Source organism: Drosophila miranda, assembly GCF_003369915.1.
Source record: "Drosophila miranda strain MSH22 chromosome Y unlocalized genomic scaffold, D.miranda_PacBio2.1 Contig_Y2_pilon, whole genome shotgun sequence".
Lineage (NCBI taxonomy): Eukaryota > Metazoa > Arthropoda > Insecta > Diptera > Drosophilidae > Drosophila > Drosophila miranda.
This window is the reverse complement of record NW_022881614.1, coordinates 20924483-21212840: the sequence shown is the minus strand read 5'-3', so window position 1 is coordinate 21212840 and position 288358 is coordinate 20924483. Positions and strand designations below refer to the sequence as shown.

At 46.3% G+C, this 288358-nt stretch overlaps 3 protein-coding genes across 4 annotated transcripts; 1 reads left to right on the top strand and 2 right to left on the bottom strand.

Annotated features, from left to right (window-relative positions):
- Positions 1–17187: 17187 nt before the first annotated feature.
- LOC108159339 lies at positions 17188–18173 on the bottom strand. Its single transcript, XM_017292537.2, has 2 exons — positions 18067–18173; positions 17188–17965 (listed from the first exon to the last, which is right to left on the bottom strand). Exon 2 carries the CDS (start codon positions 17957–17959, stop codon positions 17546–17548), a length of 414 nt encoding a protein of 137 aa, XP_017148026.2. The 5' UTR covers positions 17960–17965; positions 18067–18173; the 3' UTR covers positions 17188–17545.
- A 61208-nt stretch (positions 18174–79381) lies between these two features.
- On the top strand, positions 79382–184897 carry LOC117192404 (protein muscleblind-like). 2 transcript variants are annotated; one of them, XM_033397079.1, is made up of 3 exons: positions 79382–80189; positions 126372–126878; positions 184670–184897. In XM_033397079.1, exons 2-3 carry the CDS (start codon positions 126690–126692, stop codon positions 184880–184882), a joined length of 402 nt encoding a protein of 133 aa, XP_033252970.1. In that variant the 5' UTR covers positions 79382–80189; positions 126372–126689; the 3' UTR covers positions 184883–184897. The 2 variants fall into 2 exon arrangements, with proteins under 2 accessions (XP_033252970.1, XP_033252971.1); XM_033397080.1 differs by lacking the exon at positions 184670–184897 and adding an exon at positions 184112–184174 and having other exon boundaries at positions 79396–80189.
- On the bottom strand, positions 108431–110072 carry LOC117192403. The gene is made up of 2 exons (XM_033397078.1): positions 108734–110072; positions 108431–108663 (listed from the first exon to the last, which is right to left on the bottom strand). The coding sequence occupies exons 1-2, from the start codon at positions 109814–109816 to the stop codon at positions 108634–108636; spliced, it is 1113 nt and encodes a 370-aa protein (XP_033252969.1). The 5' UTR covers positions 109817–110072; the 3' UTR covers positions 108431–108633.
- Positions 184898–288358: the final 103461 nt, after the last annotated feature.

The following is a 288358-nucleotide window of genomic DNA, read 5'->3' as shown; positions in this document are numbered from 1 at the left end:
ATTTGTGTTCATTCGTTTGAGTTTTATTGACGTTTCAGCTCCCCTTCTGCCCCTTCGTAAAAAAAAACGAGGGGGAACGTTGTGAGTTGCTGCGGACACCGCAACTCTACGGTTATACCCGATACTAAGTCAGTATGGCTCTCCTCCGGCAGACGCTGCTAATATTAAACGACACGACAAAGAGTGCGTGCGAGAGAGACAGAAAATCAGTCTGAGCGTGACGTCGGGCGCTGCGTAGCCACTGAAAATGGATTTCTTGCTTTTGGCTTCAAAAATAATCCGATCTGATCCAGATTCAGCAATCTGATAGATATGGTCATTATCTATGATTCTGCGTTTTTAGTTTTCTCGAATCTGCAATATTGTGGATGCAACAGATTTTCGTCCTTTGTGGGGGCGGAAGAGGAAGGGGCGAAATTTTGAGATACACGTTTTATAGTGAGATCTAACAGGAGTGCGGATACAAAATTTGGTTACTCTAGCCTTAATAGTCTCTGAGATTTGTGAATATCCCCAGATTTTCGTCCTTTGCGGGGGCGGAAGGGGGTGTGGCGAAATTTTGAAACAAACTCGTCTCGGTCCGATATATTAGGAGTGTGGATATCAAATTTGGTTGCTCTAGCTTTTATAGTCTCTGAGATCTAGGCGCTAATGTTTTACTCTAAGCAAAGCCGCCTATTCTACGTGTGTGTTAGAGAGAGACAGGGCGAGAAAAAATGAAATTGTTTTCTTGATGCTTTCTATAATAATAATACGATCCAATTCAGATTCCGCAGTCTTAAAGATATGGTCATTCTCTACAATTCAAGGTTTTTGGTTTTCTCATATCTTTAAAATTGTGGATGCCACAGATTTTCGTCCTTTGTGGGGGCGGAAGTGGGCGGGGCGAAGTTTTGAAATATTTTTGTAGCAGTGACATATCACAGAAGTCTGGATCAAAAACATCGTTGCTCTAGCTCTTATAGTCTTTGAGCACTAGGAGCTGAAGGGGACGGACAGACGGACAGACGGACAGAAGGACGGACGGACGGACGGACAGACGGACAGACGGACAGACAGACAGGGCTCAATCGACTCGGCTATTGATGCTTACAAGACTATATATATACTTTATGGGGTCGGAAACGATTCCTTCTGGACGTTACACACATCCACTTTTACCACAAATCTAATATACCCCAATACTCATTTTGAGTATCGGGTATAACGAGGGGGAACGTTGTGAGTTGCTGCGGAGACCGCAACTCTACATTTATACCCGATACTTAGTCAGTATGGCTCTCCTCTGGCAGACGCCGCTAATATTAAACGACACGACAAAGAGTGCGTACGAGAGAGACAGGAAATCAGTCGGGCGCAGCGTAGCCACTGAAAATGGATTTCTTGCTTTTGGCTATAAAAATGATTTGATCTGATCAAGATTCAGCAATCTGATAGATATGGTCATTATCTATGATTCTGCGTTTTTAGTTTTCTCGTATCCTCAATATTGTGGATGCAACAGATTTTCGTTCTTTGTGTGGGCGGAAGGGGGTGGGGCGAAATTTTGAGATACACGTTGTATAGTAAGATCTAACAGGAGTGCGGATACCAAATTTGGTTACTCTAGCTTTAATAGTCTCTGAGATTTTTGAATATCCCCAGATTTTCGTCCTTTGCGGGGGCGGAAGGGGGTGTGGCGAAATTTTGAAACAAACTCGTCTCGGTCCGATATATTAGGAGTGTGGATACCAAATTTGGTTGCTCTAGCTTTTGTAGTCTCTGAGATCTAGGCGCTAATGTTTTACTCTAAGCAAAGCCGCCTATGCTACGTGTGTGTTAGAGAGAGACAGGGCGAGAAAAAATGAAATTGTTTTCTTGATGCTGGCTATAATAATAATACGATCCAATTCAGATTCAGCAGTCTTAAAGATATGGTCATTCTCTACAATTCTACGTTTTTGGTTTTCTCATATCTTTAAAATTGTGGATGCCACAGATTTTCGTCCTTTGTGGGGGCGGAAGTGGGCGGGGCGAAGTTTTGAAATATTTTTGTAGCAGTGACATATAACAGAAGTCTGGTTCCAAAACATCGTTTCTCTAGCTCTTATAGTCTTTGAGCACTAGGCGCTGAAGGGGACGGACAGACGGACGGACGGACAGACAGACAGGGCTCAATCGACTCGGCTATTGATGCTGATCAAGAATATATATACTTTATGGGGTCGGAAACGATTCCTTCTGGATGTTACACACATCCACTTTTACCACAAATCTAATATACCCCAATACTCATTTTGAGTATCGGGTATAACGAGGGGGAACGTTGTGAGTTGCTGCGGAGACCGCAACTCTACAGATATACCCGATACTAAGTCAGTATGGCTCTCCTCCGGCAGACGCCGCTAATATTAAACGTCACGACAAGGAGTGCGTGCGAGAGAGACAGAAAATCAGTCTGAGCGTGACGTCGGGTGCTGCGTAGCCAGTGCAAATTGATTTGTTCCTTTTGGCTATAAAAATGATGTGATCTGATCCAGATTCAGCAATCTGATATATATGATCATTATCTATGATTCTGCGTTTTTAGTTTTCTCGAATGTGCAATATTGTGGATGCAACAGATTTTCGTCTTTTGTGAGGGCGGAAGGGGGTGGGGCGAAATTTTGAGATATACGTTTTATAGTGAGATCTAACAGGAGTGCGGATACCAAATTTGGTTACTCTAGCCTTAATAGTCTCTGAGATTTGTGAATATCCCCAGATTTTCATCCTTTGCGGGGGCGGAAGGGGGTGTGGCGAGATTTTGAAACAAACTCGTCTCGGTCCGATATATTAGGAGTGTGGATACCAAATTTGGTTGCTCTAGCTTTTGTAGTCTCTGAGATCTAGGCGCTAATGTTTTACTCTAAGCAAAGCCGCCTATGCTACGTGTGTGTTAGAGAGAGACAGGGCGAGAAAAAATGAAATTGTTTTCTTGATGCTGGCTATAATAATAATACGATCCAATTCAGATTCCGCAGTCTTAAAGATATCGTCATTTTCTACAATTCTACGTTTCTGGTTTTCTCATATCTTCAAAATTGTGGATACCACAGATTTTCGTCCTTTGTGGGGGCGGAAGTGGGCGGGGCGAAGTTTTGAAATATTTTTGTAGCAGTGACATATCACAGAAGTCTGGATCCAAAACATCGTTGCTCTCGCTTTTATAGTCTTTGAGCACTAGGCGCTGAAGGGGACGGACAGACGGACAGACGGACGGACGGACAGACGGACAGACAGACAAGGCTCAATCGACTCGGCTATTGATGCTGATCAAGAATATATATACTTTATGGGGTCGGAAACGATTCCTTCTGGACGTTACACACATCCACTTTTACCACAAATCTAATATACCCCAATACTCATTTTGAGTATCGGGTATAAAAACAGTTCGAGAGGCAGTTGCAGAATCAAATGAAACTGCACGGAAAATTGCCATTCAATGGGGGAAGGGCAAAGGGGGCAGCAAAGGGGGCGCCATGGCTGGCATTTGCATCGAACGATTTTGCTTTTAATGCCCTGCCAAAGAACTATTCGGCTGCAATGTTGCAAGCGTAAAATCGTGCAACTTTGCAGCACGGAACTCCAAACGAAACCTTTTACATTAATTTCCTCAGCCATTTTGTAGTGTTTTTAAGCCCAATAAAATCAATCATCATCAATAAAACAATCAATCAATGAATCAATGAAGCACAAAATCCCCTACAATGGACCTTAAATTCCAATTTAAAATAAAAGTAAGTAAAACTAGAAATAAAACTAAGAAAAGATAAATTTTGTAAGGTTTTTCTTGGACTCCGGCAGGAATCAATCCGTGAAAGATCCTGGTGGGGTGATCGAAGGCCCCCGACTCGGTGTTTGAGTGCCACAACGAGCTCTAAGTACTCAAAGGTCTTTTCTACTTATTTCTTGTTTGGCACAAAACGTATACAAAGGGTTCAAAGAAGTCACAGCAAGTATCATGTTATCCCCTTTTGAAAGGACATGTCTGCACGGCGGGGTGCCCCAGTGTCCTTTCAATTGCTTTAAAATGCAGCAATTAAACCGCAATTTCTATAAAATACGCCTGGCAGTACCAAAGAGAAAATAATTGAGGTGGAGCGGGAGGCGGGTGGCGGGAGACAGGAGCACTGACAGCGTCTCTGAGGCCATGACAACAGTTACGAGATCCATTTAACTTTGGCAGGAAGCAAAGAATGCGACACATGTCGCCAAAACGCAGAGGAGGACACAGTCGCAGTCGCATTCATGTCCTGGCCCTGTTGAAAAGTCAGCTAGCAGAAGAATTTCCCAAGAATACTCCATCGCTAAAAGCGCACAAATCTTTTGGCTCCGTGGCGGAGGACAGGATGTTTTTACGCTCATTATGCGCCAGCTGCAGGACCCTGTACATGTGTGCAGCCCTTTGTTGATTCTCGGCATAAACATCGGGTGAAAGCACCAGCGACTGGGCTTCGATACCCTCACCGAATGCGGGTTACCATGACAGGCCCTGGCAGGCCACAATAAGGGTATACCCTTTGCCACCTTGCAAAGGCCAGAAATGTATACTTTATGTTTTGTTTGTGAATAAATAAAAGTGATTCAGGGCCCTCTCTTGCTGTCTCTGCTCGTTGCAGAGACACCCCTGCCACCGTCTGACATTAACTTCATTCAGAGAAGACACATAATTGTCAAGTTTTGCCGAGCCCGGAAAAGTGCCACAAAATCCACACAATACCAAACACCATGCGGCGGGGGCTGGAGGGTGGCTGCAATTATGAATCATCGGCATTTTCAGCAACGGCAAAACACTGAATAAGTGATTCAATGAAGTGAATCGATGATTGAATGCGAACGTGAGCCACAGGAGGGGCAGGCCCGAGCGGGTAAGGGGCAGGCGATTTGAGTGCGATTATGGGTGTGTTGAGCCCCCCCTCTATGGCATCACTGCTTAGCGCTCTTCGATGTATTCCCTTTGTTGGCGTTGCCCCAGGGGATGCACTGGGCGTGTAAGCACCTGACTCCTCGGGGGGCATATAGGTACCCCAAGATATTGATACCCCCAAGACTTGAAGGCCCTTTTGGGTATCCGCCAGTCGATCATTCTCTTTGGTTTGCGACTCTTTTGTCTGGTGTTTTTCCGTGTTTCGGCATTTGGGATTACTCTCTTTTTGGGGTGTCGCCTGTGCCTAATTTTGGAAAGGATTGCGCATCGCTAATGCTCCTGCTACCAGTCACATCAGTTCGCGTCAGTTGGCAACAGCAACGGCAGCAGCAGCAGCAGCTTGGCCAACATGCCAGACCGCTATCCGCAGCCCTCTGTCCCCCCCTTCTCGGACGGCGAGCATGATGCTCCTTTTGCTGTCATGTAGCTGCATTCAGTCGTGCATGCATGAAAGTCAATTAAGCGTATTAAGTGTGTGTGTGTGTGTGTGTGTGTGTGTGCCCCTTCGGCTCCTTGTTCCTGGTGCCACGTTGTATCGGCGCTTATCGTGACATTTCTTGGCATCGCCATCAAACATCCAACGTTGTATATGTGTGTGTGTGTGTAAGCCCCACTCCCTCGACGACCCAATAACCCTTATCTCGCCAGCTAAATCCCCTTCCTTCAGATCCACTTGCAACCCTTTTGTGGCAGGACTCATCACCCTGATTCCCGTAGCTTCGATTTCGGTTTCTGTGTGAATTGTTTGCGGCTGATTGCTGTTCTTAATTTGCTTAAAGATAATCCCAGGCGGGTGTGGGGTGGAGGGTCTAAAAAGTAATAGATCTGTTGTTGGGATAACCGCCAAGAGGACTCACCAACAAAGATCCTTTCACTCCTGCGATCAAGTCTTTAGCCTCCTCCTCCTTGAATGCGATGCACAAATATTTACAGATTCTCATTAGGTTGGATTGCTGCTCAAACAGCAACTCCATTAACATACCTCTCCATCTCAGCCTCCCCCTTCCCCTCCCTCTACTGGCTCTGCCCTCTCACATTTCAGTCTTGAACAGAAGATGGCATTACGCATACGCCACGTTGTGCCGAGGGGTGACGGCGTCTGTTGCATTTCGTGAACTGCTGCCGAGGACACATGTGAGGCAGGAGCGTCTCCCGGCATCCCGGCTCTGTCTTAGGAGTGTTAATTGTCGTATGCAAATTTTTGCGCATGCACAAAATGTAACAAAACACGATTTTGAAAGATGCAAATTGGGTGTTGCCAGAGTTTGTGTTGCCCGGTGTGTTGCCCCTGCTCCTGCTCCCAGGGGTGAGGCTGGGCGGCGGTGTGGAGTGTCAAAATAAGCTTTAAATTACGACACCCCCGACTGCTGAACCCCCCGACTGCTGCCAGTGCAGACGTGCATTGTAATTTGCAACTGACAAGAGTGAAAGCTATGCGAAGGGCAGCACAAAAAGTGTCAGAGCCACCCGGGGGCAAGAGCAGGGGCAGGACATGCAGGCGCTCCGGGATAGGGTTCGGTCTGGTCCTGGGCCTGGTCTCCTGCCAAGGACAGCCCCATGCGTGATTGTGACATTTGATTAGGTTGCCTATGTCGAAATGTTAATTTGTCCATTGAAGGTGAGTCCTGCCCGCCTGGATGGACGGTTGGAGTCCTGCCTCAGCCGCTACCAGCAGCCAGCAGCCTTCAGCCACCAGACAGCAGGACGTTTATCAAGCCAGCTGACTCTAAATTGCGGCATATTGTTAGTGGCCGTAGGACGGGACATGCCTGTACTTGACTGCCACTTGGACAATTATCGATTCAGATTCAATGCAGCCCCCCATTAATTCCATTTAAAGGTCTAGAATCTCACTTTCTTTTGGGGCAGCTATTAAAAAACTATAAACAGCCGCGGTGCTCGCCAATTCCCAGTTTCCCTTGGCCTTTTCTCTGTCTTGGTCTTCCTCTCTTGGGGTCCTTTGCATTGGCCTGACTCCAGGCTCTAGGAAAGGCCCTGGAATACCCTTATTCCTTTGGATAGCCTCACAGAAGACACTCACACCGCCCACCCCTATCCCTACCCATATTAACTCGTGCGTTGGGGCACTCACATTCATATTCACACTCGCTGATGTGGTGGAGGAGAGAACTGCACTTTTCCAGCTCGATTGCGCGCCCAATGAATAATTTAGTTGAAAATTTCAGTGTACTTTTTTTGTTGCGCCCCACAGACTCATTCAGTCATAAAATTTATGCCTTTTCCCCTCCCCCCCCCCCCCCCCCCCACCCACCATACAATAAAACGCGCCTCGTGCAACAGTTGAAAGTGGTCTGGCCTCGTCCTGCCCATCCTGCCCATCCAGCCCATACATAAATCCTAAATAAATACATTTTTGGTATGCTTTATTTCTACGATTGCGCCGAGTTTGTGGATGATACCTCGGTTGAAACATCATGACCAGTGCTCAGGTACGAAATGGCCAAGATCCAGGAGGGGATGGCAGTCACTGCAAGGACATGTCTCTTACCAAATGGTGGGCAAAACCGCCACTGGGGGGAAACTCACCGAACCACACGACAAAGAACCAGAGAGGCCAACAAAAGCGCAGGAAATCGTACCAAACTATCAACGAGCAGTAGATCAGCAGCAAAAGGATGGTCACACACGAGAAGAACAGCGGCCAGGCGATTATGTACGCCCACATCAGAGCCCTTTTGCGCTGCAAGAAACACACATGAGACTCGGGGAAACGGCTCTGATCGAGGACTAACCTTGAAGACGCCCAAAATGAGAATGGGAATATGGAAGAATATGAAATGAGGAATATGAGGAAGAGAATGGCATTCAGCTTGCCTCCCGGCCTAGATCTACCTGTGAAATGAACAGTCTGCTAAGATCTGTTGGGCTCTTTGCGGTATTTTGTAGTTGAAACCTGCCAGGACACACAGCACCAACAGGACGAATGCCGTCAGCATGTTGAACGCCGCCGACAAGTACAGAATGCAGGCTATCATTCGGGGGCAACACATTTCTCCGATATCATTTGATGGGAGTCTCCAAGGTCCTGAGACACAATCAATATCGATTATGAGACCGATGTCGGATTAATTAGCCTTCGATATGACTGATGGTGGGATGGAGTACGCTGTTGCCCCATTAGGATCCCACTCGTCTCGTAGAAAAGCGCAAAACTCATTTATCAAAACGGCCAGAGAGCGTGGCCCCCCGGGGGGGGCGGGTCTCGGAATTGCAACAAGAGGCGAGCTGGGTAGCCGCAAAAAATGCAACAAATTTTTGGGTAGTATCCAAGGGAAAAAAAAAAAGCCAGGAAGGATGAAGGAAAGTTCCGCAGGCGCAGGGCCAGGCGCCCATAAATCATAAAAATGCCATGCCCGTCGTCATCTCTATAATCTTGGCCGGCTCTTGGTTCTTGGCAGGGGCAGAGGTATCCGGGTGCTATGATGCTGCAATTTGTAGCTGGCAAAGTGTTAAATTGCGTTGGCAACGCGAATTGTTTTTCCCTTTCAAACGGAGGAGGCCTCGAAGGTCCCGTTTACAGGTTCTCAAAGCAGTAGGCATCCATGTTTTCGTCGAATGATTGCCACCTTTTGCAAATAAATCAATTAACCTGGCTCGCACTCATTTAAAAGCTGTATCCCAGGTTCTGCAGCCGACAGACCCTTTGGCTAATTGATATAAACTACTGTCTCCTACGGTTCGTAATGTAAAATAAACAGAAACAGAACAATGCTGGACGGAGAGAGAAAAATAAAACACACACCAAGGAAACGAACGACTCGCACAGCTTTCACTGACTTTTCTGCTGTTCTTTATATTAAAATTTATGCCCGGTGGCGCTTGGATGAAAGTTGCACGCTTTTTTTCTTTTAACAGCAAGAGTTAAGTCCATCCTCCAGTAAGTGTTTTGCAAAAGGAATACAGGGAGCAGAAGCCTAATGCAATTCCGCACATTTATTCGCACCTCGTCGCAGGGAAACAGACCCCACCTAGCCGTGCAACGTACCAACTATGAAAACCTCTGACATGCAACAGAATTTATAATAGCATAGGACTCCCACTCCACACAGCTGATGCCAGCCTGGCGGTGGCACGAAAGGCTGTGTCGAAGGCCTCCATACCCTGGAGCACAGATTTTGCTGGAAGAGCACTGATAAATCTCCGATTTCGACGATATATAGTGCCTGCACGCTGACATACACTCACTGAAATTTTGCGTGCCCAAGTTATAGGCGGCGGGGTGTCGCTAAGTGGGCGTGTCGTGGCGCTTGGCCCGGGCATCGTTTAATGGCTTTGGCTGCAAAAGTGCGTGTCTCGATTTCTACATAATTAAACTTCGCCAGCACTTGCCACACACCGATGGGGCTGGGGCAGGTGCAGGACCACCAACACCACTTCCGGTGTGCACCGGTTCAAGCGCAGCTTTGGACACGGCCACTGCTGCTGGACAACTTTGCCGCCAAAGTTTGTAGTCCACGTGCTGGCAGGGGGTGGCAGATAGAGGGCCAGGTCGGCCGCCAAGCGACAAAAGTGTCGGTAGGATCTATAGATCCCTTGCAGGAGAGTTATACCGCCATGAGTTAGGATCGTAGCAAATTTTTTTGGGATTATTTCGAGCAGTTCTAAATTTGGCAATAACGAGCCGCACTTGAAGGCCATACAAATTGCATTTGCCCAGAAGGAGCACAGGCAGGCTGGGGCAGGGCGGAGGGCTGGCTGCGGCACACAAGTTGTTTCCGTTCGAGCCGCCTGCAGGCCGCAGGATGCAGGCACAAGTTCGGCAAACTTGAGGGATACTGCTACAAAATTAAAGGCACGAGTGCAAGTGCCCTCAAAAAAGGAGAAGAACTGCAAACTTGATGTCCCCAAAAACGGTCCTACAGTGCCTGCCAAATGTGCGTGCCCTGTCAACATAATTCAGCGGCTGATTGAACATAGCCCGGCCCCGCCCCGACTAATCCGAGGCTCCTCTTTTGTCTCGGAAACTGCTAGTTTTAAAATCAAATGCCTCATTTGTGGGGCTGCCGGAGGGAGGCGAGCCGAAGTCAGGCCGCAAAGATTAATTGGTTATGGCTGTGGCCCCCTGCCCCGGCCGGGCTCCTGCCGAGGATATCCTGCCAGCTTGTCCTGTGTCGGCTGTGGAATTTTCAGCGCAGCACTAAAGGTGCAAAGGAATTTAATTAAATGCTCTCCTCCATTCTGGCATTGCGAAAGTTTTACAGCATTGCAGCCGGCTCCGGCTCGGAGGCCCGGCTCCGGCTCCGAGGCTTCGGTCCTGGCGGAGGACAATGCCGACTGTTTGTCAGGCAGGCATTTCGACGGCCTGGGCTGCCCCACGAGTGCAGCTCAATAAACTAAACAAATTTGCATAGTTCCGGGCCACTAACAAGGCATGAAAAGGTCCTTGAAAAGAAGGGCCCTGCCCTGCCACAGAAGCAGCTCTTTATTGCATATTACATTGAGAACATAATAATACACTTCTCAAGAAAATCCACGACCTGAAAGTATGCCGATTATCCCTTTAACAGTGGAGCAGCCCCAAACGCTTTGCCCTCGCAGAGCATCCATCATAATCGAATGGAATGGAAACCAAGTGCCCGAAACTCTTTCCATCGCTGCCGCATCGATTGTTGCATCTCCATTTCCATCTGCCCCGTGCCACATCCAGCCAGAGCGGAACGTTTTAAAGAGTTCATAATCCGAAATGTACACAAGCCCATACGACGAACGAGAGCTGGGAGAGCTGGGAGAGCCGACCAGGAGCTAGTAAAACAAACTGATCAATGGGCTATAATACGACGGACGGTGAGGACTTGCCCACGACTGGGGCGGGAGGGGGAGACACCCATGCCCAGACACACACGGAGGACAGATGGCATGAAAAATTATTTACTGCAAGAAAAATCGCATGCAACATGCAGACGAGATGACAGCAGTGGGGCTTTTCACCCAGTGCTGCTCGCGTGAGTGCCAGGGCTGCCCATTGCCAGTCCCCAATCCCCAAGCAACAGCTGCTGATCGTGTCACGCGGCCACCACCCACCACAGACACGGACAGAGCGGCAGGTCCTCAGGGCCAGCACGATGAACAGCCGCATGATGAAGTTGCCAACGATGATGTTGGGTGGAAGGAGCCAAAGAAGACCGAAGGCCCATTCCGTTGATGTTGATGATGATGATGGTGCCCCTGCCGATGACGATGACGATGACGATGAGGATGTGGATGACTGTGCAGGCGACACAATAATGCCGCCATTAATCTTCTGGCACGACTGATTTGTTTGACTTACTGCTCACGGCGACAGCCAGCAGCAGCAGCAGCAGGAGGAGGAGAACGAAGAGCGGAGACTGGGACCTGTATAGCAGACGGATTGGTGATGGCCGAGACAGCTTTTGGCCAGCTTAAAGCAGCCATTGGCCAACGCACATTGCAAAATTATTTTTGTAAATCATTTGTCCCACTTTGAGTTCGTTATATAAGGCATACAAATCCCCCAGTTGTCGCCGCTTCGGGGCCATCAACACTCAGACGGACTTTGCAGTCCCCAGGCCTGTTTTGACAGTTGTCGCCAGAGTCGTCGGAGCGCGAGGCATTCATAATTTTTGTCTTGTTAATGAATGGTTTTTGCAAAGTCTACGGCGCTGAAAGACCGAGAGTGATAGCAGGCGACTTGAAACGACGGCTGCCCCTTGCTGCGGGATCATTATATCACATTTGCAATGCCTGCCGCCCCTCCGCCCCCGATGAACTATCACTCAGTGCCCACAATCATTCAGTTTCTTTTGGTCTCCGAAATGGACTTGTTCCAACTATCCGATTGGCTCCCTCCAGCAAAAGCAAAAGCAAAATGCGAATTGCGAAAAGTGAAGCCAAAAGCCGCAATCCCCGGTCCCCAGTCCCCAGTCCCCGGTTCTGTTACCAACGACGACCACAAATTACTCTCCACTTGAGTGCGAAAATTGCACTGGAAAAGTGCAGTCAAGTGGAAAGCATTTCGCCCTGACAGCTCTCTTTGGTTTCTGATGCCGAAGTCAAATGGAAATGCTAATGAGAGCAAGTTAATCGTCTCCAAATCGGGTTTCAAGATGGGTCTTTGAAGAACAGAGAACCCGAGTGGGTCAAGCCGTTACACGAAAGAGTGATAATATTTCCTGGGTATTGTGCAAGGAGCTTTGATTAGAAAAACGCCCCCTTATTTATGGGCATAAAACAATGAAACCTGGATTGATGGTACTGACAATTTTGTATATAATTTTTTTAATATTTTTATTATTTTCATTCGAGGAAGATACAGCCGTCCGTTTGAGCTGAGTCGCGGCTTAGCTGATTGTCTTTGACCAGGAAGCAAATGTTAAAGCCAAAGCCAGACTAGGCCCGCGCCGCGCCTTTGGCATTTTATCAAGCCAAAAATCATACAAAATTTGACAGAAAATTACACGACTTAAGGCCGCCCACTTTGGCAGCCAGACGGGAGAGAGCAAAATCCAGAGAAGGAAATGCGAAAAGCGAAAAGCAAGCTTCAATCCCGGGCTCGAAATTAGTCAAAATTTGACTCGGGCTTAGACAAATGGCCGGCGCGAATTCCCCTATTGGAAAAGACTAGTCTCTGGCCATAATTATGAGTAATTTATTTAATGATGATTTGCATTGCGAACTGAAAAAGTAAAAAACTTGTTTGCATTTGCTGTGGCCTGGTGGCCGGTGGCCTGTGGCCGCTCCTTGATAATTGCAGTTCATTTGCAGTTTTGTGGGTCGCTTGATATATGACCAAAAAATGCTATTTTTTCCAACCTCCTGGCTATGTATATGTTTGTTTATGGCATTCATCAATTAAGGGTAATGCCCGACCGCCGGCCAAGACGGCCAGATTGCCAAATGACTGTAAAACATACAACTATTAACGATCGGAAAGTCAAAAGACCAAAAGTGCCAAGACACGCGTAGACAAAGCGCCACAGACTGTGGCACAAGGCAGAGGAGGCAGGTGCAGGGGCTTGGGTAAGGGTTAATTGGCTGTTGCAGTGCCCATAACTTGGTTAAATACCAAAACAGAGAATTGCGCAACCAATATACAAATCAATCCTCAATGGTTTCTCGATACAAAAAAAATACACGAAGGAACCACCTAATCCGGGCACCGCCCCAAAACACAATTGCAATCCCAAAAATAGGAATATCGAAAAATGTTGGAATAAAGAATTGTTGCAATCAGCCAAGTGCAACATCGGATGTGCCTTTGTGGCAGAAAACAGATTTTCGGCCTTAACTTTTGGTTTCTGGCTATTTCGGGGGCGTTGCTTCTTTGTTTGCAACAAATTGAACATTTTCATTCGATTTTCATCTGGGACCAGGGGCGGGGCAACGCACACACACGCACACGCACATGTCTGGTGGGGCAAGGACGAGGAGGCCTCGGCCTGTTCCTGGTCCTGGGCACATTCAATTGTAATGCCCAGGAGAGTGATTCAATTGAATTTGTTTGTTTTAGTGTACGGTTCATTTATTTGCCAAAGCGAATGAATAACAGCCGTTGCCATGCCTCGGACCCGTGCCACAGATATGTACACGTAAGAGCATAGCCACATAGCCCCAACTCCAAGGATTTCTGTGTGTCATTTGAACTTTGTCGAACTTCCGGTCAAATGGCGAGGGCCTCCCACTACCCACTCCCCTTTCATGGCATATGCCGTGTGTTGTTCAAGTATGTATTCAGGTGTGCCCCCCCACCCCCCCCCCCCCCCGCTCTCCCATCCCTTGTCTGTGGCAGAAAGTTTCCTGCTCGCGCCACCTCCCTGGGGATCTCTTAAGATTTCATTGTGTAAATTTACTTCGGCATTCCTTGGGTCCTGAAATGCCAAAGAAACCTCAAGAAAGAACCCTTTGGTTACCCCCTGCTAAGCCAAGCAAAAAAGGACTTTAAGGGCCAGCATACCCGTACAATCAGCGGTTACGGGGTATACGAAGAGCTTTGAATTCAAATCGCGAACTGCTTAAAAATTGAACAACAAATGAAATTCCCATAGGTGCCAGAAGTTTTCACTGTCTGCTGCAGGCATTTAAATGGTCCTTCCTTCGTCCGTCCAACGCAACGAGGAAAATCTCTTCTTGGGAAAGTTTTCCGCGCTCATTACGCTGCTCTTTTCACCTGCTTTTGTGTCTGCATCTGCGAGCGGGCTACATTTAATGTCATGTTTGTAAGTTTCTAGACGATGCCAACATGTTACTGCCGCCCCCGCCTTGCCCCGCCCCACCTATCTACTATAATGTTACGGCTACGGGCTGGTTAAATCTTGTTGGCAATGCAGCCTCAGCAGGAAAGGGAATCGGGGTTAGTGCACTATACTGCGCTCTGGGCTCAGCTCGCCGGATGGGGTCGGGGTCTTTTCTATCCCTATACTTCCTGGTTCTCGCCATATTATAAAAATTTAAGTGCACTGACACAGAATCTACTTTGATCAAAAAAAAAAAAAAACAAATGTAATCAATCCCCGGTCGGCATAGATGGCAAGAAGGAATCCGGTAGTCGCGTATTTAATTTAGTGATCCTAGGTGTAGGAGATCACTAGTTCCTCTATACCCTCCCTACCTTCGGCAATGCGTGGAACGATGTTGGCATGGCCCATAACGTAACTACCGCTGCATTACTACACTCGATGCATCATTGGCATTATGTACATAGACAGAATTGTTGTTATTTATTCCAAATTCATGTTAATTCAAAATAGTTCTATTAATCAAGATTCAAATGATTCATATATAACAAAAGGTTCATTAACTTAAGAATATAAAATACAATTCATAGCAAAACTGAGCCTTTTTACTCTCGAAGGTCAACATTTCCATTCAATACGAAATTAATGATCATTACCAAATTCAAACACTTTCCTTGACGAGCTCGTTGGGCCAATGAACTGCTTCGGTAGCTGTGGAACAATATTAATTATATACAAATAGTAAAGAATTAAAGAATGATATTTTGGACGACATTGCCAGAGTGAATCAATGCTTAACATTGAGTTGATTAGGAAAGGACTTAAGACATATGATAAAGAAATTAATTCTATAGGAAAGATATTCCTTAATATAACTGTATGTTTATATGATTTTACATTTAAAGTCAAATTTAATTGCAGTGCAAACACAAGAATGCAAGCAAAAGAAAAGAACAAGACAAAGCAAAGAGAATGTCGATGATCAAATTAATGCACGTTTATATGTGTGTGCATACGCACGCATATGTCCGAATTCTCTTCGAACGAAAGCTCGCTCTTGGCGTGTGAGTTATCACGCTCTCCCTTTCATTACGCTGCACCGCTGCTATACCCTGCTATTTCGCGGGTATGTCCGTACTCACGAATCGATGATCACATGTTGTCCACGACACAGGTCACCCTAGATTCCGATTCCTGATCTTGTATTCACATCTTCTGCACAATTTTAGCTGACATAAATTTCCACTTTAATTCCTAGGCGTTGTCGATTCCGCATCAAGGATGTTGAGTTGCATCTCGCAAGATACGCTTAGAGGGCATTCAAAAGTCGATACAGATCGTCCGTACAACGGAAACGCTGGTAATTCGAAGCGGCCAAAAATGAGACACTGGAGGTTGCGTGGGGGGTTAGGCGTGAGAGCGCCAAAGCACGGCAGACCTCCAGTGACCAAGAGATTCTGTAATAGATTCGGAATTCAGTGAATGTACCAAACCTGCTTTCCTCTATAATCACCTTCTTTTTCTCTACGTAGCACTTTGCACTTTCACCACACAATATAGCTTGATTTTGCTTTTTAGTCGATTCTCCGCCGACTTGCAGTTATGTAATTTGGTATGTATTATGTAATACAGGGACACGTGAACTTCCACTAGAGTTTGGCACTATTGGCACAGGCACAATCAAAGTGTTTTGGGAGAAAAATGGAATTGATCCGCGTGTTCACCGTCGCTGTCGGCTTAAGCGGCATAGACGAGCTTTAACGGGACCCTTCCATGGAATTCGGTCTCGAGAGTCGAAAAAGAACATTCGAGCAATTAAAGCTCCATATTCGAAGTAGCTGTTTTTAAAGCCTTGGTGTCCGTACTAATCAAGTTGGCGCGTGATTTGAATATGCTTTATATCTGGGAAATTATTAGGGAATTTAATCTGGGTTTGCTTCACTGGCCACTACACTACCCGGTGCCACCTTTTGGGGCAGGCCCAGAGCAAGATTCGAGCTGCTTTAAGACGAATTCCTGGTTTAATTGTGGCTGAACACATTTCCATAGCCACCAATTAATTATAGAGGATTCATAAACAATTCCCCGCACAGACACATGAACAGGGCACATGGGGAAGGAAGCTTATGACAATGACAATCGGATTAAAGGCAGGGCTGGGGAGAGGGAGAGGCAGAGGCAAAAAGGATTGCAATTTTCTTGTTATCTCCGCTAATAATGTTGATCTGATTAGCCGATCCCGGCCCGGGGCCTCTACTTAACAAATCATAGAACCCCCCCCCTCCCCCCCACACCCTTACACAATGTGTTTCAAAAGTTGGCATTGGAAGTAATTAAATTAAAATTGAATTCAGAGAGAGAGAAAGAGAGAGGGGTAGGGGGAGGGGGAGAACGAAACTTTTTTAATCCAACGCTCATTTGTTGTTTAATCAGCGACTGTATTGTTGGTTTTTTGTGCGTTGAGCACAGCGGGTTGTGGGGCTCCCAGGGGGAGGGGCCATTAAAACTTTAAGCGAAAAACTTTGCTGCGTAAGAGATTTTAATTTTAATCAGACGAAATATGCTGCACGGAAACAGTCCATCAGTAAAACTATTTAATTAAATAATTTAAAAAAATGACTACACCTGTAAAGCTATGCCACCTCCTAATGCCACTCGTCCATAGATGCATGGATATGTAAATGTGTATCTTTGCAAATTGCTCTGCGCTATCGATGAAATACCAGAGCGGCAAATGAAGCCATAGAATGGAGTCGGGGGACAACTCTTGCCATCTCCAAACCAGATCCAGATCCAGCTCTAATCGTCTAATTGGCTTTCATGTTGCGCCCTTCGCCAAATGAGTCACGATTAAAACCAAACCACCGCGAAAGTACACGTACACGAGGGGGAGCGTTGGAGGCAGGGTGCGTGCATACCCGCGGCAGGCAATGGCTAAGGGGTATGGCGGCAGCGAAAGCGAAATTGTTATTGCAACATGCAACTGCAACAACAGCAACAGCCACGATGTGGCTTGCTCTTTGCTTGTCTTTCAATAAATGGTTTATATGTATTGATGCAGATTGATGTGGGATACATCTTGTCATTCGAGGAGGCTTTAACATCATCGTGTTTGATTCACAATTAATTTCGATTGCCAGAATTATGACTAACAATTTGTGTTGGCCTTGAGGGTGGCGATGTGTGTGTCCTCCTGCTTATCCATCCCCCTTGGAACGCGCAAGCATTACAATTATCTTTGGTGTGTGCGTGTGGGTTCTCAGTGTCCGTTTGTATCCCTTTTTTCGTGTGTGGGGGGGTGGGTAACTAAACCATTAAGTGTGCGGTGTGTGTGTGTGTGTAGTTAGTGTTGCATTTGTGTCCTCATCCTGTGGCCACCCATTTAGAAGCCAATGGGCGACAACTCTAGTGGTCGATCGGGTCCCAGACCCTCTTCACGCTGCTGCAGTTCCTGATCCTGCAGTAGCAAGCCATCGATGGCAGTTCCGTCCTGGAACAGCTTTAGCACCTCATCGGTTGTCTGCGAGGCGTCACCAGCGGCATCGGCGGCATCCTCGTCGTCGGCTGCGGCGGCGGCGGCGGCGGCGGCAGACTTGCGACCCCGCAAACTCTTGAATATGCCCATTTCACGTAGCTTGGCCCACATGGCGGTTGTGGTGTAGGCGGTGGCAGCGGCCACCGTCAGCCAAGGGCTGGCCATCATCAGGGCGGCTCCGGCCGTGGTCGTGCCCTTTGCCGATCCAGATCCGGCTCCATCGCCTCCCTCGCCTCCACCGGGTGATTCTTCAGAAGACATGTTAAACTAAAGAAAGGAATCAAAAAATAATTATTAGAATTATTTTTAATCTTGTTTTTAATTTTTTTTTTTAATATTTGTATTTTCATTATTTTTTTTTTACTTACAAGTTTTGTTGCTCTTGCTTAGACCTTAAATACTTGTATTGTTCTGTTGTTCACAGTTCGGCTGCTATCAGTGGAATGAAAATTCTGGGCTGGAGACCCGAGGGGACGTTGGGATTCGATTTAAAGGCCTGCTATATTCGTCCCAAAAACTGAGAAAGCAGTCAAGTACGATGGGGCAAATCGGTTTCAAGCGAACCCAGATGCCAGGCTCCATTTCTGGCCCACTGTGCAGGGGAAAAGGCCAACTCAGTTTCAGAAAATTATTGAAAATTAGTAGAGATGAAGGCAAAGGCAAGGCACACACACACACACATACTTCCACCACGTCTTCTTTGAATGCCACCGTTCGAGTACGAGAGGCGTCAGCTAGAGGATGAGCTAGCCACCAGCATTAGCGTCGGAGGGATCGTGCCGCACATGGTAGCGAATCCCAAGGCGTGGGATGCCACCACTAGGTTCGCCGCCACTATAATGCGGGAACTACGGAGAGCGGAGAGGGAAAGGAAAGTGTCGGAGGAGTAAGGAGGAACGGCTGTGCGAAGCAATGCTTTGCGGCCGTACCGCATAGCTACGCCCCATTACCCCACCAACAAACCACAGTCCCAGACCCCCACAACTAGTTGCTAACCCTACATAAGAACTAGTATTAAAGCATAATAAAAGTAATAGAATACAAAAAAAACGAGGGGGAACGTTGTGAGTTGCTGCGGACACCGCAACTCTACGGTTATACCCGATACTAAGTCAGTATGGCTCTCCTCCGGCAGACGCCGCTAATATTAAACGACACGACAAAGAGTGCGTGCGAGAGAGACAGAAAATCAGTCTGAGCGTGACGTCGGGCGCTGCGTAGCCACTGCAAATTGATTTGTTCCTTTTGGCTATAAAAATGATGTGATCTGATCCAGATTCAGCAATCTGATATATATGATCATTATCTATGATTCTGCGTTTTTAGTTTTCTCGAATGTGCAATATTGTGGATGCAACAGATTTTCGTCTTTTGTGGGGGCGGAAGGGGGTGGGGCGAAATTTTGAGATATACGTTTTATAGTGAGATCTAACAGGAGTGCGGATATTAAATTTCGTTACTCTAGCCTTAATAGTCTCTGAGATTTGTGAATATCCCCAGATTTTCATCCTTTGCGGGGGCGGAAGGGGGTGTGGCGAGATTTTGAAACAAACTCGTCTCGGTCCGATATATTAGGAGTGTGGATACCAAATTTGGTTGCTCTAGCTTTTGTAGTCTCTGAGATCTAGGCGCTAATGTTTTACTCTAAGCAAAGCCGCCTATGCTACGTGTGTGTTAGAGAGAGACAGGGCAAGAAAAAATGAAATTGTTTTCTTGATGCTGGCTATAATAATAATACGATCCAATTCAGATTCAGCAGTCTTAAAGATATGGTCATTCTCTACAATTCTACGTTTTTGGTTTTCTCATATCTTTAGAATTGTGGATGCCACAGATTTTCGTCCTTTGTGGGGGAGGAAGTGGGCGGGGCGAAGTTTTGAAATATTTTTGTAGCAGTGACATATCACAGAAGTCTGGATCCAAAACATCGTTGCTCTCGCTTTTATAGTCTTTGAGCACTAGGCGCTGAAGGGGACGTACAGACGGACAGACGGACGGACGGACAGACAGACAGGGCTCAATCGACTCGGCTATTGATGCTGATCAAGAATATATATACTTTATGGGGTCGGAAACGATTCCTTCTGGACGTTACACACATCCACTTTTACCACAAATCTAATATACCCCAATACTCATTTTGAGTATCGGTTATAACGAGGGGGAACGTTGTGAGTTGCTGCGGAGACCGCAACTCTACAGTTATACCCGATACTAAGTCAGTATGGCTCTCCTCCGGCAGACGCCGCTAATATTAAACGTCACGACAAGGAGTGCGTGCTAGAGAGACAGAAAATCAGTCTGAGCGTGACGTCGGGGGCTGCGTAGAGAGTGCAAATTGATTTGTTCCTTTTGGCTATAAAAATGATGTGATCTGATCCAGATTCAGCAATCTGATATATATGATCATTATCTATGATTCTGCGTTTTTCGTTTTCTCGAATGTGCAAAATTGTGGATGCAACAGATTTTTGTCCTTTGTGGGGGCGGAAAAGGGTAGGGCGAAATTCTGAGATATACGTTTTATGGTGAGATCTAACAGGAGTGCGGATACCAAATTTGGTTACTCTAGCCTTAATAGTCTCTGAGATTTGTGGATGCCCCAGATTTTCGTCCTTTGCGTGGGCGGAAGGGGGTGTGGCGAAATTTGGACACGAAACGGTCAATATAGTCTTTGAGCACTAGGCGCTGAAGGGGACGGACAGACGGACGGACGGATAGACGGACGGACGGACAGACGGACAGACAGACATGGCTCATGATCAAGAATGCTGATCAAGAATATATATACTTTATGGGGTCGGAAACGATTCCTTCTGGACGTTACACACATCCACTTTTACCACAAATCTAATATACCCCAATACTCATTTTGAGTATCGGGTATAAAAAAAACTTCCAGTCGGAATGTGATCTATGTCTGTCCGTCCGTCCGTCTCTCTGTCTCGTGTGTGTGATTTATATTTCATAAGTTGATGAATTTTGTAACAAGTTGTCACATTTGCCATCTGCAAGAGTGCTCGTCTGTGGCAACCACAGCAGCAAACCAAAGACCCCTGCCCCTGCCCCTGCTTCTCTCTCGTGCGACAAATGACACAAAGCAAACAAGTGCAATTTGCATTTGCATTTGGATTTGCATTTCAAGCTGTGTATGTGGGTGTGTATCTTGGCTTGAACAAATGTGTACCCCTGAGGGACAGTGTTAATTTACTGCGCACACATTTCAGCAGCTCTGGGCGTAGATATATTTCGATATCCAGATCAGCCAGGAGCCCATAGATCGCCGCTGTTCGGGTTAGCAGGGCTGTAACAGGGCAACAACAGGGCGCTGTTAGCAGCCCAAGCTAACAGCCTGTTATAGCTGCTCGGTTAACAGCTCTGTCTCGCTCTCACTCTCTGGGTTCAGCGCGCTCTTACGATCCACACGCCGCTCACCGTTGCGTGGCTCGTAAGCTTGTTTGAGTTGCGATCCACCCTCAGCTACAAGCTGCCGTTACACACCAATAACATACGAAAATATAACCCTAAAGTCTCTTTTTCCTCCTTCGAAGCCACATAGCACCGTTTCGATCTGCCTCCTACTGCCTAAAGCCTCCTAAAGCCCCTGTCCTAGTGGCACTACATCTCCATAAGCTCCAGAATGTTTCCCCATCGGTTGGTTCCGCCTGTCAGAACTTGCGGCTCCACTGCGCCTCGTGATTTCGATGTCACAGACGTGCATTTCCGACGTGCAACATACGAGCAGAGTCCCTCTTGCACCCTGCCAGAGCTGGATATTTTGATCGATGTGGCCCATCATACGTTTGAAAAAAGGCTTTTAATTTGTTTTTGCCTGTCAGTGACGTCAGAGGCTAGCCGAACATTTGACAGAATTTTTTGCAAATTCCGATAGTTTTTTTGTTTTTTTTTTTTTGGAGGAGAGATGCGATGTGGGGGCTTATCCCCAGCGAGATTCCTTGACGATGGATAGGTACTTGCTGATGAATAAAGCACTATATTTATGATAAATCCTTTTTTTTAGAATTTAATATTTTGAGGCAAACAATGAGGGATACTCGGGGACTGCTTGCGGAAGTCGCCGCGGATGTCGAGAGTTTTAATGGGGTGTACGCCCCTCACCCCTTGGCCAAAAGTAGGCTACACCAGTCAACACGCGCTTTGTTTTATTTCTGCCTCCATTTTGCCTGCACTTTTTTGGAAGCATTTTATTGTTGCATAAAGTTTCCGATTGCACAATGAAAGTAGGCCCCCTCCCCGCCCCCCAGTAAAAGTTTGTGGCCACGCCCCGAAAGTTTTCAGTTTCCAGTTGCAAAATGAATTAAAACCTGGAAACCGAAAGGGAAGCCCCCCCCCCCCCCCCCCACCCCACCACTCCCTGGGGCTCTTTCAGCACGGTTTGTCCACCTCCCAACTTATAGACACTACGATTTATGCCAGTGCCCATGTTTCTGGTGATTTTTGTAGCTATCTAATGCCACTATATCATCAAATATTTATTTTATTTGCTTCCTAGCACGCAGCTTGCCCCCTTCCCATCGGAATGGGCACTCTGTTGTAGACTGTTGCCTTGAAGGCCCCATAAATCTTTTTATGATTTTCGCTTCTACACCAGAAATGACTTAATTCGTCCTTTGGCCTGTGACTGCGACTCCAATGATTGTGACGCATACAAATTTTAATGTGTTTGCCACTAATACACCCACTATATACCCATTGATTTTCGCCTGGCACTTCGTTGGGCTTGCATTTTTTCCCGGGGTATCCTCTGGTTCGAGCCTTGCTTTGGGCTTGGCTTTCCCAGAAATGTTCGACAAACATTTCGCGGCGGCACGCAACGCCATTTTGGCGTCGAATGCCATGAAAATGGAAAATGGCCCAAGCACGCGGTGGGTGGAGCGCCACAGTTGGTTTGGGTACGGCATAAGCCAGGCGCCAGCAAAGTTGTAAAATCGGCAAATGGCATATAAAAATCGTTGGGTTTTGTTGTCCTCGAAGCATACAGAGAGTCGCCAGCCAGACTCGGAGTCGGTTTTGCTGGCTTCCTCGTCCTCGGCCAATGAAAGTGCAGTGGAACTGGTGGCAGGGCCCAGCATTTTGGTTGATTACTTAAGAACATCAACCAAATCACAGCTCGAAGCAGTGCTTAATGAGCGAACAACAGCAGGAAGTTCCTTGGAGAAAAACCCATATAAATCGGATAAATTTGATTGTTATATCGGTGCATAGGAATATAGTAGTGCCAGCGATTCCTATCGGAGGGCACAAGCCGTGTTATCGAGGGTAACGATGAGTAACGGCCATACATTTCAATGGCAGGCAGACGATCTGGCTTTAGAGCTGGCTTTTCAAATGCCAAAAGAGAGCTTGGTCCTGGGTCCTCAGAAAGATCTTGATGTCTTTGTCTCGCTCTCTGCTCTGCTCTCTTCTATAAATACCTCTTGCCCTTATTGGTGGTTTAATGGAGCTGAGTTTTCGACAGTCCGTCCTCCTTTGTCCCTCGTTTATGGCCTCACCCTTGGCCAAAAGTAGGCTACACCAGTCAACACGCGCTTTGTTTTATTTCTGCCTCCATTTTGCCTGCACTTTTTTGGAAGCATTTTATTGTTGCATAAAGTTTCCGATTGCACAATGAAAGTAGGCCCCCTCCCCGCCCCCCAGTAAAAGTTTGTGGCCACGCCCCGAAAGTTTTCAGTTTCCAGTTGCAAAATGAATTAAAACCTGGAAACCGAAAGGGAAGCCCCCTAAAAAGTTGTGTAAATTGTATGACATCAGGCACAAATCATTGCACACCTGGAGAGCGGGGGAGGGGGGGGGGGGGGTGCACACACAATGCCAATTAACGCGTCATTGATGTCCGTGCCGGCCAGGTCCTTGCATGAGGGAGAGCATTAGTGTCACCGGCATTCGGCCATCAGTCAACACCAAAGGACGCGCGGGGCCAACGCCAACGCCAACGGTGGCCCTTATTATACCCGATACTCAAAATGAGTATTGGGGTATATTAGATTTGTGGTAAAAGTGGATGGGTGTAACGTCCAAAAGGAATCGTTTCCGACCCCATAAAGTATATATATTCTTGATCAGCATCAATAGCCGAGTCGATTGAGCCATGTCTGTCTGTCCGTCTGTCCGTCCGTCCGTCTGTCCGTCCCCTTCAGCGCCTAGTGCTCAAAGAGCATAAGAGCGAGAGCAACGATGTTTTGGATCCAGACTTCTGTGATATGTCACTGCTACAAGAATATTTCAAAACTTTGCCCCGCCCACTTCCGCCCCCACAAAGGGCGAAAATCTGTGGCATCCACAATTTCGACGATACGAGAAAACTACGCAGGATCGTAGAAGATGACTATATCTTCTAGAGTGCAAAATCTGAACCAGATCGTATAATTATTATAGCCAGAATCAAGAAAACAATTTCATTTTTTCTCGCCCTGTCTCTCTCTAACACACACGTAGCATAGCCGGCTTTGCTTAGAGAAAAACATTAGCGCCTAGATCTCAGAGACTATAAAAGCTAGAGCAACCAAATTTGGTATCCACACTCCTAATATATCGGACCGAGACGAGTTCGTTTCAAAATTTCGCCACACCCCCTTCCGCCGCCGCAAAGGATGAAAATCTGGGGATATTCACAAATCTCAGAGACTATTAAGGCTAGAGTAACCAAATTTGGTATCCGCACTCCTGTTAGATCTCACTATAAAACGTATAACTCAAAATTTCGCCCCACCCCCTTCTGCCCCCACAAAGGACGAAAATCTGATGCATTCACAATATTGAGGATACGAGAAAACTAAAAACGCAGAATCATAGATAATGATCATATATATCAGATTGCTGAATCTGGATCAGATCAGATCATTTTTATAGCCAAAAGGAACAAATCAATTTGCACTGGCTACGCAGTATCCGACGTCACGCTCAGACTGATTTTCTGTCTCTCTCGCACGCACTCTTTGTCGGAGGAGAGCCATACTGACTTAGTATCGGGTATAACTGTAGAGTTGCGGTCTCCGCAGCAACTCACAACGTTCCCCTCGTTTTAATTGAAATTAGCTGGTTAGAGAGACTTGGGTGCAGGAGACACACGGCTGAAAGGGCCGATGTGCGATGACGAATGTCCGCCTCCATCCGCAGTCGATGTACATACCTGGAAACTCGAGCACATCGAGAGCCCGAGGGCCCCAACGACACAAGATATTGAAAAATGAAAAAGGAAGGAATGCTGGCACACGCTTGGCTCTGAGCTGTGGCAAGCCATCACCTACCCAAAGCCTCAACTTAATCCCAGAGCTTTGGCATTGCTTTGGATGACAGGCACTACACATGCAACACCAGCCACAGCCAGAGCTCCAGCTCCAGCTTGAGCTCCAGCAGATGCAGAGGTGGATGCAGAGGTGGATGTGGATGTGGATGATGATGATGATGATGGCGGTGAAGAACGTTGACAATGACGCCATTGAAAGCACTTTTCGAGGCATTATGTGGCTGAAGAAGGACCTGAATCTATGGTTGAGATTGAGGCAGGGTCCTGGGACTGCGACTGCGACTGCGAGTCGGGTTGCCGCTGAAGGCGGACAAGAGTTTTCGGTTTTGGCAATCAAAAAGTCATCAAATATAAATTTTACGCTATAATTTTTCACCTGCACGAGGGGGATGATGCTTCTCAGCCATTTTTATGGCTTTTTCCTTCGCCTGTGCTCGGGTTTCCGCCCTTTTGGCACGTCTTTCAACTCAATTGCACTTTTGTGCAGCCCCCCTCCCCCCCTCCGCCCTTCTGGCGACCGTTTGTGTGCCTCATGTGGCAGACACATTTGAATTGATGGAAGCGTGTGTCTCCCGTGTCGCAAAATATTCAATTCAATGTGGCAAGAAGCTCGGCAAATACTGATTGAATGCAATTCAGACGCCACAGAAAATAGTGAAAAAATCTCATGGACTGCACAGATACATAGATTCTTAAGTGCTTTAGGTTCACAGGAAGGTTGGACGCTTTCTAGCTTTAATTTCTGTTGGCCACTCGATGGATGGCTGCTCCGCTGTTTTGGCCAGAAATTAAATTAAAGTTTATGCAAGCGTAACGGCAGCCGGCAAAAATCATTTGCCACAAAATCCACTAAAACCCAATTTTGTGCCAACAAAATAAAATGAAACACGCACAAGAGGCAGCCAGGAGCCATGAGGCATGAGGCATAGGGCATGAAGTGGCAACAAAGCCATGGCCAGAGTCCCAAAGAATTCTGTGCTGGCATGTGTAGAGCGATGCACCAAGCCAAGACGCAAGAACAACGTGAATCTGCCTCAAGACGATGGATGGCTGGGTGGTGCAGCGTGTGGCATGGGGATTCTTGTGGCTGCAACGTAGATAAGCAAAAGTTTCGCTCAGTTCCCGAGTTCCTGGGTTGAAGTTGTTGCTGGGCGCGGGGGGAGTGGAATCAGGACCGAGAGAAATCATGTCATTTGGCAGGCAGCACCGCAACATTTTGCCGCTTTCAATGTTAGCCAAACTGTCAGACGATGTTGTCAGCCGCTCCTCCCACGTCTGTCAGGCCGTCATTCCGTCATCCCCACACGCTCTCTGACAGCAGGCGACAGCAGACAGTAGCTACTGGAGACAGGAGGCGAGGCAGGAGTGCATTCAAATTCGCTCGATTTGATCGGGGAAACGATCTGTCACGCTGATCCCTCGCTGGAACAATGGATAAGTCACCCTTTAATCAAGATTCGATGCACACCCCTGCAGCGGCATGGCCTGGCCAGTGACGAGCGACCGATGGCATCTCTGGAGCTGTTTGGCATGTCCGGTGGGATCTTGTGGCCCGAGCAGGTGCTGCCCGAGGTGATAGACTCGCCCCTGTGGCGCGCCCGGAGGCCCGTCAAGTGTCCCTTGGGCTACAGCTGGACGAGCTGGGAGAAGTTCAAGTTTAAGAAAAGTTTTTGGATGGTTTTTACGCACCACGACGAAGAAACCAATTACCCCCTGGATGCCGTGGGAGGATTCGGTGGAAAAATCTACAACATCAAAGTGGTCAAAGCCAAAGTGGACGACCCCAAGCCCGGCGAAGGAGATGGAAGCCCAAAATCCGGGGTCAGACAAGCTCAAAACTACGAAGTAGACGAGCTACAACAACCGGAAATGCCCAGCGGAGGTGGAGGCGTAGACGAACATCCGGCAATGCCTGGCGGAGGGCAAGAAGACTGTAGAAAAAGAGATGATCCCGTGAAGAGCGGTAACGGCAGCCGAAGACTGGTCAAAGCTCCGCCTTCCGTCGCCAGAGAGCGACGACGAAAGCGACGAGAAGAGTAGAGGCGCAAAGCCAAAGCGAAAGAAACGCGGCAAGAAGGTTGGCTAGGGATTGATCGGCCCTGGGACAGGGGATCAGCGTCAAAGGCCTACTGCTGGTAGAAGACCCTGGTAAGGGATTAAAACTGTAGTTTACTACTTAAATGGTTTACTGGCAAAAAAGTTGCTCAAATTGGAATAATACGTGTATTTCCAAGGGTTTTTCAGGGTTTTTCTGAGAGGTATATGCTATCGAATGCCCTGGCAATCGATTACAGAATCGTTGCATCACACTTTTACTACATTTCGCTACCAAATCCGATTTCCCTCCACCCACACCTCCCTCCCTTGGACGAAGCATCGGATGACGGATGCCCCCTCATCACCCCTCGGTAATGCGAGATGCCTGTGTGCGCATTTTTTCAAATAATTAAATGCTAAAAGGAGCAGACCAAAGAGAAAGAGAGAGAGAAAGTAGCCAACTACAAAGATACACTGAGATTTTCCGCTGCGGAGGCTGGCCAAAGGGCAACCTCTGGCAATAAAGGCGGAAGATATAAATCCAAGGGTGCCTAAGCTTCGGTTTCGAGGAAATTGTAAATGGAGCTGACGAGACGGGAGACGGCTGATGAAAGTCACTCAATTCGGTGGCAACTTGAAGCCAAAAAAGAAAAAGGTAAAAGATAAAAAGATAAAAAGGAAGCCCGGCACAGATAAACCATTATCAAAAGATGCACTCCGTCTGATTATCTTTCCAAGTCAGGAGTTGCTGCAAGGCGACTCTTTAGTGCACTCAGTTTCCAAGCGACAGACTGTGGCACCCGACAGCAGTGGCACACAACAAACAAACAAACAAACGGCAAAAGGCACAAGGCACAGAGAAAGATACAACACAAGCAAACAAAAAGGAAGGTGGAACGAGATGAAGGCTCTCTGGGTCTGTCCTCCTGCCAGTCCTTCAGGTGTCAGACTCCTCCTCGGCTTTTGATCTCTGTCTCTGTCGTTTAGGGCGCAAGTTTCGAAACTTGCCACCGCCTTGGCCCACCCACCGGGCCTGAAATGGCCAAAGTTTTTACAGCGTACTGTGTCTGTATCTGCATTAGCTGCTTAATTGGTCACACTTTAATCGAGACCAGATCGGAGACCAGAACGGACCTGCAGCTGCAATGTCGAAGCGACATGAGCGGGACATTGGGCTTTCTGTTGGTATCTCTTGTGGGTTGCCTTGTGGGCATCTTCGGGCCCGAGATGGTGGGGCCGGCGCGGCGGCGCGAATGCCCCTGGGGCTTCCACTGGCTCAATCCGTACCAGAGGGACCAGTGCGTGCGCATGGCGTACAAGCCGCGACAGCACCCGGACACAATCCGCAAGGAGTTTGGTTTGTTTATGCCCGATAAAACGAGCGCTCCCAAGGCCACGACTACGCCCCGGTATCCAGGCGGCCAAATGCCGTGGGAAGACGCGTTGGAACCGGTGGGACCGACACCTTTTCCACTTGCACCAGCCTTTAAGCCTGATCCCGAACCCGATCCCGATTTCGATACCTCTGATGAGGAGGTAACCTCAGAACCGGATGCGAATGCGACAAAAGCAACAGATGGACCAGGCTCAGCAACGGGCACGACCGCACCACCACCAGGTGCGACCACACTGCCAGCACAGGGAGGAGACAAGCCAGCAGAGGGAGGAGACGCACCAGCAGAGGGCGAAGAAACACCAGGAGAAGGCGGAGACGCACCTGCAGAGGGCGGAGACGCACCTTCAGAGGGTGGAGACGCACCTGCAGAGGGGGAGGAACCTGCAGAGGGGGAGACGCACCTGCAGAAGGTGGAGACGCACCAGCAGAAGGCGCCGGAGAAGGAAGAACCGCCCCCAAAAAATCGCAGTCCCCCCGAAAGTCCGATCAGCGTCAAGCGAACCCAGTGCCGGCTGTGGAATGGCACCCATGGAGCTGGTCGAAACCAAAGATCGGCAAAAAGGCCCCATCGAAAGTGGAAAAATCGAAAAACCTAAGAAACCGAGGACCCCCCAAAAGGCTCAAAGGAGCCAGAAGGCTCAAAGAAACTAAAGACCACCCCCAAGGCCACCACCAAGGTCGTGTCCTCGAGCACAAAGAAAGCAAGGAACGCGCCCAAGGCTCCAAGCAAGGCCAAACCGAAGCGCGAGAGCCTAAAGATCGCCGAAGAATTTCCGCTCTGGAGCTGGAATTCGTAGACGAAGGTCGTGCTGGATCGGAATTAGATTAGAGCATGGCTAATGCCTTGTGGCTCCAGCAATGTTTGTAGTGGGGCGTGCCCCTCCGAGCACGCCAGAGCGAGTTGGGACCGGGGCGCACGGAGTTGGCACAGTGCGCGGAAATTGTTTACTGCTGGCCTGAACATCCTCCCCCCCCTTGCAGGATTGCAAAGTATAATGGGGTGGCCTATGGCTGGGCGTACGCCCCGGACTTGACTTGGACGTCGACTCAGTGTCGCTCCACGGTCGGATAGGCGTGAGGAAGCGCAAAACGGGCGTTGCTCTTGAGGAATCTGTGGATGGCGCCGTGGGTCCTACGACGGGGCGGCTCGCGGGGAGACGAGTGTGTCGTTCGTCGTGAGCCGATGTAGATGGCGACGGTACAGTCGCGGCTGAGCGGGCTGGACGACGAGGGCGGCGTTTGGCATGGTTCGATTTAGATGGCGACGATGCTCCCGAGGCTGAGCGGGCTGGACGACGAGACGTGGGTACGTGGAGTAGCGTGTGGTTGTTCTTGCCGGAGTGTTGGTGAGCCAGGCAGTTTCCGCAATACTGGTTGATAAGGACAGCTCGGAGTCGCGGATGGACTCCTTGGCAGATTCGGCAACGGTAGGAGCCTATTTACCGAGCACGTCGGTTCTCCCTGTTGCGGTTGGCGCGGGGACGTGGGGCCATATCTGGGTGCGGAGAACTAAGTTGAAATAAAGCCGTCGAAGACACATTAGTAACGATCTTGGAACGGGTGAGAGGCACATTTAAGACATTGGAAATTGCCGCCCGGTTACATAGTCTGGTGAGGCTATGTTGATCTAAGGACGGATTCACCTTCGAGTTCAGGCTTGAATTCGGTCAGGAGACCGTTCGAGAACTTCTGCGGAGGGAGCTGGAAGGAAATTGCTGTCGTAAAAAGACCCCGAGTCTTCTACCAGTGTGATAGGTCGTCTGGAAATTTGACTCGAGAACGATGAGATTTGATTCATTACCTGAGGCACTGGACCTGTGAGTACCCAGCCGAAAATGGTCTCCTGCCCGAGGAGAGAGACACAGATGTTGGTCAGTGAGCCACTTAACTGAATGGACGGAAGGATATCCGCTCCAATCAGGACATCTGTTTGTGAACTCTCATAGAAGGTCGGATCCGCCCATGAGAGGTTCGGCAGGTCTCTCAAGAACCCTTGCGAGATCGGATGCGATGGAATATTCGCGGCCAATTCCGGAATAACGTAGGCTGTGGCATTTAGTTGTAAGCCCGGCTTAGTCGGAGAACGGATGGAAAAACTGCAGAGCTTCTTTGTCTGAGCGGATACGATATTATTTAGGCCGGAGACCTGTGCCTGGATACGTTGGAATGGCAATTTGATCATGTCCACAAGACGTTCTGTAATGAACGTCGCCTCTAAGCCAGAGTCGATCAGAGCGCGGGCGTGGAAAGTTTTTCCCAGGTGGCAAATATTAACGATGGCCGTGCCTAGGAGGACAGCACTCGTGTCGGAGGCGAAATACGACTGAACGTTTGGCTGGGCTTCGGAAGAACTTGGATTTTGTACTCTTGGTACTCGTAGATGTAGCTCGGGCCACGCTGAGGAATTTTGTGCCGTTGTGGAAATCGCCTAGCTGGAGTTTGCTGGATTGCTACGGTGTAGAAGCGTATGGTGCCGGTCTCCACAAATTATGCAATTGTGGGCGCTTTGGCATGCTCGTATCTGGTGGCCCCTTGCAAAGCAGTTCAAACAAAGCTGCTTTTGCTTAATGTAGTCGGAGCGAGCGCCAGCGGCCATTTGAAGGAAGTAAGGGCATAACCGGATTGGATGATACTCTTTGGAGCAGAGATCACACGTGCTCCTCGTTTGATTCACTGTGGTCTCGAACGAGTGGGCACTCCTAGGATAAGGACTTCCTTGAGACCGAAACGGATTGCTTCTCGAATTGTCTGAAGTGCGTATGCTCGCCCTGGAGTGGGCCTGAGTCTCCATGCCTGGATGGTCGTCCTCGGTCACTTCGAGAGACAGGTACCGCTCCGCCAGGAACTTGTCCATGGCGTGCCAGGTGGGAATTTCGGACTTGTGCGTCACGGATTGCTCCCAAAGCTCTAAGGTCGTCTTTGGCAGCTTAGCGGAAATGAGGTACAGCGAAAACGCTGTCTGTGGAGACCTCGGAATGGGTGAGTGTCGTGAGGCACTTGTGGACGGCCCTCTGGAGCTCTTTTAGCGCTGCTGCTGACTCGGTACGGATTTGGGGCAGACTGAAAAGGATCTTCAGCTGGTCCTTGAGTATCAGCCTCTTGTTTTGGAAACGCTCACGGAGGTGCGGAATGGTGCGTCCATGCGGACGCGAAACCCTCGTGGGCTTCACCGCTGGTCTTTTTGTTGAGGTGGGACAGTTTTTCCACTGGAGCCAACCTTGGGTTTTCTATGTAGATGGCGGTGAACAGGTCTCGGAACGTGGGCCACTGCTGGTAGTCCCCACTGAAAACTTCAGTGTCACATGGAGGGAGGCGGCAACCGCCGGAAGTCGGCACTTGAACGGCCAGTTGCGGCGATCGAGCTGATCGTTCAGTTCGGCCAGGCATTGCGCGTAGACCGCGTAGCAGTCATCGTACATCTCTTGGACATCAGCTACACCCTCTGGATCCTCTTCTGCTATCGTCACCGAACAGGCCGCGAACTCCGCGTCCACCTTTGCCCACAGGCTTCGGAGTTGTTCTCGATGGACTTGGGAGAGCGAGCGGGTTGGTGTGCTTGCATCTGGAGCGCTGATCTTCTGGTCGAAGCGGGTCAGTCTGCTTGCAGCCAAGGCAAACTTAGACTGTGCGGAACTGGCGGCCATAGTGCTAGGAGCCGTGCGAGGGACTCCCGAGGGGAGCAACAAATCCTCGAAGGCATGTGGTGCGTGAGCCCTGGACGTGGTCGGACCTCGCTCAGCTGGGGCCGGACGGGAAGATGTGGGCGTAGTGACTGAGCCGTTGGAGCTGGGTGGATGGGTCAAACTCAGCGAACTCACCCGCTTAAACTTCTTGCGAGATTTCTTCTCAACAGTGGGCATGTTTTGCTGATGGATCTGCGATAACGCGTATTAGAGTCGTAAAGGTAGGTGAGCGGAAATGGCGACGTGGAAGTTCAGAACTACGAGCCGTGGATATGTGGTTTTGGTGGAATTTATTGCGAGTATTATACCCGATACTCAAAATGAGTATTGGGGTATATTAGATTTGTGGTAAAAGTGGATGTGTGTAACGTCCAGAAGGAATCGTTTCCGACCCCATAAAGTATATATATTCTTGATCAGCATCAATAGCCGAGTCGATTGAGCCCTGTCTGTCTGTCCGTCTGTCCGTCCGTCCGTCCGTCCGTCCGTCCGTCCGTCCGTCGTCTGTCCCCTTCAGCGCCTAGTGCTCAAAGACTATAAGAGCTAGAGCAACGATGTTTTGGATCCAGACTTCTGTGATATGTCACTGCTACAAAAATATTTCAAAACTTCGCCCCGCCCACTTCCGCCCACTTCCACAAAGAAGGAAAATCTGTGGCATCCACATTTTTAAAGATACGATTAAACCAAAAACGCAGAATCGGTGAGGATGACCATATCTTCTACAGTGCAAAATCTGAACCAGATCGAATTATGATTATAGCCAGAATCAAGAAAACAATTTCATTCTTTCTCGCTCTGTCTCTCTCTAACACACAGGTTTCATGGTCGGTTTTGTCAATTGCAAAATATGAGTTCAAGGATCTCAGAACCTATAAGAGCCAGAGCAACCAAATTTGGTATCCACACTCCTGTGATATCGGACGTTGACCGTTTCGTGTCCAAATTTCGCCACACCCCCTTCCGCCCCGCAAAGGACGAAAATCTGGGGCATCCACATATCTCAGAGACTATTAAGGCAAGAGTAACCAAATTTGGTATCCGCACTTCTGTTAGATCGCACTATAAAACGTATATCTCAGAATTTAGCCCCACCCCTTTCCGCCCCAACAAAAGACGAAAATCTGTTGCAACCACAATATTGCACATTCGAGAAAACTAAAAACGCAGAATCATAGATAATGACCATATCTATCATGCTGAATCTGGATCAGATCGAATCATTTTTGTAGCCAAAAGCAAGAAATCAATTTTCAGTGGCTACGCAGCGCCCGACGTCACGCTCAGACTGATTTTCTGTCTCTCTCGCACGCACTCTGTGTCGTGTGGTTCAATATTAGCGGCGTCTGCCGCAGGAGAGCCATACTGACTTAGTATCGGGTATAACTGTAGAGTTGCGGTGTCCGCAGCAACTCACAACGTTCCACCTCGTTTAAATTATGGAAATAGTACACCGTGGCCGGAATATATAGATATAAATACTACGATCAACCAACAAATGTCTAACCAAGAACGAAAATTGAGGATGGACGATAACATTGAGGCACGAGGTACCAATATACCAATATACCAATGTATAGAGTCGGTTCAAAACAATATACTCTCGAAATGCAGGGTAGCGCGTCACTTCGCGTTCCGTTACGGTCAAGCGCGGCACCGAAAAATATTCTCCCAACAACTACAACGCTGGCAAACGGTGGAGAAGCGAAAGCGAAAAGAACACCGAAAAGAATGCACCGCTGCTGCTGCTTGTATGTGTGTATGTATGGCTGTAAGTGCTATGTATGTACCGCGGCTTGGGTTGAAGAGATGTCAAACAACGGGTAAAACGGTGGATAACCGTTTTATATACAATATGTATATTATATAGATGTGCAAGAATATGCTAATTTAAGATGCGTTCGTATAGATATGTAAGATAAATACATACATATGTACATATGTATGTGCCGTATGTATGGATCATTATTTTGTTGGTAGTGTAATTAGTTAAATAAGGAGGCGCAGTGATTTGTTATTTTATTTCCTTATAAAACCGACAAACTATGGAAAGTTGAGCATGCACGGAATAAAAAACAAAAATAATTGCAAGAATATGCCTTTATGTTTGTTGCCAGCCGCTTGGATTGCGTTGCGATGTGTACATACATGTATGTATGTATGTTAGCAACGAAAGCTCAGCTGGTAGCTGGGAGAGGTAAGAATATTATTTACACTGGATCGGAAGCTGAACGCAGGAGTTAGTTTGGATCAAATTAAACCTTTGGAGAAGTAGGAGGCCACAACCGTTGGCAGAACGAGGTATGGTTTAATTTGGAGCTATGTACATACATATGTAAGTACATGTGCCACGGGAACTCGGACTGGGATGGAAAACTCGCACAAAATCACTGCCCTGTTGTTAGGCACAATCGAAGAGTACTTATCTTGAACTTGGAGCGATCCGCCGATGCTGGCTGGGGTGAGCTTCTTCTTATGGGGAAGGCGAAGATCCGGCTCGAAGGACCAATGTTTGTAGTGGGGCGGATCGAGGTTCAATTATCCAACGGCGAGGTGTATGTTCCAGCTTAAACTCCTAGCAGTCGTCACAGAAAGGAAAGGCCGATGGGTTTCGTTGTGTATATATGTATATATATGTATATTGTTCATGTAGTTATTGGGTATTCGCGCGGTATGTCGACAGGTTGAAGCGGGGGTGAAAACGTAACTAACTAACTCTATGCCTTATGATGTTTTTGCTGCCGTGAGCGCCGAGTTGATCGTGGATTGTGGATCCGAGCGCCCCTCCGAGCGCGCGAGAGCGAGTTGTGACCGGGGCGCACGGAGTTGGCACAGTGCGCGGAAATTGTTTACTGCTGGCCTGAACACCTTGATAGCAGAAACTTTAGATAAGAGCTGTAAATAAACTGTAGCAAAATGTCTTTCATTTCCTCCGAAATCCGTGAAAATTAGTTGCTTTCGAATGGAGTCGTTGTCCGACGTGTCCTACTCGATGGTGGAGTCCACCACGCCATTGATCCACTCGCCTGTGGGGTCCACAACGCCCATGTCCCACTGGCCTGTGGAGTCCACCACGGCCATGATCCAGTCGCCTGTGGAATCGGAATGGGACGGCTCTTACTCGTTTGTGGACACATCCGAGTGGATACCCTGCGAAGAGGAATTCGCCTGGAGTGTGGAAATGGGCGAGTGCCAGCCGGTGGTGGAGCCACGCAGCTATAGGTCCTGCCCCTGGGGCTACAAGATGAATGCACGGTACAAGAAGTGCATGCGCGTCAAGTACCACGGCAAGCAGCAGTGGGGCACCTTCCGCAAGTGGTGGCACGGTCTCTTCTATCCGCCGGTGCCGAGGAAGCCGCCACGGAAGATACCGCCCACCAAGGCCACCACCGCGTACACCGGCGAGTGGTGGGGCTACAATAGGGGCTATGGAAAGGATGTGCCACGCCCCTGATGGGAAGATGGACTAATAAAGAATGGACGCTCGGTCTACGCCTTCTTGGTCTACCCTCCCCTGTAGGCGACGCGTACGCATTGGGTGTACTTGTTGTACTTGTAGCTATCATTCCGGAGAGGCACAGAAAGATGATTAAGGGTATATTCTGGAACATGTCTTCAAGCGAACTGTGATCCGCAGAAGGTGGCACAAGCGGAACCAAAAGGTCTACAAAAATCGATTTCACGGTTTCTCTTTATAGTCGGAACTGGAGGGGGGCCTTACTTTACTTCCCTGCCTTGTAGGCTATGCGTTCGCACTGGGAGAACCTGTTGTATTTGAAGCCATGCGGGCAGCTCGCTTGCTTCGCCCGTTTCATGGACACGCAGCTCATGGTTGCCTCGTTGTAGACCATATTCGTGCCACACTCCAGGTAGAAGGAATCCTGCCCCAACGCCAGAGGGCAAAGCATACCGAGGGCGCACAGTAAGATGGTCAGATTCATGGCTTCAAGCGAGCTCTCTCTGGGGTCTTTCCTCTTACCCAAGCGGAACCAACACTAGTTCTTTAAGCTCTTTAAATATACAATCTGTAGACGTATCCAACTAATTCTAATGCTTTGCTCTGATTACAAAAACCCAGCAACAGCAGCAACTTCGCATGCCACATCCTGTCGCCAACTTTGTTTTAAGTGAAAATTGAGCCACTGTCCAAAGGATTTTTATTCGGTGATTGCTGGAAAAGCCCTCCCTCAAAGCAAACCAAGAGTCTACGTGACACCAAGTGAATGGAAGAGCGGAAAAACATTGGGCTTCCTGCCCGCCCCCGAAAGGATGAACCGTCGAAAGGCCACGCCCTAAAACACGTTGTTTATTGAGCAGATCTAACGAGTAGACATTGTCTAAAGACGGCAGACCTTTACGGAAGTGGAGATGTCCAGAAGAGACCTTCAATGGGCTTAATCCTTGCTGGTCTGATCACCAATGGAACTGGAACTGCAGCTGCAGACTTCCTCCGTTTGGACTTCCTGCTGAACTTTCACCGGAGCCTGCTCGTCGGACCCTCGTGGCGGATGGACCTCGCGGCACACGTTGCAAACGGATCTAGAGCCAGCCCCGTGGTCTTTCCTGAACTGAGGATTGAGGTACCGGCATGCGACAAATGCGTCGAAGGAGGCTTGAACTGAGGACATGCCCTGGCTTCCTGCCTTGGATCCTCTTGCTCGATCTTCGCGATGGGGTGGCAGGGGCATCCACCTGGATATCTCTAGTCCGTCAGTATGCCATCGATTGTTGCATGCTACTCACCCGTTTCTTAGTGCCGCTTCTGGTCATGAGTTTCTTTTTCAAAGCCCCAAAAAATTTTGAAAATTAAAAAATTAAATAAAACAACTACGGTACTTTTTAGGGAAATATCTTCAATAAATAGATTTTCACGAAGCTCAAAAGATACTGTGGAATAAATACAAAATCTCAAGGCCTAGTCGATCTAAAAATTTCAGGTTTCTTGATTCTTAAATTGTAAAAAAAAGTCCCGTTACACTATAAAGCCCGGTACACCGAGAGAAAAAACACTAAGATTCGATTGGTTTCAGGGGAGATAATTTATAGCAATATTTTTGAAAGGAGAGTGAACTTTAAAAATAATATGCAAATATTTTATCTAAAAATTTTCCAGATTTAAAATAAACTAATTTTATATTTAAATTAAATATTTGTATATTTTGATTATATATATTTATTTTTATTTTTAAATATTTTATATTCAGTTTATTAAAAAGAGGTGATATTTTATAGCAATATTTTTGCAACGAGAGTGGCACTTTTTTTATGAACTTTAAAAATAACATGCAAATATTTTATTTACAAATTTGCCATATTTAAAATAACTTAATTTTATATTTAATTTAAATATTTTTATATTTTGATTATAAATATTTCTATTTATTTTTAAATGTTTTATATTTTGATTATTAAAAAGGGGATATAATTTATAGCAACGAAAGTGGAAATTTTTCAAGGTACTTTAAAAATAATATGCAAATATTTTATTTAAACATTTTCCCTATTTCAAATAAATTAATTTCATATTTAAATTGTTTTTTTTTTGTATATATTTTGATTATAAATATTTACTGCAAATTGAACATATTCTATTTATTTTTAAGTGTTTTATATTTTGATTATAAAAAAAGACTTCTCAATACATTTACATATGTATTTATTTATTATACCCGATACTCAAAATGAGTATTGGGGTATATTAGATTTGTGGTAAAAGTGGATGTGTGTAGCGGGTATAACTGTAGAGTTGCGGTGTCCGCAGCAACTCACAACGTTCCACCTCGTTTAAATTATGGAAATAGTACACCGTGGCCGGAATATATAGATATAAATACTACGATCAACCAACAAATGTCTAACCAAGAACGAAAATTGAGGATGGACGATAACATTGAGGCACGAGGTACCAATATACCAATATACCAATGTATAGAGTCGGTTCAAAACAATATACTCTCGAAATGCAGGGTAGCGCGTCACTTCGCGTTCCGTTACGGTCAAGCGCGGCACCGAAAAATATTCTCCCAACAACTACAACGCTGGCAAACGGTGGAGAAGCGAAAGCGAAAAGAACACCGAAAAGAATGCACCGCTGCTGCTGCTTGTATGTGTGTATGTATGGCTGTAAGTGCTATGTATGTACCGCGGCTTGGGTTGAAGAGATGTCAAACAACGGGTAAAACGGTGGATAACCGTTTTATATACAATATGTATATTATATAGATGTGCAAGAATATGCTAATTTAAGATGCGTACGTATAGATATGTAAGATAAATACATACATATGTATGTATGTGCCGTATGTATGGATCGTTATTTTGTTGGTAGTGTAATTAGTTAAATAAGGAGGCGCAGTGATTTGTTATTTTATTTCCTTATAAAACCGACAAACTATGGAAAGTTGAGCATGCACGGAATAAAAAACAAAAATAATTGCAAGAATATGCCTTTATGTTTGTTGCCAGCCGCTTGGATTGCGTTGCGATGTGTACATACATGTATGTATGTATGTTAGCAACGAAAGCTCAGCTGGTAGCTGGGAGAGGTAAGAATATTATTTACACTGGATCGGAAGCTGAACGCAGGAGTTAGCTCGGATCAAATTAAACCTTTGGAGAAGTAGGAGGCCACAACCGTTGGCAGAACGAGGGAAGGTTTAATTTGGAGCTATGTACATACATATGTAAGTACATATGCCACGGGAACTCGGACTGGGATGGAAAACTCGCACAAAATCACTGCCCTGTTGTTAGGCACAATCGAAGAGTACTTATCTTGAACTTGGAGCGATCCGCCGATGCTGGCTGGGGTGAGCTTCTTCTTATGGGGAAGGCGAAGATCCGGCTCGAAGGACCAATGTTTGTAGTGGGGCGGATCGAGGTTCAATTATCCAACGGCGAGGTGTATGTTCCAGCTTAAACTCCTAGCAGTCGTCACAGAAAGGAAAGGCCGATGGGTTTCGTTGTGTATATATGTATATATATGTATATTGTTCATGTAGTTATTGGGTATTCGCGCGGTATGTCGACAGGTTGAAGCGGGGGTGAAAACGTAACTAACTAACTCTATGCCTTATGATGTTTTTGCTGCCGTGAGCGCCGAGTGGATCGTGGATTGTGGATCCGAGCGCCCCTCCGAGCGCGCGAGAGCGAGTTGTGACCGGGGCGCACGGAGTTGGCACAGTGCGCGGAAATTGTTTACTGCTGGCCTGAACACCTTGATAGCAGAAACTTTAGATAAGAGCTGTAAATAAACTGTAGCAAAATGTCTTTCATTTCCTCCGAAATCCGTGAAAATTAGTTGCTTTCGAATGGAGTCGTTGTCGGACGTGTCCTACTCGATGGTGGAGTCCACCACGCCATTGATCCACTCGCCTGTGGGGTCCACAACGCCCATGTCCCACTGGCCTGTGGAGTCCACCACGGCCATGATCCAGTCGCCTGTGGAAACGGAATGGGACGGCTCTTACTCGTTTGTGGACACATCCGAGTGGATACCCTGCGAAGAGGAATTCGCCTGGAGTGTGGAAATGGGCGAGTGCCAGCCGGTGGTGGAGCCACGCAGCTATAGGTCCTGCCCCTGGGGCTACAAGATGAATGCACGATACAAGAAGTGTATGCGCGTCAAGTACCACGGCAAGCAGCAGTGGGGCACCTTCCGCAAGTGGTGGCACGGTCTCTTCTATCCGCCGGTGCCGAGGAAGCCGCCACGGAAGATACCGCCCACCAAGGCCACCACCGCGTACACCGGCGAGTGGTGGGGCTACAATAGGGGCTATGGAAAGGATGTGCCACGCCCCTGATGGGAAGATGGACTAATAAAGAATGGACGCTCGGTCTACGCCTTCTTGGTCTACCCTCCCCTGTAGGCGACGCGTACGCATTGGGTGTACTTGTTGTACTTGTAGCTATCATTCCGGAGAGGCACAGAAAGATGATTAGGGGTGTGGAGATAATGTTTTTTATCCCCAATCGGCCGACTAATTATTTCGAATTAAATAAAACTCGGCGCAGAAATAAAATTACGATATGTTCTTTAATGCGTGACATCCAAATTGCAAGTGTGGCTTGCCTGCCCTTTACATTGCCGCTCCGATCGCTAAGCGCAGCTTCGCTCGGCCGACGTCGGTAGGCAGACGCAAAGCGGAGATAGCGAAGAGCGAGCTGGCAGAGAGCGTTTAGCAGGGCAAGCAAGCGCAGAGCTTTAACAAACAAATGAGTGACATAGACATAAGTAACAAACAAAATAAGCGGCTGAGGGCCAAGAATTAGGTGCTATTTGGCAAGCAGCTAATCGGCTGGGTTCTGCTCCGAACATTCACCCCCCGTTGGAAGGCAAAGGCTTTCAACAGATCCATCCTGAAGGGGCAGAACCGCTATTTTTCCAACGGCCCTCTTGAAAAGGCCTTTTTGAGTGCGGATGACGGCTACTCTGATGGTTCCATCTTTTCCTGGGATGACTCTCTCAATGCGGCCAAGCGGCCACCTTAATGGTGGCAGTGTTTCCTCCTTGATCATGACGAGCGCTCCTAGCTTGATGTTTGGAGACGATGACCGCCACTTGCTCCGCTCCTGAAGAATCGAAAGATACGCCGTGCTCCATTTTCTCCAAAACGCCTGCTTCATTTGACACAGCCGCTGCCATCGACTAAGTAGGTTGACCCGGAGATGCGCCACATCTGGCTCGTCGAATGCAGCTTTCGGGGCTCCATTGAGAAAGTGGTTTGGCGTGAGCACATCTAGATCATCGGGACTTTCTGTAATTGCATAAAGCGGACGGGAATTTAACAAAGCAGAGATTTCACAAGCCAAGGTCTGAATTTCATCAAGAGTAAAAATGTAGGTCCCGACGATGCGATGAAAATGATATTTAGCTGCTTTAACAGCCGCCTCCCACAAACCCCCAAAATGAGGTGAGCGAGGGGGATGAATTTCCAGTCGATTCCACTAGAAACGCAGAGATGTGACACAGCCGACGTATGAGGATCGCTGAGGAACATTTGCCGAAGCTCCAAAAGCTCATTTTTTGCTCCTACAAAATTTGTAGCGTTGTCTGACCAGATGATTCGAGGTTTGGGACGTAGACTTATAAAACGCCTTAATGCTGCCAGAAAGGATTCTGTAGATAGATCCCGAACGACTTCCAAATGAGTTGCTTTGGTGCTAAAGCATACGAAGACAGCGATGTAACATTTGATAGGAGGCCTGCTTCTGACTTCCGACTTGTGATAAAAGGGTCCGCAAAAATCAACGCCCGTTGTGTGGAATGCTGGATTAGTCCTTACGCGATCCGCAGGCAAGTTTCCCATGATATGTTCCCTCAGCACTGGCTTCAAACGAAAGCATCTAACACATTTGCGAATGATTCCCGCAACATATTTGCGTCCGCCAATAGGCCAGAATTTTTGCCGAAGCAGTCCGAGCAATCCTTGAGCTCCTGCGTGGAGAAACCTTTCGTGAAAGAAGATAATAATAGAGACAGTGACAGGATGTCCCTTAGGAAGCAGGATCGGGTGCTTCGCGTCGTAGTCCAATTCGGCATTTTGGAGGCGGCCTCCAACACGCAGCAATCCAAAGCTATCCAGAAATGGATTCAGTGAGGCCATCGTGCTTTTTGGGGGTAGGGCCTGTTTGCTGGCGAGGGCCCTTATCTCTTCCGAAAATTGTTGCTGCTGTATTGCCCTTATGAGCAAATGCGTACCATTTTTGATGTCGATTACGGTAAGTTGACCCTTCGACCGCGCTATGCCTTTGTCCTTGAGAATGTAGAATCGATATATGTAAGCAAAGACGCGCTGCATGGATCCGAATGAGTTTTGAAATTTGCAATCGTACGATACATCCCTTTCGTTTGAAACAACCAATGCTGCATGACGACGTTCTGGTACATCGGTCGGCAATTGCAAGCCTGCAGGCCACTCTGAGCTCTCAAGACGCAAGAATGGTGGTCCAGAGATCCAAAGGCTGCTATCCATTAGTTCAGCGGGCGTGGCTCCACGTGATATGATGTCGGCAGGATTCAACTTTGTGGGCACGTGATGCCAAGTCATTCCAGCGGTGAGCTCCTGAATCCGCTGAACTCGATTAGAAACAAATATATTAAAATTCAATGGTGATTCTCGAATCCAGGCAAGGGCTATGGACGAATCCGACCAGCAATGTATTTGGCATGGAGCTGATAATCCCTTAACTATGGTGGACACTAGTTCGGCTAATACGAGGGCAGCGGACAGCTCAAGCTTGGGGATAGTCATACTTTTCAAGGGCGCGACTCTGGATTTAGAGCATAAGAGATGACTTTGCACAATGCCAAGAGCTTCCGAACGCATGTATACACAGGCGCCATATGCTGCTTGGCTCGCATCACAAAACGCGTGCATTTCTAATCTGGCTTGCTGCCGAAGCACGTAACGTGGAAACTTAAAGTTTTTAACCATCGACAACTGCGAAGTCAGCTCAATCCAAGTCGTATGTAGATCCTGGGGCAGGCTTTCGTCCCAATTCAATTTTAGGCTTTCGTTCCATAGCGACTGCATAAATATTTTAGCTTTTGTGATGATGGGAGAGATGAGCCCTAGAGGATCGTAGAACCTAGCTAGTGTAGACAGGACCGAACGCTTCGATATTGGGCCTGCAGCGGTTCCGACGTGAGCGAAGCTAAACAGAAGATTGTCCGTGGTGGGATCCCAAACTAGACCAAGCGCCTTGGTTACTTCAGTCCCGTCATGAAAGGTAAGGAACTTTTCGCGATCCGCTTCCGATACGCCTTCCAAAGCAGCGGGTTCATTGGAACACCATTTACGTATGGGAAAACATCCTTTCGAAAGTAGCTCCTTTACCTGCTGACGAATTTTGATGACAGAATCAATGCTGTCCCCTCCAGATATGAGATCATCGACATAGAAATCTCTTCGAACAACATCAGCGCCAAGCGGAAAACGCAACTCTTCATCATTTGCCAATTGATGCATAGCACGAATTGCTAAGAAAGCGGCAGGTTTGGTTCCGTAAGTAACAGTCTCCAACTTGAACACCTGAATCTCCTCCTTCGGGTCATTGCGCCATAGGATGCACTGCACGTGCGTATCGGGATGGGAAACGCGTACACAGCGGTACATTTTGCAGATATCGCCACACAAGGCGACTTTAAAAAAGCGGAAACGAAGCAGAGTTATCAGAATTTTAGGTTGGATGGTGGGTCCAGCCATAAGCGCATCATTCAGTGATACTCCAGACGCTGTTTTGGCAGATCCATCGAACACTACGCGTAATTTGGTGGTTGTACTATCCTGCTTGTGGACGCAATGGTGAGGCAAGAAGTACTGCGGGAGGTCTGACTGCCGCGAAGCTGGCGACATGTGTCCTAAATCACGATACTCCTGAAGAAACTCCATATATTTTGCCTTAAGCTGTGCATTTTTTGCTAGCTTCCTCTCCAAATTGAGAAATCTACGTAGCGCCTGCTGATACGATTCTCCTAATTCCTCTAGACTGAATTTGGTTGGCAAACGCACGGAGTAAGCTCCGGACTCTAGGCGAATGCAGTTTGTGACGAAATGCTGTTCGCAATGAACATCTTCCTCCGAAATTGATGAGGGCGAATAATCTCCATCGACTTCCCAAAACCGCCTTACAATATCGCACAAATTAGTCTCGCAAGCGGAGATGACAGGGGGATCTTCAACGGCTGCTAGCGCCGCACGGGCTTTCTCAGAGTTTTTAATACTTCCTGACACTATCCAGCCAAGTTTCGTCTTCTGCAATGTTGGCAATTGGTCTGACAGTCGAATCTGTCCAACGCACATTAATTCGAAAAACAAACCAGCACCTATCAACAGATCGACACGCTGGGGCTTGGCGAAATTAGGATCAGCTAGTTTTAGGTTATTTGGCATTGGCCAATCCTTTGCGTCTAGGCCGAAGTTAGGCTGCATTCCTGTGATTGAGGCAGTGATAATTGCAGAGAGGAAACCGCGATAGCTTTCGTCTTGAGATTGCAGGACGATGTCCACAGCCTTGCTGGATGGTAGAATTGACTCTCCAATACCGGCGATTTTAACGTGAGACGGGTGAGGATCTAACTGCAGCTGATTGGCGAGTCTCGATGTTATAAAGTTAACCTGAGAAGCGGAATCTAAAATGGCACGACATGGAATAAGCGATCCAAAACGGCCCCTGACATATACGATTGCAGTAGCTAGCAGCACGTTTTGGCTAGGCAGAGATTTTTGACTCGAGGGGGGAGGGCTAATATATTTGCTTGCTACTAGGGCACTTGCAGGATCATGCTGGGTCGATTCCGTGCTCGGCGACGGCAACTCAGCGTCAGCGCCCGACTGCATGTGGAGCAGTGTGTGATGCTTGGCTTGGCAATTTCTACATGCCCCTGACTTGCAGCGTTGCAATGAAAGGCCTTTGTTGAGGCAGTTTAGACATAAATGGCGCTTCTTCACCTCCTTGTATCGAGAAAAAACAGGGAGATCTATAAATGCCTGGCATCGGGATATGTAGTGATCGGAGGATTTGCAATACTTGCATGTTGAGCTATTATGATCGTTAATGGAGGTGATTAGGGTGCTAGGTTTACTTTCTCCCACCTGCTGGCTAGGAATTGTTACCATAGCCGATCCCAAATTTTCCAGCATCCGACATCTTGCTTCCAAGAATGAGGCCATGCTTGACCACCGAGGCAATCCTGACGTCGGCAAGTTCTCTTCCCATTTCTCCTTGGTCTTGTGGTCCAATTTCGTGCCTATGATGAAGATCAGCAACCCATCGGAAATCTCCTGCGGGGTCGCCAAGGTCTGAAGTGCACGCAAGTGCGAATTGATTTTGTCGCTGAGCGCGCGCAAGCCGATAGCTGAGCCCTTCTCCACCCCTTGCAACCCGAAAATAGCCTTGACGTGTGCCTGAAAATGTAACAGTTTATTATCGAATCGCAACATTAGCAAATTCAACGCCTTGTCGTAATTCTCCTCAGAAAGTTCCAAGGAACGAATCGTATCCAGCGCAGCACCATCTAGACATCCACGAAGATATTGGAATTTTTCGATGATTGGTATACGATGGTCTTTGTGCACCATTGTCGAGAACATCGAGTGGAATTCTGGCCAATCCATGTAGTTCCCCCGAATCGCGGAAGCTGCAACTCGGGCATTCGAGAACGGCCTATACTATTATAGGCGAACAACGACGAGTTCCCCTCGAGAGTATCCCGAGCCGTTGAATTGGCAACAATTACCGTGCGAGCCGCCATCAACTCCCGCGACAGCCTGGACCTAACCTTGACATAAACATTCGAAAAGTCCAGCCGGGCATCATGGGCTAACTGCAGGAAATCCAGCCTTTCAAGGCTCGTTTGAGCGGCATCGAAATCCGCATTCATTCGCTCGATCTGCTCTAAGCGAGCTTGAAGTTCTGCCTCATCTAACTCGGCAAGCTCTCCCTTGGTGAGAAAGCGATCCATGGCCTTTAGTTGGCGCGCGATGGACTCGGCCTTGTGCTTGTAGAAATCTACATCACTCGGCATTGCTGCGTTCGCGACATTGGTAGGCTCAGGTGCTGCCATGTTGAGGTTTTAAAGGAGTCACTCAGCACGACCGAAAAAGACACCCTGTATACGTATAAACGTGGGAACCGAAAGCAAAGGGATTACAGCTAATGCCTTTAGCTGTGCGGCTGTGCGAGCTGTCCGATTCCGCTTTGTACTCCGCTTGTGTGTATTAGTGAGTTCGCTGCACTGCCTACCGCACTGCACTGACCGAATTGTCGCGACAGAGAAATTAATAGCCAGCAATGCGTGTATGTAGGTGTATGTAAGTGTGTTTTAGCACCGAATTGTGCTTAACCGCCGAAAATTTGCTAGGGCTAACGAATGTCGATCGCGAATGATTATTAATTGACACTGCAACTCAGAGATCACGTCGGGGTCACCAAATTTTATGTGGAGATAATGTTTTTTATCCCCAATCGGCCGACTAATTATTTCGAATTAAATAAAACTCGGCGCAGAAATAAAATTACGATATGTTCTTTAATGCGTGACATCCAAATTGCAAGTGTGGCTTGCCTGCCCTTTATATTGACGCTCCGTTAGCTAAGCGCAGCTTCGCTCGGCCGACGTCGGTAGGCAGACGCAAAGCGGAGATAGCGAAGAGCGAGCTGGCAGAGAGCGTGTAGCAGGGCAAGCAAGCGCAGAGCTTTAACAAACAAATGAGTGACATAGACATAAGTAACAAACAAAATAAGCGGCTGAGGGCCAAGAATTAGGTGCTATTTGGCAAGCAGCTAATCGGCTGGGTTCTGCTCCGAACAAGGGGTATATTCTGGAACATGTCTTCAAGCGAACTGTGATCCGCAGAAGGTGGCACAAGCAAAACCAAAAGGTCTACAAAAATCGATTTCACGGTTTCTCTTTATAGTCGGAACTGGAGGGGGGGCCTTACTTTACTTCCCTGCCTTGTAGGCTATGCGTTCGCACTGGGAGAACCTGTTGTATTTGAAGCCATGCGGGCAGCTCGCTTGCTTCGCCCGTTTCATGGACACGCAGCTCATGGTTGCCTCGTTGTAGACCATATTCGTGCCACACTCCAGATAGAAGGAATCCTGCCCCAACGCCAGAGGGCAAAGCATACCGAGGGCGCACAGTAAGATGGTCAGATTCATGGCTTCAAGCGAGCTCTCTCTGGGGTCTTTCCTCTTACCCAAGCGGAACCAACACTAGTTCTTTAAGCTCTTTAAATATACAATCTGTAGACGTATCCAACTAATTCTAATGCTTTGCTCTGATTACAAAAACCCAGCAACAGCAGCAACTTCGCATGCCACATCCTGTCGCCAACTTTGTTTTAAGTGAAAATTGAGCCACTGTCCAAAGGATTTTTATTCGGTGATTGCTGGAAAAGCCCTCCCTCAAAGCAAACCAAGAGTCTACGTGACACCAAGTGAATGGAAGAGCGGAAAAACATTGGGCTTCCTGCCCGCCCCCGAAAGGATGAACCGTCGAAAGGCCACGCCCTAAAACACGTTGTTTATTGAGCAGATCTAACGAGTAGACATTGTCTAAAGACGGCAGACCTTTACGGAAGTGGAGATGTCCAGAAGAGACCTTCAATGGGCTTAATCCTTGCTGGTCTGATCACCAATGGAACTGGAACTGCAGTTGCAGACTTCCTCCGTTTGGACTTCCTGCTGAACTTTCACCGGAGCCTGCTCGTCGGACCCTCGTGGCGGATGGACCTCGCGGCACACGTTGCAAACGGATCTAGAGCCAGCCCCGTGGTCTTTCCTGAACTGAGGACATGCCCTGGCTTCCTGCCTTGGATCCTCTTGCTCGATCTTCGCGATGGGGTGGCAGGGGCATCCACCTGGATATCTCTAGTCCGTCAGTATGCCATCGATTGTTGCATGCTACTCACCCGTTTCTTAGTGCCGCTTCTGGTCATGAGTTTCTTTTTCAAAGCCCCAAAAAATTTTGAAAATTAAAAAATTAAATAAAACAACTACGGTACTTTTTAGGGAAATATCTTCAATAAATAGATTTTCACGAAGCTCAAAAGATACTGTGGAATAAATACAAAATCTCAAGGCCTAGTCGATCTAAAAATTTCAGGTTTCTTGATTCTTAAATTGTAAAAAAAAAGTCCCGTTACACTATAAAGCCCGGTACACCGAGAGAAAAAACACTAAGATTCGATTGGTTTCAGGGGAGATAAATTATAGCAATATTTTTGAAAGGAGAGTGGCACTTTTTTTATGAACTTTAAAAATAATATGCAAATATTTTATCTAAAAATTTTCCAGATTTAAAATAAACTAATTTTATATTTAAATTAAATATTTGTATATTTTGATTATAAATATTTATTTTTATTTTTAAATATTTTATATTCAGTTTATTAAAAAGAGGTGACATTTTATAGCAATATTTTTGCAACGAGAGTGGCACTTTTTTTATGAACTTTAAAAATAACATGCAAATATTTTATTTACAAATTTGCCATATTTAAAATAACTTAATTTTATATTTAATTTAAATATTTTTATATTTTGATTATAAATATTTCTATTTATTTTTAAATGTTTTATATTTTGATTATTAAAAAGGGGATATAATTTATAGCAACGAAAGTGGAAATTTTTCAAGGTACTTTAAAAATAATATGCAAATATTTTATTTAAAAATTTTCCCTATTTCAAATAAATTAATTTCATATTTAAATTGTTTTTTTTTGTATATATTTTGATTATAAATATTTACTGAAAATTGAACATATTCTATTTATTTTTAAGTGTTTTATATTTTGATTATAAAAAAAGACTTCTCAATACATTTACATATGTATTTATTTATAATACCCGATACTCAAAATGAGTATTGGGGTATATTAGATTTGTGGTAAAAGTGGATGTGTGTAACGTCCAGAAGGAATCGTTTCCGACCCCATAAAGTATATATATTCTTGATCAGCATCAATAGCCGAGTCGATTGAGCCCTGTCTGTCTGTCCGTCTGTCCGTCCGTCCGTCCGTCCGTCCGTCCGTCCGTCCGTCCGTCTGTCCGTCCGTCCGTCCGTCCGTCCGTCCGTCCCCTTCAGCGCCTAGTGCTCAAAGACTATAAGAGCTAGAGCAACGATGTTTTGGATCCAGACTTCTGTGATATGTCACTGCTACAAAAATATTTCAAAACTTCGCCCCGCCTACTTCCGCCCCCACAAAGGACGAAAATCTGTGGCATCCACATTTTGAAATATACGATAAAACCAAAAACGCAGAATCGTAGAGGATAACTATATGTTCTAGAGTGTAAAATCTCAACAAGATCGTTTAATTATTATAGCCAGAATCAAGAAAACAATTTCATTCTTTCTCGCTCTGTCTCTCTCTAACACACAGGTTTCATGGTCGGTTTTGTCAATTGCAAAATATGAGTTCAAGGATCTCAGAACCTATAAGAGCCAGAGCAACCAAATTTGGTATCCACACTCCTGTGATATCGGACCTTGACCGTTTCGTGTCCAAATTTCGCCACACCCCCTTCCGGCCCCGCAAAGGACGAAAATCTGGGGCATCCACAAATCTCAGAGACTATTAAGGCAAGAGTAACCAAATTTGGTATCCGCACTTCTGTTAGATCTCGCTATAAAACGTATATCTCAGAATTTCGCCCCACCCCTTTCCGCCCCCACAAAAGACGAAAATCTGTTGCATCCACAATATTGCACATTCGAGAAAACTAAAAACGCAGAATCATAGATAATGACCATATCTATCATGCTGAATCTGGATCAGATCGGATCATTTTTGTAGCCAAAAGCAAGAAATCAATTTTCAGTGGCTACGCAGCGCCCGACGTCACGCTCAGACTGAGCGTGTGGTTCTATATTAGCGGCGTCTGCCGCAGGAGAGCCATACTGACTTAGTATCGGGTATAACTGTAGAGTTGCGGTGTCCGCAGCAACTCACAACGTTCCACCTCGTTTAAATTATGGAAATAGTACACCGTGGCCGGAATATATAGATATAAATACTACGATCAACCAACAAATGTCTAACCAAGAACGAAAATTGAGGATGGACGATAACATTGAGGCACGAGGTACCAATATACCAATATACCAATGTATAGAGTCGGTTCAAAACAATATACTCTCGAAATGCAGGGTAGCGCGTCACTTCGCGTTCCGTTACGGTCAAGCGCGGCACCGAAAAATATTCTCCCAACAACTACAACGCTGGCAAACGGTGGAGAAGCGAAAGCGAAAAGAACACCGAAAAGAATGCACCGCTGCTGCTGCTTGTATGTGTGTATGTATGGCTGTAAGTGCTATGTATGTACCGCGGCTTGGGTTGAAGAGATGTCAAACAACGGGTAAATCGGTGGATAACCGTTTTATATACAATATGTATATTATATAGATGTGCAAGAATATGCTAATTTAAGATGCGTACGTATAGATATGTAAGATAAATACATACATATGTATGTATGTGCCGTATGTATGGATCGTTATTTTGTTGGTAGTGTAATTAGTTAAATAAGGAGGCGCAGTGATTTGTTATTTTATTTCCTTATAAAACCGACAAACTATGGAAAGTTGAGCATGCACGGAATAAAAAACAAAAATAATTGCAAGAATATGCCTTTATGTTTGTTGCCAGCCGCTTGGATTGCGTTGCGATGTGTACATACATGTATGTATGTATGTTAGCAACGAAAGCTCAGCTGGTAGCTGGGAGAGGTAAGAATATTATTTACACTGGATCGGAAGCTGAACGCAGGAGTTAGCTCGGATCAAATTAAACCTTTGGAGAAGTAGGAGGCCACAACCGTTGGCAGAACGAGGTATGGTTTAATTTGGAGCTATGTACATACATATGTAAGTACATATGCCACGGGAACTCGGACTGGGATGGAAAACTCGCACAAAATCACTGCCCTGTTGTTAGGCACAATCGAAGAGTACTTATCTTGAACTTGGAGCGATCCGCCGATGCTGGCTGGGGTGAGCTTCTTCTTATGGGGAAGGCGAAGATCCGGCTCGAAGGACCAATGTTTGTAGTGGGGCGGATCGAGGTTCAATTATCCAACGGCGAGGTGTATGTTCCAGTTTAAACTCCTAGCAGTCGTCACAGAAAGGAAAGGCCGATGGGTTTCGTTGTGTATATATGTATATATATGTATATTGTTCATGTAGTTATTGGGTATTCGCGCGGTATGTCGACAGGTTGAAGCGGGGGTGAAAACGTAACTAACTAACTCTATGCCTTATGATGTTTTTGCTGCCGTGAGCGCCGAGTGGATCGTGGATTGTGGATCCGAGCGCCCCTCCGAGCGCGCGAGAGCGAGTTGTGACCGGGGCGCACGGAGTTGGCACAGTGCGCGGAAATTGTTTACTGCTGGCCTGAACACCTTGATAGCAGAAACTTTCGATAAGGGCTGAAAATAAACTGTAGCAAAATGTCTTTCATTTCCTCCGAAATCCGTGAAAATTAGTTGCTTTCGAATGGAGTCGTTGTCGGACGTGTCCTACTCGATGGTGGAGTCCACCACGCCATTGATCCACTCGCCTGTGGGGTCCACAACGCCCATGTCCCACTGGCCTGTGGAGTCCACCACGGCCATGATCCAGTCGCCTGTGGAATCGGAATGGGACGGCTCTTACTCGTTTGTGGACACATCCGAGTGGATACCCTGCGAAGAGGAATTCGCCTGGAGTGTGGAAATGGGCGAGTGCCAGCCGGTGGTGGAGCCACGCAGCTATAGGTCCTGCACCTGGGGCTACAAGATGAATGCACGGTACAAGAAGTGTATGCGCGTCAAGTACCACGGCAAGCAGCAGTGGGGCACCTTCCGCAAGTGGTGGCACGGTCTCTTCTATCCGCCGGTGCCGAGGAAGCCGCCACGGAAGATACCGCCCACCAAGGCCACCACCGCGTACACCGGCGAGTGGTGGGGCTACAATAGGGGCTATGGAAAGGATGTGCCACGCCCCTGATGGGAAGATGGACTAATAAAGAATGGACGCTCGGTCTACGCCTTCTTGGTCTACCCTCCCTGTAGGCGACGCGTACGCATTGGGTGTACTTGTTGTACTTGTAGCTATCATTCCGGAGAGGCACAGAAAGATGATTAGGGGTATATTCTGGAACATGTCTTCAAGCGAACTGTGATCCGCAGAAGGTTGCACAAGCGGAACCAAAAGGTCTACAAAAATCGATTTCACGGTTTCTCTTTATAGTCGGAACTGGAGGGGGGGCCTTACTTTACTTCCCTGCCTTGTAGGCTATGCGTTCGCACTGGGAGAACCTGTTGTATTTGAAGCCATGCGGGCAGCTCGCTTGCTTCGCCCGTTTCATGGACACGCAGCTCATGGTTGCCTCGTTGTAGACCATATTCGTGCCACACTCCAGATAGAAGGAATCCTGCCCCAACGCCAGAGGGCAAAGCATACCGAGGGCGCACAGTAAGATGGTCAGATTCATGGCTTCAAGCGAGCTCTCTCTGGGGTCTTTCCTCTTACCCAAGCGGAACCAACACTAGTTCTTTAAGCTCTTTAAATATACAATCTGTAGACGTATCCAACTAATTCTAATGCTTTGCTCTGATTACAAAAACCCAGCAACAGCAGCAACTTCGCATGCCACATCCTGTCGCCAACTTTGTTTTAAGTGAAAATTGAGCCACTGTCCAAAGGATTTTTATTCGGTGATTGCTGGAAAAGCCCTCCCTCAAAGCAAACCAAGAGTCTACGTGACACCAAGTGAATGGAAGAGCGGAAAAACATTGGGCTTCCTGCCCGCCCCGAAAGGATGAACCGTCGAAAGGCCACGCCCTAAAACACGTTGTTTATTGAGCAGATCTAACGAGTAGACATTGTCTAAAGACGGCAGACCTTTACGGAAGTGGAGATGTCCAGAAGAGACCTTCAATGGGCTTAATCCTTGCTGGTCTGATCACCAATGGAACTGGAACTGCAGCTGCAGACTTCCTCCGTTTGGACTTCCTGCTGAACTTTCACCGGAGCCTGCTCGTCGGACCCTCGTGGCGGATGGACCTCGCGGCACACGTTGCAAACGGATCTAGAGCCAGCCCCGTGGTCTTTCCTGAACTGAGGGTTGAGGTACCGGCATGCGACAAATGCGTCGAAGGAGGCTTGAACTGAGGACATGCCCTGGCTTCCTGCCTTGGATCCTCTTGCTCGATCTTCGCGATGGGGTGGCAGGGGCATCCACCTGGATATCTCTAGTCCGTCAGTATGCCATCGATTGTTGCATGCTACTCACCCGTTTCTTAGTGCCGCTTCTGGTCATGAGTTTCTTTTTCAAAGCCCCAAAAAATTTTGAAAATTAAAAAATTAAATAAAACAACTACGGTACTTTTTAGGGAAATATCTTCAATAAATAGATTTTCACGAAGCTCAAAAGATACTGTGGAATAAATACAAAATCTCAAGGCCTAGTCGATCTAAAAATTTCAGGTTTCTTGATTCTTAAATTGTAAAAAAAAAGTCCCGTTACACTATAAAGCCCGGTACACCGAGAGAAAAAACACTAAGATTCGATTGGTTTCAGGGGAGATAATTTATAGCAATATTTTTGAAAGGAGAGTGGCACTTTTTTTATGAACTTTAAAAATAATATGCAAATATTTTATCTAAAAATTTTCCAGATTTAAAATAAACTAATTTTATATTTAAATTAAATATTTGTATATTTTGATTATAAATATTTATTTTTATTTTTAAATATTTTATATTCAGTTTATTAAAAAGAGGTGATATTTTATAGCAATATTTTTGCAACGAGAGTGGCACTTTTTTTATGAACTTTAAAAATAATATGCAAATATTTTATTTACAAATTTGCCATATTTAAAATAACTTAATTTTATATTTAATTTAAATATTTTTATATTTTGATTATAAATATTTCTATTTATTTTTAGATGTTTTATATTTTGATTATTAAAAAGGGGATATAATTTATAGCAACGAAAGTGGAAATTTTTCAAGGTACTTTAAAAATAATATGCATATATTTTATTTAAAAATTTTCACTATTTCAAATAAATTAATTTCATATTTAAATTTTTTTTTTTTTGTATATATTTTGATTATAAATATTTACTGCAAATTGAACATATTCTATTTATTTTTAAGTGTTTTATATTTTGATTATAAAAAAAGACTTCTCAATACATTTACATATGTATTTATTTATTATACCCGATACTCAAAATGAGGATTTGGGTATATTAGATTTGTGGTAAAAGTGGATGTGTGTAACGTCCAGAAGGAATCGTTTCCGACCCCATAAAGTATATATATTCTTGATCAGCATCAATAGCCGAGTCGATTGAGCCCTGTCTGTCTGTCCGTCTGTCCGTCCGTCCGTCCGTCCGTCCGTCCGTCTGTCCGTCCGTCCGTCCGTCCGTCCGTCCCCTTCAGCGCCTAGTGCTCAAAGACTATAAGAGCTAGAGCAACGATGTTTTGGATCCGGACTTCTGTGATATGTCACTGCTACAAAAATATTTCAAAACTTCGCCCCGCCTACTTCCGCCCCCACAAAGGACGAAAATCTGTGGCATCCACATTTTTAAATATACGATAAAACCAAAAACGCAGAATCGTAGAGGATGACTATATGTTCTAGAGTGTAAAATCTCAACCAGATCGTATAATTATTATAGCCAGAATCAAGAAAACAATTTCATTCTTTCTCGCTCTGTCTCTCTCTAACACACAGGTTTCATGGTCGGCTTTGCCAATTGCAAAATATGAGTTCAAGGATCTCAGAACCTATAAGAGCCAGAGCAACCAAATTTGGTATCCACACTCCTGTGATATCGGACCTTGACCGTTTTGTGTCCAAATTTCGCCACACCCCTTCCGCCCCCGCAAAGGACGAAAATCTGGGGCATCCACAAATCTCAGAGACTATTAAGGCTAGAGTAACCAAATTTTGTATCCGCACTTCTGTTAGATCTCACTATAAAACGTTTATCTCAGAATTTCGCCCCACCCTTTTCCGCCCCCACAAAGGACGAAAATCTGTGGCATCCACAATATTGCACATTCGAGAAAACTAAAAACGCAGAATCATAGATAATGACCATATCTATCAGATTGCTGAATCTGGTTCAGATCAGATAATTTTTATAGCCAAAAGGAACAAATCAATTTGCACTGGCTACGCAGCCCCCGACGTCACGCTCAGACTGATTTTCTGTCTCTCTCGCACGCACTCCTTGTCGTGTCGTTTAATATTAGCGGCGTCTGCCGGAGGAGAGCCATACTGACTTAGTATCGGGTATAACTGTAGAGTTGCGGTCTCCGCAGCAACTCACAACGTTCCCCCTCGTTTTTTTATATATTTATGTATTGATTTATTTTTTATTTATTTATTTTTTTATGTATTTATTTATTTGTTACTTATTTATTTTGTTATGTATTTATTAATGTTTTATTTTTTTTAATGTATTTATTTATCTATTTAATTTCTCTATGATTTTATTCAAAAACCGAGTATTTATTATAAAATATGGGCGTATTTCTTTTTGCTGTGCCATTGCAAGGTCGCTCCACACAAAAGTAGATCCAATCCATCTTGATTGATTCTGCATTCTGGGTCTGATCGTATCTTCGTGATGGCGGATGACACTGAGTATCCCGACCTGAGACTCCCGGCTGTTGACAACACTTTTTGGGGGGCCCAAAGGCGTAGTCTTAAGTGGTATCTCAGTTGCAACTTACCTCCACTCCTCCCCCTGCCCCCTCTGACCACCACCCTACTCTTATTGACTTTGAAGCTGTTTACTTTTGCCAGGCGCTGTTTGACTTTGAGCTTGCAGCAGTCCTGGCCCGTACAGGGGTGTGGCATCAGCTGGTAAGCACGAAAGAGGGGGGGAAATGTTTTATGCTGTGCACGGTGGAAATTCAAATAATTGCAGTTGAAACTCGACAAACAACAGTAGCGGAGCAGAGCAGAGCGGGGCGTAAATAGAAATCGCAGAGTCAACAGAAAAATCGGTAGAGGGAAAAATGGAAAGGAATCCTCCTGGCAAAAAAGGAAAATAAAAATAAAAATAAAACCTATGAAGGAAGGAGTGCAACGGATGGCGGACGATGGAATGGAGTCGCCACAACAACGAAAACAAAGAAACAAACTATCCTTTGACCCAGCATGGCCATCGCCATCGCTATCGTTGCTGTTGCTGTTGCAGCTGCTGTCGTTCACTTCAGGTGCGCCAAGTAATTGCAACTGAAACTGAAACTTGGCCAAGTTGCCAGCAAAACGGATTGCAGCTAAAATTGGAGCCGAAGCTGGCAGCAGGAAGGAGCAGGGGCTAGCAGCATGCAGGACATGTAGCGAGTGCGACACAAAAGCGTTTCAATGCAGGTCGTTGCGGCTAAATTAAAAGAAATCAACGCAGGTTGATCGTCGGCAGGGGCAGGGGCTGCCAGGGGCGGACAGTTTTAGTTGGACGTTGACATGCAATGACTGCATCTTTCAAGAGGCGATGCAGTTACTGCACCGTCAAGTGGCCCGTGTGACACCAGCAGAAGGCTGTTACGCGCGGATCCCAGGCAAAACGCAGCCCTCCTCCCGCCCAACCGACCGAGGGGCGCTGCCGCATGACGCGCGGTGCGTAGCCGAACCAAACGCGAACATGCAAGAAAGATAGCTATTAGACTAACATTCGAGGAAAATTAGCACTGAACTTACTAAGAAACTAAGCATGCAATCAAAATACAAATACCACTACAGTTACTAATTAATAGAAAGGTGTGTAGGGATTAATAATTTAATAAGAGGAAGAGAATTAGTGTTGGATATAATATGGTAGAGGGAATTATAATCCGAGCATTAGACCCTAAACGGTTCATGCAAGGAATAATTCGATCTACAAAGGGGAAGGAACAACGGTATAAAATTTCTAGTCAGTCTAATAGGAATCGTGAAGTTTATGCGGCTCAACAGGCCAGGGCTGTCTATGTCACCCCTGATCAAGTTGTGCATAAATATCACACCAAGCATTTTTCTACGGTTAACTAAGGATGGGAGGTTTACTAATAGTAGTCTACTAGAGTAAGATGGGAGTCTTACACCCGCATCCCAGTTAAGGCCCCGCATAGCAAAGAGTAAAAAGTTTTTCTGTACTGATTCTATACGGTCCTGGTGTACTTTGTACTGAGGGCACCATACACAGGAGCCGTATTCTAAGATCGGACGAACAAGCGAGGTATAGAGAGTCTTTGTTATATAGGGGTCGTCAAATTCCTTTGACCACCTCTTTATAAACCCAAGCACGCCCATGGCCTTATTTACCATGGTAGAAATGTGTTCGGAAAACTTTAACTTGGGGTCCAACATAACACCCAGATCATCCACCAGGGTAATTCTATCAAGAGAACTACCAAATAGGGTATAGGGAGCCAACAAAGGGCTAGAACGATGAAATGTCATAACTTTGCATTTCGAGGCATTAAGGTGTAACAGGTTTGCACAACACCATGACTGAAAGTTATTGAGATCGGATTGCAAGCGAGAATGAAATGAGATGTCCTTGTACTGGACACAGAGTTTAACATCATCCGCATACATTAGTACTCGAGAGTATGTTAATACTGAAGGCAAGTCATTAATAAAGAGTGTGAAGAGTAAGGGGCCTAGATGGCTGCCCTGTGGTACTCCCGAAGAAACCTTTACTGGTAAAGAGAGGGAGTTTTTGAAGAGGACTCTTTGAGACCTGGAACAAAGATAGCTAGTGTTAAAGCTATTTTATTTGTAAGACAGCAGAAGATCAGTATACAGAATTATATGTGCTTCCGAGTAACATACGCAAGAGACAGACGCCGAAAGAAGATTAACGATATGAGAACATCGATATGAGAACATCGATATGCAGCAGGGCACATGCGCAGTGTTGTTAGAGATCAATATCTAATTATCGTGGCGGTCACTTTGAACATTCCTCCTCAACACAACGCATGTTTACAAACTTTAAATATACTTAACTAATATCCAATAACATGTCAAGCACTTATAAACGATCTTTTAAACCAAATGCGAATACAAATTTATGGTGCTTAACCTTGGCTAAGTTCTTTGTGAGGACATCTGCTATCATCTCATCGGTTGGCAGATACGCAATGTTGACTTCACCTCTCTTGAGAACCTCTCGAATATGATGTATCTTGACGTCGATGTGCTTTGTACGTGCATGAAACATGGGGTTTCTAGCAAGCTGCTGTGCTCCAAAGTTGTCGCCGTACATCTGAATAGCTGACTCCTTGGACATCAGCTTCAAGTCAATCAGTAGGCTGCGAAAGTATATCGCCTCTTTTGCTGCAGATGATAAGGCTATGTACTCTGCCTCCGTGGAACTGAGGGCAACCGTCGATTGCTTTCTTGACTCCCAAGAAACCGCTCCTCCTGCCAACATGCATACATAGCCAGTGAATGACTTTCGGTTCGTCATATCACTTGCCCAATCTGCATCAACAAAACACTCAATTGCCTTTCCTTGCTTTGTGTAGCATATCTCCCAGTCGATAGTTTTGGCCAAATATCGAAGGATGTGCTTGGCTGCCGCTTCATGCTCGGAATGAGGATCCTTGTTACGTTGTGCTAATTTGTTCACCGAATGCGCAATGTCCGGACGAGTCATAAGAGCAAGATAAGATAACTCTCCAATTAGCTTTTGGAACGATGTGATGTCAACCCTGCGGCAGTCCTCTTTGTTGCATGCCACCTGGTAACCAGCTTCAAGAGGCGTGGACGTCTGTCGACAATCTTTCAAATTGTACTGTTCGAGCAACTCTCTAATATACTTCCGTTGGCTGATTGAAATCGCACCCGTACTGCCTTCACGTTTCACCTCAATACCTAAAAAGTATTGCATAGGCCCGATGTCAACCACATCAAATTCTGCTGCGATCTTTATTTTGATATCAGATATATCATCTAGGTCCTTGCACGCCAAAATAATGTCATCTACGTAGACAGCTATTAGACACATATTTTTACCTGGCTTACAATACAGACAGGGTTAGTTGACAGTCGGTATAAAACCAATGCGTCTCAGCGTTGCATCCAACGTAGAGTTCCACACTCTTCCTGATTGTTTTAGGCCATATATACTTTTGTGAAGCCTCAAAACGTGATTTGGGTGAACTTCGCTGATGAAGCCCTCAGGTTGTCTCATAAAAACCTCATCTTCCAATTCGCCGTTGAGATACGCCGTGACAACGTCCATTTGATGTAGGTGGAGACCATGTTCGACTGCAAGTGCAATTATCAACCTGATAGTTGCGTGGCGTACAACTGGTGCAAATGTTTCCTTGTAGTCGATCCCGTAGCGTTGGCTACAACCTTTCGCCACCAGACGTGATTTGAGCCTGTTCACGCTTCCATCCGGATTGGACTTAACTGCGTAAACCCATCTGCATCCATTGGACTTTTTCCCGCTAGGCAATTTAGTAAGCGACCACGTGCCGTTCTGCACGAGAGATTCGTACTCGTCCTTCATTGATGCTTTCCATATCTCGCCTTCAGTAGACCGTTCAGCTTGTGCGTAGTTTTGTGGAACTTGTACGTCTGCTGCCAGTATCGCATTGAGCATATGATACTGCTTCCTTGGTCGTCCTGGTTTGCCCGTCCGTACTACGGTTGGGCGTCCTGGTCCTCTTATTGGTTCTGGAATTACAAGAATGTCATTACTAGACCTCCTGATTTCCTGTCTCATTTTCTGGATCTTTAAATTGCTCGCTATCCATTTCGGGTTCAGAGTCCTGCTTTTGTTGAACCTCAATTGATGCCATGTCATTGGAACATGATGCATCTAGTTTGCCCCCTTCAGGTTCTACAAAAATGACATCCCTACTCTCTACGAGTTTCCTGGTTTCTTTACTGACCAAACGGTATGCTTTGGCCGTATCCATTATATACTCTAGGCCTTTCTGTGCGAACTTTGATTTCTTTGTTTTATCTAGAGCTATCGCTACTGAGCCAAAAACTCTTAAATGCGATACCACTGGCTTTCTACCTGTCCATATTTCAAAAGGTGTCACCCCGCTCAAGCAGCTGCTTGCCACTCTATTTCGCAAATACGTGGCAGTTCGAATCGCTTCTGCCCAATAGCATTCACTTAACCCAGCATGCAGCAGCATACTTCTTGCCATTTCTACCAATGTTCTGTTGGCCCTTTCTGCAACTCCGTTTTGTTGAGGTGTATATGGCACTGTTAAGTTTCGCTTTATTCCATTTTGGTTTAGGTAATTATCAAAAACGTTTGATATGTATTCTCGGCCATTGTCACTCAGTTTGGCACTCAACTTGACTTTTAAATTCTTTAAAAGCCTCGAAAAGCTGATCTTTGGTTTTTAGGAAACTTACTGATACATATCTTGAACAATCATCAATAAATGTGGCGAAATATCGATTGCCTCCCATTGACTGCTTTTGCATTGGACCGCATACATCAGTATGTATTAAGTCTAGAACGCCCTTTGACCTGCTTGTGCTCGATTGAAATGGTTGCACGCAAATTTTACTTTTTGCGCAGGTTGCACACACTTGTTTTGGCTTGTATATGCCCTTGAGACCTATTACCATCTCCTTGTTAACCATTTCCTTTAATGCGTCAAAATGTACATGGCCGAACCTATTGTGCCATTTGAATGCATCTGCCTCAACATTTACAATGTTCATACACTTTTCCTGATTGTCCTGAACCATAAACAATCCATTTTCCAGATGTGCCTTTATAACTATTTTTCCGTTGTTTGCTCCTTCCTGCTTGCTTTTAGCACGGCATTCCGATTTAAAATGCCCTTCCTTTCCGCACTTAAAACACTTTTTGCCCTTCTTAAAGTTTTTCTTAAAATTGTTGTTGTCATAACTGACGTGTAGTTCCGCGCTACTTGTAATTTCCTTGCTAATGCTATCTTCCTGCCTATTCGCTTCTTCAGAAATTTTTATTTTTAGCATGCTCAAGCTCGGCAAATCATCTCGCGTCTCAATCGCAACAACAAAACTTTCATACGATTTAGGCAAACTATTTAGCAACACAACTGATAAGATCTTTTCATCAACCTTTATGTTGACCTCTGCTAAAGCCTCGTGTACCACCTGGAATTTCCGCAAATATTCCTGTGCACTTATACCATCCGACATTTTTAACGTCAACAATTGTTTAATTAAAAGCACTACCCTTGCTGGTCCGCTTGGCCTGTGAATTTTATTTAGCTTTTGCCATGCCTGTGACGACGATACACAATTTTTAATATTGTTTAGTTGGGTCGATTTAACACAAAGTAAAATTGACGCCAACGCCTTTTGATCCTTTACCATGTGCTATAATTGTTTTCGTCCAGTTTCTCAATATTGAAATTCATATTTCCACTCATTTTTTATACTTATTGTCCCACAGTGCAAAATTTGTAACTGTCGATCGTCTCATGCACAAAGCAACTACGACGACAATACTGTTGTCCGTGTCTTTCTTTTGTTTTTTCGTTTTCTCTTAAGTATCCCTCCGAGTTGCTATTTACACACACACACTCGGGATTTTCTAAGGCTTGGTATACACACTTTTGGGTATACACACTTGAGTCTCCGTTCGCTTTTGTGTTTCTTGATCCGTTGGGACTGCTTTATTTTGGACTTTAAACCACGGCAACGGTCCGATTCGCTGCAAAATTCTAATCAAAAAAACACAATGCGAATCTCCGTTGAATTTGTTCAACTTGTTCTTTTGCCTTTCTATGTACACACATACACTAATGAGTCTATGCCATTTTTTTAGCACTGCTTTTCACTAAGCACCAAACAATGTTTATTGTTTCTCACTGTTTCTGTTTTATACTGTTTCTGGGTGAATTGGTGTCTGGGCCCATAACCTGTTAAAGTTATTTTATTTGTAAGACAGCAGAAGATCAGTATACAGAATTATATGTGCTTCCGAGTGACATACGCAAGAGACAGACGCCGAAAGAAGAATAACGATATGAGAACATCGATATGCAGCAGGGCACATGCGCAGTGTTGTTAGAGATCAATATCTAATTATCGTGGCGGTCACTTTGAACAGCTAGAAATCCATCTCAGGAGGTTTGGCGGAAACCCTAAAAGGTCAAGTTTATGCGCTAAAAGGGAATGGTCTACAGAGTCGAATGCTTTACTAAAGTCGGTGTAAATAACATCCGTCTGTAAGTTACCTTGAAAGCCTTTAATAATGAAAGAGGTAAACTCTAACAAGTTCGTGGTGGTTGATCGCCGCCTTATAAATAAATGGAGATATAAGTGACTTGCAGAGATGTTGCAAGTGCGGAGTTAAAACCTTCTCAAACATTTTAGGAATAGCGGATAACTTTGCTATACCTCTATAATATTTTGCATCAGACTTGCTACCTTTTTTATGGAGAGGAATTATAAACGATTCCTTCCAGATCGGGGGAAGCAAGAAGAATCAATGGACAGGGTGAATAGTTTAAGCAAAGGTCCACACAGAGCCTCGGCGCAGTACCTGAGTACACAACCTGGAACCCCGTCTGGACCCGGTGAAAACACCGGCTTAACTAGTCGAAGATCATGAAGTAGGGAACCTTCATTTAACAAGGGACTGAAAATGCCGTTCGACCTCGGTAAACCGTATGGGTACGGATGACCAGAGTAGCTTTCCTCAGAATAGGTGGTTTGGAAAAATTGGGCAAAAAGATCGGCAATTGCCTGATCATTATTTGCCGACGTATTACAAAATGATAGCGAGGATGGGTATGCGGACGTTCTACGCTTACTGTTTACGAAGCTGTAAAACTGTTTAGGGTCCTGAGAAAAACGTATCCTGCATCGAGATAGGTAGTTCTTATAGCATTGAGCATTAAGAACTGAAAAGTTTGACCGAGCTATTACATACCGAGAGTGAGAAGTAGGAGAACCCACTTCTTGAAATTTTTTATAAAGTCTTGATTTTAAGTTTTTTAGACTGAACTTTTTGGTCTCTTTGGTAAACCAATGGGGTTTTCCAAATCTAGTCGGACAAGAAAGCGGGACACAAGAATCGAAAAATGTTCCAAGAGCATTGTAAAAAATGTTTGTGCCTTTTATGATATCAGTGCACAAGTACAAAGCGGACCAATCAAAATCCCTAATGAGGTTATTAAGCTTCGCAAACTCGGCTTTACGAAAGCAGTGGACACGTTCGGGCAGCCTACTCGACCGATCCAATACAGTTGGTCCTATATCTAGCGACACCTCGAAAGTAGGGTGGTAGGCGTCTTCAGGTATAGTGAGCGGAAGGGCTCGGGTTAACAACACTATGGTCGGATCCGATACAAAGCACAGATCAAGCAATCGACTCAAGGAGTTTTTCACATGGTTGACTTGAGACAGGGATAGGTCAAGCAAGCCGTCAACAAAGTCATGTCGTGACATGGGCACTAGGATACTAGACAAGTGGACAAGTGCTGCTCATAAATTGAAATATCCGAAGAAGGTGGGATATACGAGCAAGTAATGAATATAGCGAAAGCGGGAAGAATCAGTTTTACACACAGGAATTCCAGTTCCTGTTGAACTTGGACTGTGAAGTGAACCGACGTGAAGTAAGAGTCCACTGCAATTAGAACCCCCCCTGCACGTCGAGACGAACGGTCCTTTCTAAAAGTTGTGTACCGACCTGCCAAAACCTCGGAACTAAGAATTTCCGGCTTTAACCAGGTTTCAGTAAACACAATAACGTGGGAAGCAAATGCAACACTATCCCGGAAAAGAATGCTGAGCTTACTACGCAAGCCTCTTACATTCTGATAGGGTACTAAAAGAGAAGTTAGTTTTTTGGAAAGGTGGAAGCAAGACGGGAAGTTGAGGAAGAGGAAGTTGAGGTTGAGGGTGGCACACTGGAAAGATTTGGAAGGGATATGGGGGGCCTATTCTTCTTCTTAGCCTTAAACTCCTTCACCACCAAATGCTCCGGCCAAAATTTGGCGGAGCAAATGGTGTCAAATTGAGTTGGGGAGATGCTTATCTTAAACGAGGCTATCTCCCTGGCATAAGAGAATTTAAATTTCTCCACCTTTAAACCCACTGCTTTTATTTTACTTTGAATAAAAGCAATTACATCATTAGATGTGAGGTCAGCGGCCAGCCGTGAAACAAAAACTTGTCGTTTTGGTGGGACTCCCACTAGTGGTTTAGTCACCACAGGCCTAGTACCTGTGGTGGCAATATCCGGAGGTCCGGAACGTCTATTTACTGGTGGGATCGGGATAGACGGGACAACTAGCGAACTTGCGGACACCACGGACACGGACGCTGCAGACGTACTTGGCTGCACATTCTCCGAGTCGATGAATTCGGCTACCGAATTCGCTTCTAGCTCTTGCTTAAGCCGGTTGTGTTTTTTTCTTGCTCCCGCATTCTCCGCCCTTTGCCTAAATATCATACAACATTGTTGTGACTTTGTTTTGATATATTATCGCATCTCTTTAATTTGATTCTACTTTGTGTTAACCACCAGTGTTTTGTTTGTAAACAAGTGTTTAATATAAATTCAATATTGCAACGTAACACATCGGACTCGTGCAGGCAATTTGTTATTGTTTTTTGCCCAGTCTGCTTTTCGTTATCGCTTCTTCGGTGTGCACTGTTCTCGCGCATCAGCGTTTGCATCGCCCACACTCTCTCGTGAGCATAAGCGGGCTGCTCGCATTGTTGCTCTCACTCTCTCTGGATTGCCTATACTCTCCCTCTCTGTGGACTTTTCTTTTGTGTCTCTGCTTTGGTGAGTTTACTGCTCGTTTTCTGCACTTCGTTGGATCATCTGCTTTGAATTATTGCCGCTGCAGCTGATTGTCTGGCTCGCTCTGCTGTCTGCTCTCCTACTTTACCTGCGATCTCACTCCGTTCTTTTTATACCCGATACTCAAAATGAGTATTGGGGTATATTAGATTTGTGGTAAAAGTGGATGTGTGTAACGTCCAAAAGGAATCGTTTCCGACCCCATAAAGTATATATATATTCTTGATCAGCAGCAATAGCCGAGTCGATTGAGCCATGTCTGTCTGTCCGTCTGTCCGTCCGTCCGTCTGTCCGTCTATCCGTCTGTCCGTCTGTCCGTCCCCTTCAGCGCCTAGTGCTCAAAGACTATAAGAGCGAGAGCAACGATGTTTTGGATCCAGACTTCTGTGATATGTCACTGCTACAAGAATATTTCAAAACTTTGCCCCGCCCACTTCCGCCCCCACAAAGGGCGAAAATCTGTGGCATCCACAATTTCGACGATACGAGAAAACTAACAACGCAGAATCGTAGAAGATGACTATATCTTCTAGAGTGCAAAATCTGAACCAGATCGTATAATTAATATAGCCAGCATCAAGAAAACAATTTCATTTTTTCTCGCCCTGTCTCTCTCTAACACACACGTAGCATAGGCGGCTTTGCTTAGAGTAAAACATTAGCGCCTAGATCTCAGAGACTACAAAAGCTAGAGCAACCAAATTTGGTATCCACACTCCTAATATATCGGACCGAGACGAGTTTGTTTCAAAATTTCGCCACACCCCCTTCCGCCCCCGCAAAGGATGAAAATCTGGGGATATTCACAAATCTCAGAGACTATTAAGGCTAGAGTAACGAAATTTGGTATCCGCACTCCTGTTAGATCTCACTATAAAACGTATATCTCAAAATTTCGCCCCACCCCCTTCCGCCCCCACAAAAGACGAAAATCTGTTGCATCCACAATATTGCACATTCGAGAAAACGAAAAACGCAGAATCATAGATAATGATCATATATATCAGATTGCTGAATCTGGATCAGATCACATCATTTTTATAGCCAAAAGGAACAAATCAATTTGCACTGGCTACGCAGCACCCGACGTCACGCTCAGACTGATTTTCTGTCTCTCTCGCACGCACTCCTCGTCGTGTCATTTAATATTAGCGGCGTCTGCCGGAGGAGAGCCATACTGACTTAGTATCGGGTATAACTGTAGAGTTGCGGTGTCCGCAGCAACTCACAACGTTCCCCCTCGTTTTTATTCGTGCACAGTGATTCCACTACTGTCCATAATGGCAATTGTTTGCAGTGCAAAGAAATGTGAATTCGGTGGTGTTATCATTGGTGATTCATTGCTGCTGGCTGTGCGACAATTTTGCCCACATAAAATGTGCTGGTGGTGGAAATTTTGGCCGGCTGAATGATCTGATCTCGAAACGCATGGGCCTGTCTTGGTCATGTCTGGATGTCGGGAGATTGAGGCCGAAATGCGCACATTTATGAGACAGACTCGAACTGGGTTTCTGGATGTCCGGAAACAATTTGTGGCTCTCAACGAGAAATTTCTTGCCCTTGAATCACAGTTTCTTGGGCTCAAACTCTTGAGCGAATCGCCTAGACGGAAAATTTCGCATAAAGATACCAATCTCTTGCAACCTAATCCGATTGGTACGCCTGCCTCCCACCTTCATCCATCGGAAGCATTTCCGTGTAGTCATGCCACGCCGTTGTCTGTAAATCCGCCAACGGTGGCTCCGGAGTTCTTTACACCGAGCAATGTGCTTCCTTCGAGCACCCAACTTCCCAACAGCATCAATCCCATCCCTGCAGTTTCTGTGGCCGTCACTTCTGACGCGGTGAGTGCTCCTAGTGCGGGTGTGCTGGTTGCTGACGACGTCTTGCCAATCACTGCTCCAATTCCTGCTCCAATTCCTGCTCCAATTCCTACTCCAATTCCTGCTACAGCCATTGCTGCCAATTCCTCTGCCCTTGTACCGAGATCTCTTTTAGGAGTGGCTCCACCATCTCGTTCTCGCTCGGGACTTCAACTTAGAGCAGTGGTCCCTCGGAAAGCAATATTTGTTTCTCGTCTTATTCCTGAGGCTACAACGGAGGATGTTAAACAACATCTTGCCGCTAAACTTAACACCTCGGCTGTTGATATAGTTGTGACTAAATTTACATTTAAACATAAGCGCAACATATCATCCTTTAAAATTCTTCTCCCTGATTCTTTACTATCCTGTTCTCTAGAACCGTCAATATGACCTGAGCATACAATTGTGCATGTGTTCCTTCTCAAAGATTCGAGCTCGAATCCAAGAATTACCGAACATGCTCCAAAAAACTGATGTACTATTTTTCCATGCTATCAGAACGTCCGCAGTTTGCTGGGAAAATTGCGTCAAATTCATACTAATAGCGCGTCCTTTGATTTCGATGCCATCGCGTTTACCGAAACATGGCTTAACTCCTCTGTCAATGATCATGAAATTTTCATTGATAGTTACACTATTTATAGAATGGACCGCCCATCTTTTGCAGGTGGGGTTCTGATTGCAGTTAAATCTGTTTTCTCATCTGAGTTATTCCCATTCAATAACATTCATGGAATTGAATTTGTTGCAGTCAAAGTTCGTGTTGGCTCCGCATTTTTCTATTTAACCTGCACTTACATTCCTCCCAGGTCTGATGCTGAGCTTTACTTACACCACCTCTCAGCAATTAATAATGTTGTTTCTGCATTAGGGTGCAATGATCGAATTATTGTCATGGGGGACTTTAACCTCCCATTTCTTTCTTGGCTGCCTCGCCACACCCCCTTCCGCCCCCGCAAAGGATGAAAATCTGGGGATATTCAAAAATCTCAAAGACTATTAAGGCTAGAGTAACCAAATTTGGTATCCGCTCTCCTGTTAGATCTTACTATAAAACGTGTATCTCAAAGTTTCGCCCCACCCCCTTCCGCCCACACAAAGAACGAAAATCTGTTGCATCCACAATATTGCACATTCGAGAAAACTAAAAACGCAGAATCATAGATAATGATCATATATATCAGATTGCTGAATCTGGATCAGATCACATCATTTTTATAGCCAAAAGGAACAAATCAATTTGCACTGCCTACGCAGCCCCCGACGTCACGCTCAGACTGATTTTCTGTCTCTCTCGCACGCACTCTTTGTCGTGTCGTTTAATATTAGCGGCGTCTGCCGGAGGAGAGCCATACTGACTTAGTATCGGGTATAACCGTAGAGTTGCGGTGTCCGCAGCAACTCACAACGTTTCCCCTCGTTTTTTAAGTATGACAAATACTTGGAGAACCAGGGAGGCTTGGACGATACAGGTACAGTGATATCTGGAACAAACGTATTAAGGGCGGAGTAAACAGAACTATAAAACGAGTTAACAGTTGCATCTATGTTCGGTAATGAATAAAGAAACGACCAATCAACACGCGAGAGATGTAGATCTAAATCGATAAAGTTTGTTTTGCGAAAACACTTTATGTGACAAGGAGCCATGGAACTGTCAGCACCACCAGATTGTGTACACTCCAGTGATATCAACAAAGTTGGATGGTTAGGATCTTCAGGGAGAGATATTGGGCTTGCTCTAGATACCGTAGCAAGAGAACCATCGTTAACAAAAACGAGGTCAAGAAGTCTGTCCCTAATGTTTTTAACGGCATTAATTTGGACAAGGGAAATATCCGTTAGCCCATTGATAAAGTCATTATGGCAATTGGGAAACAACAGGTTAGCGTCATTACAAACTCGTCTCGGTCCGATATATTAGGAGTGTGGATACGAAATTTGGTTGCTCTAGCTTTTGTAGTCTCTGAGATCTAGGCGCTAATGTTTTACTCTAAGCAAAGCCGCCTATGCTACGTGTGTGTTAGAGAGAGACAGGGCGAGAAAAAATTAAATTGTTTTCTTGATGCTGGCTATAATAATGATACGATCCAATTCAGATTTCGCAGTCTTAAAGATATGGTCATTCTCTACAATTCTATTTTGGTTTTCTCATATCTTTCAAATTGTGGATGCCACAGATTTTCGTCCTTTGTGGGGGCGGAAGTGGGCGGGGCGCAGTTTTGAAATATTTTTGTAGCAGTGACATATCAGAGAAGTCTGGATCCAAAACATCGTTGCTCTAGCTCTTATAGTCTTTGAGCACTAGGCGCTGAAGGGGACGGACAGACGGACAGACGGACGGACGGACAGACAGACAGGGCTCAATCGACTCGGCTATTGATGCTGATCAAGAATATATATACTTTATGGGGTCGGAAACGATTCCGTCTGGACGTTACACACATCCACTTTTACCACAAATCTAATATACCCCAATACTCATTTTGAGTATCGGGTATAATAATAAATCCCGGCTCTATAAAAAGTACCAGAAGTCGGGCTCCACGTTGGCCTTAGCTCTATACTCCTCCGCTCGCTCTCTGTTCCTTGCCGTCAATAGTCAGTGTTATAATCATTACCTTTCACAATGTAGTAGTAACTTTCGTAGTGATCCTAAAAAATTCTATTCGTTCGTTAACTCTAAGCGCAAGTCAAACGTTTTTCCTCCGTCCCTTCATTACCAGAACAAAACAGAAGCTTCTGCTGTTGGTATTGCAAATTTATTCGCTAACTTTTTCCAAACAACGTACTCGTCTCATATTTACAACGCATCCACTCCGTATCCGTACCAGCTACCTCAAGCTAACAGCATTTTTCTGCCCTTTTTCGAGGAAAGCGTTGTTCTGGAAGGTTTGTCATCTATGGACATATCGTTTTCTGCGGGTCCAGATAAGGTACCAAGTTGCATCTTAAAACACTGTGCCCAGTCCCTTTGCAAACCCTTGACCTTTCTCTTCAACCTCTCCTTGGAACAGTCTTGTCTCCCATTAATTTGGAATGAGTCCTACATCATTCCGCTTCACAAAAAAGGTTCAAGATCAAACATTGAAAACTATCGTGGTATCGCAAAGCTTTCCGCCATCCCGAAGCTTCTTGAGTTCCTGGTCACCCGGCAACTGCAACATCTTTGTTGCAGCTTGATATCTCCGTCGCAACACGGTTTTTTCAGACATCGTTCAACATCGACTAACCTTCTTGAGTTTTCTAACCTAATCCACCGTGGTTTTCAAATTGGTTTGCAGACGGATGTAGTTTTTACGGACTTCAGCAAGGCATTCGATTCTGTGAACCATGCTCGCTTATTCAAAAGCTCTCTTTATTAGGGTTCCCAACGAATCTTCTAGATTAGATTTTGTCCTATCTCTCTAACCGTACTCAACGTGTTTTGTTTTCTAACGTGTTGTCAAATACTGTTAATGTTACTTCAGGTGTGCCACAGGGAAGTCATCTGGGCCCGCTTCTGTTTATTATACCCGATACTCAAAATGAGTATTGGGGTATATTAGATTTGTGGTAAAAGTGGATGTGTGTAACGTCCAGAAGGAATCGTTTCCGACCCCATAAAGTATATATATTTTTGATCAGCATCAATAGCCGAGTCGATTGAGCCCTGTCTGTCTGTCCGTCTGTCCGTCCGTCCGTCTGTCCGTCCGTCCGTCCGTCCGTCCGTCCGTCCGTCCGTCCGTCCCCTTCAGCGCCTAGTGCTCAAAGACTATAAGATCTAGAGCAACGATGTTTTGGATCCAGACTTCTGTGATATGTCACTGCTACAAAAATATTTCAAAACTTCGCCCCGCCCACTTCCGCCCCCACAAAGGACGAAAATCTGTGGCATCCACATTTTTAAAGATACGATAAAACCAAAAACGCAGAATCGTAGAGGATGACTATATGTTCTAGAGTGTAAAATCTCAACCAGATCGTATAATTATTATAGCCAGAATCAAGAAAACAATTTCATACTTTCTCGCTCTGTCTCTCTCTAACACACAGGTTTCATGGTCGGCTTTGCCAATTGCAAAATATGAGTTCAAGGATCTCAGAACCTATAAGAGCCAGAGCAACCAAATTTGGTATCCACACTCCTGTGATATCGGACCTTGACCGTTTCGTGTCCAAATTTCGCCACACCCCCTTCCGCCCCCGCAAAGGACGAAAATCTGGGGCATCCACAAATCTCAAAAACTATTAACGCTAGAGAAACCAAATTTGGTATCCGCACTTCTGTTAGATCTCACTATAAAACGTATATCTCAGAATTTCGCCCCACCCTTTTCCGCCCCCACGAAGGACGAAAATCTGTTGCATCCACAATATTGCACATTCGAGAAAACTAAAAACGCAGAATCATAGATAATGACCATGTCTATCAGATTGCTGAATCTGGATCAGATCAGATCATTTTTATAGCCAACAGGAACAAATCAATTTGCAGTGGCTACGCAGCCCCCGACGTCACGCTAAGACTGATTTTCTGTCTCTCTCGCACGCACTCTTTGTCGTGTCGTTTAATATTAGCGGCGTCTGCCGGAGGAGAGCCATACTGACTTAGTATCGGGGATAACTGTAGAGTTGCGGTCTACCCGTACTTTTAGGCCTATCCGTCTACCCATATGTAGGTCTAATTATGCTGATCATGAACCTTTTAGGGTTTTATGCCATAATTATAACTCCCTCTGTCAAACCCTATCCCCTGAACTGTCTCTTAAATTAATTGCATGCAATATTTATAATCATTTAAATTTAGCTAACTTTTAACTTATCTTTTTCCGCCTTTAGTAACTAAGCACCATTATTAACAGATAATTTGTTAATTTAATAAATAAATAAAAAGTTTGAAAATTTAAATTTGAATCTGCATCGCCAGCAGCTGTCGTTGCCCTTGGAGTGGCAAACGAGATCAACTGCTGCACACTTGGAGTGGTCGGAGTCAGTTTTTCGGCGGCGCACGGCTGAGTGACGGTTGGCACTTGCAGAGTGACCTTTTTGCGCCTCGGAGACTCATTCAGCAGTTTTAAACCGCTAAACTGAGCCTCCATGGCTAGGAGCCGATCGTATTGGTTTTTAAAACCAACGGTCAGCTCCTTAAAGCCACTCCGCGTCTGCCTCATAAAAGCTAGCATGCCTCGCAACTGTAATGCAAGCCATTACGTTTGGCTATAGCATCACTCAAGAGGCCAGAAAATCCAGCGCATTTTGCGTGCACTACGCTGTCGCAGAGCCAGCAGGGGACATTCGGCTGATCGTGGGTGATCTGCTTCTTACAGCTTTTTTTGGCTCAGACCACAGCGTATTCCATTTTATTATTATACCCGATACTCAAAATGAGTATTGGGGTATATTAGATTTGTGGTAAAAGTGGATGTGTGTAACGTCCAGAAGGAATCGTTTCCGACCCCATAAAGTATATATATTCTTGATCAGCATCAATAGCCGAGTCGATTGAGCCCTGTCTGTCTGTCCGTCCGTCCGTCTGTCTGTCTGTCCGTCCCCTTCAGCGCCTAGTGCTCAAAGACTTTAAGAGCTAGAGCAACGATGTTTTGGATCCAGACTTCTGTGATATGTCACTGCTACAAAAATATTTCAAAACTTCGCCCCGCCCACTTCCACCCCCACAAAGGACGAAAATCTGTGGCATCCACAATTTTAAAGATATGAGAAAAAAAATTGTAGAGAATTGTAGAATTGTAGAGAATGACCATATCTTTAAGACTGCGGAATCTGAATTGGATCGTATTATTATTATAGCCAGCATCAAGAAAACAATTTCATTTTTTCTCGCCCTGTCTCTCTCTAACACACACGTAGCATAGGCGGCTTTGCTTAGAGTAAAACATTGGCGCCAAGATCTCAGAGACTACAAAAGCTAGAGCAACCAAATTTGGTATCCACACTCCTAATATATCGGACCGAGACGAGTTTGTTTCAAAATTTCGCCACACCCCCTTCCGCCCCCGCAAAGAATGAAAATCTGGGGATATTCACAAATCTCAGAGACTATTAAGGCTAGAGTAACCAAATTTGGTATCCGCACTCCTGTTAGATCTCACTTTAAAACTTATATCTCAAAATTTCGCCCCACCCCCTTCCGCCCCCTCAGACTGATTTTCTGTCTCTCTCGCACGCACTCTTTGTCGTGTCGTTTAATATTAGCAGCGTCTGCCGGACGAGAGCCATACTGACTTAGTATCGGGTATTAATGTAGAGTTGCGGTGTCCGCAGCAACTAACAACGTTCCCCCTCGTTTGAAATTCGATTACCATAACAAATTACTCCGAAAACACAAACAGAGATCGCAGGCAGGACACAAACACACACGGCAGCAGGAGTACCCCTAACAAGCAGAAAAAACACAGGAAAGGAGTCACTGGGAGGGGGAGAGAGAAAGGGGTGGGAGGGGGGTAGAGAGAAGAGTGAGAGATGGCCTGTCCGCTGCCAGAGGCGAAAAACTGCAAATGGCGAAAACGTTCGCTAAAAGGTCGCCCACATCAGACTGGAAATCGCCCGAAAAAAAACGGGGAAAAAAACCAGAAAAATGTAAAAAATATAGCTTAGATATGGCGACATTAGGACACCCTATAGACACACCCTCAGGACCCTAAAAAAAGGGGGGAAACCAGAGGAAAATGATCCTATTCGAGGCAGGAGGGAATTAGCCCAGCCTCTGAAAAGAAAACGTTAATGGGTCGGACATTCTATCTATCCCGTGGCCCTATACCCTTGCTGTACAGGGTATAAACACGAGTGAAAAGATACTGCCAACACACACACACGGCAAAAAAAAAAAACGAGGGCGAACGTTGTGAGTTGCTGCGGAGACCGCAACTCTACAGTTATACCCGATACTAAGTCAGTATGGCTCTCCTCCGGCAGACGCCGCTAATATTAAACGACACGACAAAGAGTGCGTGCGAGAGAGACAGAAAATCAGTCTGAGCGTGACGTCGGGGGCTGCGTAGCCAGTGCAAATTGATTTGTTCCTTTTGGCTATAAAAATGATCTGATCATTACCTATGATTCTGCGTTTTTAGTTTTCTCGTATCCTCAATATTGTGGACGCAACAGATTTTCGTCATTTGTGGGGGCGGAAGGGGGTGGGGCGAAATTTTGAGATATAAGTTTTAAAGTGAGATCTATCAGGAGTGCGGATACCAAATTTGGTTACTCTAGCCTTAATAGTCTCTGAGATTTGTGAATATCCCCAGATTTTCATACTTTGCGGGGGCGGAAGGGGGTGTGCCGAAATTTTGAAACAAACTCGTCTCGGTCCGATATATTAGGAGTGTGGATACCACATTTGGTTGCTCTAGCTTTTGTAGTCTCTGAGATCTAGGCGCTAATGTTTTACTCTAAGCAAAGCCGCCTATGCTACGTGTGTGTTAGAGACAGAGCGAGAAAGAATGAAATTGTTTTCTTGATTCTGGCTATAATAATTATACGATCTGGTTCAGATTTCACACTCTAGAACATATAGTCATCTTCTACGATTCTGCGTTTTTGGTTTTATCTTATCTTTAAAAATGTGGATGCCACAGATTTTCGTCCTTTGTGGGGGCGGAAGTGGGCGGGGCGAAGGTTTGAAATATTTTTGTAGCAGTGACATATCACAGAAGTCTGGATCCAAAACATCGTTGCTCTAGCTCTTATAGCCTTTGAGCACTAGGCGCTGAAGGGGACGGACAGACGGACGGACGGACAGACGGACAGACGGACGGACGGACAGACGGACAGACGGACAGACAGACATGGCTCAATCGACTCTGCTATTGATGCTGATCAAGAATATATATACTTTATGGGGTCGGAAACGATTCCTTCTGGACGTTACACACACCCACTTTTACCACAAATCTAATATACCACAATACTCATTTTGAGTATCGGGTATAAAAAACCATTCCCTGAGTCATTAAGCAGATAAATCTCAAGGAATTTGTCATAAAAATTATTTTAAAATAAACATCAAAATACTTTCAAATAATTTTTGAGAGTGCCAAATAAATCGTTGATAGGATTTAATGCTAGCAAATTTGTGAAATAAAATGTTTCTTCAATTAACTGTTTTATGCACAGAAACGCAATGAACCAAAAATCAATTAAAGCTTCGGGTCTAATGAACTGTTAAATAATAATGGAAAAATCAACCAAAATAATGTTCAATGAAAACGGAAAACCCAACAAAATGGTGTAAAATAATTTTGGGGTAAAAAGGGGATTAAGACTTCCACAAATCGTGTTTAAAATGAGGGGGAACGTTGTGAGTTGCTGCGGAGACCGCAACTCTACAGTTATACCCGATACTAAGTCAGTATGGCTCTCCTCCGGCAGATGCCGCTAATATTAAACGACACGACAAGGAGTGCGTGCGAGAGAGACAGAAAATCAGTCTGAGCGTGACGTCGGGTGCTGCGTAGCCAGTGCAAATTGATTTGTTCCTTTTGGCTATAAAAATGATCTGATCTGATTCAGATTCAGCAATCTGATAGACATGGTCATTATCTATGATTCTGCGTTTTTAGTTTTTGTGGGGGCGGAAAAGGGTGGGGCGAAATTCTGAGATATACGTTTTATAGTGAGATCTAACAGAAGTGCGGATTCCAAATTTGGTTACTCTAGCCTTAATAGTCTCTGAGATTTGTGGATGCCCCAGATTTTCGTCCTTTGCGGGGGCGGAAGGGGGTGTGGCGAAATTTGGACACGAAACGGTCAAGGTCCGATATCACAGGAGTGTGAATACCAAATTTGGTTGCTCTGGCTCTTATAGGTTCTGAGATCCTTGAGCTCATATTTTGCAATTGGCAAAGCCGACCATGAAACCTGTGTGTTAGAGAGAGACAGAGCGAGAAATAATGAAATTGTTTTCTTGATTCTGGCTATAATAATTATACGATCTGGTTGAGATTTTACACTCTAGAACATATAGTCATCCTCTACGATTCTGCGTTTTTGGTTTTATCGTATCTTTAAAAATGTGGATGCCACAGATTTTCGTCCTTTGTGGGGGCGGAAGTGGGCGGGGCGAAGTTTTGAAATATTTTTGTAGCAGTGACATATCACAGAAGTCTGGATCCAAAACATCGTTGCTCTAGCTCTTATAGTCTTTGAGCACTAGGCGCTGAAGGGGACGGACGGACGGACGGACGGACAGACGGACAGACAGACAGGGCTCAGGGGGTAGGAGGCCACCAATTTGAGAGGTGAGAAGGAATAAAGTATTAGGTGGAGGCAGAAGGCGGGAGGAGGTGCAAGCAATCGAAATTATCGGTAATTTGCTTAATTTGAATTCGAAAGACAACGAAATGGAAGGTGCAAGTCAGGGTCTGGATATATCTAGAGTGACCTACGTACATAGGGGTAGGTAAAAGGTGAACGGATTACCATGAATAGTACTTAAATTAGTTCTGTCTTATTTCACCATAATTTTCCTTGTTTAATGCTCTTGATAAATTTCCCAACTTCTTATTCGTTGAAACTGGGAACACTTTGGCCTGAGTCCAGTCCAGGCGCTCTCTTCCACTCAAGAGCAACCCCGCAAAGCAAACCGCTCAATGTTTGAGATGGTTAGGGGGGCCCACCATGTGAGTCAACCTCTGACAGCACCCACGCATTGCCTCTCTCTCTCTCTCTCTCTCTCTATTGGGGATCCCAGCTGTTGGCGCTCTTTGCAAAGAGAGCAGACGCCGCCGCTGACTCAGAAAATGGCGACGTCATCGTCGCTGTCGCTGTCGCTGCCGCTGGATGGATGATCTGATCTGGAGTTCTGATCTTTCCCGCTCTCCCAGCACTCCCGGTCTCTTGGCCTGGGCCGAAACTGGAAACTGGTTTCTCTGCCGCTGCTTTTTGGCCACGGATCTACGTGACTTTTGCTTTATTTATGCCAATTTACGAGCAAATGCATTAGCCGGTCTCTTGCGGATCGCGTGCTCCCGATACGATGATCTTGTTCTTGGCATTCGCCGTTATTATACCCGATACTCAAAATGAGTATTGGGGTATATTAGATTTGTGGTAAAAGTGGATGTGTGTAACGTCCAGAAGGAATCGTTTCCGACCCCATATAGAAACTATATTCTTGATCAGCATCAATAGCCGAGTCGATTGAGCCCTGTCTGTCTGTCCGTCCGTCCGTCTGTCCGTCTGTCCGTCCCCTTCAGCGCCTAGTGCTCAAAGACTATAAGAGCTAGAGCAACGATGTTTTGGATCCAGACTTCTCTGATATGTCACTGCTACAAAAATATTTCAAAACTTCGCCCCGCCCACTTCCGCCCCCACAAAGGACGAAAATCCGTGGCATCCACAATTTTAAAGATATGAGAAAACCAAAAACGTAGAATTGTAGAGAATGACCATATCTTTAAGACTGCGGAATCTGAATTGGATCGTATTATTATTATAGCCAGCATCAAGAAAACAATTTCATTTTTTCTCGCCCTGTCTCTCTCTAACACACACGTAGCATAGGCGGCTTTGCTTAGAGTAAAACATTAGCGCCTAGATCTCAGAGACTACAAAAGCTAGAGCAACCAAATTTGGTATCCACACTCCTAATATATCGGACCGAGACGAGTTTGTTTCAAAATTTCGCCACACCCCCTTCCGCCCCCGCAAAGGACGAAAATCTGGGGATATTCAAAAATCTCAGAGACTATTAAGGCTAGAGTAACCAAATTTGGTATCCGCACTCCTGTTAGATCTTACTATAAAACGTGTATCTCAAAATTTCGCCCCACCCCCTTCCGCCCACACAAAGAACGAAAATCTGTTGCATCCACAATATTGCACATTCGAGAAAACTAAAAACGCAGAATCATAGATAATGACCATATCTATCAGATTGCTGAATCTGGATCAGATCAGATCATTTTTATAGCCAATAGGAACAAATCAATTTGCAGTGGCTACGCAGCGCCCGACGTCACGCTCAGACTGATTTTCTGTCTCTCTAGCACGCACTCTTTGTCGTGTCGTTCAAATTAGCGGCGTCTGCCGGAGTGGCTCTCTCTCCTACTGACTTAGTATCGGGTATAACTGTAGAGTTGCGGTATCCGCTGCAACTCACAACGTTCCCCCTCGTTTCTAATTAGATTATGGTGGGACTTCCCTGCTTCTACCTCTCTCCCTCTCTCTCTCTCTCTATGTGTGCACACATCTCACTCTCACAAGCCAAGTTCTTTGGATACGAGCCAATCCCCAGGGCTGGCTTTTGTTTTCCCAAGATCTCTTTGTCTGCCGCAGCCCATGCCCCCTTCCCCTGCTGAAAGCCTTGAAACACGTTCTCTCTCTCGAATCGGATTGAAACGGAACGGAACCCTGGAGGAACAGGCGCAAAAGGTGTAGCAGAAACGAGAAGCAAACCCGTTTCCATGAGCCGGCTGGCTCCCCGAAACGAGGGGTCCCCCAGCATCCAGCAATCAGAGTACTCAAGGCACAGCAGCTCTTCGTTTGGATAACGACCTCTAGAAGGTCACTTTTGAGGGCCGCCAACAATAGAGTTTCCTGGCCAGGGCCTTAGGCAACATCCCCAATAAGAAATATATTCATTTTAAAACAAATTTACTTGGAATACTTATTCCAAGATTGTTTTTTAATGCAAAAATTACAATGTAAACCTCCTAAAAGGTTTTCAATAAGATTACATGCACAAAAAGTCCACAAAATATTGCTCGTAATCCCATTTTTTTGTGTTAAATGGATTGCCCCCACTCTTGAGGGGCACCTATCATTACAAACCTTTCACTTGCCCCAGAGGCAAGCACCGCACAGCCCCCCCGCCGGTTGAATGTGGTCTCGGATCACTCACGAAAACTCCGTTTTCGAATCGTTTATAAATAGTGCACACAAAAACAAACACACAGCGACTTCTAATATCTAATAATAGCGGGGGGGTGACTGGACTGGAGTGGGATGGAGTGGAATAGATATCGAAACATTGCGGGGGCGTTTCTCGATCTCGTTTGATTGCTCTCTCTCTCTTTCTCTGGACTGCTTTCACAGGTCTGCTGGCACTGCCTTCTGGTTCTCCTTCAGCTATCGTTGTTTTCCATTCACTTTTCATTCCGATTAACCCACACAGGAGTGTACAAACGATAGAAATTCTTTTTTTTTCCCCTTCCACCCCTCCACCCTTATGCGTACGACTTTCTGGGCCTCTGGTGCCTGTGTGTGGGGGTGTTGGACGCTGCCAAAAATCCAAAATGAACGAAGCGGCAACAAATTTATGACACAGAAATGTCATGATGTATGCAGTATGCTCTCTATAAGCGACGGAGCGACACTTTAAAATGACTATTTCGGTACGTTTTGGGCTGTGCAGTGCAGCCCCTCGAGCATTCGGTTATATGCAGATATAGATATGGATGAGATGCATTTACGTAAACGATTTGGGACATCTTGAACACATTTGAAGGTGACTTTGACAAAGTTCCAATTCATAAATGTGCAAGTTTATTTTTGGGACGGAGAGCCTTGGGTTTTATTTACACAAGTACCAGAAATCCTTGGAAAGTATTGAAAAATACTTGAACTTTTCTTCAGTGTTGCTAAAGCCCTAAACGTTCATTACCCAACACTGGAGAATGTCATTAACTGTCATTGTGTTACCAAGTCCGCATCAAATGGCAATAAAATTGATTTGCTTAATTTTGCACTAAAACAAGTCTCAGTTTCGGGCACGTTCCGCAACCTGCGCCAAAAAGCCGTCCCGTCTCCGGAGCCAGTTAACCTTTTGGTACGCGTCATAGCCGTCGGCAGCAGCAGAAATCACTCAAAAAATCCAAGTGAGTGCTCTCTTAACACACCACCGCTCTTAATTCGCTTGCTCTTCGTGGTTCACTTTCTCTCTGGGGGGGGCGCAAACACGATGGCCAAACTCCAGCGAACGAGCAAAGCGGTAATAATCCAATAAGAGACCCCGTAGCGGCACAGCGGCAGAGCGACAGAGAGGGGAAATTTCTAGCATGAGTCAGGTATTTTTCTGAGAGAGAGAGAGAGAGCCAAAGCACGCGCTCGCTCGCTCGTTTGCTCGTTGGCTCTCTTCGGTTTCGTTTCGTTTTCCTGCCGCTGCTTGTCGTTACCTGTCGCTGAGGCCGTTGGTTGGGAGGAATTTACAGTTTGTCTGTTCCGAAGCGTCGAAGAGTGCAGTGTGCCGCAGCCAGAGTTCAAGATACAACACAGCAAAACCAGACAGCAAGCAGCGCGCATAGCCTATTGAACAATTTGTGAAAACGCCGCATTAAAACAGTCAACAAGAAAAAAAAGAAGGCAAAAATATATTTTAAAAAAATTACAACAAAAATTATAACAATTTCGAAAGCTGCAAAATCCGGCAATTGTGCAACATTCAAGAAAGCGCGCGCTTTTACCACCAAAAGGCAACGAAAAGCTAAAGAAAAGAACGCGATTGAAGTGCAAATTGAGTGCTGGAATATTTGTTTTCTTAAACGAATCCTAAATACAACGACACGACGCGTGTGTGATTGTGCCACCGCCGTCTCTACGCGTGTCGGTGTGTTGTGTTTGCGTGTGTGCCACTGTCAGATCCTGAGCCAGTGTGTGTGTGACAGCAAATAGAGAGAAGGAATAGGAAAGAAGGCACGAAGGCACAAGGAAAGTCCCACGCAAAAAGCCTGCCTGCCCCATTGTTGTACCGGCATTTTAATGACGTCATGTTCAGAAGCTGCTTGCAACACTAAAAGCCACAACTTCAACTCGCGCGTGTTTCGTACAGCAGCAAACAAAATAAATTAACAAATACAATTTAACATACAACAAAAAAAAAAAACGAAGAAAGAAAACGAAAACGCAAAGAAACAACAAACAGCCAACAACAATTCAAATACAGCAGCACAGCAGCAACAACAACAACGACTGTCGTCGCATCATCAGCTGGAACTACCGAAAGGTGTTTATATACTAAAGTTCTTCTCTGTCTTGTTTCTTCTCCGTTTTTTTCTGTTTTTACTGTTTTGTTTTGTTTTGTTTGGTTTGAGAGATTTGAGTCTTTCTTCCTACTTTTGTGGATTGTTTGTGTTTCCTGGTGTTTTGTGGGTTTTTATCGGTTTTTTTTTCACGGAAATTCTGTTTTATAATGCCAAGAAAACGCACACTCAGAGAAAGTCAATTTAGTGTTGAGTTAAGAAAAAATTGTTAGGGTGTTTATAAAAAATTGAAATTAAATTTTTTCGAAATATAAAACAATACAGAATTTTTGGAAAATATTACAGAATAGCAGCACAAATTTTAGGGTTTTTTTTATGGATTTTGTAAGTAAATAAAATTAAATTCAGGATTTTGTGGACTTACCCAAGTATTAAAGGAGATTTTCCAGCTAAAACCTGAAAGGGAAAGAATAGGTTAATTTTTAATTCTCATAAATTCATCAATCAATCTTGAAATCAATCATATTTTCCAAAAATAGCTCAAATTAATAATTTAAACACCTAAATTTTCAACAAAAACCTGTTTTTGTCCCGAGTTTTATTTCTTAACTACAAAAACGAGGGGGAACGTTGTGAGTTGCTGCGGACACCGCAACTCTACAGTTATACCCGATACTTAGTCAGTATGGCTCTCCTCCGGCAGACGCCGCTAATATTAAACGACACGATAAAGAGTGCGTGCGAGAGAGACAGAAAATCAGTCTGAGCGTGACGTCGGGCGCTGCGTAGCCAGTGCAAATTGATTTGTTCCTTTTTAGTATAAAAATGATCCGATCTGATCCAGATTCAGCAGTCTGATAGATATGGTCATTATCTATGATTCTGCGTTTTTAGTTTTCTCGAATCTGCAATATTGTGGATGCAACAGATTTTCGTCCTTTGTGGGGGCGGAAGGGGGTGGGGCGAAATTCTGAGATATACGTTTTATAGTGAGATCTAACAGAAGTGCGGATACCAAATTTGGGTACTCTAGCCTTAATAGTCTCTGAGATTTGTGGATGCCCCAGATTTTCGTCCTTTGCGTGGGCGGAAGGGGGGGTGGCGAAATTTGGACACGAAACGGTCAAGGTCCGATATCACAGGAGTGTGGATACCAAATTTGGTTGCTCTGGCTCTTATAGGTTCTGAGATCCTTGAACTCATATTTTGCAATTGGCAAAGCCGACCATGAAACCTGTGTGTTAGAGAGAGACAGAGCGAGAAAGAATGAAATTGTTTTCTTGATTCTGTCTATAATAATTATACGATCTGGTTGAGATTTCACACTCTAGAACATATAGTCATCCTCTACGATTCTGCGTTTTTGGTTTTATCGTATCTTTAAAAATGTGGATGCCACAGATTTTCGTCCTTTGTGGGGGCGGGAGTGGGCGGGGCGAAGGTTTGAAATATTTTTGTAGCAGTGACATATCACAGAAGTCTGGATCCAAAACATCGTTGCTCTAGCTCTTATAGCCTTTGAGCATTAGGCGCTGAAGGGGACGGACAGACGGACGGACGGACAGACGGACAGACGGACGGACGGACAGACGGACAGACGGACAGACAGACATGGCTCAATCGACTCTGCTATTGATGCTGATCAAGAATATATATACTTTATGGGGTCGGAAACGATTCCTTCTGGACGTTACACACATCCACTTTTACCACAAATCTAATATACCACAATACTCATTTTGAGTATCGGGTATAAAAAACCATTCCCTGAGTCATTAAGCAGATAAATCTCAAGGAATTTTTCATAAAAATTATTTTAAAATAAACATCAAAATACTTTCAAATAATTTTTGAGAGTGCCAAATAAATCGTTGATAGGATTTAATGCTAGCAAATTTGTGAAATAAAATGTTTCTTCAATTAACTGTTTTATGCACAGAAACGCAATGAACCAAAAATCAATTAAAGCTTCGGGTCTAATGAACTGTTAAATAATAATGGAAAAATCAACCAAAATAATGTTCAATGAAAACGGAAAACCCAACAAAATGGTGTAAAATAATTTTGGGGTAAAAAGGGGATTAAGACTTCCACAAATCGTGTTTAAAATGAGGGGGAACGTTGTGAGTTGCTGCGGAGACCGCAACTCTACAGTTATACCCGATACTAAGTCAGTATGGCTCTCCTCCGGCAGATGCCGCTAATATTAAACGACACGACAAGGAGTGCGTGCGAGAGAGACAGAAAATCAGTCTGAGCGTGACGTCGGGTGCTGCGTAGCCAGTGCAAATTGATTTGTTCCTTTTGGCTATAAAAATGATCTGATCTGATTCAGATTCAGCAATCTGATAGACATGGTCATTATCTATGATTCTACGTTTTTAGTTTTCTCGTATCCTCAATATTGTGGATGCAACAGATTTTCGTCCTTTGTGTGGGCGGAAGGGAGTGGGGCGAAATTTTGAGATATAAGTTTTATAGTGAGATCTAACAGGAGTGCGGATACCAAATTTGGTTACTCTAGCCTTAATAGTCTCTGAGATTTGTGAATATCCCCAGATTTTCATCCTTTGCGGGGGCGGAAGGGGGTGTGACGAAATTTTGAAACAAACTCGCCTCGGTCCGATATATTAGGAGTGTGGATACCAAATTTGGTTGCTCTAGCTTTTATAGTCTCTGAGATCTAGGCGCTAATGTTTTACTCTAAGCAAAGCCGGCTATGCTACGTGTGTGTTAGAGAGAGACAGGGCGAGAAAAAATGAAATTGTTTTCTTGATTCTGGCTATAATAATTATACGATCTGGTTCAGATTTTGCACTCTAGAAGATATAGTCCTCTTCTACGATTCTGCGTTTTTAGTTTTCTCGTATCGTCGAAATTGTGGATGCCACAGATTTTCGCCCTTTGTGGGGGCGGAAGTGGGCGGGGAAAAGTTTTGAAATATTCTTGTAGCAGTGACATATTACAGAAGTCTGGATCCAAAACATCGTTGCTCTCGCTCTTATAGTCTTTGAGCACTAGGCGCTGAAGGGGACGGACAGACGGACAGACAGACATGGCTCAATCGACTCGGCTATTGATGCTGATCAAGAATATATATACTTTATGGGGTCGGAAACGATTCCTTTTGGACGTTACACACATACACTTTTACCACAAATCTAATATACCCCAATACTCATTTTGAGTATCGGGTATAATTAATGCAAATTAAGCCTTTTTTTTCGTTCTAATGCAAGGTCTAGGCCACATGCCCCGTGCTGGTGCCATACAGTGCGGCTCATCACTGTACTTACAGTGGCTGTTGCAGCAGACGATCGTAATTACCCTATCGTAGCGTGTGCGATGTTGTGAGCAGAGCTTTTGCTCTCACACGCCGCGCTCTTGTACTGCTCTCTGCGCATTCAAGATCGGCTCGACGGTGGAGTCGGGGAGTTTTGCTATCTCTGGCTGCGACCAGTCCAATAAATGCTTTGAAGTCGAGCACTTGTTTTTTTTTAGTCATACATTACCTGACAATTTAAGGTAAAAACCGAAACTAGAGCCCGCTGGACCGGAGTCATCATCACGTTTGTTTTTGGAAAAAGTCTTCCGAATTTACATTGGCGCCCGAGCAGGGACATCGGCATCCAGCATTTCGTGGAAATTCGCACGACAAACCAGTGACCTACAGTGCATCTTCGTTGTCTCGGCACAAGTCATTGGTTTTTTTTGTTCTGTTGCGAATAGAGCTCTAGCTGGCTGGTTTTGTGCGACAAATTGGATTCATCTTTACTCAACAAAAAAGGAAAGTGTTCGGCTAATCTATGCCGAATTCTCAGGTATTTAGTGCGAAAAAAATTGAGTGCTAGAACCAAGCCACCATTTTGTGCGCTGTGTTTCTCTATTTGGCCACTGATCTCAATTTCATTGGCACCTCGTTGAATTGGAATACCAATTAAATAAAACACAAAGTAATAAAATAAACCAAAGTGAACAGCCAGCATATTATATGCGGAATATTGGTGGATTGAAGAAAAGTGCAAATTGATGAGGGCTTACGGTACTTGCTAATCAGACGCTCCGGTCATTGCCGCTGTTTTCAATTCTCTTTTGCGAAGTACCGCTTATTGGTGCTGCCTTTACTTCGGTAACGCTATCGTTGCGCCAAATTGTGCATAATTTGGCTGCGTTTGGTTGTGTGCATTGGCAGCATAATTTGTGTTTGTTTCGCTGCGTTAACCCTTTGAAGCCGATACATAGTTTTTTGTGGAAATTTCGCGTTCTTTCATAGTTTTTGCATACCCTACAGTATTTTGGTTAACCATTGTCTAAACCCAGTGCATTACTTTCCGACCCTCTTGAAGTAAGAGAAAGCGCCAGAATGAGTGAAAAGGAAAGGGAAATTGTTACCAGGGAAGGAGGTTCAAAAGAAGGAGGGGGTCCAAAAGTCCTGCAAAAGTTAGCAACAGCAATGCAAAGACACGATAGGGTGATGGGCGATCTAAGGCGTGTGAGAACGGCCTTTGAAGAAAAAACTATTTCGTTCGACTCTCTTCAAATTAAATGCAGACTCGAGCTGATCGAAAATTATTGTGAAAAGTTGATGGATATACAGGCAGACGTGGATTGTTTAAATCCCAACAACGATCTACGAGCATCGGTCGAGGATATGTGTGTTACCACAAAGGCTCTGTACATGTCTGCACTTAAAGAACCCGAAACTCAGCGAATACAGAGGAGGGATAGGAGTAGCCAGCGTCATTCATCACATCTGCCTAAAATGAATCTCCCCAAGTTTAGTGGAAAACATTCTGAATTTAAAAACTTTATAAGCCTTTTCGAGAGTTTGGTGCATAACGACCCAATATTATCAAATGTGGAAAAATTCAACCACTTACTGTCGTGTCTCGTTGACGATGCATTGGGAACAGTGAAGGCGTTTCAGATCTCTGCAGACAATTATGAGAAGGCTCTTGATAGTTTGAAGGAGGTTTACGACAAAAAATATTTGATCTTTTCTGATACTGTTTCGCAGTTGTTTGACATTCCCAGCACAACAAAAGCTTCTGCTTCATGCCTTAGGTCCCTCATTAACACGGTGTCAGCCATATATTCTTCTCTGCAGTCGTTAGGAAGTGAAAAAGACATAAATAGCGCGATGCTAATTCACATAGCGCTGTCTAAAGTAGATCCCACAACGAAGTCTCGGTTCGAAGAGCAACTGGATTACGATAAACTACCGTCTTGGTCCGAGTGCGCAGCCCAGCTGAATCGGCGCTATCAGCATCTAGCTGCCGAAGAGTCAACACGGAATAAGGGTAAAACTAAACAAGAGACAAGTAAAGGACCCACTAAATCGTCATTTTCATGTGCAAAGACGGATAGGCGAGCTGATTCGAAATGTAGCTATTGCCACGCGGGGAATCATACCATAAGCAATTGTCAATCGTTTAGTGCTCTTCCTGTTCTTCAACGGTTCGATATCACCAAGCAACTCCGACTGTGCATAAATTGTTTGAAGCCAGGTCATACAGTGACGAGGTGCAAGACAGCAAAATGTCGAGTGTGCTCTAAGCCCCATAACACTCTGCTTCATCGATACGGGGTTGAGCCACAGCAAAATGGGCCTAGTTCTGTGCCAGTAGAACATTCGTCATCGTCTGAGCCTCAGACAGCTTATTCTAGTCACGTTGCTAGTGCTGACCAGGTTATTCTTGCTACCGCTGTTGTAAAGGTGCAAGATCGGTCCGGACAATTTCAGTATGCACGTGCACTTCTAGATTCCGGCTCCCAAATTAATTTTATATCCGAGGATCTAGCCCAGCGCTTACGATTGCGCCGTGATGAGTCGTGCCTTAATATCACAACTGTTGGAAAAAACTCGTCCGTCATAAAGCACAAGATTCATACTTCTGTCCAATCTCGTATCAACGATCACAACTTTGATTCCGATTTTTGGGTGTTAAGGTCGATTTCCACATACCAACCCGATCATGTTGTCAATTTCGCCCAATGGAAGATACCAGCAAACCTGCAGATGGCAGACCCGCAGTTTTACAAGCCTGCTAAGGTTGACTTATTGATAGGGGCAGAAACCTTTTTTGAGTTAATGTGTGTAGGCCAATTAAAGGCAAGTTCCGAACATCCAACAATCCAGAAAACATTGTTGGGATGGATTGTATCAGGAAAATATAAGGCATCAGCACAGGATGCTGTATGCAATATCGCTGTTGGTAGCGATCATTGTTCTCTCGACTCTCTGGTGGAGCGCTTTTGGGAATTGGAACAGGTCCCAGAGAAGTCGAAGGCTGTATATACAGCTGAACAATTGGCTTGCGAACAAAACTTTAAGCAGACTTTACGCAGGCTCGAATCGGGTCGTTTTGAAGTGGGGCTGCCATTTAAAATAAATCCCAACGTGTTGGGTTTCTCGTTCGAGACGGCAAAACGCCGCTTTCTATCCCTAGAACGCAGACTTGCACGAGATCAGTATTTGCATGATCTGTATATGGAGTTTATGAAAGAGTATCTCATCCTTGGCCACATGTCATTGCTTCCAGACACTCCTCCAGGACGCCATTACTACATTCCACATCAATGTGTCCTGAGACCTGATAGTAAAACCACCAAGCTACGCGTCGTTTTCGATGCATCGAGCAAAACATCGACTTCAATCTCATTAAATGAGACTTTGATGGTGGGTGCAACTATTCAGAGGGAGCTTTACGCAACTCTTGCCCGATTTCGATTAAATCGTTTTGCGCTCACAGCTGACATCTCCAAAATGTATAGGCAAGTTCAGGTCGCCGAAGAAGACCGAAATTTCCAATTGATTCTGTGGAGGGATAAGGCAAATGTAGATGTTCAAACGTATCGCCTGAATACGGTTACTTATGGGACAGCCTCAGCTTCATTTCTGGCCATCCGCTGTCTCGTTGAATTGGCAGACGTTTATGCTGAGTCCCATCCTATTGCATCAGAAGTCATAAAAAGTGACTTTTACGTCGATGATATGCTTACTGGAGCAAACAGTCTGGAAGATTTAGAACGTATTCGGCTGGAAGTGTGTGAGGTCTTAGAATCCGCGGGTTTTAAGTTGGCCAAGTGGGCGTCAAATCATCCCCAGCTGCTGTCCGATAGTGGCCAGGAGAAATCGCTGCAGTTTGATCCTTCGTCGTCTGTTAAAACGCTCGGAATTAGATGGAATCCGCAAAATGATTTGTTCCATTATCATTTAGATGACTCATTTGATTCATTGACCCCTACAAAACGAAACATTTTGTCAGTTGCGTCCCGATTGTTCGACCCATTAGGGTTATTATGTCCCTTAATAACGAGGGCAAAAATATTGCTGCAGAAATTGTGGCGGCAAAAGTTGGATTGGGACGAGTCGGTTCCCATGAGTTTGCACACGAGTTGGAACCACTTCAAGCAAAATTTGTTTGAATTAGACAAGATAACCATACCTCGCTACATTGGCCTTCCCACGCATAAAAGCGTTCAGATTCACGGATTCGCAGACGCATCAGGTGAAGCGTACGGATGCTGCATTTACATCCGTACCAGTGATGGTAAAAATGTCGTGTCTAAGCTTCTTACCGCAAAGTCTCGAGTAGCTCCTCTCAAAACGAAATCGATTCCAAGACTCGAATTGTGCGCAGCACTCCTGTTATCCACTTTATGGGCTCAAGTAAAACCGCTCCTGGACAAGTTCATGATCGAAAGTGTGTACTTTTGGTCGGACTCCCAAGTCACCTTGTACTGGCTGGAAAGGGATCCAGCCACGCTCGCAACGTTTGTGGCCAATAGGGTTGCTGAAATCCAGGAATCGTCAAGCGGTGTGACTTGGCGGCACGTTCCTACTGAGCAAAACCCAGCCGATTTGGTGTCACGTGGCACAGACGTAGACGGTGTAACGTGCTCATTGTGGACTGAGGGTCCCCAATTTCTGCTCAGGAATTCTGAGGAGTGGCAATGTCTACATCAGGTTGAGTTGTCCCCAGAAATGGAACGGTCGGAAAACAAGAAGTGTTTGGCAACACATTCAGTGGCAAAGTGTCAGGCCAATGATTTCATCGAGTTGATTGAAAGATGCTCTTCCTTTAAGAATTTGCTTCGGATTATGGCATATGTAAACCGGTTCCTACAAGGAAGCAAGCGTAGTCGAGAGGTCGTTCTGTCAGCCAAAGAACTTAAGGTCTCATTTCTAAGGCTGGTAGAAGTAGTCCAAAGACACGAGTTGGGACCAGAATTCCACAAGCTAGCGAGGTCGGAAATCCTGTCACCGCATCTTCAACGACTAAACCCGTTCATACATACGAGCGAACTCGACGGAGTAACGCTGCGACTGATTCGAGTGGGAGGAAGGTTGCTCAACGCAGAGATTCCGTATGACGCCAAATTTCCTCTGCTGCTGTCGCAAAAGTCGCAGTTCGTGACGCTTTATCTTCGCAATTTGCATCGGACTCACTACCATGCAGGCGCCAAAGTCATGGTTTCGTTGCTAAGGCAGCAGATATGGCTAATCAATGCTCGAGAAGCATGTACAAGGATCCTGAGAAATTGTGTGCACTGCTTCCGATACAAGCCAGTCCTACAGGGACAGATCATGGGAAACCTGCCAGCTGATAGAGTGCGAAGAGCTCGGCCCTTTTTGATTTGTGGGGTAGATTTCTGCGGCCCATTCTACGTGTCTCTCAAGATTCGCGGCAGGCCCCCTATTAAGACATATGTAGCCGTCTTCGTCTGCTTTGTATCAAAGGCTGTTCACCTGGAGCTTGTATCAGATTTGTCCACTGATAGTTTTTTATCTGTTTTTAAAAGGTTCATCGGGAGAAGAGGCCTTCCGGAGAAGGTGTACAGCGACAACGCCACCAACTTCGTGGGCGCGAGCAAGGTGCTGAACGAGCTGCATCAAGCGTACCAGAGGGACCAGGACCGGCTCAAGGCGTACGCAGCGCGCCAAGGCGTCGAGTGGTGTTTCATACCACCGAGAGCACCACACTTCGGCGGATTGTGGGAGGCAGCCGTCAAATCAGCCAAGCAGAGGTTGGTACGCGGAGTGGGCAACGCCAAGCTCACCGCGGACGAGCTGTGGACCGCCCTGGTAGAGGTAGAGGGTCTTCTCAACTCCCGGCCAATCGCGTCCCCAGGCAACGATCCCAGCGATGGAGAAGCGCTAACGCCAGGGCACCTGCTGATCGGGCAGCCGCTTCTTTCGCTGCCGCCCGAATCAGATCACGACGACAGATGCAGCAGGGGAAGCTTCGCGTACTTGAAGCGGTGGCGAATGCTGTCAGCGCTCAAGCAGCAGTTTTGGCAGGGCTGGTCCAAGGACTACCTGGTCAGCCTGCAGAAGCGTCACCAGTGGGCTACCAAAGGGCCAGACTTGGACATTGGCTGTCTAGTGCTCGTCCACGAGGACAACACACCGCCACAGAAGTGGACCACAGGACGAGTGGTGGCCGCAATCAAGGGAGAAGATGGGAGAGTGCGCGTCGCCGAGGTGCGAACACCCGCGGGCGTAATTAAACGCCCCATACACAAATTGGCAAAACTGCCAATGGACGGTTGAAGCACCGGAGGTCTTCAACGGGGCCGGAATGTTGCAGCAGACGATCGTAATTACCCTATCGTAGCGGGTGCGATGTTGTGAGCAGAGCTTTTGCTCTCACACGCCGCGCTCTTGTACTGCTCTCTGCGCATTCAAGATCGGCTCGACGGTGGAGTCGGGGAGTTTTGCTATCTCTGGCTGCGACCAGTCCAATAAATGCTTTGAAGTCGAGCACTTGTTTTTTTTTAAGTCATACATTACCTGACAATTTAAGGTAAAAACCGAAACTAGAGCCCGCTGGACCGGAGTCATCATCACGTTTGTTTTTGGAAAAAGTCTTCCGAATTTACAGTGGCTGCCATTTGATATCTGGAGCTGCTAATGGATCTGATTGGCATTCAATCGAATCAAACACGCAATCACATAATTAAATCGCGTTTTATTCGATAGGTTTTTTTTTCGATTAAAACATGAACATACTGTACAGCGTACACTGTATTCATCAGACATACAATAACATACATTTTTGTTGCTGATTTTATGAAAAAGTCACGTTTTTTATGCGGTTCTGTTGTGTCTGGCCGCCTGTCCAGCCTCTAGACCCTTCCGCCCCAACGTTTTTGCGAGTCTGCCATTAAATTTATGTTTATTTCTGGCTGTGCCCCTTCCATATGATTTCTGTTTCAGTTTCAGAACAGATTGTTATTATAGTTTTCGCGATTCGTTTCGTTTTCCTTTGGCTTCGAGATATGAAAATTGAATTAGCTTTGCCTTTGGGCCAGCAAACAACAACAGCAGCGAAAAAGGCCAGCAAAAGTTGGGCCAACATCATCATCAGCTTGGGCAAAAGTGTCTTAAATTCGAGTCAAAGAAATCGCATTGGAAAATGCCAAATGAATTGTGATTTGTGTCCATTTGTGCTCCACAAGTCATTCACTTTTTCTAACAAAAACCACTCAAAACTCCGACTGAAAATACGCCACGAAAGGCAATGGGACTTGAGGACTTGGCATGACTAATCGATTCGATTTTTCGCCAAAAGTCATGCCGAAAACACAAAGCGCCAACACTGACAAATATGAGTGTAGTTTTTTGTACTTTAAGCTCTCTTCAATGTGCCTCAATAGGTCGTAAATATCGCACGACGATCGATTGTCTTTGGTTTGAAAGTCTGTGGGTCTGTGTTGGCTCAGACAGTCGCAATTTGACGCGAGATGACAGCCTCAAAAAGTGTCAGAGTTCACGCAAAAGGTCTTCAAAGAGCAAGCGCAAACAAGGGCTGGCGAAAATCCTCTAGCTGAACCCTCCACGAGGGTGCCGGCTGGGCAATGGACACTGCATTACCCGGGACAAGGGTAATGCACTGTCGCTTGCTCTGTCCGGGGTAATGCAGTGTCTAGCTAAGGCTATGGTCCGGCGTCTTCCCGATTCAAAGTCGGGGGAACCGAACCAGGGCCATGGCTAGAGGTGCCTGGCGGTCAGGCCTAAAACGCTAGGGGGTGGTCCCCCCGAAAAATATTAACCAGTATGGACCCTCGGGCCAAATATGGAGGCGAAGAAGGAGAAAGCACGGGTTGGGATGTCAACCCAAACGTCGGTGGGAAGCGTGACTGCTACCACCGGCGGGCACGGGGAGGAGCAATCCTCTCTGCGTGTCGCCAGCGGTCACACCTCAGACTTGGCGGGAGCAGGCCAAGTCAGTTGTAAAGCTACTGCCACAACAACAACAACAAAAACAACTCACTCCGCAGCCTGCAAGTTGAGCCGCACAGATGCCGTAGTCGACACAGACACGGATCTGGAGAGCGTGCTCTCTATGAGCAGGACGGAGGAAGAGAGCTTTCTCCGCTCACCGGAACCAGGCACCAGCTCCCTGCGTAGGGAAGGGCCGAAGCGTTCCAAGGAGGGGATGAAGGCCAAAGCACAATACAAAGCGGCCCTCAATATCAAAAGCCGGCTGCAAGGTAAAGTAGACATCTCCCAGGAGGAGAAGGTCAAGCTAGCCTGGGCCGAGCAGCGAGTAGAGGGCGTCGAATGGCGAATATGCCAATAAGGTGGAGGAGATGATGGCCACCAAGAGGCAACGCTCGACTGAGAGTGCCATTAAAGACACTCCGGCGAGCAAGCGGCAACGCGGGCCCAAGAGTGCAGCCCCTCCACCGAAAGTGGCCAAGAAGCCATCGAAATCGAACGCGAAGGTCAGCGATGTGACCAAACGACATTTGATCGTGGCACTCATCGACCGGAGCGAGGAAAACGGCAAGATGTCAGCGGCACAGTGGAAGCTTGTGCACGCGCGTCTCGTCGACGCACTGTTTGCACACATGGAAGAAGACCCCGCGGCCCCTATGCCCACGTTCGATGGTGCTGGGTGGCTAAATGGGGTTAAGATCCTAAAGTGCAACGACGATCCAACCCTAAGGTGGCTGACGCGTACGGTCTGCCAACTGGAGGCGATGTGGGAGGGGGCCAAGCTGGAGGTTGTGGACCGGGAGCTTATCCCGTCCAAGCCTAAGGCGAAGGTACTCTTCCCCATCACAATCCAGGGAGACCGAGCGCTGAAGCTCCTTCAGCGGCAAAACGCGGACGTGCCAACGACCGATTGGAGGATCCTACACATTGGTAGCCCACTACCCAACGAGGGGGGCCAATGTGTGATCCTCCAAATAAACAAGGAGGCAGAGGATCTGCTGTATCCCAAGTTCGGGAAGATGGCGTGGGGCATGGGTAGCGTCTACCTGCGCCTCAAAAAGCGCCACCCTGAGGACAAGGACGCGCATACCCTGCAGGTATGCGAGGTGGAAAAGGACTTAGGTCTCGAGTCCATCGTGGAGGCCGCCCAGGGTCTTGCGCTTGAGGACGAAGACGAGGAAGACGGTGACCTGACGTTAGTAGTCAACCCGTCGGATGCAAGTGAGCCAGCCACCCATGCTGAGTGTGCTGCAGCTAAACTTGCATAAAAGCAAGGTAGCGTCGGCGGAGCTCCTCATCGCCATGGAGCAAGGGCTCGCCGACATAGCTCTAGTCCAGGAGCCCTGGATTGCGACAGGCAATTCAGTGGCCGGACTAAAGTCCTCAAATCACAAACTGTTCTACGCAACATCGGTAAGCAGGAACAGAACCGTCGTACTCGTACGAAAGGGAATCCATGCTTACCTTATGTCTCATTACAGCACGGATGACCTGACGGTTGTGATGCTGGAAAGCGAGGAAAAGCGCCTTCTGGTGGCTTCCTGCTACATGGCTCACGACAGACCCGCACCACCCGACGAACTCAGGAGCCTGGTGACAGAAGCCGGCACCAAAAACTATCAACTCGTCATCGGGACGGATGCCAATGCCCACCACAATGTGTGGGGAAGCACCGACATCAATGACAGAGGTGAGTCACTCTTAGACTTTATACTTTATACTAATCTATATATAGCAAACGTCGGGGAGGAGCACACCTTCGTGGGTCCGACTTCATCCAACGTGCTAGACCTAACACTAGCAACGGGAAACAGTACTACGGTATCTAGCTGGAGGGTCCTTGAAAGACCCTCCTTCTCAGATCACAAGTACATTCAGTTTAAGTGCGACTTCAAACATTCTTCGAAGGTAATAGTCTATAGAAACCCCCGGAATACAAACTGGGAAAAGTTTAAAAAGACAGTTACTTCGAAGCTCGCGAGTCCGGGCACAGTGAAATCTGCGGAGGACATAGAAAAGTCTCTAGAGACCCTATCCAACGCGTTGCTGGACGCCTACCACACATCGTGCAAACCCTCGAGGACGAAGAAGAGGTCCAAGCCACTCTGGTGGAGCCGGGATCTCTCTCTTCAAAGGGACAACCTCAAGGAATTCTTTAAGATCGCCAAACAAGCGAACGAAGGGATCGTCTATGAGGAATACAGACTCCTACTCAGGAGCTACAAGAAGGAAATACGTAAAGCACAACGGAACTCGTGGAGGACCTTCTGCTCCAACATCGAGAAAGTACCAGAAACCGCACGGCTACGGAAGCTGCTCTCTAAGCAGCCTACCATACAAAGCCAATTAAAGCTAGATGACGGACAGTGGACAGAGGGCAGTGACGAAGCCCTAACAGCACTAATGGAGGAACATTTCCCTGGTTGCACCGAGGTCGCTGATGCCAAAGAGCACCGGGACCTAGCAACCGAGGAACAACACCCCCCAACAGATTTGTTAACCACCAAGCGAATCCACTGGGCAATAGACTCCTTTGCGGGCACAAAAGCACCAGGACTTGACGGGATATTCCCAGCCATGATGCAGGTGACCAAAGAGGCGATTACCCCATGGCTCTCCGCAATATTCACAGCTTGTATAAGTACTGGCTATATCCCTATCCAATGGAGAACCTCGAGAGTTGTCTTCCTCCCAAAGGCAGGAAAGTGCAGCCATGCGAGTCCCAAGGACTATAGACCGATAAGCCTTACCTCCTTTATATTAAAAACGCTAGAAAAGCTGCTGGACTTACACATCAGAAATGAGGTAGGGGGACTGATGTCAACCAACCAGCATGCCTATACTAAAGGGAAATCGGTGGAGACCGCACTACATTCGGTAGTAGCTACCATTGAGAAAGCCCTTCACAATAAAGAGTATGCACTGGGAGTATTCGTGGACATCTCCGGAGCATTCAACAACGTGGCTACGGAAGCAATAACAAATTGCCTGGTAGCAACTAATACACACCCAGCAATCAACCTGTGGATAAGGAACCTCCTAGGTTGCAGACGGGTGCAATCAGAGTGGGGCACCGCTTCCATGGTGAAAGAGGCACACAGAGGCACACCCCAGGGTGTAGTCCTGTCGCCCCTCCTGTGGAATCTGGTGGTCGACGACCTCATCAAGAGATACGAAAGGAAGGCCCCAATAATAACAGCTTATGCGGACGACATAAGCATACTTATTACGGGTGTTTGCCCATCGACCCTCAGCTCACTAATGCAACGAACACTCAGGGAGATACGCGAGTGGGCGGAAGAAGTAGGACTCAGTATCAACGCGGACAAGACGGACCTCATCTTCTTTACCAAGAGGTACAAGGTACCGATATGGACCCCCCCGAAGATCAATCAAACTATGCTAACCCCAAAAACACAAGTCAAATACCTGGGCACAGTACTGGATAGTAAACTGGCATGGAAACCCAATGTATTGGAAAGGGTGAAGAAGGCCACCATGCGCTTTATGCATCCAAGAAGATGCTCAGCAGAACATGGGGCCTATCTCCGGCTCTGATGCATTGGATTTACATCTCGGTGGTGCGACCAACTCTGCTGTATGGAGTCTTAGTGCGGTGGCAAGCTACTGGAAAGAAAACGTATCATAAGCTTATGGAAAGGACTCAGCGACAGGCTTTGCTCTGTATTACAGGGGCGCTGAGGTCAACCCCAACAAAAGCACTCGAAACCCTACTTGGAATCGAACCCCTAGACATCCACGCCCGTCTGACTGCAGGAAAGGCAGCACAACGCCTCATCGCTTCAGAAAATATGTCGCCACAAGAATACGGGCATAGTTCAATTGGAAGGGAAATGAACAGATAAACTGATTACATGACCCCCCAAACATGCCTCGACGTAAAAACAACTGCATCCTTGGGACCTGAAGACTGGAAAATCGGAAGAGACCAAACGGAGCACCTCAATATATATACGGACGGCTCCAAGATGGACGGAGGAGTAGGAGCGGGCCTATACTGTACAGACCCTGAGATAAGGCTGTCATATAAGCTACCGGACCATTGTAGCATATTCCAGGCAGAGGTTTTTGCCATCAGGAAAGCAGCGGAAGTCGCTCTTCTCACTGAAAGATCACACGATGCGGTCAACCTATTCGTCGACAGCCAAGCGGCGATAAGATCCATGCAGTCGTCCGCAGTCAGTTCCAGAAATGTCTTGGCGAGCAGGGAGGCACTAGATACCCTAAGCACGACAAAGTCAGTGCGGATCTACTGGATTCCCAGCCACCAGGGCATCGAAGGGCGAGACGGCGGACGTACTAGCTAAGGAAGGCGTCGGGCTGGCGAATACGAGAACCGAGAACGTGCCTGTCTCCCTCAGAACGCTGCAAAGCGATCTAGAAAAGCAGGCCGGATCACAAACCGAATGTAGGTGGAGGAGTACCACCGCCTGCAGAACCTCGAAAATCATGTGCAAGGAACGCAATGACAAACTCAGCCACTACCTGCTGCACCTACCACGGAAGGACTGCAGATTATTAGTGGGAATATTAACGGGCCATTGCCTGGCTGCGGCGCATGCAACAAAGCTAGGCATCACAAACAGAGACAGTTGTAGGAAATGTGACGAACCTGGGGCAACCGAAACCCTGGAACATCTCATCTGCAACTGTCCTGCTCTCTTAAGGGCAAGGAGGAAGTACCTGGGCGCCCCAGTGCTGGCATCACTGGAAGATGCCTCCAAGAGGACGCCACAGCAACTACTGGCCTATGCGAAAAATACCTCGATCCTCGAGGACTTCAAAACCCACTAAACACTGCCGCGACGGTTCATTTTCCAGGAAGAGGCTTCTGGTTTATTTCACATTTCGTTTCCTTTAGTTTTTCCTTTCTGCTTCTTCTAGTTTTCATCTTTTTTGATATTTTCAAACATGTGTGCTTGGTGGATTTTCTTCTCGTCTTTTTTCCGTTTCTTTGTCTAAAAATACCAAAAAGTTTTCTTCGTTTTTGGGTTTTTTATACCCGATACTCAAAATGAGTATTGGGGTATATTAGATTTGTGGTAAAAGTGGATGTGTGTAACGTCCAGAAGGAATCGTTTCCGACCCCATAAAGTATATATATTCTTGATCAGCATCAATGGCCGAGTCGATTGAGCCATGTCTGTCTGTCCGTCCGTCCGTCTGTCCGTCTGTCCGTCCGTCCGTCTGTCCGTCCCCTTCAGCGCCTAGTGCTCAAAGACTATAAGAGCTAGAGCAACGATGTTTTGGATCCAGACTTCTGTGATATGTTACTGCTACAAAAATATTTCAAAACTTCGCCCCGCCCACTTCCGCCCCCACAAAGGACGAAAATCTGTGGCTTACACAATTTTAAAGATATGAGAAAACCAAAAACGTAGAATTGTAGAGATTGACCATATCTCTAAGACTGCGGAATCTGAATTGGATCGTATTATTACTATAGCCAGCATTTTATTTATTTATTAAATTAACAAATTATCTGTTAATAATGGTACTTAGATTAAAGACGGAAAAAGATAAGTTAAAAGTTAAAAGTTAGAAAACCGTCCATGCCGCCCCCAATACTGGGACCAGTATTAGAAACCAAAGGATGTCACATGTGAATGCTCTGTGAATAAATAAAGTGTTCGTTATGGTACATGTATGGTCGAATAGAGCTAGCAACGGTGGTAGGATTATTCTGAGGTCTGTGGCAACGGTAGCCGACATAGTTTAGAGACCGATCGTTTGTATACGCCTGATGCTGTTTTAACAGTTGCGACTCTGACTAAACTGTCAGCTCCAGGGTGAACTTCTATTATCCTTCCCAGTTTCCACTCGTTGGGTGGCAGTCGGTCATCCTTGACAATTACTAGATCGCTGACTTGTAGATTGTCGGTTTCATGTCGCCACTTTGGACGGGCTTGAAGATGTGATAGCCAATCCGAACTCCAACGCTTCCAAAATTGCCGGATCATTTTCTGTCCTTCCAGAAATTGGACTGTGAGTGGAACATCCCTTGTCGTTACATCCGGCGGAGCTAATAATGAATCTCCAATAAGAAAATGTGCCGGGGTGAGGACAGCTAGGTCCTCCGGCTCCGCGCTTAGTGGACATAATGGCCTGGAATTTAAACAGGCTTCAATTTGTGTTAGCACGGTAGCAAGTTGTTCGTAGGTCATTTTATATCCTGAAAAGGCTCGATAGAGATGTGTTTTGACAGACTTTACATTTGCCTCCCAAAGGCCTCCGAAATTAGGACTATGCGGTGGATTAAAATGCCATTGGACGTTTCGGGCCGCTAAAGCAGGTATTACAGTTGTGGGTAGCTCTCGTTTCAAATGTATTTTCCAGGTTTGAAGAGCCCGGTCGGCACCAATGAAGTTCGTGCCGCAGTCGCTATACATGTGTTGACAGTAGCCCCGACGCGCGATGAAACGTTGTAGGGCCATGAGAAAGTGTTCGGTGGTTAAGCCCGTGACCGCTTCAAGATGAATTGCCTTTGTAGCCAAACAGATGAAAACTGCGATATACGCCTTGTAGTTTGTGTGTCCACGGAATCTGGATGCTTGAATTTCGAACGCGCCTGTATAGTCCACTCCGGTGGCGATGAATGCACGAGTTGGCGGATTGACTCTATGTAGGGGAAGATCGGCCATCAATTGTGCTGCTGGTTTCGGTCGGTGACGAAAACATCGGACGCATTGTCGAAGAATGCGTTTGACAGTTTGTTTTCCGTTGACTATCCAGAATTTGTGTCGAATAGTGGCCAGCGTTAATTCGGTGCCGCCGTGGAGTGCGAGACGGTGGGCATTACGCACGACGAGATCGGTAAAATGATGATGATTGGGAATGATCATTGGTTGTCGCTGGCTTATCGGAAGGTGCATTGCATTTCGCAGTCGACCTCTGACTCGTAGAATTTGTTGGTCATCTAGAAATGGGGATAATTGACACAGCTTGTGTGTGCCCGATAGTGCCTTGTTTCCCTTCAACCTCAATATCTCTGTCGCGTAGACCTCCTGTTGAATGCTGCGAACGAGATGAATTAAAGCGTTGTTGAGCTCCTGCACACTCAGTGGTCCAGACAGTTTGTCCCCTTTGGCTTGAATGTTATGTATAAACCGTAGAACATATGCCATGACTGATATTAACCTGTCGTATGAGGACGAGTTTTGGATGAAGGCTTCTGGAGCCTCCGAGACTTGCACAGCATTTTGGAACAAAACTGATGGTTTCTCCTCGATTATAGTCCTGTCGATGTCCTGACTGGGAACTCCGTTTGCCGGCCATTGGCTTTCCGGCTGCTGTAGCCATGATGGTCCAGACCACCATAATGGATGTACTGCTAACTCTTGTGGTGTTAAGCCACGAGTTGCGCAGTCCGCTGGGTTTACCGCAGTAGGTACATGTCTCCACTGAGTTGATGTACTATGCTCCAAAATCTGTCCAACGCGATTTGACACAAAGGTTTGCCATCGGTGGGGATCTCCATTTATCCAAAACAAAACGATAGTAGCATCTGACCAATAGAAGGTTGCCATAGGTGGTCCTGCAGTGCGAAGTTGGTCCCGGATCCATTTTGCCAGTTTAACTGCCAGCAGCGCACCCGAAAGTTCGACTCGTGGAATTGTGATCGGTTTCGTGGGTGTGACTCGACTGCGTGCAGCTAGCAAATGAGTTTGAATCATTCCGTTTGGTAGCTCTGCACGAATATATGCACATGCTGCATACGCCAGTGATGATCCATCGCAGAAAACATGTAGCTGTAATGACGCAAGCTCGTGGATGTTAAAGCGCAGCCATCGTGGTACTTGAATTTGCTCGACATATGGCAAGTTCTGTATGAATCCCTGCCATCTATCAAGCAGTTCGGTTGGCAGCGGTTCATCCCAGTCCAGTTGTGCTAGGCTGCCATCGTTGCGTTTGATGCGGGCCATCCATGAGTCCTTGAGTATCGTCTTCGCGGTCATGACACAGGGCGTGATGAAACCTAATGGGTCGTACAGTCGGGCGACTGTGGAAAGTAAAGAACGTTTAGTATGTGCGTGACTGATTTCAAAATTTATTTTGAACCCAAAATAGTCTTGATGTGGATGCCAATAGAGGCCTAAGGTTTTAACGGGATCTTGGTACTCAAACTCTTATAATGTCTTTTGAGATAAATGGTCTGGAGGTATGTCTTGTAGCAGAGAAGCGTCATTCGCAGACCACTTTCGAAGCTCCATTCCTGCTGATCGTAAGGCTCCGATCAATTGATTTTGAATTTCTAATGCTCCTTCGCGAGTGGAAGCTCCGCTTTGTACGTCGTCCACGTATATTTCGTGTCGAAGGACCCTTTCCGCGAGTGGGTATCGGTCTCGTTCATCCTGCGCCAGTTGATGTATGACGCGAATGGCTGTGTAAGGAGCTGGAGCGGTTCCAAACGTAACTGTTTTGAGATAATACTCAGCTACTTGGTTGTGTTCGTCATGCCAAAAGATGCGTTGATATTGCGAATCCTCTGCATTCATGTCAATGCATCTATACATCTTCTGAATGTCGGCAGAAAAAACAAAACGATGGAAACGCCAATTCAGGACCACGCCGGCTAGATCGTTTTGGAGCGCTGGTCCGGTGCATAGGACGTCATTGAGCGATTTTCCGTTTGACGTTTTACAGGAGGCGTCATATACTACTCTAACCTTAGTAGTGACACTTTCCTCTTTGAATACTGCGTGATGAGGCAAGGTGCAACATGTGGACTCGATTCCATTCTCCTTGCTAATGATGCAATGCTGCTGCTCCTTGGTTGTTACTTTGGTCACCTGGCCTAGTTGAAAGTCCTCCTTCATGACTTCCGAATATTTGGCTTGCAGCTCCGGCTGCCTTTGGAATCTTCGTTGAAGCATTTGGAATCGATTAATCGCGATTTGACGTGATTTGCCTAGCACCTGCGAAGGGTCAAACAAACGCTTAAGTGGTAACCGTACCAAATACTTGCCGTTTCGTTGACGGATGTGAGTTCATTTAAAATGCTCCTCGCACCATCGCTCTTCTGGTGTGAGCTGTTTTGCAGAACCGAGATGCTCCATTTCGAAGAATTTCTGGACGAGATTCTCTAGCCTGTTGTGGTGACATCTAATGGTGACAGCGTGTGAGCGTGTGGAAGTGGCTCGACCAAAGACTATCCAGCCCAGCTGGGTGTGCTGTGCAATTGGTTGGTTCTCCTTTCCTCTGCGGATATCTGAAAGCAGGATCTGTGGGATTACGTCCGCTCCCAGCAGAAGATCAATCCGTTGTGATTTGTAGAACCTGGGATCGGCGAGTTCTTTTCCGTTCAAATGAGGACATTGCTGCAATTTGATGGATTTTGAAGGTAATTGCGATGTAAGCGTTTTAAGTATAAACGCAGTATCAATGGTAGTACAAAACTGCGAAGTACAAGAACTTAATGCCAATTCTGTAGTGTAGGTACACCTGTTCTTGGAGGTGGTCCCAACTCCAGCAATTTCTGCCGAAATTGGATGCCGCTTGAGGTTGAGAGCCTGCACTGTGTGCTCTGTAATGAGGGTTCCTTCCGAGCCTGAATCCACTAACGCACGTACCACCGCTGATTGACCAGTGTGGGGGTTGTGGATTGTGACCAGGGTAGTGGCCAGAAGGACAGTGCTGGGTCCGTGATGCGTTGCCGTAGCGGAGACTAGTTGCGCAGAGTGTGTTCTCACAGACGAGTCGGTCGCTGCAGACTGTGGATGACCACCGGAACTAGTGTTGGGAACAACTGGGAGAGGCTGTGCAGTGCTCTGAGTAGGAAGTGGGGTCCTAGCGTAGAGTTGCGTAGGTGTAGCCCTGCCAGATGAGTCGCTCGTTGTATACTGCCAGGAGTTACCGGAACGAGCGCTATGGGAGGCTGCGTGAGGCTGTGTTGCCACCTGAGCAGGAGTTGGGAAGTGCAGCAGTGTATGGTGTCTTTGACCACACTGCGTGCAGTTCCTTTTACTGGTACATTTTGAAAGTGCATGGGAACGGCTCAGACAGTTGAGGCATGCCTTTGCATGATCGACGATGGCTTTCCTTGCAAAGCAGTCCTTGGACAAAAGGTCCGGGCAATGCCGAAGATTGTGACTGTCGCTACAGTGAGGGCAGCGAGTGTGTTCGGCAACCGCAGTCTTGGCGTGGAAACTGTTGCCCTTGTATGTTACGTTGCCAACTGACTTCTTCGGGTGCCTTTGATTGACAGGCTGCGGCACAGGTGTCCGCGTCGTGGAGTGGCCTCGGTTTTCGAACACATCGATGCTGACGAGACGGTCGTTGAGAAATGATTGTAGCTGAGAAAAGGTGGCAAGTTCGGCAGAGCTACCGAGATGGAGCTCCCAAGCTTGCAGTGTCGTGCTTGGCAGTCTGGAAGTGAGATGATGAGCCATCCAATGCTGAACATCTAGATTCTTGAAAGCATTGAGACAAACCGTCGCAACATTAAGCATATGTTTTATATCAGCAGACTGCTCCTTTGTCAACTGTGGCAAGTCATACAAACCGTTCATATGGTACATAAACTGCAGCCGTTTGTTGTCGTATCGCTTGAGGACGAGACTCCAAGCTGTTGCATAGTTATTTCCCGCAAGCGCCATCTGCTGAATATCCTCGTCGCGATCCGAGGGAAGAGCTTGCTTCAGGAAATGAAACCTTTGGACGTCGGACAGTTTCTGGTTGTTATGGATGAGTTAAACAAATGCATCGTGAAATGCCGGCCAATCCACAAACTTGCCTGTAAATGTCGGTACAGGTAGCTTGGGCAATTGCACTGATGATACAGATGGATTTGCTGGCTCCGGATTCTGCTGTACCGGTGGTGCTCTTGGACATACATTTTCGTAGGCCTCTGATATGATGCTGAATGCCGTTGTATAGTCTTCATCAAAGCGAAAGGCCACTTCGCTGGACACATAACTATGCGTACTTGGACATCGAAGTATTAGTAAACGTTGATGGTTTTGCTCAAATTCACCTAAGAACCGTTGCAAAGTTTGTAAGCGCGTTTGAAAATAAGCTTTTGTTTTCCGATCTGCGCCATCCTTTCTGAAATTACGCACCGTTTGATTAACCCTCGCAATGAGATTTGTCTGAATAACACTGAGATTGTCGATCTCCACCTGAGGATCGGCTTCGAGGTCGTGGGACTCGGCTGTTGACATGTTGCTGTTATATGTGTATGTACCTTTCTCACCCTTAGTTGCACTCTCTTCGACCTTGTACAAAATACCCACAACGAAACACTTACTCTGGTACTCGGGAGTGCTTCTCTTTGCTTAAAGCGTAGCTTAAGAGAACTTGCGAGTCGTTGTTGTTGGTGTTGTCCGAGCGGAGAGCAGAAACTGTGCTACTGTGAGCGTTGAGTTGAGGCCTTGTGTCTAGAGATGATGTGCAGCAACAGAACGCTCGTTGGTCTCTTGGTCTCTGCTTTGCACGAGAGAGAGGCTGCTGTCTAACCGGCGGCTTGTGTTGTTGTTGTGTGCTACTGTCCAGGCGCAGAGCTATCGTCTGGTCTTCTTTGTCCCTGCTTCGTGCGAGAGATAGCGGCTGTTGGATAAACCGTTGGTTTGCGTTGTGTTTGCCGTTTACAGTTGCAGCCGGTAAAATATGATTTTATTTGTACATTTAACTGAACGCGGAACGAGGTAGAATCATATGCGTATAGTACGAATTAAACGCGGGTCCCCTCATGGGCCACCAAAAATGTTGTGAAATCCTCGATACGAGATTTCAATGTTGAGCAGAAATGCTCTGGGGAATCTTTGCGTTTAATAATGTACTACACGATATAGACAATTCGAGATTTATTCATTTGGACTTCAATCAACTTAAACTTTAATCTTAATCGCGTATAGAGTACAATGTAATGGGTAATACGGGTTTAAGCGCGGCCGGCTGCAACTGCTAATTGTCGTTGTGATTTCGTCGAAACGCAAACGAAGACTCTTCATGGTGATCGGAAACGAGGTTACGCCGCCCTAGCATGAAACGACGCAGTTCTCCGAGTGGGCAATCGCAGTTAGAGCGCTCTCACTCTCTTTGTAGTTTAACCCTTAGAAAACCGTCCAGAGGGAGCTATAATTATGGCATAAAACCCTAAAAGGTTCATGATCAGCATAATTAGACCTACATATGGGTAGACGGATAGGCCTAAAAGTACGGGTAGGTCTAGATGGAACGGCCAAGTCAATCTGACCCAAGAGAGTTTGGGAGTCAACAGTCCCAAGAAGGAGCTTGTGCACGAACATTACACCATTGCATATTCTGCGATGGTGCAACGATGGCAGGTCAATAAGATTTAGCCTAGACCGGTAGGGTGGCAAGATTCTACCCGAGTCCCAGTTAAAGTTCCGAGGGGCAAAAATTAAAAATTGCTTTTGCACGGATTCAATAACAGCCTGCTGCTCTTTATACTGCGGGCTCCACACACAAGAACAATACTCCAATATAGGACGTACTAACGAGATGTACAGTTGTTTCGTAACGTACGGGTCGTCAAACTCCTTGGACCAACGCTTGATGAACGCTAAAACCCCCTTAGCTTTATTTACAGTTGCAGCTATATGGGTGTTGAAACACATCTTATGATCAAAAAGGACTCCGAGGTCATTTGAACTCGAAATTCGCTCAAGGACATGATTACCTAGAACATATCAGACAAAATGAGGAGCGCGACGGTAAAATGTCATAAGTTTGCATTTGGAAAGGTTCAGAAAAAGAAGATTAGTTGAACACCACAATAGTAGTTCACTTAGATCAAGTTGAAGGCGTGTGTGCAAATACCAATCAGAGTAAGAAAGACAGATTTTGACATCATCAGCATACATTAGTGTAGTAGAGTATGTTATAACTTGAGGAAGGTCGTTCACAAATAAAATAAACAGAAGCGGGCCCAGATGACTTACCTGTGGCACACCTGAAGTAACATTAACAGTATTTGACAACACGTTAGAAAACAAAACACGTTGAGTACGGTTAGAGAGATAGGACAAAATCCAATCTAGAAGATTCGTTGGGAACCCTAATAAAGAGAGCTTTTGAATAAGCGAGCATGGTTCACAGAATCGAATGCCTTGCTGAAGTCCGTAAAAACTACATCCGTCTGCAAACCAATTTGAAAACCACGGTGGATTAGGTTAGAAAACTCAAGAAGGTTAGTCGATGTTGAACGATGTCTGAAAAAACCGTGTTGCGACGGAGATATCAAGATGCAACAAAGATGTTGCAGTTGCCGGGTGACCAGGAACTCAAGAAGCTTCGGGATGGCGGAAAGCTTTGCGATACCACGATAGTTTTCAATGTTTGATCTTGAACCTTTTTTGTGAAGCGGAATGATGTAGGACTCATTCCAAATTACTGGGAGACAAGACTGTTCCAAGGAGAGGTTGAAGATGTAGGCCGTCTAACCCGGGAATTGTAGTGACCAATATCGGTGCGTGAGTGAACTGTATAGGTATAAAAACACAAACCCGGTGATTTAATGTAACTCTTTTTTATTAGCTGCGCGTCCGTCTCTCACAATCGCCATTTACAAAAAGTGCACTCACTCCCTTCTCGATGTTTCTTATCCGATATCTCACTATTGGTATTTCCCACCGAGTGTATCGATGGTGCGGTAAATACCAATGCGCGCTGTATGCTATTTTAAATACTAGTTGAATGCCTCACTAATTATTACCTTGCTACAATTCGGCCATCCTGACCGGAGTGCTCCTGAACTCCTTACATTTAATTTAGTTTCTAGATAGGTTGATTTATTACAGTTGGGTGTGGTTTACTCTTAATATTCTAAGTTTACGTGTTACAATCATTTTCTTCATTTTGATTCCCTGTGACATTTGCATTATTTCCATTTTCAATCCACGGCTTCATATTTGCCACCGCCCAAACTCCTTTATACGGGATCCTTGATTGTTGAAACCCCTCTACATCTTCTAGCAAATACCTATCATTTTTTAACACCTTTGATATCTTATAAGGTCCTTTGAACTTCGGGATAAGCTTTTTAGACACCCCTGTATGAGTGTCGAAATTTCTCACCATAACTAGATCATTATCTACGTACACGTGTGGCTCCCTTCGCTTTGAATTTGTTGCTTGTTTGTTATAAGACTGTATTTTTTCCTGATGAGTGCCTGCTACTGCTCTAATCTTTTCTATATCCCTTGTTGCCCGCTGTTCGGTTAGTTCGTCTAGATGATCTTTTAGTAAATCTGAAACCTTTCCTTTTTGTACGACCCCAAACAACATTCTGCTCGGGTGTTCATTAATTGTTCTTTGAATTGTGTTGTTCATCGCGTGTTCTACTGTTTCCACTACCATATCCCAATGTAATCCTTTTTCCGGGTCAACAAGCTTTGCAATCATGGGTCCCAAACTTCTGTTCACCCTTTCTACCTGCCCGTTGGCCTGTGGCGACCCTGTTGCTATCTTTACGTGTTTAACATTGCTCTGTTCTAAGAATTCTTCAAACTCTTTTGACGTGAAACAGCTTCCTCTGTCTGACACAATGCATCTGGGTCTACTGTAAGCTCGGAAATAATCTTTTATTGCAATTACTGCTTCCTTTGTGCTAGTGGTTTTGGTCGTATAAAGTCTTACGAATTTGGTGAACGCGTCTATTACTACTAAAACATGTTTGTTGGCCCTGCCTTTGTCGACTGGCCCGAAATGGTCGATATGTACTACCTCGAATGGTCCTGACCCTTTTGGTATGTTGTGTAAAAACCCTTCCTCTTTTCCGTGTTTTGCTGAGTACGCTATGCATTTTAGACAGTTTTCAATGTGTCGCTTGGCTTTATACCTTACGTTTGAGATCCAGTAGCTTTTCGATATAGCGTCGGTCATCTTGTCTATACCGACGTGCCCTAGTTCATCGTGGTACTTATAGAGTACGTGGCCTTCCATTTCCTCGGGTACGCAGAATAGGATAGTATTGTTATCTTTTTTCCTGTATATTATTCCGTTTCTCATCTCATAATGTTTGTGTTCTGATTTCTGTAACGTTTCTCTCAGCTCCATCAGTTTGTTATCTCTGTTTTGGCATATAATTAAATTTTCTTCAAAGGTGTTTGTGTCTACCGTGAGTATCTGAACGGCTCTGCTTAGCGCATCTACGTGTTGCATTCTACTTCCTGACCTGTGTTCTAACTTGTAGTCATAATTTTGTAACTCTAACGCCCAGCGGGCAATGCGTGGATTGAGTTCTTTTTTGTTTAGAGTCATAGTTAGCGCGTTGCAGTCTGTCACTATTTTGAAGGGTATGCCTTGCACGTATACTCTAAACCGTTGTAGTGCATAAATTATCGCTAGTGTCTCCAGTTCAAAGCTGTGGTATTTTGCTTCGGTAATTGTTGTCCGCTTGGAGAAATAAAACACCGGGTGCATTCTGCCATCACCCTTCTTCTGCATTAGAATTGACCCGAAACCTAACGAACTTGCATCGCAATGTAATTCTGTCGGATCTCTGGGATTGTAAAGTGCCAAGATCGGTGCTTCCAACAAATTACTTTTGAGTTGTTCGAAACATTCTAGTTCTACGATACCGAATTCAAACTTCCTGTCTTTTTTGACCAAATCATAAAGGGGCTTAGCTTTCGTAGAAAAATCTTTTACGAACCGTCTAAAGTAAGAACATAACCCTAAGAAACTCTGCACTTCGTTCGTTTTCGTGGGGACTGGGAACCCTTTTACTGCCTGTAATCCCTTCGTATCTGGTTTAATTCCGTTACCCGATATGGAATAGCCCAGGTACTTAACTTCTGACTGTAAGAATTCGCATTTATCAATCCTTAATTCAAGTTTATTCTCTACCAATCGTCTCATCACTTCTTGTAAAATTTCCATGTGACTATCACTATCTTTTGTTGCTACCATAATATCGTCCATGTATATTATAACTTTGTCTTCCTTTACCATATCTGCAAAAATGTTGTTTGTGAATCTTTGAAACACCGCCGATGCATTTCGTAACCCGAACGGCATCCTCAACCATTCGTATTGTCCCATGGGGGTCGTGAACGATGTGTATTTAACTGAATCTTTATGCATAAATACGTGGAAGTATCCATTCTTCAGGTCTAACTTGGTGAAAAGTCTTTTCCCTGACAGTTTATCTAGTAGGTCGTCTATCAGAGGTGTTGGGTAATTGTCCTTTATCATACCTTTATTAAGTGTGCGATAATCGACGCACAGTCTCAACTCTCCCGAATTCTTTTTTACCAGTACTATAGGCGAAACGTATTCTGACTCACTGGTTCTGATGTAACCTTTTTCTGTGTATTCGTCTATCATTTTCTGTACTTGGGCTTTTTCGCTATACGACAGTCTTCTAGGTGGGCAATGAAACGGTTTTTCGTGTTCGAAATTCAACTTCATTTCCCACTTGGTTTGTGGTAAGTTTGGTCTTTCTGCGTTTACATACGCTGTCCTAAACATGTATTTAAGTCGTCCTGCGAGTTCTTGGCTACAATCTGTCCCTACTTTCAACTCCCAGTCGTTTTCTTTGTCTGGATACTGGCTTGGTAGTTCGTTGAAATTGGTTTTTACGCTCTCGCAGGTATCGCTGTCTTCCAGACACTCAACCATTGCAGAACACTCATTTTCTACCTTGCCTCCACTTTCTACTTCATGCTTATTCTCTTTATCACCCTCATCTTTAACTTCACATTCATATTCTCCTAAACACTCATTCTCTATTTTCCACTCATTTTTTTCTAAACACTCATTTTCTCCTAAACACTCATTTTCTTCTAAACACTCATTTTCTCCTAAACACTCATTTTCTTCTAAACACTCATTTTTTTCTAAACACTCATTTTTTATTTCACACTCGTTTTTTGTCTCACTCTCCTTCTCCTTGCAAATGTCACTTACAATTTTAAATTTGCATAAATTCATAAAATCCCTACCTAACACAGCCTCATAGCCCATCGACTCGTCTGCCACTACTAGTAATTCAAAGTTGATTCGATTTTTGTTAATAATTACAAAACTGGGTATTTTACCAAAGATGTTAAGTTTGCTATTATTTAGTCCAACATAAGCGTAATCCGCATTTTTATTCAAAATAAATTCAATTTCTCTGTTTTTCTTGTCTTTGTTAAACTTATATAAACTTAAATCATCTTCTTTGATTTCGTTCGAACTTAATCGTGAGCGCTCTTCCACTTTATTTAGGTTATTTTCCGACTGGTGCTCTAGACACGATAACTTCATAAAACTTATTGGGCTCCCTGAGTCGATGAGGCAATCTAAGGACAAGCATTTGTTATTGTAATTGCTAATGTATATATTAAATTTGTATATATAATCGTTATGTACCTTGTACTTCTTTTCGTCACAGTGTGACACCTGGTGACTCATGCTGCCGCATCCGTAGCACGCTCCTCTTTCGCGCTTGGGCTTGCGGCACTCCCCTGCCACGTGGCCCAAAGAGTTGCAGTTGTAGCAGCGAATGGGTGTTGGCGAGGCTCCAGTGTTTGCCCCTTCAGTTGAACCGTACTTCTTTGGCAGCATGATCTTCTCGAACGCCTTGAGTAGTTGATATGGAGCGCCAAAGCATTGCATGTGGGCTTGCCTACGCAGGCCTACATCTGGGATACCTTCGATGACTCCGTCAATAAACTCCTCGTCGTCAATGACTATGCGGGATGCCAGCGACACTTTGGCGTTGAAGTACATCGAGAACTCCTCGCCACGTGCCCATGAACGGGACTCGAACTTGCGACGGAGCAACAGTTTGCTTTCCTTGGGATGGAAAGTGTCTTCCATGACGTTCAACAATTGATCGATTGGCAGCGACATGTGCTCCGGACTCGAATGCAGCCACACCAATGCTTTGTCCTTAAGCTTCGACATTAGCAGCATTAGTAGCTTCTCATCCTTCAGTTTGTTCACTTTTGCGACGGCCTTAAACTGCGCGATCCAAGTTGTGACGTCATCGTTGTTTCCAGAAATGTTGCCATGATATGTTGGCAACATGTCTTTGGCGGCATTTAGCAACATGACGCCAGCGTCATTGCTGGCGGCTGGTGTTGTGTTCTCTCCTCTCCCTTCCTTCTCCCTCTCGCTCTGCAGCTTCAGCAGCTCGATTTGCAGTTTTAACATTTCAACCTCTGCTCGATATTCGCCATGGTAGTTGTTGTGCCCAGGCGCTTGCGGTGCTTTTTCGTTCTTCTCTTTGCGTTCGCTCTTCGTCGAGTCTTGATCTGCGGCCGCCTCATCTTCCCTCTCGTTCTCGCATGTTTCGGCTGCCGGTGGTCCCTGTCCCCGCAGCTCTACTGGTATTTCGTTAAGTCTCGCTGCCATGGCAGCTTTGCTTCCACCTTTTGGTAGATTGAGGGACTCCAGCCATTCGCGCAGCTGGGCGGCCGAGAACTCCTCCGTGCCGACCAAGTCCGACATGTTTTTTTTCAGCGATGGCGTCTTCGACGGACGAGATAATAAAAATTTTCGCTATTTTTCACTGGCGGCGATTGATCGTATCCCACTTCTGAAATTGTAGGCCGTCTAACCCGGGAATTGTAGTGACCAATATCGGTGCGTGAGTGAACTGTATAGGTATAAAAACACAAACCCGGTGATTTAATGTAACTCTTTTTTATTAGCTGCGCGTCCGTCTCTCACAATCGCCATTTACAAAAAGTGCACTCACTCCCTTCTCGATGTTTCTTATCCGATATCTCACTATTGGTATTTCCCAATGGTGCGGTAAATACCAATGCGCGCTGTATGCTATTTTAAATACTAGTTGAATGCCTCACTAATTATTACCTTGCTACAAAGAGAAAGGTCAAGGGCTTGCAAAGGGACTGGGCACAGTGTTTTAAGATGCAACTTGGTACCTTATCTGGACCCGCAGAAAACGATATGTCCATAGATGACAAACCTTCCAGAACAACGCTTTCCTCGAAAAAGGGCAGAAAAATGCTGTTAGCTGGTATGGATACGGAGTGTATGCGTTGTAAATATGAGACGAGTACGTTGTTTGGAAAAAGTTAGCGAATAAATTTTCAATACCAACAGCAGAAGCTTCTGTTTTGTTCTGGTAATGAAGGGACGGAGGAAAAACGTTTGACTTGCGCTTAGAATTAACGAACGAATAGAATTTTTTAGGATCACTACGAAAGTTACTACTACATTGTGAAAGGTAATGATTATAACACTGACTATTGACGGCAAGGAACAGAGAGCGAGCGGAGGAGTATAGAGCTAAGGCCAACGTGGAGCCCGACTTCTGGTACTTTTTATAGAGCCGGGATTTATTATTTCAAACAATTTCATTTTTTCTCGCCCTGTCTCTCTCTAACACACACGTAGCATAGGCGGCTTTGCTTAGAGTAAAACATTAGCGCCTAGATCTCAGAGACTATAAAAGCTAGAGCAACCAAATTTGGTATCCGCACTCCTGTTAGATCTCACTTTAAAACGTATATCTCAAAATTTCGCCCCACCCCCTTCCGCCCCCCCAAAAGACGAAAATCTGTTGCATCCACAATATTGAGGATACGAGAAAACTAAAAACGCAGAATCATAGATAATGATCATATCTATCAGATTGTTGAATCTGGATCAGATCAGATTTTATAGCCAAAAGGAACACATCAATTTGCACTGGCTACGCAGCCCCCGACGTCACGCTCAGACTGATTTTCTGTCTCTCTCGCACGCACTCTTTGTCGTGTCGTTCAATATTAGCGGCGTCTGCCGGAGGAGAGCCATACTGACTTAGTATCGGGTATAACTGTAGAGTTGCGGTGTCCGCTGCAACTCACAACGTTCCCCCTCGTTATTTTTGTGTTTTCAATAAGCAAAGCGGCAGCTGCGGCGCAGCGTCGACTGCAAACAAAGTCGAAAAGAAAGAGCAAAGAAAATACATAACAAATATCTCTTTGTGCTTTTTTTGGGTTAGGGTGATTCAGGGGAGCTGGAGAGATGCAAAGATACACCCAGATAGATGCCAGATAGATCGCAGATAGAGGCCTTGAAATGGGGCAGACTTTCCCGTGAGATCTAGCATTTTGCAGGCCATCACGAGTGCAGAGTTTTTCCATCATTCATGGCCTGTTGACACACCCTAAGCATAATTCTCCTGGCAGACGTCGACATGCCAAAAAAGAATTTCTCGAACGTGTTCGGTCTGTTTTTGGGGCTGCCTGCTGGCGGGTTCCTTTAGCCCCAGCGACAGCTGCTGTACGCTTTCGGTCGGACGTATGTATCTGCAGCTGTGCAGCGGCACCTCTCTCCCTAAGACCCCCCCCCCCCCCACACACACACACACACACACTTGGCCACATTTTGGAAGCGCTGCTGCAATCCAGAAATAACTTTTTCGTGCATCGAAACACAGACCCAACAGCCAGGTCTTTTGCATAATGCTGGGGCATCTCTAACCCTTGCCTGACCCCGATCCAGGCTCCCCCTCTCTCTCTGGTGCCACGCACAATTGAAATCAATTGAAAGCGAAATTGATTGTTTAACCTTTTGGGGAAAGAGCATAGCGGCAAGAGAGGGCCGCACGATTATAAAAATTAGTTCAAAGATTAATTTAATTATGAAATTGGGCAAATATTCCGTTTATATATTTTCTATAATTATTCTCCCTGTTTTGCGCTCTTTTGATTTCTATTTTGGGATTTTTCAGGCAAATTATAGTTTTTCCCTCATCTGTTTTCTGTCTTTTCTTCAGCCGAATATTATTCGTATACGTATTCGTAAATTTTGAATCGTTCCTCGCTCGTATTTGTATTTTAAGATAAGCAAAAGTTTATGAAATATGCCAAAAAAAAAAATACAAAAAAAAATAGTATATGAGAGAGTGAAAGATTGTTAAACGGAAAGACAGAGAGAGAGTGAGGGAAGGAGGGTTAAAAGCTAGTAAGGAGCTAGTAAAAGTGTGAAACAGAGAGAGGAAGAGGGCGGAAGAGTGCGGAAGAGAGGAAGTGCTTGCTGCTCCCAAGATTTCTCTCCCTCTCGCTCTTTATGAATTTTGTTTTTGATTTCTTTCATTCGGTTTTACATATATAAAAATATTTTTTTTTGGTGCTTTTTTGTGTGTGTTTCCTCTCTTTTTTTCGTTAGCGTTAGATTTGCCGACCTCTGACGTAATTTACGGAATAATGATCGCGTTTTACGTCCAAAGAAATTGATTTGTTGATGCGAATGAAAAATTTAATTATTGTACTGCCGAGAGAAACGTGACAAAAAAAAAAAAAAAAAGTGAAGTCCGTGCCGATGGAGACTGGGGCAAGGTTTTCGAATGAAATTGAAATTTTTAAGATCAGATTAATTCAAAAAGGGAAAAGCCACAATCCTTAAAGCAAATAGTACTCCCCAAAGAACTAAAAAGTGAATTTCTGTTTCAAAAGCCTCGATGAAGTCCCTAAGTTATCATATTTCCTATGGGTTCTCAACCACTCCCCGAAGATTTCAATGAAATTAAGTCCCCGACGAATCCATTTCATGTTCGTCACCCCATATAATACCATATTGGGAGCCTCCCATGCAATCGCTTCTTGTGGGCCACTTTCGAAAGAGAGATTTTGGGCAAAAAGCCCCGCTAATAGATGTCAAATGAAATCTGTCAACGGTCGGTCCGAGCAGCCCACGCACTCGAGCAGCAGGCTCCAGATTAATTATCCCCATCAAATGGCTCACAAAGAGAACTCTATCTTTGGGGCAGGCTTCGGGGGGGAGGGGAGGGGCGCACCCACCTGCATGACATAAGCATTTATGATCATCATCTTTAGCATTTTGCCATTTAAGGCAGGGGCCACATCTCTGTCTTGAATCTTCTGCTGTTACGCTGCCCTGCTCCCCTGTTCCCCCGTTCCGTGTGTGTGTGTGTCATGGCATATGGCACGGCACCCATGGTTGGAGCTTCATGCAATTTCAATCGCTTTTCGGAGCGAGACCTGGAGGGTTTTTGAGTGTAGTTCTTTTATCTAATCGGCTTTATTGATAGCAGCCGTCGGACTGTGTGTGCTCCCCTCCCCCCTGCAGTACCCCTTGCACTCAGGTGTAGTATGTTTTTTGCTTCCTCGTTTCTCTGGGTGTCTGGGGCTTCGACCCCACCTTCTACTTTTCTTGTTACCATTTTCTTTCACTTTTATTTTTTATGGGCGCATCGTTAAATATGTGTGTCATGCCCCTAAGGTGGGTCTCTGCTGTCAGGAGTGCGGAGGGCTGCCTGTTGGCGTTGTATAATGTTGCAAAAGTCTGAAAGCGGCTACTGACCGATGTTTTTATTTTGTTTTTCCTACGGCTTCGGGTTGCGTGGTTATTTCTTTAAATGCATTAACTTGTCGCCTGGCCCACCCCACAAAGGTATTCAGAGCGGCTTATGTGGGGCTTTATGGCCATAAACGGGGGGCCCGCATGGGTTAACTCTGTGTGCCAGACAGGCGGAAAAACTTGATGCACAAATTCTGCTATGAGTCGCGTATCTAAATAACGATAGAAAGAGAGGGCCGCCCTCTCTCACACTCTCCCACTCTCACTCTCTGGGGCTGTGTTATCAGCGCAGTCCGCTCTCGCACTGGAATTCCACGTTGGATAATTTATTGTAAATGGAACTGGAAACTTTATGGCGGGATATCCCTCTAAATGCCAGCGATAGCGGTGGTAATCCTCCATAACCGATTGTGAGGAACCGTGGTTCCCACAGGCCGAATTCGACCAACGAAGAGCCGGATAAAGGCGGTGGGACGGTCGGATAAAGGCTGATGGCTGGCTGGATAAGGCGAAGGTCAGCCCAGATACCCACGGATAGCCGGATGCGGCGAAGAGGCCAAGGGCCCGAGAGGAGAAGTGTCCCGCTCTCGGAGCAAGATAAACGCGAGAGGCAGAGGAGACGGCGGGATCGGGCCGGCAGCGATCCGACGCATGACCAAATAGGGGCATGGGATCACGCCACCGGCCAGGCCCCGTTACGAAGGCCGTGGAAACCAGGAGACGGCGATGGAAAACTACCAACGCCGAGCTGGGGCCCGTCAAGGGGCTATAAAAGGAGGCTGCGGCAACGAAGCGGCTCTTTTTTTCCGTGGAGAAGCGATCGCGCGCGCACGTTGAAACCCCGCCGAAACGTGAGAGTAATACCCGGTACGGTTCGAAGAAGTGCAGTGAAGTGAATAGCAACAGGAAGACAGGCCCCGCCTGCCCCCAGAGTGAGTCTAAGTTAAGAGGTGATCCACAGTTGCCGGCGGAAGCTAAGAGGGGAGTGCGAGACGTAGAGTGCGGATTTGCGTGGCGGGCCAAAGCAATAGCGGAGGTCAAACTGCCCCAATCAACAGCCTCAACGCTGCCACACCCGACGAGAGCCCACGCGTGGTGGAGATCCATAGATAAGCTGAATTGTAGCATCTAGCCCTAAGTCCTAATATAAGTACGAATAAAGAGAGATTCGATTAAAGAAAAGGAAGGTCTAATCATTTGTCGTTGGGGCAACAATAAAAATACGTTGCGACGAATCGGCCGACCGCTGAGCGAGCCCAGCAAACTCAAGCGAACCAAGAAGCAGGTCCGTTACAACTGGCGCCCAACGTGGGGCCAGCAACGACAAATAGTAGGACAAAGGGAGGAGAAATATAGATGAGAGAATGGGGAAGGGACAATGGATCCACCGGTTGAGAAAGGAGGAGCTTGTCCAATGCGGCCACGCCTTCGGCGTGCGGCTGGAGGGCACAGTGGACGAAATGAGAAGAACATTTAAGGAGTGGATGAGGGAGCACGAAGATGAGTCGGAGTGGGCCGATCTGATTGAGGTATGGGAGTGTCGGGCGGACAGGTCCTCGCCGACACCCCGGGCGGACGACAAACAAGCCGCGTACGAGCACCTGGCACCCCCACCCGGCGCAACCGCGGCGGCGCTGTGGAGGTCCCCAGTCGACATACAGAGAGAATTGATAGCGAGTCTCTCAGTGCCAATACCGGAACGCTCGCACACGGGGAAGCCTAGCAGGCCCCGCCACCAAGGAAGGGATCGAAGCCGAGAGACCGAAAGAGGGAGAACCGAACCAGCCACAATACGGCTAGCACACCTGGACTACGCTAGAGTGGCGAGACAGGTGAGAGAGTGGTCGTTCCGGTTCGACGGGACGACGAAGCCTCTCGAGTTCTTGGAGCAGGTCGAGTGGTCCGCCGAGACGTACGGTCTGGATCCGGATCTGATCCCAAGGGCGATGCCGGAGCTGCTAAAAGGGCGGGCGCTGATGTGGTTCGTGGCTAACAATCGACAGTGGAGAACGTGGAAAGAGTTCTCGTCGAGCTTCCAGGCTTACTTTCTGCCGCGGGGATACTTTGAGAAGTTGCTGCAGGAAGTGAGGATGCGGAAACAGAAATGGGGCGAGCCATTCAAAGAGTATATGGTAGAGATGCAGACACTTATGCGACCCCTGAAATGTCCCCAAGAGGAGCAGACGGAGCTGATTCGTGAGAATAGCATGCCCGATCTGAGAGCGTATATGAGGCCGCACCGGTGCAAGGACCTCGACACCATGATGGAACTGGCAGACGAGTTCGAGGCGTTGGAGAGGGACCGCCTAGAGTTCTAACGGGAGAATCCAACCATGAAAGCCCGGGCAGCGAACCCCTTCCACAAGCCTGCCGAGACGACGCCATGTCGGCGAAGCAAGGACGGCCCGCGGGACGGAGCAGCACGGGAGGAGAGGGGAGAGCGTGTCATTATGCCGACACAGACCAACGGCAATATCGAGAACGGATATGTCAAGAATCCGGCCCAGGCGTGCCGAAGGTGTGGGAGCGCGGATCATTGGAGCCGGGAGTGCAACGGCCGACCTCTCACCTACTGCTGGAAATGCGGAAAAGTGGGCATCTCGGCATGGCAATGCTGCAGGAAGACGGGAAACGCCCCGCGACCCACGCCGCGGAGGGCCGTGCCAGGGTCGCAAGAAACGGTCCCTCAAGCCTAGTCGGCAGGCTGACCAGCGAGGAGGAACAGTTATCCGCAGTAGTGGAGGTCGCGGGCATGGAGCTGCAAGCCACGGTGGATACAGGAGCTACCAGCAGTTTCGTGAGCCGCGAGCTGGCGGACCGACTAAAGGGTGAAGGCCGGGAGGCGGCGGCAAGGAAAAGGGTGAGGTTGGCGGATGGCCATAGCCAGGAGGTCACGTGCCAGATTGAAACGAAGGTATGCTTTGGGAACAAGGAGATCCCAATGGTGCTACTCGTATTGCCGGGTGTGATTGATGAGTTAGTGTTGGGATGGGATTTTCTCCGCGCGGTCGGGGCAGTGGTGACCTGTGCAGGGCACAGGGTGGTGATCCCTGCCCAAGATCGGGAACGAGGAGACCAGGAGGGAAGATTGTCCGTGGCGAAGGCCGAAGCGGGAGACACGGCTCCGGAGTCCGACAACGAAACGGACACGACCTTAAGAATGGCCGCCAGAGGGGTGTCAGCGGGCATGAGGCAGAATAAGGGGGCGAGGGAAGAGCCAGTGGAGGAATTCTTAGCCCGAGAGTTAGAGGCATTTGCCAAGATCGAGGGGGTGTCTAATGTGGCGGTGCACACAATCACCATGAGTGACCCGCAACCGATTAAGCAAAGATATTACCCGAAGAACCCCAAAATGCAGGCCGAGATTAACCAGAAAGTGGACGAACTGGTAGAAATGGGATGCATAGAGCCGTCAAAGAGCCCCTACAGTTCGCCTATAGTGATGGTAAAGAAGAAAAATGGCAAATGGAGATTGTGCGTGGACTTTCGTCAAGTTAACGCGAGATCAGTAAAGGACGCGTATCCAATGCCCAGGATCGATTACATCCTCGATCAACTGCGGGAAGCGAAATTCATAAGTAGCCTAGATCTGAAGGATGGATATTGGCAGATCCCCCTGGCCGAGAGCAGCCGGCCGATCACGGCGTTCACGGTGCCCGGAAAGGGGCTATACCAATGGAAGGTGATGCCGTTTGGGTTACACTCCGCGTCGGCCACCTTTCAACGGGCGTTAGACCAAGTGATTGGGCCAGAAATGATGCCGCACGCGTTCGCATACCAGGATGACATAGTGGTCATCGGGCGAACAGAGGAAGATCACCGAAGAAACCTGAAAGAGGTGTTTCGACGGCTGCGCTTGGCGAACCTGCGGGTGAACGCAGACAAGTGCGAGTTCTTTAGGAAAGAGCTGCGGTATCTAGGCCACAAGGTGACAGGCGAGGGGATATGTACAGACCCCGAGAAACCGCCGACAAATGTCAAGGAGCTGAGACAGTACTTGGAAGTGGCCTCATGGTACCGGAGGTTCGTGCCCGACTTCGCCACCCTCGTGCAGCCCCTGTCCGGGCTCCTCAAGAAGAAGACGGAATGGGTCTGGACACAAGAACGGCAAGAAGCGTTCGAGGAGGTGAAAAGACGACTAGTGGCGGACCCCGTGCTGGCGTGCCCCGACTTCTCGAAGAAGTTTATTCTGCAGACAGACGCCAGTGATTACGGGCTGGGTGCGATTCTCACGCAGGAGACGGAAAGGGGCGAACGGGTAATATCATATGCTAGCAGGACGCTAAATGGACCCGAAAGGAACTATTCGGCGACCGAGAAAGAATGTCTGGCCATTGTGTGGGCCATCCGCCGGTTGAGGCCATACTTGGAAGGATATCGCTTCAAGGTGGTCACGGACCACATGGCTCTGAAATGGCTAAATAGCATAGAAAGTCCGTCGGGAAGAGTGGCGTGATGGGCATTAGAGCTACAGCAGTACGACTTTGAAGTCGCGTACAGGAAAGGACAGCTCAACGTGGTAGCCGACGCACTCTCCCGACAACCGGTGGAGGAGCGAGGCCGTCGGATAATAAGTGAGGAGGGAACACAACCAGTAGGCGAGCCGCCCTGCAAGTGGTTAGAGGGCATGGTAGAAAAGATCAGAAAAGAATCCCCGAAGTACCCCGACTATGTGGAGAAGGGGGGAAACTTGTACCGGCACATTCCTCACCGGGCAGGGAGCGAAGAAGTCGCCACGTGGAAGTTATGTGTGCCGAAATATGCCCGAGAAAGGGTCTTAAAGGAAAGTCACGATAGTCCGGAAGCGGGCCACGCCGGCGGAAGGAGAACCGCGGCACGGGTGGCGGCAAGATATTACTGGCCAGGGATGTACAGGGACGTGAGGGCCTACGTGCGGAAGTGCGAACTATGTCTTCGCTATAAGCCAAGTCAGCTACAAGCGGCAGGAGAAATGTTGACACAGGTGCCGGAAGAACCATGGGCAACGGTATGCGCGGACTTTGTGGGTCCTCTGCCGAGGTCGAAACATGGGAACTCGATGTTGTTGGTGCTGGTGGATCGATTCTCCAAGTGGACCGAGTTGGTGCCGCTGAGGAAGGCCACAGCAGAGGCACTAATAAAGACCTGTCGGGAGCGCATAATAGCCCGTTTTGGCACGCCCAAAGTCTTCATTACGGACAATGGGGTGCAGTTTGCAAGCAGGGCATTTGCAAGATTCCTGGAGCAGCTAGGAGTTCGTCACCAGTTTACGGCGCCATACACGCCGCAAGAGAATCCGACAGAGCGAACGAACAGAACGGTAAAGACCATGATAGCTCAGTTTACCGAGGGTGATCAAAGGTGTTGGGATGAAAAATGGCCGGAGCTGATGCTGGCCATGAATTCGGGAGTGTCGGATACAACGGGATATTCACCGGCGTTCGTGGTGCAAGGAAGGGAACCCCGGCTGCCAAAGGCCCTATATGACGAGGAGACGGTAGGCACGGGACAAGGCACAGAGACGCCGGATGAAAATGCGAAGAAATTAAAGGAGCTGTTTCAGTTGGTTCGACGCAACTTGGAAAGGGCAGCCCAGGATCAGGCCAGGCATTACAACCTGAGAAGAAGACCGTGGAGACCCAAAGTGGGAGAGGTCGTGTGGGCCAAACAGCACCACCTTTCCAATGCAGCGGAGGGATTCGCCGCGAAGCTGGCACCAAGGTACGATGGGCCATACCAGATAGAGGACTTTATATCCCCGGTTATCTGCAACCTAAGAAAGGAGGGCGACAGGAAGAAGAGAACGGCACACATACGAGATCTGAAACCCCAACCCGAGGAGCGAGAGACACAGGGGTGAAGGAGAATGGCTGTAATAGGTCGCCCTAAAGGGTCACGCAGGACCAGGAACGGTAGAGTGCCACGCAGGACACTGGGGAAGGGTGCCGCGCAGGACACGCACGAGACTCGTCAGCACGCAGGGTGATGGACTTGTGCACTTAGATTAAAAAAAATAAAAAAAAAGGCGAACAGGAAGACTGTGGTTGGAGAAATCTGAAAAAAAGCGAAAATTAGTAAAAAGAAAGGAAAATAAAACGAGAAGAGGAAAAGCTCAGCAAACCTGAACAGGAAACGCGTCACCCAAAGCTGGGAGGCGAATCCAGGGTCGGGGAGTGTAATCTCAGACAGCGGATGACCAGGAAAAACCCAGGGGCCAGGTTCACGCCTCAACGCGGACTCACGGGGCAACTACGAGCATCGGGCCGGAACGACGGGTGCCGCTCATGCGTGGACTACCGGGCGAGGAGTCGGATGATCCTCGGGTCCGAGCCACTGTGTGAGGGAGACACCTGTCAAAAGAGTCCGGCCGGTGGCGCATAGGAGTTGCCCTGGGATGTGAGCCCAAGATTCCAGCCCGGGCGGAGGGTCGGAGGACCCATTGTTCACGAGCGGAATCGCGGCAAGCGGCCCGCATTGAGGGCAGAGGGCGAGCTGGAAAGGGAGAAAGGATGGAGTAAAAGTCATCCGGGTCGGGAGAACTCACCCAGGCCAAGGAGGGTCCGAGCAGCACGGGATGAAGAAGACAGGTCGGCGGTGTCATGTAAGAATAAATAGCAATTTTTTTATAACAATTAAAAGTAAATAATTAGCAATCCATCAATCCATTAAATATCAATTAAAATAAACAAGAATAAAGGGCTAAATAAAAGTTGTGAATAAGCAAAAATAAAATGGGGAATAAAAAGCAAAATAATCATGAACGGGAAGGGGGTGGGTCCATCAAAGATGGAAAAGTTTTATCCATGAGCCAACAGAGAAACGCGGCGAGAACACAACAGTATCCAAAAAAAAAGGGATAAGGCGAAATCGGATAGAAAGCGGAGAGCGCGACGGCACTCGCACAACCAGGGGAAAGCTGCCGTTAGAGAGCGCGGCCGGCAGAGAGACGAGGCTGAGGGCCATGAGTACAAACGCAACAACCGTTAGAACCAGGCGGGAGAGACCGAGACACGGAGCACCGGCACCGGTAGAGGGAACGATTGGCAATGCAACGCGTGTATATAGGCGGGTGGAAAACGGAACAGCGAACACTTGAAGGTAATTATCACCAGAAAGAACGCAAGAAAAGCAGCAAGAAAAAAAATGGAGATGAAACGCGGGCTCAACCACGAGGATGGCAGGAAGAAGATGGATGATATGAGGGCCTTCCTGGAGGAGCAACAGGCGATCGTGGGAGGAGGGGGCTATCGCGCCGGTACTTCTCGTCAGCGACGGGCGTCTCTGCTCTCGCGTAGCGACGAGGAGGATTGGTGCGATGGCTCCCAGTTCCTTCAACTGCTGGCCTCGCCGTTGGTGTCACCGGCGCCATCGGGGCACGACTCGGTGTCGCCGACGGTGTCATCGGATGAGGAGGAGGAGGACGACGACGAGGTCATATGCACCGACGGCCCGCGCGCGCCAACCGCTCAGGAGAAGGCCAGATGGAGACGGCAGCAAAGGGCGGAGCCGGAGACGAGGAATGGAAGGCCGCTGACCCTGCGCGACAAAATTGAGGCGGTGAGGCGGAGGTTTCAGGAGGCGACGCCGGAGGAGAAGCGCCGGATGCACCAAGTGCTGGAGAGGGCGCGGGCGATCAGGCGGCGGAGGGACGAGCGGACGGAGGCGCGGCGGCGAGAGGCGGAAAGAGCCGCCAGTACGGAGGAGCACGGCCAAGAGAGCGACGAGGCGCCGCCACCCCCACCATTCCGGGTGGTGCTGCCGCCGATGCAGCCCCGGACCGACGAGGCGGAGACCGAGGGAACGCCGCCCCAGGCCACGGGCAAGCAGGCTACGAACCCAGAGGCCGGGTGGCAGCGGCGGCTGCAGCAGGCCGAGGAGGAGGAAGGCGAGCTGTGGCAACCTACGCCACCGGCCGAGGATGACGAGGGCTCCGAGAGGCGGCAGCCGCAGGCCGAGGAGGAGCAGCACCACCAGCAGCAGCACCAGCAGCAGCAGCACCAGCAGCACCAGCACCAGCAGCAACAGCAGCAGCAGCAGCAGCACCAGCAGCAGCAGCAACGGCAGCACCAGCAGCAGCAGCACCAGCAGCAGCAACAGCAGCACCAGCAGCAGCAGCACCAGCAGCCGCATCACCAGCAGCAGGGGCAGGAGCAGTGGCAGCAGCAACCACAGTGGAGGGGACCGGAGGCGGCCGTAATGGGTCCGTATGTATCGCAGGAGGTGCGGACCGCCGTGCGCCAGGGGATGGTGTGGCACCACCAGAGCGAAGCCCAGCCAGAGGCCGGCGCCCGGGTGTGGGAGGAGAGTCCACGCGGCAGCAACAACAGGGACCCGCGGAGGAGGGACCCCGACCTCAGCGGCAGCAATGGCGACGGCGGAGGCAGCGATGCGGACTGCAGAAGCGGCGAAGGTGACAGCAGAGACGCAGGCCGCGGAAATGGCGACGGCGGCCCAGCCGGCGACGGCGGTCCCGACGGCGACGGCCGAAGCAGCGGCAGCCGCGGCGACGGCGGAGGCGGCGATGCGAACGGCAGTGGTGGCGACGACGGCAGCAGGGACGCATACCGCGGAAACGGCGACGGCGGTCCAGACAACGACGGCCGAGACAGCGGCAGAGGCGGCGACGGCGGCAGCAGAGACGCAGACCGCGGAAACGGCGACGGCGGCCCAGACGGCGACGGCCGAGGCAGCGGCAGAAGCCGAGACGCGGGCCGCGGAAACGGCGACGGCGGCGACAGCACCGACGGAGGTGGAACTCGAGGCGTGGGAGCGCGGACCGTGGGTGTGGCCCGCACCGGAGAGGTCGAAGGCGGCCGAGCGCCCGGCTCTGAAGCGGCAGGCCTCCTGCCCGGAGCCCTGTGCAGGACCGAAGCGACCGGCCCTGCAACGGCAGAGCTCGGCACCAGCAGCCACGGTCCACTGGACGGCGATCCCGCGGGAGGAGTGGCCGGCGGCGGTGGTCCGCGCGCAGACCCAGATTCGCCTCGTGGGTAGGAGGGTGAAGAAGCTGGTGAGCGAGCGGGGTACCCGGTACCGCATTGCGATGTCGGCCACACGCACGGAGGTGTTCCGCGAGCAAAAGTAAGGGAAAAAAGGGGAAAGAAAAAAAAAGAGCAAAAGAAAAAAAAAGAAAGAAAAAATCAAGGGCGAAACACGCGGGAAGAAAATGAATAAAGAGAGAAGAAAAAGAGAAAAGTGGAATACTTACGGGGGAGAGATATCGAGTGGATCGCCTAAACGCCCCTACACCTTATCGATAGGTGGGGATTCGGCCCCAGCCAGAAAATTGCAAGGGCTGGCAGCGCCGCCCGAGCAAAGGCGCCAGAGGGCGCCAGGGCGCCCGTGATCCCAGATGCCGTAAGGAGCGCGCGTAAAATGGGGCCGTTGAATGAGGAAAGCACACTCCGTCGCAAGGTCGCGAAAAACGGGAGTATTCCGCTGCGGGAAGAAAGAGGGGGGTGTGAGGAACCGTGGTTCCCACAGGCCGAATTCGACCAAAGCATAGCCGGATAAAGGCGGTGGGACGGTCGGATAAAGGCTGATGGCTGGCTGGATAAGGCGAAGGTCAGCCCAGATACCCACGGATAGCCGGATGCGGCGAAGAGGCCAAGGGCCCCGAGAGGAGAAGTGTCCCGCTCTCGGAGCAAGAGAAACGCGAGAGGCAGAGGAGACGGCGGGATCGGGCCGGCAGCGATCCGACGCATGACCAAATAGGGGCATGGGATCACGCCACCGGCCAGGCCCCGTTACGAAGGCCGTGGAAACCAGGAGACGGCGATGGAAAACTACCAACGCCGAGCCGGGGCCCGTCAAGGGGCTATAAAAGGAGGCTGCGGCAACGAAGCGGCTCTTTTTTTCCGTGGAGAAGCGATCGCGCGCGCACGTTGAAACCCCGCCGAAACGTGAGAGTAATACCCGGTACGGTTCGAAGAAGTGCAGTGAAGTGAATAGCAACAGGAAGACAGGCCCCGCCTGCCCCCAGAGTGAGTCTAAGTTAAGAGGTGATCCACAGTTGCCGGCGGAAGCTAAGAGGGGAGTGCGAGACGTAGAGTGCGGATTTGCGTGGCGGGCCAAAGCAATAGCGGAGGTCAAACTGCCCCAATCAACAGCCTCAACGCTGCCACACCCGACGAGAGCCCACGCGTGGTGGAGATCCATAGATAAGCTGAATTGTAGCATCTAGCCCTAAGTCCTAATATAAGTACGAATAAAGAGAGATTCGATTAAAGAAAAGGAAGGTCTAATCATTTGTCGTTGGGGGCAACAATAAAAATACGTTGCGACGAATCGGCCGACCGCTGAGCGAGCCCAGCAAACTCAAGCGAACCAAGAAGCAGGTCCGTTACAACTGGTCATGCGTCGGATCGCTGCCGGCCCGATCCCGCCGTCTCCTCTGCCTCTCGCGTTTCTCTTGCTCCGAGAGCGGGACACTTCTCCTCTCGGGGCCCTTGGCCTCTTCGCCGCATCCGGCTATCCGTGGGTAGGGAAATTCTCGTGTGTTTGGTACCATTTTCTTATCGAAAATAAGTAAATATAAGTAAAATTATTTATTTTATGGAGCAACCCAGTTCCAGATGCAGATTCGTGCCGCTTCTCACAGTGCCCCCCCCGTGCCCCCTGTGCCCCCCATGCCCCCGCCTGGTATTGATTCAGCTTGCATAAACACTCGAGTTTTCGTATGGAACGCGAATGTGAACAAATATTTAGTGGGAATGCATTAAGAGCTACAGAAATTAACAGTTTTCAATTTACAACAAAAAAAGAGTCACTCCACTCTCTCTGTCGCTCTCCCTCCCCCCTCTCTCTTTTCCTTTCTGGTTTCGGCGAGTCTAACCTTCAAAAAAAAAAAAAAAAATACACTCTTTTTGAGACCGAAAAAACCAGTCAAAAAACTTGTTGAACTTTTTTTTTTGTGGACCGGGGGGGACTTGGGGTTTTGCATCAGCATCTTTTTTGTCTCTTAATGATATTTTAATAACCGAAAAAAGCGCAGAAGGTCCTCAGGCGCTCTCAAGGTGGCCTGTAGGTCGGCGGATGGAACAATCTTTCGATATTCGATATTTCTTTGGCCCAGTTTTCGTCAGACGATACGGAAGTTTATTTTCGTAAAGCGCTTTTCCACACACGCTTCTGGTCATAAATTTTCCAGCTTTCCCTACTGCGTCAATGACACGGCTGCTAATTTTTACATATCTCTATCTGTATCTGAGGCTATAGTCTATATAGATAGATAGATTCTGATGCCCATCCCACGTCCGCTTGCGTGGGCGCAACAGCGTCTCTGTACCGGTTGCGTGTTCTTCTCTGGTTTTTGGCCGAAAAAAGTGTTCAAGAATTCTCCTAGCCCCCACGTAGATGATGAGTCTAACATTTCTCAGTTCATAAATTAAGTTGAAATTTATAGAATATACTCGTATCGTTTGGAAATCAAGCAGAAATACGGAAAAGCAATTTGCGGCTGACATCATACGGAACCCTCGATAGTCTAGTCAAATGGCTTAGATACCCACAAAAACACACATAACATAGATACAAGTGCGTGTATCTTTTCGTGTGTGCATAAGGTTTATTAATTGTCTTTTCATATGGAGTCGTCGGAGATAATTTACGGGCAGTGGCGGCAGATACGAGGGCTTTTTGGTGGGTGTCAAAAGGAAGTGAGAAAAGCAGGGGAAATATATGGCAGGAGGAGGAGTGTTCTTGGGGGAGAAAGTCTCCCTTTAAAGGGGTTTCCTTGAGGAAGAGTATTCAAAGGGAAGTATCTAAAAGTATCACCCCCTTAGCCCACCCAGATTTCCCTTTTTCGAAGACTTTGATTCATTTGCCACTTGCCGCAAAAGATAAGATAAGATTAAAACACACACAAAAACAAAAGCAAAGAAAAGGAAAACAAAAAGCAAATGCGATAAATATCAATTTGTGTGGCGTCATCGATGATTAAATCCGTGTTTGCAGCATTTCTCTCTCTCTCTCTCGCTCTCTCTTTCTCAATCTCTACTATATATAAACAATGTATATTTTTTTTACAGTATTTTTATTAATAACAAATACATTTCTCTCCTCGATCCGAGCGGTAAGTGCGTTAAACAATTTATTTCTTTGCTTTAAGAAACGGAAAACAGCAACGAAAAAGGGCCGCTCCCCCTCTCTCTCTCACTCTCTTAAATGTTGCTTAAGCACTCGCTGGCCATGGATATATGTACATATTTCTATCTTCAGGAACATTTAGTGCACTTTAGTTGATTATTTTTTTTTTGTTTTTTTGTATTTTTTTTCTTGCGTTCCCTGCGCCGCCGAACGCTCCAGAAACCGCTGCTGCCAACTGGATGCTGCTCATCAGATACATATGTATCTGTATATATTCGAGTATATGTGAAACTATTTTTAGTGAATTATATCATAAGTTGTGTATTTCATTTAGCAAACACACACACGCACAAATTTGCCTCATACGATCTCATATGTGTACGTGATCGGTTTATAGTGTATGTGGTGTTTTTTTTGTATTTGCATTTGGCATAAGAACTTAATACCAACCACTATGCGCATTACTAACCCAAAGAAAAACAGAGATTTGAATCAGTTTAAACCATTCATACATTTAGTCTTAGAATCGCTCTCACACTCTCTCTCTCTCTCTCTCTCTCTCTCTGTGTCTCTCTCTCTGTCTCTCTGTCTATCTATCTGCCCCCGAAAGCAAATGGCACAATCCTAAAGATATGTTTTCTCTCTTTTATTCTCATTTCAGATAATGTAAAATCAGCTTAAACAGAAAAAAAACAAACAGCTGCGTCTATCCATAGATTTATATATACGCACACACACACGAGTGCCCAGCCCCACCCGCCGCCCCAGAAATCAGCTATCAGCTACATCCTTCCACACCCCCGTCCCAAAAAACCAACGCGTTCTAGTCGCCAGCTAAAGTCTAAGCTATTTGAAAGCTATCCTAGAGCCGTAGACACACACACACACGAACAAACACACACACACAAATCTCTATCCATATATATATATACATAAAATATCTGTATCTGTATCTGTATCTGTCGAATACAACGATCAAATGGCCAACGTTGTCAATATGAACAGCCTGTTCAACGCCAAGGACTCGCGCTGGCTCCAGCTGGAGGTCTGTCGGGAGTTTCAGCGCAACAAGTGCTCGCGCCAGGACACCGAATGCAAGTTCGCCCATCCGCCGGCCAATGTGGAGGTACAGAACGGCAAGGTCACCGCCTGCTACGACAGCATCAAGGTCAGTATATGCCAACAATGACCCCCAACCCCCAACCCACACCCCCACCCCCAGTCCTTGTGGACACCCCCTTGCTTCTTGTGGATTGTAGATTGTAAGCTTTATGATTTTTCACCTCAAAATAAAATATAACCCCCCCCCCCCCCCCAGATTTCGTTTAGGGCCCCCCTCAAAAATAAAACTGATCTTGTCCCGCTTTTGTTGTTTGTGCTTTTGTGCTTTTACTCCATTTTGTTTTTATGGTATCTCTGTGCTTCCATATACATATATATCTACTATACACACTACTATATCTAGTTGAAGCTTTAGTCCGGCTGCTGTCACTCCTTCTCTCTCTCTCTCACTCTCTGTCTGTCTCTCTCTCTGTCTGTCACTGTTAATGCCTGCGAGCGCGATCAAAGCAAGCTTTTGAGGCTTTCGTGTGTGCTTCAGTCCCGAGTAGCGAGCTTTAGCTTTTTATTAGCCCTAAAACCTAGAACAATTAAGAGAGTGTTCCAGCAATAAACCGAATAATTCGAGTGATTTTTAGGCCGCGCCACACTTAGACATGGACAATCTGCAGGTAAAGCTCATTTGATTCTAAACTTAAAAACTTATTTAAGAACCTACATCTAAGTCCCACCTAAAAAAAAAGCGCCGAAAAGGGTTGCAAAGAGCTCCTGTTTCACAGGACACAGGACAATGGCCGCAGAGCAGAACCCCGGAACAATGTAGTTGTTTTCTTTATTAAGCTTTTTGTTTTAGGGAACAAAAATGGCCACCTAAAGTAAAGTATTTTATGTATACACTACATAATGCTGACAAAATGCCCTGGCCATAATCATAATCATCATTATCTTGCTCGTTTCTCGCTCCTCGACGGGTACTCAAACTTTGTGACAGCATAAAAAATTAGGTTCTGTAAATTTTTTGCTGCCGCCTTTTAGGCGTTTCGCTAGCCCAGCCGCCTTTTGTTGTTTCCCCCCCAAAAGCGTTTCAAGCCTTAAAGTTGGGGCCACCCACGCCCCTCTCTGCCCACTCGAGTCGAGTGTGTAAACAATAGTTAAAACTGCTGTTTGGTAAGTAGCTCGTTGCTGTCGAGTGCAGGGTGGGGCGGGGCTGGTCCTTCTTTTCACGCCCCAGCGACAGAGGCCACATCGTTAATTGAGCCACTGCCTCGGTCCGGGCATGCAGGTCCTTTGTTTGCCCATGAATGAATGTATTAGAGTTCCAGGGCTCCCAGTTCCATCAATCATTTCCCAAAAACAGAACTAGGGTCTTTTTTTTCGCACATATTCCATCTGTTTGTGGCAACAGCTGGGCCTGTACAGGGTACAGGGTGCAAATAAAGCTCAGACATTCATTGCCCACAAATTAGTTGTGTTATCCTATTAATTAACTATGCAGTAAAGTTGCCGGGCAATTTCCCTCGCTTTCTTTTCTCCCTCTCTCTCGCTCTCTTTCTCTCTTTTTGCCTTTGAGTGTTGTAATTGTTGGCGAGAGTGTGTTTGCATTCATTTTCACCTCTTTTTGTTGTCCCCTGAGGGTGCTGAGGGTTTAAATGCATAACGAACTTAAACGTAACCAGAGGCAAGTAACCACCAGCATACACACACACACACACACATACTACGACTATGTACTGTACACATAATGGCGGCTGAGAAGGAGGCAAGGCCTATATGCCATAGGCTCCTGTGCACTATATACACGTACATTTTTCGTCCTGACAAGCTCTTTTTTTTTACTGTGCGGCCACGACACTAATTTATAGCCACGTTGCCGCATTGTAGACTTTCCAACTGGCAGCTCAACTTAAAGTAGAATTTCAAGTGGAAATTTGGTCAATGGCGGTGGCAAGTGTGTTATCCGAGGCTGAACGTGTGCCTTATATTGAGTTTAGAACGGATTAAGCTGCTCATAAGGCACCGGAGTGTGTGTTATAACGTTATCCGGGCTTATCCGAGCACAGAACATGTATCCCAACAGGTTTTAGGCGGGGGAATATCGTTATCCGAGATTGTTCTGGCATAGAAATAGCTTTTAAAATGTAGGATATCATTATCCGAGTTTATCCGAGCTTATCCGGTTGGTTATAAAATCATTTGAAAGCCATCTATGTGGCAAAGATATCTATCCGTAGTGGATAAGGTATATCCGGACTTATCATTGCACAGAAAATTTATCCCAACAGGTTTTAGGAGGTGAAATATCGTTATCCGTGACTGTCCAAGGTTATCCGTTTGCGAAAATTTGGAAATATTTATACGAACTTATCCGTAGAGGTATGCTACACTTTACTTCAAAGCGAATGCATAGAAATTGCTTTTAAAATGTAGTACGTTATTATCCGAGCTTATCCGAGTTTGTCCGAGCTTATCCGAGTTTATCCGAGGTTATCCGGTGGGTCTAAAATCATTTGTGTGATGTACCTATTTCAGGCTGAGGTAAGCTCAGTCCCGTCCAGGGGTCAATCCACAAGAAATTTGTAGAAATGTGATGGAACCTTAAGGGCGGCGTCAGGAGGCGGCCTGTCGTAGAGAGGTGGATCGGGGCTAGAATGGGCGTCGCTCGTCGTGTATACGAAACGACTGTGTGGACTCGGGGCGGGGCGACGTCGGTGCCTCGGCTAATTGGGGTGAACTTACGCGATCGGGTGTTTTTACTTTGATAATTTGACACTTTATTGTATTTCTTAGCGGTTTAAATGAACTTATTTTTAATTGGGCGTCGATGTCTTGTGGTGAGTTCCGGGTACCGCGTCTGTACTCCGGGCCGGGTCACTGAGTAAGTTGCTCTTTGGTTCTCGTCGCCGTCTTTTTAAAGGCCCGTATTGCTGGGTCGGCGGGTTTGACAAATGCACTTCCGCGTCGGGGCGCACTTTGCCGTTCTTGGTGATCGTTGCAGATTTTGGCGGCGCCGACTTTCCTCCGTCGATGAACCCGGAAAACGGCACTCGGCCGAGGCTTGGCTTGGAGTGGGGGGAAGCTCGCGTGACCTGATGTCTTTGGTCATCGTTCTGGAGTTGGCGCGTGTTGATCGGTGGTTGCTTGCGAAGGGGGGCGTTGGTTGTGGGGTGCGGTGCGATGCGCTCATTATAGGTCGGGGGACGGATTGTATCGAAACCTTTTAGGTTCGTTACACCCTCCCCTTTCTTCCCCGGCGAGAGTTACGAGGACTCGCGGGTCGGGCTCTTGTGGTTTCTTCTGTGGTCTGCGTTGGGGTTTCCTCGTTCTCTTCGCTTCGTCAGCGGATTTGTGGGGCGCGCGGTCGTGAGCGTTACGTTACTCTCTCGCTGGCGTCAGCGCTGTTCGATTAATTGGTGGTCGCGCGGTTCGCTGCGCTTGCATTCTCGGCGGTATTTCTTCGTGGATGTCAACATTCTCGAGTAGGTCTGTGGGTTCTTCGGACTCGTGATCGTGGAACTTTCTCAGGTCGTTGATATTTGCGGTTTTGTGTTTCCGGCTTTCGCAGTGTTGTAATTTGGCGATGTTTGGCGATGGAAAACTCTTGACCCGGTAGGGACCGTCGAACTTCGGGGCTAGCTTTGCCGAAAAGCCCTCGGCGGCGTTTGAGAGGTGGTGTTGGCGTAGTAGTACCAGTGATCCGACGGCGCGGCGCCATAGTCGCCGGCGGAGGTTGTAATGTCTCCCTTGCTCTTCACTGACTCTCTGGATGTTGTTCCGGACGATGGCGAATACTTCTTTCAGCCTCGGTGCTTTGCTGGTGTCCGTCTCTGGCGTACTCCCTGTCCCGGGCGTGACTTCTCGTAGAAGGCGCCGGGGAGTCGGGGCTCTCTACCTTGCAGGAGGAAGGCGGGGCTGAATCCGGTCGTCTCGGAGACGCTGGAGTTGATCGCCAATGTCATCTCGGGTAGGAGCTCGTCCCATGTATTCTGGTGGTCGTCGACGAACTGGGCGATCATCGTTTTCACAGTCCGATTGGCTCTTTCCGTCGGGTTTTCTTGGGGGCAATACGGGGCTGTGTGTTGCAGCTCCACGCCTGCGCTTCGCATGAATGTTCTGAACGATCGGCTAGTGAACTGGGTCCCGTTGTCGCAGACGAATAGTTTCGGCACGCCGAAGCTGCTCAGTATTCGTTCTCTGAAGGCTCGTTCGAGGTTCGCCGTTGTCGCTTTCTTGAGGGGTACCAGTTCGACCCACTTGGAGAAAGTGTCGAAGAATACCAGTAAGATGGTGTTCCCGTGCTTGGACCGTGGTAATGGTCCGACGAAGTCGGCACACAGGGTGGCGAAGGGTTCTTCGGCTTTACGGGTGAGCATCCTGCCCACGGCCTTGCGCTGCGTGTCTTTGAACTTTTGACAGCTTACGCAGCCCTGCACGTACCGTCGCACGTCTCTGTGTAGTCCTGGCCAGTAGTATCGTTGTGTTGCCCTCAGGATGGTTTTCCGGACGCCAAGGTGTCCTGCCGTTGGTTCGTCATGGCATTCGCGGAGTACTCTCGTCCGGCCGTTTTTGGGCTCCGTGTCCTAGGTAGCGGTATAGCTGCCCATTTTCGGGCAGTCCGGGTACTTCTGGGGTTCGTCTTGGACTTGGATCCTTTGTTTAAGCCAGGTGCATGGTGTGTCGTCTTCCTCGATGCGGGAGAGGGTCTCCAGTGGTTGTCTTGACAGTGCGTCTGCGACTACGTTCTGGTTGCCGGCCCGATAGTGCACGTCGTATTGGTATTGCTGTAGTTCGAGCGCCCATCTTGCTACTCTACCGTAATGGCTCTCGAGGGTATTCAGCCACTTTAGTGCGAGATAGTCGGTTATGACGTCGAATCGGTATCCTTCGAGATAGCATCGCAGTTTTCGGATCGCCCAGATGACGGCGAGGCATTCCTTGTCGGTGGCCGAGTAGTTTTCTTCTGCCTTGTTGAGGCGTCGACTGACGTATGCGATGACCCGCTCTTTCCCTTCGATCTCTTGGGTGAGGACCGCGCCTACTCCAAGGTTGCTTGCGTCCGTCTGCAGGGAAAATTTGACGTTAAAGTCTGGGCAGGCGAGTACCGGTGCGGTGGTGAGCAGTGTTTTCAGCTCGTCGAAGGCGTCTTGTTGTTCTTGACCCCATGTCCATGCTTTACCTTTCTTCAGCAGCAGTGACATTGGTTGCACTACGGTGGCAAAGTTTGGGACAAATCTGCGGTACCACCCGGCCATGCCTACGCATTGTCGTAGCTCCTTCAGGTTGATCGGCGGCCTCAGATCCTTTACGGCTGCGATTTTGTCGGGGTCCGTGTGGATACCTTCTTCGCTGATCACGTGGCCCAGGTATTTTATCCGGCACTGGAAGAAGGCACACTTGTCCGTGTTGACCCGTAGGTTCGCCGTTCGCAGTCGTGCGAAAACTTCTTTCACGTTGTTCAGGTGTTCCTGGAAGCTTTTCCCGACGATGACGATGTCTTCGAGATATGCGAACGCGAATGGTTCCATGTCTGCGCCGATAACGGCGTCGAGGGTCCGTTGAAACGTGGCTACCGCGGAGTGTAAACCGAAGTGCATTACTTTCCATTGGTATAATCCTCGGCCGGGTATCGTGAATGCCGTGGCTTCCCGGCTGTCGCGGGCCATTGGTATCTGCCAATATCCGTTTTTCAGGTCGAGGGTCGTGATGAAGTGGGCATTTCGGAGTCGCTCTAGTATGTAGTTGATCCTGGGTAGCGGGTACGCGTCTGGGATGGAACGCTCGTTTAGCTGTCGATAATCTACACACATGCGCCATCTCCCGTCCTTTTTGCGGACCAGGGCGATTGGCGCGCTGTGGGGGCTCCGGGATGGTTCGATTAGGTCCTCAGCTATCAGTTGGTCGACCTGTTCATCGATGATCCGCCGCATGGCTGGATTTTTCGGGTAGTACCGTTGTTTTATGGGTCGGTTGTCCCTCATGACGATGGTGTGTTCCGTTAGGCCCGTCGTCCCTCGGATGCCTGCGAGTGTTGGCAGTTCCTCGTCTAGGAATTTCCGTATTTTCGGCGCGATGTCGGGAGGCCATGGGTCGGAGATTCGTTCCGAATCGTCCTCGGGTGGGTCGTCGATTCCTGGGTCGCAAGGTCGGGGTTCTCGGGGAGGATTGTTGTGTCGAATGCGCTTGGTGGTTCGACTTCGCGAGTGTATTCGCTTATGCTGGCGACGATGGCGGGTGCCTCGATCATGAGTAGGGGGCTCGTGTGTGTCCTGGGGGGTGCTTGCTCGACGTTGTACTCTGCGTGACGTACGAACGGGCGGCTCCCGATGGCGGTCGTAGCGTTTGACCGACGGCTAGTTTGGGCGGTGAGGTTCACCGACATGGGTCCAGGCGTGGTGCTGAGCCGCATGCCGGCGACGTACGAGGTGTTGCCCGGGTGGCGTTCCATGATGTCGGGGACGATCGATGGTGCGTCGGCTCCAGGTGCGTCGGGGTTCCGATGGGTGCCTCGCGTTGCAGTGATCGCCTTTCCCGGTTCCTGCCTGAGAGGACGCGGGAGTAGCGGGTCGGTCGGTGTCGTAGGGGTCGTTTTCGCGTCGAGGGCGGTGTCGACGCGTTCGTGGGCCTGGGTGGCGGTCGGAGGTGGTACCTCGAGCGCCTGGCTGCTGCGTGGCGGCTGTCGTTGCTGGGGCCGGGTTGTCTTCTGGAGGGGCGTCCTGGGTTCTTTTCCCTTCGTTGGTGGAACCGCGTCGGTGCCCTCGGGAGACCGGCTCGCTTTCTTCGTGGCTTTGCTTAGTTTTGGTTTTCTCGGAGTGGGCCTGGGGCTAGTGTGCTTCGTCGTGGCCTTGGGTTCTGTGTTCCTTGTTCCTTGTGCTCTTGTCTCGTGTCGTGGCGGGGAATTCATTGGCGGCGGAGGTCGCGAGTTCGTGGGTCCGGGGGCGTGCACTTGGCTAGCGGTGATCGTCGGCGTGCTTGGGGTGGGGCGTCGGGAGCCTTTGAGATGGAGGCGTGTGGCGCCACATTGTATTGTGGCTTCGATGGCGCACAGGAAATCCATCCCTATGATGGCTTGCTCTACCATATTGGGTAGTACCAAGAGTGGCATCTGTATCTCTTGTTCTTCTAGTTTGACGCGCGCTAGCAAGATCTGAGTTATCTCGCGGGCCGAGCCGTCTGCTAGGCGTATCGGGACGCATGCGGCTCGCAGGTCGTTGTCGCGGCCGAGTTTGCGGGCGAGGTCGGCGTTGATGAAGCTTCGGGACGCCCCGGTGTCGACCGTGGCTTCCGCGCGCCGTCCTCCGATGGTCACTCTCGCCATTATCCGGCCGTCATGTACTTGTAGCGGGTTTCTTAGTTGGTTGTCTGAGGAAGCGTCGTGCCCGGCTGTTCCCGTGTCAGCTGGGGACGCGAGTCGTTTCCCGACGGGTCCCGGCGGCAACAGCCCACGGTGCGCGTTCCGCGCCTGCCGCATTCCCAACAGAAGAGGATCGATAGGTTGGTGCAGTCGCGAGAAACATGTCCAGCTTCTCCGCAGCGTCGACAGGCTGCGTGTGGGTTGGCGATGGGGGTGGTGATAATTCTATGTGCCGTTTCCTGTGCTGGTGCGCCGGCCTGGTGCGGCTTCCTTGCGGGTTCCGAGGCGTTCCAGTGAGGCTTTCGGAATTGGGCCCGATTCGTCCCGCTTTCGTTTTGTTGTGCCGTCGGCCGCGTGTACCTGGGTGGTTGTCGAGGGGGGATGAGGGTCGCTGGTACGTTTCGTTCCTTGATACTCTCGAACTCTGTGGCCAACATTGTTAATTGCGTCAGACTTCTCAGTTCGTGCCTTCGCACGTACAGCTGGTACGCCGGGAGGGTGTTGTCATAGATCCGGCTAAGTTCCTTGGCTTCGTCGTACCCGGCGTGGTACATGAGCAACCGGAGCTCGATGACGAAGTCCTTGAACGGTTCGCCCACCGCTTGTTTGCGGTCCCTGATCTGGTCTTCCAATTGCTCGAAGTACCGGGGAGGCAGGAAATAGGCTAGGAATTTCTGGCGGAAATCAGCCCAAGAGGCGCTCTGGAGTCGGCTGGTGCGGAACCAACGGTTGGCTCGGTCGGTGAGGAGCTCTGCCATGGCTCGCGGCACGTAGTTCATGTCTACCCCGTACGAGAGGGAACGCTCTTCCAGTAGTTCGACGAACGACAGTGGGTCGTCCTGCCCGTCGAACTGTATTCCCCACTTTCGGATCCGTTCCGCCATCTGTGCGGCGTGACTGTAGTAATGACCGTCTGTGGGGCCATTTCCTCCTGCTGTCGGCAAGATCCTTCTCATGGGCGAAGGCCTTGGCTCCGGGGGCGGGGGCTTTGGTAGATCTTCGACGGTTATCGATGTCGGTGAGGTGCTGGCCTTGCCCTCCATGACTCCTGGAACTTGTAGGCTGAGTTTGGGGTCCGTCTTCCGCTTCTCTGTTAGTGCTGAGATGTCGGGCTGGGGCGATCTGGCTCGTCCTGGCGATCTGGCGTACTGCCGCTCGAGCTCTGCCAACCTGACCCATCGTGTTCGAGGGGCCCGGCGACTAGTTCGTCGAAATTTCTCCGCAAATTTTCCATGTTACCCTCGCGGCTGAATCCGAATTCCTCCGCGAAGGACTCCAGCTCCTCTCGGCGGCGTTTGTGTATCCAGCCGGTACTCACCCCTGGCGACGACGAATTCTCCAGGGTAATACCCACTGGGCTGTTCCTCTGTATGGGATTCCATCGCTTCGATTGTTACTCGAGTTGGCTGTTTCGCTGGGCTAGCGCTTTTCCTTCACTTCACGTCGCTCGTCGTGTAAACGAAACGACTGTGTGAACTCGGGGCGGGGCGACGTCGGTGCCTCGGCTAATTGGGGTGAACTTACGCGATCGGCTGTTTTTACTTTGATAATTTGACACTTTATTGTATTTCTTAGCGGTTTAAATGAACTTATTTTTAATTGGGCGCCGATGTCTTCTGGTGAGTTCCGGGTACCGCGTCTGTACTCCGGGCCGGGTCTCTGCGTAAGTTGCTCTTTGGTTCTCGTCGCTGTCTTTTTATAGGCCCGTATTGCTGGGTCGGCGGGTTTGACAAATGCACTTCCGCGTCGGGGCGCACTTTGCCGTTCTTGGTGATCGTTGCAGATTTTGGCGGCGCCGACTTTCCTCCGTCGATGAACTCGGAAAACCGCACTCGGCCGATGGCTTGGCTTGGAGTGGGGGGAAGCTCGCGTGACCTGATGTCTTTGGTCATCGTTCTGGAGTTGGAGCGTGTTGATCGGTGGTTGCTTGCGGAGGGTAGGCGTTGGTTGTGGGATGCGGTGCGATGCGCTCATTATAGGTCGGGGGACGGATTGTATCGAAACCTTTTAGGTTCGTTACATTTGAAAGCCATCTATGCGGCGAAGATGTCTATCCGTAGTGCATAAGTTATATCCGGACTTATCCGTTTATATATGTGGGGTTTCTCAACGGGGGTTCAACGCACAATCTGTACGGATTAGCCTCTATCCCAAAGCGCGAATTGCTTTTAGCTCGGCCAAGCGTTGCCTTTTGCTTGACGACCTCCTGACCCTTTCGTAAAATTGGCATCATTTCATTGGCAATTTCCCCTCAATTTAATTCTGCCACAATTAGCCGTCCTGAAACTTATAAGGCACTCGAGAGCCCAGGGACCCAGCGCAAGGGGGAAAAGAGTGAAAGTGTGTGACAAGGGGAAAAAGGAGATGAAGCCTGAGAATGAGAAAAATCGCATAGCCACAACATAAAACATTTTCCGGTTTATAATTTTCTTATCAACACAAGACCCAGACTACAATGCCATGGGCAACCGCCAAGGCAGCGATAGGAGAGATGGCAGCTGTAAAGGCCATTCAGGAGACAGTCGCGGTCGAAGTGCTCGACATAGATGAGCTCACGACAGGCGATGAGGTATTGGAAGCAATTACACCAGCGACCGACCTGGACTTGACACAAGCAACAAAGCCGAGGATGCGGAAAGCGTATGGTGCCACGCAGGTGGCTACACTAAACCTCCAGCCCGCCCTGGCACAGAAGCTCCTGGAGCTTGGCAAGGTGCGAATCGGCTGGGTAGTGTGCCGCATGCGACGACGGATCGCGCCAACACGCTGCAAAGCACAGACGGCGGTGCGGCAATCTGGAGCTGTGGCCCCCAACCAGGCCAGCTCACACATAGAGCGGCTAAGGTGGGTTATGCGAGAGCCAAACATAATGGCACGTACCTATATAGCTGCTACATAGCCCCCCGATTCACACAGAGCGAATACGAGGCGGTCATCAGGGACATAGCCAACGACGCCAAGGACAGATTCCCGGTCATAATAGCGGGCGATTTCAACGCCTGGGCTACGACCTGGGGCAGTTCCAGGAACACGCCCCGAGGGACAGCGCTATTGGAGGAATTTGCGAGCCTGAACGTCTGTCTCCTGAACGCAGGAAGCACCCCGACATACAGCAAAGCAGGCCGAGTGTCTATCATAGACCTCACCTTCGCAAGCCCGGAGATCGCTCGCTACGCAAAGTGGCAAGTCCTGAGCACGTACACGCACAGCGACCACCTGGCTGTGATGACGGACACAGCCGCCATCGGGAATGCAACAAGGGGCAACGAGCGCAATTGACTGGCTACAAAGAAGCAACGCTGGATACAGACGCGCTTCTAACAGCAGCAGAGAACCTAGCTGCCGCCGGGGACGCCGAAACAAGCGCGAGATCCATCTCCAGGACCGTCGTAGCGGCATGTGATGCAGCTATGCAGCGAAGGAAGCTAGGTGGAAGTAGACACCGCCCAGTACCATGGTGGAACGAGCACATCGCCCAAGCAAGGAGGGACTGCTGAGCAGCGCGACGCGCGTACCAGCGATCCAGAGGTACACCACAGTTTGGGATCAAAGGGGCGGCATTCAAGGCAAATCGGAGAGCCCTTAGAGACGCCATTAGAAGCAGCAAGGCCAAATGCTTCCAGCAGCTCTGTGAGGCGGCAGATGCAGAACCCTTCGGAGGGGCATACAAGCTGGTCATGGGAAAGCTCTGTAGGCAACCCACCCCCAAGTGCCCTGTCCTGCTGAGGGAAATAGTCTGCGCACTCTTCCCCCGGCAACCACCACTCCAGGAGGCAGACAGCGTCGAGGAACAGGCACAGGCGGCCACCACCACCTTCTCGGTGAAGGAGGTGCAGGAGGTCACTGCCAAGCTGAAGAACGGCAAGGCGGCAGGACCCGACGGAATCCCCAACGCGGCCTTGAAATGCTTGGTCAGTGCCCCCCCAGAGGTATTCGCACGGATGTACAACCAGTGCATCCAGGAGCGGTACGTACCACTAGCATGGAAACGCCAGAAACTTGCCCTGGTACCCAAGCCACGCAAGGACCTAAGCGACCCATCGGCATACCGACCACTATGCATGCTAGATGGTGTGGGCAAGATCTTCGAGAGGCTGGTATGCAACCGACTTGAGGCCGAGCTGACGCAACGGAATGGCCTCTCCACCTTCCAGTTCGGATTCAGGAAGCAGAGGAGCACCATCGACGCCATCCAGATGGTTACGAGCTTGGCCAGAGAAGCCATTGCAGGAACGCGATGGGCAGGAGGCTCGAAGGAGTACTGCCTAGTGTGCACGCTAGACGTGCGGAACGCATTCAACTCGGCCAGCTGGAAGAGCATCCTCGATGCACTGGCGAGGAGAGGCACACCCCAATACCTCATCCGGACGCTCCGAAGTTATTTCACGGACCGCGTATTGCTGTACGACACGGAGGATGGAGCGAAGCAGCACATAATCACCGGTGGCGTTCCACAGGGTTCGGTCCTAGGGCCGATCCTGTGGAATGCGCTAGGACCGAACCCTGTGGAATGCGATGTACGACGACATCCTGCGTCTGGAACTACCGGAAGGCTGCACGCTAGTGGGCTTTGCGGACGACATCGCGCTAGTGACGGTAGCAAAGCACATCAGCGGAGCAGAGCAGAGATGCAACGCAGCAGTGGGAAAAATAACATCATGGCTCACAGCGAACGGACTGTCCCTAGCGGAGAAGAAAACGGAGGCTGTGCTCATAAGTAGCAGGAAGGTGGTCGAACAGGCGTGCGTGATAGTTGGTAGCACTGCCATCAGGACCAAGCCCGCCCTAAAATATCTAGGGGTAGTACTCGACCAGCGACTTACATTCAAGGCGCACCTGGAGTACGCAAGCGCGAAGGCAGCCACAGCAACAGCGGCCATCAGTAGGATGATGGCGAACACTGGAGGGCCAAGACAACGCAGCAGACAGCTCATCGCCGGAGTTGTCACCTCCATAATCCTATATGGATCGGTTGTGTGGGCACCAGCAATGAGGGTGCCGTCATACAGCAGGGACAGCAGAGGCGCATACAGACGCTGCGCCCTCAGGGTTGCATGCTGCTTCCGGACGGTGTCAGAGGACGCCGCACTTGTGGTGGCAGGCATGGTCCCGCTGGACCTCCTGGTGGACGAGCGGCAGAGCGGCATGGCAGTCAGTAGCGAACGCCGCGAGGGCACTATAGCACGCTGGCAACGGCGATGGGATCAAGCCGAGAATGGAAGATGGACGAGACGGCTAATCCCCCAGCTGAGACCATGGATGCAGCGGAAGAGAGGCCAGATTGACCACTACCTCGGACAACTGCTAACAGGGCATGGCTGCTTCAAGAAATATCTATACCGCTTCAAGCACGCCGATGACCCGTACTGCAGCTACTGCGGGCCAGGAGTAGATGAAGACGCGGAGCACGTCTTCTTTTCCTGTCCCCGCTTTCGTCGGGAACGAGAGATGCTAGGAGAGGCGAGCCTAGGAGTAAGCGTAGACACCCTCACCGAGCGGATGGTAGCCGACGAGCAGACGTGGCACGCGGCTGCCAATATGGCGTCATAAGGGAGCTGCGTAGGCTGGAGCGATGCCGAACCAACTAGAGCCATAGAAGACACCAAGCTCCGCACCGCGAAGTAATGCCTAGCGGCAGTCCCGCGGGAGTGGACCTACCCTCAACATTCCCATTCCAACATTCCAACACACATGTGTGTGTGTGGAGCCATTTCGCAGTTGCTGAAACACAATTCATTCGGTGCTACCGTCTCCGACTCTGCCAGGCCAGGACGTGACTGCAAATCGAGCGGCAGCGGGCATGCCTTAAATAAAATAAATGACACATTATCAATATAAACAAGAGGAGGACGACTGCCTTGCCGAAGGAGTACGCGAGCTGCAAGCGTAAAGTTGATAAGTAACTTAAGCCAACAAATGAAGCGGGCCAAGATGGAGGGAGAGCGAGCCCAATGGGTCGGGCAGTACTCTCTCTTTCTCTCCGTCTGTCTCTCTGGAGAAGCAGTCACGAGCCTGACAAATTGCACTCGGGCGCCAGACTTTCGCCTCCACCCGGACCTCCTCCCTTCGGGTGCCACAAAACAAAAGGACGAGGCAGGGGTGGCGGCAAAGTTAGCGACAAGAAATATACCCGTTAATGCAGTGCCGAGAAAATTGCATATGGAAATGCGCCAAAAGATTTCCACTCGTTGGACAAAAGGATCCAAGGATTATATATTCATACGAGTGTCAAGCAGCTGCCAAACGGCCCAGACCGGAGCAGATATTTACTCTTTTGGGGCAATAATTCTGCAGCTCGAGCGACTTTGATTGACTGGCAGAGTGTTTGTTGATTGAAATTGGATTAACGCGTCATAGAGAATGGGAAATGACAAATGTATGGCAATGGGATTACAATCCAGCGAAAACAAAGTATATTTCCCGATTAAATCAAAGACGAAAGGCTGCCGGCTTAAAGCTAGTCGAAAACCGTCAACAACTTGAGACGTCTCTGCCACCTCAGTGCCTGCCACGCCTGTGGCAACGAAAATCGAGATCAATAAAAACGTCATTCAATTTATTTTCAATTTTTGTGGCAATGGGGCAAGAAAAGAACAGAACTGCAGCACAAAGGAGGGGCACGTATGCCGGGGCTATAGATACAGATACAGCCCCGCCACGCCCTCTGTTTGGGCATATCAAATAACTCTGACTTTACACATTATTAAACTGCAATGTTGTCGCTGTTGTCGCTCTTGTGGCTGTGCAAGGACTATTCGTCCTGTTGCTCCACGGAGCTCCTCGGATCCTTTTTGTCTTGGACTGTTGCATTTTTGAAGGGAAATTGATTAAAGAACTTGCGGCAAATGGTTTGCCCGAGTCAAAAGGTCCTGCCGGCATCTAGTCTTTTCCATTTGGCGCATTCTCCTTGTGCCGCCGGCGTTGCGGCAAAGTCAATGAGTGGCAATATGCCACCAATAATTCAGGTCACGCGAGATGTCCTCGTCGCGTTCCTTCTTGCGGGCTGCTGCCAGTAGGTCCTTCGCGTCTTGGCCTGGATGAGAGACAGTGGGCCCAAAGTCCTCATTTCCAAGGCAAATATTGGCATATATTTCGCGGCTTTTGGGGGGGTTTTGGACTCCTCTACAGATCACCTATCGATTAGCTATCGATTGCCCTTTCGATGGGCGTTCAATGAGCGGTTTTTCCACCTGTTCGAACCCCCGCAATGCGGCTCCACCGTGTGGAATGTTCTATGGCCATTTGTTGTTGTTGTTGGTGTTGTTGTCGTTGTCGTTGGTGGTGTACTTACACATCCGCTTTGCTCGCTCCATTGCAATGGATTGTGCGCTGACGGTCGTTAGGCCATCTTGGGAGGCACTTCGTTTGCCAACGTCTCCACGTCCGCCTCTGCCACAGCCACTGCCACTGCCACAGTGCCTCCTTTCATCCTTTTCTTTCGTTTCTGCTGCAATTTTAATGAAGATGCGGCATGCGGCAAGCGCGCCTTCAAGTTGCACGCGCCATGGCACAACTTGCGCTTTTTATGCTTTTGCCGTTCCACATTCTACGGTCCTGCCTGACGGTCCTGCCTCTGCCTCTGCGATGATGCTGCCGATGTAGTGGGGGCACGTTGTTGAAGCCTTGCCTGCCATTGTTAAATTAGCTTTACATGACAGCTGCTGCAGCGGCAGTTAACCCGAACACCCTCCACCCCTACACCCCTCCACCACCCGTCCCAATCCCAGAGCGAAATTCAATTTCTCTATGCCTTTTGCCTGGCGGTCAAATTTCGAGTCTGTGTGTCAATTGGGTTCAAGTTTTTCGGGGCTAATAAATGAAAGGATGAACTAGGGAGGGGGGGAGGGTTAGAGGGAGGGGGGTGGTGGGGGGTGGGGGGATTATACTCCCCTTGGACTTCCGGCTGGCTCTCGGACTGGCTGTCTGAGTCATAGGAGGGTTTGCCTTTTGAATAAATGCCATAATTTATGGTCAAAAGTTTGCTTGTGCACACATTTTGTGGCCAACACTTGAAGCGCAGCTATTTAGACCAGTCTCCACCTGCCTCCCCCCCGTAGGTGTCCATTAGTGTAATTTAGAGCTGAAGTCCTTTTGGATGCGGCTAAAGGTTGTAAGGAAGCGATCCTGGGCTGGGGTACATATCTCAGTATACTCCAGGATCGAAATTACAGTAATATTTATAATTTGCCGGGACTCCGTATTTCGGACCGACGATGGGGACGGGGCGGCAGTCCCGCGGACGGGAGCGATCGTAGCGTGGGACGTGGCAGTCGGTTTCACCGAGAGCACTCAGGTTATCGCCGAATAGCGCCTTCAGGACCCCACCGAACTCAGAATCAATACGGAGGTCTTTACTATGCGATAATACCGACAGGTATTGCCGAGAGTACCTAGGCTATCGCCGGACAGTACTTACGGGACCCCGCCGGCCTGAGAGTTACTACGAAGCGGAAAGGGGGACTTTGCTATGTGGAAATACCGACAAGTATCGCTGAGAGTACCTAGGCTATCGCCGGACGGTACTTACGGGACCCTGTCGGCCTAAGAATTACTACGACGCGGAAAGGGGGGACTTTGCTATACGGAAATACCGACAAGTATCGCCGAGAGTACCTAGGCTATCGCCGGACGGTACTTACGGGACCCTGTCGGCCTAAGAATTACTACGACGCGGAAAGGGGGACTTTGCTATGCGGAAATACCGACAAGTATTGCCGAGAGTACCTAGGCTATCGCCGGACGGTACTTACGGGACCCTGTCGGCCTAAGAATTACTACGACGCGGAAAAGGGGACTTTGCTATGCGGAAACACCGACTTACTTACGGGACCCTGTCGGCCTAAGAATTACTACGAGGGTCTGGTATATCGACAAGCATCGCCGAGAGTGCCTAGGCAATCGCCGGATAGCACTTACGGGACACTGTCGAACTAAGAATTACTACGGGGGTCAGGGATATCGAAAAGCATCGCCGAGAGTGCCTAGGCAATCGCCGGATAGCACTTACGGGACACGGTGGAACTAAGAATTACTACGAGGGTCGGGGATACCGGCAAGCATCGCCGAGAGTGCCTAGGCAATCGCCGGAGAGCACTTACGGGACACCGCCGAACTAATAATTACTACGAATACGGGAATACCGACGCATATCGCCGACAGTGCCTAGGCAATCGCCGGATAGCACTCACTGGACACTATCGGGCTAAACATTACTGCGAAAGTCTTTATCATACAGGGCAGGTATCGCCGAGAGGGCTTAGGGAATCGCCGGACAGCCCCTTCGGGACCCAGGGAACTACGGGGATCAAGCGAGACACCAACAGGCGTCACCGGGAGCGCTTAGACGATCGTCGGATAGCGGCCTCGGGACCCTGCGGGGTCACAAACTACTGGATGGAATCATGCGGAGGGAACGCCGACAGATGTCACCGAGAACGCCTAGGCAATCGCCGGACAGAGGCCTCAGGATCCTGTCGGGCTACGAACTACTGGATGGAATCACACAGACTCGGGCAAGAGGCGTGAGGAAGAGCAGAGAAGATGAAGCCCCGGGCCTCCAGGTTCCCTAGTGTATAGATTGTTGGTGGTCAGGCTATGTTTCTGTTATATTCGTTACATTTCACTTTATTGCAGGCTGTTTCTGTTATATTCGTTACATTTCACTTTATTCTTTCTTGGTTCCCTACCTATCGCACCTACGGGCTATACACGTCTAGAGACTCGCTTCCCCGTGGGTGCAGCGTAGATGCAGGATCTCCTCTCCGTAAGTGTAGTATGCAGGGTCTTCTCCCCGTAAGCGCAGCGTCGATGCAGGATCTTCCCCGTATCACTGATCGCGTTGGCGTGGATCCGGTCCGCCAAGTGTTTTACTTTTTCCAAGCCACTCGAATTTTTTCCGCGAACACGTCCGACTCCTACGACTGCTCCCAATCGAATTGCCCCTCCTTCCACGTTTTCCCAGCTCAGAGCCGGCGTTCTGCTGGCTCTGCCGATCCAGCGTCAGAGTGGGCGGCTAGCGTCGTCATCCTCGCTGCGGCAGAAGGCTGGCGTCGTTGGTGCCCCTCTCTTTCGCCTCTCTTTTCCGCTGCTGGTGCGTCGTTGCTGGATTTGATAGCTGTTCTCAGCGGTCCTCTTCTGCCGTTGCTGCGTTGATGCTGTTATCTTATCTTTTCAGCGCTTCTCCTCTGCCGTTGCTGCGTCGATGCCGGCGGCTCGCTGTTACCGGCCTTTCTCTTCTGCCGCTGCCACGTCGATGCCGGCGGCTCGCTGGATCCCGGTGTTTTCCTCGTCTCTCTTTGGCCGCTGCCGCGTTGTTATTGTGGGGTTTGGTTCTCGGCGTATTCCTCGTTTCTCTTTGGCCGCTGCTGCGTCGTTGTTGTTGGGTTTGGTTCTCGGCGTATTCCTCGTCTCTCTTTGGCCGCTGCTGCGTCGTTGTTGTTGGGTTTGGTTCTCGGCGTATTCCTCGTCTCTCTTTGGCCGCTGCAGCGTCGTTGTTGTTGGGTTTTGGTTCTCGGTGTTTTCCTCGTCTCTCTTTGGCCGCTGCTGCGTCGTTGTTGTTGGGTTTTGGTTCTCGGTGTTTTCCTCGTCTCTCTTTGGCCGCTGCGGCGCCGTTGTTGTTGGGTTTTTGTTCTGAAAAGCCAGTGGCGTCCGCCGTGATCGCGACCCCCCTTTAAAGAAGATAATAAGCTACGTGGGGCTTAGAGACCCCTCGGGCCGTATAATATATAAAATTAATACCATGTGGCCTTCGTGGCCTTCCCCCCTCCCCTTAACCTAAAACTGAAAAGTCAATGCTTAAACCTAGAAAACGAAGAAAAGTCAAAAATCTTAATTCTAATAAAGTAGGTTCGGGTCCCTCGAATGGGAAAATGCCGGCGAGCTGATGGGCGGAAAAATGTGGGTGGAGCGTACGCTCCCTCACACCCCTTCCATATTTCGGTGGTGCCGAAGAGTGACGGTGACAGCCCGGCTGCGGGTAATTTTTACGCGAAAGCAGGTGCCGTCATGGACCTCCGTCACCGGACTCCCAGTCGGTAGGCGCGATCGCGTAAGAATACGGTTATGTTGGATATGAGGTCCCGGGGCAACCGCCGCCCTGGCGCGTCCTGCACCGCGGTTACCGTAGGGTGGAGTCGGAGGATTTGCAGCAGGTCGGCCATCTCGCCATACTCCAGCGGGAGGCTCTCTTCGGAGTCGAAGTCAACTACTCCCCCATCGGGACGTTGTGGGGGTAGTCCGGAGTGGGCGGCTACGAGGGGAGGCGGGACGTCATCTGACCCCGATGGGTTGGCTGGTGCCCACTGCTGGTTCGCTTGGGGCGCGAAGCCCCGGCTCATGAGGGACCCGGAGTCGGACCCTCCGTCGTCGCGTTGGGGGTGTACTCCTTCCCCTGCATCACTTGCGTTCGATACGTCCGAATAGTGCGGTCCAGCACCGTCCCTGGATCCGTCTTCGTCGCGTACTGTTGGAGGGGTTGCGTCCTGACCTTGGCCGGCCGGTTCCAATCGGCCCAAAGGGGCGAGTCCCAGTTGTTTCCTCTAGCCAATGGGTGTCCGTTCCCTTAGTCCTGCAGAGTGGACGCCGGGCGTTGAGCGTCGCGCAGGATTGTCTCATGCTCGTCGGTGTCCGTGGTCGCGTTGTCGTCGTCGATGGCAGCCCCGTAACTCCCAAACCAGCGGCGATTCAGGACGGCGACGTTGTGATTGGGCGCTGAGCGGACGCCTGCGGTCGCGAAGCTGCCATCGGGCTCTACCTCTTCTTCGGCGCCGGTCCCCGGGTCTTGGGTTTTCTGGTCGATCCACCCTTGGATGGCTGCCGCTCGCTGGCCCTGTGGCACCCAGTCCTGTTGGCGAGGTGTCGCCTCTCCAACCCGCCTACACTGGGCTTGACGGGGGGTGGATGGTCCATCGGGGTCAATGATCCAGCCGCGAGTCCGGTTTGCAGTTGGTTCGTCGGCAGGAGCCGGGACTTCAGGCTGCTGGTCTCCGCTAGGGTGCCCCGTTGTGTTGCCCCTAGGCGCCGAGCTTGCCTTCCGTCTCTTAGACGCTTCATAGCTCCAGTCGATTCCCTGGAGAAAAGGCCTATCGGTTAGAACCTGCCTGTCTTAACTTAGAAGTATTAATACCCTCCCCCTATCCTGTTTGAGCGGTGCGAGTAAGAAGATGTTTACATTGGGTGTAGTACTTATCTAATCCCATAAGGGGATGTAAGGGTCCGGCGTGGTCGAGATTCTGGTGCGTTGTCATGGTTACGTTGATGGGTCTGGCGTGTTCGAGATTCCGGTGCGTTGTCACGGTTACGTTGCTGGGTCTGGCGGGTTCGAGTTTCTGGTGCGAAGGTGGTGTTGGATTGGTCGAGTGGGTAGGAGCAGCGGATGCAGTCGCGGGACTTTCGTCACTAAAAGTAACCATGCGGGGCCGAGTCGAGGATGATGTGGGGATCGGGTTGGTTTCCCGGATCGCCCGCTGGGTCAACTGCAAGTAAGCTCTTCCGCATTGTATTATGGCCTGGACGCCGCAAAGGAAATCCATCCAGTCCTACCATGGGTAGGACTAATAGAATCACCCGCGTTTCCTGTTGATCCAGACGTACCTTGACCGAAACTGCTTGCGTCACCTCCTTTGGTGGCGCGTCCGCCTGGCGGACGGTAGTCCTTATATTCCGGGCGTTCCCTCCGGTACTTACTTCATGAGCGATGCGTTGACTGACGAACGACCGCGTTGCTCCCGTGTCGAGGGTAGCTGTGAGCGGTACTCCTTCGATGGTTACTAGCGCGGCGATCCTGCCTCCTTCCAAACTTGATGAGTTACCCCTGGGGGCCCTGGAGGTATGTCTCCGATCGGTTCCCTGACGAGCGGAGACTCGGCCCGTTTCCCGACTCGGATAGCCTACAGCAGTCGATCGTCCGGATGCCGCGGTGGCCACACTCCCAACAGAATAGCACTCGCCGATTCCTGCATGAACTGCTGAAATGACCTTCCTCCCCGCAATTCCGGCAGGCCCGGCGTGTGTTCACCGGCCGTCTCGGCGCTCCGGGAGGGCCCGGTGTCGGCTGGAGGAGCATGCTGTGGGGTGGATAATCCGGGTCCTTGGTATGATGGCGTTCTGGCTTTCGTATTTGGGCGGTCGTTAGCTGGGTGGGTTTGTTCGCGGTCCCGCGTTCTCGTACGCTACTATCAATGGGGTCAGTTCTCGCAACGTCTCGAACTCATGTCTACGGGTGAACAGTTGGTATTCCGGCCGAAGGTTCTCGTAGATCCTGTCCAGCTCCCTGTCTAGAGTATACTGACCTCGTTGCATCATGAGTCGGAGGTCGATCAAGTAGTCCTGAAAGGCTTCTCGGGGTCGTTGGTGACGGGAACAGATCGTATCTTCCAAGCGCTGAAAGTATCGCGGGGGGAGGAAGAACTCCAAGAACTCCTTCCGGAACTCGGTCCATGGCTTGCCTTGCATCTGGAACGTCCTAAACCATCCTTCTGCCTTGCCAGTTAGTAGCCCGGAGATGGCTCGCGGCAGTTGTGCCGGGCTTCCGCCATATGAGTCGACCCTTTCTTCCAACCGTTCGATGAAAGCCAGCGCATCCGAGTGTCCGTCGAACTTCAGACCCCAATTGCGCAGCTTATCGGCTAGGGCGGCGAAGGAAATTTCTTCCCTTACGGGTCGCGAAGTTCCGGCTTCTTCGGGGAAGCGGTGCTGGTAGTGCTTGTCACCATGTCGTCGGTCGGTCGTGGCTTCCAGCCGGCTGGAGTCACTGTATCCAGGACCTTGAGCTGACGCGGGAACTCGGGAACTATGATGGATAGGGGCTGTTCCGCACAGATCCCTTCCTTCCGCTCTCGGGGACTGGATTCCGGCGACGGGGATGTGTTTCTCGGGTTCCTCGGGCTGGGCGCGCTGTCGAAGACCGTTCCGAGCTCTTCGATCCGTTTTTCGATCGCCGTCGGGTGCTCGCCGCGCGAAATGAAGGCCGAGATCCGGCTGCGCAGTTCGTCCACTGTCCCGGTTTCACCGAGGCCGAATTCGGCGGCGATGGCCTGCAATTCGTCCTTGCGCCGATACGAGATCCACTGTACCCCCATGTCGAAGCACAGTGGTCGAACTGGCACTTCGAGGTCTTTCGCGTTTCCGACGGTAGTATCACGTGTTGACCCTCCGGTAGAATCTTTTCTTAGGTAACGCACTGAATACCGGAGTCCTTGGGGCTAGTCACGGAAGCACGGCGTATGCACGGTTAACACGGTTGTCCAGTGGAGGCGTCCTTGAAGTCCTTGCTGCTTGGGGTCCTGGTCGATGGTCGTGGTTGTCGTTGGTCTTTATAGTAGCCTGGGGATCGACCCTTGCTAGGCCGGTTGATAGTCCTTGCTATCGTTGTCCTTGGAATTGTCCTGACTGTTGATCCTTGCTAGGCCGGTCAATAGTGTTTGCTATCGTTGTCCTTGGAATTGTCCTTGTGGTCCTGGTCGTGCTGGGTTCGTTGATTTAAGCGCTGGATCTCGTCCCGTGTTGATGGCTGAACGCTGACTGATCACTTTGAAGGCCGGGCGTTTACTCTCGGCTATCGTTTTGTAGGCCGGGCATTGAATGATCGCGCTGAAGACCGGGCATTGAATGACTGCTCGCGCAGAGGGCCGGGCATTTACTATCCTCTTCTGGGTCTGGGTACGAAATATATAGCCGGGCTGGTTGGTCTTCGGGAGGATTCCGACGCTCGCTCGGCCTCTACCGCTCACGACGCGCTGCTCGCCGCGTACGTGTCGCTCTCTCTCTAGCGATTTCTGCCCAGCTTCGGCTCGGTTCCCTTTCTCTGCCGTCTTGCCGCGGCGCTCCCCTCCTCGTGTGGGCGCGGCGGCCACGTGTTGACGCTATGGCTAGGGAGGTTAGGGAAGCCAGCCTCGGCTGTACGTGAATGATGGGCGGCCTCACGTGCGGTTTTACAGATATATAAAGCTATTCTTGGCCTAATGATTCCGACTGACCGTGCTTGCGCATGGTACAGTCCCGATTCCCCCTGCACTTAGCGCCCCAAAACATAACGGAATCCCGGAGTCCCTGCTCGGGCGCCATCTGTAAGGAAGCGATCCTGGGCTGGGGTACATATCTCAGTATACTCCAGGGTCGAAATTACAGTAATATTTATAATTTGCCGAGACTCCGTATTTCGGACCGACGATGGGGACGGGGCGGCAGTCCCGCGGACGGGAGCGATCGTAGCGTGGGACGTGGCAGTCGGTTTCACCGAGAGCACTCAGGTTATCGCCGAATAGCGCCTTCAGGACCCCACCGAACTCAGAATCAATACGGAGGTCTTTACTATGCGGAAATACCGACAAGTATCTCCGAGAGTATTTAGGCTATCGCCGGACGGTACTTACGGGACCCTGTCGGCCTAAGAATTACTACGACGCGGAAAGGGGGACTTTGCTATGCGGAAATACCGACAAGTATCGCCGAGAGTACCTAGGCTATCGCCGGACGGTACTTACGGGACCCTGTCGGCCTAAGAATTACTACGAGGGTCGGGGATACCAGCAAGCATCGCCGAGAGTGCCTAGGCAATCGCCGGATAGCACTTACGGGACACCGCCGAACTAAGAATGACTACGAGGGTCGGGGATACCGGAAAGCATCGCAGAAAGTGCCTAGGCAGTCGCCGGATAGCACTTACGGGACACCGCCGAACTAAGAATTACTACGAGGGTCGGGGATACCGGCAAGCATCGCCGAGAGTGCCTAGGCAATCGCCGGATAGCACTTACGGGACACCGCCGAACTAATAATTACTACGAATACGGGAATACCGACGCATATCGCCGACAGTGCCTAGGCAATCGCCGGATAGCACTCACTGGACACTATCGGGCTAAACATTACTGCGAAAGTCTTTATCATACAGGGCAGGTATCGCCGAGAGGGCTTAGGGAATCGCCGGACAGCCCCTTCGGGACCCAGGGAACTACGGGGATCAAGCGAGACACCAACAGGCGTCACCGGGAGCGCTTAGACGATCGTCGGATAGCGGCCTCGGGACCCTGCGGGTCACAAACTACTGGATGGAATCATGCGGAGGGAACGCCGACAGATGTCACCGAGAACGCCTAGGCAATCGCCGGACAGAGGCCTCAGGATCCTGTCGGGCTACGAACTACTGGATGGAATCACACAGACTCGGGCAAGAGGCGTGAGGAAGAGCAGAGAAGATGAAGCCCCGGGCCTCCAGGTTCCCTAGTGTATAGATTGTTGGTGGTCAGGCTATGTTTCTGTTATATTCGTTACATTTCACTTTATTGCAGGCTGTTTCTGTTATATTCGTTACATTTCACTTTATTCTTTCTTGGTTCCCTACCTATCGCACCTACGGGCTATACACGTCTAGAGACTCGCTTCCTCGTGGGTGCAGCGTAGATGCAGGATCTCCTCTCCGTAAGTGTAGTATCGATGCAGGGTCTTCTCCCCGTAAGCGCAGCGTCGATGCAGGATCTTCCCCGTGTCACTGATCGCGTTGGCGTGGATTCGGTCCGCCAAGTGTTTTACTTTTTCCAAGCCACTCGAATTTTTTCCGCGAATACGTCCGACTCCTACGACTGCTCCCAATCGAATTGCCCCTGCTTCCTCGTTTTCCCAGCCGGCGTTCTGCTGGCTCTGCCGATCCAGCGTCAGCGTGGGCGGCTAGCGTCGTCATCCTCGCTGCGGCAGAAGGCTGGCGTCGTTGTTGCCCTTCTCTTTCGGCGTCTGTAGCTGCGCCGGTGACTTTCGCCTCTCTTTTCCGCTGCTGGTGCGTCGTTGCTAGATTTGATTGCTGTTCTCAGCGGTCCTCTTCTGCCGTTGCTGCGTTGATGCTGTTATCTTATCTTTTCAGCGCTTCTCCTCTGCCGTTGCTGCATCGATGCCGGCGGCTCGCTGTTCCCGGCGTTTCTCTTCTGCCGCTGCCACGTCGATGCCGGCGGCTCGCTGGATCCCGGTGTTTTCCTCGTCTCTCTTTGGCCGCTGCCGCGTTGTTATTGTGGGGTTTGGTTCTCGGCGTATTCCTCGTTTCTCTTTGGCCGCTGCTGCGTCGTTGTTGTTGGGTTTGGTTCTCGGCGTATTCCTCGTCTCTCTTTGGCCGCTGCTGCGTCGTTGTTGTTGTGTTTGGTTCTCGGCGTATTCCTCGTCTCTCTTTCGACGCTGCAGCGTCGTTGTTGTTGGGTTTTGGTTCTCGGTGTTTTCCTCGTCTCTCTTTGGCCGCTGCTGCGTCGTTGTTGTTGGGTTTTGGTTCTGAAAAGCTAGTGGCGTCCGCCGTGATCGCGACTTGCCCCCCCTTTAAAGAAGATAATAAGCTACGTGGGGCTTAGAGACCCCTCGGGCCGTATAATATATAAAATTAATACCATGTAGCCTTCGTGGCCTTCCCCCCTCCACCTTAACCTAAAACTGAAAAGTCAATGCTTAAACCTAGAAAACGAAGAAAAGTCAAAAATCTTAATTCTAATAAAGTAGGTTCGGGTCCCTCCAATGGGAAAATGCCGGCGAGTTGATGGGCGGAAAAATGTGGGTGGAGCGTACGCTCCCTCACAAGGTCCTGTCTCTGCTTTTGGATTGGACTACCGTTTGGGTTTGGGTTTCTCCCTAAGAAAATAAACCAAATATAGAAAGATATTCAATTTACTTAATAGTTTTGGGATAGCGGGACTTCAGGCTCATCAAATTACACAGAGGTGCCAGAGGGGTAGGGGGCCAGAGGGCCAGGTGCCGGGACATGGACAGGTGCTTATCATATTCCAGGGGTTGACGAAACGTTATCGGGTCTGGCCTCTTTCCTCTGCTTTGTTTGTTCGCCTTGCTCTTGGGGCAAAATCAAATAAAGCGAAGGACACTATTTGGAATGGCACGAAATGCTAATCAACAATGGAATCGATAAATGTTTGAATTGAGGGAACAAAGAATGCCACTGCCAGGGTCCCGGCCCCAAAAATTTGCATATTTAAAGATGAGGAATGGCCACTGGGTGGAGCAGTTCATGGAAATTGCTTGGCCAAAAGGAAATTAAGTATTTTCATTGAATAAAACCAAAGAAACCAAGAAATTTTTGAAAAATATCCTGTTTAAGGTGGAAAGATATTTGCGATCCCTTAACAGATAAATAAACCCCTAGATCCAGGAGAAAAATTCCTTATACGGATGAAAAATAGTCGGTAGCAATCAATGGATTACTTCCGTCAATTTGTCTTCGTTTTGAGGCACTTGCTTGTGGGCGAAATCAATATCTAGCTACTCCCACTACTCCCCTGGCCTCTGGCCTGACAGCACAATTTAAGCTAAATTCCCATTTATTTCCCTTTTTTTTGTCCTTGTGGAGAGCGACTAAAAATTGAAAATGCGGAAAGCGCCTGTTTAAGCATTTCAATTGATATCCATCAGCAAAGTGGCGTAGCAACAATGGCAAGAGGAGTGGTGGGAGGCGCAAATCCAGGGAGAAAAATAGAAAATCAATTCAATCACTCTCATCAGAGATAGCGGGAAGAGGAACTCATCGACAAACGTCATTGGCAGTAGCAGGAGCAGGACCAGGAGGAGCACCAGATCCAGAGATGTCAGGCGAAGTGGCGAGAAAACAAGCAAACAAGACTGAACACGAGCGGTTCGACGTGTTTGATACCCTACCCTGTTAGAGACTAGGAAGCGGCATATTGATTATGTTACCGGAATTTCCAGGGTCTCTCGAGCAGAACGGCTTTGCTTTCTGTTAAATTTAGCATTTGCTTAGAAGGCTAACAGACTGTAAGCTTTAACATTGCTCTTTTCTGCCTTAAACATTTGCCAGTGCCGCCGGTCAACAGCCTGTTAGCTTCTGATCTGTTCTCCGCTATGTTCTGCATTTAACTTTGCCAGTGCCGGGTAACAGTCTGTTAGCTTTAGCATTGGTCTGATCTGTGGAAGCTCTAGTCTTTTTTTAACGCAGTTTTCATGATTCAATTTTTGGGTTTCAGGCCTGGGGTTGAGTAGCTCTTATCTTCAGGCTTGCTAAAAGCGAGAACCCCCCCCCATTTCAAATGAATAATTACTCTGTAAGCGTACTGTTAAAGGAAGAGGAAGCCGAAATACAGCGGCAGCGTGATTGATTGATTGAGTGATTTGATTTTTCTGTGCATTCCTCCAAAACCCTTATACCCTCCTCGCAATGGGTACAAGAATTACAATTCAAAAAGCATTTCGGTATGTTTACTGTCGCAGCACAAAGTAGGCAAAAGTCCCAGTCCTCCCCTCCGTGAGGAGCCTGGTCAAGATCAGCCAGCATGCCGTTGAAGTCCAACTGAAGCTTGGATTGGTCCCAGTAGCGGTAGGAGTGCAACGAGGTGAAACCAGTATCGGGAAAAATCTTGTGATGGTTCTCCCATGTGGGATTCGAGTAAAAGACTTCATTTCTGTTCAACTGAGTGTGGAGGAACTCGGCAGCCACGCGCAGCGCACCTGTTCCGGATATAGTCTGCACCCCAAAAGCCTCCGAACAAAAAGAGTATTTCAATTATAAGTTCAACCGAAAATTTAGACTTTTTAAATTACGCGATTCTCCTTGATGGCTATGGAGTCAGCACCCAGAACCAATTCCGTTTCCGCACTTGTGAATGGTCAAGAACTTTGAGAAAAATAGATATTGTGGTTCAAATTGATTCTCTAGATGGGATTAAACCCTTTCATCACTCACCAGTCACCGGCAAATACTCATGGTTAACAGACTCATCGTTGGCGATTGCTATTTCGGTTTTTCGCACCACAGGCAGGACCCAAGGCACACCAGCATCTGTCCTGTAAGCTGTAGTCAAAATAAAAGAGCTTATTAGTAATAATAATAACAGTAAGACGAGTTCCTGTTCAAGTGTTTGAGGGAATCCATTGTTCACTCTTTCTTTATCTCTGTCTCTATCGCAGTGATTGGGACTGTGTGCGTGTGTGTATGGAATAGAATAAAATGTAATTAACACATGTCTGCCAGAGAGGAAGGGAGAACAGAGGGCTCTGAAGTAAATTGCAGCAGATGGTGGTGAGAGCCGGAAGGGAGAGGGGACGAGGCCGAGCGAAAAAGAAAATTGAGTGGAAATTATGCAATTAAATGAGATCGATTACAATCAAAAAGTGAAATCCATATCGACAAGCACATCCTTGTGGCGGCGCACTTCTGCGTGGGCAGGTGTCTGTCTATCTGGCAATACGATTGGGGCCGGTGACCTTTGACTTACGTTTCCAAAAAAAATGCACAAAAAGCGCCCTGCGCATATCCTTGTTATCCAAAGGGACTCCAAAGGGGAGTGCGACTGTCAAAAAATCGCCGTTTCAGCACTCAAAACAATTGAAATCTGTGGGACAGCCTTTCGATCGAAGTTCTGGGGACACAAATGCACACGGTTCCTATATGTGTTTTGTACACTCTTACTCTTATTTTTTTTTGGGTAGGCAGAACACCGCGAAGTCGAATTTGTTCACTGCACTTTACAACGGCGTGCTGTCTGCTTTCTTCCACTCGGCGAACCGCTCACGTCAAAGTTGCACGACCAACTCAACGGGCCGGTTGAGCTTCTCGCCAAAACTTGAAAGCAGCAGTCTCGCAGCTTCGACATTGCGGACATGGTATAAATATGATGGGTATAGAGTCTATAGACATTCCGCTCTGCGAGGGACCTAAGCAGACTGCATAGGCTACCACAAGGTGAGCCGGCTCTACCTTAAATAATTATACCAAGTTGTGGGGTTGGGGCCTGCTTATCTTCTCTGCCTCTCCCAATCAGGGCGCCTCTCTCGGCTCTGCCTCTGTGCCTGCGCGTGTGCTCCTAACCGGTAATGAAATTTGTTCTTGCGTCCAATTTTTGGTTTGTGTTGTTGTCACCGGATGCCGGCCACCATTGTCGGTGGAGGGAGCGTCACAGCTCTTCCCACCAGCCCCCAAAGCTAGGCCGAATTCAAAGAAGCTGGCCGATGTGAGAGAGAGGCTCACGGAGCAGACATTCCAGTATTTACTCCAGTCTGCCGTTCTTTATCAGTCGTAAGTGGTGAGTGGTTTATTCCATTTCTTCATGCTCCACTAACACACATAAGTGGGAAATTATATTCACGGCGCTTCTAGACGTTGGACTCTGTCAATTCTGCCTTTAGCTCAAGCAAAAGCCCTCTTGGCAGAGCAGACATGTGCCTAATCCAGAAAAAACTGTTTATTTGCAATTGTTGTGAAATCCTCGATACGAGATTTCAATGTTGAGCAGAAATGCTCTGGGGAATCTTTGCGTTTAATAATGTACTACACGATATAGACAATTCGAGATTTATTAATTTGGACTTCAATCAACTTAAACTTTAATCTTAACCGCGTATAGAGTACAATGTAATGGGTAATACGGGTTTAAGCGCGGCCGGCTGCAACTGCTAATTGTCGTTGTGATTTCGTCGACACGCAAACGAAGACTCTTCATGGTGATCGGAGACGAGGTTACGCCGCCCTAGCATGAAACGACGCCGTTCTCCGAGTGGGCAATCGCAGTTAGAGCGCTCTCACTCTCTTTGTAGTTTAACCCTTAGAAAACCGTCCATGCCGCCCCCAATACTGGGACCAGTATTAGAGACCAAAGGATGTGACATGTGAATGCTCTGTAAATAAATAAAGTGTTCGTTATGGTACATGTATGGTCGAATAGAGCTAGCAGCGGTGGTAGGATTATTCTGAGGTCTGTGGCAACGGTAGTTTAGAGTCTGATCGTTTGTATACGCCTGATGCTGTTTTAACAGTTGCGACTCTGACTAAACCGTCAGCCCCAGGGTGAACTTCTATTATCCTTCCCAGTTTCCACTCGATGGGTGGCAGTCGGTCATCCTTGACAATTACTAGATCGCTGACTTGTAGATTGTCGGTTTCATGTCGCCACTTTGGACGGGCTTGAAGATGTGATAGCCAATCCGAACTCCAACGCTTCCAAAATTGCCGGATCATTTTCTGTCCTTCCAGAAATTGGACTGTGAGTGGAACATCCCTTGTCGTTACATCCGGCGGAGCTAATAATGAATCTCCAATAAGAAAATGTGCCGGGGTGAGGACAGCTAGGTCCTCCGGCTCCGCGCTTAGTGGACATAATGGCCTGGGCCGCTAAAGCAGGTATTACAGTTGTGGGTAGCTCTCGCTTCAAATTTATTTGCCAGGTTTGAAGAGCCCGGTCGGCACCAAAGAAGTTCGTGCCGCAGTCGCTATACATGTGTTGACAGTAGCCCCGGCGCTCGATGAAACGTTGTAGGGCCATGAGAAAGTGTTCGGTGGTTAAGCCCGTGACCGCTTCAAGATGAATTGCCTTTGTAGCCAAACAGATGAAAACTGCGATATACGCCTTGTAGTTTGTGTGCCCACGGAATCTGGATGCTTGAATTTCGAACGCCTGTATAGTCCACTCCGGTGGCGATGAATGCACGAGTTGGCGGACCGACTCTATGTAGGGGAAGATCGGCCATCAATTGTGCTGCTGGTTTCGGTCGGTGACGAAAACATCGGACGCATTGTCGAAGAATGCGTTTGACAGTTTGTTTTCCGTTGACTATCCAGAATTTGTGTCGAATAGTGGCCAGCGTTAATTCGGTGCCGCCGTGGAGTGCGAGACGGTGGGCATTACGCACGACGAGATCGGTAAAATAATGATGATTGGGAATGATCATTGGTTGTCGCTGGCTTATTGGAAGGTGCATTGCATTTCGCAGTCGACCTCTGACTCGTAGAATTTGTTGGTCATCTAGAAATGGGGATAAGCTTGTGTGTGCCCGATAGTGCCTTGTTTCCCTTCAACCTCAATATTTCTGTCGCGTAGACCTCCTGTTGAATGCTGCGAACGAGATGAATTAAAGCGTTGTCGAGCTCCTGCACACTCAGTGGTCCAGACAGTTTGTCCCCTTTGGCTTGAATGTTATGTATAAACCGTAGAACATATGCCATGACTGATATTAACCTGTCGTATGAGGACGAGTTTTGGATGAAGGCTTCTGGAGCCTCCGAGACTTGCACAGCATTTTGGAACAAAACTGATGGTGGTCAAACAAACGCTTAAGTGGTAACCGTACCAAATACTTGCCGTTTCGTTGACGGATGTGAGTTCGTTTAAAATGCTCCTCGCACCATCGCTCTTCTGGTGTGAGCTGTTTTGCAGAACCGAGATGCTCCATTTCGAAGAATTTCTGGACGAGATTCTCTAGCCTGTTGTGGTGACATCTAATGGTGACAGCGTGTGAGCGTGTGGAAGTGGCTCGACCAAAGACTATCCAGCCCAGCTGGGTGTGCTGTGCAATTGGTTGGTTCTCCTTTCCTCTGCGGATATCTGAAAGCAGGATCTGTGGGATTACGTCCGCTCCCAGCAGAAGATCAATCCGTTGTGATTTGTAGAACCTGGGATCGGCGAGTTCTATTCCGTTCAAATGAGGACATTGCTGCAATTTGATGGATTTTGAAGGTAATTGCGATGTAAGCGTTTTAAGTATAAACGCAGTATCAATGGTAGTACAAAACTGCGAAGTACAAGAACTTAATGACAATTCTGTAGTGTAGGTACACCTGTTCTTGGAGGTGGTCCCAACTCCAGCAATTTCTGCCGAAATTGGATGCCGCTTGAGGTTGAGAGCCTGCACTGTGTGCTCTGTAATGAGGGTTCCTTCCGAGCCTGAATCCACTAACGCACGTACCACAGCTGATTAGCCAGTGTGGGGGTTGTGGATTGTGACCAGGGCAGTGGCCAGAAGGACAGTGCTGGGTCCGTGATGCGTTGCCGTGGGGGAGACTAGTTGCGCAGAGTGTGTTCTCACAGACGAGTCGGTCGCTGCAGACTGTGGATGACCACCGGAACTAGTGTTGGGAACAACTGGGAGAGGCTGTGCAGTGCTCTGAGTAGGAAGTGGGGTCCTAGCGTAGAGTTGCGTAGGTGTAGCCCTGCCAGATGAGTCGCTCGTTGTATACTGCCAGGAGTTACCGGAACGAGCGCTATGGGAGGCTGCGTGAGGCTGTGTTGCCACCTGAGCAGGAGTTGGGAAGTGCAGCAGTGTATGGTGTCTTTGACCACACTGCGTGCAGTTCCTTTTACTGGTACATTTTGAAAGTGCATGGGAACGGCTCAGACAGTTGAGGCATGCCTTTGCATGATCGACGATGGCTTTCCTTGCAAAGCAGTCCTTGGACAAAAGGTCCAGGCAATGCCGAAGATTGTGACTGTCGCTACAGTGAGGGCAGCGAGTGTGTTCGGCAACCGCAGTCTTGGCGTGGAAACTGTTGCCCTTGTATGTTACGTTGCCAACTGACTTCTTCGGGTGCCTTTGATTGACAGGCTGCGGCACAGGTGTCCGCGTCGTGGAGTGGCCTCGGTTTTCGAACACATCGATGCTGACGAGACGGTCGTTGAGAAATGATTGTAGCTGAGAAAATGTGGCAAGTTCGGCAGAGCTACCGAGATGGAGCTCCCAAGCTTGCAGTGTCGTGCTTGGCAGTCTGGAAGTGTGATGATGAGCCATCCAATGCTGAACATCTAGATTCTTGAAAGCATTGAGACAAACCGTCGCAACATTAAGCATATGTTTTATATCAGCAGACTGCTCCTTTGTCAACTGTGGCAAGTCATACAAACCGTTCATATGGTACATAAACTGCAGCCGTTTGTTGTCGTATCGCTTGAGGACGAGACTCCAAGCTGTTACATAGTTATTTCCCGCAAGCGCCATCTGCTGAATATCCTCGTCGCGATCCGAGGGAAGAGCTTGCTTCAGGAAATGAAACCTTTGGACGTCGGACAGTTTCTGGTTGTTATGGATGAGTTGAACAAATGCATCGTGAAATGCCGGCCAATCCACAAACTTGCCTGTAAATGTCGGTTTAGGTAGCTTGGGCAATTGCACTGATGATACAGATGGATTTGCTGGCTCCGGATTCTGCTGTACCGGTGGTGCTCTTGGACATACATTTTCGTAGGCCTCTGATATGATGCTGAATGCCGTTGTATAGTCTTCATCAAAGCGAAAGGCCACTGCGCTGGACACATAACTATGCGTACTTGGACATCGAAGTATTAGTAAACGTTGATGGTTTTGCTCAAATTCACCTAAGAACCGTTGCAAAGTTTGTAAGCGCGTTTGAAAATAAGCTTTTGTTTTCCGATCTGCGCCATCCTTTCTGAAATTACGCACCGTTTGATTAACCCTCGCAATGAGATTTGTCTGAATAACACTGAGATTGTCGATCTCCACCTGAGGATCGGCTTCGAGGTCGTGGGACTCGGCTGTTGACATGTTGCTGTTATATGTGTATGTACCTTTCTCACCCTTAGTTGCACTCTCTTTGACCTTGTACAAAATACCCACAACGAAACACTTACTCTGGTACTCGGGAGTGCCTTCTCTTTGCTTAAAGCGTAGCTTAAGAGAACTTGCGAGTCGTTGTTGTTGGTGTTGTCCGAGCGGAGAGCTGAAACTGTGCTACTGTGAGCGTTGAGTTGAGGCCTTGTGTCTAGAGATGATGTGCAGCAACAGAACGCTCGTTGGTCTCTTGGTCTCTGCTTTGCACGAGAGAGAGGCTGCTGTCTAACCGTCGGCTTGTGTTGTTGTTGTGTGCTACTGTCCAGGCGCAGAGCTATCGTCTGGTCTTCTTTGTCCCTGCTTCCTATGTAGGGGAAGATCGGCCATCAATTGTGCTGCTGGTTTCGGTCGGTGACGAAAACATCGGACGCATTGTCGAAGAATGCGTTTGACAGTTTGTTTTCCGTTGACTATCCAGAATTTGTGTCGAATAGTGGCCAGCGTTAATTCGGTGCCGCCGTGGAGTGCGAGACGGTGGGCATTACGCACGACGAGATCGGTAAAATAATGATGATTGGGAATGATCATTGGTTGTCGCTGGCTTATTGGAAGGTGCATTGCATTTCGCAGTCGACCTCTGACTCGTAGAATTTGTTGGTCATCTAGAAATGGGGATAATTGACACAGCTTGTGTGTGCCGATAGTGCCTTGTTTCCCTTCAACCTCAATATCTCTGTCGCGTAGACCTCCTGTTGAATGCTGCGAACGAGATGAATTAAAGCGTTGTCGAGCTCCTGCACACTCAGTGCTCCAGACAGTTTGTCCCCTTTGGCTTGAATGTTATGTATAAACCGTAGAACATATGCCATGACTGATATTAACCTGTCGTATGAGGACGAGTTTTGGATGAAGGCTTCTGGAGCCTCCGAGACTTGCACAGCATTTTGGAACAAAACTGATGGTTTCTCCTCGATTATAGTCCTGTCGATGTCCTGACTGGGAACTCCGTTTGCCGGCCATTGGCTTTCCGGCTGCTGTAGCCATGAGGGTCCAGACCACCATAATGGATGTACTGCTAACTCTTGTGGTGTTAAGCCACGAGTTGCGCAGTCCGCTGGGTTTACCGCAGTAGGTACATGTCTCCACTGAGTTGATGTACTATGCTCCAAAATCTGTCCAACGCGATTTGACACAAAGGTTTGCCATCGGTGGGGATCTCCATTTATCCAAAACAAAACGATAGTAGCATCTGACCAATGGAAGGTTGCCATAGGTGGTCCTGCAGTGCGAAGTTGGTCCCGGGGCCATTTTGCCAGTTTAACTGCCAGCAGCGCACCCGAAAGTTCGACTCGTGGAATTGTGATCGGATTCGTGGGTGTGACTCGACTGCGTGCAGCTAGCAAATGAGTTTGAATCATTCCGTTTGGTAGCTCTGCAGGAATATATGCACATGCTGCATACGCCAGTGATGATCCATCGCAGAAAACATGTAGCTGTAATGACGCAAGCTCGTGGATGTTGAAGCGCAGCCATCGTGGTACTTGAATTTGCTCGACATATGGCAAGTTCTGTATGAATCCCTGCCATCTATCAAGCAGTTCGGTTGGCAGCGGTTCATCCCAGTCCAGTTGTGCTAGGCTGCCATCGTTGCGTTTGAGGCGGGCCATCCATGAGTCCTTGAGTATCGCCTTCGCGGTCATGACACAGGGCGTGATGAAACCTAATGGGTCGTACAGTCGGGCGACTGTGGAAAGTAAAGAACGTTTAGTATGTGCGTGACTGATTTCAAAATTTATCTTGAACCCAAAATAGTCTTGATGTGGATGCCAATAGAGGCCTAAGGTTTTAACGGGATCTTGGTAATGTCTAAGCGTCATTCGCAGACCACTTTCGAAGCTCCATTCCTGCTGATCGTAAGGCTCCGATCAATTGATTTTGAATTTCTAATGCTCCTTCGCGAGTGGAAGCTCCGCTTTGTACGTCGTCCACGTATATTTCGTGTCGAAGGACCCTTTCCGCGAGTGGGTATCGGTCTCGTTCATCCTGCGCCAGTTGATGTATGACGCGAATGGCTGTGTAAGGAGCTGAAGCGGTTCCAAACGTAACTGTGTTGAGATAATACTCAGCTACTTGGTTGTGTTCGTCATGCCAAAAGATGCGTTGATATTGCGAATCCTCTGCATTCATGTCAATGCATCTATACATCTTCTGAATGTCGGCAGCAAAAACAAAACGATGGAAACGCCAATTCAGGACCACGCCGGCTAGATCGTTTTGGAGCGCTGGTCCGGTGCATAGGACGTCATTGAGCGATTTTCCGTTTGACGTTTTACAGGAGGCGTCATATACTACTCTAACCTTAGTAGTGACACTTTCCTCTTTGAATACTGCGTGATGAGGCAAGGTGCAACATGTGGACTCGATTCCATTCTCCTTGCTAATGATGCAATGCTGCTGCTTCTTGGTTGTTACTTTGGTCACCTGGCCTAGTTGAAAGTACTCCTTCATGACTTCCGAATATTTGGCTTGCAGCTCCGGCTGCCTTTGGAATCTTCGTTGAAGCATTTGGAATCGATTAATCGCGATTTGACGTGATTTGCCTAGCACCTGCGAAGGGTCAAACAAACGCTTAAGTGGTAACCGTACCAAATACTTGCCGTTTCGTTGACGGATGTGAGTTCGTTTAAAATGCTCCTCGCACCATCGCTCTTCTGGTGTGAGCTGTTTTGCAGAACCGAGATGCTCCATTTCGAAGAATTTCTGGACGAGATTCTCTAGCCTGTTGTGGTGACATCTAATGGTGACAGCGTGTGAGCGTGTGGAAGTGGCTCGACCAAAGACTATCCAGCCCAGCTGGGTGTGCTGTGCAATTGGTTGGTTCTCCTTTCCTCTGCGGATATCTGAAAGCAGGATCTGTGGGATTACGTCCGCTCCCAGCAGAAGATCAATCCGTTGTGATTTGTAGAACCTGGGATCGGCGAGTTCTATTCCGTTCAAATGAGGACATTGCTGCAATTTGATGGATTTGGAAGGTAATTGCGATGTAAGCGTTTTAAGTATAAACGCAGTATCAATGGTAGTACAAAACTGCGAAGTACAAGAACTTAATGACAATTCTGTAGTGTAGGTACACCTGTTCTTGGAGGTGGTCCCAACTCCAGCAATTTCTGCCGAAATTGGATGCCGCTTGAGGTTGAGAGCCTGCACTGTGTGCTCTGTAATGAGGGTTCCTTCCGAGCCTGAATCCACTAACGTACCACAGCTGATTGGCCAGTGTGGGGGTTGTCTTGGCGTGGAAACTGTTGCCCTTGTATGTTACGTTGCCAACTGACTTCTTCGGGTGCCTTTGATTGACAGGCTGCGGCACAGGTGTCCGCGTCGTGGAGTGGCCTCGATTTTCAAACACATCGATGCTGACGAGACGGTCGTTGAGAAATGATTGTAGCTGAGAAAATGTGGCAAGTTCGGCAGAGCTACCGAGATGGAGCTCCCAAGCTTGCAGTGTCGTGCTTGGCAGTCTGGAAGTGTGATGATGAGCCATCCAATGCTGAACATCTAGATTCTTGAAAGCATTGAGACAAACCGTCGCAACATTAAGCATATGTTTTATATCAGCAGACTGCTCCTTTGTCAACTGTGGCAAGTCATACAAACCGTTCATATGGTACATAAACTGCAGCCGTTTGTTGTCGTATCGCTTGAGGACGAGACTCCAAGCTGTTGCATAGTTATTTCCCGCAAGCGCCATCTGCTGAATATCCTCGTCGCGATCCGAGGGAAGAGCTTGCTTCAGGAAATGAAACCTTTGGACGTCGGACAGTTTCTGGTTGTTATGGATGAGTTGAACAAATGCATCGTGAAATGCCGGCCAATCCACAAACTTGCCTGTAAATGTCGGTTTAGGTAGCTTGGGCAATTGCACTGATGATACAGATGGATTTGCTGGCTCCGGATTCTGCTGTACCGGTGGTGCTCTTGGACATACATTTCTTCGGGTGCCTTTGATTGACAGGCTGCGGCACAGGTGTCCGCGTCGTGGAGTGGCCTCGATTTTCGAACACATCGATGCTGACGAGGCGGTCGTTGAGAAATGATTGTAGCTGAGAAAATGTGGCAAGTTCGGCAGAGCTACCGAGATGGAGCTCCCAAGCTTGCAGTGTCGTGCTTGGCAGTCTGGAAGTGTGATGATGAGCCATCCAATGCTGAACATCTAGATTCTTGAAAGCATTGAGACAAGCCGTCGCAACATTAAGCATATGTTTTATATCAGCAGACTGCTCCTTTGTCAACTGTGGCAAGTCATACAAACCGTTCATATGGTACATAAACTGCAGCCGTTTGTTGTCGTATCGCTTGAGGACGAGACTCCAAGCTGTTGCATAGTTATTTCCCGCAAGCGCCATCTGCTGAATATCCTCGTCGCGATCCGAGGGAAGAGCTTGCTTCAGGAAATGAAACCTTTGGACGTCGGACAGTTTCTGGTTGAACAAATGCATCGTGAAATGCCGGCCAATCCACAAACTTGCCTGTAAATGTCGGTTTAGGTAGCTTGGGCAATTGCACTGATGATACAGATGGATTTGCTGGCTCCGGATTCTGCTGTACCGGTGGTGCTCTTGGACATACATTTTCGTAGGCCTCTGATATGATGCTGAATGCCGTTGTATAGTCTTCATCAAAGCGAAAGGCCACTTCGCTGGACACATAACTATGCGTACTTGGACATCGAAGTATTAGTAAACGTTGATGGTTTTGCTCAAATTCACCTAAGAACCGTTGCAAAGTTTGTAAGCGCGTTTGAAAATAAGCTTTTGTTTTCCGATCTGCGCCATCCTTTCTGAAATTACGCACCGTTTGATTAACCTTCGCAATGAGATTTGTCTGAATAACACTGAGATTGTCGATCTCCACCTGAGGATCGGCTTCGAGGTCGTGGGACTCGGCTGTTGACATGTTGCTGTTATATGTGTATGTACCTTTCTCACCCTTAGTTGCACTCTCTTTGACCTTGTACAAAATACTCACAACGAAACACTTACTCTGGTACTCGGGAGTGCCTTCTCTTTGCTTAAAGCGTAGCTTAAGAGAACTTGCGAGTCGTTGTTGTTGGTGTTGTCCGAGCGGAGAGCAGAAACTGTGCTACTGTGAGCGTTGAGTTGAGGCCTTGTGTCTAGAGATGATGTGCAGCAACAGAACGCTCGTTGGTCTCTTGGTCTCTGCTTTGCACGAGAGAGAGGCTGCTGTCTAACCGTCGGCTTGTGTTGTTGTTGTGTGCTACTGTCCAGGCGCAGAGCTATCGTCTGGTCTTCTTTTGCCCTGCTTCGGGCGAGGGATAGCGGCTGTTGGATAAACCGTTGGTTTGCGTTGTGTTTGCCGTTTACAGTTGCAGCCGGTAAAATATGATTTTATTTGTACATTTAACTGAACGCGGAACGAGGTAGAATCATATGCGTATAGTACGAATTAAACGCGGATCCCCTCATGGGCCACCAAAAATGTTGTGAAATCTTCGATACGAGATTTCAATGTTGAGCAGAAATGCTCTGGGGAATCTTTGCGTTTAATAATGTACTACACGATATAGACAATTCGAGATTTATTCATTTGGACTTCAATCAACTGGGTAATACGGGTTTAAGCGCGGCCGGCTGCAACTGCTAATTGTCGTTGTGATTTCGTCGAAACGCAAACGAAGACTCTTCATGGTGATCGGAAACGAGGTTACGCCGCCCTAGCATGAAACGACGCCGTTCTCCGAGTGGGCAATCGCAGTTAGAGCGCTCTCACTCTCTTTGTAGTTTAACTTTTAGAAAACCGTCCAAGTCCTGTGGCCATAGAACTTTACAGCGTTCTCCCCAATTAGTTGCGTATCCATGTGACAAGCATGTGTCTGTCTCTCAATGTCTCTCCGTGTGCGTGTGTGTGTCTATTTCAGACACTCTTTTGGTTGGACAACTCTATAAACCAAATGGAGACATCATTAATCTCTCAGAGGCAAAGATGCAGGTGCAACCGCAGCCAAAAGAGGGGTTAAAAAGATAGATAGATAGGTGGTAGATGCTGCAACTGCAGCTAATAAATTTTGACTTGCAACCGCATGCACTCCTGTGCGTGCAGGACACCCCCACACCTACTCTCCACTCCTCTTTGGACCGCAATTGCATCAACTGCCATTCAAAATAGATGAGCTAAAATAAGCAGGCAGCTGACAGGCAGACAGCCAGACAGGCTTGAGGCCCACTTGAAGGCATTCATAAACAAGGCAAGTGCCAAGTTTTCGCCAGAGACAGAGGGTGAGCGAGGAGGCATGGACAATGCAGTTTGTTCTGTGTTTGTTTTAACTATCAATTAAAGTGACTAGTTTCTAATTATGTTCACGTGTCCTCCCACTCCTCCTTGGTCTCTCTTTTTCCCACTCTCTGCCATTTCCTCCTATCGCATTGTGTTTGGCTCTCTCGTATCTTTGAAATTAGTCAAATATTTGTTTGCTGCCATTGTGCTGTGCGTGATTTGCGTGTCTCCTTGCTCCTTAGTCCCTGATTTATGCCCCTTGTTTTGGGCATGTTATTGATGCGCATAAATCAGACAAAAGGCAACCGGAGAGAGAGACGAAGCTGTGGCTCGGAGGATACATATGTCCGAGTGAACGCTGCAAAGTCCCAAACAATGACAAGGACTACAGGCCAACGAGAGGATAGGCCTGCTCTAGACAGGCCTTGTCCATCGATAATAAAACCTATCTATTGCCGTCCAATCATCGTTTATTGTCCAAAATGTTCCAAACGTTTCCATTTCTAATTTGGTGAAATTCCATTGCTGAATTTTGCAATTTTCAGCTTTAATTTCCCACCACGGGCTTCTTCTTCATTATCCCACCAATATCCAGCGCTGACCGACGCTTTTCCAAGCTGAAAACCATAACAATTACAATAATGGGAACAGCAACAAAATGCCACCAACAATTATGTGGAAAACAAAGTTTTACCGTGCAAAAACATGCGTAAATTTATGCTAAGCCAAATTGTTATGTAAAATACTAATACTACGAAATTACTCCATGGCCTGGTTACAGGCCAGAGGCAGGGCAACAGTGCCTGCAACGCATGTGTCCGTGTCTCCGCACAGCCTGTACGATTGTGTGTGTGAAATATTAATGCACAACATTTAAATGATTGCAGCAAACAGACGACGTTGGGTGATTGGGGGGGGGGGGGGGGGGGGGGGGGGGGGACTCCGGCCCGTGAGGCAGAGACTGATGGACTGGCCTCTGCGACAGATGCGAAAAGTAAATCCCAGTGGAGGCGGCAACAGCAGGAGCAAGCACATGGACATACGCACACTGGGCTCTGACTTTGACGCTGCCTGCAGCTTTCACACATATACACACACACACTTGCATGAAGTCATGACGTAAATGCAAGCACTCCCTCCACTCGCTCTCTCGCACTCGCTCTCTCTGCCGCTCGTTCTGCCGCTCTCTCTGCCGCTCTTGCTACTCATTTCGGTCGGTCGATCGGTCTGCGTTTCGGTTCGGCTCGGTTCGACTCGCATCAACCGAGCCTGCTTTTATTTTCAGCGGCCGCCGACACGATCGAACATGCTTTAATCTAGCAAGCAAACATGTTCGATGGAACGAATTAAAGTTGCATTTCCATGCGGACTAAATGTGAATGCCTGCCGTTGCGTTATTTTCCTTGTTATCACAACGATGCATTTTTAATGCACTCCTCGCGTTGATTTATCCTGCCCGACTGTTTTTCTACTGTGATTTTGCAGAATTTTTTGTGCCGATTTGCTTTAAACCACTTTCAATATTTATTAGCTCGACTGCATTCTGTTTGCACTTTGCACAGCCCTCCCCCGTGCACCGCCACCCCCTTACCCGCCCGGCGACACACATTCCACACCCATTTCAGTATGGGCGAATACGGCACGTTATGCCATTATTTGTTTTCGCTTATTGCATTTGATTTTTGGCAAACGCCAGACGACGGCACATAAAAAATGGGGATCCGACTGGTTTGTTAGCTAAACAAATACCACATTGTTCGGAAAGCACTGAATGCACTCAATGCACTGGATGGATGGCAGATTTAGCCTTGCAGAAAATTGGATCAACCATAAGCATAATTTACTTAGAACCTGCCACACTGCCACACACTCTCTCTCTCTCTCTCTCTCTCTCTCTCTCTCTCTCTCTCTCGCTTGCTTGCCACAGAAACCCACTAATTAGGCGCAGGAAGAGTACTCCAACTCGATGTTGACCCAAGAAGGACGCTCGGCCACAAAATGCACAAAATTTGGTGCATTGCTTGCCATGAATTAGCCCTTGTCTTGGCCTTGGTTGGCCTTTAATTAAGTTAATAGCAGGTACTGCTCCTCCACATGATTCGATTACAAACTTATGCAGTGCCTTCAACATTTTCCGTCGGTGATTTCTCTGTGTGTGGAAGAGATTTCTCATAAAAAGTATTTAATGCATTTTTCTGGCAAACTCCTTATATTTTTGTTCTTGAAGAGGTTACCAAAGAGGTTTTTCATGGACGTCAGGCATAAACGACTTCACGAAAACCGCTTAAAGCAGCAAAACGAAAAGAGTAATGATAGAGTTTGGCACAAAAAAAAAGGAAAGAAGACCCTGGAAAAGAGGGAGAAATCCTGCACCCCAAGGGAAAACTTTGACTGCACACACACACACACACACACAAAGGGGGAGAGAGAGGACACACGCATATTGGTTTCCGAAGAACTTTACTCAGATTTTGCGAGAAGTAAAAAATGAAGTCGAAAAATGGTGGAAAACTTTAAACGGTGCCGCCCCCGACGACGACGATGATGATGGCAGTCCAGCATTAAGTTCCACACACACACAGCAGCAGTCGCGTCGCACACTTTGAGACAAAACGAGGGGGAACGTTGTGAGTTGCTGCGGACACCGCAACTCTACAGTTATACCCGATACTTAGTCAGTATGGCTCTCCTCCGGCAGACGCCGCTAATATTAAACGACACGACAAAGAGTGCGTGCGAGAGAGACAGAAAATCAGTCTGAGCGTGACGTCGGGCGCTGCGTAGCCAGTGCAAATTGATTTGTTCCTTTTGCGTATAAAAATGATCCGATCTGATCCAGATTCAGCAGTCTGATAGATATGGTCATTATCTATGATTCTGCGTTTTTAGTTTTCTCGAATCTGCAATATTGTGGATGGAACAGATTTTCGTCCTTTGTGGGGGCGGAAGAGGGTGGGGCGAAATCCTGAGATATACGTTTTATAGTGAGATCTAACAGAAGTGCGGATACCAAATTTGGTTACTCTAGCCTTAATAGTCTCTGAGATTTGTGGATGCCCCAGATTTTCGTCCTTTGCGGGGGCGGAAGGGGGTGTGGCGAAATTTGGACACGAAACGGTCAAGGTCCGATATCACAGGAGTGTGGATACCAAATTTGGTTGCTCTGGCTCTTATAGGTTCTGAGATCCTTGAACTCATATTTTGCAATTGGCAAAGCCGACCATGAAACCTGTGTGTTAGAGAGAGACAGAGCGAGAAAAAATGAAATTATTTTCTTGATTCTGGCTATAATAATTATACGATCTGGTTGAGATTTTTCACTCTAGAACATATAGTCATCCTCTACGATTCTGCGTTTTTGGTTTTATCGTATCTTTAAAAATGTGGATGCCACAGATTTTCGTCCTTTGTGGGGGCGGAAGTGGGCGGGGCGAAGTTTTGAAATATTTTTGTAGCAGTGACATATCACAGAAGTCTGGATCCAAAACATAGATGCTCTAGCTCTTATAGTCTTTGAGCACTAGGCGCTGAAGGGGACGGACAGACGGACGGACGGACAGACGGACAGACGGACGGACGGACAGACGGACAGACGGACAGACAGACATGGCTCAATCGACTCGGCTATTGATGCTGATCAAGAATATATATACTTTATGGGGTCGGAAACGATTCCTTCTGGACGTTACACACATCCACTTTTACCACAAATCTAATATACCCCAATACTCATTTTGAGTATCGGGTATAACGAGGGGGAACGTTGTGAGTTGCTGCGGACACCGCAACTCTACAGTTATACCCGATACTAAGTCAGTATGGCTCTCCTCCGGCAGACGCTGCTAATATTAAACGACACGACAAAGAGGGCGTGTTGTGCAAAGGGGCACATACCAGAGAGAGAGGGAGAGGGAGGGAGAGAGAGAGGTGCAGGTAAAGGCTGCAAGGACCCGCTACAAATCTGAGCTCTGGCCAGGACTAGGCCTGGCTATTAATCCGCTTATGGTTGAAAAATAATTCGTATTATAATTTTGACGCAATGAGAGAAGGATCCTCGGACCGAGAAGCAAGGAAATCCGTCGCCTAGGATTCAAAGAGGCAAAGGCAGGGAGAAGGAAAAGCAAATAATGAATGAAAAAGACAGAACAGGCAAGGCCTAAGAAGAGATGGAAAACTCATTGTGGGAAATATAGTTAATGAGAGATGCTCAGAAGAGAACTGAAGAAAACTGAAAAAAACTTTGAAAATACCATTAGGAAAAATATAATTAAATGAACTAAAAATGCTAAGAAAAAATACCACAAAATACTAAAACTACCACTATTTATTCATCGAATATGGACTAATGAGAGATGCATAGAAGAGAACTGAAGAATACTTTGAAAATACCATAAGGAAAAATATACCTAAAAAAATACTAAATTTTCTAAGCATTCTATATCGCCAATCGGGGGGAATCGGTTGACTGATTTTTATACCCGATACTCAAAATGAGTATTGGGGTATATTAGATTTGTGGTAAAAGTGGATGTGTGTAACGTCCAGAAGGAATCGTTTCCGACCCCATAAAGTATATATATTCTTGATCAGCATCAATAGCCGAGTCGATTGAGCCCTGTCTGTCTGTCCGTCCGTCCTTCTTCAGCGCCTAGTGCTCAAAGTGCTAGTGCTATAAGAGCTACAGCAACGATGTTTTCGATCCAGACTTCTGTGATATGTCACTGCAACAAGAATATTTCAAAACTTTTCCCCGCCCACTTCCGCCCCCACAAAGGGCGAAAATCTGTGGGATCCACAATTTCGACGATACGAGAAAACTAAAAACGCAGAATCGTAACAGATGACTATATCTTCTAGAGTGCAAAATCTGAACCAGATCGTATAATTATTATAGCCAGAATCAAGAAAACAATTTCATTCTTTCTCGCTCTGTCTCTCTCTAACACACAGGTTTCATGGTCGGTTTTGCCAATTGCAAAATATGAGTTCAAGGATCTCAGAACCCATAAGAGCTAGAGCAACCAAATTTGCAATCCACACTTCTGTGATATCGCCCCTTGACCGTTTTGTGTAAAAATTTCGCCACACCCCTTCCGCCCCGCAAAGGTCGAAAATCTGGGGCATCCACAAATCTCAGAGACTATTAACGCTAAGGTAATAGTAATAAAACGTATATCTCAAAATTTCGCCCCACCCCCTTTCGCCCACACAAAGGACGAAAATCTGTTGCAACCACAATATTGCAGATTCGAGAAGACTAAAAGCGCAGAATCATAGATAACGACCATATCTATCAGATTGCTGAATCTGGATCAGATCAGATAATTTTTATAGCCAAAAGGAACAAATCAATTTGCAGTGGCTACGCAGCGCCCGTCACGCTCAAACTGATTTTCTGTCTCTCTCGCACGCACTCCTTGTCGTGTCGTTTAATATTAGCGGCGTCTGCCGGAAGAGAGCCATACTGACTTAGTATCGGGTATAACTGTAGAGTTGCGGTGTCCGCAGCACGTGCAGCAGTTTTCTCGTATCCCTGAATTTGTGGATGCCACAGATTTTCGCCCTTTGTGGGGGCGGAAGTGGGCGGTGCAAAGTTTTGAAATATACTTGTAGCAGTGACATATCACAGAAGTCCGGATATAAAACGTCGTTGCTCTAGCTCTTATAGTCTTTGAGCACTAGGCGCTGATAGGGACGGACAGACTGACGGACGGACAGACGGACAGACAGACAGACAGGGCTCAATCGACTCGGCTATTTATGCTGATCAAGAATATCAAGGTCGGAAACGATTCCTTCTGGACGTTACACACATCCAATTTCACCACAAATCTAATATACCCCAATACTCATGTTGAGTATCGGGTATAATAAAATGAGGTCTTAGCCAAATAGAAGCAGGCCATGTGAAGTATTGCGGGCTTTTGCTGCACGGCAGGGGAATATTTAAGTGCAACCATCTGTTAATTTGTTCATTTCAGTATCATTCGGGATATTTCCATAAATTTTGATAACAAGCAAAGTTTCTTTTGGTATCTTTCGAGATGTATTCAGATCGTTCATTCTTGGTTTTCCAGCTCGAAGCCTGGCTTGTTGCTAGGTCTTAACCGCAGCAAAAACCAACCCTTTAGAAGAAGCACAGGGGGGGGGGGGGGGCGCTCATCTCCATGCCCCATCCGTTCGTAAGCCAAAAAGTCTACTTGACATTTTTTTGTATGCTGCTCAAAGCGAGAAAATATTTCAAATACCAAGGCCCCTGACCGCAGAAAGTACGTTGAGTACTTGAGAGTGGGTGGGGCGGGTGGGGGTGGGGGTGGTGTCCGGAAAGAACTTTTGAAGAACTTCTCTGGGAAGTTCGTTCCGGCGCTCTACTAACAGGAATAGAGGAATACATGCGTTGTCGAATCTGTGCGATTGCTCGGGGGTCATTGGGGATCTCTGAATCTCGGGAGCTTAATAAATTAAGTAAGAGAAAAGTTTGATGCTTTTATTAAAAAGTTTAGCATGGCTATGGATTTGGTATTCCTCTCATATTTGTACTTCTCGTTTGTTTGCTTCCAAATAAAGCCCACAAATCAAGAAACTGTCAAAGTGTAGGCAATAACTATAAATTCTGAGAGAAATGAAGTCCAACTTTGTTTCGGAACAATCAATAACAAGTTCCACATGGGTTCCACAAAAACCGCAACTTGCATTCCACTAAGAAGTTAAAAATTCCAAAAACCATAGCAAAGAACTCAAAAACAAGTTCCACATAGGATCCACTTACAGTCCATTCTTTTAAATTTATTCCCCAGCTTCTGTCAGGCCAGAAACAAGGCCAACATTCATGGGATAATGGGATGGCGATGCCACTCAATGATGGGAGCCAGCCACTGCAGTTTGCGACCACAGAACGATGTCAAAACACGTCCCTGCCTTTCTTTTCTCTCCGCATCGCTTTGGCACTTATTACGCCACCAGTTTTCCACCCACGACAATATCAAAAGCCAATTAGCATACATTTTTAGGCTGCATCCACAGCAGGGGCGGCACAAAATCAAACTAGTCCAAGCGTAGGGGGGGAACAGCAACCGAAAAATGTTCGACCCACCAGCCCTCCGTTCCGCACTTTAAGCGTATTCATGGTGTATTCCCATTGACCCCCCCCCACGTCACTGAATTCTTCAGGAAGAAGAGCCACAGCCAGAACCCGAAACCCGAACATGAGCCAGCATTCGGCATTCAGCATTCATGATGGCATGTCAACAAGAGAATTTCCCATTCTGTTTGCTCACTCACATTTTGGGGGAGAGGCGGGTGCCAGTGGGGGTCCTTATGTGTACGAGTGGAGTGGACCAGTCCTCTCTGTGCAGCAACAGCATCATGCCCTAGGATCCTATATCAAATTAACAAAACAAACGGACCAGCAGCCGGAGAAGATACCCGGCACAAACTTAGAAACTACTTCAAGCAGCAAAAATAAACTAATAAGCAAACTGAATGCCAGAGCAGAAAGAACACAGAAGAGAGCTAAGGCCGATGCCACTGATGATGCCACTGCCGCTGCGTGTCGTTTGGGGCAGCAACAATGGGCAGGAGTGAAGCCATCCCAGAACAAGCTGCTCGGCCTCGTCTTAATAAGATAAATAGGCACTTGAGTGCAACTTCTGGGCTGTTTTTGGCGAAAACTTCAAATGGGTTTCGTTCCTCAATCAGCTCTTGGTGGAGGGCCAGGACCAGGACCAGGACCAGGGCCAGTGCCAGAGCCTTTTGCTTCTGTATTCAATATTTTGTTTGTTAATGATGGGCAAAGTTTGTGGCCCGCTTTGTGCCGATCTACGCAAATTTCGGCAGGCTTTTCCACACTGATTTATGCGGCAATATTAGACGAGTGGCAGTGGCAGTGGCAGGCGGAGAGACGTTTGCTTTTGCGGCTTCGGTGGGGCAGATTGTTCAAAGTGACCGCCACGATAATTAGATATTGATCTCTAACAACACTGCGCATGTGCCCTGCTGCATATCGATGTTCTCATATCGATGTTCTCATATCGATATTCTTTTTTCGGCGTCTGTCTCTTGCGTATGTTACTCGGAAGCACATATAATTCTGTATACTGATCTTCTGCTGTCTTACAAATAAAATAACTTTAACAGGTTATGGGCCCAGACACCAATTCACCCAGAAACAGTATAAAACAGAAACAGTGAGAAACAATAAACATTGTTTGGTGCTTCGTGAAAAGCAGTGCTAAAAAAATGGCATAGACTCATTAGTGTATGTGTGTACATAGAAAAAACATTGTTTGGTGCTTCGTGAAAAGCAGTGCTAAAAAAATGGCATAGACTCATTAGTGTATGTGTGTACATAGAAAGGCAAAAGAGCAAGTTGAACAAATTCAACGGAGATTCGCAATTGTCAATGAATAAATTTCTTTTCGCTCAACTGGAGAGATGACTGTCGAGCACCCGCCAGGCCTGCGAATGGAGTCCAAATCCATTATTCTTATCTGGGCACGGCCATCGGCGCTCGACGCTCGGTCGCTCGGTCGCGAAACTTTTGCTCTGTTCCATTATTTCTGCTTGCGTTCCGTTTCGTTTTCATTTCCCACACCCCCCTGCCACTCCCACACCCACTCCCACTGCCAACTGTGCCCCCTCTCTGGCTTTGGCTTTTTATACCCGATACTCAAAATGAGTATTGGGGTATATTAGATTTGTGGTAAAAGTGGATGTGTGTAACGTCCAGAAGGAATCGTTTCCGACCCCTCAAAGTATATATATTCTTGATCAGCATCAATAGCCGAGTCGATTGAGCCATGTCTGTCTGTCCGTCTGTCCGTCCGTCCGACTGTCCGTCTGTCCGTCCCCTTCAGCGCCTAGTACTCAAAGACTATAAGAGCGAGAGCAACGATGTTTTGGATCCAGACTTCTGTGATATGTCACTGCTACAAAAATATTTCAAAACTTCGCCCCGCCCACTTCCGCCCCCACAAAGGACGAAAATCTGTGGCATCCACATTTTTAAAGATACGATAAAACCAAAAATGCAGAATCGTAGAGGATGACTATATGTTTTAGACTGTAAGATCTGAACCAGATCGTGTAATTATCATAGCCGGAATCAATAAAACAATTTCATTCTTTCTCGCTCTGTCTCTCTCTAACACACAGGTTTCATGGTCGGTTTTGCCAATTGCAAAATACGAGTTAAAGGATCTCAGAACCTATAAATGCCAGAGCAACCAAATTTGCTATCCACACTCCTGTGATATCGGACCTTGACCGTTTTGTGTCACAATTTCGCCACACCACCTTCCGCCCCCGCAAAGGACGAAAATCTGGGGCATCCACAAATCTCAGAGACTATTAAGGCTAGAGTAACCAAATTTGGTACACACACTCCTTTAAAATGTCACTATAAAACGTATATCTCAAAATTTCGCCCCTCCCCCTTCCGCCCCCACAAAGGACGAAAATCTGTTGCATCCACAATATTGCACATTCGAGAAAACTAAAAACGCAGAATCATAGATAATGACCATATCTATCAGATTGCTGAATCTGGATCAGATCGGATCATTTTTGTAGCCAAAAGCAAGAAATCAATTTGCAGTGGCTACGCAGCGCCCGACGTCACGCTCAGACTGATTTTCTGTCTCTCTCGCACGCACTCTTTGTCTTGTCGTTTAATATTAGCGGGTCTGCCGGAGGAGAGCCTTACTGACTAAGGATCGGGAATAAATGTAGAGTTGCGGTCTCCGCAGCAACTCACAACGTTGCCCCTCGTTTCCTTTTGGTTTCTGCTTGCCTTCCTTCCTTCTTCTTCTTCTTGTTTTTTTTTTTTTTTTGGAAATTAATGACGCAAACGGCCGGAAAATTTAGTAACTTTTAGTCATGGATGATTCGCAGGCGATACGTTGGAAGGACCTCTCGCGGCTCATCAGCCGGAATAACCATGGAATGAAATCGATATTTATGAGCCTTTGTCTGGGCTCCGTGCGAGTGTGTATGGTGCGGTCGTGTACGTGGACGGACTGCTGGGGTTCGTGTGGAGTGCGTTGTCGAATCTGTGCGATTGCTCGGGGGTCATTGGGGGATCTCTGAATCTCGGGAGCTTAATAAATTAAGTAAGAGAAAAGTTTGATGCTTTTATTAAAAAGTTTAGCATGGCTATGGATTTGGTATTCCTCTCATATTTGTACTTCTCGTTTGTTTGCTTCCAAATAAAGCCCACAAATCAAGAAACTGTCAAAGTGTAGGCAATAACTATAAATTCTGAGAGAAATGAAGTCCAACTTTGTTTCGGAACAATCAATAACAAGTTCCACATGGGTTCCACAAAAACCGCAACTTGCATTCCCCTAAGAAGTTAAAAATTCCAAAAACCATAGCAAAGAACTCAAAAACAAGTTCCACATAGGATCCACTTACAGTCCACTCTTTTAAATTTATTCCCCAGCTTCTGTCAGGCCAGAAACAAGCTGTAACTTGCAAATTCCTTATATTTGGCATAATCCACTTACGAATATGTCCCACTTCATGGGATAATGGGATGGCGATGCCACTCAATGCTGGGAGCCAGCCACTGCATTTTGCGACCACAGAACGATGTCAAAACACGTCCCTGCCTTTCTTTTCTCTCCGCATCGCTTTGGCACTTATTACGCCACCAGTTTTCCACCCACGACAATATCAAAAGCCAATTAGCATACATTTTTAGGCTGCATCCACAGCAGGGGCGGCACAAAATCAAACTAGTCCAAGCGTAGGGGGGGGAACAGCAACCGAAAAATGTTCGACCCACCAGCCCTCCGTTCCGCACTTTAAGCGTATTCATGGTGTATTCCCATTGACCCCCCCCCACGTCACTGAATTCTTCAGGAAGAAGAGCCACAGCCAGAACCCGAAACCCGAACATGAGCCAGCATTCGGCATTCAGCATTCATGATGGCATGTCAACAAGAGAATTTCCCATTCTGTTTGCTCACTCACATTTTGGGGGAGAGGCGGGTGCCAGTGGGGGTCCTTATGTGTACGAGTGGAGTGGACCAGTCCTCTCTGTGCAGCAACAGGATCATGCCCTAGGATCCTATATCAAATTAACAAAACAAACGGACCAGCAGCCGGAGAAGATACCCGGCACAAACTTAGAAACTACTTCAAGCAGCAAAAATAAACTAATAAGCAAACTGAATGCCAGAGCAGAAAGAACACAGAAGAGAGCTAAGGCCGATGCCACTGATGATGCCACTGCCGCTGCGTGTCGTTTGGGGCAGCAACAATGGGGCAGGAGTGAAGCCATCCCAGAACATCTCGGCCTCGTCTTAATAAGATAAATAGGCACTTGAGTGCAACTTCTGGGCTGTTTTTGGGCGAAAACTTCAAATGGGTTTCGTTCCTCAATCAGCTCTTGGTGGAGGGCCAGGACCAGGACCAGGACCAGGGCCAGTGCCAGAGCCTTTTGCTTCTGTATTCAATATTTTGTTTGTTAATGATGGGCAAAGTTTGTGGCCCGCTTTGTGCCGATCTACGCAAATTTCGGCAGGCTTTTTCACACTGATTTATGTGGCAATATTAGACGAGTGGCAGTGGCAGTGGCAGGCGGAGAGACGTTTGCTTTTGCGGCTTCGGTGGGGCAGATTGTTCAAAGTGACCGCCACGATAATTAGATATTGATCTCTAACAACACTGCGCATGTGCCCTGCTGCATATCGATGTTCTCATATCGATGTTCTCATATCGATATTCTTTTTTCGGCGTCTGTCTCTTGCGTATGTTACTCGGAAGCACATATAATTCTGTATACTGATCTTCTGCTGTCTTACAAATAAAATAACTTTAACAGGTTATGGGCCCAGACACCAATTCACCCAGAAACAGAATAAAACAGAAACAGTGAGAAACAATAAACATTGTTTGGTGCTTAGTGAAAAGCAGTGCTAAAAAAATAGCATAGACTCATTAGTGTATGTGTGTACATAGAAAGGCAAAAGAACAAGTTGAACAAATTCAACGGAGATTCGCATTGTGTTTTTTTGATTAGAATTTTGCAGCGAATCGGACCGTTGCCGTGGTTTAAAGTCCAAAATAAAGCAGTCCCAACGGATCAAGAAACACAAAAGCGAACGGAGACTCAAGTGTGTATACCAAAAAGTGCGTATGCCAAGCCGCACAAAACCGCGAATGTGTATACCCAAAAGTGTGTATACCAAGCCTTAGAAGATCCCGAGTGTGTGTGTGTAAATAGCAACTCGGAGGGATACTTAAAAGAAAACGAAAAAACAAAAGAAAGACACGGACAACAGTATTGTCGTCGTAGTTGCTTTGTGCATGAGACGATCGACAGTTACAAATTTTGCACTGTGGGACAATAAGTATAAAAAATGAGTGGAAATATGAATTTCAATATTGAAAAACTGGACGAAAACAATTATAGCACATGGGAAGTTTTGATGAGAAGTGTTCTCATACAAAATGATTTGTGGCCAATCGTCAGTGGTAAAATTGAGCTTAGTGAAAGTTCAACAAATGAGCAACGTGCAGCTTTTGAACTAAAGGATCAAAAGGCGTTGGCGTCAATTTTACTTTGTGTTAAATCGACCCAACTAAACAATATTAAAAATTGTGTATCGTCGTCACAGGCATGGCAAAAGCTAAATAAAATTCACAGGCCAAGCGGACAAGCAAGGGTAGTGCTTTTAATTAAACAATTGTTGACGTTAAAAATGTCGGATGGTATAAGTGCACAGGAATATTTGCGGAAATTCCAGGTGGTACACGAGGCTTTAGCAGAGGTCAACATAAAGGTTGATGAAAAGATCTTATCAGTTGTGTTGCTAAATGGTTTGCCTAAATCGTATGAAAGTTTTGTTGTTGCGATTGAGACTCGAGATGATTTGCCGAGCTTGAGCATGCTAAAAATAAAAATTTCTGAAGAAGCGAATAGGCAGGAAGATAGCATTAGCAAGGAAATTACAAGTAGCGCGGAACTACACGTCAGTTATGACAACAACAATTTTAAGAAAAACTTTAAGAAGGGCAAAAAGTGTTTTAAGTGCGGAAAGGAAGGGCATTTTAAATCGGAATGCCGTGCTAAAAGCAAGCAGGAAGGAGCAAACAACAAGGGCGCAAACAGTTAAAGCGGGGAAAGATTGGGTACAATGCTTTGCGTAACCGAATATGCCAAAGTGGAACCCGAAAAATATGTACCAATCCTAAGTTTAGCTAAGCCAAATGACCAGATGTTAAATGCATGGTGCATAGACAGTGGCGCAACGGCGCATCTATGTTGTGACAAGGAACGCTTTGTGTCGTTCACGGAAGATAATCAAAAAGTATTTTTAGCCGGCGGTAAATCACTTATTGCTGAAGGGCATGGAACTGTTCAAGTAAAGTTCGGTGATAGATCCGTTACGCTGAAAAAGGTTATCTTGGTACCAGATTTGCAGTACAATTTTATATCGGTCACAAAAACTATTAAAACATGGAAAAAAAGTTGTGTTTGAGAAAAATCAAGCGATGATTTTTGAAAACGGAAAAATAGTTATAAAGGCACATCTGGAAAATGGATTGTTTATGGTTCAGGACAATCAGGAAAAGTGTATGAACATTGTAAATTTTGAAACAGATGCATTCAAATGGCACAATAGGTTCGGCCATGTACATTTTGACGCATTAAAGGAAATGGTTAACAAGGAGATGGTAATAGGTCTCAAGGGCATATACAAGCCAAAACAAGTGTGTGCAACATGCGCAAAAAGTAAAATTTGCGTGCAACCATTTCAATCGAGCACAAGCAGGTCAAAGGGCGTTCTAGACTTAATACATACTGATGTATGCGGTCCAATGCAAAAGCAGTCAATGGGAGGCAATCGATATTTCGCCACATTTATTGATGATTGTTCAAGATATGTATCAGTAAGTTTCCTAAAAACCAAAGATCAGGTTTTCGAGGCTTTTAAAGAATTTAAAAGTCAAGTTGAGTGCCAAACTGGGAGAAAAGTCAAGGTTTTACGAAGCGACAATGGCCGAGAATACATATCAAACGTTTTTGATAATTACCTAAACCAAAATGGAATAAAGTGAAACTTAACAGTGTCATATACACCTCAACAAAACGGAGTTGCAGAAAGGGCCAACAGAACATTGGTAGAAATGGCAAGAAGTATGCTGCTGCATGCTGGGTTAAGTTAATGCTATTGGGCAGAAGCGATTCGAACTGCCACGTATTTGCGAAATAGAGTGGCAAGCAGCTGCTTGAGCGGGGTGACACCTTTTGAAATATGGACAGGTAGAAAGCCAGTGGTATCGCATTTAAGAGTTTTTGGCTCAGTAGCGATAGCTCTAGATAAAACAAAGAAATCAAAGTTCGCACAGAAAGGCTTAGAGTATATAATGGTGGGCTACTCGGATACGGCCAAAGCATATCGTTTGGTCAGTAAAGAAACCAGGAAACTCGTAGAGAGTAGGGATGTCATTTTTGTAGAACCTGAAGGGGGCAAACTAGATGCATCATGTTCCAATGACATGGCATCAATTGAGGTTCAACAAAACCAGGACTCTGAACCCGAAATGGATAGCGAGCAATTTAAAGATCCAGAAAATGAGCCAGAAAATCAGGAGGAGATTAGGTCTAGTAATGACATTCTTGTAATTCCAGAACCAATAAGAGGACCAGGACGCCCAACCATAGTACGGACGGGCAAACCAGGACGACCAAGGAAGCAGTATCATATGCTCAATGCGATACTGGCAGCAGACGTACAAGTTCCACAAAACTACGCACAAGCTGAACGGTCTACTGAAGGCGAGATATGGAAAGCATCAATGAAGGACGAGTACGAATCTCTCGTGAAGAACGGCACGTGGTCGCTTACTAAATTGCCTAGCGGGAAAAAGTCCATTGGATGCAGATGGGTTTACGCAGTTAAGTCCAATCCGGATGAAAGCGTCAACAGGCTCAAATCACGTCTGGTGGCGAAAGGTTGTAGCCAACGCTACGGGATCGACTACAAGGAAACATTTGCACCAGTTGTACGCCACGCAACTATCAGGGTTGATAATTGCACTTGCAGTCGAACATGGTCTCCACCTACATCAAATGCATGTTGTCACGGCGTATCTCAACGGCGAATTGGAAGATGAGGTTTTCATGAGACAACCTGAGGGCTTCATCAGCGAAGTTCACCCAAATCACGTTTTGAAGCTTCACAAAAGTATATATGGCCTAAAACAATCAGGAAGAGTGTGGAACTCTACGTTGGATGCAACGCTGAGACGCATTGGTTTTATACCGACTGTCAACGAACCCTGTCTGTATTGTAAGCCAGGTAAAAATATGTGTCTAATAGCTGTCTACCTAGATGACATTATTTTGGCGTGTTAGGACCTAGATGATAAATCTGATATCAAGATAAAGATCGCAGCAGAGTTTGATGTGGTTGACATCGGGCCTATGCAATACTTTTTAGGTATTGAGGTGAACCGTGAAGGCAGTACGGGTGCGATTTCAATCAGCAAACGGAAGTATATTAGAGAGTTGCTCGAACAGTACAATTTAAAAGATTGTCGACAGACGTCCACGCCTCTTGAAGCTGGTTACCAGGTGGCATGCAACAAAGAGGACTGCCGCAGGGTCGACATCACATCGTTCCAAAAGCTAATTGGAGAGTTATCTTATCTTGCTGTTATGACTCGTCCGGACATTGCGCATTCGGTGAACAAATTAGCACAACGTAACAAGGATCCTCATTCAGAGCATGAAGCGGCAGCCAAGCCACATCCTTCGATATTTGGCAAAAACTATCGACTGGGAGATATGCTACACAAAGCAAGGAAAGGCAATTGATTGTTTTGTTGATGCAGATTGGGCAAGTGATATGACGAACCGAAAGTCATTCACTGGCTATGTATGCATGTTGGCAGGAGGAGCGGTTTCTTGGGAGTCAAGAAAGCAATCGACGGTTGCCCTCAGTTCCACGGAGGCAGAGTACATAGCCTTATCATCTGCAGCAAAAGAGGCGATATCCTTTCGCAGCCTACTGATTGACTTGAAGCTGATGTCCAAGGAGTCAGCTATTCAGATGTACGGCGACAACATTGGAGCACAGCAGCTTGCTAGAAACCCCATGTTTCATGCACGTACAAAGCACATCGACGTCAAGATACATCATATTCGAGAGGTTCTCAAGAGAGGTGAAGTCAACATTGCGTATCTACCAACCGATGAGATGATAGCAGATGTCCTCACAAAGAACTTAGCCAAGGTTAAGCACCATAAATTTGTATTCGCATATGGTTTAAAAGATCGTTTATAAGTGCTTGACATGTTATTGAATATTAGTTAAGTATATTTAAAGTTTGTAAACATGCGTTGTGTTGAGGAGGAGTGTTCAAAGTGACCGCCACGATAATTAGATATTGATTTCTAACAACACTGCGCATGTGTCCTGCTGCATATCGATGTTCTCATATCGATGTTCTCATATCGATATTCTTTTTTCGGCGTCTGTCTCTTGCGTATGTTACTCGGAAGCACATATAATTCTGTATACTGATCTTCTGCTGTCTTACAAATAAAATAACTTTAACACAGATAAATCCGAAAATTTACTTAAACTTGGCCCCCTTCCAAGCCCAAAACTAGCTCTGTGACCTGTCTTTCTACAAGTACTTTCCGGCCCCGCTTAATAAGGCTTTCCGTTCCCGCTTCTGGCCGCTGCCTGCTGGCTGCCTGCTGCTTCCTTCCTTCCTGCCACACACTTCAAGTATCCCCTCCCCCCTCCACTTCCGCTGCACTCCCATGGACCTACTTGGTATGCATCGCAGGCAGCAGTTTTGTGGTCGCCTCCATTTATCTGCTCCATTGTTAAGCTCGTTGTCAGCGCTCGCCAATTGATAATGATTATAATGGTCGCTGTCCCGCCACCACACTCTTCCTCCCACAACTACTTACATTACAATGCACTCACCCGCTGCGTGTCTTCCAGTCCCCCGCCCGCTCCGTCCCCCGCAATCGTTCAATGAATGGATGGCAATTTCTTTCAATGCGCATGCAAATGACTTTGGATTTTAATTAAAAAGCAAGTGGACCCCGTCCTGGGACTGCATTTGATGAGCCTTGATGTTGGCGTAGAAGATGGGCACGATGGGCAGGGGGGTGGGGGTTGGTGGTTGGGGGTTGGTGGTTGGGGGTGTGGAGTGCCAGAAGGATATTCTGTGTCAGTGATTCCTTTGTGCTTTTTTGAGGACAGGCCTAAAATGCTTTCAAAAACAAAGTCAATGATTTCCCCTTCCTTTCTCCGTCTGTGTTTTTTTTATGAATTATGCTGGCAATTATGTAGGAAAAGGCAACAACAGCACACACACACACACACACAGAAAGAAACGAGAACAAAGAAGAAGCTGCAAAACAAAAAGGGTTGCCGCTTCCGCATCCGCTTTTGGGACAGAGATCCCTTGTGCCTGCCACAGTTTGCTTTCGGTTTACTGAACCTGTTTAATTAAGCGGAAAATGTCCCGTTATTTGTCATCTGGCTTACAAAATCACTTCTTAGTCGATAGATGTTTGGGAATATATATCGATTGGTTCATTAATATGTTATCGATTCGATCAGTTTAATTAATTATAATTATCCTTCGATACATTTTTATATATATTTATCGATTGGTCATTGAAGCGTTCAATTTACTCGATTATAATTGTCAGCCGATAGATTTCTATAAATATTTATCAATTGGTCCACTGATATGTTATCGATTCGATCAATTTAATCGATTATAATTATACTTCGATAGATTTATATATATATGTATCGATAGATCATCGGTTCGTTGAATTTAGTCGATTATAATTATCAGTCAATCGATTTTTATAAATATATATCGATTGGTCCAATGATATGTTATCGATCCGAACAATTTAATCGTTTTTTATAGATGTGTATCGATTAATCATCGATCCGTTTAATTTAATCGATACTAATTTTCAGTCGATACATTTTTTTCGTCATGTATCGATTGATCCAATGATATGTTATCGATCCAAACAATTTAATCGATTTTTTTAGATATATATCGATTGGTCATCGATCCGTTTAATTTAATCGGTTATAATTTTCAGTCGATAGATTTGTATATATATTTATCGATTTCTCCCCGATCCTCATTATCAGTCGATAGATTTTTATATATATTTATCGATTTCTCTTCGATCCTCATTATCAGTCGATAGTAGTTTATAGATTTCTATCGATAATCTAAACTAAATGCTATCAATAGTCCATCAAAGTGATCAATCCTCAGATGTATCCGATTATTATCGATTATTCGAATGCCATTTTAGCCATTTTTTATGCTTTCTTGCGTATATCGGAGTTGCGTTTTCAAAACCGATTCCCAACCAAAAACCCCAATCTAACAATCGACTTGTCGCTTCTTCTCTCTCGTTGCAGGTATGTTTACGTTCCCCCAAAGATTTTCCCACTTCATCAGAGGATTGATTATGCCCATCCACCCCCCAGTGCAGGGTGTAGACTCAGGCAGCAGGGCAGGGGGCAGGCACTCGAGAGTTGTGTGGAAATAAATAAAATTAAAGGCCTCCTCGCGACTCCTTTCGCGCCTGATGCACGAACCGGTGTAAGGTGCGGCGGCATCTGCCCCAGCCCCAGCAGAATGTAATTAGAATTGTACAGTGCGGCTAATATTTCCGCTCACTTGTGCTACGCCTGTATGGGTGTGCGAAACAATAAGACTCCTGTTATTGCCCCCATGCCCCCATGCCAGCTGCGTGTAAAACTCAAACGCGTCGCGTGTCAAGCTCTCGTTTTAATGCCTGGCCACCGCCACCACATACCACACACACCACTTGAGGCCAAACATTTGCCGCATTTCTTTGGGGGCTTGTTTTACAATAATCAAGGCCCTGCTTCGTCACCACCCCAGCCCCACTGTGCCCCCCCTCAAGAAGCTGTATAAAATTAATTTTATTTACTTTTTTGATGTCCTTGCAGAGGGTATTACGCGGGGTATACAAGCCAGATCTAAAACCAAGCCAAGGCTCAAACACAGGGTATTCAAGGCTTCGTGGCCCTCGGAGGGCCAAGGCTTGTCCTGGACGAGTCCCCACTCGACTCCTTACAGCCCTTCAAGTGGCTACTTTTATTTTTCTTGGGTTTATATTTTCTCCGTTCTCTGTTGTTGTAACGTGCGCGCCATGTAATTAGTGCCATTTCTCGCAGTCTAATTTGAAAATTAACATATAAAGTGTTTGTTATACCCGATACTCAAAATGAGTATTGGGGTATATTAGATTTGTGGTGAAAATGGATGTGTGTAACGTCCAGAAGGAATCGTTTCCATAAAGTATATATATTCTTGATCAGCATCAATAGCCGAGTCGATTGAGCCCTGTCTGTCTGTCCGTCTGTCCGTCCGTCCGTCTGTCCGTCCCCTTCAGCGCCTAGTGCTCAAAGACTATAAGGGCTAGAGCAACGATGTTTTGGATCCAGACTTCTGTGATATGTCACTGCTACACAAATATTTCAAAACTTCGCCCCGCCCACTTCCGCCCCCACAAAGGACGAAAATCTGTGGCATCCACAATTTTAAAGATATGAGAAAACCAAAAACGTAGAATTGTAGAGAATGACCATATCTTTAAGACTGCGGAATCTGAATTGGATCGTATTATTATTATAGCCAGCATCAAGAAAACAATTTCATTTTTTCTCGCCCTGTCTCTCTCTAACACACACGTAGCATAGGCGGCTTTGCTTAGAGTAAAACATTAGCGCCTAGATCTCAGAGACTATAAAAGCTAGAGCAACCAAATTTGGTATCCACACTTCTAATATATCGGACCGAGACGAGTGTGTTTCAAAATTTCGCCACACCCCCTTCCGCCCCGCAAAGGACGAAAATCTGGGGATATTCAAAAATCTCAGAGACTATTAAGGCTAGACTAACCAAATTTGGTATCCGCACTCCTGTTCGATCTTACTATAAAATGTGTACCTCAAAATTTCGCCCCACCCCCTTCCGCCCACACAAAGGACGAAAATCTGTTGCATCCACAATACTGCAGATTCGAGAAAACTAAAAACGCAGAATCATAGATAATGACCATATCTATCAGATTGCTGAATCTGGATCAGATCAGATCATTTTTATAGCCGGCCGTCTGCCGGAGGAGAGCCATACTGACTAAGTATCGGGTATAACTGTAGAGTTGCGGTGTCCGCAGCAACTCACAACGTTCCCCCTCGTTTTTGTGTGTGTTTGCCACCAGAAACGAGAGGTTTAAAATGGAACTTGAACTTGGCTAAGAACAGCCTTCAAAAAGGGAGATTTTTTAGTAAAATTTAAAGGTTTAAGAGGCGGAAAAAACTAAAACCAACCAGCCAGTTCCCAGTCCCCAGCCCCCCCAAGCGCTGAGCGACAGACAGACAGGCAAGTTGTAAAATATATAAAATTTTCATAATACTCTTAGTGGAAAAATGTGCCACAACATCTTCCTGTGTCCTGCTCTCTCTCTCTCGTCTTGCCTCCTTTGTTGTCGCCTCGGACTCTTGTCTGCAGATTGTATCTGCTGCCACTGTGTTTATGTGTGTGTGTGTGCGTTGGAGTATCTGTATCTTCTCTGTGTGCTCTGTTGTTTGTGTTGTTGCGGTTATCATACCTGTTGGCATTTTGGGAGTAGGGTATTGTTATGCCACCATGTGGCGCTGCGTAGCCACTGCAAATTGATTTGTTCCTATTGGCTATAAAAATGATCTGATCTGATCCAGATTCAGCGATCTGATAGATATGGTCATTATCTATGATTCTGCGTTTTTAGTTTTCTCGAATGTGCAATATTGTGGATGCAACAGATTTTCGTCCTTTGTGTGGGCGGAAGGGGGTGTGGCGAAATTTTGAAACAAACTCGTCTCGGTCCGATATATTAGGAGTATGGATACCAAATTTGGTTGCTCTAGCTTTTATAGTCTCTGAGATCTAGGCGCTAATGTTTTACTCTAAGCAAAGCCGGCTATGCTACGTGTGTGTTAGAGAGAGAGAGACAGGACGAGAAAAAATGAAATTGTTTTCTTGATGCTGGCTACAATAATAATACGATCCAATTCAGATTCCGTAGTCTTAAAGATATGGTCATTCTCTACAATTCTACGTTTTTGGTTTTCTCATATCTTTAAAATTGTGGATGCCACAGATTTTCGTCCTTTGTGGGGGCGGAAGTGGGCGGGGCGAAGTTTTGAAATATTTTCGTAGCAGTGACATATCACAGAAGTCTGGATCCAAAACATCGTTGCTCTAGCTTTTATAGTCTTTGAGCACTAGGCGCTGAAGGGGACGGACAGACGGACAGACGGACGGACGGATAGACAGACAGGGATCAATCGACTCGGCTATTGATGCTGATCAAGAATATATATACTTTATGGGGTCGGAAATGATTCCTTCTGGACGTTACACACATCCACTTTTACCACAAATCTAATATACCCCAATACTCATTTTGAGTATCGGGTATAAAAATTGTGTATCGTCGTCACAGGCATGGCAAAAGCTAAATAAAATTCACAGGCCAAGCGGACCAGCAAGGGTAGTGCTTTTAATTAAACAATTGTTGACGTTAAAAATGTCGGATGGTATAAGTGCACAGGAATATTTGCGGAAATTCCAGGTGGTACACGAGGCTTTAGCAGAGGTCAACATAAAGGTTGATGAAAAGATCTTATCAGTTGTGTTGCTAAATGGTTTGCCTAAATCGTATGAAAGTTTTGTTGTTGCGATTGAGACGCGAGATGATTTGCCGAGCTTAAGCATGCTAAAAATAAAAATTTCTGAAGAAGCGAATAGGCAGGAAGATAGAATTAGCAAGGAAATTACAAGTAGCGCGGAACTACACGTCAGTTATGACAACAACAATTTTAAGAAAAACTTTAAGAAGGGCAAAAAGTGTTTTAAGTGCGGAAAGGAAGGGCATTGTAAATCGGAATGCCGTGCTAAAAGTAAGCAGGACGGAGCAAACAACAAGGGCGCAAACAGTAAAAGCGGGGAAAGATTGGGTACAATGCTTTGCGTAACCGAATATGCCAAAGTGGAACCAGAAAAATATGTACCAATCCTAAGTTTAGCTAAGCCAAATGACCAGATGTTAAATGCATGGTGCACAGACAGTGGCGCAACGGCGCATCTATGTTGTGACAAGGAACACTTTGTGTCGTTCACGGAAGATAATCAAAAAGTATTTTTAGCCGGCGGTAAATCACTTATTGCTGAAGGGCATGGAACTGTTCAAGTAAAGTTCGGTGATAGATCCGTTACGCTGAAAAAGGTTATCTTGGTACCAGATTTGCAGTACACTTTTATATCGGTCACAGAAACTATTAAAACATGGAAAAAAAGTTGTGTTTGAGAAAAATCAAGCGATGATTTTTGAAAACGGAAAAATAGTTATAAAGGCACATCTGGAAAATGGATTGTTTATGGTTCAGGACAATCAGGAAAAGTGTATGAACATTGTAAATTTTGAGGCAGATGCATTCAAATGGCACAATAGGTTCGGCCATGTACATTTTGACGCATTAAAGGAAATGGTTAACAAGGAGATGGTAATAGGTCTCAAGGGCATATACAAGCCAAAACAAGTGTGTGCAACCTGCGCAAAAAGTAAAATTTGCGTGCAACCATTTCAATCGAGCACAAGCAGGTCAAAGGGCGTTCTAGACTTAATACATACTGATGTATGCGGTCCAATGCAAAAGCAGTCAATGGGAGGCAATCGATATTTCGCCACATTTATTGATGATTGTTCAAGATATGTATCAGTAAGTTTCCTAAAAACCAAAGATCAGGTTTTCGAGGCTTTTAAAGAATTTAAAAGTCAAGTTGAGTGCCAAACTGGGAGAAAAGTCAAGGTTTTACGAAGCGACAATGGCCGAGAATACATATCAAACGTTTTTGATAATTACCTAAACCAAAATGGAATAAAGTGAAACTTGACAGTGTCATATACACCTCAACAAAACGGAGTTGCAGAAAGGGCCAACAGAACATTGGTAGAAATGGCAAGAAGTATGCTGCTGCATGCTGGGTTAAGTTAATGCTATTGGGCAGAAGCGATTCGAACTGCCACGTATTTGCAAAATAGAGTGGCAAGCAGCTGCTTGAGCGGGGTGACACCTTTTGAAATATGGACAGGTAGAAAGCCAGTGGTATCGCATTTAAGAGTTTTTGGCTCAGTAGCGATAGCTCTAGATAAAACAAAGAAATCAAAGTTCGCACAGAAAGGCTTAGAGTATATAATGGTGGGCTACTCGGATACGGCCAAAGCATATCGTTTGGTCAGTAAAGAAACCAGGAAACTCGTAGAGAGTAGGGATGTCATTTTTGTAGAACCTGAAGGGGGCAAACTAGATGCATCATGTTCCAATGACATGGCATCAATTGAGGTTCAACAAAACCAGGACTCTGAACCCGAAATGGATAGCGAGCAATTTAAAGATCCAGAAAATGAGCCAGAAAATCAGGAGGAGATTAGGTCTAGTAATGACATTCTTGTAATTCCAGAACCAATAAGAGGACCAGGACGCCCAACCATAGTACGGACGGGCAAACCAGGACGACCAAGGAAGCAGTATCATATGCTCAATGCGATACTGGCAGCAGACGTACAAGTTCCACAAAACTACGCACAAGCTGAACGGTCTACTGAAGGCGAGATATGGAAAGCATCAATGAAGGACGAGTACGAATCTCTCGTGAAGAACGGCACGTGGTCGCTTACTAAATTGCCTAGCGGGAAAAAGTCCATTGGATGCAGATGGGTTTACGCAGTTAAGTCCAATCCGGATGGAAGCGTGAACAGGCTCAAATCACGTCTGGAGGCGAAAGGTTGTAGCCAACGCTACGGGATCGACTACAAGGAAACATTTGCACCAGTTGTACGCCACGCAACTATCAGGTTGATAATTGCACTTGCAGTCGAACATGGTCTCCACCTACATCAAATGCATGTTGTCACGGCGTATCTCAACGGCGAATTGGAAGATGATGTTTTTATGAGACAACCTGAGGGCTTCATCAGCGAAGTTCACCCAAATCACGTTTTGAGGCTTCACAAAATTATATATGGCCTAAAACAATCAGGAAGAGTGTGGAACTCTACGTTGGATGCAACGCTGAGACGCATTGGTTTTGTACCGACTGTCAACGAACCCTGTCTGTATTGTAAGCCAGGTAAAAATATGTGTCTAATAGCTGTCTTCGTAGATGACATTATTTTGGCGTGTAAGGACCTAGATGATAGCAGCAGAGTTTGATGTGGTTGACATCGGGCCTATGCAATACTTTTTAGGTATTGAGGTGAACCGTGAAGGCAGTACGGATTCGATTTCAATCAGCAAACGGAAGTATATTAGAGAGTTGCTCGAACAGTACAATTTAAAAGATTGTCGACAGACGTCCACGCCTCTTGAAGCTGGTTACCAGGTGGCATGCAACAAAGAGGACTGCCGCAGGGTCGACATCACATCGTTCCAAAATCTAATTGGAGAGTTATCTTATCTTGCTGTTATGACTCGTCCGGACATTGCGCATTCGGTGAACAAATTAGCACAACGTAACAAGGATCCTCATTCCGAGCATGAAGCGGCAGCCAAGCACATCCTTCGATATTTGGCAAAAACTATCGACTGGGAGATATGCTACACAAAGCAAGGAAAGGCAATTGAGTGTTTTGTTGATGCAGATTGGGCAAGTGATATGACGAACCGAAAGTCATTCACTGGCTATGTATGCATGTTGGCAGGAGGAGCGGTTTCTTGGGAGTCAAGAAAGCAATCGACGGTTGCCCTCAGTTCCACGGAGGCAGAGTACATAGCCTTATCATCTGCAGCAAAAGAGGCGATATACTTTCGCAGCCTACTGATTGACTTGAAGCTGATGTCCAAGGAGTCAGCTATTCAGATGTACGGCGACAACATTGGAGCACAGCAGCTTGCTAGAAACCCCATGTTTCATGCACGTACAAAGCACATCGACGTCAAGATACATCATATTCGAGAGGTTCTTAAGAGAGGTGAAGTCAACACTGCGTATCTGCCAACCGATGAGATGATAGCAGATGTCCTCACAAAGAACTTAGCCAAGGTTAAGCACCATAAATTTGTATTCGCATTTGGTTTAAAAGATCGTTTATAAGTGCTTGACATGTTATTGAATATTAGTTAAGTATATTTAAAGTTTGTAAACATGCGTTGTGTTGAGGAGGAGTGTTCAAAGTGACCGCCACGATAATTAGATATTGATCTCTAACAACACTGCGCATGTGTCCTGCTGCATATCGATGTTCTCATATCGATGTTCTCATATCGATATTCTTCTTTCGGCCTCTGTCTCTTGCGTATGTTACTCGGAAGCACATATAATTCTGTATACTGATCTTCTGCTGTCTTACAAATAAAATAACTTTAACATTTAAGAAATCAAGAATCAAGAATCAACGAGGGGGAACGTTGTGAGTTGCTGCGGAAACCGCAACTCTACAGTTATACCCGATACTTATTCAGTATGGCTCTCCTCCGGCAGACGCCGCTAATATTGAACGACACGACAAAGAGTGCGTGCGAGAGAGACAGAAAATCAGTCTGAGCGTGACGTCGGGCGCTGCGTAGCCACTGCAAATTGATTTCTTGCTTATGGCTACAAAAATGATCCGATCTGATCCAGATTCAGCAATCAGATAGATATGGTCGTTATCTATGATTCTGCGTTTTTAGTTTTCTCGAATCTGCAATATTGTGGATGCAACAGATTTTCGTTTTTTGTGTGGGCGGCAGGGGGTGGGACGAAATTTTGAGATATACGTTTTATAGTGAGATCTAACAGGAGTGCGGATACTAAATTTGGTTACTCTAGCGTTAATAGTCTCTGAGATTTGTGGATGCCCCAGATTTTCGTCCTTTGCGGGGCGGAAGGGGGTGTGGCGAAATTTTGACACAAAACGGTCAAGGTCCGATATCACAGGAGTGTGGATACCAAATTTGGTTGCTCTAGCTCGTATGGGTTCTGAGATCCTTGAACTCATATTTTGCAATTGGCAAAACCGACCATGAAACCTGTGTGTTAGAGAGAGACAGAGCGAGAAAGAATGAAATTGTTTTCTTGATGCTGGCTACAATAATAATACGATCCAATTCAGATTCCGCAGTCTTAAAGATATGGTCATTCTCTACAATTCTACAATTTTTGGTTTTCTCATATCTTTAAAATTGTGGATGCCACAGATTTTCGTCCTTTGTTGGGGCGGAAGTGGGCGGGGCGAAGTTTTGAAATATTTTTGTAGCAGTGACATATCACAGAAGTCTGGATCCAAAACATCGTTGCTCTAGCTCTTATAGTCTTTGAGCACTAGGCGCTGAAGGGGACGGACAGACGGACGGACGGACGAACAGACGGACTGCTACAAGAATATTTCAAAACTTTGCCCCGCCCACTTCCGCCCCCAAAAAGGACGAAAATCTGTGGCATCCACAATTTCGACGATACGAGAAAACTAAAAACGCAGAATCGTAGAAGATGACTATATCTTCTAGAGTGCAAAATCTGAACCAGATCGTATAGTTATTATAGCCAGCATCAAGAAAACAATTTCATTTCTTCTCGCCCTGTCTCTCTCTAACACACACGTAGCATAGGCGGCTTTGCTTAGAGTAAAACATTAGCGCCTAGATCTCAGAGACTACAAAAGCTAGAGCAACCAAATTTGGTATCCACACTCCTAATATATCGGACCGAGACGAGTTTGTTTCAAAATTTCGCCACACCCCCTTCCGCCCCCGCAAAGGATGAAAATCTGGGGATATTCAAAAATCTCAGAGACTATTAAGGCTAGAGTACAATGCTACAATGCAGGACGGTTGAGGCATCACTGGGGACGTCAACGTGTACCAGATTTGTCAGCAGAGGCACACCGCAGGGCGGAGTCCTCTCGCCCCTCCTATGGAACGTGGCAGTGAACACACTGCTGCGGGAGATAGAGGGGGGTGGCTGCCGTGTGGTGGCGTACGCGGACGATGTTGCCATAGCATTCTCCGGAAAATTTCCGCAGACATTGTGTGAGTGCATGACAAGTACTCTCACGAAAATGTCGAAATGGGCAGACAAATGCGGGCTAGGCGTCAACCCGTCTAAAACGGAACTGGTGCTTTTCACTAGGAAGTACAAAGTTCCGGTACTGATTCCCCCAAGACTATGTGGGGAAACGCTAGTCTTCAGCAACAACGCCAAGTATCTTGGCCTAATCCTCGATAGAAAGCTCGATTGGAAATTGAGCATAGAGGATAGAGTAAAGAAGGCCACAGTGGCCCTCTATACTTGCAGGAAAGCCATCGGACTAAAATGGGGAATGACCCCCTATATAGTTCGGTGGCTCTACACCGCCATCATACGACCAATCATGCTCTATGGAGTGGTGGTATGGTGGCCAGCCTTGGACAGAAGGACATGCCTCAATAAACTCAGCAGAGTTCAACGCATGGCAGAGCTATGCATAACTGGCGGGCTACGCACTACTCCAGGGGAAGCCCTGGATACAGTGCTGGACCTCCTCCCTGTGGATCTCATGGGAAAGAAGGTGGCAACACTTTCCGCCCTCAGAATGAGAGAAGCCAGACTGTGGAAAGCATCCGCGGTTGGGCACTCGGGAATCCTGATGAGACTCCCGCAATTACCAGAGAGGACAGATTACTGTATCCCCAGTGATCACCTCTCGACGCCCTTCCAGGTATCAATCCCATCTAGGGAGGACTGGGAGATGGGCGAACCAGGACCTGCAAATGCGGTCCACTTCTACACTGATGGCTCAAAGCTAGACGGCCGCGTGGGAGGCGGAGTCTACTGCAGCGAGCTGAACATCAGTCATTGCTTCAGGCTCCCGGATCACTGTAGTGTGTTCCAAGCGGAGGTTGAAGCCATCAAGGAGGCCATTTCGATCGTCTCCAAATTACTTCTAGATACGCACTTAGTGTGCGTCTTCTCGGACAGCCAAGCAGCTATCAAAGCTCTAGGCTCAATATCGTCGAACTCAGCGACTGTAAATGACTGCCGCAGGTCTCTGCACGAGATCGCAGAGCAGTTAGATCTAGCACGAATTGTTCGAGCAAAATGCCAATAGGAGATGGCAGCAAACCGTTTCCTGTAAAGTCTCAAGATTGATATGGCCATATCGAACGAAGAAGCGCTCAGCAGAGCTGTATAAACTCAGCAGAGCACAGTGCTCTGCAGTTACTAGAGCCATTACGGGACACTGGCAGATCGGCACTCACGCCTCTAGACTGTCAATCCCTCATAACGACTTCTGCAGGAGTTGTCGCGACGAGGAGGAGGAGGAATCGGTCCCCCACTTCTTCTGCCACTGCCCAGCCCTTGGAAATCGTCGTCTTCGTATTCTCGGGGCCGCTTTCCTCACGGACATTTCGGACCTGTCCGTAATCAAACCAGGGACCTTGTCCAAATACATATAAGCCACCGGATGGGACTGCCCTTAACCTGCAGTAGTATGCTCTCACGGTTCGGGCAACGCGAAGGGGCACATGCCCATGCGGCAACACAACGGATCTTTTATAGGTCCAAGTGAGCTTGGTGGCGGGAGGCTCTTATCCCCCCCCTCCCGGCTACCGCCTTAACCTAACCTAACCTAACCTAAGGCTAGAGTAACCAAATTTGGTATCCGCACTCCTGTTAGATCTCACTATAAAACGTATATCTCAAAATTTCGCCACACCCCCTTCCGCCCCCACAAAGGACGAAAATCTGTTGCATCCACAATATTGAGGATACGAGAAAACTAAAAACGCAGAATCATAGATAATGATTATATATATCAGATTGCTGAATCTGGATCAGATCAGATCATTTTTATAGCCAAAAGGAACAAATCAATTTGCACTGGCTACGCAGCACCCAACGTCACGCTCAGACTGATTTTCTGTATCTCTCGCACGCACACTGACTTAGTATCGGGTATAACTGTAGAGTTGCGGTGTCCGCAGCAACTCACAACGTTCCCCCTCGTTTTTCCTTTTTTTTATGGTTTGGAAATCAAAAAGGATTATTAGCTGAAAAGCTTTGTCGCTCCACAAATTTAATATCGTCTCCAAGCGGTTGTGGGCGTTAGGTGGGTGGTGGTGGGGTGGTGACGCCACCGGATGAGTGGGAACTCACACAAGTGACGGAAATTGCTGCATAAAGCGCGCTTGATTGAGTTGACAAGTTGTAATTTCATTGCCTCTGTCGCTGCCACTGCCACAGCCACACAGCACTTGCCGCAGCCTTTGCCAGTGGCTCTGCCACACAGCCTCTGCCTCTTGCGGTGAGGGTATGAGAACGCGGCCGACAGGACGGGGGGTGGCAGAGTGGCATGAAATTGACGCAACATCTGCATTGCTGCCAGGCAAAAGTGCTTTTAGCCGAGAGTCGCTTACAATATGGTGCATTATTGGTTTAACGGCGGATATACCTAACAGCAAACAGGGATATCCAACTTTCAAGCAGATGGATACCAAATCCGAGAGCGACGTTGGCCAAAGACACAAAGACGCCTGTCGCTGATCCACTCACAAAAGACACAAGACGGTGCCCCACTCAGGGCGAAGTAATCCCCACTTCAAGGCACTTTTCTACCTGCTTTTCAAAGAACAAGAACCAAGGACGAATCCCTATCTGCCTGCCCTTTGCAGGTAGTCAGACGGGATGCACCTGTTTCGCCTCAAGTTACGCACAAATCAACACTTTCGCTTTCAACAAAGCCTCGAATGGCAGGCAAAAACAAATTTCTCAAGGACTGCCGACCCCTTCTTTTGTTAGCGTCCGACAACAGACAAAAAAAGGGTCCTGGCAATTAGCGAAAAGAAATCGAATCCCAAAAAGAACGAGGGGGAACGTTGTGAGTTGCTGCGGACACCGCAACTCTACAGTTATACCCGATACTAAGTCAGTATGGCTCTCCTGCGGCAGACGCCGCTAATATTGAACCACACGACAAAGAGTGCGTGCGAGAGAGACAGAAAATCAGTCTGAGCGTGACGTCGGGCGCTGCGTGGCCACTGCAAATTGATTTCTTGCTTTTGGCTACAAAAATGATCCGATCTGATCCAGATTCAGCAATCTGATAGATATGGTCACTATCTATGATTCTGCGTTTTTAGTTTTCTCGAATGTGCAATATTGTGGATGCAACAGATTTTCGTTCTTTGTGGGGGCGGAAGGGGGTGGCGCGAAATTCTGAGATAAACGTTTTATAGTGAGATCTAACAGAAGTGCGGATACCAAATTTGGTTACTCTAGCCTTAATAGTCTCTGAGATTTGTGGATGCCCCAGTTTTTCGTCCTTTGCGGGGCGGAAGGGGGCGTGGCGAAATTTGGACACGAAACGGTCAAGGTCCGATATCACAGGAGTGTAGATACCAAATTTGGTTGCTCTGGCTCTTATAGGTTCTGAGATCCTTGAACTCATATTTTGCAATTGGCAAAACCGACTATGAAACCTGTGTGTTAGAGAGAGACAGAGCGAGAAAAAATGAAATTGTTTTCTTGATTCTGGCTATAATAATTATACGATCTGGTTGAGATTTTTCACTCTAGAACATATAGTCATCCTCTACGATTCTGCGTTTTTGGTTTTATCGTATCTTTAAAAATGTAGATGCCACAGATTTTCGTCCTTTGTGGGGGCGGAAGTGGGCGGGGCAAAGTTTTGAAATATTTTTGTAGCAGTGACATATCACAGATGTCTGGATCCAAAACATCGTTGCTCTAGCTCTTATAGTCTTTGAGCACTAGGCACTGAAGGGGACGGACGGACGGACGGACGGACGGACGGACGGACGGACAGACGGACAGACAGAAGGGCTCAATCGACTCGGCTATTGATGCTGATCAAGAATATATATACTTTATGGGGTCGGAAACGATTCCTTCTGGACGTTACGCACATCCACTTTTACCACAAATCTAATATACCCCAATACTCATTTTGAGTATCGGGTATAAAAAACGAGGGGGAACGTTGTGAGTTGCTGCGGACACTGCAACTCTACGGTTATACCCGATACTAAGTCAGTATGGCTCTCCTCCGGCAGACGCCGCTAATATTAAACGTCACGACAAGGAGTGCGTGCGAGAGAGACAGAAAATCAGTCTGAGCGTGACGTCGGGGGCTGCGTAGCCAGTGCAAATTGATTTGTTCCTTTTGGCTATAAAAATTATCTGATCTGATCCAGATTCAGCAATCTGATAGATATGGTCATTATCTATGATTCTGCGTCTTTAGTTTTCTCGAATGTGCAATATTGTGGATGCAACAGATTTTCGTCCTTTGTGGGGGCGGAAAAGGGTGGGGCGAAATTCTGAGATATACGTTTTATAGTGAGATCTAACAGAAGTGCGGATACCAAATTTGGTTACTCTAGCCTTAATAGTCTCTGAGATTTGTGGATGCCCCAGATTTTCGTCCTTTGCGGGGCGGAAGGGGGTGTGGCGAAATTTGGACACGAAACGGTCAAGGTCCGATATCACAGGAGTGTGGATAACAAATTTGGTTGCTTTGGCTCTTATAGGGTCTGAGATCCTTGAACTCATATTTTTCAACTGACAAAACCGACCATGAAACCTGTGTGTTAGAGAGAGAGACAGAGCGAGAAAGAATGAAATTGTTTTCTTGATTCTGGCTAAAATCATTATACGATCTGGTTCAGATTTTGCACTGTAGAAGATATGGTCATCCTCACCGATTCTGCGTTTTTGGTTTTATCGTATCTTTAAAAATGTGGATGCCACAGATTTTCGTCCTTTGTGGGGGCGGAAGTGGGCGGGGCGAAGTTTTGAAATATTTTTGTAGCAGTGACATATCACAGAAGTCTGGATCCCAAACATCGTTGCTCTAGCTCTTATAGTCTTTGAGCGCTAGGCGCTGAAGGGGACGGACGGACGGACGGACGGACGGACGGACGGACGGACAGACGGACGGACGGACGGACGGACGGACGGACGGACAGACGGACAGACAGACAGGGCTCAATCGACTCGGCTATTGATGCTGATCAAGAATATATATACTTTATGGGGTCGGAAACGATTCCTTCTGGACGTTACGCACATCCACTTTTACCAAAAATCTAATATACCCCAATACTCATTTTGAGTATCGGGTATAACGAGGGGGAACGTTGTGAGTTGCTGCGGACACCGCAACTCTACGGTTATACCCGATACTAAGTCAGTATGGCTCTCCTCCGGCAGACTCCTCTAATATTAAACGACACGACAAAGAGTGCGTGCGAGAGAGACAGAAAATCAGTCTGAGCGTGACGTCGGGCGCTGCGTAGCCACTGCAAATTGATTTGTTCCTATTGGCTATAAAAATGATTTGATCTGATCCAGATTCAGCAATCTGATAGATATAGTCATTATCTATGATTCTGCGTTTTTAGTTTTCTCGAATGTGCAATATTGTGGATGCAACAGATTTTCGTTCTTTGTGGGGTCGGAAGGGGGTGGGGCGAAATTCTGAGATATACGTTTTATAGTGAGATCTAACAGAAGTGCGAATACCAAATTTGGTTACTCTAGCCTTAATAGTCTCTGAGATTTGTGGATGCCCCAGTTTTTCGTCCTTTGCGGGGGCGGAAGGGGGCGTGGCGAAATTTGGACACGAAACGGTCAAGGTCCGATATCACAGGAGTGTAGATACCAAATTTGGTTGCTCTAGCTTTTGTAGTCTCTGAGATCTAGGCGCTAATGTTTTACTCTAAGCAAAGCCGCCTATGCTACGTGTGTGTTAGAGAGAGACAGGGCGAGAAAAAATGAAATTGTTTTCTTGATGCTGGCTATAATAATAATACGATCCAATTCAGATTCCGCAGTCTTAAAGATATGGTCATTCTCTACAATTCTACGTTTTTGGTTTTCTCATATCTTTAAAATTGTGGATGCCACAGATTTTCGTCCTTTGTGGGGCGGAAGTGGGCGGGGCGAAGTTTTAAAATATTTTTGTAGCAGTGACATATCACAGAAGTCTGGATCCAAAACATCGTTGCTCTCGCTCTTATAGTCTTTGAGCACTAGGCGCTGAAGGGGACGGACGGACGGACGGACGGACAGACGGACAGACAGACAGGGCTCAATCGACTCGGCTATTGATGCTGATCAAGAATATATATACTTTATGGGGTCGGAAACGATTCCTTCTGGACGTTACACACATCCACTTTTACCACAAATCTAATATACCCCAATACTCATTTTGAGTATCGGGTATAAAAAACGAGGGGAACGTTGTGAGTTGCTGCGGACACCGCAACTCTACGGTTATACCCGATACTAAGTCAGTATGGCTTTCCTCCGGCAGACGCCGCTAATATTAAACGACACGACAAGGAGTGCGTGCGAGAGAGACAGAAAATCAGTCTGAGCGTGACGTCGGGGGCTGCGTAGCCAGTGCAAATTGATTTGTTCCTTTTGGCTATAAAAATTATCTGATCTGATCCAGATTCAGCAATCTGATAGATATGGTCATTATCTATGATTCTGCGTTTTTAGTTTTCTCGAATGTGCAATATTGTGGATGCAACAGATTTTCGTCCTTTGTGGGGGCGGAAAAGGGTGGGGCGAAATTCTGAGATATACGTTTTATAGTGAGATCTAACAGAAGTGCGGATACCAAATTTGGTTACTCTAGCCTTAATAGTCTCTGAGATTTGTGGATGCCCCAGATTTTCGTCCTTTGCGGGGGCGGAAGGGGGTGTGGCGAAATTTGGACACGAAACGGTCAAGGTCCGATATCACAGGAGTGTGGATAACAAATTTGGTTGCTTTGGCTCTTATAGGGTCTGAGATCCTTGAACTCATATTTTGCAACTGACAAAACCGACCATGAAACCTGTGTGTTAGAGAGAGAGACAGAGCGAGAAAGAATGAAATTGTTTTCTTGATTCTGGCTAAAATCATTATACGATCTGGTTCAGATTTTGCACTGTAGAAGATATGGTCATCCTCACCGATTCTGCGTTTTTGGTTTTATCGTATCTTTAAAAATGTGGATGCCACAGCTTTTCGTCCTTTGTGGGGGCGGAAGTGGGCGGGGCGAAGTTTTGAAATATTTTTGTAGCAGTGACATATCACAGAAGTCTGGATCCCAAACATCGTTGCTCTAGCTCTTATAGTCTTTGAGCACTAGGCGCTGAAGGGGACGGACGGACGGACGGACGGACGGACGGACAGACGGACAGACAGACAGGGCTCAATCGACTCGGCTATTGATGCTGATCAAGAATATATATACTTTATGGGGTCGGAAACGATTCCTTCTGGACGTTACACACATCCACTTTTACCAAAAATCTAATATACCCCAATACTCATTTTGAGTATCGGGTATAACGAGGGGGAACGTTGTGAGTTGCTGCGGACACCGCAACTCTACGGTTATACCCGATACTAAGTCAGTATGGCTCTCCTCCGGCAGACGCCGCTAATATTAAAAGACACGAAAAAGAGTGCGTGCGAGAGAGACAGAAAATCAGTCTGAGCGGGACGTCGGGCGCTGCGTAGCCACTGCAAATTGATTTGTTCCTATTGGCTATAAAAATGATTTGATCTGATCCAGATTCAGCAATCTGATAGATATGGTCATTATCTATGATTCTGCGTTTTTAGTTTTCTAGAATGTGCAATATTGTGGATGCAACAGATTTTCGTCTTTTGTGTGGGCGGAAGGGGGTGGGGCTAAATTTTGAGATACACGTTGTATAGTAAGATCTAACAGGAGTGCGGATACCAAATTAAGTTACTCTAGCCTTAATAGTCTCTGAGATTTTTGAATATCCCCAGATTTTCGTCCTTTGCGGGGGCGAAAGGGGGTGTGGCGAAATTTTGAAACAAACTCGTCTCGGTCCGATATATTAGGAGTAGGGATACCAAATTTGGTTGCTCTAGCTTTTGTAGTCTCTGAGATCTAGGCGCTAATGTTTTACTCTAAGCAAAGCCGCCTATGCTACGTGTGTGTTAGAGAGAGACAGGGCGAGAAAAAATGAAATTGTTTTCTTGATGCTGGCTATAATAATAATACGATCCAATTCAGATTCCGCAGTCTTAAAGATATGGTCATTCTCTACAATTCTACGTTTTTGGTTTTCTCATATCTTTAAAATTGTGGATGCCACAGATTTTCGTCCTTTGTGGAGGCGGAAGTGGGCGGGGCGAAGTTTTAAAATATTTTTGTAGCAGTGACATATCACAGAAGTCTGGATCCAAAACATCGTTGCTCTCGCTCTTATAGTCTTTGAGCACTAGGCGCTGAAGGGACGGACAGACGGACGGACGGACGGACGGACGGACGGACGGACGGACGGACGGACGGACAGACGGACGGACGGACGGACAGACGGACAGACAGACAGACAGGGCTCAATCGACTCGGCTATTGATGCTGATCAAGAATATATATACTTTATGGGGTCGGAAACGATTCCTTCTGGACGTTACACACATCCACTTTTACCACAAATCTAATATACCCCAATACTCATTTTGAGTATCGGGTATAAAAAACGAGGGGAACGTTGTGAGTTGCTGCGGACACCGCAACTCTACGGCTATACCCGATACTAAGTCAGTATGGCTCTCCTCCGGCAGACGCCGCTAATATTAAACGACACGACAAAGAGTGCGTGCGAGAGAGACAGAAAATCAGTCTGAGCGTGACGTCGGGCGCTGCGTAGCCACTGCAAATTGATTTGTTCCTATTGGCTATAAAAATTATCTGATCTGATCCAGATTCAGCAATCTGATAGATATGGTCATTATCTATGATTCTGCGTTTTTAGTTTTCTAGAATGTGCAATATTGTGGATGCAACAGATTTTCGTCCTTTGTGTGGGCGGAAGGGGGTGGGGCTAAATTTTGAGATACACGTTGTATAGTAAGATCTAACAGAAGTGCGGATACCAAATTTGGTTACTCTAGCCTTAATAGTCTCTGAGATTTGTGGATGCCCCAGATTTTCGTCCTTTGCGGGGGCGGAAGGGGGTGTGGCGAAATTTGGACACGAAACGGTCAAGGTCCGATATCACAGGAGTGTGGATAACAAATTTGGTTGCTCTGGCTCTTATAGGTTCTGAGATCCTTGAACTCATATTTTGCAATTGACAAAACCGACCATGAAACCTGTGTTAGAGAGAGAGACAGAGCGAGAAAGAATGAAATTGTTTTCTTGATTCTGGCTAAAATCATTATACGATCTGGCTCAGATTTTGCACTGTAGAAGATATGGTCATCCTCACCGATTCTGCGTTTTTGGTTTTATCGTATCTTTAAAAATGTGGATGCCACAGATTTTCGTCCTTTGTGGGGCGGAAGTGGGCGGGGCGAAGTTTTGAAATATTTTTGTAGCAGTGACATATCACAGAAGTCTGGATCCAAAACATCGTTGCTCTAGCTCTTATAGTCTTTGTGAACTAGGCGCTGAAGGGAACGGACGGACGGACGGGGGAACGTTGTGAGTTGCTGCGGACACCGCAACTCTACGGTTATACCCGATACTAAGTCAGTATGGCTCTCCTCCGGCAGACGCCGCTAATATTAAACGACACGACAAAGAGTGCGTGCGAGAGAGACAGAAAATCAGTCTGAGCGTGACGTCGGGCGCTGCGTAGCCACTGCAAATTGATTTGTTCCTATTGGCTATAAAAATGATCTGAATCTGATCCAGATTCAGCAATCTGATAGATATGGTCATTATCTATGACTCTGCGTTTTTAGTTTTCTCGAATGTGCAATATTGTGGATGCAACAGATTTTCGTCCTTTGTGTGGGCGGAAGGGGGTGGGGCGAAATTTTGAGATACACGTTGTATAGTAAGATCTAACAGGAGTGCGGATACCAAATTTGGTTACTCTAGCCTTAATAGTCTCTGAGATTTTTGAATATCCCCAGATTTTCGTCCTTTGCGGGTGCGGAAGGGGGTGTGGCGAAATTTTGAAACAAACTCGTCTCGGTCCGATATATTAGGAGTATGGATACCAAATTTGGTTGCTCTAGCTTTTGTAGTCTCTGAGATCTAGGCGCTAATGTTTTACTCTAAGCAAAGCCGCCTATGCTACGTGTGTGTTAGAGAGAGACAGGGCGAGAAAAAATGAAATTGTTTTCTTGATGCTGGCTATAATAATAATACGATCCAATTCAGATTTTGCACTGTAGAAGATATGGTCATCCTCACCGATTCTGCGTTTTTGGTTTTATCGTATCTTTAAAAATGTAGATGCCACAGATTTTCGTCCTTTGTGGGGGCGGAAGTGGGCGGGGCGAAGTTTTGAAATATTTTTGTAGCAGTGACATATCACAGAAGTCTGGATCCAAAACATCGTTGCTCTAGCTCTTATAGTCTTTGAGCACTAGGCGCTGAAGGGAACGGACCGACGGACGGACGGACGGACGGACGGACGGACGGACGGACGGACAGACGGACAGACAAACAGGGACTCGACTCGGCTATTGATGCTGATCAAGAATATATATACTTTATGGGGTCGGAAACGATTCCTTCTGGACGTTACACACATCCACTTTTACCACAAATCTAATATACCCCAATACTCATTTTGAGTATCGGGTATAACGAGGGGGAACGTTGTGAGTTGCTGCGGACACCGCAACTCTACGGTTATACCCGATACTAAGTCAGTATGGCTCTCCTCCGGCAGACGCCGCTAATATTAAACGACACGACAAAGAGTGCGTGCGAGAGAGACAGAAAATCAGTCTGAGCGTGACGTCGGGTGCTGCGTAGCCACTGCAAATTGATTTGTTCCTATTGGCTATAAAAATGAACCTATCTGATCCAGATTCAGCAATCTGATAGATATGGTCATTATCTATGACTCTGCGTTTTTAGTTTTCTCGAATGTGCAATATTGTGGATGCAACAGATTTTCGTCCTTTGTGTGGGCGGAAGGGGGTGGGGCGAAATTTTGAGATACACGTTGTATAGTAAGATCTAACAGGAGTGCGGATACCAAATTTGGTTACTCTAGCCTTAATAGTCTCTGAGATTTTTGAATATCCCCAGATTTTCGTCCTTTGCGGGGGCGGAAGGGGGTGTGGCGAAATTTTGAAACAAACTCGTCTCGGTCCGATATATTAGGAGTATGGATACCAAATTTGGTTGCTCTAGCTTTTGTAGTCTCTGAGATCTAGGCGCTAATGTTTTACTCTAAGCAAAGCCGCCTATGCTACGTGTGTGTTAGAGAGAGACAGGGCGAGAAAAAATGAAATTGTTTTCTTGATGCTGGCTATAATAATAATACGATCCAATTCAGATTCCGCAGTCTTAAAGATATGGTCATTCTCTACAATTCTACGTTTTTGGTTTTCTCATATCTTTAAAATTGTGGATGCCACAGATTTTCGTCCTTTGTGGGGGCGGAAGTGGGCGGTGCGAAGTTTTAAAATATTTTTGTAGCAGTGACATATCACAGAAGTCTGGATCCAAAACATCGTTGCTCTCGCTCTTATAGTCTTTGAGCACTAGGCGCTGAAGGGGACGGACAGACGGACAGACGGACGGACGGACAGACGGCCAGACAGACATGGCTCAATCGACTCGGCTATTGATGCTGATCAAGAATATATATACTTTATGGGGTCGGAAACGATTCCTTCTGGACGTTACACACATCCACTTTTACCACAAATCTAATATACCCCAATACTCATTTTGAGTATCAGCAGTAGCAGCAGGGCGAAATTTTGAGATACACGTTGTATAGTAAGATCTAACAGGAGTGCGGATACCAAATTTGGTTACTCTAGCCTTAATAGTCTCTGAGATTTTTGAATATCCCCAGATTTTCGTCCTTTGCGGGGGCGGAAGGGGGTGTGGCGAAATTTTGAAACAAACTCGTCTCGGGCCGATATATTAGGAGTATGGATACCAAATTTGGTTGCTCTAGCTTTTGTAGTCTCTGAGATCTAGGCGCTAATGTTTTACTCTAAGCAAAGCCGCCTATGCTACGTGTGTGTTAGAGAGAGACAGGGCGAGAAAAAATGAAATTGTTTTCTTGATGCTGGCTATAATAATAATACGATCCAATTCAGATTCCGCAGTCTTAAAGATATGGTCATTCTCTACAATTCTACGTTTTTGGTTTTCTCATATCTTTAAAATTGTGGATGCCACAGATTTTCGTCCTTTGTGGGGGCGGAAGTGGGCGGGGCGAAGTTTTAAAATATTTTTGTAGCAGTGACATATCACAGAAGTCTGGATCCAAAACATCGTTGCTCTCGCTCTTATAGTCTTTGAGCACTAGGCGCTGAAGGGGACGGACGGACGGACGGACGGACGGACGGACGGACGGACGGACGGACGGACGGACAGACGGACAGACAGACAGGGCTCAATCGACTCGGCTATTGATGCTGATCAAGAATATATATACTTTATGGGGTCGGAAACGATTCCTTCTGGACGTTACACACATCCACTCTTACCACAAATCTAATATACCCCAATACTCATTTTGAGTATCAGCAGTAACAGCGAAATTTTGAGATACACGTTGTATAGTAAGATCTAACAGGAGTGCGGATACCAAATTTGGTTACTCTAGCCTTAATAGTCTCTGAGATTTTTGAATATCCCCAGATTTTCGTCCTTTGCGGGGCGGAAGGGGGTGTGGCGAAATTTTGAAACAAACTCGTCTCGGTCCGATATATTAGGAGTATGGATACCAAATTTGGTTGCTCTAGCTTTTGTAGTCTCTGAGATCTAGGCGCTAATGTTTTACTCTAAGCAAAGCCGCCTATGCTACGTGTGTGTTAGAGAGAGACAGGGCGAGAAAAAATGAAATTGTTTTCTTGATGCTGGCTATAATAATAATACGATCCAATTCAGATTCCGCAGTCTTAAAGATATGGTCATTCTCTACAATTCTACGTTTTTGGTTTTCTCATATCTTTAAAATTGTGGATGCCACAGATTTTCGTCCTTTGTGGGGGCGGAAGTGGGCGGGGCGAAGTTTTAAAATATTTTTGTAGCAGTGACATATCACAGAAGTCTGGATCCAAAACATCGTTGCTCTCGCTCTTATAGTCTTTGAGCACTAGGCGCTGAAGGGGACGACGGACGACGGACGGACAGGACGGACGGACGGACGGACGGACGGACAGACGGGACAGACAGACAGGCTCAATCGACTCGGCTATTGATGCTGATCAAGAATATATATACTTTATGGGGTCGGAAACGATTCCTTCTGGACGTTACACACATCCACTTTTACCACAAATCTAATATACCCCAATACTCATTTTGAGTATCAGCAGTAACAGCGAAATTTTGAGATACACGTTGTATAGTAAGATCTAACAGGAGTGCGGATACCAAATTTGGTTACTCTAGCCTTAATAGTCTCTGAGATTTTTGAATATCCCCAGATTTTCGTCCTTTGCGGGGGCGGAAGGGGGTGTGGCGAAATTTTGAAACAAACTCGTCTCGGTCCGATATATTAGGAGTATGGATACCAAATTTGGTTGCTCTAGCTTTTGTAGTCTCTGAGATCTAGGCGCTAATGTTTTACTCTAAGCAAAGCCGCCTATGCTACGTGTGTGTTAGAGAGAGACAGGGCGAGAAAAAATGAAATTGTTTTCTTGATGCTGGCTATAATAATAATACGATCCAATTCAGATTCCGCAGTCTTAAAGATATGGTCATTCTCTACAATTCTACGTTTTTGGTTTTCTCATATCTTTAAAATTGTGGATGCCACAGATTTTCGTCCTTTGTGGGGGCGGAAGTGGGCGGGGCGAAGTTTTAAAATATTTTTGTAGCTCTTATAGGTTCTGAGATCCTTGAACTCATATTTTGCAATTGACAAAACCGACCATGAAACCTGTGTGTTAGAGAGAGAGGCAGAGCGAGAAAGAATGAAATTGTTTTCTTGATTCTGGCTAAAATCATTATACGATCTGGTTCAGATTTTGCACTGTAGAAGATATGGTCATCCTCACCGATTCTGCGTTTTTGGTTTTATCGTATCTTTAAAAATGTGGATGCCACAGATTTTCGTCCTTTGTGGGGGCGGAAGTGGGCGGGGCGAAGTTTTGAAATATTTTTGTAGCAGTGACATATCACAGAAGTCTGGATCCAAAACATCGTTGCTCTAGCTCTTATAGTCTTTGAGCACTAGGCGCTGAAGGGGATGGACAGACGGACGAACGGACAGACGGACAGACGGACAGACAGACAGGGCTCAATCGACTCGGCTATTGATGCTGATCAAGAATATATATACTTTATGGGGTCGGAAACGATTCCTTCTGGACGTTACACACATCCACTTTTACCACAAATCTAATATACCTCAATACTCAATTTGAGTATCGGGTATAACGAGGGGGAACGTTGTGAGTTGCTGCGGACACCGCAACTCTACAGTTATACCCGATACTAAGTCAGTATGGCTCTCCTCCGGCAGACGCCGCTAATATTAAACGACACGACAAAGAGTGCGTGCGAGAGAGACAGAAAATCAGTCTGAGCGTGACGTCGGGGGCTGCGTAGCCAGTGCAAATTGATTTGTTCCTTTTGGCTATACAAATTATCTGATCTGATCCAGATTCAGTAATCTGATAGATATGGTCATTATCTATGATTCTGCGTTTTTAGTTTTCTTGAATGTGCAATATTGTGGATGCAACAGATTTTCGTCCTTTGTGGGGCGGAAAAGGGTGGGGCGAAATTCTGAGATATACGTTTTATAGTGAGATCTAACAGAAGTGCGGATACCAAATTTGGTTACTCTAGCCTTAATAGTCTCTGAGATTTGTGGATGCCCCAGATTTTCGTCCTTTGCGGGGGCGGAAGGGGGTGTGGCGAAATTTTGAAACAAACTCGTCTCGGTCCGATATATTAGGAGTATGGATACCAAATTTGGTTGCTCTAGCTTTTGTAGTCTCTGAGATCTAGGCGCTAATGTTTTACTCTAAGCAAAGCCGCCTATGCTACGTGTGTGTTAGAGAGAGACAGGGCGGGAAAAAATGAAATTGTTTTCTTGATTCTGGCTAAAATCATTTTACGATCTGGTTCAGATTTTGCACTGTGGAAGATATGGTCATCCTCACCGATTCTGCGTTTTTGGTTTTATCGTATCTTTAAAAATGTGGATGCCACAGATTTTCGTCCTTTGTGGGGGCGGAAGTGGGCGGGGCGAAGTTTTTAAATATTTTTGTAGCAGTGACATATCACAGATGTCTGGATCCAAAACATCGTTGCTCTAGCTCTTATAGTCTTTGAGCACTAGGCGCTGAAGGGGACGGACGGACGGACGGACGGACGGACGAACGGACGGACGGACAGACGGACAGACAGACAGGGCTCAATCGACTCGGCTATTGATGCTGATCAAGAATATATATACTTTATGGGGTCGGAAACGATTCCTTCTGGACGTTACACACATCCACTTTTACCACAAATCTAATATACCTCAATACTCGATTTGAGTATCGGTATAACGAGGGGGAACGTTGTGAGTTGCTGCGGACACCGCAACTCTACAGTTATACCCGATACTAAGTCAGTATGGCTCTCCTCCGGCAGACGCCGCAAATATTAAACGACACGACAAAGAGTGCGTGCGAGAGAGACAGAAAATCAGTCTGAGCGTGACGTCGAGGGCTGCGTAGCCAGTGCAAATTGATTTGTTCCTTTTGGCTATAAAAATTATCTGATCTGATCCAGACTCAGCAATCTGATAGATATGGTCATTATCTATGATTCTGCGTTTTTAGTTTTCTCGAATGTGCAATATTGTGGATGCAACAGATTTTCGTCCTTTGTGTGGGCGGAAGGGGTGGGGCGAAATTTTGAGATACACGTTGTATAGTAAGATCTAACAGGAGTGCGGATACCAAATTTGGTTACTCTAGCCTTAATAGGCTCTGAGATTTTTGAATATCCCCAGATTTTCGTCCTTTGCGGGGGCGGAAGGGGGTGTGGCGAAATTTTGAAACAAACTCGTCTCGGTCCGATATATTAGGAGTATGGATACCAAATTCGGTTGCTCTAGCTTTTGTAGTCTCTGAGATCTAGGCGCTAATGTTTTACTCTAAGCAAAGCCGCCTATGCTACGTATGTGTTAGAGAGAGACAGGGCGAGAAAAAATGAAATTGTTTTCTTGATGCTGGCTATAATAATAATACGATCCAATTCAGATTCCGCAGTCTTAAAGATATGGTCATTCTCTACAATTCTACGTTTTTGGTTTTCTCATATCTTTAAAATTGTGGATGCCACAGATTTTCGTCCTTTGTGGGGGCGGAAGTGGGCGGGGCGAAGTTTTAAAATATTTTTGTAGCAGTGACATATCACAGAAGTCTGGATCCAAAACATCGTTGCTCTCGCTCTTATAGTCTTTGAGCACTAGGCGCTGAAGGGGACGGACGGACGGACGGACGGACGGACGGACGGACAGACGGACAGACAGACAGGGCTCAATCGACTCGGCTATTGATGCTGATCAAGAATATATATACTTTATGGGGTCGGAAACGATTCCTTCTGGACGTTACACACATCCACTTTTACCACAAATCTAATATACCCCAATACTCATTTTGAGTATCGGGTATAAAAACGAGGGGGAACGTTGTGAGTTGCTGCGGACACCGCAACTCTACGGTTATACCCGATACTAAGTCAGTATGGCTCTTCTCCGGCAGACGCCGCTAATATTAAACGACACGACAAGAGTGCGTGCGAGAGAGACAGAAAATCAGTCTGAGCGTGACGTCGGGGCTGCGTCGCCAGTGAAATTGATTTGTTCCTTTTGGCTATAAAAATTATCTGATCTGATCCAGATTCAGCAATCTGATAGATATGGTCATTATCTATGATTCTGCGTTTTTAGTTTTCTCGAATGTGCAATATTGTGGATGCAACAGATTTTCGTCCTTTGTGGGGGCGGAAAAGGGTGGGGCGAAATTCTGAGATATACGTTTTGTAGTGAGATCTAACAGAAGTGCGGATACCAAATTTGGTTACTCTAGCTTTAATAGTCTCTGAGATTTGTGGATGCCCCAGATTTTCGTCCTTTGCGGGGGCGGAAGGGGGTGTGGCGAAATTTGGACACGAAACGGTCAAGGTCCGATATCACAGGAGTGTGGATACCAAATTTGGTTGCTCTGGCTCTTATAGGTTCTGAGATCCTTGAACTCATATTTTGCAATTGGCAAAGCCGACCATGAAACCTGTGTGTTAGAGAGAGACAGAGCGAGAAAGAATGAAATTGTTTTCTTGATTCTGGCTATAATAATTATACGATCTGGTTGAGATTTTACACTCTAGAACATATCGTCGTCCTCTACGATTCTGCGTTTTTGGCTTTATCGTATCTTTAAAAATGTGGATGCCACAGATTTTCGTCCTTTGTGGGGGCGGAAGTGGGCGGGGCGAAGTTTTGAAATATTTTTGTAGCAGTGACATATCACAGAAGTCTGGATCCAAAACATCGTTGCTCTAGCTCTTATAGTCTTTGAGCACTAGGCGCTGAAGGGGACGGACGGACGGACGGACGGACGGATGGACGGACGGACGGACAGACGGACGGACGGACGGACGGACGGACGGACGGACAGACGGACAGACAGACAGGGCTCAATCGACTCGGCTATTGATGCTGATCAAGAATATATATACTTTATGGGGTCGGAAACGATTCCTTCTGGACGTTACACACATCCACTTTTACCACAAATCTAATATACCCCAATACTCATTTTGAGTATCGGGTATAACGAGGGGGAACGTTGTGAGTTGCTGCGGACACCGCAACTCTACGGTTATACCCGATACTAAGTCAGTATGGCTCTCCTCCGGCAGACGCCGCTAATATTAAACGACACGACAAAGAGTGCGTGCGAGAGAGACAGAAAATCAGTCTGAGCGTGACGTCGGGCGCTGCGTAGCCACTGCAAATTGATTTGTTCCTATTGGCTATAAAAATGATTTGATCTGATCCAGATTCAGCAATCTGATAGATATGGTCATTATCTATGATTCTGCGTTTTTTAGTTTTCTCGAATGTGCAATATTGTGGATGCAACAGATTTTCGTTCTTTTGTGGGGCGGAAAGGGGTGGGGCGAAATTCTGAGATTCACGTTTTATAGTAAGATCTAACAGAAGTGCGGATACCAAATTTGGTTACTCTAGCTTTAATAGTCTCTGAGATTTGTGGATGCCCCAGATTTTCGTCCTTTGCGGGGGCGGAAGGGGGTGTGGCGAAATTTGACACGAAACGGTCACGGTCCGATATCACAGGAGTGTGGATAACAAATTTGGTTGCTCTGGCTCTTATAGGTTCTGAGATCCTTGAACTCATATTTTGCAATATAGCAAAGCCGACCATGCTAACCTGTGTGTTAGAGAGAGAGACAGAGCGAGAAAGAATGAAATTGTTTTCTTGATTCTGGCTAAAATCATTATACGATCTGTTCAGATTTTGCACTGTAGAAGATATGGTCATTCCTCTACGATTCTGCGTTTTTGGTTTTATCGTATCTTTAAAAATGTGGATGCCACAGATTTTCGTCCTTTGTGGGGGCGGAAGTGGGCGGGGCGAAGTTTTGAAATATTTTTGTAGCAGTGACATATCACAGAAGTCTGGATCCAAAACATCGTTGCTCTAGCTCTTATAGTCTTTGAGCACTAGGCGCTGAAGGGGACGGACGGACGGACGGACGGACGACGGACGGACGGACGGACGGACGGACGGACGGACAGACGGACAGACAGACAGGGCTCAATCGACTCGGCTATTGATGCTGATCAAGAATATATATACTTTATGGGGTCGGAAACGATTCCTTCTGGACGTTACACACATCCACTTTTACCACAAATCTAATATACCCCAATACTCATTTTGAGTATCGGGTATAAAAAACGAGGGGGAACGTTGTGAGTTGCTGCGGACACCGCAACTCTACGGTTATACCCGATACTAAGTCAGTATGGCTCTCCTCCGGCAGACGCCGCTAATATTAAACGACACGACAAAGAGTGCGTGCGAGAGAGACAGAAAATCAGTCTGAGCGTGACGTCGGGCGCTGCGTAGCCACTGCAAATTGATTTGTTCCTATTGGCTATAAAAATGATCTGATCTGATCCAGATTCAGCAATCTGATAGATATGGTCATTATCTATGATTCTGCGTTTTTAGTTTTCTCGAATGTGCAATATTGTGGATGCAACAGATTTTCGTCCTTTGTGTGGGCGGAAGGGGTGGGGCGAAATTTTGAGATACACGTTGTATAGTAAGATCTAACAGGAGTGCGGATACCAAATTTGGTTACTCTAGCCTTAATAGTCTCTGAGATTTGTGGATGCCCCAGATTTTCGTCCTTTGCGGGGGCGGAAGGGGGTGTGACGAAATTTGAAACAAACTCGTCTCGGTCCGATATATTAGGAGTATGGATACCAAATTTGGTTGCTCTAGCTTTTGTAGTCTCTGAGATCTAGGCGCTAATGTTTTACTCTAAGCAAAGCCGCCTATGCTACGTGTGTGTTAGAGAGAGACAGGGCGAGAAAAAATGAAATTGTTTTCTTGATGCTGGCTATAATAATAATACGATCCAATTCAGATTCCGCAGTCTTAAAGATATGGTCATTCTCTACAATTCTACGCTTTTGGTTTTCTCATATCTTTAAAATTGTAGATGCCACAGATTTTCGTCCTTTGTGGGGGCGGAAGTGGGCGGGGCGAAGTTTTGAAATATTTTTGTAGCAGTGACATATCACAGAAGTCTGGATCCAAAACATCGTTGCTCTCGCTCTTATAGTCTTTGAGCACTAGGCGCTGAAGGGGACGGACGGACGGACGGACGGACGGACGGACGGACGAACGGACGGACAGACGGACAGACAGACAGGGCTCAATAGACTCGGCTATTGATGCTGATCAAGAATATATATACTTTTTGGGTTCGGAAACGATTCCTTCTGGACGTTACACACATCCACTTTTACCACAAATCTAATATACCCCAATACTCATTTTGAGTATCGGGTATAAAAAACGAGGTGGAACGTTGTGAGTTGCTGCGGACACCGCAACTCTACGGTTATACCCGATACTAAGTCAGTATGGCTCTCCTCCGGCAGACGCCGCTAATATTAAACGACACGACAAGGAGTGCGTGCGAGAGAGACAGAAAATCAGTCTGAGCGTGACGTCGGGGGCTGCGTAGCCAGTGCAAATTGATTTGTTCCTTTTGGCTATAAAAATTATCTGATCTGATCCAGATTCAGCAATCTGATAGATATGGTCATTATCTATGATTCTGCGTTTTTAGTTTTCTCGAATGTGCAATATTGTGGATGCAACAGATTTTCGTTCTTTGTGGGGGCGGAAAAGGGTGGGGCGAAATTCTGAGATATACGTTTTATAGTGAGATCTAACAGAAGTGCGGATACCAAATTTGGTTACTCTAGCCTTAATAGTCTCTGAGATTTGTGGATGCCCCAGATTTTCGTCCTTTGCGGGGGCGGAAGGGGGTGTGGCGAAATTTGGACACGAAAAGGTCAAGGTCCGATATCACAGGAGTGTGGATAACAAATTTGGTTGCTCTGGCTCTTATAGGTTCTGAGATCCTTGAACTCATATTTTGCAATTGACAAAACCGACCATGAAACCTGTGTGTTAGAGAGAGAGACAGAGCGAGAAAGAATGAAATTGTTTTCTTGATTTTGGCTAAAATCATTATACGATCTGGTTCAGATCTTGCACTGTAGAAGATATGGTCATCCTCACCGATTCTGCGTTTTTGGTTTTATCGTATCTTTAAAAATGTGGATGCCACAGATTTTCGTCCTATGTGGGGGCGGAAGTGGGCGGGGCGAAGTTTTGAAATATTTTTGTAGCAGTGACATATCACAGAAGTCTGGATCCAAAACATCGTTGCTCTTGCTCTTATAGTCTTTGAGCACTAGGCGCTGAAGGGGACGGACGGACGGACGGACGGACGGACGGACGGACAGACGGACAGACAGACATGGCTCAATCGACTCGGCTATTGAAGCTGATCAAGAATATATATACTTTATGGGGTCGGAAACGATTCCTTCTGGACGTTACACACATCCACTTTTACCACAAATCTAATATACCCCAATACTCATTTTGAGTATCTTGTATAACGAGGGGGAACGTTGTGAGTTGCTGCGGACACCGCAACTCTACGGTTATACCCGATACTAAGTCAGTATGGCTCTCCTCCGGCAGACGCCGCTAATATTAAACGACACGACAAGGAGTGCGTGCGAGAGAGACAGAAAATCAGTCTGAGCGTGACGTCGGGGGCTGCGTAGCCAGTGCAAATTGATTTGTTCCTTTTGGCTATAAAAATGATCTGATCTGATCCAGATTCAGCAATCTGATAGATATGGTCATTATCTATGATTCTGCGTTTTTAGTTTTCTCGAATGTGCAATATTGTGGATGCAACAGATTTTCGTCCTTTGTGGGGCGGAAAAGGGTGGGGCGAAATTTTGAGATACACGTTGTATAGTAAGATCTAACAGGAGTGCGGATACCAAATTTGGTTACTCTAGCCTTAATAGTCTCTGAGATTTGTGGATGCCCCAGATTTTCGTCCTTTGCGGGGCGGAAGGGGGTGTGGCGAAATTTTGAAACAAACTCGTCTCGGTCCGATATATTAGGAGTATGGATACCAAATTTGGTTGCTCTAGCTTTTGTAGTCTCTGAGATCTAGGCGCTAATGTTTTACTCTAAGCAAAGCCGCCTATGCTACGTGTGTGTTAGAGAGAGACAGGGCGAGAAAAAATGAAATTGTTTTCTTGATGCTGGCTATAATAATAATACGATCCAATTCAGATTCCGCAGTCTTAAAGATATGGTCATTCTCTACAATTCTACGTTTTTGGTTTTCTCATATTTTTAAAATTGTGATGCAACAGATTTTCGTTCTTTGTGTGGGCGGAAGGGGTGGGGCGAAATTTTGAGATACACGTTGTATAGTAAGATCTAACAGGAGTGCGGATACCAAATTTGGTTACTCTAGCCTTAATAGTCTCTGAGATTTTTGAATATCCCCAGATTTTCGTCCTTTGCGGGGGCGGAAGGGGGTGTGGCGAAATTTTGAAACAAACTCGTCTCGGTCCGATATATTAGGAGTATGGATACCAAATTTGGTTGCTCTAGCTTTTGTAGTCTCTGAGATCTAGGCGCTAATGTTTTACTCTAAGCAAAGCCGCCTATGCTACGTGTGTGTTAGAGAGAGACAGGGCGAGAAAAAATGAAATTGTTTTCTTGATGCTGGCTATAATAATAATACGATCCAATTCAGATTCCGCAGTCTTAAAGATATGGTCATTCTCTACAATTCTACGTTTTTGGTTTTCTCATATCTTTAAAATTGTAGATGCCACAGATTTTCGTCCTTTGTGGGGGCGGAAGTGGGCGGGGCGAAGTTTTGAAATATTTTTGTAGCAGTGACATATCACAGAAGTCTGGATCCAAAACATCGTTGCTCTTGCTCTAATAGTCTTTGAGCACTAGGCGCTGAAGGGGACGGACGGACGGACGGACGGACGGACGGACGGACAGACGCACAGACAGACATGGCTCAATCGACTCGGCTATTGAAGCTGATCAAGAATATATATACTTTATGGGGTCGGAAACGATTCCTTCTGGACGTTACACACATCCACTTTTACCACAAATCTAATATACCCCAATACTCATTTTGAGTATCTTGTATAACGAGGGGGAACGTTGTGAGTTGCTGCGGACACCGCAACTCTACGGTTATACCCGATACTAAGTCAGTATGGCTCTCCTCCGGCAGACGCCGCTAATATTAAACGACACGACAAGGAGTGCGTGCGAGAGAGACAGAAAATCAGTCTGAGCGTGACGTCGGGGGCTGCGTAGCCAGTGCAAATTGATTTGTTCCTTTTGGCTATAAAAATTATCTGATCTGATCCAGATTCAGCAATCTGATAGATATGGTCATTATCTATGATTCTGCGTTTTTAGTTTTCTCGAATGTGCAATATTGTGGATGCAACAGATTTTCGTCCTTTGTGGGGGCGGAAAAGGGTGGGGCGAAATTCTGAGATATACGTTTTATAGTGAGATCTAACAGAAGTGCGGATACCAAATTTGGTTACTCTAGCCTCAATAGTCTCTGAGATTTGTGGATGCCCCAGATTTTCGTCCTTTGCGGGGGCGGAAGGGGGTGTGGCGAAATTTGGACACGAAACGGTCAAGGTCCGATATCACAGGAGTGTGGATAACAAATTTGGTTGCTCTGGCTCTTATAGGTTCTGAGATCCTTGAACTCATATTTTGCAATTGACAAAACCGACCATGAAACCTGTGTGTTAGAGAGAGAGACAGAGCGAGAAAGAATGAAATTGTTTTCTTGATTTTGGCTAAAATCATTATACGATCTGGTTCAGATCTTGCACTGTAGAAGATATGGTCATCCTCACCGATTCTGCGTTTTTGGTTTTATCGTATCTTTAAAAATGTGGATGCCACAGATTTTCGTCCTATGTGGGGGCGGAAGTGGGCGGGGCGAAGTTTTGAAATATTTTTGTAGCAGTGACATATCACAGAAGTCTGGATCCAAAACATCGTTGCTCTTGCTCTTATAGTCTTTGAGCACTAGGCGCTGAAGGGGACGGACGGACGGACGGACGGACGGACAGACGGACAGACAGACATGGCTCAATCGACTCGGCTATTGAAGCTGATCAAGAATATATATAATTTATGGGGTCGGAAACGATTCCTTCTGGACGTTACACACATCCACTTTTACCACAAATCTAATATACCCCAATACTCATTTTGAGTATCTTGTATAACGAGGGGGAACGTTGTGAGTTGCTGCGGACACCGCAACTCTACGGTTATACCCGATACTAAGTCAGAGAGAGACAGAAAATCAGTCTGAGCGTGACGTCGGGGGCTGCGTAGCCAGTGCAAATTGATTTGTTCCTTTTGGCTATAAAAATGATCTGATCTGATCCAGATTTTGAAACAAACTCGTCTCGGTCCGATATATTAGGAGTATGGATACCAAATTTGGTTGCTCTAGCTTTTGTAGTCTCTGAGATCTAGGCGCTAATGTTTTACTCTAAGCAAAGCCGCCTATGCTACGTGTGTGTTAGAGAGAGACAGGGCGAGAAAAAATGAAATTGTTTTCTTGATGCTGGCTATAATAAAAATACGATCCAATTCAGATTCCGCAGTCTTAAAGATATGGTCATTCTCTACAATTCTACGTTTTTGGTTTTCTCATATCTTTAAAATTGTAGATGCCACAGATTTTCGTCCTTTGTGGGGGCGGAAGTGGGCGGGGCGAAGTTTTGAAATATTTTTGTAGCAGTGACATATCACAGAAGTCTGGATCCATAACATCGTTGCTCTAGCTCTTATAGTCTTTGAGCACTAGGCGCTGCAGGGGACGGACAGACGGACGGACGGACAGACGGACAGACGGACAGACAGACAGACAGACAGGGCCCAATCGACTCGGCTATTGATGCTGAAATGAAATTGTTTTCTTGATGCTGGCTATAATAATAATACGATCCAATTCAGATTCCGCAGTCTTAAAGATATGGTCATTCTCTACAATTCTACGTTTTTGGTTTTCTCATATCTTTAAAATTGTGGATGCCACAGATTTTCGTCCTTTGTGGGGGCGGAAGTGGGCGGGGCGAAGTTTTAAAATATTTTTGTAGCAGTGACATATCACAGAAGTCTGGATCCAAAACATCGTTGCTCTCGCTCTTATAGTCTTTGAGCACTAGGCGCTGAAGGGGACGGACGGACAGACGGACAGACAGACAGGGCTCAATCGACTCGGCTATTGATGCTGATCAAGAATATATATACTTTATGGGGTCGGAAACGATTCCTTCTGGACGTTACACACATCCACTTTTACCACAAATCTAATATACCCCAATACTCATTTTGAGTATCGGGTATAAAAAACGAGGGGGAACGTTGTGAGTTGCTGCGGACACCGCAACTCTACGGTTATACCCGATACTAAGTCAGTATGGCTCCCCTCCGGCAGACGCCGCTAATATTAAACGACACGACAAGGAGTGCGTGCGAGAGAGACAGAAAATCAGTCTGAGCGTGACGTCGGGGGCTGCGTAGCCAGTGCAAATTGATTTGTTCCTTTTGGCTATAAAAATGATCTGATCTGATCCAGATTCAGCAATCTGATAGATATGGTCATTATCTGTGATTCTGCGTTTTTAGTTTTCTCGAATAAGCAATATTGTGGATGCAACAGATTTTCGTCCTTTGTGTGGGCGGAAGGGGGTGGGGCGAAATTTTGAGATACACGTTGTATAGTAAGATCTAACAGGAGTGCGGATACCAAATTTGGTTACTCTAGCCTTAATAGTCTCTGAGATTTTTGAATATCCCCAGATTTTCGTCCTTTGCGGGGGCGGAAGGGGGTGTGGCGAAATTTTGAAACAAACTCGTCTCGGTCCGATATATTAGGAGTATGGATACCAAATTTGGTTGCTCTAGCTTTTGTAGTCTCTGAGATCTAGGCGCTAATGTTTTACTCTAAGCAAAGCCGCCTATGCTACGTGTGTGTTAGAGAGAGACAGGGCGAGAAAAAATGAAATTGTTTTCTTGATGCTGGCTATAATAATAATACGATCCAATTCAGATTCCGCAGTCTTAAAGATATGGTCATTCTCTACAATTCTACGTTTTTGGTTTTCTCATATCTTTAAAATTGTAGATGCCACAGATTTTCGTCCTTTGTGGGGGCGGAAGTGGGCGGGGCGAAGTTTTGAAATATTTTTGTAGCAGTGACATATCACAGAAGTCTGGATCCAAAACATCGTTGCTCTTGCTCTTATAGTCTTTGAGCACTAGGCGCTGAAGGGGACGGACGGACGGACGGACGGACGGACAGACGGACAGACAGACATGGCTCAATCGACTCGGCTATTGAAGCTGATCAAGAATATATATACTTTATGGGGTCGGAAACGATTCCTTCTGGACGTTACACACATCCACTTATACCACAAATCTAATATACCCCAATACTCATTTTGAGTATCTTGTATAACGAGGGGGAACGTTGTGAGTTGCTGCGGACACCGCAACTCTACGGTTATACCCGATACTAAGTCAGTATGGCTCTCCTCCGGCAGACGCCGCTAATATTAAACGACACGACAAGGAGTGCGTGCGAGAGAGACAGAAAATCAGTCTGAGCGTGACGTCGGGGGCTGCGTAGCCAGTGCAAATTGATTTGTTCCTTTTGGCTATAAAAATGATCTGATCTGATCCAGATTCAGCAATCTGATAGATATGGTCATTATCTATGATTCTGCGTTTTTAGTTTTCTCGAATGTGCAATATTGTGGATGCAACAGATTTTCGTCCTTTGTGTGGGCGGAAGGGGGGGGGGCGAAATTTTGAGATACACGTTGTATAGTAAGATCTAACAGGAGTGCGGATACCAAATTTGGTTACTCTAGCCTTAATAGTCTCTGAGATTTTTGAATATCCCCAGATTTTCGTCCTTTGCGGGGGCGGAAGGGGGTGTGGCGAAATTTTGAAACAAACTCGTCTCGGTCCGATATATTAGGAGTATGGATACCAAATTTGGTTTTTCTAGCTTTTGTAGTCTCTGAGATCTAGGCGCTAATTTTTTCCTCTAAGCAAAGCCGCCTATGCTACGTGTGTGTTAGAGAGAGACAGGGCGAGAAAAAATGAAATTGTTTTCTTGATGCTGGCTATAATAATAATACGATCCAATTCAGATTCCGCAGTCTTAAAGATATGGTCATTCTCTACAATTCTACGTTTTTGGTTTTCTCATATCTTTAAAATTGTGGATGCCACAGATTTTCGTCCTTTGTGGGGCGGAAGTGGGCGGGGCGAAGTTTTGAAATATTTTTGTAGCAGTGACATATCACAGAAGTCTGGATCCAAAACATCGTTGCTCTTGCTCTTATAGTCTTTGAGCACTAGGCGCTGAAGGGGACGGACGGACGGACGGACGGACGGACGGACGGACGGACGGACGGACAGACGGACAGACAGACATGGCTCAATCGACTCGGCTATTGAAGCTGATCAAGAATATATATACTTTATGGGGTCGGAAACGATTCCTTCTGGACGTTACACACATCCACTTTTACCACAAATCTAATATACCCCAATACTCATTTTGAGTATCTTGTATAACGAGGGGGAACGTTGTGAGTTGCTGCGGACACCGCAACTCTACGGTTATACCCGATACTAAGTCAGTATGGCTCTCCTCCGGCAGACGCCGCTAATATTAAACGACACGACAAGGAGTGCGTGCGAGAGAGACAGAAAATCAGTCTGAGCGTGACGTCGGGGGCTGCGTAGCCAGTGCAAATTGATTTGTTCCTTTTGGCTATAAAAATTATCTGATCTGATCCAGATTCAGCAATCTGATAGATATGGTCATTATCTATGATTCTGCGTTTTTAGTTTTCTCGAATGTGCAATATTGTGGATGCAACAGATTTTCGTCCTTTGTGGGGGCGGAAAAGGGTGGGGCGAAATTCTGAGATATACGTTTTATAGTGAGATCTAACAGAAGTGCGGATACCAAATTTGGTTACTCTAGCCTCAATAGTCTCTGAGATTTGTGGATGCCCCAGATTTTCGTTCTTTGCGGGGGCGGAAGGGGGTGTGGCGAAATTTGGACACGAAACGGTCAAGGTCCGATATCACAGGAGTGTGGATAACAAATTTGGTTGCTCTGGCTCTTATAGGTTCTGAGATCCTTGAACTCATATTTTGCAATTGACAAAACCGACCATGAAACCTGTGTGTTAGAGAGAGAGACAGAGCGAGAAAGAATGAAATTGTTTTCTTGATTTTGGCTAAAATCATTATACGATCTGGTTCAGATCTTGCACTGTAGAAGATATGGTCATCCTCACCGATTCTGCGTTTTTGGTTTTATCGTATCTTTAAAAATGTGGATGCCACAGATTTTCGTCCTATGTGGGGCGGAAGTGGGCGGGGCGAAGTTTTGAAATATTTTTGTAGCAGTGACATATCACAGAAGTCTGGATCCAAAACATCGTTGCTCTTGCTCTTATAGTCTTTGAGCACTAGGCGCTGAAGGGGACGGACGGACGGACGGACGGACGGACGGACGAACGGACGGACAGACGGACAGACAGACAGGGCTCAATCGACGCGGCTATTGAAGCTGATCAAGAATATATATACTTTATGGGGTCGGAAACGATTCCTTCTGGACGTTACACACATCCACTTTTACCACAAATCTAATATACCCCAATACTCATTTTGAGTATCTTGTATAACGAGGGGAACGTTGTGAGTTTCTGCGGACACCGCAACTCTACGGTTATACCCGATACTAAGTCAGTATGGCTCTCCTCCGGCAGACGCCGCTAATATTAAACGACACGACAAAGAGTGCGTGCGAGAGAGACAGAAAATCAGTCTGAGCGTGACGTCGGGCGCTGCGTAGCCACTGCAAATTGATTTAATCCTATTGGCTATAAAAATGATCTGATCTGATCCAGATTCAGCAATCTGATAGATATGGTCATTATCTGTGATTCTGCGTTTTTAGTTTTCTCGAATGTGCAATATTGTAGATGCAACAGATTTTCGTCCTTTGTGTGGGCGGAAGGGGGTAGGGCGAAATTTTGAGATACACGTTGTATAGTTAGATCTAACAGGAGTGCGGATACCAAATTTGGTTACTCTAGCCTTAATAGGCTCTGAGATTTTTGAATCTCCCCAGATTTTCGTCCTTTGCGGGGGCGGAAGGGGGTGTGGCGAAATTTTGAAACAAACTCGTCTCGGTCCGATATATTAGGAGTATGGATACCAAATTTGGTTGCTCTAGCTTTTGTAGTCTCTGAGATCTAGGCGCTAATGTTTTACTCTAAGCAAAGCCGCCTATGCTACGTGTGTGTTAGAGAGAGAAAGGGCGAGAAAAAATGAAATTGTTTTCTTGATGCTGGCTATAATAATAATACGATCCAATTCAGATTCCGCAGTCTTAAAGATATGGTCATTCTCTACAATTCTACGTTTTTGGTTTTCTCATATTTTTAAAATTGTGGATGCAACAGATTTTCGTCCTTTGTGTGGGCGGAAGGGGGTGGGGCGAAATTTTGAGATACACGTTGTATAGTAAGATCTAACAGGAGTGCAGATACCAAATTTGGTTACTCTAGCCTTAATAGTCTCTGAGATTTTTGAATATCCCCAGATTTTCGTCCTTTGCGGGGGCGGGAGGGGGTGTGGCGAAATTTTGAAACAAACTCGTCTCGGTCCGATATATTAGGAGTGTGGATACCAAATTTGGTTGCTCTAGCTTTTGTAGTCTCTGAGATCTAGGCGCTAATGTTTTACTCTAAGCAAAGCCGCCTATGCTACGTGTGTGTTAGAGAGAGACAGGGCGAGAAAAAATGAAATTGTTTTCTTGATGCTGGCTATAATAATAATACGATCCAATTCAGATTCCGCAGTCTTAAAGATATGGTCATTCTCTACAATTCTACGTTTTTGGTTTTCTCATATCTTTAAAATTGTGGATGCCACAGATTTTCGTCCTTTGTGGGGGCGGAAGTGGGCGGGGCGAAGTTTTGAAATATTTTTGTAGCAGTGACATATCACAGAAGTCTGGATCCAAAACATCGTTGCTCTCGCTCTTATAGTCTTTGAGCACTAGGCGCTGAAGGGGACGGACGGACGGACGGACGGACGGACGGACGGACGGACGGACGAACGGACGGACAGACGGACAGACAGACAGGGCTCAATCGACTCGGCTATTGATGCTGATCAAGAATATATATACTTTTTGGGTTCGGAAACGATTCCTTCTGGACGTTACACACATCCACTTTTACCACAAAGCTAATATACCCCAATACTCATTTTGAGTATCGGGTATAAAAAACGAGGTGGAACGTTGTGAGTTGCTGCGGACACCGCAACTCTACGGTTATACCCGATACTAAGTCAGTATGGCTCTCCTCCGGCAGACGCCGCTAATATTAAACGACACGACAAGGAGTGCGTGCGAGAGAGACAGAAAATCAGTCTGAGCGTGACGTCGGGGGCTGCGTAGCCAGTGCAAATTGATTTGTTCCTTTTGGCTATAAAAATGATCTGATCTGATCCAGATTCAGCAATCTGATAGATATGGTCATTATCTATGATTCTGCCTTTTTAGTTTTCTCGAATGTGCAATATTGTGTATGCAACAGATTTTCGTCCTTTGTGGGGGCGGAAAAGGGTGGGGCGAAATTCTGAGATATACGTTTTATAGTGAGATCTAACAGAAGTGCGGATACCAAATTTGGTTACTCTAGCCTTAATAGTCTCTGAGATTTGTGGATGCCCCAGATTTTCGTCCTTTGCGGGGGCGGAAGGGGGTGTGGCGAAATTTGGACACGAAACGGTCAAGGTCCGATATCACAGGAGTGTGGATAACAAATTTGGTTGCTCTGGCTCTTATAGGTTCTGAGATCCTTGAACTCATATTTTGCAATTGACAAAACCGACCATGAAACCTGTGTGTTAGAGAGAGAGACAGAGCGAGAAAGAATGAAATTGTTTTCTTGATTTTGGCTAAAATCATTATACGATCTGGGTCAGATCTTGCAGTGTAGAAGATATAGTCATCCTCACCGATTCTGCGTTTTTGGTTTTATCGTATCTTTAAAAATGTGGATGCCACAGATTTTCGTCCTATGTGGGGGCGGAAGTGGGCGGGGCGAAGTTTTGAAATATTTTTGTAGCAGTGACATATCACAGAAGTCTGGATCCAAAACATCGTTGCTCTTGCTCTTATAGTCTTTGAGCACTAGGCGCTGAAGGGGACGGACGGACGGACGGACGGACGGACGGACAGACGGACAGACAGACATGGCTCAATCGACTCGGCTATTGAAGCTGATCAAGAATATATATACTTTATGGGGTCGGAAACGATTCCTTCTGGACGTTACACACATCCACTTTTACCACAAATCTAATATACCCCAATACTCATTTTGAGTATCTTGTATAACGAGGGGGAACGTTGTGAGTTGCTGATTGATTTAATCCTATTGGCTATAAAAATGATCTGATCTGATCCAGATTCAGCAATCTGATAGATATGGTCATTATCTGTGATTCTGCGTTTTTAGTTTTCTCGAATGTGCAATATTGTAGATGCAACAGATTTTCGTCCTTTGTGTGGGCGGAAGGGGGTGGGGCGAAATTTTGAGATACACGTTGTATAGTTAGATCTAACAGGAGTGCGGATACCAAATTTGGTTACTCTAGCCTTAATAGTCTCTGAGATTTTTTAATATCCCCATATTTTCGTCCTTTGCGGGGGCGGAAGGGGGTGTGGCGAAATTTTGAAACAAACTCGTCTCGGTCCGATATATTAGGAGTATGGATACCAAATTTGGTTGCTCTAGCTTTTGTAGTCTCTGAGATCTAGGCGCTAATGTTTTACTCTAAGCAAAGCCGCCTATGCTACGTGTGTGTTAGAGAGAGACAGGGCGAGAAAAAATGAAATTGTTTTCTTGATGCTGGCTATAATAATAATACGATCCAATTCAGATTCCGCAGTCTTAAAGATATGGTCATTCTCTACAATTCTACAATTTTTGGTTTTCTCATATCTTTAAAATTGTAGATGCCACAGATTTTCGTCCTTTGTGGGGGCGGAAGTGGGCGGAGCGAAGTTTTGAAATATTTTTGTAGCAGTGACATATCACAGAAGTCTGGATCCAAAACATCGTTGCTCTCGCTCTTATAGTCCTTGAGCACTAGGCGCTGAAGGGGACGGACGGACGGACGGACGGACGAACGGACGGACAGACGGACAGACAGACAGGGCTCAATCGACTCGGCTATTGATGCTGATCAAGAATATATATACTTTTTGGGTTCGGAAACGATTCCTTCTGGACGTTACACACATCCACTTTTACCACAAATCTAATATACCCCAATACTCATTTTGAGTATCGGGTATAAAAAACGAGGTGGAACGTTGTGAGTTGCTGCGGACACCGCAACTCTACGGTTATACCCGATACTAAGTCAGTATGGCTCTCCTCCGGCAGACGCCGCTAATATTAAACGACACGACAAGGAGTGCGTGCGAGAGAGACAGAAAATCAGTCTGAGCGTGACGTCGGGGGCTGCGTAGCCAGTGCAAATTGATTTGTTCCTTTTGGCTATAAAAATTATCTGATCTGATCCAGATTCAGCAATCTGATAGATATGGTCATTATCTATGATTCTGCATTTTTAGTTTTCTCGAATGTGCAATATTGTGGATGCAACAGATTTTCGTCCTTTGTGGGGGCGGAAAAGGGTGGGGCGAAATTCTGAGATATACGTTTTATAGTGAGATCTAACAGAAGTGCGGATACCAAATTTGGTTACTCTAGCCTTAATAGTCTCTGAGATTTGTGGGCGAGGGGGTGTGGCGAAATTTGGACACGAAACGGTCAAGGTCCGATATCACAGGAGTGTGGATAACAAATTTGGTTGCTCTGGCTCTTATAGGTTCTGAGATCCTTGAAACCTGTGTGTTAGAGAGAGAGACAGAGCGAGAAAGAATGAAATCGTTTTCTTGATTTTGGCTAAAATCATTATACGATCTGGTTCAGATCTTGCACTGTAGAAGATATGGTCATCCTCACCGATTCTGCGTTTTTGGTTTTATCGTATCTTTAAAAATGTGGATGCCACAGATTTTCGTCCTATGTGGGGGCGGAAGTGGGCGGGGCGAAGTTTTGAAATATTTTTGTAGCAGTGACATATCACAGAAGTCTGGATCCAAAACATCGTTGCTCTTGCTCTTATAGTCTTTGAGCACTAGGCGCTGAAGGGGACGGACGGACGGACGGACGGACGGACGGACAGACGGACAGACAGACATGGCTCAATCGACTCGGCTATTGAAGCGGATCAAGAATATATATACTTTATCGGTCGGAAACGATTCCTTCTGGACGTTACACACATCCACTTTTACCACAAATCTAATATACCCCAATACTCATTTTGAGTATCTTGTATAACGAGGGGGAACGTTGTGAGTTGCTGCGGACACCGCAACTATACGGTTATACCCGATACTAAGTCAGTATGGCTCTCCTCCGGCAGACGCCGCTAATATTAAACGACACGACAAAGAGTGCGTGCGAGAGAGACAGAAAATCAGTCTGAGCGTGACGTCGGGCGCTGCGTAGCCACTGCAAATTGATTTAATCCTATTGGCTATAAAAATGATCTAATCTGATCCAGATTCAGCAATCTGATAGATATGGTCATTATCTGTGATTTTGCGTTTTTAGTTTTCTCGAATGTGCAATATTGTAGATGCAACAGATTTTCGTCCTTTGTGTGGGCGGAAGGGGGTGGGGCGAAATTTTGAGATACACGTTGTATAGTTAGATCTAACAGGAGTGCGGATACCAAATTTGGTTACTCTAGCCTTAATAGGCTCTGAGATTTTTGAATATCTCCAGATTTTCGTCCTTTGCGGGGGCGGAAGGGGGTGTGGCGAAATTTTGAAACAAACTCGTCTCGGTCCGATATATTAGGAGTATGGATACCAAATTTGGTTGCTCTAGCTTTTGTAGTCTCTGAGATCTAGGCGCTAATGTTTTACTCTAAGCAAAGCCGCCTATGCTACGTGTGTGTTAGGAAGTCTCGCTTCCCTTGTACAGCGAGAGAGCTAGCAAATCAACAGCCCTACCAAATAACACACATGGAATGTAAACCACAAGAATAGAACGCAAAGAATATGATACGATAAAATAAAGTCATAAAAATGTTTGCCTTACGCATAGCTAATCCCCATGCGAAACGGACCCTATGCTAATTGAGACCCCAATTCCTAAGCACAAAAGAAAATGAAAAGAATGTGTACGCGCGCAGACGCCTTGCACTTGTCGCTGTCTAATCAAAACCAACAACAACTGCATGCGCGAGCCGTGGCCAGCTGCTGCTTTGATTCGCGCCGCTGTCGTCCAAACATCTCGGCTCGGCACTCTACACTTGAAATGAGCATGCTGCTTCTGATTTCACTCGTGGCTAACGGAATTCTATAATCAAGATTAATCCGAGTATGTCCAACGCGCTAAAGCTCATCAGCAGCAATGGCTAAGCCTTCCGCACAGTCCCTCAGCCGTGGGCAGGGTTCCGTAAGTAAACGAGATTCCCTCTGCAGTCCTATGCGCCCGAAAGACCATGTTTAAGACTCCTGCCTCAGAAAAAGTAGGGTATTATTAAGATCGATGCACTTTTCGAAACGCTCCTCAGACGTGGCCGGATGAAAAGTCAAAACTTCTGCTTCCGTTTTCCGAATCGTCTGACAAGCCCTCTACTTGGTGTTGAGAAAAGAAGATATTCTTGAGCAATGACCACTTCTAGAGAAACAATTTTGGTCAATGCCGTCTATGCTGAATCGGGAAGTTTTAAAGACAAAAAAAAAGGATGTCACAGTGTTGATGGTGTCACACCTGAATAGGTGTGGCCCCACGTTGGGCGCCAATTTTTAGTTATAATACTATATCTATGATTCATAAATGTAACGTGTCATCTACGCACGTCTGTGTATATAAATCCTGCCAGGCTAGCTGTCATTCAGCGAAGGGAAGCACACGCTTTGGGTTTCCGGCCTCTGCTCGTCGGCTATTGGAGTGCTGTTCTTGCCCCCTCCTGCTGGTGGCCTATACGCATTATACCGCGAATGAAGTAGCGTGTCACGACGAAAATGCTTAACCGGGAGACACTGTTTATCCCTGAATAGAATTGTGGATGTGTGCTGGAAAGGTATCTCAACTCCGCTTCTGGTGTTGTCGAGGTCGTGTCCCCCACCCTACCATGGCCATTCCAAACCGTTCGATTTAATGACGGAATGGCCCCTTTGTCCGGGGCGTCCTACATGGGGAATTTGCCAGCGAAAGCAAAGCGGTAGATTAATACATTATAAAAGTTATTCACTTACTGGCTAAAACACTAACATTACCCACAAATACCATAATATATTCACCCACATTAAAAGAGTAGCTAAATGAAATATATGTATAAAAATTCCTACAAATACTTGGCTATGTGTCATACAAACGATATACTAAATAAGTCCGAAACGGACAAACTAACTTGCTTGCTGACTCCGTAATGTTACGAAACCAATTCGAGTGGGCACTTCTCCCTCTCACTCACCGACCGGCCCTAGTTCCCTTGTTTCAAGTTGTATTTATTAATAATAGAATTTAAGTCCACTCATACCTTTTCTCCAGTTTATGGCTCCATCGGCGAAAGCGCTTTCCTCGATGAATACCTAAAGCTGCTGTGGTGGAAGAACACTTAAATGGGCACAAGGTTGGGGGAAATCATATTTGCAGATCGGCGAGAGTCACGAGAAGCCACTACCGGAATCAAATCTAAATCTCTCCTAATTAACTCCGCACAGAAATCATAATTAATTACACATTTACAAACACGAATACAATTACTCCGTCAATCAGTTGCTTCCTCTTTTTTTTCTATTCTCTTTCTCCCGACTGTTATCTATGTTTCCTTTCCACCTCCTGGGCGAACGGGAACAGCTCAAGTTCTTTCCCCTGCTTCTGCAGGTGAAAGGTACGCGAAAGCAAAGAAAAAGGCCAAACGGCCAATCTCCGACGGTGCTAGATTAACACTTTCTCTCCGCCGATCTGCTCGCGACCAAGGGACGGGCCCTCCTTATCTGCCGCGTCGCGCTCGACTACTAAAGTGCCGACGCCAACGCCTCGGGAAGCTAGCCGCTTGGGGGGACCGAGCGTTCCCCAAATGTCTTCTCCCTCTGCTTCCACGCTCGCTTCTCCGATGGCTGAGCGCTTTCCAGACAATCCCAAAGGTTTAAACGCCACTTTGTTAGGCTTGCGGCTGTTGTTGTTTGCTGGCTGGCTTCCTTGGGCGATCGAATCCGCACTGATTAACTCGATTTACTAAGCGCCAAGACTACAAATGGGACAACTCTTTATTCTCCTTTAGCCCTTCTCTTCTCTTCCCGCAGCACTTACCCCAACCGGACTCAGCGCTATACGGCTGAGTTAGAAAGGGCGAGAAAAAATGAAATTGTTTTCTTGATGCTGGCTATAATAATAATACGATCCAATTCAGATTCCGCAATCTTAAAGATATGGTCATTCTCTACAATTCTACGTTTTTGGTTTTCTCATATTTTTAAAATTGTGGATGCAACAGATTTTCGTCCTTTGTGTGGGCGGAAGGGGGTGGGGCGAAATTTTAAGATACACGTTGTATAGTAAGATCTAACAGGAGTGCGGATACCAAATTTGGTTACTCTAGCCTTAATAGTCTCTGAGATTTTTGAATATCCCCAGATTTTCGTCCTTTGCGGGGGCGGAAGGGGGTGTGGCGAAATTTTGAAACAAACTCGTCTCGGTCCAATATATTAGGAGTATGGATACCAAATTTGGTTGCTCTAGCTTTTGTAGTCCCTGAGATCTAGGCGCTAATGTTTTACTCTAAGCAAAGCCGCCTATGCTACGTGTGCGTTAGAGAGAGACAGGGCGAGAAAAAATGAAATTGTTTTCTTGATGCTGGCTATAATAATAATACGATCCAATTCAGATTCCGCAGTCTTAAAGATATGGTCATTCTCTACAATTCTACGTTTTTGGTTTTCTCATATCTTTAAAATTGTGAATGCCACAGATTTTCGTCCTTTGTGTGGGCGGAAGGGGGTGGGGCGAAATTTTGAGATACACGTTGTATAGTAAGATCTAACAGGAGTGCGGATACCAAATTTGGTTACTCTAGCCTTAATAGTCTCTGAGATTTTTGAATATCCCCAGATTTTCGTCCTTTGCGGGGGCGGAAGGGGGTGTGGCGAAATTTTGAAACAAACTCGTCTCGGTCCGATATATTAGGAGTATGGATACCAAATTTGGTTGCTCTAGCTTTTGTAGTCTCTGAGATCTAGGCGCTAATGTTTTACTCTAAGCAAAGCCGCCTATGCTACGTGTGTGTTAGAGAGAGACAGGGCGAGAAAAAATGAAATTGTTTTCTTGATGCTGGCTATAATAATAATACGATCCAATTCAGATTCCGCAGTCTTAAAGATATGGTCATTCTCTACAATTCTACGTTTTTGGTTTTCTCATATCTTTAAAATTGTGGATGCCACAGATTTTCGTCCTTTGTGGGGGCGGAAGTGGGCGGGGCGAAGTTTTAAAATATTTTTGTAGCAGTGACATATCACAGAAGTCTGGATCCAAAACATCGTTGCTCTCGCTCTTATAGTCTTTGAGCACTAGGCGCTGAAGGGGACGGACGGACGGACGGACGGACAGACGGACAGACAGACAGGGCTCAATCGACTCGGCTATTGATGCTGATCAAGAATATATATACTTTATGGGGTCGGAAACGATTCCTTCTGGACGTTACACACATCCACTTTTACCACAAATCTAATATACCCCAATACTCATTTTGAGTATCGGGTATAAAAAACGAGGGGGAACGTTGTGAGTTGCTGCGGACACCGCAACTCTACGGTTATACCCGATACTAAGTCAGTATGGCTTTCCTCCGGCAGACGCCGCTAATATTAAACGACACGACAAGGAGTGCGTGCGAGAGAGACAGAAAATCAGTCTGAGCGTGACGTCGGGGGCTGCGTAGCCAGTGCAAATTGATTTGTTCCTTTTGGCTATAAAAATGATCTGATCTGATCCAGATTCAGCAATCTGATAGATATGGTCATTATCTATGATTCTGCGTTTTTAGTTTTCTCGAATGTGCAATATTGTGGATGCAACAGATTTTCGTCCTTTGTGGGGCAGAAAAGGGTGGGGCGAAATTCTGAGATATACATTTTATAGTGGGATCTAACAGAAGTGCGGATACCAAATTTGGTTACTCTAGCCTTAATAGTCTCTGAGATTTGTGGATGCCCCAGATTTTCGTCCTTTGCGGGGTGGAAGGGGGTGTGGCGAAATTTGGACACGAAACGGTCAAGGTCCGATATCACAGGAGTGTGGATAACAAATTTGGTTGCTCTGGCTCTTATAGGTTCTGAGATCCTTGAACTCATATTTTGCAATTGACAAAACCGACCATGAAACCTGTGTGTTAGAGAGAGAGACAGAGCGAGAAAGAATGAAATTGTTTTCTTGATTCTGGCTAAAATCATTATACGATCTGGTTCAGATTTTGCACTGTAGAAGATATGGTCATCCTCACCGATTCTGCGTTTTTTGGTTTTATCGTATCTTTAAAAATGTGGATGCCACAGATTTTCGTCCTTTGTGGGGCGGAAGTGGGCGGGGCGAAGTTTTGAAATATTTTTGTAGCAGTGACATATCACAGAAGTCTGGATCCAAAACATCGTTGCTCTAGCTCTTATAGTCTTTGAGCACTAGGCGCTGAAGGGGACGGACGGACGGACGGACGGACGGACGGACGTACGGACGGACGGACAGACGGACAGACAGACAGGGCTCAATCGACTCGGCTATTGATGCTGATCAAGAATATATATACTTTATGGGGTCGGAAACGATTCCTTCTGGACGTTACACACATCCACTTTTACCACAAATCTAATATACCCCAATACTCATTTTGAGTATCAGCAGTAGCAGCAGGGCGAAATTTTGAGATACACGTTGTATAGTAAGATCTAACAGGAGTGCGGATACCAAATTTGGTTACTCTAGCCTTAATAGTCTCTGAGATTTTTGAATATCCCCAGATTTTCGTCCTTTGCGGGGGCGAAAGGGGTGTGGCGAAATTTTGAAACAAACTCGTCTCGGTCCGATATATTAGGAGTATGGATACCAATTTTGGTTGCTCTAGCTTTTGTAGTCTCTGAGATCTAGGCGCTAATGTTTTACTCTAAGCAAAGCCGCCTATGCTACGTGTGTGTTAGAGAGAGACAGGGCGAGAAAAAATGAAATTGTTTTCTTGATGCTGGCAGATCGGCATATTTGCAGATCGGCGAGAGTCACGAGAAGCCACTACCGGAATCAAATCTAAATCTCTCCTAATTAACTCCGCACAGAAATCATAATTAATTACACATTTACAAACACGAATACAATTACTCCGTCAATCAGTTGCTTCCTCTTTTTTTTCTATTCTCTTTCTCCCGACTGTTATCTATGTTTCCTTTCCACCTCCTGGGCGAACGGGAACAGCTCAAGTTCTTTCCCCTGCTTCTGCAGGTGAAAGGTACGCGAAAGCAAAGAAAAAGGCCAAACGGCCAATCTCCGACGGTGCTAGATTAACACTTTCTCTCCGCCGATCTGCTCGCGACCAAGGGACGGGCCCTCCTTATCTGCCGCGTCGCGCTCGACTACTAAAGTGCCGACGCCAACGCCTCGGGAAGCTAGCCGCTTGGGGGACCGAGCGTTCCCCAAATGTCTTCTCCCTCTGCTTCCACGCTCGCTTCTCCGATGGCTGAGCGCTTTCCAGACAATCCCAAAGGGTTAAACGCCACTTTGTTAGGCTTGCGGCTGTTGTTGTTTGCTGGCTGGCTTCCTTGGGCGATCGAATCCGCACTGATTAACTCGATTTACTAAGCGCCAAGACTACAAATGGGACAACTCTTTATTCTCCTTTAGCCCTTCTCTTCTCTTCCCGCAGCACTTCCCCCAACCGGACTCAGCGCTATACGGCTGAGTTAGAAAGGGCGAGAAAAAATGAAATTGTTTTCTTGATGCTGGCTATAATAATAATACGATCCAATTCAGATTCCGCAGTCTTAAAGATATGGTCATTCTCTACAATTCTACGTTTTTGGTTTTCTCATATTTTTAAAATTGTGGATGCAACAGATTTTCGTCCCTTGTGGGGGCGGGGGGGGGGGGGGCGGAAAAATTTTAAGATACACGTTGTATAGTAAGATCTAACAGGAGTGCGGATACCAAATTTGGTTACTCTAGCCTTAATAGTCTCTGAGATTTTTGAATATCCCCAGATTTTCGTCCTTTGCGGGGGCGGAAGGGGGTGTGGCGAAATTTTGAAACAAACTCGTCTCGGTCCGATATATTAGGAGTATGGATACCAAATTTGGTTGCTCTAGCTTTTGTAGTCTCTGAGATCTAGGCGCTAATGTTTTACTCTAAGCAAAGCCGCCTATGCTACGTGTGTGTTAGAGAGAGACAGGGCGAGAAAAAATGAAATTGTTTTCTTGATGCTGGCTATAATAATAATACGATCCAATTCAGATTCCGCAGTCTTAAAGATATGGTCATTCTCTACAATTCTACGTTTTTGGTTTTCTCATATCTTTAAAATTGTGAATGCCACAGATTTTCGTCCTTTGTGGGGGCGGAAGTGGGCGGGGCGAAGTTTTAAAATATTTTTGTAGCAGTGACATATCACAGAAGTCTGGATCCAAAACATCGTTGCTCTAGCTCTTATAGTCTTTGAGCACTAGGCGCTGCAGGGGACGGACAGACGGACGGACGGACAGACGGACAGACGGACAGACAGACAGACAGACAGGGCCCAATCGACTCGGCTATTGATGCTGATCAAGAATATATGTACTTTATGGGGTCGGAAACGATTCCTTCTGGACGTTACACACATCCACTTTTACCACAAATCTAATATACCCCAATACTCATTTTGAGTATCGGGTATAAAAAACGAGGGGGAACGTTGTGAGTTGCTGCGGACACCGCAACTCTACGGTTATACCCGATACTAAGTCAGTATGGCTCTCCTCCGGCAGACGCCGCTAATATTAAACGACACGACAAGGAGTGCGTGCGAGAGAGACAGAAAATCAGTCTGAGCGTGACGTCGGGGGCTGCGTAGCCAGTGCAAATTGATTTGTTCCTTTTGGCTATAAAAATGATCTGATCTGATCCAGATGCAGCAATCTGATAGATATGGTCATTATCTATGATTCTGCGTTTTTAGTTTTCTCGAATGTGCAATATTGTGGATGCAACAGATTTTCGTCCTTTGTGTGGGCGGAAGGGGTGGGGCGAAATTTTGAGATACACGTTGTATAGTAAGATCTAACAGGAGTGCGGATACCAAATTTGGTTACTCTAGCCTTAATAGTCTCTGAGATTTTTTAATATCCCCATATTTTCGTCCTTTGCGGGGGCGGAAGGGGGTGTGGCGAAATTTTGAAACAAACTCGTCTCGGTCCGATATATTAGGAGTATGGATACCAAATTTGGTTGCTCTAGCTTTTGTAGTCTCTGAGATCTAGGCGCTAATGTTTTACTCTAAGCAAAGCCGCCAATGCTACGTGTGTGTTAGAGAGAGACAGGGCGAGAAAAAATGAAATTGTTTTCTTGATGCTGGCTATAATAATAATACGATCCAATTCAGATTCCGCAGTCTTAAAGATATGGTCATTCTCTACAATTCTACGTTTTTGGTTTTCTCATATCTTTAAAATTGTGGATGCCACAGATTTTCGTCCTTTGTGGGGGCGGAAGTGGGCGGGGCGAAGTTTTAAAATATTTTTGTAGCAGTGACATATCACAGAAGTCTGGATCCAAAACATCGTTGCTCTCGCTCTTATAGTCTTTGAGCACTAGGCGCTGAAGGGGACGGACGGACGGACGGACGGACGGACAGACGGACAGACAGACAGGGCTCAATCGACTCGGCTATTGATGCTGATCAAGAATATATATACTTTATGGGGTCGGAAACGATTCCTTCTGGACGTTACACACATCCACTTTTACCACAAATCTAATATACCCCAATACTCATTTTGAGTATCGGGTATAAAAAACGAGGGGGAACGTTGTGAGTTGCTGCGGACACCGCAACTCTACGGTTATACCCGATACTAAGTCAGTATGGCTCTCCTCCGGCAGACGCCGCTAATATTAAACGACACGACAAGGAGTGCGTGCGAGAGAGACAGAAAATCAGTCTGAGCGTGACGTCGGGGGCTGCGTAGCCAGTGCAAATTGATTTGTTCCTTTTGGCTATAAAAATTATCTGATCTGATCCAGATTCAGCAATCTGATAGATATGGTCATTATCTATGATTCTGCGTTTTTAGTTTTCTCGAATGTGCAATATTGTGGATGCAACAGATTTTCGTCCTTTGTGGGGGCAGAAAAGGGTGGGGCGAAATTCTGAGATATACATTTTATAGTGGGATCTAACAGAAGTGCGGATACCAAATTTGGTTACTCTAGCCTTAATAGTCTCTGAGATTTGTGGATGCCCCAGATTTTCGTCCGTTGCGGGGGTGGAAGGGGGTGTGGCGAAATTTGGACACGAAACGGTCAAGGTCCGATATCACAGGAGTGTGGATAACAAATTTGGTTGCGCTGGCTCTTATAGGTTCTGAGATCCTTGAACTCATATTTTGCAATTGACAAAACCGACCATGAAACCTGTGTGTTAGAGAGAGAGACAGAGCGAGAAAGAATGAAATTGTTTTCTTGATTCTGGCTAAAATCATTATACGATCTGGTTCAGATTTTGCACTGTAGAAGATATGGTCATCCTCACCGATTCTGCGTTTTTTGGTTTTATCGTATCTTTAAAAATGTGGATGCCACAGATTTTCGTTCTTTGTGGGGGCGGAAGTGGGCGGGGCGAAGTTTTGAAATATTTTTGTAGCAGTGACATATCACAGAAGTCTGGATCCAAAACATCGTTGCTCTAGCTCTTATAGTCTTTGAGCACTAGGCGCTGAAGGGGACGGACGGACGGACGGACGGACGGACGGACGGACGGACAGACGGACGGACGGACGGACAGACGGACAGACAGACAGGGCTCAATCGACTCGGCTATTGATGCTGATCAAGAATATATATACTTTATGGGGTCGGAAACGATTCCTTCTGGACGTTACACACATCCACTTTTACCACAAATCTAATATACCCCAATACTCATTTTGAGTATCGGGTATAAAAAACGAGGGGGAACGTTGTGAGTTGCTGCGGACACCGCAACTCTACGGTTATACCCGATACTAAGTCAGTATGGCTCTCCTCCGGCAGACGCCGCTAATATTAAACGACACGACAAGGAGTGCGTGCGAGAGAGACAGAAAATCAGTCTGAGCGTGACGTCGGGGGCTGCGTAGCCAGTGCAAATTGATTTGTTCCTTTTGGCTATAAAAATTATCTGATTTGATCCAGATTCAGCAATCTGATAGATATGGTCATTATCTATGATTCTGCGTTTTTAGTTTTCTCGAATGTGCAATATTGTGGATGCAACAGATTTTCGTCCTTTGTGTGGGCGGAAGGGGGTGGGGCGAAATTTTGAGATACACGTTGTATAGTAAGATCTAACAGGAGTGCGGATACCAAATTTGGTTACTCTAGCCTTAATAGTCTCTGAGATTTTTGAATATCCCCAGATTTTCGTCCTTTGCGGGGGCGGAAGGGGGTGTGGCGAAATTTTGAAACAAACTCGTCTCGGTCCGATATATTAGGAGTATGGATACCAAATTTGGTTGCTCTAGCTTTTGTAGTCTCTGAGATCTAGGCGCTAATGTTTTACTCTAAGCAAAGCCGCCTATGCTACGTGTGTGTTAGAGAGAGACAGGGCGAGAAAAAATGAAATTGTTTTCTTGATGCTGGCTATAATAATAATACGATCCAATTCAGATTCCGCAGTCTTAAAGATATGGTCATTCTCTACAATTCTACGTTTTTGGTTTTCTCATATCTTGAAAATTGTGGATGCCACAGATTTTCGTGCTTTGTGGGGGCGGAAGTGGGCGGGGCGAAGTTTTAAAATATTTTTGTAGCAGTGACATATCACAGAAGTCTGGATCCAAAACATCGTTGCTCTCGCTCTTATAGTCTTTGAGCACTAGGCGCTGAAGGGGACGGACGGACGGACGGACGGACGGACGGACAGACGGACAGACAGACAGGGCTCAATCGACTCGGCTATTGATGCTGACCAAGAATATATATACTTTATGGGGTCGGAAACGATTCCTTCTGGACGTTACACACATCCACTTTTACCACAAATCTAATATACCCCAATACTCATTTTGAGTATCGGGTATAAAAAACGAGGGGGAACGTTGTGAGTTGCTGCGGACACCGCAACTCTACAGTTATACCCGATACTTAGTCAGTATGGCTCTCCTCCGGCAGACGCCGCTAATATTAAACGACACGACAAGGAGTGCGTGCGAGAGAGACAGAAAATCAGTCTGAGCGTGACGTCGGGGGCTGCGTAGCCAGTGCAAATTGATTTGTTCCTTTTGGCTATAAAAATTATCTGATCTGATCCAGATTCAGCAATCTGATAGATATGGTCATTATCTATGATTCTGCGTTTTTAGTTTTCTCGAATGTGCAATATTGTGGATGCAACAGATTTTCGTCCTTTGTGGGGGCGGAAAAGGGTGGGGCGAAATTCTGAGATATACGTTTTATAGTGGGATCTAACAGAAGTGCAGATACCAAATTTGGTTACTCTAGCTTTAATAGTCTCTGAGATTTGTGGATGCCCCAGATTTTCGTCCTTTGCGGGGGTGGAAGGGGGTGTGGCGAAATTTGGACACGAAACGGTCAAGATCCGATATCACAGGAGTGTGGATAACAAATTTGGTTTCTCTGGCTCTTATAGGTTCTGAGATCCTTGAACTCATATTTTGCAATTGACAAAACCGACCATGAAACCTGTGTGTTAGAGAGAGAGACAGAGCGAGAAAGAATGAAATTGTTTTCTTGATTCTGGCTATAATCATTATACGATCTGGTTCAGATTTTGCATTGTAAAAGATATGGTCATCCTCACCGATTCTGCGTTTTTTGGTTTTATCGTATCTTTAAAAATGTGGATGCCACAGATTTTCGTCATTTGTGGGGGCGGAAGTGGGCGGGGCGAAGTTTTGAAATATTTTTGTAGCAGTGACATATCACAGAAGTCTGGATCCAAAACATCGTTGCTCTAGCTCTTATAGTCTTTGAGCACTAGGCGCTGAAGGGGACGGACGGACGGACGGACGGACGGACGGACGGACGGACGGACAGACGGACAGACAGACAGGGCTCAATCGACTCGGCTATTGATGCTGATCAAGAATATATATACTTTATGGGGTCGGAAACGATTCCTTCTGGACGTTACACACATCCACTTTTACCACAAATCTAATATACCCCAATACTCATTTTGAGTATCGGGTATAAAAAACGAGGGGGAACGTTGTGAGTTGCTGCGGACACCGCAACTCTACGGTTATACCCGATACTAAGTCAGTATGGCTCTCCTCCGGCAGACGCCGCTAATATTAAACGACACGACAAGGAGTGCGTGCGAGAGAGACAGAAAATCAGTCTGAGCGTGACGTCGGGGGCTGCATAGCCACTGCAAATTGATTTGTTCCTATTGGCTATATAAATTATCTGATCTGATCTAGATTCAGCAATCTGATAGATATGGTCATTATCTATGATTCTGCGTTTTTAGTTTTCTCGAATGTGTAATATTGTGGATGCAACAGATTTTCGTCCTTTGTGGGGGCGGAAAAGGGTGGGGCGAAATTCTGAGATATACGTTTTATAGTGAGATCTAACAGAAGTGCGGATACCAAATTTGGTTACTCTAGCCTCAATAGTCTCTGAGATTTGTGGATGCCCCAGATTTTCGTCCTTTGCGGGGGCGGAAGGGGGTGTGGCGAAATTTGGACACGAAACGGTCAAGGTCCGATATCACAGGAGTGTGGATAACAAATTTGGTTGCTCTGGCTCTTATAGGTTCTGAGATCCTTGAACTCATATTTTGCAATTGACAAAACCGACCATGAAACCTGTGTGTTAGAGAGAGAGACAGAGCGAGAAAGAATGAAATTGTTTTCTTGATTCTGGCTAAAATCATTATACGATCTGGTTCAGATTTTGCACTGTAGAAGATATGGTCATCCTCACCGATTCTGCGTTTTTTGGTTTTATCGTATCTTTAAAAATGTGGATGCCACAGATTTTCGTCCTTTGTGGGGGCGGAAGTGGGCGGGGCGAAGTTTTGAAATATTTTTGTAGCAGTGACATATCACAGAAGTCTGGATCCAAAACATCGTTGCTCTAGCTCTTATAGTCTTTGAGCACTAGGCGCTGAAGGGGACGGACGGACGGACGGACGGACGGACGGACGGACAGACGGACAGACAGACAGGGCTCAATCGACTCGGCTATTGATGCTGATCAAGAATATATATACTTTATGGGGTCGGAAACGATTCCTTCTGGACGTTACACACATCCACTTTTACCACAAATCTAATATACCTCAATACTCATTTTGAGTATCGGGTATAACGAGGGGGAACGTTGTGAGTTGCTGCGGACACCGCAACTCTACGGTTATACCCGATACTAAGTCAGTATGGCTCTCCTCCGGCAGACGCCGCTAATATTAAACGACACGACAAGGAGTGCGTGCGAGAGAGACAGAAAATCAGTCTGAGCGTGACGTCGGGGGCTGCGTAGCCAGTGCAAATTGATTTGTTCCTTTTGGCTATAAAAATTATCTGATCTGATCCAGATTCAGCAATCTGATAGATATGGTCATTATATATGATTCTGCGTTTTTAGTTTTCTCGAATGTGTAATATTGTGGATGCAACAGATTTTCGTCCTTTGTGGGGGCGGCAAAGGGTGGGGCGAAATTCTGAGATATACGTTTTATAGTGAGATCTAACAGAAGTGCGGATACCAAATTTGGTTACTCTAGCCTCAATAGTCTCTGAGATTTGTGGATGGCCCAGATTTTCGTCCTTTGCGGGGGCGGAAGGGGGTGTGGCGAAATTTGGACACGAAACGGTCAAGGTCCGATATCACAGGAGTGTGGATAACAAATTTGGTTGCTCTGGCTCTTATAGGTTCTGAGATCCTTGAACTCATATTTTGCAATTGACAAAACCGACCATGAAACCTGTGTGTTAGAGAGAGAGACAGAGCGAGAAAGAATGAAATTGTTTTCTTGATTCTGGCTAAAATCATTATACGATCTGGTTCAGATTTTGCACTGTAGAAGATATGGTCATCCTCACCGATTCTGCGTTTTTGGTTTTATCGTATCTTTAAAAATGTGGATGCCACAGATTTTCGTCCTTTGTGGGGGCGGAAGTGGGCGGGGCGAAGTTTTGAAATATTTTTGTAGCAGTGACATATCACAGAAGTCTGGATCCAAAACATCGTTGCTCTAGCTCTTATAGTCTTTGAGCACTAGGCGCTGAAGGGGATGGACAGACGGACGGACGGACAGACGGACAGACAGACAGGGCTCAATCGACTCGGCTATTGATGCTGATCAAGAATATATATACTTTATGGGGTCGGAAACGATTCCTTCTGGACGTTACACACATCCACTTTTACCACAAATCTAATATACCTCAATACTCAATTTGAGTATCGGGTATAACGAGGGGGAACGTTGTGAGTTGCTGCGGACACCGCAACTCTACAGTTATACCCGATACTAAGTCAGTATGGCTCTCCTCCGGCAGACGCCGCTAATATTAAACGACACGACAAAGAGTGCGTGCGAGAGAGACAGAAAATCAGTCTGAGCGTGACGTCGGGGGCTGCGTAGCCAGTGCAAATTGATTTGTTCCTTTTGGCTATAAAAATTATCTGATCTGATCCAGATTCAGCAATCTGATAGATATGGTCATTATCTATGATTCTGCGTTTTTAGTTTTCTTGAATGTGCAATATTGTGGATGCTACAGATTTTCGTCCTTTGTGGGGGCGGAAAAGGGTGGGGCGAAATTCTGAGATATACGTTTTATAGTGAGATCTAACAGAAGTGCGGATACCAAATTTGGTTACTCTAGCCTTAATAGTCTCTGAGATTTGTGGATGCCCCAGATTTTCGTCCTTTGCGGGGGCGGAAGGGGGTGTGGCGAAATTTTGAAACAAACTCGTCTCGGTCCGATATATTAGGAGTATGGATACCAAATTTGGTTGCTCTAGCTTTTGTAGTCTCTGAGATCTAGGCGCTAATGTTTTACTCTAAGCAAAGCCGCCTATGCTACGTGTGTGTTAGAGAGAGACAGGGCGAGAAAAAATGAAATTGTTTTCTTGATGCTGGCTATAATAATAATACGATCCAATTCAGATTCCGCAGTCTTAAAGATATGGTCATTCTCTACAATTCTACGTTTTTGGTTTTCTCATATTTTTAAAATTGTGGATGCCACAGATTTTCGTCATTTGTGGGGGCGGAAGTGGGCGGGGCGAAGTTTTAAAATATTTTTGTAGCAGTGACATATCACAGAAGTCTGGATCCAAAACATCGTTGCTCTCGCTCTTATAGTCTTTGAGCACTAGGCGCTGAAGGGGACGGACGGACGGACGGACAGACGGACAGACAGACAGGGCTCAATCGACTCGGCTATTGATGCTGATCAAGAATATATATACTTTATGGGGTCGGAAACGATTCCTTCTGGACGTTACACACATCCACTTTTACCACAAATCTAATATACCCCAATACTCATTTTGAGTATCGGGTATAAAAAACGAGGGGGAACGTTGTGAGTTGCTGCGGACACCGCAACTCTACGGTTATACCGATACTAAGTCAGTATGGCTCTCCTCCGGCAGACGCCGCTAATATTAAACGACACGACAAGGAGTGCGTGCGAGAGAGACAGAAAATCAGTCTGAGCGTGACGTCGGGGGCTGCGTAGCCAGTGCAAATTGATTTGTTCCTTTTGGCTATAAAAATTATCTGATCTGATCCAGATTCAGCAATCTGATAGATATGGTCATTATCTATGATTCTGCGTTTTTAGTTTTCTCGAATGTGTAATATTGTGGATGCAACAGATTTTCGTCCTTTGTGGGGGCGGAAAAGGGTGGGGCGAAATTCTGAGATATACGTTTTATAGTGAGATCTAACAGAAGTGCGGATACCAAATTTGGTTACTCTAGCCTCAATAGTCTCTGAGATTTGTGGATGCCCCAGATTTTCGTCCTTTGCGGGGGCGGAAGGGGGTGTGGCGAAATTTTGAAACAAACTCGTCTCGGTCCGATATATTAGGAGTATGGATACCAAATTTGGTTGCTCTAGCTTTTGTAGTCTCTGAGATCTAGGCGCTAATGTTTTACTCTAAGCAAAGCCGCCTATGCTACGTGTGCGTTAGAGAGAGACAGGGCGAGAAAAAATGAAATTGTTTTCTTGATGCTGGCTATAATAATAATACGATCCAATTCAGATTCCGCAGTCTTAAAGATATGGTCATTCTCTACAATTCTACGTTTTTGGTTTTCTCATATTTTTAAAATTGGGGATGCAACAGATTTTCGTTCTTTGTGTGGGCGGAAGGGGGTGGGGCGAAATTTTGAGATACATGTTGTATAGTAAGATCTAACAGGAGTGCGGATACCAAATTTGGTTACTCTAGCCTTAATAGTCTCTGAGATTTTTGAATATCCCCAGATTTTCGTCCTTTGCGGGGGCGGAAGGGGGTGTGGCGAAATTTTGAAACAAACTCGTCTCGGTCCGATATATTAGGAGTATGGATACCAAATTTGGTTGCTCTAGCTTTTGTAGTCTCTGAGATCTAGGCGCTAATGTTTTACTCTAAGAAAAGCCGTTTATGCTACGTGTGAGACAGAGAGAGACAGGGCGAGAAAAAATGAAATTGTTTTCTTGATGCTGGCTATAATAATAATACGATCCAATTCAGATTCCGCAGTCTTAAAGATATGGTCATTCTCTACAATTCTACGTTTTTGGTTTTCTCATATCTTTAAAATTGTAGATGCCACAGATTTTCGTCCTTTGTGGGGGCGGAAGTGGGCGGGGCGAAGTTTTGAAATATTTTTGTAGCAGTGACATATCACAGAAGTCTGGATCCAAAACATCGTTGCTCTTGCTCTAATAGTCTTTGAGCACTAGGCGCTGAAGGGGACGGACGGACGGACGGACGGACGGACGGACAGACGCACAGACAGACATGGCTCAATCGACTCGGCTATTGAAGCTGATCAAGAATATATATACTTTATGGGGTCGGAAACGATTCCTTCTGGACGTTACACACATCCACTTTTACCACAAATCTAATATACCCCAATACTCATTTTGAGTATCTTGTATAACGAGGGGGAACGTTGTGAGTTGCTGCGGACACCGCAACTCTACGGTTATACCCGATACTAAGTCAGTATGGCTCTCCTCCGGCAGACGCCGCTAATATTAAACGACACGACAAGGAGTGCGTGCGAGAGAGACAGAAAATCAGTCTGAGCGTGACGTCGGGGGCTGCGTAGCCAGTGCAAATTGATTTGTTCCTTTTGGCTATAAAAATTATCTGATCTGATCCAGATTCAGCAATCTGATAGATATGGTCATTATCTATGATTCTGCGTTTTTAGTTTTCTCGAATGTGCAATATTGTGGATGCAACAGATTTTCGTCCTTTGTGGGGGCGGAAAAGGGTGGGGCGAAATTCTGAGATATACGTTTTATAGTGAGATCTAACAGAAGTGCGGATACCAAATTTGGTTACTCTAGCCTCAATAGTCTCTGAGATTTGTGGATGCCCCAGATTTTCGTCCTTTGCGGGGGCGGAAGGGGGTGTGGCGAAATTTGGACACGAAACGGTCAAGGTCCGATATCACAGGAGTGTGGATAACAAATTTGGTTGCTCTGGCTCTTATAGGTTCTGAGATCCTTGAACTCATATTTTGCAATATACAAAACCGACCATGAAACCTGTGTGTTAGAGAGAGAGACAGAGCGAGAAAGAATGAAATTGTTTTCTTGATTCTGGCTAAAATCATTATACGATCTGGTTCAGATTTTGCACTGTAGAAGATATGGTCATCCTCACCGATTCTGCGTTTTTGGTTTTATCGTATCCTTAAAAATGTGGATGCCACAGATTTTCGTCCTTTGTGGGGGCGGAAGTGGGCGGGGCGAAGTTTTGAAATATTTTTGTAGCGGTGACATATCACAGAAGTCTGGATCCAAAACATCGTTGCTCTAGCTCTTATAGTCTTTGAGCACTAGGCGCTGAAGGGGACGGACGGACGGACGGACGGACGGACGGACGGACGGACGGACGGACGGACGGACGGACGGACGGACGGACGGACGGACGGACAGACGGACAGACAGACAGGGCTCAATCGACTCGGCTATTGATGCTGATCAAGAATATATATACTTTATGGGGTCGGAAACGATTCCTTCTGGACGTTACACACATCCACTTTTACCACAAATCTAATATACCCCAGTACTCATTTTGAGTATCGGGTATAAAAAACGAGGGGGAACGTTGTGAGTTGCTGCGGACACCGCAACTCTACGGTTATACCCGATACTAAGTCAGTATGGCTCTCCTCCGGCAGACGCCGCTAATATTAAACGACACGACAAAGAGTGCGTGCGAGAGAGACAGAAAATCAGTCTGAGCGTGACGTCGGGCGCTGCGTAGCCACTGCAAATTGATTTGTTCCTATTGGCTATAAAAATGATCTGATCTGATCCAGATTCAGCAATCTGATAGATATGGTCATTCTCTACAATTCTACGTTTTTGGTTTTCTCATATCTTTAAAATTGTAGATGCCACAGATTTTCGTCCTTTGTGGGGGCGGAAGTGGGCGGGGCGAAGTTTTGAAATATTTTTGTAGCAGTGACATATCACAGAAGTCTGGATCCAAAACATCGTTGCTCTCGCTCTTATAGTCTTTGAGCACTAGGCGCTGAAGGGGACGGACGGACGGACGGACGGACGGACGGACGAACGGACGGACAGACGGACAGACAGACAGGGCTCAATCGACTCGGCTATTGATGCTGATCAAGAATATATATACTTTTTGGGTTCGGAAACGATTCCTTCTGGACGTTACACACATCCACTTTTACCACAAATCTAATATACCCCAATACTCATTTTGAGTATCGGGTATAAAAAACGAGGTGGAACGTTGTGAGTTGCTGCGGACACCGCAACTCTACGGTTATACCCGATACTAAGTCAGTATGGCTCTCCTCCGGCAGACGCCGCTAATATTAAACGACACGACAAGGAGTGCGTGCGAGAGAGACAGAAAATCAGTCTGAGCGTGACGTCGGGGGCTGCGTAACCAGTGCAAATTGATTTGTTCCTTTTGGCTATAAAAATTATCTGATCTGATCCAGATTCAGCAATCTGATAGATATGGTCATTATCTATGATTCTGCGTTTTTAGTTTTCTCGAATCTGCAATATTGTGGATGCAACAGATTTTCGTCCTTTGTGGGGGCGGAAAAGGGTGGGGCGAAATTCTGAGATATACGTTTTATAGTGAGATCTAACAGAAGTGCGGATACCAAATTTGGTTACTCTAGCCTTAATAGTCTCTGAGATTTGTGGATGCCCCAGATTTTCGTCCTTTGCGGGGGCGGAAGGGGGTGTGGCGAAATTTGGACACGAAAAGGTCAAGGTCCGATATCACAGGAGTGTGGATAACAAATTTGGTTGCTCTGGCTCTTATAGGTTCTGAGATCCTTGAACTCATATTTTGCAATTGACAAAACCGACCATGAAACCTGTGTGTTAGAGAGAGAGACAGAGCGAGAAAGAATGAAATTGTTTTCTTGATTTTGGCTAAAATCATTATACGATCTGGTTCAGATCTTGCACTGTAGAAGATATGGTCATCCTCACCGATTCTGCGTTTTTGGTTTTATCGTATCTTTAAAAATGTGGATGCCACAGATTTTCGTCCTATGTGGGGGCGGAAGTGGGCGGGGCGAAGTTTTGAAATATTTTTGTAGCAGTGACATATCACAGAAGTCTGGATCCAAAACATCGTTGCTCTTGCTCTTATAGTCTTTGAGCACTAGGCGCTGAAGGGGACGGACGGACGGACGGACGGACGGACGGACAGACGGACAGACAGACATAGCTCAATCGACTCGGCTATTGAAGCTGATCAAGAATATATATACTTTATGGGGTCGGAAACGATTCCTTCTGGACGTTACACACATCCACTTTTACCACAAATCTAATATACCCCAATACTCATTTTGAGTATCTTGTATAACGAGGGGGAACGTTGTGAGTTGCTGCGGACACCGCAACTCTACGGTTATACCCGATACTAAGTCAGTATGGCTCTCCTCCGGCAGACGCCGCTAATATTAAACGACACGACAAGGAGTGCGTGCGAGAGAGACAGAAAATCAGTCTGAGCGTGACGTCGGGGGCTGCGTATCCAGTGCAAATTGATTTGTTCCTTTTGGCTATAAAAATTATCTTATCTGAACCAGATTCAGCAATCTGATAGATATGGTCATTATCTATGATTCTGCGTTTTTAGTTTTCTCGAATGTGCAATATTGTGGATGCAACAGATTTTCGTCCTTTGTGGGGGCGGAAAAGGGTGGGGCGAAATTTTGAGATACACGTTGTATAGTAAGATCTAACAGGAGTGCGGATACCAAATTTGGTTACTCTAGCCTTAATAGTCTCTGAGATTTGTGGATGCCCCAGATTTTCGTCCTTTGCGGGGGCGGAAGGGGGTGTGGCGAAATTTTGAAACAAACTCGTCTCGGTCCGATATATTAGGAGTATGGATACCAAATTTGGTTGCTCTAGCTTTTGTAGTCTCTGAGATCTAGGCGCTAATGTTTTACTCTAAGCAAAGCCGCCTATGCTACGTGTGTGTTAGAGAGAGACAGGGCGAGAAAAAATGAAATTGTTTTCTTGATGCTGGCTATAATAATAATACGATCCAATTCAGATTCCGCAGTCTTAAAGATATGGTCATTCTCTACAATTCTACGTTTTTGGTTTTCTCATATTTTTAAAATTGTGGATGCAACAGATTTTCGTTCTTTGTGTGGGCGGAAGGGGGTGGGGCGAAATTTTGAGATACACGTTGTATAGTAAGATCTAACAGGAGTGCGGATACCAAATTTGGTTACTCTAGCCTTAATAGTCTCTGAGATTTTTGAATATCCCCAGATTTTCGTCCTTTGCGGGGGCGGAAGGGGGTGTGGCGAAATTTTGAAACAAACTCGTCTCGGTCCGATATATTAGGAGTATGGATACCAAATTTGGTTGCTCTAGCTTTTGTAGTCTCTGAGATCTAGGCGCTAATGTTTTACTCTAAGCAAAGCCGCCTATGCTACGTGTGTGTTAGAGAGAGACAGGGCGAGAAAAAATGAAATTGTTTTCTTGATGCTGGCTATAATAATAATACGATCCAATTCAGATTCCGCAGTCTTAAAGATATGGTCATTCTCTACAATTCTACGTTTTTGGTTTTCTCATATCTTTAAAATTGTAGATGCCACAGATTTTCGTCCTTTGTGGGGGCGGAAGTGGGTGGGGCGAAGTTTTGAAATATTTTTGTAGCAGTGACATATCACAGAAGTCTGGATCCAAAACATCGTTGCTCTTGCTCTAATAGTCTTTGAGCGCTAGGCGCTGAAGGGGACGGACGGACGGACGGACGGACGGACGGACAGACGCACAGACAGACATGGCTCAATCGACTCGGCTATTGAAGCTGATCAAGAATATATATACTTTATGGGGTCGGAAACGATTCCTTCTGGACGTTACACACATCCACTTTTACCACAAATCTAATATACCCCAATACTCATTTTGAGTATCTTGTATAACGAGGGGGAACGTTGTGAGTTGCTGCGGACACCGCAACTCTACGGTTATACCCGATACTAAGTCAGTATGGCTCTCCTCCGGCAGACGCCGCTAATATTAAACGACACGACAAGGAGTGCGTGCGAGAGAGACAGAAAATCAGTCTGAGCGTGACGTCGGGGGCTGCGTAGCCAGTGCAAATTGATTTGTTCCTTTTGGCTATAAAAATTATCTGATCTGATCCAGATTCAGCAATCTGATAGATATGGTCATTATCTATGATTCTGCGTTTTTAGTTTTCTCGAATGTGCAATATTGTGGATGCAACAGATTTTCGTCCTTTGTGGGGGCGGAAAAGGGTGGGGCGAAATTCTGAGATATACGTTTTATAGTGAGATCTAACAGAAGTGCGGATACCAAATTTGGTTACTCTAGCCTCAATAGTCTCTGAGATTTGTGGATGCCCCAGATTTTCGTCCTTTGCGGGGGCGGAAGGGGGTGTGGCAAATTTTTAAAAAAAACTCGTCTCGGTCCGATATATTAGGAGTATGGATACCAAATTTGGTTGCTCTAGCTTTTGTAGTCTCTGAGATCTAGGCGCTAATGTTTTACTCTAAGCAAAGCCGCCTATGCTACGTGTGTGTTAGAGAGAGACAGGGCGAGAAAAAATGAAATTGTTTTCTTGATGCTGGCTATAATAATAATACGATCCAATTCAGATTCCGCAGTCTTAAAGATATGGTCATTCTCTACAATTCTACGTTTTTGGTTTTCTCATATTTTTAAAATTGTGGATGCAACAGATTTTCGTTCTTTGTTAGGGCGGAAGGGGTGGGGCGAAATTTTGAGATACACGTTGTATAGTAAGATCTAACAGGAGTGCGGATACCAAATTTGGTTACTCTAGCCTTAATAGTCTCTGAGATTTTTGAATATCCCCAGATTTTCGTCCTTTGCGGGGGCGGAAGGGGGTGTGGCGAAATTTTGAAACAAACTCGTCTCGGTCCGATATATTAGGAGTATGGATACCAAATTTGGTTGCTCTAGCTTTTGTAGTCTCTGAGATCTAGGCGCTAATGTTTTACTCTAAGCAAAGCCGCCTATGCTACGTGTGTGTTAGAGAGAGACAGGGCGAGAAAAAATGAAATTGTTTTCTTGATGCTGGCTATAATAATAATACGATCCAATTCAGATTCCGCAGTCTTAAAGATATGGTCATTCTCTACAATTCTACGTTTTTGGTTTTCTCTTATCTTTAAAATTGTAGATGCCACAGATTTTCGTCCTTTGTGGGGCGGAAGTGGGTGGGGCGAAGTTTTGAAATATTTTTGTAGCAGTGACATATCACAGAAGTCTGGATCCAAAACATCGTTGCTCTTGCTCTAATAGTCTTTGAGCACTAGGCGCTGAAGGGGACGGACGGACGGACGGACGGACGGACGGACAGACGCACAGACAGACATGGCTCAATCGACTCGGCTATTGAAGCTGATCAAGAATATATATACTTTATGGGGTCGGAAACGATTCCTTCTGGACGTTACACACATCCACTTTTACCACAAATCTAATATACCCCAATACTCATTTTGAGTATCTTGTATAACGAGGGGGAACGTTGTGAGTTGCTGCGGACACCGCAACTCTACGGTTATACCCGATACTAAGTCAGTATGGCTCTCCTCCGGCAGACGCCGCTAATATTAAACGACACGACAAGGAGTGCGTGCGAGAGAGACAGAAAATCAGTCTGAGCGTGACGTCGGGGGCTGCGTAGCCAGTGCAAATTGATTTGTTCCTTTTGGCTATAAAAATTATCTGATCTGATCCAGATTCAGCAATCTGATAGATATGGTCATTATCTATGATTCTGCGTTTTTAGTTTTCTCGAATGTGCAATATTGTGGATGCAACAGATTTTCGTCCTTTGTGGGGCGGAAAAGGGTGGGGCGAAATTCTGAGATATACGTTTTATAGTGAGATCTAACAGAAGTGCGGATACCAAATTTGGTTACTCTAGCCTCAATAGTCTCTGAGATTTGTGGATGCCCCAGATTTTCGTCCTTTGCGGGGGCGGAAGGGGGTGTGGCGAAATTTGGACACGAAACGGTCAAGGTCCGATATCACAGGAGTGTGGATAACAAATTTGGTTGCTCTGGCTCTTATAGGTTCTGAGATCCTTGAACTCATATTTTGCAATTGACAAAACCGACCATGAAACCTGTGTGTTAGAGAGAGAGACAGAGCGAGAAAGAATGAAATTGTTTTCTTGATTTTGGCTAAAATCATTATACGATCTGGTTCAGATCTTGCACTGTAGAAGATATGGTCATCCTCACCGATTCTGCGTTTTTGGTTTTATCGTATCTTTAAAAATGTGGATGCCACAGATTTTCGTCCTATGTGGGGGCGGAAGTGGGCGGGGCGAAGTTTTGAAATATTTTTGTAGCAGTGACATATCACAGAAGTCTGGATCCAAAACATCGTTGCTCTTGCTCTTATAGTCTTTGAGCACTAGGCGCTGAAGGGGACGGACGGACGGACGGACGGACGGACAGACGGACAGACAGACATGGCTCAATCGACTCGGCTATTGAAGCTGATCAAGAATATATATACTTTATGGGGTCGGAAACGATTCCTTCTGGACGTTACACACATCCACTTTTACCACAAATCTAATATACCCCAATACTCATTTTGAGTATCTTGTATAACGAGGGGGAACGTTGTGAGTTGCTGCTCTACGGTTATACCCGATACTAAGTCAGAGAGAGACAGAAAATCAGTCTGAGCGTGACGTCGGGGGCTGCGTAGCCAGTGCAAATTGATTTGTTCCTTTTGGCTATAAAAATGATCTGATCTGATCCAGATTTTGAAACAAACTCGTCTCGGTCCGATATATTAGGAGTATGGATACCAAATTTGGTTGCTCTAGCTTTTGTAGTCTCTGAGATCTAGGCGCTAATGTTTTACTCTAAGCAAAGCCGCCTATGCTACGTGTGTGTTAGAGAGAGACAGGGCGAGAAAAAATGAAATTGTTTTCTTGATGCTGGCTATAATAAAAATACGATCCAATTCAGATTCCGCAGTCTTAAAGATATGGTCATTCTCTACAATTCTACGTTTTTGGTTTTCTCATATCTTTAAAATTGTAGATGCCACAGATTTTCGTCCTTTGTGGGGGCGGAAGTGGGCGGGGCGAAGTTTTGAAATATTTTTGTAGCAGTGACATATCACAGAAGTCTGGATCCAAAACATCGTTGCTCTAGCTCTTATAGTCTTTGAGCACTAGGCGCTGCAGGGGACGGACAGACGGACGGACGGACAGACGGACAGACGGACAGACGGACAGACAGACAGACAGACAGGGCCCAATCGACTCGGCTTTTGATGCTGAAATGAAATTGTTTTCTTGATGCTGGCTATAATAATAATACGATCCAATTCAGATTCCGCAGTCTTAAAGATATGGTCATTCTCTACAATTCTACGTTTTTGGTTTTCTCATATCTTTAAAATTGTGGATGCCACAGATTTTCGTCCTTTGTGGGGCGGAAGTGGGCGGGGCGAAGTTTTAAAATATTTTTGTAGCAGTGACATATCACAGAAGTCTGGATCCAAAACATCGTTGCTCTCGCTCTTATAGTCTTTGAGCACTAGGCGCTGAAGGGGACGGACGGACGGACGGACGGACAGACGGACAGACAGACAGGGCTCAATCGACTCGGCTATTGATGCTGATCAAGAATATATATACTTTATGGGGTCGGAAACGATTCCTTCTGGACGTTACACACATCCACTTTTACCACAAATCTAATATACCCCAATACTCATTTTGAGTATCGGGTATAAAAAACGAGGGGGAACGTTGTGAGTTGCTGCGGACACCGCAACTCTACGGTTATACCCGATACTAAGTCAGTATGGCTCTCCTCCGGCAGACGCCGCTAATATTAAACGACACGACAAGGAGTGCGTGCGAGAGAGACAGAAAATCAGTCTGAGCGTGACGTCGGGGGCTGCGTAGCCAGTGCAAATTGATTTGTTCCTTTTGGCTATAAAAATGATCTGATCTGATCCAGATTCAGCAATCTGATAGATATGGTCATTACCTATGATTCTGCGTTTTTAGTTTTCTCGAATGTGCAATATTGTGGATGCAACAGATTTTCGTCCTTTGTGTGGGCGGAAGGGGGTGGGGCGAAATTTTGAGATACACGTTGTATAGTAAGATCTAACAGGAGTGCGGATACCAAATTTGGTTACTCTAGCCTTAATAGTCTCTGAGATTTTTGAATATCCCCAGATTTTCGTCCTTTGCGGGGGCGGAAGGGGGTGTGGCGAAATTTGGACACGAAACGGTCAAGGTCCGATATCACAGGAGTGTGGATAACAAATTTGGTTGCTCTGGTTTTATCGTATCTTTAAAAATGTGGATGCCACAGATTTTCGTCCTATGTGGGGGCGGAAGTGGGCGGGGCGAAGTTTTGAAATATTTTTGTAGCAGTGACATATCACAGAAGTCTGGATCCAAAACATCGTTGCTCTCGCTCTTATAGTCTTTGAGCACTAGGCGCTGAAGGGGACGGACGGACGGACGGACGGACGGACGGACGGACGGACGGACGGACGGACGGACAGACGGACAGACAGACATGGCTCAATCGACTCGGCTATTGAAGCTGATCAAGAATATATATACTTTATGGGGTCGGAAACGATTCCTTCTGGACGTTACTCACATCCACTTTTACCACAAATCTAATATACCCCAATACTCATTTTGAGAAACTTGTATAACGAGGGGGAACGTTGTGAGTTGCTGCGGACACCGCAACTCTACGGTTATACCCGATACTAAGTCAGTATGGCTCTCCTCCGGCAGACGCCGCTAATATTAAACGACACGACAAGGAGTGCGTGCGAGAGAGACAGAAAATCAGTCTGAGCGTGACGTCGGGGGCTGCGTAGCCAGTGCAAATTGATTTGTTCCTTTTGGCTATAAAAATTATCTGATCTGATCCAGATTCAGCAATCTGATAGATATGGTCATTATCTGTGATTCTGCGTTTTTAGTTTTCTCGAATGTGCAATATTGTAGATGCAACAGATTTTCGTCCTTTGTGTGGGCGGAAGGGGGTAGGGCGAAATTTTGAGATACACGTTGTATAGTTAGATCTAACAGGAGTGCGGATACCAAATTTGGTTACTCTAGCCTTAATAGGCTCTGAGATTTTTGAATATCCCCAGATTTTCGTCCTTTGCGGGGGCGGAAGGGGGTGTGGCGAAATTTTGAAACAAACTCGTCTCGGTCCGATATATTAGGAGTATGGATACCAAATTTGGTTGCTCTAGCTTTTGTAGTCTCTGAGATCTAGGCGCTAATGTTTTACTCTAAGCAAAGCCGCCTATGCTACGTGTGTGTTAGAGAGAGAAAGGGCGAGAAAAAATGAAATTGTTTTCTTGATGCTGGCTATAATAATAATACGATCCAATTCAGATTCCGCAGTCTTAAAGATATGGTCATTCTCTACAATTCTACGTTTTTGGTTTTCTCATATTTTTAAAATTGTGGATGCAACAGATTTTCGTCCTTTGTGGGGGCGGAAGGGGGTGGGGCGAAATTTTGAGATACACGTTGTATAGTAAGATCTAACAGGAGTGCAGATACCAAATTTGGTTACTCTAGCCTTAATAGTCTCTGAGATTTTTGAATATCCCCAGATTTTCGTCCTTTGCGGGGGCGGGAGGGGTGTGGCGAAATTTTGAAACAAACTCGTCTCGGTCCGATATATTAGGAGTGTGGATACCAAATTTGGTTGCTCTAGCTTTTGTAGTCTCTGAGATCTAGGCGCTAATGTTTTACTCTAAGCAAAGCCGCCTATGCTACGTGTGTGTTAGAGAGAGACAGGGCGAGAAAAAATGAAATTGTTTTCTTGATGCTGGCTATAATAATAATACGATCCAATTCAGATTCCGCAGTCTTAAAGATATGGTCATTCTCTACAATTCTACGTTTTTGGTTTTCTCATATCTTTAAAATTGTGGATGCCACAGATTTTCGTCCTTTGTGGGGGCGGAAGTGGGCGGGGCGAAGTTTTGAAATATTTTTGTAGCAGTGACATATCACAGAAGTCTGGATCCAAAACATCGTTGCTCTCGCTCTTATAGTCTTTGAGCACTAGGCGCTGAAGGGGACGGAAGGACGGACGGACGGACGGACGGACGGACGGACGGACGAACGGACGGACAGACGGACAGACAGACAGGGCTCAATCGACTCGGCTATTGATGCTGATCAAGAATATATATACTTTTTGGGTTCGGAAACGATTCCTTCTGGACGTTACACACATCCACTTTTACCACAAATCTAATATACCCCAATACTCATTTTGAGTATCGGGTATAAAAAACGAGGTGGAACGTTGTGAGTTGCTGCGGACACCGCAACTCTACGGTTATACCCGATACTAAGTCAGTATGGCTCTCCTCCGGCAGACGCCGCTAATATTAAACGACACGACAAGGAGTGCGTGCGAGAGAGACAGAAAATCAGTCTGAGCGTGACGTCGGGGGCTGCGTAGCCAGTGCAAATTGATTTGTTCCTTTTGGCTATAAAAATGATCTGATCTGATCCAGATTCAGCAATCTGATAGATATGGTCATTATCTATGATTCTGCCTTTTTAGTTTTCTCGAATGTGCAATATTGTGTATGCAACAGATTTTCGTCCTTTGTGGGGGCGGAAAAGGGTGGGGCGAAATTCTGAGATATACGTTTTATAGTGAGATCTAACAGAAGTGCGGATACCAAATTTGGTTACTCTAGCCTTAATAGTCTCTGAGATTTGTGGATGCCCCAGATTTTCGTCCTTTGCGGGGGCGGAAGGGGTGTGGCGAAATTTGGACACGAAACGGTCAAGGTCCGATATCACAGGAGTGTGGATAACAAATTTGGTTGCTCTGGCTCTTATAGGTTCTGAGATCCTTGAACTCATATTTTGCAATTGACAAAACCGACCATGAAACCTGTGTGTTAGAGAGAGAGACAGAGCGAGAAAGAATGAAATTGTTTTCTTGATTTTGGCTAAAATCATTATACGATCTGGTTCAGATCTTGCACTGTAGAAGATATGGTCATCCTCACCGATTCTGCGTTTTTGGTTTTATCGTATCTTTAAAAATGTGGATGCCACAGATTTTCGTCCTATGTGGGGGCGGAAGTGGGCGGGGCGAAGTTTTGAAATATTTTTGTAGCAGTGACATATCACAGAAGTCTGGATCCAAAACATCGTTGCTCTTGCTCTTATAGTCTTTGAGCACTATGCGCTGAAGGGGACGGACGGACGGACGGACGGACGGACGGACAGACGGACAGACAGACATGGCTCAATCGACTCGGCTATTGAAGCTGATCAAGAATATATATACTTTATGGGGTCGGAAACGATTCCTTCTGGACGTTACACACATCCACTTTTACCACAAATCTAATATACCCCAATACTCATTTTGAGTATCTTGTATAACGAGGGGGAACGTTGTGAGTTGCTGCGGACACCGCAACTCTACGGTTATACCCGATACTAAGTCAGTATGGCTCTCCTCCGGCAGACGCCGCTAATATTAAACGACACGACAAAGAGTGCGTGCGAGAGAGACAGAAAATCAGTCTGAGCGTGACGTCGGGCGCTGCGTAGCCACTGCAAATTGATTTAATCCTATTGGCTATAAAAATGATCTGATCTGATCCAGATTCAGCAATCTGATAGATATGGTCATTATCTGTGATTCTGCGTTTTTAGTTTTCTCGAATGTGCAATATTGTAGATGCAACAGATTTTCGTCCTTTGTGTGGGCGGAAGGGGGTGGGGCGAAATTTTGAGATACACGTTGTATAGTTAGATCTAACAGGAGTGCGGATACCAAATTTGGTTACTCTAGCCTTAATAGTCTCTGAGATTTTTTAATATCCCCATATTTTCGTCCTTTGCGGGGGCGGAAGGGGGTGTGGCGAAATTTTGAAACAAACTCGTCTCGGTCCGATATATTAGGAGTATGGATACCAAATTTGGTTGCTCTAGCTTTTGTAGTCTCTGAGATCTAGGCGCTAATGTTTTACTCTAAGCAAAGCCGCCTATGCTACGTGTGTGTTAGAGAGAGAAAGGGCGAGAAAAAATGAAATTGTTTTCTTGATGCTGGCTATAATAATAATACGATCCAATTCAGATTCCGCAGTCTTAAAGATATGGTCATTCTCTACAATTCTACGTTTTTGGTTTTCTCATATTTTTAAAATTGTGGATGCAACAGATTTTCGTCCTTTGTGTGGGCGGAAGGGGGTGGGGCGAAATTTTGAGATACAAGTTGTATAGTAAGATCTAACAGGAGTGCGGATACCAAATTTGGTTACTCTAGCCTTAATAGTCTCAGAGATTTTTGAATATCCCCAGATTTTCGTCCTTTGCGGGGGCGGAAGGGGGTGTGGCGAAATTTTGAAACAAACTCGTCTCGGTCCGATATATTAGGAGTATGGATACCAAATTTGGTTGCTCTAGCTTTTGTAGTCTCTGAGATCTAGGCGCTAATGTTTTACTCTAAGCAAAGCCGCCTATGCTACGTGTGTGTTAGAGAGAGACAGGGCGAGAAAAAATGAAATTGTTTTCTTGATGCTGGCTATAATAATAATACGATCCAATTCAGATTCCGCAGTCTTAAAGATATGGTCATTCTCTACAATTCTACAATTTTTGGTTTTCTCATATCTTTAAAATTGTAGATGCCACAGATTTTCGTCCTTTGTGGGGGCGGAAGTGGGCGGAGCGAAGTTTTGAAATATTTTTGTAGCAGTGACATATCACAGAAGTCTGGATCCAAAACATCGTTGCTCTCGCTCTTATAGTCTTTGAGCACTAGGCGCTGAAGGGGACGGACTGACGGACGGACGGACGAACGGACGGACAGACGGACAGACAGACAGGGCTCAATCGACTCGGCTATTGATGCTGATCAAAAATATATATACTTTTTGGGTTCGGAAACGATTCCTTCTGGACGTTACACACATCCACTTTTACCACAAATCTAATATCCCCCAATACTCATTTTGAGTATCGGGTATAAAAAACGAGGTGGAACGTTGTGAGTTGCTGCGGACACCGCAACTCTACGGTTATACCCGATACTAAGTCAGTTTGGCTCTCCTCCGGCAGACGCCGCTAATATTAAACGACACGACAAGGAGTGCGTGCGAGAGAGACAGAAAATCAGTCTGAGCGTGACGTCGGGGGCTGCGTAGCCAGTGCAAATTGATTTGTTCCTTTTGGCTATAAAAATTATCTGATCTGATCCAGATTCAGCAATCTGATAGATATGGTCATTATCTATGATTCTGCATTTTTAGTTTTCTCGAATGTGCAATATTGTGGATGCAACAGATTTTCGTCCTTTGTGGGGGCGGAAAAGGGTGGGGCGAAATTCTGAGATATACGTTTTATAGTGAGATCTAACAGAAGTGCGGATACCAAATTTGGTTACTCTAGCCTTAATAGTCTCTGAGATTTGTGGGCGAGGGGGTGTGGCGAAATTTGGACACGAAACGGTCAAGGTCCGATATCACAGGAGTGTGGATAACAAATTTGGTTGCTCTGGCTCTTATAGGTTCTGAGATCCTTGAAACCTGTGTGTTAGAGAGAGAGACAGAGCGAGAAAGAATGAAATCGTTTTCTTGATTTTGGCTAAAATCATTATACGATCTGGTTCAGATCTTGCACTGTAGAAGATATGGTCATCCTCACCGATTCTGCGTTTTTGGTTTTATCGTATCTTTAAAAATGTGGATGCCACAGATTTTCGTCCTATGTGGGGGCGGAAGTGGGCGGGGCGAAGTTTTGAAATATTTTTGTAGCAGTGACATATCACAGAAGTCTGGATCCAAAACATCGTTGCTCTTGCTCTTATAGTCTTTGAGCACTAGGCGCTGAAGGGGACGGACGGACGGACGGACGGACGGACGGACAGACGGACAGACAGACATGGCTCAATCGACTCGGCTATTGAAGCTGATCAAGAATATATATACTTTATGGGGTCGGAAACGATTCCTTCTGGACGTTACACACATCCACTTTTACCACAAATCTAATATACCCCAATACTCATTTTGAGTATCTTGTATAACGAGGGGGAACGTTGTGAGTTGCTGCGGACACCGCAACTCTACGGTTATACCCGATACTAAGTCAGTATGGCTCTCCTCCGGCAGACGCCGCTAATATTAAACGACACGACAAAGAGTGCGTGCGAGAGAGACAGAAAATCAGTCTGAGCGTGACGTCGGGCGCTGCGTAGCCACTGCAAATTGATTTAATCCTATTGGCTATAAAAATGATCTAATCTGATCCAGATTCAGCAATCTGATAGATATGGTCATTATCTATCTAGGCGCTAATGTTTTACTCTAAGCAAAGCCGCCTATGCTACGTGTGTGTTAGGAAGTCTCGCTTCCCTTGTACAGCGAGAGAGCTAGCAAATCAACAGCCCTACCAAATAACACACATGGAATGTAAACCACAAGAATAGAACGCAAAGAATATGATACGATAAAATAAAGTCATAAAAATGTTTGCCTTACGCATAGCTAATCCCCATGCGAAACGGACCCTATGCTAATTGAGACCCCAATTCCTAAGCACAAAAGAAAATGAAAAGAATGTGTACGCGCGCAGACGCCTTGCACTTGTCGCTGTCTAATCAAAACCAACAACAACTGCATGCGCGAGCCGTGGCCAGCTGCTGCTTTGATTCGCGCCGCTGTCGTCCAAACATCTCGGCTCGGCACTCTACACTTGAAATGAGCATGCTGCTTCTGATTTCACTCGTGGCTAACGGAATTCTATAATCAAGATTAATCCGAGTATGTCCAACGCGCTAAAGCTCATCAGCAGCAATGGCTAAGCCTTCCGCACAGTCCCTCAGCCGTGGGCAGGGTTCCGTAAGTAAACGAGATTCCCTCTGCAGTCCTATGCGCCCGAAAGACCATGTTTAAGACTCCTGCCTCAGAAAAAGTAGGGTATTATTAAGATCGATGCACTTTTCGAAACGCTCCTCAGACGTGGCCGGATGAAAAGTCAAAACTTCTGCTTCCGTTTTCCGAATCGTCTGACAAGCCCTCTACTTGGTGTTGAGAAAAGAAGATATTCTTGAGCAATGACCACTTCTAGAGAAACAATTTTGGTCAATGCCGTCTATGCTGAATCGGGAAGTTTTAAAGACAAAAAAAAAGGATGTCACAGTGTTGATGGTGTCACACCTGAATAGGTGTGGCCCCACGTTGGGCGCCAATTTTTAGTTATAATACTATATCTATGATTCATAAATGTAACGTGTCATCTACGCACGTCTGTGTATATAAATCCTGCCAGGCTAGCTGTCATTCAGCGAAGGGAAGCACACGCTTTGGGTTTCCGGCCTCTGCTCGTCGGCTATTGGAGTGCTGTTCTTGCCCCCCTCCTGCTGGTGGCCTATACGCATTATACCGCGAATGAAGTAGCGTGTCACGACGAAAATGCTTAACCGGGAGACACTGTTTATCCCTGAATAGAATTGTGGATGTGTGCTGGAAAGGTATCTCAACTCCGCCTCTGGTGTTGTCGAGGTCGTGTCGACCTACAAATACTTGGCTATGTGTCATACAAACGATATACTAAATAAGTCCGAAACGGACAAACTAACTTGCTTGCTGACTCCGTAATGTTACGAAACCAATTCGAGTGGGCACTTCTCCCTCTCACTCACCGACCGGCCCTAGTTCCCTTGTTTCAAGTTGTATTTATTAATAATAGAATTTAAGTCCACTCATACCTTTTCTCCAGTTTATGGCTCCATCGGCGAAAGCGCTTTCCTCGATGAATACCTAAAGCTGCTGTGGTGGAAGAACACTTAAATGGGCACAAGGTTGGGGGAAATCATATTTGCAGATCGGCGAGAGTCACGAGAAGCCACTACCGGAATCAAATCTAAATCTCTCCTAATTAACTCCGCACAGAAATCATAATTAATTACACATTTACAAACACGAATACAATTACTCCGTCAATCCGTTGCTTCCTCTTTTTTTTCTATTCTCTTTCTCCCGACTGTTATCTATGTTTCCTTTCCACCTCCTGGGCGAACGGGAACAGCTCAAGTTCTTTCCCCTGCTTCTGCAGGTGAAAGGTACGCGAAAGCAAAGAAAAAGGCCAAACGGCCAATCTCCGACGGTGCTAGATTACCCCTTTCTCTCCGCCGATCTGCTCGCGACCAAGGGACGGGCCCTCCTTATCTGCCGCGTCGCGCTCGACTACTAAAGTGCCGACGCCAACGCCTCGGGAAGCTAGCCGCTTGGGGGACCGAGCGTTCCCCAAATGTCTTCTCCCTCTGCTTCCACGCTCGCTTCTCCGATGGCTGAGCGCTTTCCAGACAATCCCAAAGGTTTAAACGCCACTTTGTTAGGCTTGCGGCTGTTGTTGTTTGCTGGCTGGCTTCCTTGGGCGATCGAATCCGCACTGATTAACTCGATTTACTAAGCGCCAAGACTACAAATGGGACAACTCTTTATTCTCCTTTAGCCCTTCTCTTCTCTTCCCGCAGCACTTACCCCAACCGGACTCAGCGCTATACGGCTGAGTTAGAAAGGGCGAGAAAAAATGAAATTGTTTTCTTGATGCTGGCTATAATAATAATACGATCCAATTCAGATTCCGCAGTCTTAAAGATATGGTCATTCTCTACAATTCTACGTTTTTGGTTTTCTCATATTTTTAAAATTGTGGATGCAACAGGTTTTCGTCCTTTGTGTGGGCGGAAGGGGGTGGGGCGAAATTTTAAGATACACGTTGTATAGTAAGATCTAACAGGAGTGCGGATACCAAATTTGGTTACTCTAGCCTTAATAGTCTCTGAGATTTTTGAATATCCCCAGATTTTCGTCCTTTGCGGGGGCGGAAGGGGGTGTGGCGAAATTTTGAAACAAACTCGTCTCGGTCCAATATATTAGGAGTATGGATACCAAATTTGGTTGCTCTAGCTTTTGTAGTCTCTGAGATCTAGGCGCTAATGTTTTACTCTAAGCAAAGCCGCCTATGCTACGTGTGCGTTAGAGAGAGACAGGGCGAGAAAAAATGAAATTGTTTTCTTGATGCTGGCTATAATAATAATACGATCCAATTCAGATTCCGCAGTCTTAAAGATATGGTCATTCTCTACAATTCTACGTTTTTGGTTTTCTCATATCTTTAAAATTGTGAATGCCACAGATTTTCGTCCTTTGTGGGGGCGGAAGTGGGCGGGGCGAAGTTTTAAAATATTTTTATAGCAGTGACATATCACAGAAGTCTGGATCCAAAACATCGTTGCTCTAGCTCTTATAGTCTTTGAGCACTAGGCGCTGCAGGGGACGGACAGACGGACGGACGGACAGACGGACAGACGGACAGACAGACAGACAGACAGGGCCCAATCGACTCGGCTATTGATGCTGATCAAGAATATATATACTTTATGGGGTCGGAAACGATTCCTTCTGGACGTTAAACACATCCACTTTTACCACAAATCTAATATACCCCAATACTCATTTTGAGTATCGGGTATAAAAAACGAGGGGGAACGTTGTGAGTTGCTGCGGACACCACAACTCTACGGTTATACCCGATACTAAGTCAGTATGGCTCTCCTCCGGCAGACGCCGCTAATATTAAACGACACGATAAGGAGTGCGTGCGAGAGAGACAGAAAATCAGTCTGAGCGTGACGTCGGGGGCTGCGTAGCCAGTGCAAATTGATTTGTTCCTTTTGGGTTTAAAAAAGATCTGATCTGATCCAGATGCAGCAATCTGATAGATATGGTCATTATCTATGATTCTGCGTTTTTAGTTTTCTCGAATGTGCAATATTGTGGATGCAACAGATTTTCGTCCTTTGTGTGGGCGGAGGGGGGTGGGGCGAAATTTTGAGATAGTAAGATCTAATAGTAAGATCTAACAGGAGTGCGGATACCAAATTTGGTTACTCTAGCCTTAATAGTCTCTGAGATTTTTGAATATCCCCAGATTTTCGTCCTTTGCGGGGGCGGAAGGGGGTGTGGCGAAATTTTGAAACAAACTCGTCTCGGTCCGATATATTAGGAGTATGGATACCAAATTTGGTTGCTCTAGCTTTTGTAGTCTCTGAGATCTAGGCGCTAATGTTTTACTCTAAGCAAAGCCGCCTATGCTACGTGTGTGTTAGAGAGAGACAGGGCGAGAAAAAATGAAATTGTTTTCTTGATGCTGGCTATAATAATAATACGATCCAATTCAGATTCCGCAGTCTTAAAGATATGGTCATTCTCTTCAATTCTACGTTTTTGGTTTTCTCATATCTTTAAAATTGTGGATGCCACAGATTTTCGTCCTTTGTGGGGGCGGAAGTGGGCGGGGCGAAGTTTTAAAATATTTTTGTAGCAGTGACATATCACAGAAGTCTGGATCCAAAACATCGTTGCTCTCGCTCTTATAGTCTTTGAGCACTAGGCGCTGAAGGGGACGGACGGACGGACGGACGGACAGACGGACAGACAGACAGGGCTCAATCGACTCGGCTATTGATGCTGATCAAGAATATATATACTTTATGGGGTCGGAAACGATTCCTTCTGGACGTTACACACATCCACTTTTACCACAAATCTAATATACCCCAATACTCATTTTGAGTATCGGGTATAAAAAACGAGGGGGAACGTTGTGAGTTGCTGCGGACACCGCAACTCTACGGTTATACCCGATACTAAGTCAGTATGGCTTTCCTCCGGCAGACGCCGCTAATATTAAACGACACGACAAGGAGTGCGTGCGAGAGAGACAGAAAATCAGTCTGAGCGTGACGTCGGGGGCTGCGTAGCCAGTGCAAATTGATTTGTTCCTTTTGGCTATAAAAATGATCTGATCTGATCCAGACTCAGCAATCTGATAGATATGGTCATTATCTATGATTCTGCGTTTTTAGTTTTCTCGAATGTGCAATATTGTGGATGCAACAGATTTTCGTCCTTTGTGGGGGCAGAAAAGGGTGGGGCGAAATTCTGAGATATACATTTTATAGTGGGATCTAACAGAAGTGCGGATACCAAATTTGGTTACTCTAGCCTTAATAGTCTCTGAGATTTGTGGATGCCCCAGATTTTCGTCCTTTGCGGGGGTGGAAGGGGGTGTGGCGAAATTTGGACACGAAACGGTCAAGGTCCGATATCACAGGAGTGTGGATAACAAATTTGGTTGCTCTGGCTCTTATAGGTTCTGAGATCCTTGAACTCATATTTTGCAATTGACAAAACCGACCATGAAACCTGTGTGTTAGAGAGAGAGACAGAGCGAGAAAGAATGAAATTGTTTTCTTGATTCTGGCTAAAATCATTATACGATCTGGTTCAGATTTTGCACTGTAGAAGATATGGTCATCCTCACCGATTCTGCGTTTTTTGGTTTTATCGTATCTTTAAAAATGTGGATGCCACAGATTTTCGTCCTTTGTGGGGGCGGAAGTGGGCGGGGCGAAGTTTTGAAATATTTTTGTAGCAGTGACATATCACAGAAGTCTGGATCCAAAACATCGTTGCTCTAGCTCTTATAGTCTTTGAGCACTAGGCGCTGAAGGGGACGGACGGACGGACGGACGGACGGACGGACGTACGGACGGACGGACAGACGGACAGACAGACAGGGCTCAATCGACTCGGCTATTGATGCTGATCAAGAATATATATACTTTATGGGGTCGGAAACGATTCCTTCTGGACGTTACACACATCCACTTTTACCACAAATCTAATATACCCCAATACTCATTTTGAGTATCAGCAGTAGCAGCAGGGCGAAATTTTGAGATACACGTTGTATAGTAAGATCTAACAGGAGTGCGGATACCAAATTTGGTTACTCTAGCCTTAATAGTCTCTGAGATTTTTGAATATCCCCAGATTTTCGTCCTTTGCGGGGGCGAAAGGGGGTGTGGCGAAATTTAGAAACAAACTCGTCTCGGTCCGATATATTAGGAGTATGGATACCAATTTTGGTTGCTCTAGCTTTTGTAGTCTCTGAGATCTAGGCGCTAATGTTTTACTCTAAGCAAAGCCGCCTATGCTACGTGTGTGTTAGAGAGAGACAGGGCGAGAAAAAATGAAATTGTTTTCTTGATGCTGGCAGATCAGCATATTTGCAGATCGGCGAGAGTCACGAGAAGCCACTACCGGAACCAAATCTAAATCTCTCCTAATTAACTCCGCACAGAAATCATAATTAATTACACATTTACAAACACGAATACAATTACTCCGTCAATCAGTTGCTTCCTCTTTTTTTTCTATTCTCTTTCTCCCGACTGTTATCTATGTTTCCTTTCCACCTCCTGGGCGAACGGGAACAGCTCAAGTTCTTTCCCCTGCTTCTGCAGGTGAAAGGTACGCGAAAGCAAAGAAAAAGGCCAAACGGCCAATCTCCGACGGTGCTAGATTAACACTTTCTCTCCGCGAACTGCTCGCGACCAAGGGACGGGCCCTCCTTATCTGCCGCGTCGCGCTCGACTACTAAAGTGCCGACGCCAACGCCTCGGGAAGCTAGCCGCTTGGGGGACCGAGCGTTCCCCAAATGTCTTCTCCCTCTGCTTCCACGCTCGCTTCTCCGATGGCTGAGCGCTTTCCAGACAATCCCAAAGGTTTAAACGCCACTTTGTTAGGCTTGCGGCTGTTGTTGTTTGCTGGCTGGGTTCCTTGGGGGATCGAATCCGCACTGATTAACTCGATTTACTAAGCGCCAAGACTACAAATGGGACAACTCTTTATTCTCCTTTAGCCCTTCTCTTCTCTTCCCGCAGCACTTACCCCAACCGGACTCAGCGCTATACGGCTGAGTTAGAAAGGGCGAGAAAAAATGAAATTGTTTTCTTGATGCTGGCTATAATAATAATACGATCCAATTCAGATTCCGCAGTCTTAAAGATATGGTCATTCTCTACAATTCTACGTTTTTGGTTTTCTCATATTTTTAAAATTGTGGATGCAACAGATTTTCGTCCTTTGTGTGGGCGGAAGGGGGTGGGGCGAAATTTTAAGATACACGTTGTATAGTAAGATCTAACAGGAGTGCGGATACCAAATTTGGTTACTCTAGCCTTAATAGTCTCTGAGATTTTTGAATATCCCCAGATTTTCGTCCTTTGCGGGGGCGGAAGGGGGTGTGGCGAAATTTTGAAACAAACTCGTCTCGGTCCGATATATTAGGAGTATGGATACCAAATTTGGTTGCTCTAGCTTTTGTAGTCTCTGAGATCTAGGCGCTAATGTTTTACTCTAAGCAAAGCCGCCTATGCTACGTGTGTGTTAGAGAGAGACAGGGCGAGAAAAAATGAAATTGTTTTCTTGATGCTGGCTATAATAAAAATACGATCCAATTCAGATTCCGCAGTCTTAAAGATATGGTCATTCTCTACAATTCTACGTTTTTGGTTTTCTCATATCTTTAAAATTGTGAATGCCACAGATTTTCGTCCTTTGTGGGGGCGGAAGTGGGCGGGGCGAAGTTTTAAAATATTTTTGTAGCAGTGACATATCACAGAAGTCTGGATCCAAAACATCGTTGCTCTAGCTCTTATAGTCTTTGAGCACTAGGCGCTGCAGGGGACGGACAGACGGACGGACGGACAGACGGACAGACGGACAGACAGACAGACAGACAGGGCCCAATCGACTCGGCTATTGATGCTGATCAAGAATATATATACTTTATGGGGTCGGAAACGATTCCTTCTGGACATTACACACATCCACTTTTACCACAAATCTAATATACCCCAATACTCATTTTGAGTATCGGGTATAAAAAACGAGGGGGAACGTTGTGAGTTGCTGCGGACACCGCAACTCTACGGTTATACCCGATACTAAGTCAGTATGGCTCTCCTCCGGCAGACGCCGCTAATATTAAACGACACGACAAGGAGTGCGTGCGAGAGAGACAGAAAATCAGTCTGAGCGTGACGTCGGGGGCTGCGTAGCCAGTGCAAATTGATTTGTTCCTTTTGGCTATAAAAAAAATCTGAACTGATCCAGATGCAGCAATATGATAGATATGGTCAATATCTATGATTCTGCGTTTTTAGTTTTCTCGAATGTGCAATATTGTGGATGCAACAGATTTTCGTCTTTTGTGTGGGCGGAAGGGGGTGGGGCGAAATTTTGAGATACACGTTGTATAGTAAGATCTAACAGGAGTGCAGATACCAAATTTGGTTACTCTAGCCTTAATAGTCTCTGAGATTTTTGAATATCCCCAGATTTTCGTCCTTTGCGGGGGCGGAAGGGGGTGTGGCGAAATTTTGAAACAAACTCGTCTCGGTCCGATATATTAGGAGTATGGATACCAAATTTGGTTGCTCTAGCTTTTGTAGTCTCTGAGATCTAGGCGCTAATGTTTTACTCTAAGCAAAGCCGCCAATGCTACGTGTGTGTTAGAGAGAGACAGGGCGAGAAAAAATGAAATTGTTTTCTTGATGCTGGCTATAATAATAATACGATCCAATTCAGATTCCGCAGTCTTAAAGATATGGTCATTCTCTACAATTCTACGTTTTTGGTTTTCTCATATCTTTAAAATTGTGGATGCCACAGATTTTCGTCCTTTGTGGGGGCGGAAGTGGGCGGGGCGAAGTTTTAAAATATTTTTGTAGCAGTGACATATCACAGAAGTCTGGATCCAAAACATCGTTGCTCTCGCTCTTATAGTCTTTGAGCACTAGGCGCTGAAGGGGACGGACGGACGGACGGACGGACGGACGGACGGACGGACGGACGGACGGACGGACGGACGGACGGACAGACGGACAGACAGACAGGGCTCAATCGACTCGGCTATTGATGCTGATCAAGAATATATATACTTTATGGGGTCGGAAACGATTCCTTCTGGACGTTACACACATCCACTTTTACCACAAATCTAATATACCCCAATACTCATTTTGAGTATCGGGTATAAAAAACGAGGGGGAACGTTGTGAGTTGCTGCGGACACCGCAACTCTACGGTTATACCCGATACTAAGTCAGTATGGCTCTCCTCCGGCAGACGCCGCTAATATTAAACGACACGACAAGGAGTGCGTGCGAGAGAGACAGAAAATCAGTCTGAGCGTGACGTCGGGGGCTGCGTAGCCAGTGCAAATTGATTTGTTCCTTTTGGCTATAAAAATTATCTGATCTGATCCAGATTCAGCAATCTGATAGATATGGTCATTATCTATGATTCTGCGTTTTTAGTTTTCTCGAATGTGCAATATTGTGGATGCAACAGATTTTCGTCCTTTGTGGGGGCAGAAAAGGGTGGGGCGAAATTCTGAGATATACATTTTATAGTGGGATCTAACAGAAGTGCGGATACCAAATTTGGTTACTCTAGCCTTAATAGTCTCTGAGATTTGTGGATGCCCCAGATTTTCGTCCGTTGCGGGGGTGGAAGGGGGTGTGGCGAAATTTGGACACGAAACGGTCAAGGTCCGATATCACAGGAGTGTGGATAACAAATTTGGTTGCGCTGGCTCTTATAGGTTCTGAGATCCTTGAACTCATATTTTGCAATTGACAAAACCGACCATGAAACCTGTGTGTTAGAGAGAGAGACAGAGCGAGAAAGAATGAAATTGTTTTCTTGATTCTGGCTAAAATCATTATACGATCTGGTTCAGATTTTGCACTGTAGAAGATATGGTCATCCTCACCGATTCTGCGTTTTTTGGTTTTATCGTATCTTTAAAAATGTGGATGCCACAGATTTTCGTTCTTTGTGGGGGCGGAAGTGGGCGGGGCGAAGTTTTGAAATATTTTTGTAGCAGTGACATATCACAGAAGTCTGGATCCAAAACATCGTTGCTCTAGCTCTTATAGTCTTTGAGCACTAGGCGCTGAAGGGGACGGACGGACGGACGGACGGACGGACGGACAGACGGACGGACGGACGGACAGACGGACAGACAGACAGGGCTCAATCGACTCGGCTATTGATGCTGATCAAGAATATATATACTTTATGGGGTCGGAAACGATTCCTTCTGGACGTTACACACATCCACTTTTACCACAAATCTAATATACCCCAATACTCATTTTGAGTATCGGGTATAAAAACGAGGGGGAACGTTGTGAGTTGCTGCGGACACCGCAACTCTACGGTTATACCCGATACTAAGTCAGTATGGCTCTCCTCCGGCAGACGCCGCTAATATTAAACGACACGACAAGGAGTGCGTGCGAGAGAGACAGAAAATCAGTCTGAGCGTGACGTCGGGGGCTGCGTAGCCAGTGCAAATTGATTTGTTCCTTTTGGCTATAAAAATTATCTGATTTGATCCAGATTCAGCAATCTGATAGATATGGTCATTATCTATGATTCTGCGTTTTTAGTTTTCTCGAATGTGCAATATTGTGGATGCAACAGATTTTCGTCCTTTGTGTGGGCGGAAGGGGGTGGGGCGAAATTTTGAGATACACGTTGTATAGTAAGATCTAACAGGAGTGCGGATACCAAATTTGGTTACTCTAGCCTTAATAGTCTCTGAGATTTTTGAATATCCCCAGATTTTCGTCCTTTGCGGGGGCGGAAGGGGGTGTGGCGAAATTTTGAAACAAACTCGTCTCGGTCCGATATATTAGGAGTATGGATACCAAATTTGGTTGCTCTAGCTTTTGTAGTCTCTGAGATCTAGGCGCTAATGTTTTACTCTAAGCAAAGCCGCCTATGCTACGTGTGTGTTAGAGAGAGACAGGGCGAGAAAAAATGAAATTGTTTTCTTGATGCTGGCTATAATAATAATACGATCCAATTCAGATTCCGCAGTCTTAAAGATATGGTCATTCTCTACAATTCTACGTTTTTGGTTTTCTCATATCTTGAAAATTGTGGATGCCACAGATTTTCGTCCTTTGTGGGGGCGGAAGTGGGCGTGGCGAAGTTTTAAAATATTTTTGTAGCAGTGACATATCACAGAAGTCTGGATCCAAAACATCGTTGCTCTCGCTCTTATAGTCTTTGAGCACTAGGCGCTGAAGGGGACGGACGGACGGACGGACGGACGGACGGACGGACAGACGGACAGACAGACAGGGCTCAATCGACTCGGCTATTGATGCTGATCAAGAATATATATACTTTATGGGGTCGGAAACGATTCCTTCTGAACGTTACACACATCCACTTTTACCACAAATCTAATATACCCCAATACTCATTTTGAGTATCGGGTATAAAAAACGAGGGGGAACGTTGTGAGTTGCTGCGGACACCGCAACTCTACGGTTATACCCGATACTAAGTCAGTATGGCTCTCCTCCGGCAGACGCCGCTAATATTAAACGACACGACAAGGAGTGCGTGCGAGAGAGACAGAAAATCAGTCTGAGCGTGACGTCGGGGGCTGCGTAGCCAGTGCAAATTGATTTGTTCCTTTTGGCTATAAAAATTATCTGATCTGATCCAGATTCAGCAATCTGATAGATATGGTCATTATCTATGATTCTGCGTTTTTAGTTTTCTCGAATGTGCAATATTGTGGATGCAACAGATTTTCGTCCTTTGTGGGGGCGGAAAAGGGTGGCGCGAAATTCTGAGATATACGTTTTATAGTGGGATCTAACAGAAGTGCGGATACCAAATTTGGTTACTCTAGCCTTAATAGTCTCTGAGATTTGTGGATGCCCCAGATTTTCGTCCTTTGCGGGGGTGGAAGGGGGTGTGGCGAAATTTGGACACGAAACGGTCAAGGTCCGATATCACAGGAGTGTGGATAACAAATTTGGTTGCTCTGGCTCTTATAGGTTCTGAGATCCTTGAACTCATATTTTGCAATTGACAAAACCGACCATGAAACCTGTGTGTTAGAGAGAGAGACAGAGCGAGAAAGAATGAAATTGTTTTCTTGATTCTGGCTAAAATCATTATACGATCTGGTTCAGATTTTGCACTGTAGAAGATATGGTCATCCTCACCGATTCTGCGTTTTTTGGTTTTATCGTATCTTTAAAAATGTGGATGCCACAGATTTTCGTTCTTTGTGGGGGCGGAAAAGGGCGGGGCGAAGTTTTGAAATATTTTTTTTGCAGTGACATATCACAGAAGTCTGGATCCAAAACATCGTTGCTCTAGCTCTTATAGTCTTTGAGCACTAGGCGCTGAAGGGGACGGACGGACGGACGGACGGACGGACGGACGGACGGACGGACAGACGGACGGACGGACGGACAGACGGACAGACAGACAGGGCTCAATCGACTCGGCTATTGATGCTGATCAAGAATATATATACTTTATGGGGTCGGAAACGATTCCTTCTGGACGTTACACACATCCACTTTTACCACAAATCTAATATACCCCAATACTCATTTTGAGTATCGGGTATAAAAAACGAGGGGGAACGTTGTGAGTTGCTGCGGACACCGCAACTCTACGGTTATACCCGATACTAAGTCAGTATGGCTCTCCTCCGGCAGACGCCGCTAATATTAAACGACACGACAAGGAGTGCGTGCGAGAGAGACAGAAAATCAGTCTGAGCGTGACGTCGGGGGCTGCGTAGCCAGTGCAAATTGATTTGTTCCTTTTGGCTATAAAAATTATCTGATCTGATCCAGATTCAGCAATCTGATAGATATGGTCATTATCTATGATTCTGCGTTTTTAGTTTTCTCGAATGTGTAATATTGTGGATGCAACAGATTTTCGTCCTTTGTGGGGGCGGAAAAGGGTGGGGCGAAATTCTGAGATATACGTTTTATAGTGAGATCTAACAGAAGTGCGGATACCAAATTTGGTTACTCTAGCCTCAATAGTCTCTGAGATTTGTGGATGCCCCAGATTTTCGTCCTTTGCGGGGGCGGAAGGGGGTGTGGCGAAATTTGGACACGAAACGGTCAAGGTCCGATATCACAGGAGTGTGGATACCAAATTTGGTTGCTCTGGCTCTTATAGGTTCTGAGATCCTTGAACTCATATTTTGCAATTGACAAAACCGACCATGAAACCTGTGTGTTAGAGAGAGAGACAGAGCGAGAAAGAATGAAATTGTTTTCTTGATTCTGGCTAAAATCATTATACGATCTGGTTCAGATTTTGCACTGTAGAAGATATGGTCATCCTCACCGATTCTGCGTTTTTGGTTTTATCGTATCTTTAAAAATGTGGATGCCACAGTTTTTCGTCCTTTGTGGGGGCGGAAGTGGGCGAGGCGAAGTTTTGAAATATTTTTGTAGCAGTGACATATCACAGAAGTCTGGATCCAAAACATCGTTGCTCTAGCTCTTATAGTCTTTGAGCACTAGGCGCTGAAGGGGATGGACAGACGGACGGACGGACGGACGGACAGACGGACAGACAGACAGGGCTCAATCGACTCGGCTATTGATGCTGATCAAGAATATATATACTTTATGGGGTCGGAAACGATTCCTTCTGGACGTTACACACATCCACTTTTACCACAAATCTAATATACCTCAATACTCATTTTGAGTATCGGGTATAACGAGGGGGAACGTTGTGAGTTGCTGCGGACACCGCAACTCTACAGTTATACCCGATACTAAGTCAGTATGGCTCTCCTCCGGCAGACGCCGCTAATATTAAACGACACGACAAAGAGTGCGTGCGAGAGAGACAGAAAATCAGTCTGAGCGTGACGTCGGGGGCTGCGTAGCCAGTGCAAATTGATTTGTTCCTTTTGGCTATAAAAATTATCTGATCTGATCCAGATTCAGCAATCGGATAGATATGGTCATTATCTATGATTCTGCGTTTTTAGTTTTCTCGAATGTGCAAAATTGTGGATGCAACAGATTTTAGTCCTTTGTGTGGGCGGAAGGGGGTGGGGCGAAATTTTGAGATACACGTTGTATAGTAAGATCTAACAGGAGTGCGGATACCAAATTTGGTTACTCTAGCCTTAATAGGCTCTGAGATTTTTGAATATCCCCAGATTTTCGTCCTTTGCGGGGGCGGAAGGGGGTGTGGCGAAATTTTGAAACAAACTCGTCTCGGTCCGATATATTAGGAGTATGGATACCAAATTCGGTTGCTCTAGCTTTTGTAGTCTCTGAGATCTAGGCGCTAATGTTTTACTCTAAGCAAAGCCGCCTATGCTACGTGTGTGTTAGAGAGAGACAGGGCGAGAAAAATGAAATTGTTTTCTTGATGCTGGCTATAATAATAATACGATCCAATTCAGATTCCGCAGTCTTAAAGATATGGTCATTCTCTACAATTCTACGTTGTTGGTTTTCTCATATCTTTAAAATTGTGGATGCCACAGATTTTCGTCTTTTGTGGGGGCGGAAGTGGGCGGGGCGAAGTTTTAAAATATTTTTGTAGCAGTGACATGTCACAGAAGTCTGGATCCAAAACATCGTTGCTCTCGCTCTTATAGTCTTTGAGCACTAGGCGCTGAAGGGGACGGACGGACGGACGGACGGACGGACGGACGGACGGACGGACGGACAGACGGACAGACAGACAGGGCTCAATCTACTCGGCTATTGATGCTGATCAAGAATATATATACTTTATGGGGTCGGAAACGATTCCTTCTGGACGTTACACACATCCACTTTTACCACAAATCTAATATACCCCAATACTCATTTTGAGTATCGGGTATAAAAACGAGGGGGAACGTTGTGAGTTGCTGCGGACACCGCAACTCTACGGTTATCCCCGATACTAAGTCAGTATGGCTCTCCTCCGGCAGACGCCGCTAATATTAAACGACACGACAAGGAGTGCGTGCGAGAGAGACAGAAAATCAGTCTGAGCGTGACGTCGGGGGCTGCGTAGCCAGTGCAAATTGATTTGTTCCTTTTGGCTATAAAAATTATCTGATCTGATCCAGATTCAGCAATCTGATAGATATGGTCATTATCTACGATTCTGCGTTTTTAGTTTTCTCGAATGTGCAATATTGTGGATGCAACAGATTTTCGTCCTTTGTGGGGGCGGAAAAGGGTGGGGCGAAATTCTGAGATATACGTTTTATAGTGGGATCTAACAGAAGTGCGGATACCAAATTTGGTTACTCTAGCCTTAATAGTCTCTGAGATTTGTGGATGCCCCAGATTTTCGTCCTTTGGGGGGGTGGAAGGGGGTGTGGCGAAATTTGGACACGAAACGGTCAAGGTCCGATATCACAGGAGTGTGGATAACAAATTTGGTTGCTCTGGCTCTTATAGGTTCTGAGATCCTTGAACTCATATTTTGCAATTGACAAAACCGACCATGAAACCTGTGTGTTAGAGAGAGAGACAGAGCGAGAAAGAATGAAATTGTTTTCTTGATTCTGGCTAAAATCATTTTACGATCTGGTTCAGATTTTGCACTGTAGAAGATATGGTCATCCTCACCGATTCTGCGTTTTTTGGTTTTATCGTATCTTTAAAAATGTGGATGCCACAGATTTTCGTCCTTTGTGGGGGCGGAAGTGGGCGGGGCGAAGTTTTGAAATATTTTTGTAGCAGTGACATATCACAGAAGTCTGGATCCAAAACATCGTTGCTCTAGCTCTTATAGTCTTTGAGCACTAGGCGCTGAAGGGGACGGACGGACGGACGGACGGACGGACGGACGGACAGACGGACAGACAGACAGGGCTCAATCGACTCGGCTATTGATGCTGATCAAGAATATATATACTTTATGGGGTCGGAAACGATTCCTTCTGGACGTTACACACATCCACTTTTACCACAAATCTAATATACCCCAATACTCATTTTGAGTATCGGGTATAAAAAACGAGGGGAACGTTGTGAGTTGCTGCGGACACCGCAACTCTACGGTTATACCCGATACTAAGTCAGTATGGCTCTCCTCCGGCAGACGCCGCTAATATTAAACGACACGACAAGGAGTGCGTGCGAGAGAGACAGAAAATCAGTCTGAGCGTGACGTCGGGGGCTGCGTAGCCAGTGCAAATTGATTTGTTCCTTTTGGCTATAAAAATTATCTGATCTGATCCAGATTCAGCAATCTGATAGATATGGTCATTATATATGATTCTGCGTTTTTAGTTTTCTCGAATGTGTAATATTGTGGATGCAACAGATTTTCGTCCTTTGTGGGGCGGCAAAGGGTGGGGCGAAATTCTGAGATATACGTTTTATAGTGAGATCTAACAGAAGTGCGGATACCAAATTTGGTTACTCTAGCCTCAATAGTCTCTGAGATTTGTGGATGGCCCAGATTTTCGTCCTTTGCGGGGGCGGAAGGGGGTGTGGCGAAATTTGGACACGAAACGGTCAAGGTCCGATATCACAGGAGTGTGGATAACAAATTTGGTTGCTCTGGCTCTTATAGGTTCTGAGATCCTTGAACTCATATTTTGCAATTGACAAAACCGACCATGAAACCTGTGTGTTAGAGAGAGAGACAGAGCGAGAAAGAATGAAATTGTTTTCTTGATTCTGGCTAAAATCATTATACGATCTGGTTCAGATTTTGCACTGTAGAAGATATGGTCATCCTCACCGATTCTGCGTTTTTGGTTTTATCGTATCTTTAAAAATGTGGATGCCACAGATTTTCGTCCTTTGTGGGGGCGGAAGTGGGCGGGGCGAAGTTTTGAAATATTTTTGTAGCAGTGACATATCACAGAAGTCTGGATCCAAAACATCGTTGCTCTAGCTCTTATAGTCTTTGAGCACTAGGCGCTGAAGGGGATGGACAGACGGACGGACGGACAGACGGACAGACAGACAGGGCTCAATCGACTCGGCTATTGATGCTGATCAAGAATATATATACTTTATGGGGTCGGAAACGATTCCTTCTGGACGTTACACACATCCACTTTTACCACAAATCTAATATACCTCAATACTCAATTTGAGTATCGGGTATAACGAGGGGGAACGTTGTGAGTTGCTGCGGACACCGCAACTCTACAGTTATACCCGATACTAAGTCAGTATGGCTCTCCTCCGGCAGACGCCGCTAATATTAAACGACACGACAAAGAGTGCGTGCGAGAGAGACAGAAAATCAGTCTGAGCGTGACGTCGGGGGCTGCGTAGCCAGTGCAAATTGATTTGTTCCTTTTGGCTATAAAAATTATCTGATCTGATCCAGATTCAGCAATCTGATAGATATGGTCATTATCTATGATTCTGCGTTTTTAGTTTTCTTGAATGTTCAATATTGTGGATGCAACAGATTTTCGTCCTTTGTGGGGGCGGAAAAGGGTGGGGCGAAATTCTGAGATATACGTTTTATAGTGAGATCTAACAGAAGTGCGGATACCAAATTTGGTTACTCTAGCCTTAATAGTCTCTGAGATTTGTGGATGCCCCAGATTTTCGTCCTTTGCGGGGGCGGAAGGGGGTGTGGCGAAATTTTGAAACAAACTCGTCTCGGTCCGATATATTAGGAGTATGGATACCAAATTTGGTTGCTCTAGCTTTTGTAGTTCTGAGATCTAGGCTAATGTTTTACTCTAAGCAAAGCCGCCTATGCTACGTGTGTGTTAGAGAGAGACAGGGCGAGAAAAAATGAAATTGTTTTCTTGATTCTGGCTAAAATCATTTTACGATCTGGTTCAGATTTTGCACTGTGGAAGATATGGTCATCCTCACCGATTCTGCGTTTTTGGTTTTATCGTATCTTTAAAAATGTGGATGCCACAGATTTTCGTCTTTTGTGGGGGCGGAAGTGGGCGGGGCGAAGTTTTGAAATATTTTTGTAGCAGTGACATATCACAGATGTCTGGATCCAAAACATCGTTGCTCTAGCTCTTATAGTCTTTGAGCACTAGGCGCTGAAGGGGACGGACGGAAGGACGGACGGACGGACGGACGGACGGACGGACAGACGGACAGACAGACAGGGCTCAATCGACTCGGCTATTGATGCTGATCAAGAATATATATACTTTATGGGGTCGGAAACGATTCCTTCTGGACGTTACACACATCCACTTTTACCACAAATCTAATATACCTCAATACTCATTTTGAGTATCGGGTATAACGAGGGGGAACGTTGTGAGTTGCTGCGGACACCGCAACTCTACAGTTATACCCGATACTAAGTCAGTATGGCTCTCCTCCGGCAGACGCCGCAAATATTAAACGACACGACAAAGAGTGCGTGCGAGAGAGACAGAAAATCAGTCTGAGCGTGACGTCGAGGGCTGCGTAGCCAGTGCAAATTGATTTGTTCCTTTTGGCTATAAAAATTATCTGATCTGATCCAGATTCAGCAATCTGATAGATATGGTCATTATCTATGATTCTGCGTTTTTAGTTTTCTCGAATGTGCAATATTGTGGATGCAACAGATTTTCGTCCTTTGTGTGGGCGGAAGGGGGTGGGGCGAAATTTTGAGATACACGTTGTATAGTAAGATCTAACAGGAGTGCGGATACCAAATTTGGTTACTCTAGCCTTAATAGGCTCTGAGATTATTGAATATCCCCAGATTTTCGTCCTTTGCGGGGGCGGAAGGGGGTGTGGCGAAATTTTGAAACAAACTCGTCTCGGTCCGATATATTAGGAGTATGGATACCAAATTCGGTTGCTCTAGCTTTTGTAGTCTCTGAGATCTAGGCGCTAATGTTTTACTCTAAGCAAAGCCGCCTATGCTACGTGTGTGTTAGAGAGAGACAGGGCGAGAAAAAATGAAATTGTTTTCTTGATGCTGGCTATAATAATAATACGATCCAATTCAGATTCCGCAGTCTTAAAGATATGGTCATTCTCTACAATTCTACGTTTTTGGTTTTCTCATATCTTTAAAATTGTGGATGCCACAGATTTTCGTCCTTTGTGGGGGCGGAAGTGGGCGGGGCGAAGTTTTAAAATATTTTTGTAGCAGTGACATATCACAGAAGTCTGGATCCAAAACATCGTTGCTCTCGCTCTTATAGTCTTTGAGCACTAGGCGCTGAAGGGGACGGACGGACGGACGGACGGACGGACGGACGGACGGACGGACAGACGGACAGACAGACAGGGCTCAATCGACTCGGCTATTGATGCTGATCAAGAATATATATACTTTATGGGGTCGGAAACGATTCCTTCTGGACGTTACACACATCCACTTTTACCACAAATCTAATATACCCCAATACTCATTTTGAGTATCGGGTATAAAAACGAGGGGGAACGTTGTGAGTTGCTGCGGACACCGCAACTCTACGGTTATACCCGATACTAAGTCAGTATGGCTCTCTCCGGCAGACGCCGCTAATATTAAACGACACGACAAGGAGTGCGTGCGAGAGAGACAGAAAATCAGTCTGAGCGTGACGTCGGGGCTGCGTAGCCAGTGAAATTGATTTGTTCCTTTTGGCTATAAAAATTATCTGATCTGATCCAGATTCAGCAATCTGATAGATATGGTCATTATCTATGATTCTGCGTTTTTAGTTTTCTCGAATGTGCAATATTGTGGATGCAACAGATTTTCGTCCTTTGTGGGGCGGAAAAGGGTGGGGCGAAATTCTGAGATATACGTTTTATAGTGAGATCTAACAGAAGTGCGGATACCAAATTTGGTTACTCTAGCCTTAATAGTCTCTGAGATTTTGTGGATGCCCCAGATTTTCGTCCTTTGCGGGGGCGGAAGGGGGTGTGGCGAAATTTTGAAACAAACTCGTCTCGGTCCGATATATTAGGAGTATGGATACCAAATTTGGTTGCTCTAGCTTTTGTAGTCTCTGAGATCTAGGCGCTAATGTTTTACTCTAAGCAAAGCCGCCTATGCTACGTGTGTGTTAGAGAGAGACAGGGCGAGAAAAAATGAAATTGTTTTCTTGATGCTGGCTATAATAATAATACGATCCAATTCAGATTCCGCAGTCTTAAAGATATGGTCATTCTCTACAATTCTACGTTTTTGGTTTTCTCATATCTTTAAAATTGTGGATGCCACAGATTTTCGTCCTTTGTGGGGGCGGAAGTGGGCGGGGCGAAGTTTTAAAATATTTTTGTAGCAGTGACATATCACAGAAGTCTGGATCCAAAACATCGTTGCTCTCGCTCTTATAGTCTTTGAGCACTAGGCGCTGAAGGGGACGGACGGACGGACGGACGGACGACGGACGGACAGACGGACAGACAGACAGGGCTCAATCGACTCGGCTATTGATGCTGATCAAGAATATATATACTTTATGGGGTCGGAAACGATTCCTTCTGGACGTTACACACATCCACTTTTACCACAAATCTAATATACCCCAATACTCATTTTGAGTATCGGGTATAAACGAGGGGGAACGTTGTGAGTTGCTGCGGACACCGCAACTCTACGGTTATACCCGATACTAAGTCAGTATGGCTCTCCTCCGGCAGACGCCGCTAATATTAAACGACACGACAAAGAGTGCGTGCGAGAGAGACAGAAAATCAGTCTGAGCGTGACGTCGGGGGCTGCGTAGCCAGTGCAAATTGATTTGTTCCTTTGGCTATAAAAATGATCTGATCTGATCCAGATTCAGCAATCTGATAGATATGGTCATTATCTATGATTCTGCGTTTTTAGTTTTCTCGAATGTGCAATATTGTGGATGCAACAGATTTTCGTCCTTTGTGTGGGCGGAAAGGGGTGGGGCGAAATTCTGAGATATACGTTTTATAGTAAGATCTAACAGAAGTGCGGATACCAAATTTGGTTACTCTAGCCTTAATAGTCTCTGAGATTTGTGGATGCCCCAGATTTTCGTCCTTTGCGGGGGCGGAAGGGGGTGTGGCGAAATTTTGAAACAAACTCGTCTCGGTCCGATATATTAGGAGTGTGGATACCAAATTTGGTTGCTCTAGCTTTTGTAGTCTCTGAGATCTAGGCGCTAATGTTTTACTCTAAGCAAAGCCGCCTATGCTACGTGTGTGTTAGAGAGAGACAGGGCGAGAAAAAATGAAATTGTTTTCTTGATGCTGGCTATAATAATAATACGATCCAATTCAGATTCCGCAGTCTTAAAGATATGGTCATTCTCTACAATTCTACGTTTTTGGGTTTCTCATATTTTTAAAATTGTGGATGCCACAGATTTTCGTCATTTGTGGGGGCGGAAGTGGGCGGGGCGAAGTTTTAAAATATTTTTGTAGCAGTGACATATCACAGAAGTCTGGATCCAAAACATCGTTGCTCTCGCTCTTATAGTCTTTGAGCACTAGGCGCTGAAGGGGACGGACGGACGGACGGACGGACGGACGGACGACGGACAGACGGACAGACAGACAGGGCTCAATCGACTCGGCTATTGATGCTGATCAAGAATATATATACTTTATGGGGTCGGAAACGATTCCTTCTGGACGTTACACACATCCACTTTTACCACAAATCTAATATACCCCAATACTCATTTTGAGTATCGGGTATATCGAGGGGAACCGTTGTGAGTTGCTGCGGTCACCGCAACTCTACGGTTATACCCGATACTAAGTCAGTATGGCTCTCCTCCGGCAGACGCCGCTAATATTGAACGACACGACAAAGAGTGCGTGCGAGAGAGACAGAAAATCAGTCTGAGCGTGACGTCGGGCGCTGCGTAGCCACTGCAAATTGATTTGTTCCTATTGGCTATAAAAATGATCTGATCTGATCCAGATTCAGCAATCTGATAGATATGGTCATTATCTATGATTCTGCGTTTTTAGTTTTCTCGAATGTGCAATATTGTGGATGCAACAGATTTTCGTCCTTTGTGTGGGCGGAAAGGGGTGGGGCGAAATTTTGAGATACACGTTGTATAGTAAGATCTAACAGGAGTGCGGATACCAAATTTGGTTACTCTAGCCTTAATAGTCTCTGAGATTTTTGAATATCCCCAGATTTTCGTCCTTTGCGGGGCGGGAGGGGGTGTGGCGAAATTTTGAAACAAACTCGTCTCGGTCCGATATATTAGGAGTGTGGATACCAAATTTGGTTGCTCTAGCTTTTGTAGTCTCTGAGATCTAGGCGCTAATGTTTTACTCTAAGCAAAGCCGCCTATGCTACGTGTGTGTTAGAGAGAGACAGGGAGAGAAAAAATGAAATTGTTTTCTTGATGCTGGCTATAATAATAATACGATCCAATTCAGATTCCGCAGTCTTAAAGATATGGTCATTCTCTAAAATTCTACGTTTTTGGTTTTCTCATATCTTTAAAATTGTAGATGCCACAGATTTTCGTCCTTTGTGGGGGCGGAAGTGGGCGGGGCGAAGTTTTGAAATATTTTTGTAGCAGTGACATATCACAGAAGTCTGGATCCAAAACATCGTTGCTCTCGCTCTTATAGTCTTTGAGCACTAGGCGCTGAAGGGGACGGACGGACGGACGGACGGACGGACGGACGGACGGACGGACGAACGGACGGACAGACGGACAGACAGACAGGGCTCAATCGACTCGGCTATTGATGCTGATCAAGAATATATATACTTTTTGGGTTCGGAAACGATTCCTTCTGGACGTTACACACATCCACTTTTACCACAAATCTAATATACCCCAATACTCATTTTGAGTATCGGGTATAAAAAACGAGGTGGAACGTTGTGAGTTGCTGCGGACACCGCAACTCTACGGTTATACCCGATACTAAGTCAGTATGGCTTTCCTCCGGCAGACGCCGCTAATATTAAACGACACGACAAGGAGTGCGTGCGAGAGATACAGAAAATCAGTCTGAGCGTGACGTCGGGCGCTGCGTAGCCAGTGCAAATTGATTTGTTCCTTTTGGCTATAAAAATTATCTGATCTGATCCAGATTCAGCAATCTGATAGATATGGTCATTATCTATGATTCTGCGTTTTTAGTTTTCTCGAATGTGCAATATTGTGGATGCAACAGATTTTCGTCCTTTGTGGGGCGGAAAAGGGTGGGGCGAAATTCTGAGATATACGTTTTATAGTGAGATCTAACAGAAGTGCGGATACCAAATTTGGTTACTCTAGCCTTAATAGTCTCTGAGATTTGTGGATGCCCCAGATTTTCGTCCTTTGCGGGGGCGGAAGGGGGTGTGCCGAAATTTTGAAACAAACTCGTCTCGGTCCGATATATTAGGAGTATGGATACCAAATTTGGTTGCTCTAGCTTTTGTAGTCTCTGAGATCTAGGCGCTAATGTTTTACTCTAAGCAAAGCCGCCTATGCTACGTGTGTGTAGAGAGAGACAGGGCGAGAAAAAATGAAATTGTTTTCTTGATGCTGGCTATAATAATAATACGATCCAATTCAGATTCCGCAGTCTTAAAGATATGGTCATTCTCTACAATTCTACGTTTTTGGTTTTCTCATATTTTTAAAATTGTGGATGCCACAGATTTTCGTCATTTGTGGGGGCGGAAGTGGGCGGGGCGAAGTTTTAAAATATTTTTGTAGCAGTGACATATCACAGAAGTCTGGATCCAAAACATCGTTGCTCTCGCTCTTATAGTCTTTGAGCACTAGGCGCTGAAGGGGACGGACGGACGGACGGGCGGACGGACGGACGGACGGACGGACGGACGGACGGACGGACGGACAGACGGACAGGGCTCAATCGACTCAAGAATATATATACTTTATGGGTCGGAAACGATTCCTTCTGGACGTTACACACATCCACTTTTACCACAAATCTAATATACCCCAATACTCATTTTGAGTATCGGGTATAAAAAACGAGGGGGAACGTTGTGAGTTGCTGCGGACACCGCAACTCTACGGGTATACCCGATACTAAGTCAGTATGGCTCTCCTCCGGCAGACGCCGCTAATATAAAACGACACGACAAAGAGTGCGTGCGAGAGAGACAGAAAATCAGTCTGAGCGTGACGTCGGGCGCTGCGTAGCCACTGCAAATTGATTTAATCCTATTGGCTATAAAAATGATCTGATCTGATCCAGATTCAGCAATCTGATAGATATGGTCATTATCTATGATTCTGCGTTTTTAGTTTTCTCGAATGTGCAATATTGTGGATGCAACAGATTTTCGTCCTTTGTGTGGGCGGAAGGGGGTGGGGCGAAATTTTGAGATACACGTTGTATAGTAAGATCTAACAGGAGTGCGGATACCAAATTTGGTTACTCTAGCTTTAATAGTCTCTGAGATTTGTGGATGCCCCAGAATTTCGTCCTTTGCGGGGGCGGAAGGGGGTGTGGCGAAATTTGGACACGAAACGGTCAAGGTCCGATATCACTGGAGTGTGGATAACAAATTTGGTTGCTCTGGCTCTTATAGGTTCTGAGATCCTTGAACTCATATTTTGCAATTGACAAAACCGACCATGAAACCTGTGTGTTAGAGAGAGAGACAGAGCGAGAAAGAATGAAATTGTTTTCTTGATTTTGGCTAAAATCATTATACGATCTGGTTCAGATCTTGCACTGTAGAAGATATGGTCATCCTCACCGATTCTGCGTTTTTGGTTTTATCGGATCTTTAAAAATGTGGATGCCACAGATTTTCGTCCTATGTGGGGGCGGAAGTGGGCGGGGCGAAGTTTTGAAATATTTTTGTAGCAGTGACATATCACAGAAGTCTGGATCCAAAACATCGTTGCTCTTGCTCTTATAGTCTTTGAGCACTAGGCGCTGAAGAGGACGGACGGACGGACGGACGGACGGACGGACAGACGGACAGACAGACATGGCTCAATCGACTCGGCTATTGAAGCTGATCAAGAATATATATACTTTATGGGGTCGGAAACGATTCCTTCTGGACGTTACACACATCCACTTTTACCACAAATCTAATATACCCCAATACTCATTTTGAGTATCTTGTATAACGAGGGGGAACGTTGTGAGTTGCTGCGGACACCGCAACTCTACGGTTATACCCGATACTAAGTCAGTATGGCTCTCCTCCGGCAGACGCCGCTAATATTAAACGACACGACAAAGAGTGCGTGCGAGAGAGACAGAAAATCAGTCTGAGCGTGACGTCGGGCGCTGCGTAGCCACTGCAAATTGATTTAATCCTATTGGCTATAAAAATGATCTGATCTGATCCAGATTCAGCAATCTGATAGATATGGTCATTATCTGTGATTCTGCGTTTTTAGTTTTCTCGAATGTGCAATATTGTGGATGCAACAGATTTTCGTCCTTTGTGTGGGCGGAAGGGGGTGGGGCGAAATTTTGAGATACACGTTGTATATTTAAATCTAACAGGAGTGCGGATACCAAATTTGGTTACTCTAGCCTTAATAGGCTCTGAGATTTTTGAATATCCCCAGATTTTCGTCCTTTGCGGGGGCGGAAGGGGGTGTGGCGAAATTTTGAAACAAACTCGTCTCGGTCCGATATATTAGGAGTATGGATACCAAATTTGGTTGCTCTAGCTTTTGTAGTCTCTGAGATCTAGGCGCTAATGTTTTACTCTAAGCAAAGCCGCCTATGCTACGTGTGTGTTAGAGAGAGACAGGGCGAGAAAAAATGAAATTGTTTTCTTGATGCTGGCTATAATAATAATACGATCCAATTCAGATTCCGCAGTCTTAAAGATATGGTCATTCTCTACAATTCTACGTTTTTGGTTTTCTCATATTTTTAAAATTGTGGATGCAACAGATTTTCGTCCTTTGTGTGGGCGGAAGGGGGTGGGGCGAAATTTTTAGATACACGTTGTATAGTAAGATCTAACAGGAGTGCGGATACCAAATTTGGTTACTCTAGCCTTAATAGTCTCTGAGATTTTTTAATATCCCCATATTTTCGTCCTTTGCGGGGGCGGAAGGGGGTGTGGCGAAATTTTGAAACAAACTCGTCTCGGTCCGATATACTAGGAATATGGATACCAAATTTGGTTGCTCTAGCTTTTGTAGTCTCTGAGATCTAGGCGCTAATGTTTTACTCTAAGCAAAGCCGCCTATGCTACGTGTGTGGTAGAGAGAGACAGGGCGAGAAAAAATGAAATTGTTTTCTTGATGCTGGCTATAATAATAATACGATCCAATTCAGATTCCGCAGTCTTAAAGATATGGTCATTCTCTACAATTCTACGTTTTTGGTTTTCTCATATCTTTAAAATTGTGAATGCCACAGATTTTCGTCCTTTGTGGGGGCGGAAGTGGGCGGGGCGAAGTTTTGAAATATTTTTGTAGCAGTGACATATCACAGAAGTCTGGATCCAAAACATCGTTGCTCTAGCTCTTATAGTCTTTGAGCACTAGGCGCTGCAGGGGACGGACAGACGGACGGACAGACAGACGGACAGACGGACATACGGACAGACAGACAGACAGACAGGGCCCAATCGACTCGGCTATTGATGCTGATCAAGAATATATATACTTTATGGGGTCGGAAACGATTCCTTCTGGACGTTACACACATCCACTTTTACCACAAATCTAATATACCCCAATACTCATTTTGAGTATCGGGTATAACGAGGGGGAACGTTGTGAGTTGCTGCGGACACCGCAACTCTACGGTTATACCCGATACTAAGTCAGTATGGCTCTCCTCCGGCAGACGCCGCTAATATTAAACGACACGACAAGGAGTGCGTGCGAGAGAGACAGAAAATCAGTCTGAGCGTGACGTCGGGGGCTGCGTAGCCAGTGCAAATTGATTTGTTCCTTTTGGCTATAAAAATTATCTGATCTGATCCAGATTCAGCAATCTGATAGATATGGTCATTATCTATGATTCTGCGTTTTTAGTTTTCTCGAATGTGCAATATTGTGGATGCAACAGATTTTCGTCCTTTGTGGGGGCGGAAAAGGGTGGGGCGAAATTCTGAGATATACGTTTTATAGTGAGATCTAACAGAAGTGCGGATACCAAATTTGGTTACTCTAGCCTTAATAGTCTCTGAGATTTGTGGATGCCCCAGATTTTCGTCCTTTGCGGGGGCGTGGCGAAATTTGGACACGAAACGGTCAAGGTCCGATATCACAGGAGTGTGGATAACAAATTTGGTTGCTCTGGCTCTTATAGGTTCTGAGATCCTTGAACTCATATTTTGCAATTGACAAAACCGACCATGAAACCTGTGTGTTAGAGAGAGAGACAGAGCGAGAAAGAATGAAATTGTTTTCTTGATTTTGGCTAAAATCATTATACGATCTGGTTCAGATCTTGCACTGTAGAAGATATGGCCATCCTCACCGATTCTGCGTTTTTGGTTTTATCGTATCTTTAAAAATGTGGATGCCACAGATTTTCGTCCTATGTGGGGGCGGAAGTGGGCGGGGCGAAGTTTTGAAATATTTTTGTAGCAGTGACATATCACAGAAGTCTGGATCCAAAACATCGTTGCTCTTGCTCTTATAGTCTTTGAGCACTAGGCGCTGAAGGGGACGGACGGACGGACGGCCGGACGGACGGACAGACGGACAGACAGACATGGCTCAATCAACTCGGCTATTGAAGCTGATCAAGAATATATATACTTTATGGGGTCGGAAACGATTCCTTCTGGACGTTACACACATCCACTTTTACCACAAATCTAATATACCCCAATACTCATTTTGAGTATCTTGTATAACGAGGGGGAACGTTGTGAGTTGCTGCGGACACCGCAACTCTACGGTTATACCCGATACTAAGTCAGTATGGCTCTCCTCCGGCAGACGCCGCTAATATTAAACGACACGACAAAGAGTGCGTGCGAGAGAGACAGAAAATCAGTCTGAGCGTGATGTCGGGCGCTGCGTAGCCACTGCAAATTGATTTAATCCTATTGGCTATAAAAATGATCTGATCTGATCCAGATTCAGCAATCTGATAGATATGGTCATTATCTGTGATTCTGCGTTTTTAGTTTTCTCGAATGTGCAATATTGTGGATGCAACAGATTTTCGTCCTTTGTGTGGGCGGAAGGGGGTGGGGCGAAATTTTGAGATACACGTTGTATAGTAAGATCTAACAGGAGTGCGGATACCAAATTTGGTTACTCTAGCCTTAATAGGCTCTGAGATTTTTGAATATCCCCAGATTTTCGTCCTTTGCGGGGGCGGAAGGGGGTGTGGCGAAATTTTGAAACAAACTCGTCTCGGTCCGATATATTAGGAGTATGGATACCAAATTTGGTTGCTCTAGCTTTTGTAGTCTCTGAGATCTAGGCGCTAATGTTTTACTCTAAGCAAAGCCGCCTATGCTACGTGTGTGTTAGAGAGAGACAGGGCGAGAAAAAATGAAATTGTTTTCTTGATGCTGGCTATAATAATAATACGATCCAATTCAGATTCCGCAGTCTTAAAGATATGGTCATTCTCTACAATTCTACGTTTTTGGTTTTCTCATATTTTTAAAATTGTGGATGCAACAGATTTTCGTCCTTTGTGTGGGCGGAAGGGGGTGGGGCGAAATTTTGAGATACACGTTGTATAGTAAGATCTAACAGGAGTGCGGATACCAAATTTGGTTACTCTAGCCTTAATAGTCTCTGAGATTTTTGAATATCCCCAGATTTTCGTCCTTTGCGGGGCCGGAAGGGGGTGTGGCGAAATTTTGAAACAAACTCGTCTCGGTCCGATATATTAGGAGTATGGATACCAAATTTGGTTGCTCTAGCTTTTGTAGTCTCTGAGATCTAGGCGCTAATGTTTTACTCTAAGCAAAGCCGCCTATGCTACGTGTGTGTTAGAAAGAGACAGGGCGAGAAAAAATGAAATTGTTTTCTTGATGCTGGCTATAATAATAATACGATCCAATTCATATTCCGCAGTCTTAAAGATATGGTCATTCTCTACAATTCTACGTTTTTGGTTTTCTCATATCTTTAAAATTGTGAATGCCACAGATTTTCGTCCTTTGTGGGGGCGGAAGTGGGCGGGGCGAAGTTTTGAAATATTTTTGTAGCAGTGACATATCACAGAAGTCTGGATCCAAAACATCGTTGCTCTAGCTCTTATAGTCTTTGAGCACTAGGCGCTGCAGGGACGGACAGACGGACGGACGGACAGACGGACAGACGGACAGACAGACAGACAGACAGGGCCCAATCGACTCGGCTATTGATGCTGATCAAGAATATATATACTTTATGGGGTCGGAAACGATTCCTTCTGGACGTTACACACATCCACTTTTACCACGAATCTAATATACCCCAATACTCATTTTGAGTATCGGGTATAACGAGGGGAACGTTGTGAGTTGCTGCGGACACCGCAACTCTACGGTTATACCCGATACTAAGTCAGTATGGCTCTCCTCCGGCAGACGCCGCTAATATTAAACGACACGACAAGGAGTGCGTGCGAGAGAGACAGAAAATCAGTCTGAGCGTGACGTCGGGGGCTGCGTAGCCAGTGCAAATTGATTTGTTCCTTTTGGCTATAAAAATGATCTGATCTGATCCAGATTCAGCAATCTGATAGATATGGTCATTATCTATGATTCTGCGTTTTTAGTTTTCTCGAATGTGCGATATTGTGGATGCAACAGATTTTCGTCCTTTGTGGGGGCGGAAAAGGGTGGGGCGAAATTCTGAGATATGCGTTTTATAGTGAGATCTAACAGAAGTGCGGATACCAAATTTGGTTACTCTAGCCTTAATAGTCTCTGAGATTTGTGGATGCCCCAGATTTTCGTCCTTTGCGGGGGCGGAAGGGGGTGTGGCGAAATTTGGACACGGAACGGTCAAGGTCCGATATCACAGGAGTGTGGATAACAAATTTGGTTGCTCTGGGTCTTATAGGTTCTGAGATCCTTGAACTCATATTTTGCAATTGATAAAAACGACCATGAAACCTGTGTGTTAGAGAGAGAGACAGAGCGAGAAAGAATGAAATTGTTTTCTTGATTCTGGCTAAAATCATTATACGATCTGGTTCAGATTTTGCACTGTAGAAGATATGGTCATCCTCACCGATTCTGCGTTTTTGGTTTTATCGTATCTTTAAAAATGTGGATGCCACAGATTTTCGTCCTTTGTGGGGGCGGAAGTGGGCGGGGCGAAGTTTTGAAATATTTTTGTAGCAGTGACATATCACAGAAGTCTGGGTCCAAAACATCGTTGCTCTAGCTCTTATAGTCTTTGAGCACTAGGCGCTGAAGGGGACGGACTGACGGACGGACGGACGGACGGACGGACGGACGGACGGACGGACGGACGGACGGACGGACAGACGGACAGACAGACAGGGACTCGACTCGGCTATTGATGCTGATCAAGAATATATATACTTTATGGGGTCGGAAACGATTCCTTCTGGACGTTACACACATCCACTTTTACCACAAATCTAATATACCCCAATACTCATTTTGAGTATCGGGTATAACGAGGGGGAACGTTGTGAGTTGCTGCGGACACCGCAACTCTACGGTTATACCCGATACTAAGTCAGTATGGCTCTCCTCCGGCAGACGCCGCTAATATTAAACGACACGACAAAGAGTGCGTGCGAGAGAGACAGAAAATCAGTCTGAGCGTGACGTCGGGCGCTGCGTAGCCACTGCAAATTGATTTGTTCCTATTGGCTATAAAAATGATCTGATCTGATCCAGATTCAGCAATCTGATAGATATGGTCATTATCTATGATTCTGCGTTTTTAGTTTTCTCGAATGTGCAATATTGTGGATGCAACAGATTTTCGTCCTTTGTGTGGGCGGAAGGGGGTGGGGCGAAATTTTGAGATACACGTTGTATAGTAAGATCTAACAGGAGTGCGGATACCAAATTTGGTTACTCTAGCCTTAATAGTCTCTCAGATTTTTGAATATCCCCAGATTTTCGTGCTTTGCGGGGGCGGAAGGGGGTGTGGCGAAATTTTGAAACAAACTGGTCTCGGTCCGATATATTAGGAGTATGGATACCAAATTTGGTTGCTCTAGCTTTTGTAGTCTCTGAGATCTAGGCGCTAATGTTTTACTCTAAGCAAAGCCGCCTATGCTACGTGTGTGTTAGAGAGAGACAGGGCGAGAAAAAATGAAATTGTT

Coding starts and splice junctions, on each gene's coding strand:
- LOC117192403 (XM_033397078.1), bottom strand. CDS start 109,816: ATGTCGGACTTGGTCGGCACGGAGGAGTTCTCGGCCGCCCAGCTGCGC. Junction 108,664..108,733: donor GTGACGAAAAGAAGTACAAG/GTACATAACGAT, acceptor GCTTGTCCTTAG/ATTGCCTCATCGACTCAGGG.
- LOC108159339 (XM_017292537.2), bottom strand. CDS start 17,959: ATGTCTTCTGAAGAATCACCCGGTGGAGGCGAGGGAGGCGATGGAGCC.
- LOC117192404 (XM_033397079.1), top strand. CDS start 126,690: ATGGCCAACGTTGTCAATATGAACAGCCTGTTCAACGCCAAGGACTCG. Junction 126,879..184,669: donor CCTGCTACGACAGCATCAAG/GTCAGTATATGC, acceptor ATGTCCTTGCAG/AGGGTATTACGCGGGGTATA.